Raw genomic sequence first — 255,895 nt, forward strand, 5'->3', positions numbered from 1 at the left:
CAAATCAAAATGTATAGAGACATGCAAAGTTGCATTGTTCCTTGTGTGAACTTCTTTTTGTGGGATTTATGCATATGTTAAAATGTAGCATTCTCTTTCCTCACTTGTGCACTTTAATTACCATCACCCCCCCCCCCCCCGCCAAATAAATAAAGAAAAAAAATCAAATGTGCTTGTTTGAGCATGCGAGAAAATACAGTAGTTGTCTTTTTCCTGCTTCTATTTCAGCAGCATGGCTGAGGCAAATCCTCCTGGCTGCATGAGAATCACCCAGATTGGCACAGTTGAAACTAAGCTTTGGGGAATTATCCGCCCACACAAAACATTTCAAATTAAGATTTTAGGAGTCTTTCACTTTACAGATGATTCATCAAATGTCCTACTTTTTTCCCCCAATAAAACTGCTGAATCTTTCACTTTATATGCAGTGTACCAAGTGATTGTCACAGCTATTGTAGCAATTCTCATATGAATTACAGTACACATATAGTGTATGATAATCCCCACTCAATAAACACGTTTCCCACAGTAACCCACACCAATAACATTCAGTACACCGTACCAATTAGATCCAATACAACAGCTAGTTCCAAAAATGTAACCTTTCCAAAGGTAATAAGGTTCCATTTTGATTGATACTGTATGAGAGATATGCACCGTAAAATGCATTGTAAACAAGCCAACATTAGCCATGATGCTACATTAAAAGCATGACTTATTCATAATAGAGTACACAAATTCTGATCGGTTTAAAGTTTTATTTTTGGGAAAGTACAGTCAATTAAAATTGTTTAAAAAGGTGATAAATTTACCTGTCAAGCAGATATGTTGAAATAATGTCCTGTTTTTGAATAAAGGGATGTACATTTTTAAAAATGTTTTTTATGTGATTCGTCGATTAATCGAATAAAAATAATCAACAGATTAATCTATTACTATTGGTAATAATCATTAGTTGCAGCCCTACAAGAGAGTGATGTTTTTTTCTTCACAGAACACTTTACTAATGTTCAACTGTTAGGTTTTTATGGAGAGTCTTAACAAATATGAAAAAAAAAGTGATTTCTTTTTATTGAAAAATTCGCCTTTAACATGAATTTGAATGTGATTGGTTAAATCTTAACATAGCCACATTCCCAGCTATAGGAGGGTGTGCACACTTTGCGCAACTACATTATTCCTGTCATTTGTTTTTTACTTCCACTCTCAAAATTATGTTTTTTTCTCAGTCGAGTTATACAGGTTACAGGTCAAAATAATGGTGGGAAAAGTTTTTAAATATTGAAAAGTCAGACTTTTTTAATATCACAAAAACCTGGCATTTGAACAGGGGTGTGTTGACTTTTTATATACACTGTATTATTATTTTTTGCATGGTCACTCTTAGCAGATGTACACACTTCAGCGTCCCCATGTTAACGCCTTCCCATTGGCTGCCTGTGGGGGCTGCTAATGACCCGGATGCAGCAGGAGGTGGGGCGGGGCAGAGGAGGCGAGTCGCGAGGATGGAGAAGGACCCGGATGCTGATGCGAGCGATGCGAAGGAAGAGGCGAGAGCGAGAGGAAAAAAAAATATCGATTTACGGCAAGAAACCCGAAGGGAGTGTAATATAACGAGGCCTATAAACCCTGCGCCAGCTATCACCGAGAGCTAAAGAGCGAACCGGGGAAGATAGTGCGAAATAGGGGATACTTGTGCGTGTGTTTTTTTTGCACCTGCTTTGAGAAGATGCTACTGTGATATCGGCTGGCTCCTCGCAGGGATGTAGAGCGAACGCTGGGCAAAGGGAGGACAGGACAGGACAGAGGAGGCGGGAAGGACTTTGAGACGACGCCGACTACGCTCGCCATCTAGCCGTCGAGAGAATGAGGCGTCCGTCGGAGCACTGTTACCAGCGTTTCTCGGTGGCGAACGACTCGAGGCGGTGTGGCTTATTTTGACAGGACGGCCGCTGGGTCAAGGCGCCGAGGCTAAAGCTACAAGCTAGCCTCGCTGCTGTGTGGGAGAGTGGCGGCGAGGCTACACTTAGCATGTCGTTGCACCTGTGATTGGAGGAAGAAAAAAAAATAGCCCTGACAGGGAGACAAATAAAATTAAAATTCACACCACATATTCGACGCTTTGTTGGCCCGACCGTCAATGTATTTTTTTTTTAGAACACTTGTCTTTGAATAGCCGTCATATATCTATCGTCAAATGTGTAACAAAATACTAGTTATACAAATAACTTAATGTTCTGTGCTAGAATTAACTAATTTGCCATGTTTATTGTTTTTATTCAGCACTACTGAGCTAGCTCCTAAACAAACAAAAAAAGGACAAGGAATCACAAAGTAGTCAAGTTTAAATGGAGGCTTTGACTGACTTCCCTCCCTATTTGCTGAGTATCTTCAGATGTGAGCGCTGTGTATGCCACAATAACATCTGGATAAGCTGTAGAAAATTACAGTAATTGCAATACTCACACTACTTGTAGTCTAGTGTCCCTCAAGTAAGAGCAGTATGAGTAAGGAACTGTCTTTGAGTCAGTCCGCTCAATATGTCGGGCCCTATCGGCTGGAAAAAACCCTGGGAAAGGGACAGACAGGTGAGTAGCCCATACAGAAGTGTTCATGCCACAGTTTGTAGAATTAACTCCACAAAAATGATTCATCTTGACCTTCTCTTTCAGGGCTGGTTAAGCTTGGCATCCACTGCATCACTGGTCAGAAGGTCGCCATCAAAATTGTCAACAGGGAGAAGTTGTCTGAGTCGGTGTTGATGAAGGTAGGATTTCATTGCTGGGTGACTTCTGAGGTCATTTAAAAACTATTCTCCGCCACAGCAAATAAAGTCAAGGGGCATCACTGCGGTTGAGTGGTGAGCACGCTGCATAACAGTTCTGACTCCTGAGGTCCGAATATCGGCTGTGTGCAGTCTGCATGTACCCTGGCTTCCTCCCACAGTCCAAGAACATGCATGTTACTAAATTGTCCATAGATGTGAATGTGAGCATGAATGGTTGTTTGTTTGTTTATATGTGACCTGTGATTGGCTAGCGACCAGTGCAAATACAGCTGGGATAGGCTCCAATTCCTCCACGACCCTAATGAGGATAAGCAGAATAGAAAATGGATAGATAGAGGAAATAATGTAACGTGAATTCCTTTTTTCTTAGTTGACGTTAACCACTGTATCATAAAATTAAACATAACTCAAATAAAATGCTGTGATTGGCTGGCGACCAGTTCAGCGTGTATGTACCCCGCCTCTCGCCCGAAGTTAGCTGGGATAAGCCCGCAACCCTAGTGAGGATAAGCGGAATGGAAGATGAATGAATGACTGAATAAAATAAAGTGAAACAACTCACCCTTTGGAGATGCATGAAAAACAACTAACAAAGAGGGAAAAGAAAAGTGTTTACAGAGCAATAGTGTCAGAAATGAAATGAAATTGAATTAATTGTTTTGCTCATGTTGAAATTTTCAGTTATGATTATCACCACACTTTCCTTCTTTTTAATCACAAAAAAAAAAAACTACACAGATCATCACACATGACATTTTGACTTTTTCATTGTATAATGGCTGGATCAAAACATTTGTTAAAAAAACAAAACAGTATGCAGAAGTAAGTGGTAGTTTTAGTATTGTGGTTATTTACACTGGTGCTGAACAGCACTGCAGCATATTTACAGCGGTTTCTAATATTTTGATTATACTTTATTTGGCTGCACGAGAAGGACATTTATCAATATTATGCAGTACTGCACCGTTGAACATTACTTCAGAAATACACCCACAATCGAAATGGGTCCTTGTTGTCGGAATTGTTGATATGGCTTTCAATAGACAATGCAGGTATACAAACATGATTTCAAACTTTGATTTAAGTTTTATTATCCCTCTTAACTCATGTCCATCATTTCCTCTCTGTCTGAACAGGTTGAGAGGGAGATCGCCATCCTGAAACTCATCGAGCATCCACACGTGTTGAAGCTGCACGATGTATACGAGAATAACAAGTACTTGTGAGTTCACACCGCACACCTCGTGCCGTGTGCACGAATGCACTTGTGAAGTATTAACATGTAGACTCACACGTTCTCACACGTTAACCGTTACAAGGTTGCCCCACCTGATGAGAAATGCTACAAGACTGTATAGAAATTCTGCTCTTATAATAAGTACACGTTAATAATACTCAGAGGTGTTGATTTAACAATATGGTAATTGTTGTGGTTGTAGTTTGCAGTGTTGTAAAAATGAGCAGTTTCTGATATTTTGGCTACTTCACTTTATTTGAGGGAGGCAAATGTCTGTCAGAGGAAAATTTTCCATACAACTCTTATAGTGGAGCACATTAGATTCCCAAGGTGTACAAGTTTATTACAATTGTTAACGAAAGATCTCTGTGCATCTAAAGGTACCTGGTCTTGGAACATGTGTCAGGAGGCGAGCTCTTTGACTACCTGGTTAAGAAAGGCCGTCTGACTCCCAAAGAAGCCAGAAAGTTCTTCAGGCAGATCATTTCTGCTTTGGACTTCTGCCACAGTCACTCCATCTGGTTGGTTCTTGCATCCAAGTGCTCATTCTTGCACTCCTCGGTTTGAGTCATTTGTACAGTTGATCATGTGTTTCCTCTAACAGTGTCCTGTAGATGCACTAAATAAACAGTGAGTGCCTTTGTCAACTAAACAAAACAAATCTTCACTTCAAAATACTATAACATAGTGGTTCTTACACCATGTCCCACATAAAAAAAATGCTTAGCTCCAAAAGTGCCACCATTATGACAACTTTAAAATACAGTAGGCTCCAAAGTAAGTGTTCAACAAAATGAGACAGAGGTTTGAGTCCTAAAAATAATATTTAAAATTATAGTAAGGCACAGAAACATTATGCACAATTAGAACATTAACACTGTGCCTAAATATAGGAAGAAAAAAAAGTACTTAAATAATGATTGTGTATATTGCACATAGTAGTTCAATGAAAATTTGACCTAAATTAATGTTTAAAAAAAACAATTCCTACTGTATTGTCGTTAAAAAATAAATGCAACTGAATTGCGCTTAGGCAGGGATTCTTTCGCTTAACAATAAAGGGAGCTCGCGTACCACTCGTCGTAATAGTACCATACTTCACTGCTAAAACGGATAACACAATGTGTCCTCAGTAGATTTCTTTGATACAAACAACATAGTGGACCTAGCATCTATAAAGCGGGACTTTATGGTGGCGTTTAAAGATGATTCAGATTCTGATTAAAGAGAAATTGTTTGCAACACGGAGCATACCAGCTCAAAAGCTGTTAAAATTCAATGCTGAAAAAAGACAGTCTAATGTCCGCTGCCAAGAGGACAGCATGCCTTCTTGGAGGGGAGTAAGAAAGTTATTGTTGTATTTTAACTGTTATTGTTCTCAATATTTTGTATTATTTGAGGATAAGCGGTAAAGAAAATGGATGGATGGATGGATGGATGTTTGTGGATATCCTTTTATAAATGCCTGGTATTGCTGCAGGTGAGTCGATAAATGCCCCCCTGGCCACTGCATGAGGAAATGTGGTAGCTGTACTATATATATTTGAGTAATAATTCATACTGGGGATGACACTTCTTTAAAATTACACACTCATAAATAAATTGGAAACCATTTTGTGATCTTCACTTATGCATTGCATACAGCCACAGAGACTTGAAGCCTGAGAACCTGCTTCTGGATGAGAAAAACAACATCCGTATCGCTGACTTTGGTATGGCATCACTCCAGGTGGGTGACAGCCTGTTAGAGACCAGCTGTGGGTGAGTGCCTGTGTTTCTAATTTGCCCACAAAAGCATCATACAGATTATTATTTTTTTGAACATTAGCTGTGTCACGTTTACACTGTGTCACTGCAGAGTCCAAATTGTAGGAATCCATGTAACACAATTATCTTATTTCAGATCACCACATTACTGCGTGCCCTGAAGTCATACGGGTAAGTGGCCATATTTCACAATGTACACATATTTTTGTTACTATGAGCCAGATAACGTCTGTTTTCATAGTAAATGTTAATTTCTTGGGACATATGGGATTCTGTCTTTGGTAGGGGGAGAAGTATGATGGAAGGAGAGCAGATGTATGGAGTTGTGGGGTCATTCTTTTTGCTCTGCTGGTGGTAAGTATTTATATTCGACTATGAGTGTGACTTCTTATTGACCGTTTGTTTTTGTTTTTTAATCTCTGCCACTCTTTTGCTCTCTGTCTTTGCCAGGGCGCCCTGCCGTTCGACCATGACAATTTACGCCAGCTCCTGGAGAAAGTGAAGAGCGGTGTGTTCCACATGCCACACTTCATCCCCCCGGACTGCCAGTCCTTGCTCAAGGGCATGATTGAGGTCAACCCTGAAAAACGTCTCACGGTACGAGACGACACTAACACTGACATCCACATACTTGTGTATCCACTCAATAGACTCAAGTACTGTCTAGAAGCCCACCAAGTCTAAAATCAGAAGAGTTTGATGTATTTTCATGTCCAGTAAGGTGTTTTATAACTTTAGCCATGTAGTGCATTGATTCCCAACCACTGTGTCACAGCACATTAGTACTTCAAATTATCCAGTTTAACTGAATTGGACAAAAGGTTAAATTCAGTAGTCACTGATGGTGTAGTGGTACACCATCAGTGTAGTGGTACAGTCGCCTGACTTTGGTGCAGGCAGCGTGGGTTCAGTTCCCACTCAGTGACGGTGTGAATGTGAGTGTGAATGGTTGTCTGTGTCTATATGTGCCCTGTGACTGACTGGCGACCAGTTCAGGGTGTAGTCCGCCTTTCGCCCGAAGTCAGCTGGGATAGGCTCCAGCGTCCCGCAACCCTAACCATGATAAGCGGTGTTGAAAATGGATGGATGGATGGTTAAATTCAGTTCCTGCGAGTCCTTGTATAACAGCTTTGTGTTCAACTAAACAGCCCCAGATTTCATAATGAGTAAGAATTGTTCTGAGTAAGTTAAGGCATGATCATCATCATTTCCATACTTTTTGTGACATTTTTGTGTTGTTTTTTTTCTAATATATATATATATAGATATAGATTTTAAATAGATAAATAGATAGATTAGATTTTAAATAGATTTTTCTAATATAACACATGTGCCTTGGCTCAATAAAAGGTTGGGAAACACTGATAAAAGTGTGTGTGTGTGTGTGTGTCTATGCTTTTACTTGCGGTGACAAGTTGGCTAGAATTGTTCAATGTTTTTTCTGGCACACAGTGACGTTCCAGGATGTATATATGATGATGACGATACAATTAAATGAGGAAGATGTAATTATTAAGACGTTTCGGTTATTGGGCCAAATAATTCTGTGTATATTGCGTCAAAATGGGATCAAGTTTTTTCTTTTCAGAGGACTAATGTAAATGTAATCTTCTTAATTGTCTGTCCTACAGCTGGAGACGATTCAGAAACACGCCTGGTATCTGTGAGTATATAGTCACTTATCTGTGGGGTACGATGCTACGTAATATTTAGTCACATTTATTATACATACGTCATGTATGTGTGTGTGTGTGTCTCTCTCTCTCCCCACAGGGGTGGCCGTAATGAGCCTTGTCCTGAGCAGCCTCCTCCCAGAAGAGTGTGTGTGAGGCAAATCTTACCCCTGACTGAGCTGGACCCAGATGTGTTGGACAGCATGCACTCACTGGGCTGTTTCAGAGACCGCGTCAAACTCACGCGTGATTTGCAATGTGAAGAGTAAGCTTCCCAACACCCACCCTAAAAATGACTAACGTGTTTCTTAAAGCCCAATCGGACCTTAAATATTGTTTGAGGATGCTTGTTGGTTTGTTTGGCTCAGGGACAGACGGAACCAACTGGCCTCTATTTGACCTGGTCCACACCGATATGTTTTTCATTAAGACCGCTATTTTACAACGGACTCTATTCAAGGCCGAAACTCATGGTTTATAGTCGATTCCATTTCAGGGTGCATTGTTTACAAGCGCCCGCTATCTTGCTAATTTATGGTTTTAGTTTGTACTCATGTTCTATAGGATTGAGGATTTTTTATAGATGAAGAGAAGTACTTTAATACAGCTCTTCAAGCTGGCACAAGAAAACGCTGACTGCCCTGCAGTCCAGCATTATAGCTAATAAAAAGAAGCTGTTAACTTGGACAGAAGCAAGGGAGGCCATAAATGACTGTTTGGACTCAGGCAGTTATTCCAAATGGTGGAGAAGAAGTTGAAAGACATTTGTTTAGAAAAGTCCAACCAGAAAGATTCCTCCTTGGAAAGGTTGTAGCTAGACCTAATGAAAGCATAGCTGGTTGTATTAAAAGTGAAGCTTTCTCTTTTCAGGTTATTCATCAAAATATTACGGCTCACTAGTGCTGTTATTTGTGTGTCTTTTGAATCAAATTGTCTGACTGTTTAAATATGCTCCAGGGTGACATGCAAAAAATGTGCAATTAGACATTTCTACATTATCTGTCCGCACCTTAACTCGTATTCCACTGTGTTTGTTGTGTTCATTTTATGTTCCAAAGAGAAAACCAGGAGAAGATGATTTATTACCTGCTGCTGGACAGGAAAGAGCGCTACCCCAGCTACGAGGATGAGGACTTGCCTCAACGCAATGACGCTGGTCAGTCCTTAGGTGGCAGCGTAGCTTCACTCAAGACTGGCTGTAGTTTAAGCATTCTTTTAAAACAAACATTGAGATGATAGAAGTACTCACACTCTGTACTAAAGGAGAAGTTGTGTGTTAACAGACTGGTAAAGTAGAAGTACTGTTTCAACTCCTGTACTTAAGTGTAAGTAAAAATGAAATGACAAACAAAATGTGTATCTTGTTCTACTAAACCTTTGATGGCCTGTGTGCAGATCCTCCTCGAAAGCGCGTGGACTCACCCATGCTGACGCGCCACGGTCGCTGCCGTCCAGAAAGAAAGAGTCTGGAGGTGCTAAGTGTCACAGAACAGGGCTCTCCGACGCCTCCTCGCCGGGCTCTGGACGCTGCACACAGCCAGAGGTATCATAATATTAAACTCACTGTAAGATTGTTTGTGGACGATGATGGCAATGTTGATGAGTGAAATTTTGTTCATGTTCGAATCCCTCAGGTCTCGCTCAGTGAGTGGAGCTTCCACTGGTCTCTCCTCCAGCCCTCTGAGTAGTCCCAGGGTAAGACTCAGCTCTTGCTGCTATAGTTCCTGGCAATGTTTGAACGCAATATCATTTCCCATGATTACATATTGAATTTATGACTTGTATTGGTATTATAATCTTCCTAAATCAATAGCAGCTCATTTGTTTTCCAGACAGAAAGACTATGAACATTGAAATGCTTTGTAGTAGGTTCTGTCGTAAATTGTAAGATGTTTTATGAAATACAGTATCAATATCAAAACACAACTCATAACTCCCAGAAACATCCTTTTATCCATCTTCTCTAATCATTTTTTAACATTATCACAAATAAAGCTTTTCAGAATAAACCTCACGCAGCAGGTTTGTGTGACATTTTCACTTTTCTATTGTCCTCATGTGACTTCTCTTTCACATCCTGCATGAGCAACGTGTGCACAATAACACATGAATATGATGTATGAATATTAAGGAAAGTAATAGAATCATTGCACCTGTCTCTCGTCACAGTGTAATTAAGCCTCATGCTAAAATATATGAATGTTTTTGGCACATCTAGACTTTCACTGTACACATTCACTTTCTCACAAAATGCAGTCTTTTGTCATGGAGCATGATATTCATTTCCATCCTTCTTTCTCCATGTTCCATCCCCTCTCTTGTTTTCCATTTGCCCCCCCCCCCCACCCAAACATATCCCCGCTCCCCAGTCCTATCAAAGCCCTATTTTCACTTTCAGCCAATCAGACGTCACCTCTGCTGCCGCTAGCCCCCAAACAAAGGAGCCCAAACAGGGAAGCACCACGACACCTCGCTCAGCACGGGCTCATGACAAGCCCAAAGCTCCCTCCCATCCAAAGACCCAGACCCTGCCCACCAAGGGACCCGCCGAACGGCTTCACCTCCAGCCCATCAAATCCCTGCCACTGCACAACCCATCTTCGTGCTCACCCTCTCCCTCTCCGCTGCTCTCACCCATTCCCCGTTTCTTCTTCCCTTCGTCCTCTGTCCTAAAGTCCGTGACTAAGAGCTTGTACCCAAACTCTGCCCACTCTGTGCCGCAGGTGACTCCCCAGGGCTCTCCGTTACCCACGCCTTTGGGCACCCCTGTCCACCACCCTCACCACCCCTCCTCCACCCCGCCCTCCTCCTCTTCGTCCTCATCCTCCTCACGGGCAGAGGGAGGGGGCGGGGTAGGCTCTCTGTCGCTCACCCCGCCCTCCAGCCCTGGAGGGGGAAGCGGGATTGCGGCCAGCAGCTCTGCCCATTGGAGGACTCGCCTCAATTCTTTTAAGAACAACTTATTGGGCTCACCACGGTTCCATCGTCGCAAATTGCAAGGTAAATGGCTGTTCGTATTGATATCAATGTCGAAGCGTACCAATGTCTACACAGGTAGGGTGTCAAATTGAGTTCATCAATACATTGTAGGGGAACTGAGAAAATATCATTTGACTGACTAAAAGATCTACCAAATTGACCAAATAGTTGTCTCTTTTAGTTCCGACATCAGAGGACATGTCCAGTTTAACACCAGAATCCAGCCCTGAGTAAGTCATCATTTGTGCGTCAACAAAAAGTTCCATGAACTTCACAGCCTTGCTCCTCTCTTGAATGTCTTCTTCTGGTCTTGCACCATGACAGGCTGGCTAAGAAGTCGTGGTTCGGGAACTTCATTGGTCTGGAGAAAGAGGAGCAGATCTTTGTGGTGATCAGAGACAAACCTCTGAGTTCTGTCAAAGCTGACATCGTCCACGCTTTTCTGTCTGTAAGTATCTGATGTGGTCTGTCTGTCCTGCATCTCAAAGGTCACATGCTTGTTTTCAGGGAGCGTGTTCAAACTCACTGTCACTCTCGATGTATGCACTTCATTTCTGTCTTTATACCTGTGTCCTCTTTATTTCAGTTAGGCTCACTTGTGGCACATTAATGAATCACTTTGCTTTTGCCTATGGCTCACTCTTTCTCTCCTCTCCACACCCTCACCCTCACCTTTTGTCTCTCCTACACTCACGACGTTCCCCCGTACCTCTCCCGCCTCGTAAGTCTGTCGGTCTCTCTGCTTCTTCTCTGTCTCCCCACCACACAGATCCCATCCCTCAGTCACAGCGTCATCTCCCAGACAAGCTTCAGGGCCGAATACAAGTCCTCCGGCGGCCCTTCCGTCTTCCAGAAGCCCTGTCAAGTTCCAGGTGGACATTGCCTTCTCCGAGGGCGAGAGGGAGCGGGAAAGGGAGAGGACCGAGAGGGAGGGCAGGAGGGAGACGGGAATCTACAGCGTGACGTTCACCCTCATATCAGGCAAGTTGGAAGTACAAAAATGTTTCATTCATCTATTTTCAATAGCACTTGTCCTCTTTTGGGCCATAGGCGAGCTGGAGCCTATCCCAGTGGACTTTGGGTGAGGGGCAGGGTACAGCTTGGACTGGTCTCCAGGCAATCGTAAAACAATCATTCACACTACCAGTCACACCTGTAGACAATTTAACATGCATGTTATTGTAATGAGACAGGACGTCGGAGTATCTTATATCAATGTTTTTCTCTACCGTAATGATCAATGATAACAAACTACTTTCTACTGTAAACTTCAGCTTTCCAGATGCCATATCTGCTCTGCAGAGGGTCTGTGTTGTAGTAATGCTATATACTGTGGCAGTTGTCTTACTTAAGGCTATTACAGTCACTTAATGGCACCATGTATTCCTTGTTTATTCTCAGGGCAAACAATGGGTGACTATTTGAGGGGCAGCGTTTATTTATTTAAGTGGATGGTGCATATACAATTAATTGTGACGGCTGTTATTTAGGGTTAGGGTAACGATACGGTGTGCGATAACCACCGCTGTTTACATCACGCATCCTTAGGTCCGAGTCGCCGGTTCAGACGAGTGGTGGAAACGATTCAAGCCCAGCTTCTCAGCTCCCATGATCAACCCCTGGTGCAAGCCCTATCTGGTGAGATTGGGATCCATGTATCATGACAAACCTATGCTTTAGACTGCAGCCGGGATTCTCAACTGGTGGGTCATGACGTACAGGTAGTAAAAAAAAAACTACAGTGGGTTCTCGATTTACGACGGTACCATCATACGACATTGTGAGGTTACGAACGGTGTGCCATGAACTAGTTCACACAGTAGCGTAAGAATATGTGGTCACATGGCACTAGAAGGCACGCTTAGTTACCACCGGAATTACTGTTTTTCATTTAAATATATACTGTAATTAAGACTTTGTTACTGTGTTAGTGCATGTTAGTGATAAGAGTACAGCATGTTCCAACTTCCATCCATCCATCTATCCATCCATCCATCCATCCATCCATTTTCTTTATCGCTTATCCTCACTAGGGTCGCGGGCTGCTGGAGCCTATCCCAGCTATCTTCGGGGGGGAGGCGGGGTACACCCAGAACCGGTCGCTAGCCAATCGCAGATGTTCCAATTTATGTACAAATTTGGGTTATGTCACCCCCATAGGAGGACAATTCTGTCGTAAACAGAGGACCAACCTGTACAGTGGAATATTTAACATGCATCCTAAGTCGTACTTGCCTTTTATTTGGAAAATAACATTACTTTTGACAGGCATGTGTCAGAAACATTATTATTCGGGGTGTAACAGTACATGTAGTCATATTGAATATGCCTGTATCTTACCAAGTTCCCACATGGAACGTATTTGGTAAGGGACTTAAGATAGTGCCAAGATGCAAAGTAGGTGACATTTTGTGGGCATATTTTGTGCAATTGTGATATTTAATTTGACTATATTAATTCTTGCACATCCAGTTGTCATGTTCATTCTTAGTTCCTTAATGAGATATTCTGAAAGGCACTTTCAACATGTATGTGTATGGAGTTATGTTGAAAAATATGTTATAAATACACTACCATTCAAAAGTTTGGGGGTCACTTATAATAAATATTATTTTGGAGTCTATTTCTGATAAATGTAATGATATCGTCATTGAAAAAAAAATTCTTTAAAAAATAAGTAAAGGTAGAGTGTATATATGTACACATCCTGTACACGTTTTCAAAGGCTTTTTTGGAACAATACATTCTTTATATTGTTCTTAACATCTGTAAAAGTGTGTTGCAGCTTAGCGACAGTAGAGAAAAGGCAGGTGCCATGACAACAGTTGAGAATCACAGGACAAGAGTGGAGTGCCTGTACAAAAGCCTGCCATTGAGTATCGACCCAAATATACAAGCTGCTGACTTAGTTTATATTGAGAATCTCTTAAATTATCCTCAAAAAGTAATTCCCTCCCATCACCCACAGTTGTACGTAATAGTGACTTTCCTGTTCTCGTCTCCTGATCCCTTCCCAGATGAGAAGAACGGCCGACCCCACCGGACCCCCACCCGCCAAAATTCGAGGCGCTCAGAGGGTGGGGGCGACAGGTGCGAGTGGGGCGACCGAGCAGATGGCGGAGGCATAGGAGGCAGCGGGGGAGTTCTGCAGCGCAGAGGCTCAGCAAAGGAGAGAACCCGACTGCTGTCTACCAACGGAACCCAATCTCAACCGTAGGTTAGAACGGGAAAGCCCGCCGCAGGATGCCTGACCGACATTCACAGTCTTCGGCTTCATCTTCAAGCATACCTGCAAGCCACAAGCTCCTCTGATTCTCCCTCGACTAAGTGAGAGGTGCTTTGATATTAGCAAGAATTGAGCCTTCCCCATCACGCTTTTGTTTTTAACACTGGTCTTGATCCTTGGATGACCCGGATTCCAAGTTTCAACCCTTCAATGAGAACGATGGAATCACCCTTTAAAGAAAATATAATATGTGAATGAGTAGTTTGGTATCCCACTGTAGATACAGCTTCTCAAAATCAAACTAGGAATTTTAAAGTGCTAATGTGCATGCCAGTTAGCAAATCAGCCTGCTAAAGGATGCTGAGAAGACCTGTTAGCTAGTCTACCGTAAGCATTGTACTCCAGCATCTGATACCAAAAAGAATTGGGTGTGTTGTGACGGCTCTCAAGATTATACCTAAAATTAACCAGTTCGTGTTCATGTCACTGTCAGGTGACAGTCCAGTACTAGTGCATACTGAAAGACATCATGTATCAGTGGCAGATTAAACCTGAAGCATCAAGCTGATCAAAAGGTCCTGATCTTCTCAGGAAGGCAGCGTCCTACCCTGACTCAAAGAAAACCAACAAAGTAAGCTATGTCAGTGAATGTGAAAAAATATTTGTTTATTTCGTTCTTATTTATTTCCTTTGAGGATGTGCAGTGATAGCAGCAAAAACAGCACACACATCAGTGCTGGAAAGAGGAAGCTGCCTCTTTATTTCACTTTTTTGTTTTGCTATTTTATTTATCTTCAGAGACAAGATGAACTAATGCATTTGGACTCCTGTTACTCTGAGGATTTTTTTAAAATTATTTTTTAATTTATTTTATTTTTTTTTTAATTTCAACAGAAATATGAACATTACTCTATGGAGAGGGAGGGGAAAAAACAATATGTGTGACTATGTCCATGAACCTCATCACAGCTGTTTGTCCCACATTGAAAGAGAATGACATCCCTGGGCTGTAAAGCTTCAGACTGAAGCCTCCTTTTCTTGTCAAGCTTTTCTCCTTACTGTTGCCAGCGCATTCCGATAAGACGGACACACAAATGGATACGTTCATGGTTTCACGGCTCACTATGACACATTTCTGGTCGACCTGGACTTTGCAAAGCGGAAGTAAGCAATGCATCTCTCATCCTGCCCCTCACACGGTCATGTGGTATTTACTCAAATAGTCTAATAAAATAGCTGATGCTCATCACCAGTCTTCCATACAGCACAATATGCAACAAATGTGCAGGATGTTGTCCAACAGAGTGCTAATGTATGTTTTTGGTTTACGTATTTATTTAATTATACAGCCATCTACTACCTTTATTTATTTAATTTTATTGCATCGTATTTGTTTTCGCACATGAACTTTTCCATCACTTTAGTTTTAGCACTTTTCAAATGGGAGAAACCATGATAGCAGTACAGTGTGTGATCTTTGATTATCTGATATTCAATACGCTCATCGCTGGCATGTGTGGGAGATTGGTGGATGACGACTCACCAACAATGAGCTGATTGAACCTTTAAGAAGCCACACAAAGCCTGTGTGACAGACCTGCAGGTACGCAACCAACCCCTAATAGGCATGTCATTTTCCCCCTCACACTTGCCAGTTTGCTCCATTGTTTGCTTTTTTGCCTCGTCACTTTGACCTGTTTGTCCGTCCTTCACATGTTGCGTAGTCGTCCTCATCAGCACACGAGAAACCATCGTTCGCCTCACTGTGCACTCACTTTATGATTGCTCACTGTTGTCCAATTCATCTTTCTCTTCTACACGCCACGTTCACTATCATTGACCCAACTCTGGCCAAGATTGTAAACTATTCTCCATCCATAATGGTCAGTAAAATAAGGTGTTTAAAGAAGACGTGTCTGTACAATAATTTAAATATAAAAAGTGCACTATTATAACTATTGCCTGTGATTTAAAAAAACAAAAAAACAATTATGATTGAATTGATGGTCAAAATAAAGAGAGATCCACCTTATTGTTATGGTTACAATAATGAACCCTAAATGTGTGTGCGGCCTCTATCATTTGTGAGGTCCATTCATTTATCCATTTTATATCACTTGCCCTGTTCAGTGTATCCCAGCTGACTTAGGGTGTAAAGAAGAGTACACATCGGAGTTTGAATGTGATTAATTCTGAAAACAGCTTGTGCACAATTGTGCAACAACCACATTATCTCAGTTGTTTAATTTTACGTCCCTCAAAAAACATGTTTTTTTTTAGCAATTGAGTTGTACAGCTTATAGCTCACATAATTAATGGTGGGAAAAGTTTTAGTCTAATTTTTCATGTCACAAACATCATTTGAACAGGGGTATGCAGACTTTTTATATCCATTCTTTAAAGACAGAAAACCTTTCATACTCAAATTTACACTGTTACTAAGGTGGCAACTGAACCTGCCTGAACTGAAGTCAGGTACATGTACCACTATACCATCAGTGACTAATTTCTTACCGTACAACAGTTAGATTATTTTACATTGCACTAAATGTTAGTAACATATTCATATTTTAGTAATCCGGTGATTCCCAACTTCTGTGCAGCTGCACGTGAGTGTGAGCGATCCATCAGGTGCGCCATAGGACATTTTCCAATTGTACTTCGTCTGAAAATGTATTATTTTCGTGCTACAAATAATAATAATGATATATGAATAGTCAAGTTTATTTGTATAGCCCTTAATCACAAAAGTCTTCAAGGGCTTCACGGGACCAAAGCTGACAAAGATTGACAATGATAATCTTTGTTCATCTATCTATGTCAGCAATGTATAGTGACAGGCACAACAATTAAATGTTCTAATGTCCAGTTAAACCGTTGTCATTCATACAACAGAATGATACAGTAGCTTTGTGTTTAACTAAACAGGCCCAGATTTCATATACTGAGTATGAAAATCTGAGTAAATTGAGACGAAATCATTATTTCAATATATGTATATACTTTGGGGAATTTATGTTTTGTTGGTGTGCTGTGATAAATAAAATGCATTTAAATCTAATCTAAAAAATAAAAACAGTACCTTTTGTTGCGTGTTGGTATATGGTAAGTAATACATATAATTATGCTACTGTCATATTTATACAATTAGTGCAAAATGGGATGTATACTGTAATATTAACAGTGATATACATTTATGAATTATAATACACCCAGTTTGTGCAGCGTATGAAACATCTGTCTATATATAATTATATACATAATACTTCTGAGAAATGAAATACATTAAAAAAAATGCAAATGTCACATTTGAAGAATGGGTGCAAATTGAGAGGTTGATTACTGTATAAACTATGGCTAACAATATAACAGTGAATAGGATGTTGAACTATACACTGTTAGTTAAAGCAATACAAACAAAACAGGTTTTACTTTCGTTAAATTGCATCGATTGTGATATTAATACTCGGACAAACAGTGAACTCATTTACCCACCACACGACTGCGACATTTCCTAGAGTCAGTGAAGGCAACATCGGGTTCATTCAGGAGGGCGACTGTTCAGTTTTCCAGTTTGCAGCTGAAGAGGGCCGACTGGACGACGGCGACACACCGACGCATTTGTCGATGTTTTAAGTTGAATATTGGATCCTGTTTTCTCAGCTTTCCACCCCGCAAAGGCCAACAGGTATGACAACGCGAGCGTGGGTAGAAATGGAAGGTGGTGTGAGGCTGACGTGACGTTATGTGGCTAACGTTACAGGAATGGGGCTAGTCACTCGGTGACGATTGCAGGTGGTTTTTGTTTTGTTTGTTTTGTGTTTTTCTCCAACTCTCTCACAGTGTAACAATTCCCTCGTAAAATATACAAAAAGGAAGCTGGGGAAATTGAAAAAAATGTCCTTATGAAGAGGAAGGAGGCATTCCCAAGTGTCAAACAGGAACTAGCTTTTGGCTAGCATCAATGTCTTTTCCATAGTAAATAAATAAATAAAATAAAATACGCGTTTTAACGCCACTGTGGAATTTGCATAACATACCTGTCAAACATTTTTTTTTTTGAACGTCAGGTTGACATTCCCAAAAATGCTTTCCCGCAATGTTATGCAAAGTCCACAAAAGCCTCCAATTGCTACTCTGTTACGTAACTCATTGTTCATACTTTTCGTTTTTGTATTATTGTTTTCAGTTGTAAACTACCTGCAAATGTGGAGACTCACTTCAATTTGTGCACAGAAAATGTAACCTATCGGGGCTTAATCCTGTTTTCCATTTGAGCTAACCCTTTATCCTAATGGTGCATATGAAAGTAATGTACGGAATATTTGCATACCGGTGGCGAGCGTGTGCATTTGGGACGTAGGCGTCCATTTGTAATTTACCCGATTTAATCCACTTCTTAATACCGCCACTATCTTGTTGCAATTATAGATATCATTACTGCTACACAAAAACGCAAAATAACATAATCTGGAGCAGTATCAGAATCAATATTTATCTCATAACATGTCAAAAATATACGAACAAACAAAAAAAAAATGAAATAATATTCCCCAGAGATACCGATTATTAAATGTATTATTGTGTCGTCGTCAAGGTCGTATTCATTTATTCAAACTGGCATTTGAAGGGTTGAAATCCCCAAAACTGATTTAATGTTTGGCAGTCTTGAGCAAGTCTGAAGTTGTTTAAGTGATTCTTTTTTTTTTTAAAGCAAAAAAAAAATTGATGTCTGATGATTTAAAAAAAATAATAAATTAAATTCCTACAAAATTCATGCGACAAGCTGTAACAGTAATGAACACCAATAAATCTAATTAAAAAATACCAGAAGAGACCAAAAGGGCTGCCATGGATGCCAGTAGTTTTATTTGCTCAAACAATAGAACACTCCGTTCTGGCCCATAAAATAAACGTGTCCTGGTGCCACACCTACAGAAGTCACTGCAAAATTTTTTTTTTTTTTTTAAAAACAGCAGTTCTATAAAAAAATAATCTACACTCTGATCTCATGACTGGTCTGGGTTGAAAAGAAAAAAAGAAAGAAAGAATTATACCGGTAACCATAAAACCAAAAACACTAACTCGAATTACATGATCATAGGAAGAGTACTCAGGATAAAAATCATTGCCTTGACATGGTTACAGTCACCGCTGGTGTGTGATTTCGTGTTGGGCTTGAGGTAGGGACGTACACCAGGAAATCTTTGGGGTTGGTTTTATCTCAACACCCGACAAAGTCCCCACAGAGTTATAAATCATTTGGTCAAATGTGAAGTGGCCCTACACGCAGATGAAATGACACCGGAATATGTTAGGGCACTTCACAATAAGTTGAATCCTGCTGGCAAACTTATTAATAGATGCATTTCTACTCCTATGCAAATCACAAGCACAACATCAAACATATTAAACTATCTTATCATAGAGTGACCCACTCAAATTGTAGTATGTGAAATGATTGTTCAAAAGTACCTCTACCCATGTGCTGTCCAGTTTAAGAAACCAGACCTCGGGGCTTTAACCAATGCCGTAGCCTATTGTGCGGGAAACATCAATCCCATTTCTGAGGCAAAATTGTAATAGGGTTCAACACGGAAAATAACACAAACATCAGCAGTCAGGCAGCACTTTTAGATGTACAGTCGTTTATTTAGCTGACTTTGCATTTGAAAATAAGTTATTAGTAAAATCGCCAGTGCATACGATGGATGTTCATCCACCTATGCACGTGGACGCATTTTGGAATCTGTGATTTGCTGGCGAAGCGGCAGAGGTGGCAAAAGTACTCGCGCTCTGTTCTTAAGTAAAAGTACAAAATAAAATTGGATTGATATCAGGTATCGATGATGGAATAGGAATAGCTAAATTCATATCAATTCCCACGCCTATGGACAATTTAGCATTTTTACTCGTTTGAGTCGTCAACTTTGCAACTTTCAGGCCCGTTAGCGTTTGTCTCAATGTTTATTGTTTTCGCTGACTGTTTGCATGCAGTCCCCAACCTCCCATGATTAAGTGGGTCATTCGCAGTACGAAAAGCAGCTGCTTTGAGAGGTTCACGAGACCCACGTCGCGCTCGCAGCTGAGCTGTCGTCACCCGAGGGCTCGGCTTGATCTTTCCAAACCTGGAACGGCTGTCGTACGTGCGTTGCCCCAATCTCCTCTCTTCTTCTATCCATCGCACAGTGCACAGTTGTCATGGCGGAGGCCCACCAGGCAGTGGCCTTCCAGTTCACTGTCACCCCGGAGGGCATTGATCTGCAGCTGTCTCATCAGGCCCTCACTGAGATCTACCGCTCAGGACTCCGCTCTTGGAAGAAGCGTATCATTAGACTCAAGGTTTGTTCGCCTCTATGTTTTCACCTTTCTGCAGGTCAACACTTGTTCAGTGATTCAGCCAGGTTGGGTTACTTCAAAGTAGAAGAGTAAGACCTTTGTACTAAATTTGAAATTTAAAGTGGATTGTCTGATGCACTGCAGACGCATGTCATTTTTGGACGTGGTCAATCAACAAAGCAGTAGGTTTTCAAACAAGACCCAAACCTGCTGCAAATGAAGAATCTTACACTGCATCACACATTTATGCAAGAGTTTATGGATAACGTTATCCTCATAGTTTGGTGCTCATGTCCATCACACGTGCATAAAGTGAATTTGGAAGCCCTTGTAATTTATTTATTCGTTATGTAAATAACTATGTGACACTGGCAAGCGGATGGAATTGGATTATCAATCAATCACCGCTCTCCCCCAACGAATAGAACAGCGTGATCACAGGAGTGTATCCTGCCAGCCCTTCCTCCTGGCTCTTTGTGGTCATAGCCATCCTGGCCACTATGTACACGCGCTCCGACCCCTCCATGGGACTCATAGCCAAGATACAAGAGCACCTGCCTGTCAGGTAAGACATAACACACTCACTGGACATTTCATTTGGCACACTCCCCTCAATCTGCTGCCTCGCATTAATTTTGAAATATGCTAATATGCTGTTTGCAATGGTTTAAAACTGCACTGTATGATGTTGAGAGGTTTATCGAATATTTGGCCCCTTTGTAGCAAAATAAACAGACTAAAATTCAGTTCTATACCAATGCAATTTCAATATAAAGCATACTTTTTTAGATTAATACCAATTACTTGTCGGTCAAGGCAAGGCTGAGTATTAAAGTTACCCACGGTGAATAATAAAATAAATACCAGCAAAAACAGTGAAACGTTAATAAAATTGATAACAAACGGCAGTGGTTATGGTTCTTCTATTATTCTACTATCGTTCTTCTCTTTACACCCCATTGTAGTCGCTCTTTTGAAGTTATTGTTGCAGATAAGCCACAAAAAGCCCAAAGAAAAAGCACGTGCAGAGTTTATCCTTTGAGGTAACCTGTCTTGCATAAGTGGTTTTGTGAAACTTCAAAGGTTTATTTCATATTTACCCTAGAACATGGCAATGTAACTTAGTTCCGCTGTAGATTGTTCAACTAAAGCCATTTACGCTAGGTTAGATTAGATTTGATTCAACTTTATTATCACTACACGCCACAAGTTCAAGGCAATAAAATGCAGATTTTCTTTAACCAGAGGTGCATAGGCAGTCATGAAATAGAATATACAGCATGGTATGGTGTATAAATATATGCCAATTTGAGTGTCTATATTTACAGATACTGTATGAACAGGCTATGACTAAGATCATGAGTAACATAGTATGACAGCGATACAATATGTACAGGAGTGTACTGTGCAAACTGCAAATACTGGGGAAAAAAAAGATGGATTATTCAGAATGTACACATAGTAGTGCAATTATAGTGTATACTGTGTATAATTAGTTTATAAATGTGCACTGTAATGTATTGCACCATTATATTTGCACTACTGTGATATTCATAATTAAGAGGCCAGTCAATGTATATGCCTCTTACATACAGTACAGTGGCATAGCAGTAATTGAATTTTTTGTAACGGTTTGCCATGTCCTTTCCTGCTCTTCTCACAGCCAGTCCATGAGCACCCAGTGCCAGACGGTGGTGTCGGCGGTGCTCTTCAGCACCTTACTGTGGCTCTTGCTCATCTTCACCATGCGCCTGTGCCTCAAGCAGCTCCTCTCCTACCACCGCTGGATCTTCGAGCAACACGGCAAGATGTCCACCACCACCAAAATCTGGGTGGTCAGTGTTTGTTTCCTGCCTTTTTTTCCTCTGCAATGCTCAGTTTTTGACAACCTTTATTAAACCAAGGAACATATTTCATCCATCCATCCATTTTGTACCGCATATCCGAGGTCGGATCGCGGGGCCAGTAGCTTTAGCAGGGGCGCCCAGACTTCCCTCAGCGACCACCAACAACTCAGCGACCACCCACAAAAAGGGTGGGTACTCTGAACTGCTGTTTGGTGCATAGACACAAACAACAGTCAGGACCCGTCCCCCCACCCGAAGGCAGAGGAAGGCTACCCTCTCATCCACCGGGGTGAACCCCAATGTACAGGCGCCGTGCCGTGTGGCAATAAGTGTACCCACACCTTCTTGGCGCCTCTCACCATGGGCAACTCCAGAGTAGAAGAGAGTCCAACCCCTCTCAAGAGGACTGGTACCAGAGCCCAAGCCGTGTGAGGAGGCGAGTCCGACTATATCTAGTCGGAACTTCACGACCTCGCACACCAGCTCGGGCTTCTTCCCTGCCAGAGAGGTGACGTTCCACGTCCCGAGAGCCAGCTTCTGTAGCCGGGGATCGGATCGCCAAGGTCCCTGCCTTCGGCCACCGCCCAGCTCACACTGCACCTGACCCCTACGGCCCCTCCCACAGGTGGTGAGCCCATAGGAAGGGGGACCCACATTACCCTTTCGGGCCGTGCCCGGCCGGGCCCCAGTGGGTGCAGGCCCGGCCACCAGGCGCTCGCCTTCGAGCCCCACCTCCAGAGGAACATAATACAACACATTAAAAAAAAAAATATCAAGGCACACAATCAAAGAATGGGTTGGGAATAACTGGTGTAGTTGAAGCACTCATTCAAACTCCCCAGTGATCCTAAACACAGCTTCACCAAATGATCTGTTGATTTGAAGTATTTTAGTATATTTTCTTCATTTGTGAACCACATGCTTGTGTCCATATGCCAGGCACTGGTGCGCATCTTCTCTGGCAGAAAGCCTCTGCTCTACAGTTACCAGGGCTCATTGCCAAACCTGCCTGTGCCGGCCATCAAGGACACGCTCAAGAGGGTAGGTTGCCATGTGGAGCGCAGGAAATGGTGACTGGCTATAGATCGCTTCGTCATCATTTTCTGTGTCACTTGCACCGTATTACCCTTTTTTTTTTTTTTTTTTTATTTGGTCATATCTGTGAACAATGAACTGAAATGTTTGCTACTACGATTATCTGGCCTGTCTTCCCTGTTCAGTATTTGGAGTCGGTGCGTCCGCTGATGGATGACACCAAGTATGAACGAATGACCAAACTGGCTGGCGAGTTCGAGAGCCGCCTTGGAAATCGCCTGCAGTGGTACCTCAAACTCAAATCTCTCTGGGCTGCCAACTATGTGAGTGACTGCATTTAATCTACTGTACTTCCCCAGAAAACAGCGTCCACGTCGGCAAATGTCATTAACAATGTACGCCTTTGAGAGTTTCTGTGCATTGCATTATTTAAACCGACTCAGCAAGCAATGGGTGTATTATGTTTTTGTGTTTTAGGTCAGCGACTGGTGGGAGGAATATGTCTACTTGCGAGGAAGAAGCCCCATTATGGTCAACAGTAACTATTACGGCATGGTATTTATCATTACTTTGGTCAAAACATATTTTATTTTTGGTCTGATGCAAAGATGATCAAAACATATGGCTTGAATTTTACTGTCATAAAACAACCTAAATTTAAATATTTGTTCCATGAAATCGTATTGATTTATTCACAAACGTCTAATCATATTTTAGCGTTTCTGTTGTCTCTATGTGCATGTTAGATTTTGTTGTTGTTGTCAAATCTGATTTAAACCTCTGTGTGTTGCCATGTCAATCTAATCTGCGCAGGGCCTTCACAATCAGTAGTGCTGGTTGATGTAACTTAAACTACTGGTATTTTAGCAATGGGACTGTTTCTTTAACCGATGAGATTTCAAATTCGCCTCAGACGGCTCGGTAGCTGGCTCCCAGTAACGTCAGCATTTTTTTCATTCTCTGATTGGTTAGTCAGAGCAAGCCAAGTTCGACTAGCAAACTACATCTGTAGCTATTTGCGCAAATTAACATGTTTAATAATCAGCATCTCTGGTGCGTATGATGTGTGTTATTTACATTTTGTCTATTTTTGTCACGTTAGTAGATATTTATTTTCCAGATGATGTACATGGCATAGTTGTATGCTGTTATATTGCATTTTTGTACAGTACTGTTGGTTTCTATATTTGTGACATAGTGCTGGTATTAAGAGGTGGATTTAGTCGGGCAAATCCCCGGTGAAGTCCCAGTTACCAAATGCCTGGCCCGCCATAGTCATGAAGACGTGGGAATCTCCTGACTTCCTGTCTCTGTCTTTTCTCACTCCCAAGGACTTCCTGTATGTGACCCCCACACCCATCCAGGCAGCCAGAGCCGGCAACACCATCCACGCAATGTTCCTGTACCGCCGCAAACTCAGCAGAGAAGACCTCAAACCTGTGAGTTTGGCCACTGTTGCTAAGGCAACACGAATCGTGCCAACCTGAACTATTTATATTATATTTGAGACACCATCGACAAGGGGGACTATCTGTTATATGTAATCATGTACATCCATAAATCTTTGGTGCTGAGTTTTATTACTTTTTATTTTATTTTTTCATTTTAATGTGAAGACTCTCATTTTCTCATACCATGCTCATTTAAAAAAAAAAAAAAAAAAAACACCCACTCCCCTCTTATTCTTTTTGCTTGACTATGTTTCCTCCCCACTCATCCATTCGTCCTTGCCTTTGCCCCCCTCACCTCAGAGTCGTATACCCGGTACTGTCATTCCTCTGTGTGCGGCTCAGTGTGAGAGGATGTTCAACACCACACGCACTCCTGGAGAGGAGACGGGTAAAGAGACAGACATGGACACACACACACACATTCCACACACACATTGTGTGAACATCCCCTCAAAGTGGCCTCTCCTCCAGATGTATGATCCACAATATTAGGGTCTAGAAAAACGTTTTTGCTTTTAAAGTTGTGTGTGAGTCCAGTCATCCCTCACCTGTCACCTTTTCGTCCTGTTGAGTTCTGTCTGGGTTTGTGAGCCAGGCCGTTCTTTAAATAACGTCTGTTTTCTTATCTGCCCATACATCATCTTCTCTCATCTTTCCTCGGTTTCTTTTCCCATCCCATTCTCTTGGGTTTTCTATCCTTTTTCTCACCGACGTCGCTGCGGTCCGTACTACTTCTTCGTCGTCGTCTTGTTCCTCCAACTCAGTGGTTGTTGAGGTCTGCAGTTCCTTGCTGTTCCTATCAGTTTGAGAGGATGTTTGACACATGTCGAATCCCCGGAACACTAACAGGTAGTATTTATACTTTTTAAAAATTGAAGGATCATCCTTCATTTTAGATTTTGTAAATGTGGAACACGAACGCATAGTTATTATTATAGTCATAGATATTAGTGGAGGGTGCATTTTATTTTTGTCATTCACTTGTAATTTTAAACCAAAACCACAAATTGCATCCTTTCACTCAGGCCCACCGCTGATGCCTTCACACCTCATGGGCTCAGTTAGACTACTCTCAAATATGATTTAGTTCTACTGGGAAGTACCAAACTTCCCTTTGTGTGTTGTTACAAGTGGATGCAGGCAAGGGAAGTTCCCTGTAAATTAAAATGAGTTTGTGGCTGTGGCAAACGGCAACTGTTCATGTGGGATGCTCATTCAAAAATAGTTGTGTGCGCTAATTCACTCCAGCCATGTGGAATGCAGCCCTAAATAGATGGATCCCGATACGAAAGAGAGCGCCACGGTGCCAGCTTCGACAAACTAAAATGCTGGATAAACCTACGCATAAGCAGCCCAACTTGAGATGCTCGAGCTATATGTTGTACATATAAAATCTTGAATCAAATAGAATATGCCTGCCTGTTTTGCCTCTTGAAGACACCGTGCAGCACTGGCAGGACAGCGATTATGTAGCCGTATACCACAGAGGACGCTACTTTCGGCTCAGAGTGTACCAGGCGGGCAGACTCCTGTCCCCAAGGGAGATCGAATTCCAGATTCAGAGGATCCTTGATGACTCTTCCGCACCCTGCACGGGAGAAGCGAAACTTGGCGCTCTGACTGCCGGTGACAGGTCGGTCTGACAAGCAACTGCTTTTTTCTTCTTCTTGTTTTTAAATCGAAAGAGATGTAAGGCAAACAGGATTTTTAATTGCCATGTTTCCACCCAGAATTCCTTGGGCGCAAGCCAGGAGCAAGTACTTCAGCAGCGGTATCAACAAGCGCTCACTGGACTGCATCGAGAAAGCCGCATTCTTTGTGACCCTTAATGACGACGAGCAGGGCATGATGGGAGATGACCCATCGGAGAGTCTGGACCGCTATGCTAAGTGCTTGTTGCATGGGAAATGTTACGACAGGTAGTTCTAGTCCAAAGTGAACCCTGCCCTGACAACTGAGTAGTACAGGGGTGTCAAAACATCTTCCTCCGAGGGCCGCATATGGAAAACCCAAGGATGCAAGGCTCACTTTGCATTCTTCACCTTTAATTTATTAAATGCTAAAACCAATCCATCAGTGTAGGTAAAGCTATGCGAAGCAACTGTACTGTATATTGTTTATACTGTATAGACTACTATGCAGATTCCAATATTTTAGTTAGTTATTTTGGTTTGTTTGTTGTTTTGTATGCTCCGGTGTGCTATGCTGATATGGAGCACTGATTCAAACCCTCCAACCTCAGAGCTGTGACGCTGTGCTAACCACTGTTCCTCCGTGCCGCCCTATATATATATACCTGATTTATTATAATTAGTAGTAAGTATTTTGTACAGTAATTGTAGAAGTTGCCAGGACTGTCATCCAGTAAGAAATTCAATGCAGTCAAACAACGTGGGCCATGTCAAATGTTATTTTTAGTATAAGCTAATTTGTATAAGCAAATGGCCCACTTTTGACATCCCTGGTGTCTTTTTAAAAAAAAAAAAAAAATTCCTAATTAAATCCATCTTTTGTCTTCTTTGTCACACAGGTGGTTCGATAAGTCTTTCTCGGTGGTCTTCTTCAAGAACGGTAAGAACGGTATCAACGCGGAGCACTCATGGGCTGACGCGCCGGTGATCGCGCACCTGTGGGAGGTGAGGGGATCATCCAAGAGTCGCTTGCCTCTCCGGTGGATCCAAACGCCGACAAGTTTTTAAAAATGGGTTTCTTGTCTTTCCAGTACGTCGTGGCCACGGACTCTTTCCAGCTCGGTTACAATGGCGAGGGTCACTGCAAAGGGGATGTGGACCCATCGCTAGCACAACCTCTGAAGCTCACCTGGGAAATACCTCCAGAGGTTAGTTAGTCAAGTACACAATTTAGTGCAGTGTTGCACAGTTTTTATTAAACAAGGCACATATTTTCATTGGAAATATCTCACAGCTCACCACCAAAGAAAACTACTATGAAAAGGACTATATAGGGTCATCTGTCGCAGTCTCGCAATATTGCAGATTTTTCTGACGTTAACATATATATTATGCTGAAATACGCTGACATGTGATGTGTTGGAAAAAGTGCATAAATTAAAGTGTAGTTTTCATCGTCATTTCAGTGTCTGGGAAGTATATTTTATGGCTTAAACTATAAAGCAAACGTTTGTTTACATATTTTGGATACATTTTACGCTTGAAGTTTTTGTTTGAGTTCAGATATGTTTCCAATGTAGTTTAAATGTGTTTAAAGGATGAGGGAGAGGGGTATGTGAAGGCTTAATTTATTTAAAAAAACATTTTTTATTTGGTCTCTATAGTGCTGCTTTTCACCTATAGCAGTTCGGTCTGGAATGTAACTCCTGCGATTTTCACTAGATGCTGAAGTAATGATCATCTTATCTCAGTTTACTCATAAATTTACGAACTGTGTGTGAAATCTGGGCCTATTAAGTTGAACACAAAGCTATTATTCTGTTGTATGAATTGAAATTGGACTTTCTGCCATCTTGTGGAAGAGTATTTAATGGTTCTGCATGTCACCATACGTCACTGGCATGGATAGATGAACAACAATAGACTGTTTGTTGTAAATAGATAATCGTTTTTTGGACTAAGTAAATGTTGGTGCTGAAATGCTTGAAAATTGAAGTTGAAAAGTGCTTGCTTGTGTGTGTGTGTGTGTGACGCAGTGCGAGAAGCAGATCTGTCAGTCCCTGGCAGTGGCCCAAGCCCTAGCTGACGACATCGACTTTCACATTCTATCTTTCCGAGACTTTGGCAAGGGAAAGATCAAGAAGTGTCGAGTCAGTCCGGACGCCTTCATTCAGGTGGCACTTCAGTTGGCCTACTTCAGGGTGAGGAACGCCCGAAGTCTGGATGGATATCGGGACTTAAGGTACCCTGGAATTCGGCTGCTGTGTATGTTTCGAACACATTTTGTTGTGATGTTCCAGAATCGGAAAACGTTTTGCCTGACCTATGAGGCCTCCATGACCCGCCTGTTCAGGGAGGGCAGAACTGAGACCGTTCGCTCCTGCACCAGTGAGAGCAGTGCCTTTGTCAAAGCGCTCGTGGGCGGAGAGGTGAGACTGTGCACTTTTGACCAATGGAATGCATGAATTCTAGAGGTGGGACTAAGTCACATGTGTGCAGGTCACAATTAAGTCAAGTCATGTGACTTGAGTGCCCAGCCTCTGATTAATTCTGACGCTGATTTTTTTTTCACAAAACCTGGTAGACGGCTGCATCATGGACTAAGGAGAGACCCTTCACATGTTTTTAACAAAACAAAACTGCCATTTCTCCACCAGTCAGCTGACGTATGCAGGCGTCTGTTCCGCGCGGCATTCGAAAAGCACCAGAACCTTTATCGCATGGCAATAACTGGCGCCGGCATCGACAGACACCTCTTTTGCCTATACGTCGTGTCCCAATACCTCGGAGTGGAGTCACCTTTCTTGAAAGAGGTTCTTTCTGCACTTTCTTACCCCCCCCCCCTCTCAATTTGTCTCCTCGGTTACACTGATCCAAAAGTCTTATGGGTCTTTTTCAGGTGCTGTCAGAAACCTGGAGGCTGTCCACCAGTCAGACATCTCTCCAGCAGGGGGAGCTGTTTGACTTAGTGAACCACCCTGAGTACATTTCCTGCGGGGGAGGCTTTGGTCCGGTTAGTGCTGCATTCAGGGGAATCGAACAGGGGTAAAACTTGACACTGTCCACAGGCCCTGACCATTTTGGAGGCCCTCTTGGGAAGTAAATGAGTATCAGTTCACATGACCCACCCCAATTTACATTACAATCTTACATTCTGATTGGACCGTGCCGACATGCACAGGGATTAAATGAGAAAAAAATAAAAACAATTAATAAAAATTATGTTGACCCATGAACGCTACTTCGCAGATTTTCACCTATTGCGGGGGTGGTCTAGACCCTAAACGAGGGATTATTAAATAGCATCCACAGAACTTTTGCTGAAAGCATTTTGTTTAGAAAGTGTTGAAAAATTGAACAGTAGGACATTCAAAAGTTTAGAGAAGGTCAACGTAAATTGACCTGTAAAGGTTTTGGATCATCTGGAAATTTCTGGAAACTAACATCCCTGATTTTTTTTCTGAGTCGTGTGTTTAGCTATGATTGTTCTCTTTGTCTTTTCAGGTGGCTGACGACGGTTATGGGGTGTCTTACTACATTTTGGGAGACAGCCTGATCAACTTCCACATCTCCTGCAAGCACTCTTGTCCCGACACTGTGAGTTCATCACAACCTCTCATAAAATACACACTTTAGAGTAGATGGTAAAAGTTGAGCCCCCCTTTTTTTTTGTATCCCTTCAAGGATGCCCATAAGTTCGGTGCTCAGATCACAAAAGCCTTGCACGACCTGCTGGAGATGATGAGCCCCGGCCAGAGAGAGCCCAGCAAAACCGAGGACAATTGGCCTGAGGTCAAGAAAAACCTGTAGACGCTTCCTCAGGAGAAAGACAACAGATGCTTGAAGGGAAGATGTTTTACCACCATTACTGTATGAGGCAAGAGTGGACATGTTCTCATGTTGAGGAGAAAAAACAATAAGTCAGCAATCTAAGCAGCTTGATCAAAAGACAGCTCAGTTGAAGGAAATCTGTACAAGTGAGCTGATGTTTTCCTACATACATTTATATATTTGCTGCGGATGGCCACAGGTTAACGTGTTATTCAGTTTCAGTATGACGTAATACTCCTTTTTTTTTTTTTCTTTCTTTTAAGTGACTATATACTTAAGAAGTTGACAAATATTATTTTTTATTTTTTTTAATAAAGGGGCATGTTTATGTTTTGATACCATTGCTCTTTTGTGTATGTTTGCCTGGATGTACACACACACACACACAAACACAGGCACTTGAAACATTCCTTCACTTGCCTTGCACTACAGTAAAATGTCGTAGTGGTTCTTTCTGTGCCAAAGGCTTTTGTTTTTTAAATGCATTCAGGTTATCCAGCAGGCATTTTAAATGATGGTTAAGCACGTTCACTCGTTTTATGTATAAATATGTGTTGTTTTCTTAATGTCTGCATTTCTATAAACGCACCATAACAATGCAACTTACGTTTTTAAACGTGTGGGTCAAATGTGGACTTAGTGTTAAAGTTGTGGTGAAGACTAACAAGATGTTTACCAGGGAAATGTGGAAGGAAGCTCCTTGGTTCTCTATGGATTTTGTTTGCTTTTCACCACAAGCCCACCGAGATTGTGTCATATTGCTTTTGTCTGAATTTTTAATGCAATATTAAAAGTTAAAAAAGACGTTCTATAGCAAAAGTGCTTGTTGTGTGCTTTTTTGGTTTGTTTGGTTCATGCTCCCAAAACCATTTGTGACCAACCGCCGGACCCAAGCAAAGGTGCAGTGATGATCTCAGGATTGAGATGTTTAAAACGAAAAAAAAAATGGTTCTTTTGTTCTCGAGCTGTCACCACCTGTCTTTTTTTGTCTTCTTATTTCAGCTGTGAGCTCAGCAACGAGGCACTCGCTCACGAGCCGCTCTGCCAGACTTCGGCTTCAGCTCCCAAAAGCCGCCAATAATCCGCATGCTCATTTTTATTCCCCGTCCCCTTCTTGTCACCCCGCTGGAGCCTTTTATAAAAAAGCTGGTGCCCGCCACAGTCTGCTCATTACGCGTCAACATCCCTCTGACACTAAACTGGTATGTACAATGACTTTTCTTGCTTTTATTTTGCGGAAGCACTTTATTGTTTCCACCTTTTACTCTGTAAACAGCAAGTAATCAGAAGTGGATTCAAGAGATACTGTACATGTTTCTTCAGTGAGTGATGTAGTTTTTTTTTTGGGGGGGGGGTCTAAAAGGAGTATGAAAATGTGACTTGTATCTGTCAGATAGTCTCTTACATCAATTCCCTGAAAAAAATAGGACTTTATTGCTGTAATAACACACATTCTGTTCTTAAAAACACAACTTTGTTCTTGCAGTGATTTCAGATTTATGTGAAGATGTGTCAAAATCTTATTAGAGCTTTTAATTGGCCCAAACATAAGGTAGGGAGGCGGAATTGAGGTAATGGTAATTGCAAAATGTTTGTTTTATTGACTACTGGTCCACACACAGTTATGATTTTTTTTTTAAATGGCACCTTTATTGAAAATAATTATTATTATATGTAGCTGTACCTCTTCACTCCTTATCTGCTGCATGTGTGTTAATGCTTGACCTGCATGCTCACACTCTCTTCCCCTCAGAGGGTGATTATATACACATTACATTTAATCTAGCTACTCCTTCTTGGACAGTTTTACCACCCTTTGAGTAGAAGCACACGTTTATGGGCTCACACTGCACTGCAGTGCGCATTTTTGTTTTTTTATGCTGTGCTGTTGGGTCAAAGTTATATCCAGTAATACTAATAGGAGTGCACCATAATGCAAGGGTTATACAGTTGTACCTCGATATATACAAGCCATCGCTCGGCCGATTTTTATTGCTTTTTTTTGCCTCGAGTTGCGAGCAAAAATTGGAGTGAGGAGGAACCTTCGCAACAAACAGCAGGTAATAATTCTTCCCAAAAATTTGTCAAATGCTTGCTTCAAGCTGTTTATTGCCAAGTTTAAGCATTAAACAAAGAGAAATCCATTGCGCTTATACAAACCACCTAATTTATGGAAGTCAGCTAGCTTCATGCTAACACACGATACAAAACATTGTAGATGGGCTAGCATCGACGCTGCGGTAGTTGTAACCCTGAAAGCAATAGGTTGAACATGAACTTTGCAGCAACACATGTAGAAAGACAATATGATAATGCTCACAGGCATATATTCTTTATCATCTGCGAAAAATGGCTAATATTACTGCCATCTTACTGAGTCATTTAGTTGTGAAACGTGTCGTCATTTATGATGAATGTCTGTATTATACTGCCCCATGGTGGCCAACGTACACTCACCGGAAGGAGTATGATAATGGGTATTGAAGCAATAAATCGTGATGCGCAAACTGTTTGATTCTGTACATTTAAGTCCATTATTATTCCTGACAGGGCAAAAACAAAAGTTACTTCTTCACTGTATGTTTTTATAAAGTACTGTAGAATGTTTTTTAAATTATTATTTAAAAAACATGTTACAAAAACATTTTGGGGGGATGGAACAGATTAATGGCATTTCCATTTGTTTCAAAGGGGAAAGATAATTTGAGATACGATAAGTCTTGAGTGACAAGGGTGGTCACGGAACAAACTAAACTCTTAAGTGAAGGCACCACTATACTTCTACTCCCTCGACCGCATAAACCTTAACCCTGGAGCAACGTGTGGAATTCCGTGGCCAATCCCTTGCCTGTTGACCTTGTGCCATGTTTATTCACATTGACATGGTCTGAATGTGCTTCATGGTTGGCCAAAACTCTGAACTATGTAAGGCCTTCATCCATCATGTTGATGCATTCATGTCCGGAAATGTCTCTGTTATTAATCTTTTTAGGCAAGCATTGTCAACGTGTGACAGAGAACAAATGGGGTGTTTTTTTAAATAATCTTTGCATTTTTGAGAAAAAAAAACTCAAATTCAAGAACTGTATCAGCAATTAAAAAAAAAAAAAAAAAAAAAAATCACATTTATTTTTTACATTTTACAGTTTATATAACATACATTACGTAACGTCATTAAAAATACTGTTTACCATTTATTATTTTATTTCAACCCAAATGTTGTTTGCTGCTTCAGAATTTTAAAGCATTTTTTTCTATTTTTTTTTTTTTTTTTGCAAATTTATAAAACGGATAAATTATTCTCATCATTATTTTTACAATACTCTTATTTGAATAAATAAATTAAAAAAAAAACATTTTATAATAATTTTGGGCAACCAGTCAAATGTTTGCTTCAACATGTTGAAAGCATTTTTTTTATAACTTTGTAAATCATACTGGTTAATTGTATTTTTTTTTTGTCATTTTCTTTTACAATACTTTAATTTTTTTATGAAAAAGTATTTTGGGGGCAGCCAGTCATATGCTCCAGTGTGTTTAAAATAAGTTAATATTACATACTGAGAAATTGCCTTATTTTGTACAAAACTGATGAATTGAAAATTCTTTATTTGCCAGTGACTCAAATGTACATACTGATTGTCAACATTTTTATTTATTTATTTTTGTCTTTGTTAATTGCCTATTACAAGTCACATGATTGTACAGCCATATCATGAGGCATGTTTTGCTTTCGGCTTGTCCCGTTAGGGGTCGCCACAGCGCGTCATCCTTTTCCATGTAAGCCTCTCTCCTGCATCCTCCTCTCGAACACCAACTGCCATCATGTCTTCCCTCACGACATCCATCAACCTTCTCTTTGGTCTTCCTCTAGCTCTCTTGCGTGGCAGCTCGATCCTCATCATCCTTCTACCAATATACTCGCTATTTCTCCTCTGGACGTGTCCAAACCATTGAAGTCTGCTCTCTCTAACTTTGTCTCCAAAACATCGAACCTTGGCTGTCCCGCTGATGAGCTCATTTCTAATTTTATCCAACCTGGTCACTCCAAGAGCGAACCTCAACATCTTCATGAGGCATGTGACAACTTCATAAATTACCAAATCTGGCTCCTTGCTTTATACATAAGTACCCTTTTTCATCATTTTCAATTCAGCTCATTTATTGGCGTAAATCGCATTAATTGTCGAAGTGAAATTGTGACCAGTGAGTCTGTAAAAGTATTTTTCTCCAAATTGAAGAAAGTGTGTTCACTGTGAGAGGTTCCCCTCAGGTTGGCCTCAATGCTAGTAGATTAAACGGTAATAGGAGAGCCGACTGGTGTTAATAGCCGCCAGCCGAGCACTTCAAAGTCCTCCAACCCACATCCTTTGGAGTAAATCAAATTAAACAACAATGATCCCGGTGACGTGACTCAGCCGCAGCCCCTCTTCTATTCCTAGATCATGAACGACAAATGGTCTTTGTCTTGGTGTGTTGTTTTTGAAGAATGTATTGTACATCTTTAGCTGTATATTTTTCTTTGTGCTATTATTGTCATGCTCTAACTACACTAATTAAGAATACTTTTAATGCTATGCATGGTTTTACGCACCAATTAAAACTCATTCACGTCCAGCCTTCCCAGTTAACATGGATATTTGACTTATACAGCCGTCAATGGCAGTGAATGTGTTTTAAAACCAAACAAAGTCCAGTGTGTGTTTTCAGTATCATTTTTTTCCAGCCCTGTATATGTATGACTGTACTTTAACTATGTAATGCACTTAGCGAGTCCTCTCATTGAAAAGTACTATATACGTGTATATAAAGGTATACACACCCCTGTTCAAGATGTTTATTTTGTAATATAAAAAAATTAGACTAAGATAAATAATTTCAAAACATTTTCCACCATGTGACCTATAAGCTGTACAACTCAATTTTATCTTATCGAAAAGGGAAGTAGAAAAACTGAAATAATGTGGTTGCACAAGTGTGCACACCCTCTTATAACTGGGATGTGGCTGTGTTCACAATTAACCAATCACATTTAAACTCATGTTAAATGGTTGTCACAAACTTACTGCAATGGGGAGTCCACATTATGTATTTAGTGACTTTAGTTACTCAAGTTTTACTTCTTAACACAATTTAATTTCTTCTTTGTGTGTTTTAGTGTCACAATGTCCGATTTAGAAGATCATGGGTGAGTAAATTGTTCATATATTCCAACAAGTTCCCCACACCTTCCACTTTTAAACATCTGTTTCTATGTATTTGTACAATATTCTTTCCCCATCTAGAGTGCACCAAGAGGGTAAGTCACTTGAATTGAAACAAACAAACAAAAATAATCTTTTCCAAAATCATATGCATCACTTTTGACAAATCTTCCCTCTTCAGAGGAAGATGAGCAGGGAGAAGGAGGTAAGAATGCATGTGAGGATTTCATTGTCATTGTTAATTTATTTTTTTTTTTTTAGCACTATATTCCTCTTTGAGTTGCCTTTATGGTTATTCATTTACATCCTCTGCTGTTTTGGTGAACACGAAGGAGAACGACACAAGCACAAGTGAGTATCTACTATGCATCACAAATGTGTTGTGTGGTTTACCATGAAGAGCACATTTACACATTACTTGATTAGGTACACCTGCACATCCAATACCAAAAGGCTCACATTTGATTTCTAGTTTAAGATATGTATTCATTTGACAGTAAGTGTACTGAAAACATTTTTTAAACAGCTCCAGACCAGTTTCCCAACCTTTATTGCACCAAAGCACATATTTACATTCGAACAACACCTAACAAAAATGTCATAAAAAGTATGTACTGTGTCCCCTCGCTGTATTGCGCTTCACCTATTGTAGATTCACTGCGTTGCATATATTTCGTTCATATTCATATTGCGCATAATTCGCCATATCACAGGATTTTTTGTGTTTGCTGCAAGTTTGTTGTGGTAAAATAAACGCTTCCTAGCCTAAACATCATTAAAACATATTCGAAGGAATAAAATGTACATATTGTACAGTACCGCTGTGCATTATTTTACGTTTGAGTATAAAAGGTGTGTAGGAGTATAGAAAGTGTTGATAAGGTAGGAGTATGGGGAACCTTAAGAATTTGGGGAGGTTCAGAAAGCTTTAAAATAAGTGTGTATATATATATATATACATATATATATATATATATTTAAATATGGTCGGTACTCCGCGGATTTCACCTATTGTGGGGGTGGTCCTGAGTCTAACCCCTGCGATAAACGAGGGATTACAATATACTGAAATAATGATTAATTTAATTACAAATCTGTGTGAAATCTGGGCCTGTTTAATAGTATTATTGGCAACAGTTGGATATGCTGGTTAATTGTACCTGCTGTCATCTAGTGGAAGAGCATTTATATAATTGTTCTGCTTGTCACTATTCCAGTGATTTCCAACCTTTATGGGTGCCAAGGCACATATTTTACAATTGAAACATTGAAACACATGATACATTAATTACTGTATGTAGTTCCAGCCATCAAATAGTTCTGTCTGTCACTATTCCTCACTGGCATAAATAGATGTAAAGATACATTATGTCTTGGAAATAAATAATCGTTTGAGCAATTAAGTAAAATTTTATAATTTCTCACGGCACACCTGAAGGGACACACTAATGTGCCTTGGCACACTGGTTGGGAATCACTGCAATATACATAACTAGCATAGATAGATAAGCAAAATGGATAATTTCCTGCGGCACACCTGATGATCAACCACAGTCGTTGGGAATGAGTGTAAAGAGACTTTGCATGTTTACCTAATGAAGTGGCCCATGACAAGCTACAAAAAAGTTGTTTTACAGGCTGGTGGCAACACAACTCGCTCCACCAAAGATCCCAGAGGGCGAAAGGGTGGACTTTGATGTATGTACCCATTATCGTTTTTTTTAAATAATTGGAGAAACCCATCAGCATGTCGGACAAGTGACTAGCCCCGTCTGCCTTAGTTTTGAGGTTTTGGTTTGAGTAAGGGCTGGAGAAAAAAAGCTGTTGTGTTGGTTTCCTGTCAGGATATCCACAGGAAGCGGATGGAGAAAGATCTTTTGGAGCTTCAAACCTTGATTGACGTCCACTTTGAGCAGAGGAAAAAAGAAGAGGAGGAGCTCATCGGGCTCAAGTCGAGGATTGTAATTTTTTTTTTTCCATTTACACAATAAACACATTTTTATATATAGTGTACTGTATATGCAGATGATGGAAGGCAAATCTTCGATTGTCTTATTTTGCCCCAGGAGAGTCGCCGGGCAGAAAGAGCCGAGCAGCAGCGCGTGAGGGCGGAAAAAGAGCGTGACAGACAGACACGGATCGCGGTGATTAACCACCATGAGCTTTTTGACACGTTGCCGTCTCGAAAACCTGCAGCGGTGAACTGTAAAGGTGGCGTCCGCAGGAGGAGAGGCAGAGGAAAGAGGAGGAAGAGGCCAAGAAGAGGGCGGAAGATGAAGCCAAGAAGAAGAAAGTGCTGTCCAACATGGGGGCTCACTTCGGAGGATTCCTGGCCAAGGTCGGCTGTAGATTTAGTGGAGACAAACTATTGATGTTACAATTTCCTAAAAAGACACAAAGAACATTCTGATTCTGATCGGGGCCAATGTAGAAATAAAATGTTGTGGCTGTATTTTGTGGAATTGCGCTTTAATTTGACTACATTAATTTTTGCACATGCAGTTAGCATCTTCACCCTCAGTTTGTTAATGAATAAGGAGCTCTCAAAGCCACTGCTGTAAATGTCTGTGATTGCTTGATTGGTGCAGGTGGAGCAGCGGCGGGGCAAGAAGCAAACGGCGAGGGAGATCAAGAAGAAGACGCTGTCCGAGAGGAAGCAGCCGCTCGCCATTGACGACCTGAGAGAGGACGCCCTCAGGTCACTTTGAATCACACTGATGATAGTAGCTATCGTTTAGCAGTCTGTGCTCTTGTATTGAGCTATCAATATCATTTATATACACTCACTCGAGATTTTAGGGTTTACCATTGCTCTAGTCTATTATTAGTCCTAGTCTAGTCCATTAATGACTCTGGCACCTAGTCAGATGCACCGACCAAAATCAAGAGGAAAAAAACAAACAAAAAAATCAACCCTACAGTCTCAATACTTTTGCCCATATTTATTGCATTAAACCACCAGTGTTATGTTCGAGTTCTGCACGACTGCAAACTATGGAAGATTGTTCATCAAAATGTGCATTTTTATCTCTGATGGATCCTGTCCAAGTGTACCAAATGCGTGTTTACTTTTTCAATTTGCTTACTTTTCAATGTCACTGCAATTGCCTTTTAGAAAACGAGCCGGAGAGATGTGGGAGTGCATCTACCAGCTGGAGTCAGAGAAATTTGACCTCTCTGAGAAGATGAAGAGTCAGAAGTATGAGGTGAAATTCTTTTCACCAAATGAGCTAAATAAAATTTTAGAGAACGGCAAGATATCACGTTAAATTATTTTTCCCATTGCCTATTCCAGATCACCGTCCTATTGAATAGAATCCAACATGCTCAGAAGTTGTGAGTTAATGACACACTGCACTGCATGTACAACAAGTCGCTATACACTCAAAAATCTTTGTCTTGCCTCGGAGCAGCAAAAAGGGCCACGGGAAGGGGAAGGTTGGAGGACGCTGGAAGTGAGTCGACACCCTCAACTGTCAAAAAAAGATGGTGGCGATGGCACATTTGCATTGTCACACCACTTGGAAACAAACATGAATAAATTGCTGCGTTGGATGAAAATTTGCTGTTTAATTTGTCATCGGGAACATGATGAGGGCACATGTAGATGATCACTCACATTCACACCGTCACTGAGCAGGAACCCACGCTCCTGGCAAAATGTGCTGTGAAATAGTTGACTGAGGAAAAACATGGAGCCAGCATCACTTGTCCTTGTGTGGTTCAAAAACAGCATAAACGTCATCACTCTTTGTCCCACAACACGGTTGGAATCCGGCTTCCACACACATGCTGGTCACTCGCTCTGCAAAACCAGCTTCTTGCTCTTTGTTCAGGTCCAAAATGAACCTGAAGGGGCAAAAACAACACTACTGTATTTGACTGTTTTGTCACCAAGGTAACAAGCTTTGAGGATACATAAATTTAAAAAAAAAAAAAAAAAAAAAAAACTCACTTGGCCAACTCCACGATGAGCACAGCGTCTGGTGCTGCAATCTGCTGGATGTTTGGGCCCAAATGGTGTGCGCAGCTTCACAGCGTTTATCAGAAGAGGGCACAGAAACATGCTCAGCGACAGACAGTGTCAGCTGGCAGCGAACCAAATGTTGGCGGGGCGAATTAAAACAGATTACGCTGAATGCTCCCAACCCTTCACAATCTTATGAGGCCCAACATGAGCGCTATACCCAAACATTTGCTGTTATAAAGAGCACTGGTGGAAAGTAACCAAGTACATATACGGTACTTTGTTACTGGACTTGAGTAGATTCTTCAGGTGTCTGTACTTTAGTACTTTTTACATGATTAAGTGTTCTAGGGGTGTATTTGTTGTGCTTGTTACCTGGCAGAAAAGTGGATAATGTCGAAGAAGTTGGCATATTTCTGTTTTTCTGGCAGCTTCTGAAGGGAATCCAGAGGCAGGAAGTTGACGGACACCCCTTTAAGTCGCATCAGGTCTGTAAAAGATACAAACAAATGAAATGTAGTCAACACATTGACCAACTAAACTGGCCTGAACCGCTCTTTGTCGTCAACGTGCAATACTTTCCACTTACCGTTGACTGGGAGATAATTATGTTCAATATTTGTGGATGGATTTTCCTCCTCTGCGTCGAACTGAGGAGTAGAAGGGCATTCCCGTCTCCTGGACAGGGATTGGAAAAAATCTTGCACGTTTGCAAAGGAGATGTCCTGTGCTGTCTGCAGATACAAAAGTACATTCTGACTTCTCTTTTTTTTGCTCACGTATCTGTACTTCTACTTCAGTGTCAGTACTTTTGCCACCCCTGCATTTTACTGGAAACGACGGGATGCGCTTTTACCTTCACGTGTTGGCCGTTCTGCGTCTTCAGCAAGTTCTCGTTTTCGGTTTCAATGCCGAAGGCCAGGTAAGGACTAGACGCGATGTCTCCCCAGTAGCCCCTCAGAGCCACTCGGTCCCCTCTCTGGCTGAACACCCGAGAGGACAGCAAGCTCGGGTTGGTTATTTGGTAGACGCCTTCCCTCAGTTCAAAGGCCAGGCCGCTCTCCCTCCACCGGACGTACTGATGCTTGTTAATGACACGGCACTGGGGTACAACAGTTTAGTAGAAAGAGGGTACAAGAAGAGTCCCATTTCTGACAATGTTACCATTGGCAGAGTTGTATTAAGTTGATTACAATATCACACACTATCAGTTCTTGTCCACAGTATAAAACTGAATATGAGGAAAAAACTGTACTTAAAATATTTTATTAAAATGTCTTGCGCATAAAAGTTAAATATTTGTACCTAAATAAATGTTTAAAAACATGAACATTAAATGGAAATGTATTGAAGTTAAAGTTAATTACAACTTAACTGTACTTTGGCAGTAATTCTTCAGTTACCACTAGAGGGAACCCGCATACCATACTTTGTGAATCACTAGTATATATCGTCCCTTCGTTTTTATTATGAAAGCCATCAAATTTGAGATCTCAACAATATTTTTTTTTTATCTACTCTGTACATCTGTTATGTTGTATATTGTCTACAGCCAGCAGAGGGAGGTTCCACTTCTTAAATTAAAATGTATATTCTTCTCCATGGTCAGCAGAGGGTTTCCCCACTCATTAAAATCTTGATAATTTTCAAGTGTTGAGTCTAACACAAAACGCATTTTACCTAAATAATATGATTCAATGCAGTAAATAACGAGGAATGAAACAGCAGTTCTTCAACAAGCCAAAAAGTTCAATTTGATGTCAACAATATATTATTCATGTTTAAAGCGCTGAAGTCGAAAATGACAAAATCTTACAAAAATCCGCACCCTTGGGAAGTTTCATTACATTTACGGACAGAATAAAGTAGTACGTATGAGTTATTATTATTACCCCCTTCTCATGTAGCTTCATCGTGAGGTCCCAGTCGAAGCAGCCCTTCTTTGAGTCGTAGCGTGTGCCAAGGTGCTGCCTGACGCGGTAATCCCAGGCTTTGGCTATGGAGACAGGAGCAGCGGAAGAAGACGAAGGCTGCATCCATGATTTAAAAATCCTAGCCAGCTCATCCCGCTCCTTAAACTGGACGCGTTCGAACAAGTGAGCCTTTTGCCTTTTAATGACACGTTACCGTATGTCTGCTTATGTGAGCACCTTGAGAAGAGATGTGTTGAAGCAAGGGTGCGCGTCTGACTCCGGGATGTCGCTGACGTGGTGCCAGAGCTGCGACGCCAAACGTTTCACCGTGTCGTGCGTCTGATTGCGGATCACGCTGTTGCCAAACACCTCCAGGAACGTCTCTGTCTTCTCTAAGGATGGGGAAACACCGTGTTAAACGCTGTCGCGTCGGTCCCCACTGAGGGCCCAAAATACGCAGCCTGCCGCTGCATTATACGTTCACTAAAGCTGCAAACCACGCCCACCATTTAGTCCCATTTTTTGCTGCGGAGTCAGTGTGATGTAGAGCAGCAGCATTTGCCTGGCGACCACCTCCATGCTGTTTTCAAACAGCCATACCTACAATGAAGCAGAGAGCTGTACCGTAAATTCTCATGTATAATACGCACCCCCCCAAAGTTGACCGAAATTCTGGAAAAACCTTCTACCTATGTATAATGCATTTTTACAATGCATGATTTTGCTTCTACCCATATGATCAAAACATGGAGCATTATCTGTATTTTGTTAGGTTTTTTTCAAATAATTATTCTGAAGTTAAGCACTTTATTTGAACACGTAATACTTGTTTTTATTAACTTATTTTGAAATTCACAGCCATACTTTTATTTCGTAAATGAGAAAACACATGTTTGATGTTTGATTACCCTGGCAGAATTTGTAAGATGGGTACAATTCTTGACAGAAAACATGAAGGACCAGGCGAAACACATTCAATTTTATTTTAATGGGATTCAAATTAAACGGGTCAAGCATTTCAGAAAAGCATTATCATTAAACAACACATGACCATAAAGAAATAAATGATGGTTGTTGTTCAGCCATCAGTCATATTTAAAAAAATAAATACAATAAAATATTTCACAAATTCTGCCAGGGTATGTAAACTTATAGGCACAACTATACATATATGCAGTCATACGTAACTCTGTCATATTGGAATGAAAGTGTAGGCTACACATTTTTTACCACCACTAGGTGGCAGTAGCATATTAGAACGAAAGTGTACACCTTTCTCATTACCTCCATGTGGTGGTGGCATTTTGTAATGAAAGTGCACATCTTTTTCATAACCACTAGATGGCGCATACATTTATCAAATGTGAAGTTTTCCCCCCCATTTGCCCATATACCTATGTATAATCCGCAGTATTGTCTTTTAGACAATTGTTTTGGGGGGGGGGGGGAATGCGCATTATACACGAGAAATTACGGTATATGCTCCACATCACGCCTCCTTTTTTAGGGTCACAGTTGAAGACAAAAGCCTCACGTTAAGGACGTCCTCGTCCCTCAGATTAGCCAAGGTTTTCAGAAGATGTCTCGGATCGCTACTGCCGACTAGTAAAATGTTGACTTCCCCTTCATGGCTCACGGGGCCTGAAAATAAAAAACAGAGGGACTGAAAATGTCAACCATATGGACAAAAATAGAGGTCCACCTGTCCAGTACACTGAATACAAGTGAAATTATGGACTAATTGTCAGACTTTCTACAATAATATATCAAAAAGTAAATAAAAAAATAAAAAAACACACATACACACACACTTAAGAACTAAAACTCATCAGCCTGGCCAGTTCCACTTAATTTGATTAACTTTTTTCATCGCATTTTATGATTTTAAAATATTTATTAGTAATTTATTATCAATGATTTAAAATAAAATACATGAATTGAGTCCTAAAACCTTTTCCACGTTTTTATTTCCTACTCCTATTTTAGTTAAGAATTATTTTATTACCTCATATCAATATGTCATGAAATAAAATAACAAATCAAAATCTAAAACTCATCAGTCTTTCCTTTTCCACATTATTTTATTTACATTTTATTCGTAATTTATTTTCAATTCTATATTGTTAAATAAAATAAACAAATTAGGGTCAACGAATTAAGGTAGCTCATCAGTATTGCATGGCGATGATTTTATTTACTATTTTATTGTATTCGATCATTAAAATGCTGCACTTTGAATTTTTAGGGTCTTCTGCCTATTTATAAAGTCCCCACCCACCCCCTTTTTCACTTAACACATCCTACGCTCGCTCGTATTTTTTTCACGTTATCGCGAGAGTTGGTCCCAAACGATTTCTGACGTCCCTTTATTTATATATATATATATATATATATATATATATATATATATATATGGATATGTGAACGTTTCATACGACCACGGTTTGATTGATTGCACGGTTAGTATCCATCTGAGCAGTTTAAAAACTGTTAAATATTAACAACAACAACAAAAAACAAATAGAGTCGAAATGTTTTCAACGTGGTTGTTGGCACTTGCGCTCACCTGTACTGATGAGGTCTCGAGCTGGACTGAAGCCCCACCAGTTGACGCAGCCTGCGCCTTCTGACGGCCGCCCGGCGCTCATTGTGTCCCGGGGACACTCCGGTGGAAGCTCGTTGACAACGGAAGCTCCGTGGTAGAAGCAACCTTCACTAAACAAGCAGCCGTGAGTATGTTGGCCGAGTTTTGCGTGACGGTTAGCCTACAAGCTAGCGCTACTTGAGTTTAGTTTTTGTTGCCAGGCAACCCTTTGTACGCTTTATGCACATGAGCAGTCTGTAACCAGGAAGTAAACATGAACCGTGTGTGTGTGTGCATGTATATATATATATATTTTTTTTACCTTTTAATACGCAATTGTTTTACAAAGATAATTACGCCATCACGTCACCATGTTTTTCCCTTTTAATAGTAGAGTGTCCACAAAGTCTAGAAAAGTAATTGATTTATATATGTTAATTGAATTTGCTCTATGCTCTGTTTCATTGGCTATTGAAGCTTTAATTAACATTGAATGCGTGTATTTCAGGCACCATGTTGATGACGTAACTTCTGTATCAAATTGATTCCAGTTAGACAGAAAAGCCTGACCTTTGCACATTTTGTTTTATGTGATTTATTGTAATTTATTATTGCTAATTCACAAAATAAAATACGATTTAAAACTCACCAGAAACTGAGATCCTATAGATACCCTGCGTTAGTTCAGTTCACACACGTTTATTTGTTTTTCTATTTTCTCCGCAGTGAAACAATTAAAATCATCAACATTATTAAAAAGAACCACGTTACGTCCATATTAAAAAGAACCACGAAACGTCCATAGGAGATTTGTCATTCAAATGAGCCAAAATCACAACATTTTAGTCTTTATATACATAAAGTGGTCTACTAAAAACTAAACAATACTGAAATATTTCATTATTTTAGTAGAGTAGTGGTATTGTAGATACAGGTGCATCTCAATATAGAATTAGAATATATATTGTCATTGCACAGTGTACAACAAATTAAAATATCATAAAAACAACTATTTTGGTAGTTCAATTCAAAAAGTGAAACATGTTATACAGATTGATTTATCACATGCGAAAATAAATTCTAAATTCTCAATCTTGATTGTTTCACATATAATTTTCTAATTTCTTTGGATGTTAAATGTTCGTTGTTTTCCTTAGCTGTAAAATACAATCATGACAATTTGATATACAACATTAAATCATCAAATCAAGTCTACCATTGAGGACTTGCACGCTGCCAGAACTAAGACAAGGGCGTGCAAAATCCTCTCGGACCCTCCGCACCCCGGTCACCAGCTCTTCCAGCTCCTTCCCTCAGGTAGGCGCTACCGATCAATGCAAACTAGAACTAGTGGACATTCCAACAGCTTCTTCCCTCTTGCGATTAACTTCTTAAACACCTAACCTATAATTCCATTACAATAAGATGGCAATTTTTTGACTTGAGTTCGTTGTCACATTTCTGTGGGGCCAATTATGTATTACTCGTGCACTCACTGTAGTTGTCTCGCCATGCTGCACTATTTGCATATACTGGCCACTCATGCCAGAGTAGCATCTGCTCCATTTGCACACTGTTTGAGGAGTATCTGTAACATTTGCACAACCGACATTGTCCCAGATGATCGCACTACTCGTCACTTTAAACCGCATACACTCCTTGAAGTCTCGGCGCCCTTTGCACAATGGTCATTGCACCGGACTATTGCAATATTAATCATTCGAACTGCTCTAAGTGCTAGAGGACTCTGCATCTTTTTGCACAATTGTTTTTTGTCAATGTCTTTATGTCTCCAAAGTGTTCTGTAAATTGACTGTCTGTTGTACTAGAGCGGCTCCAACTACCGGAGACAAATTCCTTGTGTGTTTTGGACATACTTGGCAAATAAAGATGATTCTGATTCTGAGTCTCACTCTTATACTATAAATTATACTAAAATAAATTTCATTTTCCATAATATTCAAATTCATGGGTAAAGATGCACCTGTTTATGAGCGCACACACAGCACATTTATATTTGTTTTAACTTTAGTGCCATACAAGGGAAAACAAGGTCTTAATGACATATATATCAGTATTTCACATCCATATGTTAAAGTATACCAAAAGAAACATTATGCATGGAAAACAACACTGCAAAAACTGGGCTTAAAAAAAAGAACAAGAACAAAAATGTAACGTCATGAGGAAGCTATTACTTAATTTAAGCAAAATTATCCACAAGTATAACAGGAAAATCAGACTTGTCAAGATGTCTGTAGATTCTCAGTCATCATAGTAAACCGCAAAAATTGAATTGAGGCAACTGGACGTTTTTGGGATTGAGTTGGGAAGATTTCTTAAAACAAGTAAACATAGCGAACCCACTGATGTCATAAAACTAGTATGTGTACTCCCCACACCTATAGAGTTACTTACTCATAACCAGAAATAATATCTCAATAACAAGTTAGAATACATTGTTAAGTAATGCAAGTAAGAAGAAATATCTATCGTACTTAATCTTGGTTCAGTTAAAAAAACAAATTTCCAGTGACATCATGCAAAACAAAAGGGAAGACACAAAAGAAAAAACCCAGCAAGGTCTCCTTAGCGAGGTTTGGCTTTGACCGCCGCGTCGACCTCCTCCTCCGGCAACAGCGTGTGCCACTGGGCTACCGGACGTCTGGGATTGGCCAGCATGTCCGACCAGTGGCGCAGGCCGACCCCCGTAGCGCCGTAACCCATGAAGGTCTTACCGATGGGGTCGTTGCTCCCCAGTTTGTCGTAGTCGTAGACTGTGATGACCACCTGTACTTTCTGGTTCAGGCGACACAAATGGTTCCATTTGTTAATTCCATCGTCTTGACTGATTTCAATGCACCACCAGACATGACAAGGAACGGGGAATAATTTAATTGTGGCCACAATATCCACATAACGTATGCACAAAATGCTAATTTGTGCCCACGAAATACTAAATTCTGCCCCAGCAGAGTCGAATGCAGCTCCCCTGCCAGTCGGCATCAGCACAGGGGGGCACTTTTAGACTGCCCCTCAATAATTGTTTTATATTAGTTGTATATGAACAACTTGTTCACTCATCCATCTCTTGTACCAAAACAAGCACCCGTTGGCCTGAAACGAGGTAGCCGTCGGCTGCCGGGAACACTGTGTGAATTTAGCCTTACTCAAATGTCCCAAGTTGTTAATGGAAATGATATTAAATCCACAAATTGGTGCGCATATTATACCCATTTCGTTGCCACAAATTAGCATTGTGTGCTCACGTTATATCTATATTGTGGCCACAATTTGTCATGTCGGGAGAGCCGTAGATTCCCTTTCTGCTGGCGTATAACCTTACCTGTATCTGTTCAAAGGGGACTTCAAAGCTGAAACTCTCATTAAAGTAGGGATTGAGTGTGTTTTTCTTGACTGTTGTCTTCTTCTTCTTGATACGTTTTCCATTTTGCTGTAGGACAATCTTCACATACGGATCTTGAAATGGAGGAAAAGAGGCAGATGACAACAGGTCCAGTCATCACCTGCATATTCGTAGTTCACTATTCACAAATGAACTCGGTTCTCTGCAAGTTTACCCGATAAGCCCCCGACATCCATTTTCTTCAGATTCTTTGCCTCCATGATGTTCACTGTCAGTTTCCCAGCGGTGGGGACGTATCTCAGAGAGATGCAGACATCGCCCAGTTTTTCCTGCCGGGAGCAAAAACGTGCAGAAAAGCTTTCGTACAAAATGACGATGCAGGCATACGAAATGAAAGGCAAATGTACCTCTTCCTTTTCCACACTCTCCAAGTCCCTCCACTGTTGAATTGGTTGGCCCAAATCAACGCTGTTCATGGGGATCTTGATATCACCGATCATGTCGTGCTTGGAGAATCGATCGAAATCGAAGACCTGGAGCACCAACGTCTTTCCTCCTAACTCTGCATACGGGATCTAGAGAGAACGAGATGATAATGAGTGACTCGAAAACAACAAAACCACCAAATCTAATCAAGCGCTCGATACCTTAAAAAAGAACGTCTCGTTGAAAACGGGACACAAATTCTTGCGCTGAATCTTGGTTTCGTACTTCTTCTTTTTGTCCGGCAACAGGAAGACTTTGACGTAAGGATCTGAGGTGCCCCCCATGTCCATGGCGGCCAGATCCTGAGCCTGAAGGATTCCCACGATGAGCTTTATGGTAAGGAGAACAACCATCAGGTTAAAGAATTCTTCTCATTTGACTGATATTGTTTTGCGTGTCACAGGAGAGCAACCTGGGAATCTGTGAAGTTGTAGTCCAGAGAGAACTCCAATTTGCCCAACTTTTCCTGCTCTTTCCCCTCTTCCTCGCCTTCCTTCTTCACCTCCCCTTCCTACCAGGAGATCATCACCACAGTGAGTAGTCATCTGAAATCTAACGACTCCACTGACCGTCTATCACACGGTATCGTACCTTCTCTCCTGTCTCGCCTTCGCCTTCTTTTGACTTCCTGCAGCGCCCCGTCTTCCTCTCTCGGACCTTCTTTGGCTTTTTCTTCTTCCCAAAGCATTTTTTGAAAACGCAAAAGATAAAGCACGCCACCAGCACCAGGACCACCACTACGATGGCTCCTACTGCCCACATAGGAACTGTGATCGGATAGAATAATAATAATAATCAGGAACAGACTTCTAATCCCCTAGTTCATACCAACAACAAGAAGAAAAAAATAAATACTGTATCTGAATGTCACCAAACTGTAGTCCATGTTGAGTGTTTTCAAGCCGATTTAAATCTCTCACAATTTGAGATTATAAGACTACACTTTGCTCCCATAATCTGAAAGAGTTCATTCTTCATCTGTGTACATAATTTCTTTCAAGGCTTGAAAACACAACCAAGGGTTTAATCTATTATAGTGCTGAAACAAAATATGCTACTTTGCCTAACAAAAAATAACATGGATAAACTCAAAACTGTGATAAACATAATTTCATTTTTTTAAAGCAATTATTAGTTGGTTTGTTTTACATTCGTTCTTCACAATCAGATAATTTGAGTTGAGCGTGTCACTCAACACAATTGCTGCAAATCATGAGTGAAAGTTTCACCGGCCTCAGTAGGGCGTTGGACTGTTGCCAGTTTGTGTTTTTAGGAGAGATTACTGAAAGAGTTTGTGTAATGTGATAACAACAAGAATAATGAGAAATGTTTCATCGCATGTATTTTCTCAAAAGAATTTATTATTTGAATTTCATTCAAAATGTCACTGAATGACTTAAATCAGACTTGCTTGCTAAAACATCATTAAAACATTCACTGCCGTTGACGGCTTTAGATGTCAAATATCCATCTTAACTGGGAGGGCTGACAGTGAATGAGTTAAGACATGACTTGACAAGTCTTGCCTGTTTTTAGTTTTAAATCGGCATTTTTAGAGAGAGTGTGTCATTTGTTGTTTATCCAGCAAAGGTTATTTTTGTGTGTAGTGTGCACAAATCTGGCAACCCACCTGTATGCCATAATGCAGAGTGTAGCGGTCACCTCATGAAACGTATTACGGAGGAGGGAGCTCTGAAGATTATTACATTTAGATTCAAGGATTCTCTTATTATATTCAAAGGTAAGAGACAATAACTATGACCTCTACCTTCGTTCGCACTATAAAACCCACAAAGACAGGCAAACTAAGTTAACTTCACAGTTCCGGTAACTGATAGCGGTTCAAAGATGAATTTATCTTATGTGTATAATTGAGAAGACAATAAAGTCATAACCAAGATGGAGAATTCTAAATTCTCACGAGAGCAGCAACTCCCAAGAGATGCTCACTGGGTAGTCGGTCAAGTTCGTTCATGAACTTGTCCTTCATGTGGTTGTAGTCATGGCCGGGATGATGCTCGGAGTGGCCGTGGTGTTCCGTGTGGGCGTGCTCATGGTGAACTTCTTCCGTGGCCTCCTCGGACTCCTTCTCGGGCAGCTCGGCAGCCCTCCGGGCCCGAAACCCGCCGCTCGCCGGCCTCATCTCAGCTGCCAAAATACAGCAGAATATAGCGCAGCTGCGTATGTACACTGGTGTAATCCCTGCGTCTATCTGTTGCGCTACAGCGTAGGAGCATAGAACATCTCTAAGCTAGAAGCTCAACATGGCTGACCCTAATCCCTCCCTTTGTTCCCCCCCCCCCCCCCCACACTTTCCCTCCACTGTCTCCCCCTAGTTTTCTCTGCTTCTCTGCTCCCTATGCATGCATGGTAACTGGAAAATATTATTCCACACGCTGCATTCCTCAAAGCTTAGATAAAAAGTTGGCTTCCTCCATCATTCACCGACAGGCCACAAAAACTTGATCGCAAATTACGCCTTCACCAAGAGCACGATGCTCAATTTTGATTGACAGTCGGAGAAGTATTCGTTTTAACAATTTTGTGGATGGAGTTGGCAATATTGCCACAATAAGTTACATGAGTGAGTCAAAATATTAGTGAACACTCACAGTTATTAACAGTCTTAAATTCCTCTCTGACAATGTCCTTTTAAAAAAAAAAAAATTTCATGTACCGGACTCAACTTTTGTGGCGTAGTGTCAACTCATCCTATCATCATTACTGCTAATCAACCACCATTTCAAAATTTAAGAGTCTGATTTACACAAACGGTGAACTCCGATCCAGGTGCGATACAATTTGAGGAAAAAGTTAAATCATATGAGATAATTTACAGTACATCTTGACTAATACTGTTGTATTTAACTTTTTAAGTACAATACGTTTGCATTTAATTTTTTTAACTGTTTTTCAAACTATCGTGAAAAACATTTTTGCATTTTAATTGTATCTTTATTAAGTTTTATATTCTACATTTAAGCAGAGCATTTATATCTAACTGTACATGATGTTACAGTGGATAACAAAAATATTCAATATACTTTTCTGTTATAAACCTCGGGATTGTTTTAATGAACCCATAGACCTACTACACTACTGTATTTTAATGCCAGTCGTTATGGTGGAACTTGGAGAGCGAAGCATGTTTTTTTTTTTTTTTTAGGTGTTAAGTTTTCCAACCATGGTATTTGATCATCTGAAAGATAAGCATATTTCCGAACACAACATCCATCTTACCTGTAGATGTGTTCCGCGTATTCCCTTTATGATGACACAATTTTCAGAGCGACTTTGTGTCAGATTTTCCCACTGGAAGCCCTCACACGGCCATCATTCCCTCGATATGACTGGCAGGCTCCCTGCACCCGTTTCCATCAAAGCTAAAGCTCTGGCAAATCACTAGAGCAGTGTTGAGACTTAATCCCCCCCATCACTACTTCCCCTCCTTGTCATATTAAAATGCTGACCACACATCTGTTGCTTTCTGTCCGATTGAATGCTAACACAGAGCACCGGTCTCCTCTTTTTGCACTGTAACAATCCCCAATGCTGAACAATATATTTAGTTTTCCTTACCGAGGTGGAAAAGTTCATTAAATTGACAACAGGGGTTGTGTTTATCCATTAGACTGACCAACTCATAGTGCACCCAAGCCTTCGCTAATCCCCTCAGTGTCGCTTTGCAAGCGCTCTAGCGCCTATCCAACAACTTTCGTTCAGACTGGACATTGCGTCCCTTGCTTTGCTGCTGCGCACATCCCCACGTTTAGACCAGTGTTGGGAGGTAATCCGCAGGCACGCTGCCACATCTGGACACCTCGACAGTGCCAAACCGCTATGCAGCTGGCCGTCTCTAGTAGTTAACATGGAGGAAAACATAAACTGCGATTCCACGTCCGATATTGTTATTTTTAACTATCACAGTATCAAATAACATACCAAGGTTCTTAATAATAGAAATCCTAAAATGCAATATGACCTGCAGAAAACTGGTCAGTGGAGTGTGTATGCGCATCATTTAGGGTGTATGCACACTTGCACAGCTAGATTACGCGTGGCTGCGACTCAGGGCCGACGTCCTCCTTATCTTTACTGAAACATGTCCCTTTGTAGGATTTTACGACCAACCGCAGGCTTCTGTGCTGCTGGCCCAATGTTCAACTTTAAGCGGGCACCCGATAGTGACCAAGCAAAGTCCCACTGTTATCTTTACTCTGTTCTTCTGTATGTACAGACGTCACATAAGAACATGTCGCATTATGGCACGTTTGAACACAAAGTGGATAACAGAACAAACTGGCAACAAAAATGTGAGGGGCTGGGTATAAGTGTAGTTTATTCAATCAATGTTTGACCAATAGGAATGTAGGAAAATAGGAAAACACTACTTTTGAGCACCATAGCTAGTGTGCTAAAGAGGTTTGAGGTATTTGTGGGTACTTGGCTCCTGCAGTACAACATTGCCTTCAACCATAAAAATATTGCTCAGCTTTCTTGGTGGAGCAAATGCAACAAACAGGGTTGATTGTTGCTTTTACGAGCGAGGTCTTTACAAGCTGTGCTTGTCAAAGAGGTACTCTCCCATGGCCCTGTGGCTGTCGGACGCTGTGATGCGTTTCAGACTGCCAATGTAGTCGCCCAACTTCTTGATGGTGTCGTGGCTGTCGCCCAGGAAGTGTTGCTCGAGGAAGTCACAAAGCTACGAAAGGAGAAATTGAGCTAATGATGAAACTGTGGTTGAATACACTCCCTGGTCACTTTTTATTTAATTTTTTATTTTTTTTAATTGTTGCTGTAGTTTGCAATGGATTTGAATGTTTATTTTGAACATGAAAACAAATCAAATAAACAATGAAACACTCACAGTTTTGTTAAAAGGAGTTAAAAGAAGTAGAGATTTATAAAATCCCACCATTTCTCCATATTTTGTTAATCGATATGGGTCCTAGTCATGTAATTTTATCTATAACGGTAAAGACATGGTCCACTGAATTTCATTTTGAAGATCAATTTGATATTCGTATTTGAATTATTAACAGTGGTTATCCATCAAAAGGTTATAATTGTTTCATAATAACAAGTAATATTTTAAGATTTTTGTGCTGTTTGGAATGGAGCTGAATTAATTAACAGACTGAATTTATAAAGCTACTGCCCTAAATCTCCACACAGTAACTGAAATATGGCAAGACTATGGAACAGTGCAGAATGAATTATGCTCCATAGCCCGTTTGTCTTTATTTAAAAATTGGCATTTTTCTCTTTTCAATAGTTTGTCAAAAACAAAAAAGACAATTTGATGTTTAGTTTTTCTGTCAGTTGAAACGAAGCATCATCTTTGTAAAAGACTGCTTTTTTATTTATTTATTTATTTTCACTTACATGGGGGTCGGTGTGGGTGCCAGCCTTGCGGTGTGCTTCCAGAAGACAAGTGTTCATGGCCTTCTGGTAGTCCAGGGAGAAAGACATTCCATCCAGACCACCTCTCCAATCCTCCCTACTTGGTTTCTGCAGCATACGTAAGACACTTCTATAAACACTGGCGTACAGTATACATTTTATCCGAGTGAAGTGATGGCAACAAACGGCAAATTTACAGCAATAGTCTGCAGCAAAATGCGACCCCCTCGCATGTTCTGATACTCCAGCAGCTTCTCAGCGTGTTCTCGTTCCTTCCCAGAGAGCTCCAAGAAAAAACTGGAGAATTTCTCAAGGGCAACATCGTCCCTGTCAAAATACATGCCCTGTAGTAGGAAGAAAAACAAAGTAGTGTTTCATGATTTCAGTGCAGAAATAAACTACAAAAAAAAAATTAGGGCTTTCAGGTGAAATTCAAGGATGAAACCTAATATGCACTACAACCTTTTTTTAGGACAACCTAATTTGACTTGAGGTATAGAAGTGGACGCCCTTGGAACCTTTCAGGGAGCAAACCACTGTTGTCCTTCAGCTCCTTGTTAGAGAGCCGCAAGTTGTTCAAGAAGTACTGAAACGCTGAACAGTTGCACATGTGCCTTCAAACGTTTACACATGGTCAAAGTTCACCTGTTAAGGTTAGAGTGCGATTTAGGTTCACCCTAAAGCCGAATATCCATCACTTTTTGCGAGTAGTGCGAGACAAGAGAGGAGAGCAGTAGTTACCAGGGAAAGGTAGGTGTAGGATGCATTGAGCTTGAGGTTGATGAGTTTGTTGATGTCTCCTTCACACTCAGCGTGGAGGTTTTGCCTCACCGCAGACTGCATTTTCTAAAAAAAAAAAAAAAAAAAAAAAAAAAAACATGATGCTTAAAACAAAGTTTGCCTAAACACGGGTATCTTGGGGTCAATACAGTAGTGGAAAAAGCTAGCCATGCTCGCCAAGAGCTAGCGAGAGTTCACCGTTTCCTCCAATTTTCTTCGCTTGGCGTCGTGTCACGTTGGCCGTCTTTCTTGGTCTGTGAGAAGTTGAGACCAAGTGAGGCGCCCCCTTCTTCAAAAGAACACGAAAAGGAGAAACAAAACCAAACAAAACAAAAAAAAACCGACTAGCTAGAGCGCTGCTTAGCTTGGTGTTTGTGGGGCAGTCTCTACTGCCGCCTGTCGTATTGGGGGCTCACTACATCATGTTGGACTGCAACATACAAATTTACCCGCTTAAAATAGATATAAAATATACATTTAATGTTTTGAATTATTTAAATTCATTTATAAAATAATCTGTGAATTTATTTATTCTGACTAAATCAATAGCGAGATATTTGTACGTTGACTGCGCATATATTTTGATTGATGAGTTCGTTATAATTAATTGTAACTAAATTATAAATAAAGAAATGAGAACTGATTATCTATTCATCCATGTTTCTGGGGAACAGGGACCGAGCCCTGCGGCGAATTGCCAATAGATGCCACAAGATGGTGGCAAAGCACTTTCTCCCTATTCGACAAGGTTATAAACTGCTAAATCTACAGTAGTATATGTAATTGAGTTTCCTTAACTTTTCTATTATGATTATTATTTTTTATTATATCATTGTATAATTATATATCACTGTCAGTAATATTTTACTTCCCACTTTGCATAAATTGTACAAATATTACCATAGCATAATTAGTTAAGTACTTAACACATAACAACATGCAACATCTTAATCTTCCGTTTTTGCTCTTTTTGTTGATAATAAATTAAAAGTTGTTTTAATTCCTACTCAAGTCTGCTCTTGTTTGTTTTCACTTTGTTGGTTGTTTCAATATTATTAATATGAATGTACATGTGTGAACATCGCTGCTATGACAATCTAAAACTCTATCTCTTAGATCTTTACTGCAAGGAAGCCATGCAAATATAATCAAAAGCCTCCTAAGAACAGACTTATTCTGATTTAGTTGATTTCAAGTAGCATTTGAACGTTTTCACAGTGATTACAAAACTACGCCACAAAAAAGCGCTCACACGATTATTTCCTCAATATGACTAATGAAGATATGAAACAAATCAGACTGAGGGGTTTTGATGTATGTGCTGTGTTCATAAGGAAGTAACAGGGGGGCCAAAGGTCTGAGTGCTTGTAAAAGGGCAGAAGCAGAGCCTTGCAAACAAGTCAGCGGACCAGAGGTTAGCAGAGGGAGGCGCGGTTAGGACTCAAAAGTCAACACTGTCGGTTGCGATGAAGTTCACAACTGACACTTTCACGCCAGCTTCAATTGCCGCTGCTTTTGTCAACATGAACTCGGGGGGCCTCACACGTCGTTAAGAATCCAAGTTTTGGCCTTAGTAATCATGACAGTGTTGATGGAGCCTTTCATGTTTAAAATCACCTCTGGTCACCTGTTGCTGTGTGTCTTCCTGAATCTGTTTTGGGTAAGTTTGTCGCCTTCCACTTTGGTAAAGATCAGATACTGTCATATATTAATTAGGAAAAAAAAAAAAAGATAGGGCGCAGATATTTCATTGAACAATTAAAAAAAATCTATTTTCATCTGTCTTTAACTTAACTACACAGAAAGGAGACCATGAATGAGGAAGTGACAAACACATACAGAAATTGCTTTTATTGTGCTGTATTTATTTCTAATTCGTACATCGGAGTGAATCATTTTTATATTTCTCTTTGAGGATATAAACTGTTGTAGCTTTGTACATTTGCTGTGGCGACACCAGAGAGACGACATGTATACATTTTTATATAGTATATGTTTTTGGTGAGTTGGCATTTGTTTCCAGTACAGGGAAGGAACACATTACGAATACATTGCTACTGTATTAAGTAGATTTTTAAAAAAATACTGTCGTACATTTCAGAGTCTTTCCACTTTCTTCCTATTTATTACTTTTAACTTTTCTAACTTAAGGAGTTGAATCAGTACCTTGAATGTCTTTCGTTTGCCACCTCTGATTGTTTTGTGACAGTTTTATTATTCTGCTTTCAGAGCACCTCAGACTCGATTGAAACATCAAGACGGCACACAACAGCGAGCAGTGCAAAAGTCACGACGCTTTTTACTCCCGCCTCGACAAGCCTCCTCACCATAGGTCAGCGTAAGGATGAGCTGCTGTTTCCCACCAGCGACATTTGGCCTATTCGCCCGATCTGACTTGAAATTCTTTGTCTTGTAAGCTCCTGAAAATGTCATGGATGTGACGGTGCTGGAGCAAAATCAAACCAGCATAACACTTAAGTGGGATAAGGTGAACAATATCTCCACATACTTCCTATTATATGACCTCAATGGTAGTGCGAAGGAGGAGAAAGTGGATCCTTCCCCGTATCAGACGTATGTCACGCATGTGGTCGCTGGTCTGTCTGCTGGGAGCAAATATCATTTCCGGATCATCACTCTGTTCATGGGAGCAAACAGCACCGGATACGTATTTTCTGCTTCCACTGGTAGGTCAGCTTTCATTTTTGAACCCTTTGGAATCAGAGAATGTAAAACATATGAGCGACATGTCCTGATCTGTCTTCATACTGTAGCACCTCTGAATGCCAAAGGCTTCAAATCCATACAAAGAAATACCACCAGTATAACTCTGCAGTGGGAAAAAGTGGATAAAGTCAGCTACGCTCTTGTTTTCGGTGACACCAAGGAAGATGTCGCTGCAACTGAAGAACAGGAAGTTACACACACGATGACAGGACTCACAAGTGGGACTGAATACGTTTTTACACTTTTCACTGTGTTTGAAATGGTCCACAGTAGCGGCAACAACCTTACTGCCGTCACAGGTAAGATGTCATTTAGCATGACTACTCGAGAAAGAAGTGGCAAAAGTAGAAATACTTCTGATTCAACTCCTGTTTTTAAGTACAAGCTGAAATGTACTCAAGTACAAAAGTGAAACCTACATTATATATTTGTTAATGTTAATTAGGGGTTGAAATGGTTTAAAGGCAGGCACAACACAAAAAGCATTTGCCATAAACTATTTTTGTAGCTGACAGCAATCCTATTTTGACAAATTAAAGAGAAGACAGTACCGATAACTGTTTTCAAACGTATGGAGCAAAAATAAAAAGTCATCATATCTGCACTTTGTTACTGCTCAAGGTTGCTTGCATTCACGCTAAAATCATCTTCTCTCACAGCCCCTAAAAATGTTGAAAAAGTGCACGTGATAACCCAAACTGTGAGCAGCATTACGCTGTCGTGGAACAAGGTTGGCGACAGCTCAACATACATCCTACAATATGGCAACCACAGCATTCCCATCGAGGTCAAAAGCTCTGCATTCAATCCTAAAGCCACGCTCACACAAGAGGTCCCTTCACTTGCTCCTGGGACAAAATACGACTTTACTCTCATCACCGTGTTTCAGAACATCACCAGCACTGGGTTCGTGTTTGATGCAGTGACGGGTATGTACAGGAGCATGCGAGTGTCCTGCCAATGCAAATTTAGATGTCCCTTGAGTGCTTCAACCTGCTTTTTTGATGCTGTTGTTCTAAGTTCCCTCAATGGTGGCTGTGGTCAACGTGTCCGAGCGCTCTGAGACCAGCGCGACTCTGGTGTGGGACACGGTGGATCCAAACTGGAGCTACTTGCTTCACATCGATGGAGAAAACGTCACATTGGCGCCGAACGGGTCGTCAAATGTGTCCCGGTCGTTAACACTACAACCGGGAATGGAGTATCCATTCACTGTGATCACTTTGTTTTCTGGACTGGCTAGCACCGCTTATAAAGGCTTCTTTGTAACAGGTACCAGAAAGACAGTTTGTCAGGGTACACAACAGGTTTGGAAACATCGATTGATATTGATTAAATGATATTTTTTGTCTTATCCGGTTCAGCCATAAACTGTGCCAATGTGACTTGGCATGTCACCACACGCTCAATCCAAGGGACGGTTGAGGGATTATTCACAAGTGCAACGGCCTCTAATGGATCTTCTGCTCATGTGAGTCCAAAAGGTCAAAATGTGTCATTTTCCAGCCTTTACCCGGGCGCAACCTACAACGTGTCGCTCGAGTACCGAAGGGATTCCGCTCACTTTCTGCAATGTCAGCTCAAACTGACAACTAGTAAGTGCAAACCTGATCTAGTTCAGTGTTTCCCAAGCAAACGCACATATTTTTACATTAGCAAAACACGTATTTCCATTCGTTTACCCTTTAGTACCGCCGGATTTAACTGCTCACTGTGAGTACTGGGAGTCAGGCTACTCTGTCTTTATCGTCTGGGATACGCCAGAAGGTTTATGGACTGCTGTGGAGGTGAATGTTAGCGGACAAACGCACACAGTGGAGGATACGGAGCAACGGCACACCACAATCGGTGGATTTCAACCTGCGAGAACATATCCGGTGTCTTTATCGTCACTGTCGGGGACCGTGAGGAGGTCCAAACCGTACGTCTTTCAATGTTCGACTGACCCTCTTGGTAAGTTCAAGTCTATCTTACATATTACGCTATCTGTCATATTACAACACATTTACAAGCGATTTTCATCTTTCTAGGCGTCATTGCAGGGTCAGTCCTCGCTGTCCTGCTTTTTGGTGCCCTGGTGGGTTTGCTAATATTTATTTTAACAAAAAGACAAGCTATCATCAGGTAGGCACTGGCCAACAGATGATACTGATGTGTCCTTGTTGTGTGTGAGTCTAATCTTTTTTTTTTTTCTTCCCCAGAAAGAAAAAGTCATTAGTTGAAAGGAGCACAGTTTCAACTGAAGAAATCAGGTAAGAGGTCTTTTGCCCTCATACTGGCCAAGGTGCACACACCAAAATCAGGAGCACAATGTGCATTGATTTCAATGAGAAAATGTGACTAAACCGGTTTAATTTGCTCTAAGTATGTCATCGCTGTATGTTTTTAAAAAGTGCAATGTTATAGAGCGATATTTTGTTCAATGAAAAAAACAATTTTTTTGCGGGGGGTGGGAGGCTAGAACGGATTGATGGCCATTTTCATTCATTTCAATAGGAAATTATAATTTGAATGTTACGAACGTGGGTAAGAAACAAATAATAATCGTATCTCAAGGCACTATTGCATTAATAGTTTTTTATTCACATAATTGTGCCACCATTTTTTTTTTACAGATTTTGTTTTGTTTATTTTTAAGGATTCAAGTATTCAAGGACTTTGTCATACCAACACATATTTTAGACACGTTCGACCAATACGTCTTAATCAGAATCAGAATCATCTTTATTTGCCAAGTATGTCCAAAACACACAAGGAATTTGTCTCCGGTAGTTGGACAGGCTCTAGTACAACAGACAGCCAATTTACAGAACACTTTGGAGACATAAAGACATTGACAAAAAACAATTGTGCAAAAAGATGCAGAGTCCTCTAGCACTTAGAGCAGTTCGAACGACTAATATTGCAATAGTCCGGTGCAATGACCATTGTGCAAAGGGCGCCGAGACTTCAAGGAGTGTATGCGGTTTAAAGTGACGAGTAGTGCGATCATCTGGGACAATGTTGGTTGTGCAAATGTTACAGATACTCCTCAATCAGTGTGCAAATGGAGCAGATGCTACTCTGGCATGAGTGGCCAGTGTATGCAAATAGTGTAGCATGGCGAGACAACTACAGTGAGTGCACGAGTAATACATAATTGGCCCCACAGAAATGTGACAACGAACTCAAGTCAAAAAATTGCCAGCTTATTGTAATGGAATTATAGGTTAGGTGTTTAAGAAGTTGATCGCCAGAGGGAAGAAGCTGTTGGAATGTCTACTAGTTCTAGTTTGCGTTGATCGGTAGCGCCTACCTGAGGGAAGGAGCTGGAAGAGCTGGTGACCGGGGTGCGGAGGGTCCGAGAGGATTTTGCACGCCCTTGTCTTAGTTCTGGCAGCGTGCAAGTCCTCAATGGTGGGTAGGGGGGTACCGACAATCCTTTCAGCAGTTTTGATTGTCCGTTGCAGTCGGAGTTTGTCCTTCTTTGTAGCAGCACCAAACCAGACTGTGATGGAAGAACACAGGACTGATTCGATGACCGCTGTGTAGAGCTGTCTCAGCAGCTCCGGTGGCAGGCCGTGCTTTCTCAGAAGCCGCAGGAAGTACATCCTCTGCTGGGCCTTTTTGAGGACGGAGTTGATGTTGGTCGCCCACTTCAGGTCCTGAGAGATTGTAACTCCCAGGAACTTGAAGGTCTCAACGGTTGACACAAGGCAGCTGGACAACGTGAGGGGCAGCTGTGGCGAAGGATGCCTCTTGAAGTCCACGATCATCTCTACCGTCTTGAGCGTGTTCAGCTCCAGGTTGTGTCGGCCGCACCGCAGCTCCAGCCGCTCCGCTTCCTGTCGATATGCAGACTCGTCACCGTCCTCGATGAGGCCGATGACAGTGGTGTCATCTGCAAACTTCAGGAGCTTGACAGTCTGGTTCGCTGAGGTGCAGTCGTTCGTGTAGAGAGAGAAGAGCAGCGGAGAGAGGACACAACCTTGGGGCGCCCCAGTGCTGATGCTGCGTCTGGATGAGGTGGCCTCCCCCAGCGCTGACCTGCTGTGTCCTGCCCGTCAGAAAGCTGTAAATCCACTGGCAGATGGCAGGTGAGACGCTGAGCTGGAGAAGCTTGGATGAAAGGAGTTCAGGGATGATGGTGTTGAACGCTGAGCTGAAGTCCACGAACAGGATCCTCGCGTAGGTCCCTGCACTGTCGAGGTGTTCTAGGATGAAGTGCAGTCCCATGTTGACTGCATCATCCGCAGACCTGTTCGCTTGGTAGGCAAACTGCAGGGGGTCCAGCAGGGGACCTGTGACACTCTTGCACTCTTGTTCAGCACGAGACGTTCAAAGGACTTCATGACCACAGATGTCAAAGCGACAGGCCTGTAGTCATTCAGACCAGAGATTGCAGGTTTCTTGGGGACTGGAATGATGGTGGAGCGTTTGAAACAGGATGGAACTTCGCACATTTACAAAGATCTGTTGAAGATCTGAGTGAAGACTGGAGCGAGCTGGTCCGCGCAGACTTTGAGGCAGGATGGGGACACATGGTCCGGTCCTGCCGCTTTGTTAATCTTCTGTTGTTTGAAGATGCGTCTCACATCCTGTTCATGGATGGTTAACGCAGAAGTCAGAGGTGTGGTTGTGGTCGCGGGTGCGGCCGGGTGGGTGTGTGGAGTGAAACTGTCCTTTTCAAATCTGCAATAGAAGGTATTCAAGTCGTTGGCTAGTGTGCTATTGTTCTCAGCTTGGGGGGATCGTCGCTTGTAATTAGTCAGCGATTGGAATGCATGCCAGACTGATTTTGAGTCATTCGCGCTAAACTGCAAAGAGGATCTATGCAGCAAAGTTGGAAAAACAATGTTAATTTCTTTAGTAAGCTGGTTTCTAGCTCGATTATACAGGGCCCTGTCCCCGCTCTGATATGCATCTTCCTTAGCTTGGCGAAGCTGCTTAAGTTTAGCAGTGAACCACGGCTTGTGGTTGTTGAATGTCCGAAATGATTTTGTTGGTACGCAAACCTCTTCACAGAAACTGATATAGGATGTGACAGTGTCCGTATATTCATCCAGGCTGCCAGCTGAATTTTCAAAGACACTCCAGTCTGTGCAGTCTAAACAGCTTTGAAGTTCCATCTTGGCTTCATTGGTCCACTTTTTGACTGTTTTCACTGTAGGCTTCGCACATTTAAGTTCTCGCTTGTACGTCGGTATTAAGTGAATTAAGCAGTGATCAGACGAGCCCAGGGCTGCACGAGGTATAGCACGGTATGCCTTTTTTACCGTAGCAGTGGTCTAAAGTATTATTTTCCCTGGTAGGACAGTCGATGTGCTGCTTGTATTTAGGAAGTTCGTGGTTGAGTTTAGCTTTGTTATCAGACGAGCCCAGGGCTGCACGAAAAGACTTCAAAAAGACTTTTGAAATACAAATAGAATGAGATAAGAACATAAGATAAAAAAAAAAATGATTAAAAGAAATACTTATTTCTAGTTGTGAGTTAATGGCTGCTAAAGTCAGAGATGAAAAAGACACACGAGAAGATTTTCCTTCATGAAGATCAAACATGAGCTCATGGACTGAAAGGCAATGATGCAACAAGCACGTCATGGCATCGTGTCAAAGCCCACCCAAACTGTAATATTGCTCTGATATCAGCCCATAATGCTCATAATGCCTATAGAGGCCATATTTATTTGATATGTGGGGATTGCTCTGATCATTGCGCTGCATTAGCCTGCGTTGGCGTTTGGGTTCAACAAAAGGATTCGCATGCGACTGGAACATTTATGCATGGGATCTGTTTGCTCACATCGAAACGATGCGGTGAAATGCTTGTTCTGTTCTGGTTCCAGAGATAGTTCTCTTGTGGATTTTGCTGGCCACTTCTCCAAATTAAGTATGGATAATAACCGAGGTTTCACCAAGGAATACGAGGTGCTCAAAAAGAACAACAAGCAAACAGAAATGTTCTTTTTTTGTTCGTGTTTTTTTTTAGTTAACCGAACCCTTCAACTTTGTCGCACAGGGCCTTGCTATTGTTGGCATTCAGCACACTCAGAATGCTGCTCTGATGCCTGAGAACATGGAGAAGAATCGCTTCACCAACGTCCTGCCGTGTAAGTGTGTGAGGATGACCGCTAAGCAAGTCGTTCACTTTGCGTTCACTTCATTCTCACCGGGACAGATGACTGGAGCAGAGTGAAGCTACACACCACAAATGGGAACTCGGACTACATTAATGCCTCATACATACCGGTAGGTGTTGCTTGTAACTCATAATAATGGAGCAAACACTCTTTAAAGTGCATTCATAGAATCCAGTGGCAGACTAGGCGAATATGCAAAACAAAACAAACAAAAAAAGCACACTACTGTGCCTTGTCCATGCAGCATAAATAGTTTCAGTAAAATATGTCATACTCACCAGAGATGCTGATTACCCAATGTATTAATTTGTGCAGATTGCTTCATACAGTGGATATAAGTCTACACACCCTTGTTCAAATGTCAAGTTTTATATATAATTTCAAAACGATATTTTTTTTTCAATTGAGTTGCACAAGGAATGGGTCACATAAATGGTGGAAATTTTTTTGAAATGATTTATCTTGGTCACGTTCATCAAAAACAAAACAAAACAGGTGTGTATTAAGCTTTTACCTAACAACAAAAAAAAAAAAAAAAAGGAACAGCGGACTGCTGTGAATAAAATGGGCTACATCACGAAGAACACCAAGCACAATACAATACAATGATACAATAGTTGTGTAAAAAAACTGCAGGTATATTTAATGCCATCTTTTCATTGAATCAACTGACGACCCACAGTACAGCACACTAACGCATGATCTCGACAGGGTTACAACAACAGCCGCGAGTACATCGCCACTCAGGGTCCTCTGCCTGCCACGGTCAGCGACTTCTGGAGAATGATCTGGGAGCAGAAAGTGAACGCCATCGTCATGGTAACCAACTGCACAGAAGGAAGACGGGTGTGTTCTGCCACTAAGTGGTTACTAAGATTAACTTTTTTTTTTTTTTTTTTTAGAGGATTTGTAGAACCTCATCTCCAATTATTTCTAAATATACACATATTTTTTTCCCCCAGATTAAGTGCGAACAATATTGGCCCGCACATGGAGATACTTGTCTTCACAATGGCCTGACGATCACCACTGCATCTGAGCAGGAAGACACGAACTGGACATTAAGGGAATTCCGAGTGAAATGCGTACGATACTTTTTGTCGAGTTCTCAGAATGTGTGCTTAACGCCAACAGAACACATCTCTCAAAATAGTGAACGTCTGCACCGCTGATGTATGGTCGCAATGGCATCTTGTTAGTTTAATGTTGGTTGTGGTCCCAGCTCCAGTTCTCTATAGCAAATAATTTAAATATTCACTACTCAAACTCGTTCCGTACCATAAGCTAAATTTTATGTTTTACAGAAAAACAGCTCAGCAGAGAGGACAGTGAAACATTTCCACTTCACTGCCTGGCCGGACCATGGAGTCCCTCATTGTACGGACGTCCTGATACAGTTCAGGGGACTCATTAGACAGCACATGGATCCAAACGGGAACAGAGACCCAACTGTGGTGCACTGCAGGTATGCTGCTTTAAAAAAGACAAATGACATGGGGGGCTGTGTCCACAACATAGATTTAACATGGGGATGAAATACTTCATTTGTGGTCACCCAACAGCTACAATGCGCACACAATAGTAATTTGAAATACTAATTGGTGAATTTAATATTGTTCCATTTTCTCCGGGCACTCCGGTTTCCTCCCACATCCCAAAAACATGCATTTTAGGTTAATTGACAACTCTAAATTGTCCGTAGGTGTGAATGTGAGTGTGAATGGTTGTTTTGTTTGTATGTGCCCTGCAATTGGCCGGCAACCAGTTCAGGGTGTACCCCGCCTCCTGCCTGATGATAGCTGGGATAGACTCCAGCACGCCCGTGACCATAGTGAGGAGAAGTGGCTCAGAAAATGGATGGATGGAATATTGTTCCAATGAACACCTTTGACTGAAATTGCAATACAGACGCCCCCTTCGTCGACATTTTCCAACATTTATTGAGCCAAGGCAAATCCCACAGCACACCACAAATATATTAAAAATATACATACAGAAATAAAGATGATCTTATCTCAGTGTGCTCACAAATTTCCTTAGTGTGAAATCTGGGCCCGTTGAATTGAACACAAAGCTATTCTGTTGTATTAATGGCAACAGGAGGATACACAGGTTAATTGTACCTTGTGCCATCTAGTGGAAGAGCATGTAATTGTTCTGCCTGTCATTTAAACGTAGCTGGCATTGATAGCTGACCAAAGATAAATTATATTGGTAACTAACTCAAGATTACAATCACTGTAAAGCAATACTACTCATGTGGTCCTCGGCTGTTAATAAAGCACTTTATAAATTGAGTTGGGGGCTTCCTAGTGCCCGTCGGCACCATTGTTGGTGACCCTCGATGTACAGTACATTTTATTGTGGCCACAGTTAAATTTCACATCCCCACACATGGCTGAGCATCCATAAAAAAAAAACAAAAAAAACGGAACATCATGTAATAAAGATAATAGGAAATGTTGAACTGATGACACACCTGATCATATTTTGTCTTTTAGTGCGGGAGTGGGCAGGACGGGCACCATTATAGCCTTAGATGTTCTGCTTCAGCAGCTGCTGGACAGCAAAGTTGACATCAACGCCTTCGTGCACGACATGAGACTGCGGCGGCCCCACATGGTGCAGACTGAGGTAACGCCAGTTAACTGTCCTCGACTGGAGCTTATGTCAGTGGTTCCCCAACCTTTACGTGAAAGCGGTCCGTTTCACAAAAAAACTTTGGGGTCCACTGGCGTATGTGACATCTGCTTTTCAAACCAACGCCTAACTCTGGTCTCTTTCCAGTCCCAGTACGTTTTTCTGCACCAGTGTATCATGGACTGTCTGCAGTCTCAAGAGGAGATTGACGAAAGCATATACCAGAATGCGGAGATAATTTATGCTAATGCAACAGCACTACGACAGTGTAACAAAACGGCAATCTGAATCATAAGGGCACAGACGAGGAGTTGGAATCGCTTGTTCTAGCTAGCTAGCTTGTTCTTTATTAAAACAGAACTAACTCATGCACATTGCTGAATTTTATCAGTGGGAGTTGTAGTGTTAACAAAACTAAAAAAAATAAATGTTTTCCCTTATCCTGTAAGAAAACTAGTTTAACTCATGATTTGTTTTTAAATAATATAAAAGGATATAATGTGTATATCCACTGTGCAATTGACTAGATTTTCTTTGATGTAATTGTTTCTATGTTTGTTTAGGAATAACACTCCAGACGACCAAAGACTTGTTTAAAAAAATATTCTATTGACAATAATAGAAACTTTGGGAAACAAACAAAACAAAAAAAGATGAAATGTATTTTAGGATAGATCATAATGATATACCAAAGCGCTTGGTTGATCTGGCTTGCATCAACCTGAGTTCCAATGCAATAATTTCATCTTTATGATAATGAGATGTATTTTCAAAAAAATTGGATTTTGATATACCTAATGAATTGTCCGGTGAGTGTACGGCTATGCCGGAAATCCTTTTGGTGTCACATGAACGAAGAAACGTCCTACTTCCTGTGTGGGGAAAAAAAACAAACATTGTCACTTTCATTCTGGTTCCTCTTGAATAGGAATAACGGTGAAGTGATAATCGATGAGTTCCTGTCTGGCTTTGAGGGCGTTCGGGCAGATCTCCGCCGAGCCCGTGCGCGGGTTGCTCGGCTGGGTGTCGACAAACATCTCCTCCCCGTATGGCAGGGAGACCGAGAACTTCTTGGCTATGTTGTGCAAGACGCAGCAGGCCTTTATGACGTTGGTCAGCTTGTGCTGCGCGAAGCCGAGATGAGTCAAGCATCTGAAACGCCATTTCAGGGAGCGCAGCGTGTGCCGCGTCACCTCGTGGATCTTTGCGTGGGCCGCGTTGAAGTTCCTCTGCGCTTCGTCTTTGGGTTCGGACACGGGGGTCAGGACACGTTTGCTTAAGTCGTAGCCTTCCCCTCCTGTAAACAAAATAACTGCAATCAATTGGACATCCCCGTGCAAAAGTCTATTTTACAATTCAGGGCTACTTTTATTGACATCTAACAAAAAGCAGAACTAAATACTGATACCATGTACTGAAAAGAAAACATTTTCACAAAGCAAAACTATGGGTGAACAGCTTCCAGTTGTTTCTCAAACGTTTTACTTCAAGTACCACCTTAAAAATAAAAAAAGTATGCTTTCTCCCCTGGGCCACCATCATGAACATTGTTAAAAAGCAGTAGCGTAGTAGGCCTAAGTATTCATCCAAAACGTATTTAATATTACTGTAAGCCACTGTAACATTACACACAATTTCTAACATTGCGCTTAAATTGATGAAAACAAGCCTGTACTTAAAATGATTCAATTGTAAATATATTGCACTTCACATTAGAGAGAGCCCACATGAATCGCACTGAGAATCAGTCGCTCCTGTTCTATACACTACAGTGGCACCTTTAACTTAACCACAAGAGTGCCTAGACTTAAAACTAATAGCTCCTCCCCCACTGGCACCAGGATGGTGCCAAAGCACTACTTTTATGCCAGACAGCTTTGGACTAAGCACAGCAGCAAACAACTTTTTGTTTTGAAAAATAAATTTACAGTCATGTCAAATGTGACTTTTTTTTAGTATATCATGCGGGCCGCTGAAAAATGGACAAGTGGGTCGCAAATGGCTCCTGGGCCATAGTTTGGACACCGTTGTTATATAAAAAAAAATTGCAACTCATTGATGTACCCAACCACCCCAAAAAAGTTTATAATTGTGTATAAGTTCCATATGATGGCACCAAAACACTACTACGAACCTCCTCCCCCTAACTTCAACAGAGTTCCTTGGTACAAGATGGTGCCAAAGCACTACTTTTCTTGTAGACAGGGCTTTGGTCCGGGGACAAAAACAGCCAATAACTTTTTTTCCCCCAGCTTGAAAGCTTTAATAAAGTGTCAAACGTGTCACTTTCTCTGGCCACTGGTGTGACTTCGACTCTCCAGCAGGAGGCAGTACTGTACGTCCTTACCTATCACCCAGTATTGTCCGTAGAGTTGTTCTTCAATCTCTCGCCCTCTGAACGACGTGGCCCACAGGTCCTGCTCGCATGTGGCGCCCGCGCAGCACTGCTCCACGCTCAGGATGTTCCCGTCCAGGTCGCAAATCATCTGGCTGACCACGGACGCGTAGCCCAGCGAGTTGACGCACAACTCGAACTCCCCTTGGCTGATCTTGAAGTGAGCCGGAGCCAGCAGGCCCAGCACGTCCGGGATGCCGCAGAAGTCCTCCACCATGTGGGCCATGTCGATCTTGGCCTTGCGCGTCTGCGGGAACGAGATGAACTGGTCCGACATGCCGGCCACCACCTCGGACACGGTGAACACGATGTCCTCGCAGTCCGTCTTCAGGTTGAAGCGCTTCATCAGGGCGGCCGAGTGGGAGCCGCGCGCGTAGAAGTTGAGCGTCACCATGATCATGGCGTCCAGGGAGAGAGAGGTGAGCAGGAATTTCTTCATGCGGACGCGAACGATGTCGGCGACGAACTCGACGCAAGCGCGCGTGAGGTGGAACAACTCGAACAAAGTGGCGTCGTCGTAACAGTCGAAACAGCTCCGGGACGACTGCGAGTCCAACTCCTCGTCGTGGCCCAGGAGCTCCGCCTGCACCGCGAACCACACCGGCAGAGGGTCCGACATCTGTTCGCCTCTACGACAACTTGAAAAGCGAACCAAAACAACACATGGGGACGCTCCCAACTCGTCTAGCGATTACAATGGCGGCGGCGACGGCGACTTCCGGACGTGAGCGTTGTTTACCTCCGTCGGCGAGAGGTGCCTTTACAAATGCTCATTATCGCCCCCATGTGGATGGAAGGGGGCATTGGCTCCGTCGCTCGGATTTTTGTTTTTAATTCCCTTAACGAACCTTGACTTTTTGTTACTCATTTCATCTGTTCCCAGTAGCAAGACGTGTTTTGCACCGTCTGTTCCGAGCAAAAAAGAAATCGACTCAATCCCCCCCAAAATAAATAACGTACCTCAATTTAAACATACAAAAATTTTGCGTGTTCCCCATCCCGCACCCAAACAATGACTTTTTTTTCTCGGTACACAATACACACTTTTTTATTTGTAAATACACGGCATTCCGTCTTAGTGCGCTTGTTTCTAATCCCCTGCAACCCTGCTTTTCACCAGTAGAGGCCCCTATTACTGATGCAATTAAATTAATAATCGAACCCGTTTTCGAAACAATTGGCCCAAGTGGTTCAGTCCTTCACAGAAAGCTTCATTTGCCCATCTAAAACTCTTTACCTAAATAGTAGTATTGGAACATTTACATTTCATGATTTGAATGTTCCGATGCGTGGGGTTTCGGCTCTCACATTCCCAAAAAATGCACGTTAGGTTCATGGAAGACTAACCTGTCCATTGGTGTGACTGTGTATGAGTGCTTATTTGTCTATATGTGCCTTGCGATTGACTGGCGTGGTGTGCCCCGCCTCTCGCCCACCTGCGACCTGAGGACAAACCCTATACAAAAAATTCATGAATTAACATAGAAAAACCCACCGGTGATCAGTGATAATTGCAATGTAAGAGTTTATGTTAAAATGCATTAAATCAATAAGTAAAAACAAGGTATAATTAAGAATATGAACTATTTTAAAACATTTTGTATCCATTGCACAATTGAAGTCATTTAATAGTAACCTTCACACGTTCACCCATTTTTTTTCATCACACCCCAAAACAAAAGGTTGGTTGGTTACAATTGAGGTGACAAGTAGAACATTTTGTTGACGTCACTGATGGGAATGTCCTTCAGTCTTGGTATTTGACCCTTTCGAGCGACTTCGTTCATCTGGCCTCGTGCAAACCCATCTGAAATATTTCCATTGGATAACGGGGGATGTTTTATGATACTTTTTTATTCAAATTAAAAACCTAAATATATAGGTGGCATACCTGTAATGTTGTCCAGAGAGTCGAGTGGTGCCGTATTGTACATGTTGATTCCAAATAGCAACACAGCACAAATGGTTAACGCGACCAGCAGATAGATTGGCGCCGCGAGGGCCCAATATCTACAAGACACGAGCCTGGTTACAAATAACATTTACACGGAAAATAACTATTAAAATAATTTCAAATGAAATATCTGCTCACTTTTGAGGCCAGTAAGTGAGTCCGACTGAATGAAGCCACTCCTCTGGTATGTACGCCCACACACAATACAAGACTTGGGAGGAATTCAGAAAATAAAGGTCAGCACACACTTATATTGTAATGTAACACTAGAACAAACAAAAAAAGCAACTTACTGAAGCCAAACTGAGAGCCGAGGAATAGAACAAAGCCATAGATGGCTCTCTCGGGTAAAGGAGAAGGAGTGTTTTCCACCATGATCTGAAAACAAAATCACAACGGGAAGGAACTAGATGTTTATTTAAAGCAATGCAATAGAATCAGAATCAGCTTTATTGGTCAAGTATATTAAAACACACAACGAAAGCGCAACAACAAAGAGCCACTATGACAAAATGAACAATTAGGATATTAAAAAAAAAAAAAAAAAAAAAAGGTATTTGAAGAGTCATTGAGCAATGAAAAGGTACCAGTAATGTGGTCATGCTGATACAAGGACAAAAAATAAGTGCAAATGTCCCTCAAGCAAGAGGGAAGACGGTGTTGAAATGTCTGCCAGTTTTAGTGTGCCTTGTTAACAAAATTCAAAATCGAGCAACCACAATACTGCATGACAGTGACAGTTGACTCAATAAATATAAACCACTGTAAATCAGCTTTAATTTTAATCACATATAAAAATAAGTTGACACCATTGTAAGTCGACATTCTAATAAAATAAGTTGATACCATGGCAGCTCGACATACGATTGGCATGAAATAAAATGACAGCTGGGTTACACAACCACCAAACCGAATAGAAAATATAGACATGTAATACGCAACTCTACTAACATGGACGAATAAATAAATAAAATCAAACAAACCTGTCTTAGTTTATATATTTGTCATATTTCCGTCAGTACTGTAATATTGTCGCTCGATTACTTTAACCGACATTTGTCCGTCCAACACTCAGGCCGGCAGGAAACATGTTGTAAAAACTGCTGTCCTCATTTAAACCCCCCCCCCCCCCCCCCCCCAAAAAAAACACTGTACAAAACATTAAAATTTTCTGATTGCAAAAACGCGTATAAACATAGATATTTACTTTGAAAAATACACTTGATTGGCTATTATTTGCTATACAGCGCTGGAAGCGTGTTTGTCTTAGCAAAGCTTAGGTTTGTGTTACTGTCGAACATATTTGGCTGTCACACAAAGCGGAAGTCGCTATTTCTGCCTGGGTTTGGCGCATGGGTTAGATTTTTTTTAACATGTGAGCGTTTGTCCATCCACAAAACACGCGAATGTGAACATTTTATCCGCTTTTGACGCGTTTACTCGTTCACCTTACACGACAGAAGCAACATTACACGCGTGCCATAGTAACCTACTCATGACGTTGAGACGACAGCAACCGCGTGGATGCTAACCAACTGCTCACCGAATTTAATTTACACAGTGTTCAAATGAAAGTTGTTGTAATGTCGAAGGTGAAGCCGAAGAAAAAGAAGCAGCTCTCCTCCGAAACAGGAAAAGACAATTCTGTGAAAAAGAAAAAGAAGTACCGGATACGAATGAAGTTAAAAAAGAAAGCCAAGGAGGAAAAAAAGGCCCCAAGTCAGCTCACAAGACCTCCAAAAGATGCCAAACTTTTTTCTTCCAACTGGAAAGCATTACAAGAGGTAAACTTTGTTGTGTTAGTGAACATGCCATTAATGTGTATTTTGTAGTCAGTGGTACTGATAAGTGTTCAAAAGGGAGCTTCAAACATTCCTGACAACTGTGTTTCCACCACATTTTATAAAACATCGTGTGAATGGAAAATAAAAAAAAGCATTTAAGGGTTAATTATGTCACCATATGTCATGATCCACATTGTAATTTTTCCCCACAGATTTTAAAGTCCAATCAGATGACTGCAATTGAGCCAAAGACACCCCAACAACAACCTAGCGGTCCTCAGCAAGAAAAGAAAAACAAAGCATCCAAAAATGTACTTCAGAACAATATCTCCTCCAGTAAGACTGATTCAGAACAAAAAGTCAAACACAAAAGTGTTGACTCTCAGGCTAAAATTCCCGTTGTAACCGACGCAAATCAGTCAGCTGCATCTAAAAGGAAAAACGCGTTTAAAGCAAACGGCCAAGCAGCCAAGAAGCAGAAAGTCGAGGCGAAGGAGTCCAAACCTACAGAGTAAGTAAACAGCATATTGTTATTTTGATTTTAAGTGGAAATATTGTTCTCTGATTGTTTTGTGCTCTCGCAGGGAGGACATTTGGTTTGATGACGTGGATCCTGACGACATCGAGGCGACGGTGGGGGCGGAGGCAGCAGAGATCATGAGGAAGAGGCAAGGCTTTCACAAGAAAGACACGAACTACACGCTGGTCAAGGAGAATGCTTTTCAGGGGTGAGTTGCATACAAAACATTTGCTGTCATACTACCCAGAGGCTGCATTTATGCAGCCCAGTTCCAAATGAATGGCTGTGTCAGGTTTGTTTGTGTGACTGTCTATTTCCATGTACATTTCAAGTGGCACATATCTGACCTGGCTATGTCAAAACTGAAGGAATTCATGAAACAACATCACGTGTGGACTATGAAATTGCACGGTGATCATTACAAGAGATAATAGAAATAGATTTTGCATTATTAAACAATGCATGTGAGGTGCAGGTATTATTTTTGTCCACTGTGAGTTGCCATTCTTACATTCTACACTCTTGTGTCTGGGACTTTGAGTGTGTGTGGCTTTAAAAGGCAGGGCTTGGTGAGTTACATTGGAGACATATGAAGATGAGTTGATGTGGCATCTGTAGGGCATTGCAGAAAGAGCACAAAAATTTGCCAATAGCCACAGATAAGTTTTTCAGAAAACGACGGAGGTTAGGGTCCCAAAAATGTGAATAGGTGAGTTTGCGAGTAGTACTGCGAATATGCCGAGGGGATTAACTGTAATTGATAACAGCGGCTACGTAAGTGACCCGGAACCCGTGTCCTTATCTTCCCTCAGTCTGACCAGAGCAGTCGCCATCGACTGCGAGATGGTAGGCGTCGGTCCCGACGGCGAGGACAGCATCTTGGCGCGCGTGTCTCTCGTCAACCAGTTCGGGAAGTGCGTCTATGACAAGTTCGTCAAGCCAAGCGAGAAGGTGACCGACTACAGGACGGCTGTCAGCGGCATCCGGCCACAGGACATCAAAGATGGTGAGCCCGGACGTGAGCTTTGATACACTTTGGAAGACAAGTGAGAAGATTAACTGGACAGTTCAGTTATTGAACTTTTAAGTCCAATATATTTGGAACACGACATCAACGCAGTGGCTTTTTGCTTTGTCACAGTTACTTCATTTCTTTGTTTCCAATTTGATTTTGTATGTTTTCAGTTTAACTGGACTTCCTTGAAATATTTTCAATTTTGTTTTAATTAAATTACATTTAAATTAACCTTTGTTAATTATTATTTTTTTTTTTATTATTTATTTGCTTGTATTATGTATTTGAAAAATGTTATTTATATAAATGAGACACATTTGCGTCCCAATTGCAGGAGAGAACATAGCGACGGTGCGGACGGAAGTTGCCGAGATCCTGAAGGGAAGAATAGTGGTTGGCCACGCCCTACAGAATGACTTCAAGGTTGTAATGTTACACAATATTTAGATTCATTTTCATGTCTGTACTCTCATAATATCTCATTGTCCTTTGTTTTAGATCTTGCTCCTGGATCACCCAAAAAAGAAAATACGAGACACCCAGAAGTATAAACCCTTCAGGAAAACTGTCAAGGTGCAGTGCCCATCCATGCCACGTAAAACGGAGTCTTGTCGTCATTGTTAGACAGAATGTCAAAACAATTTTTTTCTCTTTTCATTTCAGACGAACCGACCTTCGCTGAAATTACTTTGTAAAGAAATACTCAACGTCAATGTCCAGCAGGGCGAACATTCCTCCGTGAGTCATCAAATTCTGCGTCAATACTCCTCGTTACGTCAAAGCTACAAAGCATGCACATTCTGCACCAAAATACTTAATTTTTTAATCATTCCACTTATTTTTTGCCGTTCTAGTCTTTCTTTCATGACTTCAAACTATATACCTCATTCAGGACATATCTGGACTAATTTTGCATATTCCCCAAATTTCGTCTTTTCCTACAATTCTACATTTACCGTGACATCTTTAAAATTTGACTCATCCTTCTACATTTCGCAAATGATTCAAACCATTCCAAGTTTAAAATGAATTATCCAAATCCTCTTTCCCCCTTGAAATACATGGAAATGCCACCAATCTGGCCACCAGGGGGCAGTATAATATGGGTTTTACAGACATTAAACTGTGATAGTTGTTTTTGGCAGAGGATAAAGAATATATGCCTGGGAGTATTGTTATATTGTTTGTCCACATGTGTTGCTGTGCTGTTTGTGTTCAGAAATCCTTTGCTTACGGGGTTATAACACCACCGCATTTTCGCCAAGTCTCACATTCTATTGGACAATTCAATTAATTTGACAGCTTTCCAGTTCGACATCAGCTCTTCAGCCAGTAGTTGCATTCTATTCACAGTGGCGTTGCGCATGAATGAAATCTTTCCGGTGAAACTGTTCCAGGTCCAGGATGCGCAGGCCACCATGAGGCTGTACACGCTGGTGAAGAAACAGTGGGAGGCCGACATCAAAAACAGCGCGGACGAGAAACGCGAAAAGCGCAAGCCCAAGTCTCCCAAGAACGCGAGCAAGCGTCGTGTCGCGGGTTTGTCCTTTTAAAGTGAAAGAGATGCACTCTTTACTTCAACAAAGACTCTTTTTAGTACTCCTTGGAACCTAAAAGTGACTGAAAAGAATTTTTGATGGGATTAAGCGGGATATAAACAAAGAAAAAATCACCAACTGAGCAATATCTTCAGCTTCCGTGGAGGAAAACAAGCCAAACAAAATGCGTGGATAGAACAGAGAGGCATTCTGGGATATCTTCCATATACGTACATACTTGGTTTCCTGAATGTTTACATAAACGTCAGGAGACTTCAGTGTTCTACATTTACATGCATTTCAGTGAACCTCGAATCTTCGCTAATGGCTGTGGTTTTGTGGAACGTTTTCCCTTAATTGGGTGTCCAACTTGGTTTGTTATGTTCATTTGCTGGTTGCCTTGAGTTGCACGGTGTCTGTACAGTTTGAATAAAATATAAATCAAAAGTCATAGTAGTGAGAACACATTTTACTCATCTCAAAAGTGATCAACCACACAAAACATTTAAAATGTTCCTAAAATGACACTGGGTGGAGCTCCGACCTCTGGAATACAACCTTAATTAGATCGACACTTAGGAACTTTACATCTGCCACCGAATTTTGAAATTCATAGATTATTCATTGAAAAATAAAGTAAAAGGCAAAGGGGCTCAAATCAGGGTGCCAACAGATCATTCAAAAATCTTGTAGTTGATTTTCAAAAAAAGCTGCAATCACTACACGCTTCATAACTTATATGGAGGAGCAAAAGTATTAATGCACAATATCTGAAACTATTGTGATATTTTGGTAATTTTCTGTAACAAAATGTTTTATTAAAGGCATTCCAGATGTCCAGAATGTTACGGCTGCCATCTTGGGTGTCTTATCTTGAGCTCCAAACCATTTCATCGTCATAATTGTTTTTAATTTTTATTTTATTTTATTATTTTTTTTAAAAACATTCTCCCAACAAAAACCAAAACACCAATCTCAACTCATTTTCTAGTTACGTTTGTTCAAGAACGAATCAGTTGAGTCTGTTACTATTTTGTCAAGTCATATCGCTGCTGTCAGCAATAAATCACAAATTTGCGCTTTACTCTATTTATGTAAACATGTACCGCTGATATTTTTTTACCGGTTGTGAAAGAAGAGGATGACAACAATGGAGGGCACCAAGCATTTTGAGTTTTTCCTTGTTGATGACGACCACGACGACGAGCTTCCTTGAGAGAACGCTAATTTTGTATTGGAGTGACAATTCCCTGTGGACCAATCAACAAACTGGTGTGTGTCTGGTTGCGCCCTATTTAGTACCGTAACGCAATGGAAGGAAGCCAAAAGTGGTACGTATAATGCCGATTAGTTATTCTGACACTTTTTTACAATGGAAGCAGAGGGCAAAATGTCAATGTTCTATTTTTATCACAGTCAAGGAAGCAAGCGGTTTTGTACTCCCCCCTCACCTGTAGGTCATTAATTTGGGCCGGTCTTCACTTTGATTTGTGCGCCAGCGCGATTTACCCGCCTTACAGCTGATGGAAAACGTGCCCGGTGCTGAAATGAAGCCTGCGGAATTGGAGCTCGGACAGATGCCTCCACACTGACTCAAGAAAATCAAACAAAACAAACATTCTCAATCGAAATCAAATGTGCTGACGAAATGATTTATTATGATTTATTTTATTTTTTTCATTTGACTTTGCTGTGTCAGGACAGCTGTTTTAACGCTTGTCGTGCGTTTTTTTTATAAAAACCCTCCAAGGAGTTTCCATTTGTGTTTTGCTTCCTCCAAGTGGACAGAGACTTTTCACAAGTGGGCAGAGTTTCTTTTGTTTTCATAGTGTTGGCAGAGTTGGCCACAAAATAACAACTAAGTATGAATTCAACATAGCATAACACGTGCAAATCATATATCAGGGTTTTAATAGTTTTGGCAGGTACTTTCCAAAAAGCAAGTGATTACAGGGGAGTCACTGTGTGCAAATACAGAGCTGCCTTGAGATCGGAGTCATAATGATAATGATGTACACACTGTTGTAATTATTAATAATCTAATTATCCTATTACCGTGTTTTTTTTATAATGTACAATATTATAGAGTACAGTTTTATTGGAAAACATATTCCAAAGTTTTTTGTTGTGTTTTCGGGGGGCTGGGACGGATTACTGGCATTTGCGTTCATTTCAATGGGGAAAGATGATTTGAAAAACGTTTTTTGTTTTGTTTCTCGTATCTCAAGGCACCACTTTAGTACAGTCCTCATAATAATGTTCGTATGATGAACTGTTGGAAGTTTTCTTTTTTTTTCTTTTCCTGACCACCCAAAGTGTAAGTGTGTCCAGTTCAGCTGCTGATTTCCTTCCTTATGCATGAGCTGCACCGCGCAGCCGCCTGTCTGTTGACGGATGCTGGTGCTTGAGTAAGAAGCCAGTTCATTCAGTATTTATGCACCTTGATGAACAAACGCAGTCAGCTACTTAAGTCGCAGCGCCGGTGTTGCCGCCGTAAGAACTGACGAGCATCCCCCCCTGTGAACGGTCTGGCCTTAAAAACTCCCCAGCCAAGTCTTTAACATTGAGTCCATTAAGTTTATGTTTGTGGCACTTGTGTCTGATTAACTTAAAATGTTTGGAACTCATTATTAATGATGCCACCCAACTGAATTGGGGCTCTCGTTGCATACGTTTGTATTATGAACATTTTTGTAATTGTACGAAAGGCTTAACCGCCACATTCCAAAAACATATCTTCATTTGTAGAAAAAAGTGTTTTATATTAAAGCATCTATTTCTACAACTGCAGGCCTCCCGCTTAAAAAATAAACGCCTTACACTTGTACTTTCTGCAGATGAGTAAATAAGCGCCACCTGGCCGCTAATTCACGAAATATGGTCCAATATAAGCTCACATAATTCATATTATATAATGAAGTGGAAATGTTTGTCTCCTGTTTAAGCGAAGGAGCAACTTTATCACCTCAAACATGACCTCATTTTACCTGTTTCCCCCCCCCCCCCCCCTAGTGCAAACTTTTGTATTTTTTCTTTTCTTCAAACTTTCCCCTAATGAGCTTCTGCTGTCGACTTCACATGTACAAGCAAGCTGTTTAAGCCTCATAAACGGCCGCATTTAACAATAACACAAGCTGCTTTGCACTAATAGTCAACACACAAGTCCACACATCTCACCGTGTCTCCTTGGCTCATCTTTTCTCTGGATGCACTTGCGGACACACACTCGCCCTTTTGTCCTTTTACAACTACTGTAATTTTCATGAGATTTATATGAAGCACTCACTCTTGGAGTTTCCTGTTAATAAGTGCATTAGCAGCCCTGCTGACTGACCATTGAACTTCTGTAAGGCTGAGTCTTATTTAGTCTCTTTATATATGTGCAAATGTGTGTGTCTGTCTCTGTGTGTGTGTACTGTGATGTCAAATTGAAAAGTGTTCGTCATATGTTGCCCCACGCTCATGTAGCTAAATGTATAGCCAAAATATTAGGGACACCTGTCAGCCCCAGCCACAATATTGTTTCACTTTTTAAAACCTACAGTTCTACCTTGACATACGAGTTTAATTCCATTTAGTCCAATGTCCTTGTTTATCAAATCAATATTCCCCCATTAAAATGAAGTGAAAGTCCATTGATCCATTCCGGCCTCCAAAGCCACCATATTGTTTGTTTTTGATGATTGCAAAAAATTGCACTGTAATTGCACATAAGGAAAGAGAATGAGAATTAGGCTTACTGTACGTAAAATGACAGCAAGTGGTTAAAAAAAACAACTTCAAATGATCTGCCAACAGAAAAGGAACATTTGAGATCTCTTAAAACAGTCCGCTTCGAATCCCCTAGAATTGTACTAGTTGTCGTTTTAAGCTAAACTACTCGTAACCAGTAATACAATCTTCACAAGAAGATACATTAAAAAAAAATGCTTGAAACGGGAAATGTTCCCTTGGCAAGAAGAAATAGCAGACAAAGGGCAAGAGGGATTTTTATTTAATTGAATTGTTTTTGCCTTCGTTTGAGATGTTAGGCTCGATTGGAGTTTTTGCAATGTGCCACATGACTGCTGATCTCGATGCTGGGAACCTGTAGACAAAATGGTGTTTGTGCATCCATCCTGCAAGGGAGCGAGAGAGAGAGAGAGAGAGAGAGAGAGAGAGAGAGAGAGAGAGAGAGAGAGAGCACCAAATTGAACAGATGGCAATACATCAACATACACCTTCCAACGCAGCTCTCCCCTCCTTCTCTCGCGTGTGTGTTTTTCCATTTCATTTTTGTATCAATTTGCGTATTTTGCAGCCCCCCCCCCGCGTATGGATGAAGTTCAATGTATGAGCGGGTTCCTCCCACCCTTCTGTCTTGGGGTCTAATCCGCCCACATGTATCGTCTGAGGGAGGGTTAAAAAGAAAAAGGAAAAAAAAAAAAAAAAGAACTAGTGCAGGAGGTGACGCTCCTCGAAAGGAACACAGAGAGGGACAAGGCAAAGAGATCTGGGGTGCATCTCCATTGAAACATTGGAGGAGGAGCGAGACAGGCTGAATGGGAGCGAGCTGCTATTTGTTTATATTTACGCAATAAAACAAAACAAAAAATAATAACGTGACCGATTTCCCTCCTCTTGATCTAAGTAACCAATCTCCATTTAAATCGCGACTGGGGGTAAAAAAAAAAGAAAACCCTCCAAAAAAGAGGAAAACTAACCGCCCAAAATGAATCATCTGAACGCCTGCGAGCGACTGGATTCGGTGTGAAATCCTCCCAGCTAACAAAGACAGAAAACTACGCGGTGATTGATCTTTTCCCCCCCCCTCCCCCCTCTCTTCTTCTCCGGGTTTGGCGCACGCAACCTGCTGGAGCTAAGTGAGTATTAACCGTGTCCGTGGGTCGAGCGTGCATGCGTTCAATTGCTGATTATTAGTATTATCAGCGTTATTATTTCTAGCGAGCACATTCAACAAGTCGCGTTTTGTCCTTGCGTGATGTGCTCAATTACCACTATTCATTTTTTCCCTCCCCCTCTACTGTTGCACAGTCGTGACGTGAAATCTAAATCTCTATACACACATTAAAAAAAAAAAAAAACCCCAAAAACAACAACCTTTATTGCTCATGGCAGTATCATCAATGATGGGTGTTTCCCCATCTTCCACAGGCTGCAGATGTGCATGCTTCCTGCACTCTTTACTCTGCATGCTTTTACTGAACGTGTGTGTGTGTGTGTGTGCGTGTGTGTTAGCGTGTGGTGTCAAGGCCTGGGAGGAAGGTTTGATAAAAGCACTAAATGGAAGCCGACATGGATAACACAGTACTGTATATCACGGCTTGGTACACGGTGGCAGTTAAATGTCTAGACTTGCACCATCACCTCAACCTCTGCCAACTTGCTCCATCTTCTGCATTCCGCAGCATCACTCACACACACACACACACATTGACGCCAAGTCTCCAGTTTCAGAACGCCCCTCGCTTCCTTCCTTCCGTCACTTCCCGCCTGCCAACGGCTCCGTCGTTCTCTTTCCCGTAAGGCTCTCGTTCGCCTCACTTTCCTCCATTTGCTCCCCTCCACTCTCCTACACACACATTCACTGCTCCTGCATTATACATCTACAGCTGGTGCTATTTTTAGACTGAGGGTAACCCAGAATCCCCCCCCCCCAAAAAAAAGACCACCTGGCAGAGGGATGCTGTGGCTGAAAAGGATGTAAAAAAAATCAAAGGCAGTGATGAGAGGGAGAGCCTGGATTAAATTTTGAAATTTGTAATTGATATACGGCGGTGGGATGTCGGTGGATGTTCCTGTTGTTATCATCGCCCGACCGCCTTGGAAACCCCTTCAAATCCTTGACCTTGACGTTAACCTTTCATCCCCGTCCACCGTCGGTTGTCATCTGTCCTCCGCCGCGGCCGACCGTAAATCGTCCTTGACCAATCTCTCGCTTCCACCCGTCCTCTTTCGTCTTGTGGGTCAGAAATAGGCTACATGACGAGTCCATTTGGAGCCCTTGAGGTATAATCTACACTAATGGAACGTATCGGGCTAATTATTGGACAATGATGGCAAAAAAAAAATCCTTAATCAAAAATCCAATGCCGACAGTACAGAAGCATTATGACAATAACAAAACCTTGCACCCCAAGCATACCGCCATGTGTATTTTGCCCGTTTCTTTTCTCTGTCCCTTCTAAGATACAAACTACACGAATTCACACCGCGACACTTATTACTGGACTCTACGTTGAGTTTTATTACAACAATGTTAGTTTACAATACATTATATAGACTATAATCACAAAACTTTAGCATGATAAGAACAGAAGTAAAGGCATCATTTTGCTGTAATATTTAAAGTGAGCCTCCCTCCCTACATTTGTCATATACTGTAAATAATTGCACTGTAAAGAAAAAAAAAGGAACTGTAAATATACAGTGGATATAAAAACTCGACACACCTCTGTTAAAATGTCACGTTTTTTAATCTGACCCATCACCTGTTCAACCCAACCGGAATTAGTTTTTCATATTTTTGAGAGGGTTATTAAAAACAAACGGAGAAAATGTGGTTGCAAAAGTGTGCACACCCTGTAATAACTGGACATGCGGCTCTTTCCACTATGAACCAATGGTATTCAAACTCATGTTAAATGGGAGTCAGCACACACCTGCTGCCATTGAAAGTGCCCCTGATTCACCCCAAATACATTTCAACTCTTCTAGTAGGCTTTTCCTGATGTTTTTTGCCTATTAGCAGAATGAAGTTTTTGTGCTAACGCTGCATATCATTTCATTTCATAATTACTTCCACCTTGTCTAAGCCACCGGTTCCAGCTGAAGGAAAAACAGCCAAGTGGACCGTGGTAATATCTACCAAACACACGAGAACATGTGTTATGGTCTGATGAAACCAAAGTTGAACTTTTTGGCCATAATTCCCTAATTTGGCGCATAAACCACATCGCTCATCACCAAAAGAAGGCCACACCTGCAGTGGAGCATGGCGGTGGCTGTTTTTCTTCAGATGGAAATGGGGCCTTTGAGGAATTGGGAATCGCTCCAACTCCAAATAGCAGTCGGTGTCAGGCTTCTGCTAGAAAGCGAAGAACTGTCAGCAAAAACCTACTAGAACATCCATCCATCCATTTTCTGAGCCGCTTCTCCTCACTAGGGTCGCGGGCGTGCTGGAGCCTATCCCAGCTGTCATCGGGCAGGAGGCGGGGTACACCCTGAACTGGTTGCCAGCCAATCGCAGGGCACATACAGACAAACAACCATTCACACTCACATTCACACCTACGGACAATTTAGAGTCTCCAATTAATGCATGTTTTTGGGATGTGGGAGGAAACCGGAGTCCCCGGAGAAAACCCACGCAGGCACAGGGAGAACATGCAAACCCCACACAGGCGGGGCCTGGGATTGAACCCGGGTCCTCAGAACTGTGAGGCTGACGCTCTAACCAGTCGTCCACCGTGCCGCCTCCTACTAGAACATCTGAACTTTATTTGGGGTTAATCAGAGGCACTTTAAATGGTGGCGGGTGTGTGCTGACTCCCATTTAACATGAGTTTGAATGTGATTGGTTAATTATGAACACAGCCACATTCCTGTTATGAGGGTGTGCACACTTGTGCAACCACATTATTTGACTTGTTCATTTTACTTCCCCTTTCCAAAAGACTAAAAATATTTTTTTCTATTGAATTGTACATCTTTTAGGTCACCTTAATAGTGGAAAACGTTTTGAAAGCTTTATCTTAATCTTTTTTTTTTTTTTTTTTAATCACAAAAACCTGGCATTTGAAGAAGGGTGTGTAGACTTTTTATTTGCACTGTACAGTCTAGTAGTGCTGAACCGATGTATCTGACCACCATCCAATGTAATGTTCTCCAAAATTAACAGCACTGACCATTCTTATAATATTTTTTTCATGTTTCTGTAATGTTATTTTATTTTTTATTTTTTTAAAACTAACCTGCACTGACTTCTAGGAGTGGGAATGGTTTAGGAACTCACTATCTGATGTAGTGTAATATTGATTTATATTCATATATTGTACATATATATATTTACAGTTATTATAGAGTTTTAGTCCTCTCTATGTTTTATACAGGAGCCCCTCAAAAAAGTACTCACTTTTTCACTGGCCAATACGCATATATTGGATTTTGATTTAGGTGTCCATATTAATAATGATGATAAAGAGAATAAGATTAAACTCAAGATAATTTAATGGCAAACAAAAACTATATTAGCACTAATAGGCAGTCAAAGAGTGAGTACATTTTTTGTTTTTGCATGCATAAATTGTCATTTTAAAATGTAAAGATAATAATACCAATAAATCATGATTTTCGCTTACTATTATGTAGTACATTAAGGGCAATACTGAGATTGATATCATATTAAAAGGTATAAAGGCAGCGTGTATACCTGGACAGGTGTGTATGGATACTGTACCATACAAGAAAACAGCAGATTTCATTTTATTATTGTTGTTATTACTTATCATTTTTGTTGTCCTATTTGTACTGACTGCTCTAAGGTTTCACTGACCTTTCACCGTAATCATGAACGTCTACACCCCCCCCCCCCGCCCCTCCCAGAACAACAACAACAACAACATAATAATGCTGTAATTTATTCATGTGGCAATCATGTGAGCATAAAGCAGATGTTGTTCCCAAATTTCCATTTTTACTCTCCTGTGGCCATAAATTCTGAGCTTTGATTCTGCCTGAACTACGTTTCTTTCATTTAGAATGATTTTTTAAATTGTTTTACATTTTTTATTCTCTTTATAAAAAGAGAATATAGACTGTATATAAAGTGAATGCGGCAAAAGTACTCACACTCAGAAACGCACTTTGTTAAATGTTTCGATTCCACTGCTTTACTTAAAAGTAAAAACGTGTGTACTCTGAAATGTATTTAATTACTAAACTAAAAAATCAATTTCTACTGTCAGTATTCTACAATACCAGTTTTGATCATTTGCCACAACAATGAAAATAAAACTTCTCTACATAAAAATATTTCCTTGTTTTATTAACTTTCATAGTGCTCATACTGAGAAGAAAATAAAACCGGGCTGGTTGATTTTTAGTCTGGCGCAATACATGACGTAGTCGCCATGAATCTTTCTCTTCAACGACTCAATTTATCAAATGAAACCTTATTAAATTCAATTATTTTGATCATCAATTCATTGTTTCCAGACCTTCTTTGACTTAAAATTGTCCAAATCCTTGGAATTTCAGTAAATATTCTCACATTTCTGTAGGACGCCATTAAAGTAGACTGATTATCTTTGTGTTCATTTAAAATAAAACATTTGCAAACATCTTCTTATACTTTGGAAAACAATGATCAAGGTTGTTGCTTATTTTATGACATGTTCAAATCACTCCAGGATCTGAATCATAATCAATTTATGTTTGGGAATTTTATGAAATAATTTCCTGCTTTTGAATAAAGGGATGAAAATTGACATATTTAAAATTTGATTTATCAATAAGTCGGGAAAAAAATAATTGACAGATGAATCTGTTATTAAATCATGAGTTGTAGCCATAGATTAGTGATCATTTCAATTCAAGATATCTTCAATTCACCTCAATTCAACATTTCTACAAGCCTATTTTCAGATAAATTCAGTTTTAACTGGGCGAAGTAACATTGTCGATATCCGTAACTGGAATCGGGGCTCGTCAAAATGGCGTTCCGGATATCGGAAACTGAAGCTACAGATATCTGCAATTCAGTTTGACGAGCAAATACGTGCCACTGAATTGCAGACTGTTTGGCTGTCCGAAATCTCTTAGTATGCCGAAGCATTCTGAGTTCCTTTCACTGGGGCTCAGTGGCTAATATTTTGGATGTTTCCAATTCATATCTGAGTCACAGTGAGCAAATACCTTTGCTAATATAGTGCATCGGTTGTCAAAGTCAAAAGTAATCGGGAAAATAGCTACTCCAGTAACCCTAAAAAAAAAAAAAAATCTACTGAAGTACAGTAGCGAATTATTTAAACTATGTCACAGCACATCATTGATATGTAGAGGGCTACTGTGTGCTGACCACAAGGATCAAGACCCCCCCCCCCCCCAACCCCCCATGGGTGTGTTTGCTGTGATGTGTTTGTATCGGTTGCCCCCCCGGGGGAGCGCCTGCACGCTGGTTTGAGCAGAGGAGCGGGCCATTTCATTTCTGCTAGCTTAATTGATTGCCTATTTCATTCATGTCGTGGGAATTGGCCACAGGCGAGCTTTGTTATGATAGGTTTTTGTTTTTTTATGATTGTTTTTGTTTTTGTTTTTTTAGACTCTCTTTACATGATTTGCTATTTTGAAGACATTGTTTGATATGGATTATCTGGCTGGAACGATGGAGGTTCATCATAAGATTCAAAAGTGACACCTCACTTAAGGGGAGGGAGGGGGATTGAGGTGTGGCGGAGGGGGGGTGGGGGTCGACCGCAGTGCCTGGGTGCAGTACCTCCATCTCACCTGTGGAGGTCTCCTGTGCACAGAGGGTGATGATGCAGAGAAGAGGAGGGAGGGAGGGAGGGAGGGAGGGAAGCGATCTGGATGGAACAGCATGACGCCTTGTGGTTACATCCTTTGATGGGTAGAGGGGTTGCGAAGGGGGTGGGGGGTCGCATATTACCCTGCAAGCCCCCCTTCGTGTGCCATGCGCGTCTGCTTTACGTGCTTGTTTTCCTTCCTCCCCTCATTTCTAGTCCTCCTCATTATCACCCGCTTCCGCAGGAGGATTCTCTCTTTTTCGACGTATTCCCTATAATGTCCTTTTCTCCTTCTCAGCCGCCCCCTCCCCCCTTCCTCCGACCTCTTCGTGTCCCCTCCCTCTGTGATTGGTAAAGGTTTTTGCTTTTCCTGCCAACAACCAGGTTGGTTCTGCATTGTCAGCACTCCTCCGAATGCTCTCTCTCTCTCTCTGTCTCTCTCTCTCTCTCTGTCTCTCTCTGTCTCTCTCTGCTCCCCTCCCCTCGCCCTCACAGTCAATGCATCCCATAATCCCATGCCCCCCATGCCTCTTTTTCACTGCAGTTTTTTTTTCCTTCTCTATATTAGCACCTCTTCATCCCGAATAATTTTTCAATTGTTTTTATCATTTCACCCCTCGGCCAGAGTGCGTGTTCGGCCAGGTGAGCGTATCACTCGGTCGGGGGTGGGCGAGGGGCTGGCGTAGGACGCTGCGGCCGAGTCAGAAAATGTTGCAGGAGAAAGAGAGCGGGAGAGAGACAGAGAAGAGGGAGAGAGAGGACCCCCCCCCCCCCCGCTCCCCCACATACGCACCACCTCCAGTTTGAGCCTTTTTCCAATGCGTAGAAACACTCCGCCTCCTTTCTCACCTCCATGCTTTTTAGCCTTCCTCCATTTTACTGCTCATAACTGTCATCCGTCCCTTCGCTTCAATTTTTTTCACGGCCGACCGAGGCTTGCTTACATCATACTGCTTTTGCCAGCTAAAATTGCCACCTAAAAAAAGAATACAAATCTGCACTTCGCTGTCTTGCAACTCTAAATTTGGCTATTTAGAGTCAGCCTAGATTTAAACTCCAATTTAAACCTCCCACACACGTGAATAATCAATAATCTGACCACACATGACACCAGGAGGAGGAACGAAAAGCATTGAACCGCAGTTACAGATTTGTGGCTGACTGTGTATAAAATATTCAGCAGTTGACCAAACGAAACAACTGCCGGTTACCCATCAGATTGTTAGAAAGGGAAGTAAAAGTCAAGTCCATCAATGAGATGGCAAAACTTGAGGGGGGAGCTATCCGTGGTGCTGAAATCCATCCCCGCAACACAAGCAGTGGTCAGACTAATTACAATTAACTAACACACTTTAGTGTGACTTTTCTAGTTTTTCTTATTAAATTTGAGTTGCAAATTTCAACTAAAATAACCCAAAAAAAAAAAAAAACAAAAAAAAAAACCACCAAGACATGCAGCACATATCTCTGTTGCAAAGTATCCCAACGTACCTGTTTTTATGCTCGTCTCCAGGAAACTGAAAAAGAACCCATCGAATAGCACAAATGTTTTTTTCTTGCGTCACCCAGCTTAAGTGAGAAGTTGTTCCTTGAGGACAGAAATAAGCAGGGAATTGCTGTAGTGTCCTATAAGAAAGTTGACTCAAAAGTGGGGGGTGCTTTGCAGGAGGGAGAAAGCTGGACGGGACGATGATGATGATGATTAGAATGAAGAAGAAAGGTGCATGGGGGGTGGGGGGGGGTAGGAAGTATAAATGGTTTCGATTCTCACTCCTTAACGGTAATTCCATTATGCGGAATGTGGGGCGAGCGAGGCAGGGAAAGTGCAGGAGAGAGAGTAGTCAGTGGGAAGGGGCGTTCATCAGGGAGGAGTGGGGGGTGTGGTTATTACTATTATTTTTGATTAGAGGAAAGGTCAACACGGATGTACACACGCTTCTCTTCTGTGAATGGCCATGCGTGTTGCTCGCGGGCGACAGCTTTGACCTCTCCTGGAAGTGTGTGTGCGTGCGTGCGTGTGTACTGCAGCCCAATTCATTCACTTTTATAGCGCACTCTCTTCCTTCAATGTCTTTCCGCCATTACTGAGGAGCGCTAAAACCCTGGAGCTGCATATAGTCAGCATGCTGCATTCACTGAATCCCTTTTGCCCCCCCCCCCCCCCCCATGCACTTCCTTAGCAGCTGCCCCTTCGCTCGTGTCCTTTCCCATCCATCCATCCATCGATTAAACTCTGGGATTTATGGACTCCTCTTGCGCTTCCTCCTTTTTTCTTTTTCTTTTTCCCCCCCCAGCACATCTTCTGCTAACCTGTCTGTTCGTTCCACACCGTGAGGCAGAAAGTGACATAATTGTGATAGCGTGAATTTAAAGTGTGTGTGTGTGTGTTTCATCTCCAGTTTTGCACTCTTTTCTCCCCGCTCACCCCCACTCGCGTGTCCGTGCAGGGTGGGGGTAGATGGTGCACATCTCACAGTGGCCTAATTAGGCAAAGATTTGAATGAGCGCCGACTTGAGCATCAGTCGGATCAATTTAGAGATTGCAGGATGAATGAGGGGGAGACATAACAGCGCCGAGCAATTCATTGACTTCATCATTAACAATGCTTGAGGACCTATAGAGAAGGGGTGGCTAAAGTATTACCACGGGTCTAAAAACTGTCTGCTCTGTTCTTTAATCTGGCCTACCAAGCATTATCACGAGTTGTGCAATATTTGTTGCAGGGTTGTCAAACTCATTCAGAGGTTCACTATGATTGTGGAAAAAAAAAAAATAATAAAAAAAAATATATATATATTTGCAGGAGGGAAAAAGTCGGGCGGAACAGTTCTGTGTGATCGCCTCATCATATTGCTACTAACTATATACAGTGGAACCTCGGTTTTCACATGCCCTAGTTCTGCGTGATTCGGTTTTCGACATTTGCGTCGCCAAAACCTTTTTTCAGTTTTTGTATACCGCTTGGTTTTTGTACAGTTGAAAATTAAACTGCACAAAAACCAAGTGTATCCAGTATATGGTATCCAAATGTTAAACACGGCCGCCTACCTGCTTCACTCCTAACTTTCTTATTTTAAAATGCTTGCAATTTCGTAACCCTATTAAAGGTGAAACCATTTTGGAATTTTGGTCCAGAAGAACATGAAATAGACACACATGATTTGCTTACACGGGGCACATGAAATGACATGGCGGGCCGGATCTGGCCCCTGGGCCTTGTGTTTGACACCTGTGTTTTCCATCCAAAACAGACACATTTGAAACTTAAAGCCACTTCTTTTGTCACCCAGTGCACATGATGTTTGGTGACCTTTTCCACCTTAACGTGCTACTTTACATTGTTGATAATCCACATTCCGCTAAAACGCTTCTCTTGTCCCCCTCCCCTCTCTCGCTTTCTCTCACGCTCTCTCTCTTCCCGTAGACTCCTCCTCCCACCTCCCTCCGGTTCCTCTCATCTTCTCCCTCCCCCCCTCCTCCGGTCCTCTATGCTCAGTTCGGTGTGTGTATCCTCTTTCAAAGGGCGCAAGGGTGGGAACAAGTCGTCCAACAAAGCATGTTACAGCGCAGACATGACTTGTCCGTCGGAAAGCGAGAAAATCGTGATAAACTGCGGCGGGGTGCGCCATGAGACGTACCGGAGCACCCTGAAGACCCTGCCCGGCACCCGCCTGTCGTGGCTCACCGAGCCGGACGCCTTCAGCAACTTCGACTACGACCCCAAATTGGACGAGTTCTTCTTCGACCGCCACCCGTCCGTCTTCTCCTTCATCCTCAACTACTACCGCACGGGCAAGCTGCACTGTCCCAACGACGTGTGCGGCCCCCTGTTCGAGGAGGAGCTCGCCTTCTGGGGCATCGACGAGACGGACGTGGAGGCGTGCTGCTGGATGAACTACCGCCAGCATCGGGACGCCGAGGAGGCGCTGGACAGCTTCGAGACGCCCGAGCCGGACGCGCCCGACGACGACCCGGCCTTGGGGGGCGCCGACGGGGACCTGAAAAGACTGTGCATGCAGGAGGACGCCAGGAGGGCGGGCTGGTGGAAAACCTGGCAGCCCAAAATATGGGCGCTCTTCGAGGACCCCTACTCGTCCAAATACGCCCGGGTGAGTTGACCCCCCCCCCCCCCCCCCCGAGCTTGTAACTTTTTCCAAAAGTTATGCGCATACGAGATAGGCTGCATCACTGTTGCTACCTGTGCTGTCTCTCACTATATCGCGTGCATTGCATTGCATTGCAGAATCTCGACTTTCGGATGGTGAATAATTCATGTAGATAGGAAGAGGCAGCTGTATCTGTTCAGCACACGTCAAAACTCTTCATGCTGCATTCGCTCCCAAATGCATCGCGCCGTAATCGCCATCCGTTTGCATGATTCCGCATCCTTCATTACGAGGCACATTTGTCCTTTTTTGTTTTTCTTCGGCAGAGTTACTGCAGCAGAGAGGCTCTCGTCTTTTCTCACGTTTGCCCTTGGTGCTGCTCCACTTGTTTTTGACAGCCCCCCTCTCTCTCTCTCTCTCTCTCTCTCTCTCTCTCTCTCCCCTGTCCCATTTGAACGCAACATGACTGTTACGCGCGGGCTCCCTGACTTTTACGCGCAACTTGTCCTCTGTCCTGTGTGTGTAAATACACAATAATGTGCTTTTTGGATTAAGAAAAAGATGGAGCATGCATGTGCAAGACTGGTTGGTGCAGTATAGGTTAGTGCTTCTTTGCTGCATTTTTGATCCCCCCCGCCCCGCCGCCCACTCAACTGCAATGTGAATTGGATCATCCCAGCCCAGGACACCAAAATCCAACTCTGTGCAATCACCCATGTCTAATTACACAGATTAGTATAGCCGTACACATTCTCAAGTCACTTTAAGACCGAAGTTCTGCTGCAATGATGGACAGTTAATGCAAATCAAGTCACCTAATTTGTGACTGTGAGAGGATATCGCGAAACTGGTCTCAACTGTCGCTCTAATCCGAGCATTACATGTCGCATCCCATTGGGAAGAGCTCGACGATGGGAAACGTTGCGGATGCCGGAAAATGCGTTGGATTAAATCTCAATTTATATCTATATTTTTCCTTTAGAGCATTGCAAGTCCTCCAAGGTTCATACTAGTAAAATGTGAGCTTTTTCTAACAGTTCCACATAGTGAGTCACATCACATGCTCTTGCGGGCAGGTTCCCCAATCAGAGGATTGGAATTGTTGCAAAATGTTTCAGATGAATGCTGAATGGGTAGCTAGGGAGATGTTGGCTATACATATGCATTGAAGTTTTGTGTGTGTGTGTGTGTGTGTGTGTGTGTGGGGGGGGGGGGGGGTTATGTAGAGTGCATTGCAGGTGTAGTCGTCATTTGGGTGTTTCATGTGTCCCAGCTCCAATCCGCCAGCGTCAAACGGCGATGTGACCCAGATGACTTACTACTCCACCCTCCCTGCGTTGTTCGCGTTTTTTTCCGACACAACAGAACCTTTTCGGTCCGGAGAGATGCAAATGACGCGAGGAGAGGCGACAGAGAGGAGGAGATGTTGGAGAGATACAAAGGGACAGATGAGAAGCAGAAGAGAGGGAATCGAGGGAGACAGGAGGAGAGAAGAAATACGGGCAATGAATCAAACAAATCAATGTCTTCGTTTGAGTCCCCATCCGCTCCTTCATTTTCATCCTGTGTTTTATCGTCGTCTTTCGCGTGGATTCACTGTAGCAGCACGTATACGCGCGCGCACACACGCTGGTGCTGGTATCTATGCTGGCTTTTCTGCTGCAGTAGACGCTGGAGAGAGGAGGGGGGAGCAGTGGAGAAAGAGAAAAGAGGTGCAGCGGGTGCTGGTGGTGTTGCTGGTGGTGGGTGGGGGGGTGGGAGCAGATAGGCAGAGCGAGAGGGAAATGGAGAAGCGGTGAGAGAGCGGAAACTGAGGGACATGGTGGGAAAATGGAGTGAAAGGTGGGAGAGCTCGTGAGGTAGGAAGAGGAGCGAAACAAGGGAGGACGCGGCACGCTTGATGTCGGGGGGGTGGGGGCTCGTCTTTGCATCTTCGATTATCTTTGAAGGCTCGGAGCCATCCAGTCTCCCCCCGAGTTCGGCTCCCCTGACTGTCTGCCAGCTTATCGATTGATATTTCATTGATTATATTCTTTTTGTGTGCGTGTGTTAGACATTCACATCACCTCTCAAGCAGCAGCTGCTTTTTTTGCAGGACTGCAACATGCATCCACGTTTCTCTTCAAGGAGCTGTTGTACTGTACAGTCCCATTTGCATTTGATGCCCTTATTATTCCACTCCCTGGTTTCCATACATTAGCCCACTTGATGCAGTTTTGCTGTTTTGAAAGTAAACCAGTGGCAACAAATGCTAATAAAATTACAAATTGGTCAAAGGTAGTAAATTTGTTACCCAAGTGAGGATAAGCGGTACAGAAAATGGATGGATCATGTATTGTTGACATTTTGGTCAGTAATCTTAACTAGAGATTTAGTTGCTAAACCGAGAAGAGGATGATAATGTTCATCCAGTAAGAAGGGGGAAAAAACAAACTTTTTTGTCATTATATTTCGATTAAACTACAAACAAAACTTTGCTTTTCAGTTTGATCGTGACACATGTTGGGTCTATTCTGACTGAATAAGTTATCAAATGCGGTTTCTTGTCTAATACGAGACTTGAGAAAGCAAAATAAAGTGACTTCTTCCAGATCACAATCGCTCCGATGGCACCACCAGTAAACATTCCATTTGACCAAGTGATTGAGAGTCTTTTAGTTTGAATGCGTTGAAGTGTTAGTCGAAAAAAGGTGTTGAGGTAAATTGCTTGGAAGGGAAAACGGAACTCAACCCAACCAAATATATCGGACACATCTGGAAGAAAATGTTGTCTACAAACGATGATGGAGGAGGCCCCGTCGTACTGCGAGTGGTGAGGGAAGAAATCTTTCATCATATGAGCCTAACAATCCACGCATTGTATTATTTGACCTTCGGAGCTCAAACGAGAATGCAAAACACGAGAGCAAAATAATCGAGCGGCTGCAGTCAGCTCGGCATTTGGCAAGTCAGTTTTATATAAACTTGTAGCTTACTTTTGAGGAGCAACACTAGATCCCCTCTGAAGGTCACAACGAGCACCGCAATGCTTTGCGTCCCTATTTGTATTGTGCTGTGTCGGAGCGCACATTGCTGCCATAAACACAAATTCGACCCCCCGACCGCCTCCGCTCGGACGCGCTGTCTGTCCCCTGATAGAAAACCACTGTGGTGGACAGAAACAAAAAAAAAACAAAAAGATGCATTGGCAGGTGAACAGCAAGACAAGGGGAAAGGCAAGATCACCTTGGAGAGGATTCTGTCAACACGGTTTGAGGGGAGAGAGTTTAAATACGTCCAGCTGTACTTTTAAATGTTTCCATGTTAACGAGGGATGGACATGCAAGGTATTACAATGTTCAAAAGATCGCATCGTTATCAAGCATAAACATGGACCAGGTTTTTAATTATATTCAATAAGAGTCAAATCAATTTGTTTTATCGAATAAAAGTAGGCGGCACGGTGGACGACCGGTTAGAGCGTCTGCCTCACAGTTCTGAGGACCGGGGTTCAATCCCCGGCCCCGCCTGTGTGGAGTTTGCATGTTCTCCCCGTGCCTGCGTGGGTTTTCTCGGGGCACTCCGGTTTCCCTCCCACATCCCAAAAAACATGCATGGTAGGTTGATTGACAACTCTAAATTGCCCGTAGGTGTGCATGTGAGTGCGAATGGTTGTTTGTTTATGTGTGCCCTGCGATTGGCTGCCGACCAGTTCAGGGTGTACCCCGCCTCCTGGCCGAAGATCGCTGGCATAGGCTCCAGCACGCCCGCGACCCTTGTGAGGAGAAGCGGCTCAGAAAATGGATGGATGGATGGATGAATAAAAGTAATAATGTTGTTTTGTATGAAATTAATGTAAAAAAGTATTTACAACATACATTTTATTCCATACTGAGAAACTGTGTAATGCAGGCATACATACAACATGGGTGACGTGTACATCAGCGAATGAGAGTGTAGTTAGGTGTCGTTAGCTGAGGTTAGGCATGTCTGCGCTTGAAGTCGCAGTAACATTAGTCCGGTCGGTCGGTTTTAAAACTATAAAAAGGTTTTGTGTTAATAATAAACACGGTTCAATGTATACACAGTTGACAAAATTCTAATCAAATTTTCTTCCCAATTATATATTTTAGCGTTGTTTGAAATGTTCGTTGTGGTTTCATATATTTGAACTTTCTGTGAATGGGATAAACATTGTGTGATCTTTATTGCTTTGTGGATCTACGCGTGCACCGCAGGTAAACAGCTCTTATGAACCTAAAACGCATGATCCCTCTTCAAACATTGCTCTCTCTCTCTCTCTCTCGCTCGCTCGCTCGTGGAAATGCACTCAAGCGTTGTGGAATTCAACACTGGGTACTCTGCTTGTATTTGCGCTTCCCAGCCGTACCTGTTGGAAAACCCCGGCTGAGAAGCCGACTTCCCACCCCCACACGTGCTCGTCTCCCTGTGGGCCACTTGTGAACATAGCAAAAGGGAAGGGAAAAAAAGAAGCTTTCATTTCTGTCTCGGCTGGCAAAATGATTACTTTGTTTTAGCGTGTAAGACAAGCTCAGATACTAAATCAATACAAAGTCGCCGTTCTTCACATTCATCACAGAAGATTACATTTGCTTGAGTTTCAGCAAAAACAAACAAAAAACAAAATCACAATTTTGAGGTACATGCTTTTGACGGGACAGCAATGATGGATAATTTAGTAGGAAACGTGCAACAACTTAAATTGTATTACTTGGTAACAGAGGTGGTGTTTGAGTAAAAAGTGGGTTGGGGGCTCCCCAGCCCCCCCATCCTGCCACCTCTGCTTGCTAATGTCTCCTTTTTCCTGTGATGAGCATGACTGTACCTAATATTAATTATAATACATAATACTAATATGTAATGTTAACTCAACATTACGACTACTAGTACTACTACTACATTGACGACTAATAAATACAAAAGTAACCCGAAAAGTTCATTTTTAAGTAGGTAATCACAGTAAAGTCTGTTCATTTTGGTGTAAAATCATATTATTATTATTATTATTATTATTATTATCAATCAATCAAACTTTTTGAGACCAAAACCAAAATTAGAAATGACCCTTTTAAATTGCAACAACACTATTTGCTAAAAATATTTTGGGTCCTGACTCAAATTTCTGTAAATGTTCTTTCATACAACATTTGTTTAATAGTTTAAAGCAATGCTTATCAAAGTGTGGTATTAATTTTTAAGAATCGTTTGTTTTTAAACCCTTATTCAGGTTACATTTTTTATTTCACATTTATGTGCAATACAATTTAATTAAATCATTATTAAATTGTTTATTCATATTCCTATATTTAAGCGCAGTGTTAAAGTTCAAACTGTGCACGATGTTATGATGGCTTACAATAATATTAAATGCACGTTGTAGGAATTTCACCTCCGTCACATTAATTTTTTTAAAAGAGCACATAGGCCTACTACACTACTGTATTTTAATGATGGTCATTACAGTACATTTTTTTTTAAGGTGTGATTTTATGTGAAAGGTTTGAGAACCCCGGGTCTAAAGTGTTGACATGACTGGAATGCTGCATGGACTGAGTTATTGCGGTCACGTAGCTGGTGAGGGGGGGGGGAAGCGCCAAAGTATCACAGTAGTTTTCAGACAGAAACTGCACGTCTCGCCATCACTCCAAATTCTGCTCGTGTCATCTTTATGTACTTTCCTCCTCTCCTCCTCTGCACCGAGATCAATTTAGTCTTGCTGGTTAAGTGCTGACTCAGCCTCCTGCTTCCAGTTAATTAGGACCATCTTCTTGGGACTTGGAGAAGCTACAGTTGATTACAGTGGTGGGAGTTGCGGTTCTCTAAATCTGCGGAGCACAAACTGGGGTCTGCGAGCCGTAGCTGTGGGGGGTCAGCAAAATCATTTGCAATTCATTATTTTGGATCCTCTCAAAAGATGCATACTGGCGCGTAAACCAATAACTCCGCCCTAATTTAGCAATTAAAAGCTGTGATATGATTGTCACGTCAAAGTCATTCAAAAGAAAGGAAATATAGATATTTTTCACGAACACATAAAGGCGTCATTTCCAGAATAAAACGTGTAATAATACGAGAATAAAGTTGTATTTTTCAAACTCACTTGTGGTTAAACTGACTTGAATACAGTGTTGCCTTGAGATACAACTGACCCTAATTCCGAGGTTTTCCAAGATACGAGCTGTCTTTTGGTTTGACTTACGAGGAAAAAATTGAGATACGCCGCTGCGTGGTGCCACTGAGCTCAGCTCACTTCACAGCAAGCAGCAGTTTGGCAGACAGCGAACATTTCTTCCAAAAACAGGTTTCAAGCTATTTATTACCACTCCCAGTTGAAGTTTATTATTAAACTAAAAAAAAATTGCATGTCGTGTATTTAAAACAACCACGTAGCCGTTTGCCTTTGTAAAGTCACATCCATCCATTTTCTGAGCCGCTTTTCCTCACTAGGGTCGCGGGCGTGCTGGAGCCTGTCCCAGCTGTCATCGGGCAGGAGGCGGGGTACACCCTGAACTGGTTCCCAACCAATCGCAGGACACATACAAACAGACAACCATTCGCACTCACAGTCACAGTCACAGTCACACCTACGGGCAATTTAGAGTCTCCAATTCGTGCATGTTTTTGGGATATGGGAGGAAACCGGAGTGCCCGGAGAAAACCCACGCAGGCACGGGGAGAACATGCAAACTCCACACAGGCGGGGCCGGGGATTGAACCCGGGTCCCCAGAACTGTGAGGCTGACGCTCTAATCAGTCGTCCACCGTGCCGCCTTTGTAAAGCCTGTTTAACTTAATGCTAACACAAAATCCAACTTTATTCTCATAAGATGGCAAAATGTCTACCCCGACAAAATATGTCTTGGTTTTTTTTCCAAAAAATAAATAAAACTTCTTTCCTACCAAAAAATATGAATTTCTGAAAACCTTATCACTTAAAAAAAAATAAAAATAAAATAAATTCCTATTGTATTTAGGGTTATGCTTGACTGATGTTTGGTGTAAGGGACGCAATCTGGTAAAAAAAAAAAAACAACCAAAAAAACTTTCCAACTAGAGACTATGTGCATTGACTGCTACACTAAAGTATGTCAACCAAACCTAAATTTGGTTCCATGGTGGCGTTCATGAATTATTCATGTGGAATATGCAGGCTACAGTGTAACTAAAGGACTTGAAGTGGCACAACACACATTTATCCACTTCCATTATGCATATCACTTTTGACCCTTTCAAACACCCGAGCGGGCATCCATCCTTCTCAGTACACTCACCTTTCCGCATTGGCCCCGTACTATGGAAGCGGAGCAGCCCATAAAGCATTCCGCTGAGGGCTCGCGTTTACGGCGCACGGATAAATCACCGCATTCGACACGCCTCCCCGTGTAACTCGTGAGGAGCGCCCTCACGCACACCCACGCACACATGCATGCCCGTTTACCAACTAAAAGTCTTTTAACCCACTCCCCAGATAATCATGTTTGTTCGACTTTTAGTTTTAAATTAACTGCTCAACAAATGCTACAATTATCCGATCTGATGATTGTTCATCCATGTACTCAGTCTTCAATCTACTCCAAAAAAAATCCAATCAGAATTATTAATCGATCCGGCTACATAAAACCAACCAATCGACTGCATATCAACTTAAATACACTCAAATTCTACGACTTAGTTGAATTTAAAATGGCGCGGTTTATGTATAAAATACACAACAATTTACTTCCCCACACTACTCAGAGGCTGTTCGAGATAAGAGAACGTTTTTATAATCTGAGAGGAACAGGGATATTTATTAAAAAAAAACATCTAAAACAAGAACAAATATAAAACAGATGTGTTATTATTTCCTTGTTTTGTTCTTGCTTTGTTTTGTTTTCCATTTTTCGCAGGTTTATCTTCTGTTAATTGTTTTGTTTTCTGTATATGTCCAATACGCAAATAGGGGGGTTGGGGGTGGGGGTAATGCGTTGTACTCTCTACAGACATTTCATTAGGTACATCTGCTAATGAATAACAATATAAACTGGATCTGCATCATTCGCATTTGAAAATTCTGCCTTGACACGATCAGAGCACTACACGTTTAACAATATTTAACAATAGAAACTTAGAAACAGCTCTCAGTATGGTGCAGTGCAATTCAACAACGCTGAAAACGTCATCAACAATCATTTAAATAATAATCCATTTTTCACTTTGTTTGTCGCTATATGAAACTGTGAGACTGTGTATCGCACTGTGCAGGTGTCCCTAATTTTGTGGCCGGTGATTGTATTTTATAGAATCGTTAATGATTGCTCTCTCCTGATTTATAAAGGTATTTGTTTTGCCTAAAAAAACAACAAAAAAACTAATGTACATAATAAATTGTGATATAATGTCACTCCAAGTCAAAACTCAAACGGAGTTAGTTGGCCATTTTGTACTGTAGTACAAGTGGCAAAACATGCTTGAAGATTGTGTGATTCAACGAGGAAAAACTTCGATTGGCCGCGTTCCCGCGTGGCCATCTGCTTCCTCTCGATTGCGCCTGCCGTCCAAGCGGTTGCGCGTGCGGCGTGCGCGCACCAATGACTCACCGCGCCGACCTGCATCCAATCTCGCGGTTATCAGTGGCGATGTCAGGCTTAACTCGCCCCGTTTGGGAATCATTAAGTGCACGGTCAGCGCTAAAGTGTCGAGCTTGCGCAGAGATGAGCGGGAAGTGGTGGGAAGTACCAATACTTCTAAAACTGTACTTTAATCTATTGTTCAAGTAGCTATACTTTACTTGAGTATTTATTTTTGGGATGTTTTACTTGCTCTCCCTACATTTGAAAATTGATCCGTACTTTCTACTCCTTACTTACTTACTCCTTACTGTCGATAGCGCTTATCCTCATTAGGGTCATTGTCTACAATTAACCGAACATGCACGTTCGGTTATTGTGACTACAACGTTATACAACATTATCCTTAAAATTACACTAAATGGCTTACAGACGGATTTTGAAAGCAAACCGCCAGCAAAAACATACAGAGGCAGTGAACGCGCTCTGTAACCTCTGCTAACAACCCAGGCTAAACTTAGCTCCTCCCCAACATGCAAAGATCTTCATCTCGCAGTCTAGATGGATCGCGTCAGCATACAGTACTTCCTTGACACCAATTACAGTGGTGCACAAATCTATGGCGTTTCCGACTTTAATTTTATTTTTGAGCCAAAATTTTAGGAAGAAACACATTTTAGATTAGCTACAACATCTCCCTAGCATCCAAAATCCCACTCGTACTTCCTTGACACCAATTACAGTGGTGCACAAATCTATGACGTTTCCGACTTTAATTTTATTTTTGAGCCAAAATTTTAGGAAGAAACACATTTTAGATTAGCTACAACATCTCCCTAGCATCCAAAATCCCACTCGTAATTTAAGATACCGGTAGATTTAACACCGATGGTTGTATAATTTTGACCAAGACTATTGATAAGTAGACAGTGATATACAATGATGTAGCAGTAATGACGAACTATACTGTAATACACCCTGTATGTACAGTGTATAAAAAACAAATATTGAAACTTGAAAGACAGTAGTCACATTCTGCAGCAACAGTATATTTATTATATGTGTTTTACTGCGCTATCAGACAGATTACAGACAAAGACAGGACCAAAAAAAAAAAAAAAAAAAGGCTTGTGAAGATGTCATAACCAAACTCACCTGGTGTGTGTCGGACATGATGACGGACGGGCGCAGAGCAGAGCGAGAGATGGCGCTAAAAAAGAGAAGGAGGGATTGGCTCACAAAGTGGGGGAGAGGGGGGGCGGGGGGGGGGGGGGTGAGTGTCTGCGTCGCAAGGACAAGTGCACATAATGTGCTGCAGTAATATGTGCTGAATGCAAAGCAGATGACAGAGGGAAAGGACACATGCAGCTCATTGTTACTATTTGTTTGTCCTCCTCACGAATGTTTGACAGGACTGCAGTGTAAATGCAATGGAGGGAGGAGGGGGCTTGTGAATACTGCAGCACTGATAAGACTGTGACGTTATACACGGGCGTGCGTGTTAAGCAGTTGAGTCATTCAGGAAATCTCTAAAAATGTGTTGTTGTGATTTCAATATAGCAGGTAGCAGTGTTTGGATATCAGCTGAATTTTTTTTCCCCTCATCAAATTTAGACATTGAGAGTAACGGAGAATAATTTACCATTATATTACTTTGTAACGAGTCCTATCTTTCCAGAAATATGAGCAAGTGAATCAGACCCTATCCATAATCTAGTGCTCTATATATTGAGTGCGCCGTTTTGTAAAACGGTTTACATGTGGATTCCAGTGGCAACCTGTGAAGCTTAAGGCAGTGCTAGAAAATAATGGTGGCTACAACAAATACGGACACTTTGGGTGCAATTCTGGCATTTTCACTTAGGGGTTCACTCACTTTTGTTGCCAGCGGTCTAGACATTAATGGCTTCGAGTTGAGTTCTTTTGAGGGGACAGTAAATTTACACTTTTATACGAGCTGTACATTGACTACTTTGTAGCAAAGTATCATTTCTTCGGTGTTGTAACATCTGTTTTCGTACCGTGAGACACCAGCACCTAATATATAATATATTGTGTCTCTCACACTATCCGGGTGCATTCTGTGATTTTGTGTACAAACAAACTGTAGACGTAAGGCAAAGCGATCTTGGCTGACTGTGGTGATTAGGGGAAAGGGGAAACGCCAGTGCCAACACAATCTGTCAGCAATATCATTCCAACAAACTAAGCGCAATCTAATTTGAGTTGAATGCGATAGATATTGCTTGGGTGAATGCTCCCTTCACGAAAACTGGGAATTCAGAACTTTCTTTAGTTGGGAGGTGAGCTAGGCCCTTAACTGTTTTGCCAGTCAACAGGACTACTCACATGAATGTACAATTATTCAAAAACTCAGCTTATACTGGCCCATCATGGTCAATAGCAATGTTTGTCTTTTGTGTTCATGTTTGAAGGGAATGTTTTGAGGTCTTTCCAACTTCCCAGCATTCTCAAATGCAGCATTAATTGAATTTGGCCCGGCAGTATTTTACGAACCTTACCAGTTCATACTCACATGAGGAAGTGTTACAATTGGGAGTTATAAATGAGTTAAAGCCACAGACATCATTCATAATTGAAAATGTGTGGGGAGGAGATGAATTCAGTGCACTTTTCTCAGGTTCACTGCTCGTCCACTCGGCACGCTATACGTCCTCAAGGAACCCGTCTTTTTGTTGTTGTTGACATTTTACTTTTATTTTGTAATCTCCTCTTGAGTTTACTGTAGTCTTCTGCATGTGCTATACTGGGATACACCAGCCGATGATGATGATGATGATGATATGATGATGATAACCCACCCCAAGGTTACACTCGAGCCGCAATCTGAGCCGCTACATTGAGAGTTTCCGAGCGATGGATGGCGCCGTTCGCCCCCGAAATAATTGAGGAATCATCCCGTCATCGTCCACCGTAAGGTGTGAACGCTCGCCATTACACATCGTCTAAATGTTCATTTGTCACGCCTCATTCACGATATGTCTTCTTACCAGGTAGTTTTTATGTTGGAGTATTTTTGTGTATGTTTGTGGTTGGAGGACCGTTCCTGTTGGACTAAATCAGAGGATGTCAAAGTCAGGCAGACATCTAGCGGAAGAGCAGTAAATTGTTGACTGCCCGTCACTATATGTCGCCGGCAGAGATAGTTCAACAAAGACACATTATTTGTTGTGAATCATTTTCAGAGCAATTCAATGAAATTGGATGATTGCCCACGTCACACAAAGATGGTGTGTTTTTAGAAGATGGTGGCGCGTGACTTTAAAAAGTGTAAATGCTTTTAAAAGCTCATGGAAGTAGTCTTGAAACAAACACTGTGTACGCTGCTTTTGTGGTGTTGTTTTTTTTGGTCCTTCTTGCAAGAAAATACCTAATCTTCAATCTTCCAATGCAGAGGCTAACGCAGCGGTTGCTATGGCGACCGAGAGCCAGGCAGGGGATGGTGATTGGTGGGGTGGGGGGGGGGCGGGGGGGCTTGCGGTGACGTGTGTAATACTGTAATGATAAAGCTCTTCTGGATGGTGCCGCAGTAAACACAACACCACAAGGGTCCCGTTAAGAACGAGCGTGGTGCACCGCACAAATCAGCGGCGACCATCTCGACGCGGATATATCGCATACCCCCCGGCCTCTCCAACACCTCCCGTTTGTTGTCCTCTCTCCTCATTGCGAGGAGCACGCCATTGTCTTCTTTCTCCGTCCCCTTCCCCTCCATTCTTTCACTTCCGCCGTCCCAACACAATCGACGCTCCATGCCCTTCCTCTTCACTCTCTCTCTTTTTCCTCTCTCTGACTCTCACCCTTTTCAATTTATGTTGATGATCTCTCTGAATCTAATTTGAGAGTCTGGCGAGCGAGGGAGACTCCATCGGGCCTTGAAGGTCATTCTGGCTGCAGGTGTCGCACGCGCTGGGCTTTACTATAGAGAATCGAGCGCATTATAGGCTTCACCTCGCCTGTATTACGGTGCACCACCGCATCGTACGTTCACAGCGGGGATGCACACGGTGGGGGGGAGATAAATAAGTATGACAGATTGCAACTCCTCCTTTTTATCGCCGTCGTCCAGCTCTTTCTTTTCAATGCGGCACTTCAATGTGTGCGTGCGCTTGTGTGTGCGCGGTGTCCGCTCGACCGTCGTTTTGTCTCGCTCGCGTTCTGAGTTTTGTCCAGGAGACGACTCGTGTCGGTCGCCTACGTGAGCTCGAAGCCACAAACACCTGCATGCGTGCACGCGGGTGGGTTTCGTCCACTCGCCGGCTGCAACGTTTCGTATATGTGCGCAATGTAATCACATTCAAGTCCGTTTCTACCAGTGGTTGTTGAACTGCATATGTTTTTAATGTTAATGTTTTTTTTAATGTTTTGTCCTTTTAATGTAGCACAGTAGTGGCTGGTTTGTGATTCTGGTGTTCTTGTGTGATCGTTTGTTTATGGGGGCTGATGTGGTCCTGCATCGGGTGCTCCGTAGCCTCCTGCCCGAGGGTAGCGGAGATCACTGTACTTTGTTGATACACCTTTGACAGCAATTATAGCCTCAGGTTTTATTGAATATGATGCCCCAAGCGTGGCACAGCTATCTTTGGGCAGTTTAGGTACCCTTCCCTAGATCTGTGCCTGTCACGGAGGTTTACGGACTGTTCCTTTGGTTTCATGCTTGGTTTGTGCTCTGACATGTACTGTCAACTGTGGGAAATGATATAGACAGGAGTATGCCTTTCCAAATCTTGTCGAATCAACTGAATTTACCCCATGTTTATTATATTGCAGTAAGTAAGTTTAAATACCAAAAAAAAAAAAAATTAAACCAAACCACTGCAAAATTAACAAAAATATTTTCATTTTGTAGTGGTTTAGTTTCAATTTTTTTTTTCAGAGCTGTACATAAATATAATAAATGACTGATGTTGCTTTGCATTTTCCCAGCATGATGTAAAAAAGGAAACCCGTGTACGCCATTTTGGCTTGCTACAGTGTATTCATGCTGCGCTGTTCAAATTAGATCAAAAGCAACGCATCGAATTTTCTACTCCTCTTTGCTCAAAAAAATAAATAAATAAAATCATTAGGAAACGGTGATGTTCATCAAAGCAGCTGTGGCACGATCTTTTGAATGCATGTGGGATAGGTGACTTTTTCCGATGTTAAGATCTCATATGGAGCTCATATATCTCAGTTGGATATTGTTTGGTTGGTCTTATAAACTTCATTCGTGTCAATCCACATGGCCTGAGCAAACATGTCAGATGACAAAAACCACACAGTGGCTCCTCGGCTAACAACAGAGTTCAGCACATATCGCAAAAAATAAATAAATTATCTGGTTAAACAAGCCCTAGGAACAGTTAACATACAAAGTGCGGTCAACTTAAAATGTTGGCTTCATCTACATTTCATAACTTTCAACTTTCTCCTTCATGCATCTCCACGCGAGCATCGTCTGGTCTCCCTCCCACCTGTCCACCCCCTCCTGTGCCTCCACCTGCGTAGCCTACATACTGTAGATGACGCTACTGTAGCCTTGCCACTATGTTCTCTTTTGTGTGTTACTGTAGCTTGGCCGCAGTTTTTCTCCTTTGTGCGCGCGTTGAGCCTGCTCTCCTGAGAATTCGGTGGGATTTGGTACAAAAAGTAATGCTCTGTAATTAGCAGAAAGCTGTGTTATTTTGGGCGTTACTTGAAAAGGCTTTGTTTTATTTTACTGTATATTAATAGCATTCGTGGTGGCGTTGCAGTAAGAGTTTATTCAAACGCAATAACGCTCACATTGCAGCTCAACTGCTTAACTTTTTGTGCAATTTTCTACTAAATTTGGATTTACTTTGTAACACTGACCAATGACTGAGTCAACTACAACTACTACCACAACAACAACTACAAATCTGGGCAAGACGACACAGTCAGACTGTGCAGGAAGGTGGGACTTGGAATTCATGATGACTAAAGTTGCAGTACAGAGATACTTGAAATTATTTCATAAAGAATGGGCAGTAAAAGAAAAGAAAGTGAAGTCTCAGATTATTAAAAAATCCTGTCTGGAGTTTTTTTTTAAATTTTATTTTTTTATAAGAAGTTCAGCAATTCCTAATCACTGTGACTGTGAGAGATCATCAGTGTTGCCATGGGAAATGATCACTTAATTGGTCCTGAAATTATTATTTATTGACTACAAATAATGTATCTTTGTTCATCTACCTATCTATGCCAGTGACGTTGAGTGACACCTCTTGACATTTTCACTTAGGGGTGGACTCACTTAACAGTGAATTTACATTGTTACATAAACTGTAGACTGTACTTGACACTGTAGCAAAGCGTTGTCCCATGAAAAGATATAATCACATATTTCTAAAAGATGTAATGGGTGTACTCACTTTTGTGAGATACAATATATACTGTGCCATGGGTGTTGAGCGGAATCCTGGCATCTCCAAAATCACTACTTCTCAGGAAAAAAAAACAAAAAATACTGCATTATTAATGTTGGTATTATAAGTTATATTGCTGCCTTTAGTACATCACAAAAACAAACGACTACATCTTGCCCCAGAACTTTTTCTCAAATGCCTTAGAGCCGCAAGTGATGCAATAAATAAAACGATGAGCTGACAAACCAGTTCAATAGGCGGAAATCAATCTGCACGCGTCTAACTTCGTGGCTGACCAGTTCCTTCTACACTGAAGCATTTTTTTTTCTCTCTCTCAACACACCGGGCTTCTGCAAATTTTTCTATCCCAACTTTTCACACTATAAAAACATCCGACTTTCAATCTTGAGGCGACATAATGCCGCTCGGCATCCGCAGAGCGAGGGAAGAGGCGCATTTGTCTTTTCTCAGACAGCTGAGCGTTCAGGAGAGTTAATACATTTGTTCTCAAGCTATTTTCAACACGTTGAACCAGTCAGTAATGCATAAAAACAACAGACAATATGGGGACACACCAACAGTGTTGATTTGTTAAAAGAATGTATGACTAATGAAGTAAATGAAATGAAATTGACCATATTCGGGCATACCGCCCGACAGCGACGATATATAAGTTTTTGTTTTTCTAACGTGAAATATGTACCGTGGCTCTACAAAGTTTGGGGAACTCTCTTTTCGGACCCAAAAAGTTGCAGAAGTGGGGCAAAGAGGACGATTTAATACAATTTCTTGTGCTATTTGTGCCAAGATGATACGCGGCAGTACGGTTTACATCACACACGCCATTATAAGAAATAAGAGTATAGCACTTCAGGTTAATACTCCTTATTCGTTTCCTTCTGCTTGCCCACATTTGTACGTGTGCAATTCCCAGCCAATGAGGAAGCGTAATGAGCAGGTCCCGCTGGTGCTATCTTGCTTCCCCGAGACACACCGGCATGCGGGTAGTGGTAGGAGGAGGGTGATTGAGAAGCTGTGTGTGTGCGTGTGTGTGCACGCGTGCGTATTTGGGCGATAGAGGGGGAGAGCATTGCAGCAATATGAGAAAGTAGGTCAGACATAGCAGAGGAGAAAAGAGGTACAGGAAAGAGATGGAGAGGGAAAAGGAAGCAGAATTCTTTGGGTTACAGAAGTGGAGTATTGTGGTGTACTTGAACTAATGTGTGCATGAATGCAGCCCTTTTGCTGCCTCTATAATGGACTCCTCCACACGCCCCTGCAGGCCACGCTTACCGGACATCTACCGACTCTCCTGGCGTGTCGCCTCTTTTTTTGGGGGGTCTGAACGTTAGCTCATGTGTTCTATAGATAAATGTCTATTAGCTTTTCTAGTAATACAATTGAAATCGCTTATGTCTCTTTGAAGGAAGTTTGCTTTGGATGTTACATAAGTGCACATTGTCAAAAATACACAGTGGCACGCACAATACACTAAGGGCACTCAGGCCCCTTATATATATGGGCTCCACTCAAGTATGAATTACCTTTCTCTTTTTGCTCTTTGGGCCATGTCTGTGTTTTATTATTTATTTGATGAAGCACAAAGTATACTGCGTCTATAAATACACACTGCGGCCCCGCTGGAACGGACTGCACCAGGGAAAGATTGCGCGGTAATCGCGCACACAATGGAATTGATTCATTGACAATTGCTTCAGTACATAGAATAAAACGTGCACTCGCAGTTTACACAGAAAACTGCCTTCATGAGTAATGGGGGAAGTCTCCATGCTTGGGGAGAAAAAAAAAAAACTCTCTGGGAGGGAAAAGATCTTTATAGGGGTTCAACTGTGCTAATAAAACACGGTGGGGGAAATGCAGTCAAACAACGTAGCATCTTTTACATTTCACTCCATTAAACATGTGTGTCTATAGTTTATGGACTTAATGTGTTTTTACTTGAAAATGTTCTGAACAATAATACATATAGTAAGATTAGGAGTTATTCTACCTCTTTTCTCTCTCGCTCTCTAATTTCTTATCCTGTTTCATAAACTCCACCCGGACACCCTAACTCAGGCAACACCTGCGATCTAATTAAATTAAAGTCCAGAGATTTGACTTATCTCCTGGACAAGTTTAGAGTTGAATGCAATATATGCAGACGTCAAGTGAACTGAGACAGCCCACTATCTACAGGGTACAATGTGTGTAATATAAACTGTGTAAAGATGAGAAAAATCATGATGATTGTATTATGATATTTAGCAAAGGGAACCTATCGTCCCGTTAGTCACTGAAAAATTCACCGCCCTCCGTTTAGGGCTTTTGGCACCATTTTTGTAGTCTTTCAGTAAAGCTAAGATGCCACAAGATGGCGCCAAAGTCCTGGATAATAGGAAAGTAGTTGGTTATTGGTATTTCCATTCATTTCAATGCGAACAGACGATTTGAGATAAGAGCCTGGTCGCACTATGAATGAAACTCATATCTAAAGGCACCACTGTCTAAACATTTTTCAATGTGTTCTTTTTCGCTCTTTGCAGCAGGGCTCATTAATTATCCTCACTTGCAATTAACTCCTCGTTGGTTTCTCTTCTCTGTTCCCTCCCAGTATGTGGCGTTTGGCTCCCTATTCTTCATCCTCATCTCCATCTCCACTTTCTGCATGGAGACGCACGAGGCCTTCAACACCATCCTCAACAAGACCGAGAACGTGACGGTGGGCAACGTCACGCGCGAGGAGATCGTCTACGAGGTGGTGACTGACAGCTGGCTGACATACGTGGAGGGCGTGTGCGTCATCTGGTTCACCATCGAGGTCCTTCTGCGAGTCATCTTCTGCCCCGACAAGGTCGAGTTCTTCAAAAGCACGCTCAACATCATCGACTTTGTGGCCATCCTGCCCTTCTATCTGGAAGTGGGCTTGAGCGGTCTTTCCTCCAAAGCCGCCAAGGACGTCCTGGGATTCCTCCGCGTCGTGCGATTCGTCCGCATCCTCCGAATCTTCAAGCTGACCCGTCACTTTGTGGGCCTGCGAGTCCTCGGCCACACCCTCCGTGCTAGCACCAACGAATTCCTCCTGCTCATCATCTTCTTAGCCCTCGGCGTCCTCATCTTCGCCACGATGATTTACTACGCCGAGAGAATCGGCGCGCACCCGGACGACCCGGCGGCGAACGCCCACACCAACTTCAAGAATATCCCCATCGGTTTCTGGTGGGCCGTGGTGACCATGACCACGTTGGGCTACGGAGATATGTACCCGGAGACGTGGTCGGGGATGCTGGTGGGGGCTCTGTGCGCCTTGGCCGGCGTGCTGACCATCGCTATGCCCGTTCCCGTCATCGTCAACAACTTCGGCATGTACTACTCTCTGGCCATGGCCAAACAAAAGTTGCCCAAAAAGAAGAACAAACACATACCGAGAGCACCTCAGCCGGGCTCTCCCAACTACTGCAAGCCGGATGCCCTGGCCATGGCTACGGCCTCACCGCAAAGACTCTTGGGAAATGTCCTAGGTGGAGTGATGGGCTCCGGAGGCCTCGGGGGCGACTGCCCCCTCGCCCAAGAAGAAATTATAGAGATCAACAGAGGTGAGCTGTTTCATTAACTTCTCGGACTGTTCTGCCGATTTGCGGATCTCCGGTGCAACTGACGTGGCTAACGTGTTAACAGGCAGGGAACAGGGCGATGTGGGTTGGAGGAGTTAAAACTGGGGTTGCCAAAGCAAGGCACGTTCTTGGGTCGTCCTGGGGTTTTTCCACGCCGCGACAATGAGGCGCTCTAAAGAGGCTGAGACAGACCGAAGCCCTGGTCCACTCACTGGCTTTCAAGTCAGGCTAGTTTTTTTACTTTTTTATTCCCCCCCCCCCCTTTTTTTTTTTAAATTTAACAAATACAATACAAAAATAGAAATAATTAATAATGTTAAATAATAATTAATAATAATAATGTAAAATCTTCTCGATACACATTGTAACTGTAATGTTTTTTTTTTTTTTTTAAATCTCACTCGGCCCATCTGTCCATTTTCAAAATCAATTGTGATCATTGAGCACAAACGTTTGCCCACTCAAGAGGTGGGCGTGTCATCAAGATGTGATTCATCGTAGATTCTACATCCACCCTGGAGAAATCAGCAGGCTCTTCAGAACTCGTGTAATTTATTATCAACCGCTTGCCTTCAGGCACCCATCTGCCAGCTTGGAGCAAACAAACAATATATAATGGCAGGGGGAGAGTGAACTCAATTATCTATTAAAACGGCTTAATGCCTTTCAAATTGCGCTGACTTGGCATATTTTCTCTGTGATGTCACCAATAAAACCATGAAGGGAGGTAATTTGGCTCTCGTTTTGCTTTTTACGTCTGTGCACCTTTAATGCATCACGTCGATCATCAGGGAGCTCAAAAATATTGCCCTCGTCGGCAGTTTTACGACATTTCGTCTGCGCTGCCTTCCTGCACTTCATCAAAAAAAAAAAAAAATCTCGTTTCCCGATTCATTAGCTATTTAGGCAGGATGTTGGGATTTGTCTACATTTGACTGATTTCCCCTTTTCACGACTACAACTAGGCTCCCCCGACTGTTCCGCAGACTAATTCACTATTTCGGCACTACGGCCACTTGGGTGACACTTTATCCAGTTTACCAGCTTCCACAGGACTTAAAGCTGCTATTCTAAGGTCAACCTACTACATATCTTTGCATTAAACGTTTGTTAACATTCTAAATGTAGATGTGGTTTGGCACAACGAGGAGCTGTCAGGGACATTATGTAGGATTACCTTTCAAACACAAACAACTGAAATCCTCACACGTGTCATACTAAAATGCTGCCATTTAATACTGCACATGCTGAAATATTTCCATATGAAATATTGTAATATGTGTTTCACTAATGTAAATTTCAGTGTTTCAGTAACTCTAACCCTAACCCTTTATGCGAGCAAGAGCATTTCAGTTGTGTGTGAAGAGTGTTTCAGTAGTTCCTGTGACAAATAATCCTGAATATTCCTCTTACTGTACTTTCATTGTTTGATTCATTTAATAATCTTATTATTATTGTGTGATAACATAAAAAAAAAAAAAAACTGCTGACATGTACTAGAAAATGTAGCGTAATGTATTTTCCGCATCAGCGTCACGGTTGCCGTACCCACACCGCCGTTCCTTGCGCAGATTCCAAGCAGAACGGTGACGCGGCCTCGGCCGCGTTGGCCAACGAAGACTGCCCCACCATCGACCAGGTGCTCAGCCCGGACGAGAGGAGCCCCATCGGGCGGGGTCCGACCCGGGAACGCTACCAGCAGGACCGCGCCTGCTTCCTGCTTAACACCAGGGAATTCCGAGCCACAGATGGGAACGTGCGGAAAGGTACGTCCGGAAACCGCTGACGCAAACATGTTGTTTACATTGAGGAAACATTTAGAAGGGATGCTTCAGCCAGGAAGACGCAGTATTTGGCTCCCATCGCATACTCACATGCACACTCAGCTCTTGTGCTCTGCTGTTGTTTGTTAGCGCCTCTTTACATCCATGTTGTCCGTGCGTCATCAGCGCTTGGTTTGATTACTTGTGTCTGACCTCGAAAGCTTCTGTGCGTCTCCTTGATTTGATTGCTTTGTTTCTGGTCTGACCTGCTCCATCTGTCCACGGTGTCTGTGCGTTGGGTTTGTACGTACTGTGGCGTCCATCCATGCTCATAAAACAGTCTTTCTCTGTCTTCTGGACTCAGACAGTTGACCATGCATTAATTTTCTTCTCGTCACTTCTGTTTCTCTCTCTCTCTCTCTCTCTCTCTCTCTCTCTCTCTCTCTTTCCTGCCTCCTCTTATTGTCTTTTTTAATTTTGCCCTTTATTTTGTCATTTTACCCGAACCCTAACCTTCCTCCGCATTTCCCTTCCTCCTTCCCCCTGGGATAAATTCATGCCCCCCATATTCCATCCCCTTATCTCCTTTGTGCCATATCAAACCCCCACCCAAACCCTCCCTTCCCCTTTTCATTTTTACCATCATATGCATCATCTTTGTGCTCAACCTAACACCTTCTTCCATCCATCCATCCATCCATCCATCCACTCATCGCAATCAAACCACCGCTGCCGCCAACCTGCACCCGAACACTCCCTCACGCTCCCTCCAAACTTTTCAACACCCCCCTTGTTGACAACAAACTAGAGGCAGCAGCCCTGGCACCCAGCCCAGACTCCCCTCTGACTGAGGATTGGTATAAGATGGAAGGGTCTCTGTTACAGCAGGACCTCAATGCAAACTCCACCGCCTCCTGGATCAAACCATAGACCAGAGGTAACAATGCAAAATAAAACCAAAATAAAAGCAATAAGTACAAAGGGTAAAAGTAAAAGAGCGCTAGCTTACAGGTTTGGCTTCAAGTGTCCATGAAAACTCCCATCTGGCTCTTCATCATGTAGCACGCTATTGCAGCAGCACAGCACCACTTGAATACAAAATGCACACTTGCAATCACACGAACACACTCACTAGTTTTGTCTGTGAATTCACTGGTTACGAGATGCAAACACCCCCCCCCCCCCCCACCCCCCCACCCCCTCCCCGTTTCTGCAAATGTGCAGCCTCTTGAGCTGAGGTTAGGGTGCACTCACACTGCTGGCTGGTATTGTTCACCGTATGAAACCTAACCTCAGTCCAATCTCATAGCTGCTTTGCTCTCCTTATGAACTGCACCGAAACAGTACGGCCATTCTGTTTTGTTTGTTTTTTTTTTAAACATAATACAGCACCGGTTTGTGATCATGTGTCCGTCTATGTCTAAAGCTTCAAATATGCATGCTGTCATGCATGGGCGTAGTTGACAGAGGGGAAGGGGGGTGTGGGTGGTGGGGACACGTCCACTTTCCAAACACTTAGTGGTTAGTGTTTGAATGTCTCGAAATTGGTAAGAAAATTAGTTCGCTTTCATGGAGGACGAAGTCAATTAGAAAGTATTCACATTTGACAGGCTAAAATACTCGTATGTTCAATTTTTCTTCACTTCGCTTCTGTTTTTTTTTTGTCCAAAAAGCTTGCTACCAAAAACAATATTATATAGTGCTACCTTCACCCAAATTAAGCTTTTTTTCAAGGTATGAGTTGCCGCTTGGCTGATGTCTTTGTTTTTTCTCTTTTTTTGTCTTGAGTTATGAACAAAAAAAAGAATCATGAGCGCTAGATGGTGGCAGTGCTCGTTCAACCTGTTAATTGTCACTCCCAGTTGAAGTTGACTGTAAATCTAAACACAAAACAGAGAATTGCCCGTGAAGCAAAGGATCTTTGAATTGACATGTGAATATCTGAACAAATGTGGATAGACATCCTACCAATTCGCACATGCGAATATTCAAAACGACTAATATTACTGCAACTTACTAAGGTTAGTTAATTGACTACTGTAGAGAGATTCGGTTAATTGCAAGATGATACTTAAAAGTTGGGCTACTCTTGAAAAATGTGTCCCCACCGCCCCTCCCCCCACGACTTCTTTAAATGACGGCTACGCCCCTGCAGTCATGAGTGCAATAGCGTAAAAACACCAAGTTGTCCTGTGAGGAATAAAAGGAAACGCGTACTTGAAGAAACAGGAAACAGCGGTTCACGTTGTTGTTGTCTGACGTGCCTCTGTTGTTGTTGTTGTCTCTCCCTTCAGGTTGTGTCATATCACGCGTGTGTATGTGGGCACTTTCATTCCTACACGTTACACACACACACTGTCTCAATGCTGTCTGAGTGTCGTGTTCGTGTTGTCGTGTGTGGCTTACTTTTGGTTCTTACTCCTTTTTTTTTTTTCCCCCCCCCCCTACAATGTGTTTAGCGATGTGACTCCCCCCCCGCCCCACGGGCCTCAGCCTCGGGAAAAACACACAGCAACTCTGCAATACTTGCGCCTTCAAAACAAACAATTTATTCGTCCACAGAGTCGCAAAATTCAGCCCAGAAATTTGTATGGAAGAAATGTGCACACTCACAAGAACGTACAGTATAGAGACAAAAGTATCGGGAAAACTGGCAATTACAAATACAGCACTGTGCAAAAGTCTCTACTAGGTTTCTTGTTTTGATGACTTGACCAAACAATACCAGTCCCAAAACAACTTGGGTGGTACATTTCTCAGTTTTGGGGCTGGCTTGATTGAAACCTAGGGGCGGCCGTGGGGTGGCCCAGCATAGTTTTTTTGGGGGGCAATGCCCCCCACTAGAACCACCACTGCACTAAAAACATACCACTTTTACCATAAACAATTTTGAATAATAAAATCACAGCTTAAGAGTGTGCAGGAAGTGAAAAAAAAAATACAAATTGACATCGTTGAACAACTTCCGCTTCATGACATTTCAGAACAAAACTGGAAGAATTTAGATCTAGTCCATCTCTCGATTGCTTAACTAATCGATTGAGAGGTGTGTCCAAAGATTTTTGTCCATATAATGTATGATCGATCAGTCTATCCAAGTTCATCATGTTGTTCAAAAGTGCAATTTTCCAAGGCCCAAGGTCGCTGGGGTAAAGGGGAGACATTTAAGGTCAAAGGGGATAGTACTTCTGGAAACGACGTCACGCTGACAACAAGCTAAATGCACTGAATGCAAGACCTCAGCTTTGTGCTTTATGACCTTCATCAATCAGGTTCCCGCTGTCATCATCATCATCATGTAGAAGACGGAACATGGTGTCGCTGGCGCTTAATGCTTCAGAAATACTATTCCCAAGACCGTGCGGCCGAGCTTTCAGTGCCAAGTGTAGCCCAAAGCTTCATAACTCTTTGCTTCCTATACTGCCAAGTTGAAAGAAATGCAATGAAATACAGCTGGAAGCTACCCTTGGTAACTCAAAGACTTTGCACATACAGTCCAAGATTAGAAACACAGACATGTAGAGAAAGAAAAAGAAAAAGAAAAAACAAGTGGCTACAAGGTAAGCAGTAGGTCTCAGACAATGCTACACTTTTGAATGATTCTCATGTAAAACAATAAAATAAGCGCAAATAAATCCCTCTTTAAAGCAAATCAGGATTCAATAACAACAAATTCGATAATCATCCCCGATTGGAAACATTATTTGTCTTCGTGGAGTTAATAATATTTTTTTAAAAAAAAAAGTACAGTACAGTGAACCCTTGCTAACAGCGGAGTCAGATTAACGGACTTCCTGTGTTTGCTACACTAACGAGGATGACTACTGTTTGATGACATGATTGTTTGAAGCTGAACTTTTCAAATCATATCAAATGAGGCTTCAAGCTGTGAAATGACACTCCTAATTGAAGTTCGCTGTCAAACTAAATGAAAATCACATGTGTTTTTAAAACAACCACATAACGTTGCCTTAAAGTCCGCTAGCTTAATGCTAACACATAACGGGAAACGCATTTGACGAGGTAACGAATAGCATCCATGTGGCGGCGTTAGAATGCTTGAAGCAACACCTTTGAACACAAATGGTACAGCAACGCATGTAGACAGAGAATATAAAAATACTCACAGGCATATATTCTTTATCCTCTGCGAAAAACAACTACTATTACTGCATCTTAGTCACTTTCAGTAGTTGTGAAATGCTTCTTGGTTTGTGTCTGCATGACTGTTATGCTGCCCCCCAGTGGCCAATTTGCACACACTAGAAGGAGCCGCAATGAATTAATCATGACATAACTCTTTGCATTCTAGTTAATGAAGTTATTACTGTATGTGTTGGTTAGTTTTTGTTGGTGAGGTTGGAACGGATTAATGACATTCCTATCCATTTCAATGAGGAAAGATTATTTGAAATATAATTGCTTTGAGTTACGAGCAATTCGACTCGTATCTCATAGGTCCCCCACCCCCAAAAAAATCTGTGCATTGTTGAAATGGCAAATGCAGGGGTTCACTGTAAACGCAACAGAAATACAGTCAAAAAAATTCTACAAGCAATCGTCCTGTTTTTAAAAAGGGATTTCAAGTTCTTCTTGTTTGTTGCAGGTATGATTTCTTCTCCTAGATAAACGCTTAAGGTGTCTTTGCCAAGTTTTTATTTTTTATAAGCTTTACATGTTCCTTCAATTTTGATTGTAGGCCATCTGGAAATTGTGATTTCAATGCAAAACGTGCATGGCTAACTTTATATGGTCATACGGTTGCTATTGAAACCTTCTCCAACAAGAACCTCCATTTTGTTAATTCTCTCCGTTTGGTATTTTGTTTCTCTCTGCTTCTTTATTTGTGTACAAGTTGTGTGTCATTTGAGTTACTGTTTTTGTATTTTTTTCTCTTTGATTCCTTTCTCTTTTTTTTGTGTTTCTTGTATGGTGTTTCATTTTGTAGTATTTTTTTGTTTGTTTCGTGTAGATTTGATAGGACTATAGATTTGATAAGTTATATATATTTTGATTTTTGGTGTCATTTCCTGTCTGGTCGAACTCTTGGGTTTTGTGCTGCACAGTTTTGTTGACTCTGTGTTCTTATTTGAGTTTTAACAGCACTTTTCAAAATGAAATCACACAAATATAGCAGAAAAAAGAAACACTTTAGGACTTTTTGCCAACAAATTCAGATTCATCGTGTATATGACTTCTTTTTTTTTTTTTTAAGAATACCACATTTATATTTTTTATATCACAATCTATTTTTAATAGTTAGCCAGCAAAACTACATATCTCATGTACTACTGATAAGTTTTTACGTTGTTGTCTTCAAGACACCCGTTGTTATTGGTCTCTGTAGTCATGTTAAATGATTAATTAACAGCCAGTTTCTATAATGGGTCACTTTAACAGTCTCCAACCAAATGCGGTATTTTATTATTTAATTTTTTTTAGTGTAAATGATACATATTTCAAAGTGATAACACTTGTCTCCATTGTCATATCACCTCATCATGATATGCTGCAAATATGACTTTTTCTGAGCCAGAGTTAGTTAATCACAACAATAATCAGCAATATGCTTGCTAAGGTGGAGGAAAACCTCCTGACCTTCAATCTGTCTGTGACCCAACACAACAATTCCGTGATAATGTTCCGTTTTGATTGACACTGTCGCAATAATTGAAATTTGATAGATATTTTAATACATGCTCAGTTCTGAGACTGTAGTACCCAGCGGTGTAATAATTAAGCAACATAATGGTAAGCAATACATCTGTTCATGCAAATAAACAACTCTGATTGGTATTGTTAGCATAGAAGCTAACAGGCCTATTGTGACAAAGTAAGAAGTAGAAAGCACAGATATCTGTTTTAAGATGGAGGGAGTAAAAGTAACGAGTCAGCAGAAAAAAACAAGACACAAAGTAAAGCACACATACCTAAAGTACAACAAAGAAATAGTTGTACTTTACTTCCCACCACTGCAAACCAGCCTACATCACAAATTTAAAGCTGGTATTTAAATACATTTGGTCCACTTTTAATCAAATACTACAACTCATCCAGCCACTGTAACCACATTTGATGACTTCAAATATGACCGTTACGGCTGTGTCAACAACTGAAACGTGCTTTGTCAGCAGAATATTGAATTACACACAAGGTGTGCCTCATAAAGTGGTCGCACTTCCTGCCGCGGATTGCGCCCTACGATCGCGATTGTGGTCACGAGCAGATCGATCGGCTTGATTACGGGTAACAGGAGTCGCACCGTCTTTAACATGCAACCGATCCCGTGTCAGAATGATACGGTGTGCATAATATAAAAAAAATCTGTAACACTAATAACCTGTAGAATGCAATTGAGCGAATGAACGTGCCGCTGTTGAAGGAACCGCGTATCATTTCTTTCCGAACTACTCGATTATTGTTCATTTTTCTTTGAGAGTCTGGTCAGACGATTTGCAGTGTTTTCCTCTCTTCTGTTCCTCTTCGTGCTTCGCTCTCCATCAGCTTCACCTTCCGCGATTAACGCTCATTCTTCCATTCCATCTCCAGGCCGCCACTGCAGTGCGAGTGTATCTTAAAGTCTGACTGTCGGTAGGTACCCGCACTCCTCTTCTTAGCATAAAGTGCCGTGTGACTGTGGCTTGGGCCTTATGCGACAATGTCCACAGAGTTGTTTTTTTTTTTTTTTTTTAAAGTAAATGCACTCGTTACCACGGCGATGAGTTGACTGTGACAGACTGTAGTGGCTGAGCTACACGATGAGCATATATAATGTACATACATAAAAACACGAAAAGGGCCAGTTTGTAGTCCTAATTTAAACTGGCATTAATCAACAATCCAATACTGTATCTTTTGGAAATATTTATGTATGTATTTATGAAAATACTCACAACATCATTCATTCATGTAATTCATCTTCACACACATGACTGCTCATTGGATCACACTTGACAAGTGTTTCTGATTCAACGTAATATTTGGGACAAGTAGAGAAGAAAACAACTCCTCAGATCAAACCTGAGCAAAAATATTTTGTAAAAGAAGATTTTTCTCTCATCATATAATTCGAGATGTAGGCGTACCTAATGAGGTGTCCGGTGACTGTACATTATATATCTTTGGGATTTATGTGTTTTTGAACTTGGGTATTATTCCACCCTTTTAAAGAAGATAAATACACAAGACATTCACCTATCATTCAAAGTTAGTATTTCAACTTAAAAGTATTCAAACTCACAAATAGGACATGGCTGACAAGCTCGCAACTGTTTTAGAGTGAACTGCATATTGTATTTTTTAACAACCAAGGCATGAACAAGTATTTTTCTATTTTTCCTGAAAGAAGCAATAAACCGTCTTTGAAATGACATAAACATTTTAACCAGCTGCGCGCACAGAAAAAAAAAGATTGCATTGACTAGAAAAGTCTGTGAGGTGTTTTATATGAACGTGTACACTTTTGTCGCGACTTTTGGGCGCCATGCGATTCCAAAAATCTCCCTGAAACAGCTTTTATTTATTTATTTAGAAAAGTTCTGCCCTAGAAAAAATAGAAAAAATCATCAATTGCTTTACTGAGTTGCCATTCGGCTAATGTGTTCAAGCGAGTCAGTCAAAAAAGAAAGGGGGAAACAAAAGGAAAAGAAAGGACTTTCTTATATATATATATATGGTTGGATCAAGCAAAGCGTCACTCAAGCACTGCAGCACTGTTTTGTTTTGGTCTTCTATTGGCACTTTTTTTTTTTGAATCCAAAATGAAAAATGCGTAGTAAAAATGCGCAGTCTGCCAACTCCACATCTGCATGCTCTCCTACACAATAAATCCACAGCGGGAAGGGACACAAGACAGAATTTTGTCAGTAAGTCAACAATTGTGTGTCATTTCCCACTGTGGAAAAAAAAAAGAATCCATGTAACAGGATCTCGTGGGCACAGAAACTTAAAAAACTTTTTTTTTTAAAATATTATTTTATTTTTTGTTATAGTTGACCATAGGAAGTTTACAATATCCAAAAGCTTCATTTTGTAGTGAGTGATAAAAGGTTAGACATGGTTTTCTTGTCGGCGTTTTGTAATCTGAGGCCACGTATACATGGGTATTTAAAAAAGAAAAATCATATTTATTATTGTAAGCCGCTGTAACGTTATTCACAGTTTGAACATTAACACTGCGCTTAAATAGAAAGACAAAATTGTATTAAAATAATGTTTCAGTCAAAACGTATGACACATAAATTAAAAATTGCTCTTGAATAAATGTTTAAAAGTTAAATACAACTGAACTGCACTTAAAAAAAAAGTTAAAGTATTGACCTCGAAGCTTCATGTGGTCAACTCCTATTGCATCATTTATGGGAATTATTTTCAACTTTCTGGGATTATTTTCTACTGTCTGGGCTCAGCGTTGTATAGAGCACTTGTACATAACACATGCAATGCAACGATGAGTGCTTTATTCAATGGGTCGTATGCTGCAAGCTAGTCGATCGAAATCGTATGCTTTTCTGTTTTGAAAAAAAAAAGACATATCATAACTCGCATTTTCTTGTTTTGTCCTGTCTGTCTTGTCTGTGTCTGTCTGTCCTTTTTTTATGTCATTATGATTTAATGACATTTTGAATGGACTGTCTTCCTTTCGCTGACATGCTTCTTTTTTCAAAATGTTCTTTTCATGTTGAAATCTTGTATCGAAACTACCGACTATGGGAAAATAATGTTCTCCAAACACACTTGATGATGACATCCATTTTGTTTGTGTTAAAACATAACGTCGTAAACCAATGTCATACCGTAGCTACAAGCTACGAGAAATCTCGCAGTCTCACGAACGTAACGGGGTTGTCCGGCTCGTCTCTTCGGCTCGCTCCCATCACGAGCCCACCTTTCGAAAGCTACGAGGCACCGGGCCCGTTGCGCCGGTGCCGTTCCCCCATCCCCTCCATTTTGTAGCGGGGAGGCTGCACGAGAGGCTCGTCGGGCCCGACTCGCGTTCAAAATCGCAGGTCGCACGGTCAAAACAGAATAGCAATAAGATGACGTGAACTTGAATGTAGACGGAATGACCTCTTGTCTTGTGACGCTAATGGTTTATGATGCAAGTGTCAGGTTAGCAAATAGGGTTTAAAAAAAAAAAGTAAATAAATAAAGCTTTCAGGATAATTATTAGATTAAATGTAAACACAGTGCTTAGCATATGGAATTGTATCACAGCCTAAAAAAAATTATTAAAATGTATTGTTGACTGTCATCTGATGTGTTATGGAACAAGCAGATCATAACAGAGGACAGCCGTGGCACATTAACACAATACATAACATAACATAACATAACATAACATAACATAACATAACATAACATAACATAACATAACATAACATAACATAACACCAGTGATTCCCAACCTATTATTGAGCCAATGCGCATATTTTACATGAAAAAAAAAATATCTCACTGTACACCACCAATCAAAAATGTAATCTGTGAATACACAGATTATTTTGCTTTGGATATTAAAAAAAAGTCTACACACCCCTATTCAGATGCCATTTTTTTTTGTGATATACAGTAAAAAAATAAAATAAAAAATAAGACCAAGCTAAATCATTTCAAAGCGTGATACACCAGTAATGTGACATATAATCTGTACAACTGATTTAAATAATAATAAATAAAAATATTTTCAAGAATAGAAGAAAAACTAAATAACAGAGATGTGGTTGCAAAAGTGTGCACACCCACGTATACCTGGGACGTTTTCAGAATGAACCAATCACATTCAAACTCATGTTAAGTGGGAGCTAGCACACACATGCCACCATTTAAAGTGCCTCTGACCAAACCCAAACCAATTTCAGATGTTCTAGTAGGCTTTTCCTGACACTGGTTTGCTTTCTAGCAAAAGCCTGAAGATTTTGTGCGCGCGCTGACTGTTCGAACTGTTCAGAATTCCCATCACCTCGTGTAAGGCCACAGTTCAAGCCCAAGAAAAGAAAAGCAGTCCGAAAGTGAAAAGTAAAATGATTTCCCCCACCACCATGTTTCACTGTAGAATGGTATTCTTTTGATGACAAGTAGTCTTTTGTTTGCGCCAAAAATACCTTTTGGAAATAGATCTAAAAAATCCAACAATGGTTTCATCACACCATTAAATATTTAGAAATGATTTGTCTCTGTCTCTTGTCTTTTTTTTATATCACAAAAAGCTGGCACTTGAACAGGAGTGTATAGATGTTTTATATTCACCGTATCCTCTGCCGTCTCGTGGAAGAGCATTTAATTGTTTTACCTGTCAGGATATGTTGATAGAATAGATAGTTGAGTAAACAGTATTTGTGTAATTCTTGGACCCATTAAGTGAAAATGTGGTTGGGAATCACAGACACACACATACATACACATCAATTGAATAAAACCCAACAAAAAATTCTAACAATATTTAAAAAATGTAAAACAATTCCCAGGAATAATAGAAATAATTTTAATTGAAAATAGTACAACTTAGGTAATTAATTAAACAGGTTCTTTTGAGAATTTTGTCTGAAATTGTACAAAAGCCGTGCATCAAATTGAGGCCAAACTGGACTTTACTAACTTTTTGTGTAACAAATCCTACTAAATTCCGGTACTGACTGAAATATTTGACGTTCTGACTAAACAAGTGAGCCAAGCAAATGAAATATGACATTAATCTCGTAGAAAGAAAGTGCAATAATGAAACATTATTTATTAATCACATTTTATAATAAATATATTAATGCATTCAGGTTTATTTACCGTCAAATCATTGACTCCTTTACATATGCAAGAAAACGTGCAATATTCTTTTATGCTGGAGAACAAACTTTGCACATGCATTTGTAAATATGTCATATTTCCACATAAAAAAAAAAAGATGCACAGATTTACAAATCAGTGTTATGAGTACAAGAAAATGAGCCAATTGTCTGTTTTTATGTCTTCTCTTTAAGGTCTTTTTGTTGTTGTGGGTACATTTAAAAAGTTTTATTTACTTTTCAAACATCTTATTTTTGACTTCAGGTCTTAGACGACACTTGCATTTTCGTTTCGAGTGACACGTGATGATTGCTTATTTCATCCTGACAAAAAAGAAAACCCAACTCATTGTGCTTCCGAAATAAACGTTGAGACTTTGCCATCTAGAATGCTTCTAAATAATGCATGTCTGGCTTTGTAAGATTACTGGAGGATTGTGCATATGTGCAGGTTTTTAGTTGCGTTTACAATCACAGTAAATTTAAAAAAAGAAAGAAAGAAAGAAAGAACTCAATTGTGCTGGTTGGTGCAGTTCAATCATGATCTGCTCCTTGATGTAACGCACACTAAAAGGGAGGGAATTCCGGGGAAATAAGTTTTCAATTTGATTTAAGTTGGAGGAAAGAACAACAATGTACTCTGCTAATGGGCACTGTGGCTCCATGCTTCAATGCCCTTGTTAGTCTGCTACATAATACTTGCTTGCTCTCAGTTCATACAAGCCTCTGTAAACACTCAAGCACAAACACTCCTTTTTCCACAATGTGGATGTGACAATGGTGTTCCTTCTTTTTTTTTTTTTTTTGGGGGGGGGGGGGGAATGTCTGTTTTGCAGTCAAAAAGAAATGTGTCTGTGAATATCGATACTGTATTTGCTGACATTAGCATTATCTTGAATTGTGTTGGGAATGTAGTGAAACGTGGCTATGAGACAAAGTTTGAAGACGCACAACAGATAGATGTAAGTGCCTCTATGAGGCCCCTTGAGGCTCTGATGTCAGTTTAGGAGTTTGTACTCATTAGCTAGATTTAACTAGCTAAATTGTATGTACTGTACTTTCAAAGCAATGCTTCACACACCGGTAGGTAGTATTTATCATGTACATGTCTGTATCTACACATGTGGTTACATTAAAGTCATATGAAATATAATAGATTGTCTGTGTTGGACAATTAGCTTCATACATTTTTAAATTAAGTTCTAGGACATTGTGCAAAAATTGTGTTTAAACTGGACTATTTTATTGTACTTCTCAATGAGCCTGTGTGAATGTTCCTAGTGAGAATAAACAAGGATGGAGCCTGCTATCAATACTCCATAAATATGGCTGACTTGCTCCAGCCAAAAAGCTGTATCTCTACTTTTGTGTTTTTTTTTCCATTAATTACAACATGGAAAATCTATGCTGCTTGTTTGGATAAAGATATATGTACTATGTAGACATTCTGAACAGGCAAAAATGTGCTTTACTATTTATTTATGTATGTAAAACAGTAAATTAGAAAATTCCTGGCTAACAATAATAATGATATTTTAGCTAACGCTTGTACATACTGGTGTAATAACCATTCCAGAAACATACATTTTTTTGGGGTATTTAATGCTGTTTATTTATAGCAGCTGTGGCTTGAACCTGACATTTAATGCATTTGTTAAGCACTCTAAATCTTAAACATGTTGTCATGACCGCATTCCTGTGGTGTGTTTGGGGGGGAAAGCAAGATGATAGTTATCATTTAGAATTATATATATTTTTTATCATCAAATTGTGTATTGAGAAGGCCAGTTTGACCAATATCTGCTGAAATAAAACAGGTCACATTGCTTTGCAGACCGACCTCTAATTCATCTTCAAACTTAATCTTATAATGTCTAATAATAAATGACTCATACCGTATATTATTTCCACAATGTGTGGCTGTAAATACTTTATTTGGCGAGGAACCACATTCAGTTTATTTTAGACATCTCCGACGCTATGAGAGCGTGGCCATCCAAGATTTTAATCAGTCAGCCAGCAAAAAAATGTATCAATGGCAGTGGGGGGAAAACAATTAAATATGACAATATTAAATAAACAGATTAAAAAAAATTCAAGTGAGATAAATATATTACAAGTAATGATATTTTAAAAACTTGGTTGTTACTCTCCATTGTGCAACGAGCTCGAATGTATTGTGTTATTTTGTTTGTTTTGTTGATAATGCAGCGTTTCCTTGAAGACAACGTTGGCAGAAGACGGGAAAGCCAAAAAGAAGAACAATAACAGCATTGTGTATATTTTATGCTTGTAAGAAAATAATGAAGTGGGACTTGTATGTTTTGTCTTCATGTTACAGAAGTATTGAATCTCCCTGTAAACAAAGCATGCTTGCTAGTACATCCAAGACCTGTATGCTACAAATTACAACGTTTTCCATGTACGATAGGTGCCCGTTTTTGCTAAATGCATCGCTTCAACAGGGCATTTGGTGGCATTTAATTTCACAAGATTTGTTGTTCTCCAACTAGGAATTCTTTGAATATGCCCACGAACGACGTCATGTTTGTTTGCGTGTGTCCATCTGTCAGAAAAACATGTTACATATCACCCGAATGGATATTTCTGCATTCATACACGCCCGCGCCCACCGACACACGCATTCCATGAAGGTTTTGTATTATAACATAATAGCTTCATTTATTGGCGTAGCTGACTGGGGAACATTGTGTTACAACAGATGTAATGTCACTGTTTGTGTTTTCTTGTGTAAGTGACAAAGCTTACGTTTGACTGTATGCTTGTAAGTTTGTTGTCGTACATTTCAAATTGTTGCACTTTATTCTGACAGTTAAAGGGCAGTGTACACAGGTAATGCTAATTACTTCCCTACTTGATCGAAATGCAAAAAAAAAAAAAAAAAAAAAAATGCAATTGGCAAAAATAACACCCAAAACAAAAATGCTTAAGTTCCACTGCTGGTTGGTTTATATTAGTTGAACACTCCTGTAAACCAACCTAAAATGTGTTCATATGAATATGTTTCACATTCCTGCTGTGCATTGATTGATTGTGAGCTGAGTGTGATTATTCATGGGTTTCTGTTCTTGTCTTCACAGTGTTAAGTTTCTAGCGTTGGCCTTCTCTCTGTAACGAGGAGTCATTAAGCGGTTAACGCATATTTGCGGCGGGAGCCACGTAGGCGGCGGGCGTGGCGTGGATGGACGTTTTACAGGAGATCTTTGGCGTGACACGAGAGAAAAAGAGAGCGGGGCCACACGTTTAATCATGAATTCTGGAAATTCACACGGTCAGCTCCTGCTCACGTCGTTACCAAAGTAGCCTCTCGGAACTCCGATGACCACATTTTTTTGACATCTATCTGACAGACCTTCTTTTTTTTTTTTTCACCCCCTCTTCTTTTTTCTCCCCCACCCATTTTGGGCCAATTGACTGAGCATTGCACTGACACACTTTGGGAGGAAGGAAAAAAAAAAAAAAAGGGACTCCCGATGGCACATTCCAGATCACTTTGAAAACATCACCTGTTCTGTGGCCCACTTTACCTGTTTCTGGAACAAAGAAACAAACAAACAAAAAACTACTTGTCTTCACAAGGGACTGAATGAACAATGTAGCATCTCTGCTAACACTGTAGCATTTGTTGGCTGGGAAACGACTTTACCTGACAGGAGAGCGAGGGATTTATGCAGTTTAGATGTCACGGCCCTCTCGAGATCCTTTCCAGTGAAGAAGTAAAACACCCTGACAGTACATGAGAGACATAGGTCTTAACCTTCAAGGAAAATTACGATCAAACGAATGACCCGCATAAAGATCAAGTTTAGCACTTGCATCTGAAACTTTGTCTTCCATTCACTTCTATAAAACACGTATATGAAGCGATCGTTTAAAAGCTACTACGACTAAATTAAACCCATGTAGCATATCCGCGTCCGACGTGGTTTGACCTTTAGTCTGCCGTGACATGACAAGACGTTTTCTCTCATGTACTGCAAAAAGGGGTGGGGGGGGGGGTTTGCGATCCTGCCGAATGACCTTCTGTGATGTCATCTAGATTAGCAGAAATTAGTCCATTTAGGGTTGAACTGCCACTTGCATTCGCTCCTCTTTTAAGTGAAGCACATTGAAGCAAAATTTAGAACGATCCAGGCTGGAGCGGAAAATAGACTCAAGGAGACGTGAGCTCGAGATGACTCTTGTCGTCTTGGGTCCAATAACAAGATTGCTTGAATTCTAATGAAAAGGAGAATGGACAGCAACCCCATGTCCCCTCCACTCCCTGTCCCCTGCCACAAGGACACTTTTTACACCCCATATAACTGCCCATTAGCAGGAAAGGATTAATTTGAAAGGGACCAATCAGATTAATAAACCCCCAACACACACACGCACACAAAGGCCTACACTGCCAACAAGGCACAAGGACCCCCAGATGAATACTGCCCAGAATCACTCTGTGGTACCTCTTGCTGCCAGCGGGCTACTTCACTGGTGGGTCGACGTCACAATGAGGACGGCCCGGCAGGCGGAGCCATCAACAAGCAGAAGCGGACCAAGCATAGAAGTTTACAAAAAAAAAAAAAAAAATGAAGAACAAATCTATATTTTGATAAAACAAATCTAGATATGGCATAGGAAGCTGGTCCAGGATGGAATGAGAGGAAGTGGAAGATAGCGCTGGGGGGGTGGGGGGGGGGGGGGGGGGGGGGTCAGATGCAAAAGAATCCTGGGGAAAAATTGGGTGGCGAACTGAAGTTGTGGAGAGACAGAGCAAAGACACACACGTGCATCTAAGTGAATGGATGGACCCCCGAGATCAACAAAGAAGGGGCGGGGAAGGGAAAAGATGATGCATTTTTGTAACTTTGTTTACCAGCATGACTACTTTGCATGACTGTCCTTTCTGCAAACCCTTAGTTGAAGACAAGGGTGCTAGAGATACAAAAACATATATATAAAATGAATTTTAAAAAAATGTTATATGCAATTCATGTTTAAAAAAAGATTCTAATGAAAGAGAAGATATATTTTGTTTTGAAAAGTAAAAAAAAAAAATGTGAATATTGAAACGTATGTTTGCAACGTACACCCTGAACTGTTTTTGTTGGATGAAATCTCTCTGCTTCTACTGCCCTACTTTCCTCATTCCAGGGTTTTGGCATCCATACTAAAATAGTTTGACTATTTTGAACACGGTATATTTTCCTAACATCTGTCATCATCCGAGACTTTGCCCACCGTTAGGTTGCGTGCAAAGTCGACCGTAGCAGCAGCAGCAGCAGCAGCTCGAAAACAGGAAAGCTCTCTGTACTTTGACTGCTTGAATAACATTCATAGTTTATTTATCTTTTTTTTTTTTTTTTTTTTTTTTTTTTTTGGCAATAATACGAGAGAAGTTGAGTCATGACTGTAGCAGTGCAAACTGGATGGAGTAGCTTTCGAGACTCGATGGGCTCGGTTCTGTTCTGCTTGGGCGAAAGATAAAGATTGTTGTGCGCGTGTATATATATATATATATATATATATATATATATAGTGGCAACCTTAAAGGTCAAACATAATCCGGGACGCCGGTCGACCTCCGATTTGTTCGCGGAATGACGAAACTTGACTTCGACCTTGTCGGGGTCACCGTTGGTCAACAGTTGCCATCATTATGTGGTCCCTATGTACAGTATTGTGGATTTTCACGGGTGGGTTTGGAACGTATCTCAAGTGATAAACGGGGGTTTCACTCAATAGGCAATTTTTTAAAGCAACATTAACACACACAATGCTTTAAATGTCAAGTCTGCTTGCTTATGTTTTGTCTGCTGTTTGCATATTTCTCTTCATGCCCCGTTGAGGTTGCACCATCTTTTTAAATGTTAGAAAAGGTACAAAAGCCGAAGAAAAAACTAAATGTGTCCCTCCTTTGATACAATTTGAAATTAACTCGAGTGGGGCAAGTTATATCTCGCGTGTCGTCACAATGTTTTTGTACTACTTTCGAAATATATTTTTCTGAACATTTTTATTGGTGTCCGAATTAAATGGCCTTTAAGGTTCCACTGTGTGTATATATAGAGTGTATTAATAATGAAATCAGATACCAGTTTAATCAAAACAGATATTAGGTGAGATTTCAGGTTTGCATGAAACCAAATGTCATTCCAAAGTTTGGTTTTAAGGACTCAGGTTGTGTTGATGACGTGTGTGGACGTACAGTAGGTGGTTAGCTCCTTTATTTCTAACATGATCAATTTTAGTAATGATGTGAACACCCCACAGTGATGTGTAGAGACAGAAAAAAAAACGCATGCATCAAGACTTGATCGTCTAAAAGCGGGAGAGGAGGGGGACAGAGTATTGACATAGCCTCTTAGCTGCCGTTGTTTGTCATTATCCTAAAAAAAACAAAAAAAACAAAAAAAACGATGACCACTGTGCTGTGTCGTAGAGCAGAAACGTCTTCCTCCCAGAGGCAAATGGCAACACGCAGTGTGTAAAGGTAGCTCGTCTTATTTTGTATCTTTTTTTTTTTTTTTGGGTTTGTTTTATAAGGCGGTCTTTGATGGTCTCGCATCATCATCCAGCATCCCAACCGACTTGTTACAGTCAAAATAGAGACCCAGAGCTTCCAAAAATGATGTCAGTCAAATGGCGTTTAGGTGAAGATAGGAGATCCCAGTGTCCACCAAGAGGTGATGGGGGTTAACTGATCGATTGATCCTTTGTTGTTTTCCAAGTAACCTCCACGGAGGCCCTGCTGGTTCGGGGCTCGGGTAGCTGAACGGCTTTTTTCTTTTGCATTCCCGAAATGTTGCAAATCGGAAGGCTCGCCAGTGTCCCAAGTAAACTTCAACAAGTCTACGCTGGTGTTTACAGGGTCTATCTCGTCTGGTTGCAACAGAAAGTGTCTGTTGGGTGTCCTGAAAAGTTCAAGTGTCCATTTATTTATTTTCCCAGTTTCCATCTTGAAAGGCAATTGTAGCTGCGGTGGTCGAAGACTGTGTCAGAGGTCAAAATGGTGCATGCAGAAACTCGTCACCCAGGTGTGTGTGTGTGTGTGTGTGTGTGTCTCAGGCCAAGAATTGTCTCTTTCTTATTTAATCATCACATTTGCTCACATTATGCTCAACGACAATGGCAGGTTCCAGAACAAAAAAAAAAAAAAAAAAAAAAGATGTCCTTCCATTTGTAGTGCACAATACCGCACAATGTAAGTCAACCTTTTGTTTTATAAATTCTAACCGAATGCGCTGTACAATTTTTTTCCTTCATGTATGATTGAAGTTTCAAATATGATAACATGTCGCCTTTGGGGTGTCATGTGCTCTCAAAAACACAATTCATGTTTTTGTTACGTGCCTGTTCGTATTTAAATGTTTCTGTTTTGTTTTTTTTCACTTGAAGACACTGTATGCAATCTGCACCAGGAATGCCACTGATTGACACTTACTGTAATGCTCTCTTGGGCGCAGATATTTGGGACTGTGTGTCTTGGCTTTATGAAAAAAAAAACAAAACATTATTTTGCATTATAGAGAGTCCAGAGAAATCTCATCAAAGATTTTTCTAACGATGTACATTATCAGACATCCGCACATGGAATATTGCAGACCGACGTCATGCATCCACACAAGATTTCCAAAGATAAAAGATGTTCTGTTCATTGTTAAGTAGTTCAAACTGGACTGAGAGTCACTGCACTGCGCTGCGGACTTAAGAGGGAGAGAATTAGGAAGACGAGGTGGTCACTGGGGTATCCGGATTTTATTTTTGAAATGTCGTAACACATCGAGAACTGTATAAAGTATATTTCAACGGAATGTTCATGATCTATCTTTTTATATTTTGAAGAGAGAGAACAAAAAATAGAAACATATCAATAAAAGTGTCATAATTTCACATATTTCTACAACTGAGACTTAAAAATGTATGAATGTCAATACGAACTAATGTGAATCCAATCTCCATAGCAGCTTGACTGAATTAAGTGGTTATAAGTCATGAGATGCTTTTCTTTTTTTCCAGAGACGTTGAAAATTGCTTCGAATCATTGAGATGAACTTCAATAAATGGGGAAAATTTGATGACCTTTGTGTTAGTTTGTTTGTGACCTTCACCAGAATTTAGTGGGATACAAAACTGACACTCACAAATGAATGATTATGAAGCTTTAGCCCCCTAACCACGGAAATGTTGCATTTATCTGTCATATCAGCCATCTATATGGAACATTTCAGACACTTTTTGTGGAATATGTTGTATCACTGGCGCAGTGACCCTTAAAATTGCGGCCAAAGCCATGAATTACTAATAATTGAGAGCTTAAACTTCCAACTAAATTCTCAGGAGAGGACATTCTGCGACACGTGTGAGCGTGCTGACAGTGAGAGTTCCAGTCGGGTACACGATCCCGCCGCACGGTGATGGATGTAATCCGACTTGAAGTGAGAACACAATGAGAAAGTGAAAGATGACACATTCAATTGGAAGTTCAAGGATATGGCCTGATGTATTGGGATGACATATATTTCCAACAAGCTTCTACTGTATCTTGGCCCGGCCTCCTGTTTTAGCCAGAATACACATTTGAGCCTTTTAGCGCCTGAAAACTGAAGACATGTCACATGATGCTGGGCTGTGATTTGACTGCAACTGTGTCGCGACACTTGAGAACGATGAAGTTCAGCAAGTGATGTCATGAAGACCGGAGGCCAGCTATATATGATGGAGCCATCCCAACCTAACATTTTGAAATTGATACGAAATAGTTGGCAACATACACAGGGTCTTTACATATTGACTGTAGGGCTAGAAACGCATATATAGTGGATATAATAAAAAGCCATACCGCTGTTTAAATTTCAGGTTTTTGTGATGTAAGAATCATTTCAAAATGTTTGCCACAATTAATGTAATCCATAACCTCTTTTTGAGAGGATAGATAAAAATAAAAAAACTGAAATAATGGGGTTGCACAAGTGTGCACACCCTCATAACTGGGATGTGGCTGTGTTCGGAATTAACCAGTCAGATTGAAACTCAGGATAAATGGGAGGAAACATACACCTGCAACCATAAAGTGCCTGTGATTAACCCTACCCAAAATTTCAGGTGGGCTTTCCTAACTTTTTTTTTTGCTTTCTAGCAGAGGCCTAAAGGTTTGGTGCTAACGCAAATTTGAACGTTACATAACTCCATCCACCTTGTCACAGGCCCCACTTCCAACTGAGTCAAAACTTCCCAAAAGCATAATGCTGCCACCGCCATGTTTCACTGAAGGTATGATGTTTGGTTTTTTGTTTCCCCCCCACATGTATTTGGAAGATTTTGTCATGGTCTCATGAAGAAAAGGTCAGAAAAAGCACAGCATTGTGGTCTGATGAGTCATATGTCTTCATCATGGGTATTAATCTATGATATACAGTATGAAATCACAATAGCTCCTGATTGCTTTTCATTGGCTTAAACGTTACATCCCTCAGAGCCATTTTAGACACACAGATGCACCTTCTGCCCTCATAGGGTGGTCATTACAAGTATTTATTACAGTGTAAGCACATTCATTTATGCGTGTGGATGTGGACGATAAAATGTAACAGCCCATTTTCCCATGTTTCCCCCCCCCCCCCCCCACTCTGACTAAATGCAGCAGTTGTTGGCAGAACCTCAACCCCCCTCTTCTTTTGGTCCCAATCTCTATCTCCCTCTAGTGGTCATAAATTCTCTGCCGTGATGAGTTGAAGGGGTAAGAGGAGACTGTTAAGGTATGTTTTACACACCAAGACTAAATTTCCTATGACCACTACTGCAATAGATAGTATCATTACAAATAGTGTTTACAGACTGGGTTTCATTATTTTACCCTGTGGTCAGTTACTATATTAATAAAAATGAATGATATTCTAACAATAGTATTTATTGCACTGATAGTAATATGTTTATTTATGAAAGCGTTAATGATGCCCTAAGTTTTATTTTATTTTTTATTTTTTTTATTGTTCATATATGGCTTTACAGTACATTTTATATGGCTGTTTATGTTGCAAACAAATCTCAAAATGAAAAAATGCCAACCGAATAATGACTTCTACTCGAACATGGATTACTTTTTGGAGTAGATGTCAGTAAAGTCTTTTAGTTGAACAAACAAATTGAATTGTAGATGACACCATGTCTTTACAACTACTGACATAAGAGACTTTACCTGATACTCTTGAAGTCAAGGTTGAAGGAGGCATGTTGGAGACAGGTCAGGAGCCACGTGGTAATGGGCGCCAACAAACTGCCAGGCTGTCTGCAAGGTTTTGGAGGGGGTTGCATAGAAGAGTAGTGAGTGCTGAGCTTGTTAGTGAAGCCAACACCAAGGGGTCCCATGTAGACGTGACATTTGATAGCGGAGATTGAAGGTTGCCCCATTGCTAAAATGAGGGGTGAGGGGGGTGTTGGAGACATTCAACTGAGATTGAATTTCTTCAGAACAGCATTCCTGAAAAATTTCAAGACTGGACAAACATGGCCAGGCGACACAGACGGACAAGACCGCGGATGTTCCCTGAGCAAACAAGTCGTGCTGGAGTCTGTGCGGAACCTGGTCAGAGTTTAGCAGGATTGACAGTCTCCATTAGGGACTGATAGACAACAATTTGAAGGACATGATGACAGAGCGATGGACAAACAACCCGCAAAACAACAGGAGTGGAGCAATGTGAGAGTCCAAGCGATTGTTTGGTTTGAGTGAGTAGAAACCTTTTATCTGACTATCAAATCAATCAGTGGACTGTGGTCTCAACTGATTTGCATTTTTTAATGCTGCTATTCTGGGTAAATTTGTCTATGTGTTTTTTTTTTGTTTTTTTTCTCTCTCTCTCTCTCTCTCTCTCTCTCCCTTACAAGACAAAGTCCCTTTGTTGCAATAGCGCCTTTTCTACTTCTAATGCCATGAGCAATGCTAATTAACCGTATCAACTCATGGGACTATCACTGTGGTTCCAAGAAATTGCTGTTGAACAGATCCTCAGGAGAGACGTTTCCAAAGCAGTCTTAACTTGTGATACCGAACGGGATGGACAGTAGTGACCAACAGGATGGGGAAATAGGAGCCAGGAGGAAAGAAAACGATGGAGAGAAATATAAAGAGATGAAAAACCAACTAAACATCGAGGAAAAAGGTGAGACGGAGATTAAAACAAAGGAAAAGGAGAAGAAGAGGCGCGGATGGCCACTGAGTGAGAGACTGGCGATTAACGTCTCGGGGATGCGGTATGAAACCCAACTTCGCACCTTAGCCCAGTTCCCTGACTCCATGCTTGGTGACCCTCAAAGACGGTCACACTACTTTGACCCAATGCGAAATGAACTCTTCTTGGACCGAAATCGGGCTTGTTTTGACGCGATCCTCTACTTTTACCAGTCAGGCGGGAGGCTTCGGAGGCCCGCCAACATCCCCCTGGACATCTTCATGGATGAGCTCATGTTCTACGAGCTGGGAGAGGACATCATGAACCGCTTCAAGGACGACGAAGGCTTTTCTAAAGAGGAAGAGAGGCCGTTGCCCTCCAACGAAACGCAGAAAAAACTTTGGATGCTGTTTGAGCACCCGGAATCCTCGTCCGCCGCACGCATCATAGCTATCATCAGCGTGATGGTTATTGTGGTGTCTATCCTCATCTTCTGCCTGGAGACGCTGCCAGACTTCCGCGTTGACAAAGAGACACGAGAGGTATGTGAATGGAAATAGAATGACGATGAAGAGGTGTACTCCAGCTCTAATGACGTTTGACCTTGAAGCTTTGAAGTTAAAGACCCTATCAAGTGAATTTGTGAATTTGAATTTGTTTCTCAACACACGTTTGAAGATAATTTCTTAGAACATGCGAAGACTGAGAAATGTGAAGTGCTCAATCCGGTATATGCTCAACCTACTTCCGCATTCGGCAAAACGGTAAAAAACACTACCTCCCGGTACGGGTAAAATGGTGGAATGGGACTGGGACAAAGCACCCGTATGAATTTAAAACGTCTACAGCAGGCATGCCCAAAGTCCGGCCCGCGGGCCAAATCCGGCCTGTGTCCAAATTTCCTCCGGCCCGAATCATCATGGTCATAAAATCAATGATATGTGGCCCGCCAGCACAGTTTACCACAGTAAACAATACACACATACATTAAAAAAAAAAAGGCATTTTATATTTCACCAGAGGGTGGCATTAGACCTGAGGCTGCGCTCTCGTCGCGTGACCCCTGTGTGAACTTTTACCCCTGTGGTATGTTTTTAGCCCATTTCTAAAATGGCAACTGAAACTAAAAAGAGGAAAGTTGACAACGCGGGCCGCCGTGTCCAGGACAAGTGGATTTTTTCACTGACATACGAAACAACTGTGTCTGCCTAATTTGCCAAGAGACTGTGGCTGTTTTCAAATCATTTAATATTAAGAGGCACTACCAGACGAAACATGCTAACTACGACAAGCTAACGGCGAACGAATGCGCCAAAAAACTGACGCCACTGGAAGCTGTTTTGATAGCACAGCAGCGCTTTTTCACAAGAGCGCGTGACTCAAATAAAAATTCTTCAAAGACGAGCTACGAGTCTCAGTGAATTGATTTTTTGTGATGATCAAACCACAGTTTTGTCAAATTTCTGTCATCTGATTTGACGATACTATCGTCAAATCAGAATAGTATAGTCACGATACTATTCTTTGTCAAAATGCACTGGGATGTGATTTGTTAAAACAAAATCAATAAATACATGTTTCTGAAAGATTTCAGTCAACTTTCATAAAATAGTTCATTTGTATTTAATTTATTATTATTTTAACCTTTAACTATCCTGGTAATGCAATCGAAAACAGATTCTCATTTGCAATATCGACCTAGCTGCAGACAGCAAAGTGATACAGTTACATATTTACATGTTAATTTACAATGGTAATGGTTCGACAAATGTCAGGCCGAATGGTGGGCCCCCATACATTTTCTCCTGACCAAATCTGGCCCTCTTTGCAAAACGTTTGGACACCCCTGCTCTACAGTGTCTTTTGTTTAACATAAGATGTCACCACAGAGCCACCAAAGATGACAATATCTGATGTTTAAGGCTTCATTCGTGTTTACGTTGTATCATATCATATTTGCATAAATTAATGATATGCATGTTTTTAAACTTTTGTCCGAAAGCCACCAGCCATAAAGAAAGTTCGGTATCAACCCCTAGTTCTACTAGTTAGTGCAGCATACACAAGAAGTCCGCTAAATTGTTTTCCGCTTTTGGTCACGTGACAACGTTCCGCATATAGTGGATTGCGGAGATATAGCTTTAAACTGTTTTTCATTATTTCAGTTTTCCTGATTTTTGGGCATGGCTAAAATGGCGCCCAGTGATACGCTTTGGCGTCTGGCATGAGTCTGCACCGCGAGAACTTGAGCGCCTTCGTTTGGATCACTGGTTACGCGGCACAATGGCGAGTTACTTCGATATTATTTCGACCACTACAGTGTCCAGTTAGCCAGCTAGCAAGGCCTCCACCCTGAAATTGCATCTTCCCTGAATGCCACAATTTACAGAACAGCTCAATGTCGTTATTTAAATTCCCAAGTGAGGAGGAAGTGATGCTGCAGATGAGCACGCCGCCTGTTCGCCGGCCAATAGGAATCCAGGAAGTCTGTTTGCTCGCCGGCTAGCCGGTGGCTAGCGCCTCTCGTCGTAACGTCGAAATGCCCGCGATGACCCGGTGGTTTATATTCCAGCAATTCGGAGGCTTGAAGCAGATATGTTTTCGTGCCTAAAAAAAATAAAGGAATTTGTAGGCATTTGAAAGTTGCTAGACTATTAGACGATTAGCATCCATTTTTTATTCATGATTTCACGCGTCCACAGCATTTGAAAAGCGGCGACAAGTGGCTTGTTTTTTTTCATAATGTAGAAGCCTCATTGAACTGTACTGTATGTACAGTACTTATCAATGTTTTAAAGGCTGCTAACAACACTTCTCTGTGGTGTCTCAAATTTTGATTTATTTTCACTTTACAGCAACCTCAAGAGATTTCAGAATCACTATATGAATATGATTTACAGCTCGACATTCATCTTTGTTCAGCCTCTAAAAAATGCTAGGTTTTAATGTAATTTTGCATGATGAACTACCTAAGCTAGCGTAACCGTGTATTTAAAAAAACATGTATTTTTTTTAGATGGCAGTTTCTAACTTCTTGGTTCTAAATAGAAGCTGCGAGTTTATTCTCCTGTGAGTGGAAAATAGTGACACTGGACTAGTACATGACCTAACCCCTATTATATTTATGATGCGTGAATTCAGGAATGTGATTTGGAAAGAAGGGTGAGGCCTAGATGCAATGAAAGGAGATGAGTAAAGCGCAGGGTTAGGTGTGCACAGAAAAGGTCACGCACAGTGACCAGACACATCGGCGAAGCACTGCCAAAGTCTTTTGCCGGCTTAGAACAGAAGATTAAAAGGTCTCACAGGAAGAGTAGAATACATCAGGTCATGTTAGCGCATTCTTTCAGCGCTGCAGCGCAAGGCTCCTCTGCCTCTGCCAGGAAAGTACTGTAACGTGGTCCAGTCCAAGTCAGCTCAGTTGGAGGCCCACCGAACTGCAATGGCAATCAAGGCTATGGGATGGTGATGAATGTGGAGATGGATGGGAAGTGGTCCAGCGAGGCGCTCTCGTATTTCTCTTCAGACATCTCTCAAGCTTATATTTAGCTTGAGGAGAGCCCTCTGAGGTGATGATCCCGTACTACAGGCCAGATATGCACCTTTCGTAATAAACACTGTCGCTGACCTGCTATGCTACTGAATGTCATTTAGAAAAAAAGTTCATCCAAAATGCACGTCAAAGTCGAATCGAACAACCATTGTGGCTTCCACGCAATAGACATTTACACCCATTGTCCATTTTCAAGCCCGATTCGTAACTGTAAATTGCCACAAACCATGAATGTGACGCTAACTGTCACACAGAATAGAAAGACAGGTGCACTGCAAGAGAGAGCCGGGTAGCTATGATTGATATGGAAAGCCACAAATGGCAACTGGTTCATGATGCCTGCCAAAAGTGACAGCCAATGAGATGGTGAACAACATACTGAAGTTATAGTTATCAGAATACTGAGAAAACGCTATCCCAGCGGGATGTGTGTAAAATGGAGTTAAATATAGCCATGCTTTAAAAACAGTTTCATGTTTTGCCGAACGTGTTTATGTGCTTTCCGGGTACGAGTCGGACAAGCAGGTGACCCGCACCATCTTATTTTGTTTGATCTGAGCTTAGGAAGTAGCAGGCTAGCTCAGTCATTTTCAAGTCTCTCATTAGTTTGAGCTAAAACAAACAAACAAAAACATTGAAAGCAGCAAGTGTTTGCTTTCTATTTACCAAAGAGTTAGTTGTCTGGCCATTTGTTTGAATGTTTTACTTTTTGTTTGTAGCATAAGTGAGGTTTGACTGATGCAAGCTAAGGCGAGCTTTTCAAGCTCCTGAGATTCCATCCCAACTCCTCTTCCACAACAACTGTTTATCCACCAGCTAACTTCTCGATTACAGTATTCATATTTGCATCAAGTGATCGTCTCGAAAGGTGGAGAGGACTCAACTGAGGCGCTTTTGAGAGGAAAAAAGTCAAAGCCTTACCTGTTGCTCGTTTTTGCTAGTCATTGAGCAACTGCTAACATTAGTGCCTGCGTTCACAAGGTGCTTAAAAAATGTGTGCGAACAATAAATTAGGACCAAAATACATTTCATTTTCAAAATTGGATAGACTAAATATTATGATGTGTGTGTGCAGTGTTCTGATCAGGCAACTGTGTTTTTAAACTTTCAGTAACATTTTACGATGTATTTCTTGTTCAAAGTTTTCTCACCTCCATTATTGATCATTCCATTGTTTAAAGTGTGAAAAGAATCAAACGTAAAATGAGCTATTCTTTGTTACAGTTCGTATACATTTTCTGTTGTATTGATAGCGGTTAATGCCGATTCTAAAATGTTCTTGTTTGTGGATCTGTTCACCATCCCAGGAGTATTTTTACAAGCACCACGGCCCAGAAACAAACATATCCGAGACCATGCCTCCGCCCCCCAATGTTTTCCAGGACCCCTTCTTCATGGTGGAGACCGTGTGTATATGCTGGTTCTCTTTCGAGCTCATCATGCGTTTTTGTTGCTGCCCCAGCAAGATGCACTTCTTCAAGGATGTCATGAATATCATCGACTTCAGCGCCATTTTACCCTATTTCGTCACTCTGGGAACAGAGCTGGCCAGGGAAAACGAAGCCAGCCCGGCTACATCCCTGGCGATTATCAGAGTCATCCGGCTCGTGAGGGTGTTCAGGATCTTCAAGCTGTCCCGTCACTCCAAAGGTCTTCAGATCCTCGGTCAGACGCTGAGGGCGAGCATGCGTGAACTCGGCCTTCTCATTTTCTTCCTCTTTATCGGCGTCATCCTTTTCTCCAGTGCCATCTACTTCGCCGAGGCCGACCACAGCGACACGGCCTTTACCAGCATACCGCATGCTTTCTGGTGGGCTGTGGTCACCATGACAACAGTGGGCTACGGCGACATGTACCCACAGACAGTGTGGGGTAAACTGGTGGGCTCCATGTGCGCCATTGCAGGCGTACTTACCATTTCCCTACCGGTGCCGGTCATAGTGTCCAATTTCAGCTACTTCTACCACCGGGAGACGGAATGCGAGGATCGATCCCGATACAAGCATGTCACGAGCTCGCCGTGGGAGAACGAGGAACCAGAGGGGCGAGAAGCAGAAGAGGGATATGGGGATCCAGAGGGGGATTATTATGACATTGGAGGCACCTATAATAATCTTAATGGGACCGTTCTGAGTAACATGGGGCAGAGTGCTGAATTAGAAGGAAATATGCATTTAAGGGAAACGTTGGTCACCCAAGTGTGAAAAAGAGGTTCTCCAAGACAAAACAAACTATATGATAAAATGGGGGAAATAGAAAAAAAAACAAAAAACGTTTGCTTTATTATTTAATTTCAGTCAAATGTCTTACAGAATGTGTAGAATTTGTATGTTCACAAGTTCCCTCATACAAATAAGCTTTTGTTTTTGCTTGACTTTAAGAATGTGCGCGTCCAGACACTAAGACGTCTTACTTTGACACTTTGCATATTTTCAACTGGAAACACTAAGACGCGCTCTAATATGAAAACTCATGTTACAAACACTCAGATCTCTCGTACAATAAGCCAAGATTCTCGGCATTCTTTCGGTCATACACAAAGTTCACATTGATGCCAATGTGACCTGAGTCAGTTGACCTTATCACGTTGTAATGCAACACTTAATGAGGATTGATGCAACATAGTTGTGTTGAACACGAATATTTCTGTTATTTGCTCAATTGTTGAATAAATTCTATATTTTTTATTAATTTTCTCGAATAAAGTGGTGGTTATTTGTAAATTATACCTATTGTGTATTATACACTGATCTTAGTCACACGTTAAATGACGTCTTTTTGTCGGACCTTCTGCACAGCTATAGTACTACCTTATAAGCTGTTTTATCCTCTATTTTCCTGGAACACATAAGCCTTTCTTCCCATAGCATGACAATGATGACCCATGGAAGGCACGTGTACTTCAATACTGTGTGTGCTGGTTTGTGTTGTGTCGCGTACACAGTCGCATACTGTTTATTACAGTTAAAAAAAAAAGAAAAAACACGATTCCTACACCACCAAAGCAGCACTAACATCATTACTAAATGAATGTGGTGAAGTATTCGATTTGAACGGTTGACTTTGAGGATGGATCGAAGCCCCGAGCAAAAATCCCACTACCACGATGTTTTTCCAGATACTGGCCGTCGTTCATCAGATTTTCTTTTTTTGCATTGACTTGCGAGCGGAAACTTGAGATATGAGCGCTATAGGGTGGCAGTGAACTTCGGAGCAAGCAGCAGTTTGGCATATAGTAAACAATTGTCCAGAAAAATAAAGGCTTCCATTTTTTTAATGCCACTCCCTGTTTAAGTTTACTGTCAAACTAAACACGAAACATAGACAATTGCGCGTTGTGTATTTAAAACAACCACATAACGTTGCCTTTAACTAAGCTCGTTTAATGATAATGCATAATGAGAAATGCCACAGATGGCCTAACGAATAGCAATAATAATAATAATAATAATAATAATAATAACGAATGTGGCAGTGTTATAACTTTAAAGAACAGATTTTTTAACATCAAATGCATCAACACATACAGTCAAGTTATGAGCGTGGTCACGCAGCAAATTAAACTTATATCTCAAGGCACCACTGGTACTTACAGCCACTCAATTATCAGCAGTGACATCATCCCCATAGGCCAGAGTAACATGGATCCAAATTTAACACGAAAAGATTTCAAATAGTTGGAGAAATAGTTTATTTCCATTCAAATGTTTTCCAGAATCACAAAATGCCTGAGAGGTACAAACATGCATTCTTCTGTAAATCTTTATTGCTCAGACACAAACACACTGTCACTCTAAAACACACATTTAAAAAAAAAAGAAATCATAAATACATTTAAAACATACACTTAAATAAGTTAAATAAAATAATATTTACTTCGAAAGATAACACAAAGAAAATTAGTCACATATGATAAAACAGCTGGCATTTTTAAATCTATCCATTCATTTTCTGTACCGCTTATTCAGTGTCCCCGGGAACGGACGCCTACTCCAGCTGACTTTGGTTGAAAACACCCTGGACTGGTCACCAGTCAGTCGCAGGGCACATATGGAGACAGACTACTATTCACAACCCACATTCACACCATCACTATGTGGGAACTGAAGCCACCACCTGCACTGAAATCAGGCGAATGTAAAAAAAAAAAAAAAAAATTCACCTGTGAATGCATACAATTCACTTCCTTTTCTTCACTTTTCCACTGAGAACTGAGGACTGAGCACGGAATCCTGAGACATTCCAAGAAGGTCGGCAGAGTCCAGGTTGAAGTAGGTCTCCCTTATCGGCGCCCGCTCCGGTGCGGTCTCCCTCGGAAGGGTATCCTTGAGTGGCAGGAATCGGGTGAAGGGGACGGCGTGTCGATCCGGGGAACGCCTGGACGGCAGCGACACGGGAAATCCGTGGAGCGGGGAAAGGAAGCGCGTGTATCCGTCTGCCAGCAGGAGCTCTCGGAAGGTGCAGTCGTCCTCCGAGAAGTGTGTCTGCGTGAGAGACAAGGCCACACATGTAAAGCGTCAGTCGTAGGGAGGGAGGGCCTCTGCTGGGACTTTCTGCAAAAAGTTGAATCGAGGCTGCTTGATATGCAAAGCGGGCATTTACCAGCAACACCTGATAACCATAACGACCACCCGAATGTAACTACTCCCAGCGGGCACACCCACCGGAGCCATAAATAGGGGGGCTCCACACCTAAAATCCAGAACTGAAGAACCCTTTTGGGTTCAAAGTAAAACGTCTTCAACAACCAGGAAGAGACAAGTTGGCTCGATTCAACTATGACTACGACTGAGACTCTATGAACACAGACTTCAGGCTTCGCTTACCTGTCCCCTCAGAGAGCCCCCGCTGTCGGCGCACAGAAACAGAGACGACCTCTGACCTTTAATGGCGATGCGGCCCGGTTGCACCGACTGCAACTGCAGCACGCCTGTGAAGATTCACACGCAACATAAACATGTTGTCCATTGAGATTATCAGTGAAACAAACCAAAAAAAAACAACAACAACAAAAACACTAACTGTAAGGAGTCTGAACGTCACTTCCGGACACGCTCCCATCCTGGCTGATCTGCAGGTACATCCCTCGTCTGTGATTTTCTGCAACGACAAAAACAAACAAACAAATCACCTAAATAAAAGATTGTATTGAACAGGACCCGAATGTCAAATATGAAATACCTGTGTAAAGATGCCCCTCTCTGACTTGACTGTTAAATGCTAAAATCGGGTTGGAGTCGGCAAGATAAAAAGACAGAGAGATAGGAAGAAGGATTGCGAAGAGGAAAAAGCTCCAAAAAGTGTTGTTTGCTAAACAAAACATTTGGAGACGAAAAGAAACTACTGTAGTTCTTTTAGACTAATTCCTGATAAATATAATAAATTACAAAGCAAAACACAATATAAATAACTTCAATAAGGAATATTTTGGCCCCCGCAAAGCAAGTTCTTTTCTGTTAATTCGAAAGAAGTTTGTGCCTTTAAAAAGGAGCCGGAGAAGGAGGGCCTTCTTCATGACTCAGACATTTAAAGTGTGATTTAATGCTGAACGGAACCTTTCCGACTATATATGGACCTCTTCCATGTTTTCTTTTTTTTTTATTTTTTTTAAGAGTGAAAAAACAAAAAGAAATTAGCATTCCCAGTAGTGTCGCTTTGTGTTCATTCTTTCCACCCACTTTTCTAAATCAGAAATAAATAACCAAATAAGGAATGTTCACTATTTGTACAAATTGAGACAATTGCATTCACATCTATGATATTTGATTAAGACGAATGAAAGATATGAAGTATTAATTTCGAACTACTGGTGTCCCATATTTGACGACATGATGTTTGTCTGTTATTGTAATGAAACAAGTCCAAAGCGTCTTCTTATTTTTACTTCTTCATGTCGAGCACGCGATACCTAACTTACTGTAAACCACGGCATGTTTCCGCTATTCCACTTAAAAAATTGCACAAAATACTGCGTCATCCGCTGCATCAATGACAAGACACAAACGTCCAATGGCGTTGACTAACGCTTTATTCACTTCAAGGGCGTTTATCTTAGTTTGATGGGTGTTTGTTTAAGAGATCAACGAGAGGAAGAGTGGGCGAAAGGGATTTATGAGCACACCGGGAAACTGTGTTTACGTGAGCGCAGCTGTGCAATGACTTGCCGGTCTGCTGGTAAAAGTACTTTCTCGGGAACCTCCCTAACATCACCTTCACCGCATTTCAAACACGAATGAGCGAAGATTACGACATGAATGCGCCTCGATGACTTGTTCAGTCAAGTGTTACCGTGCGATGTCGCAAACAAACATTTAGTTGGACGACAACATAGTCCAAGTTACAATTATGTAAACAAATTGTTACTATGTTAGCAATAATGCATACTTATGACCTTTGACCCTTCACACCAGTAGCACTAGTGGTGCGTGAAAGATTCACTGCTGAAGTAAAGTTCCTTTCTATTTAACTCTTTTGTACAATATATTAGCATTGAATGTTGAACTGCTAACGTTTACGAGCAATACATTTTAATTAAATCTTTATTTACTGTAACTACATTTTTTATTCTTTTATTTATTCCTACATTTAGCCACCGTGGCGGCACGGTGGCCGACTGGTTAGAGCGTCGGCCTCACAGTTCTGAGGACCCGGGTTCAATCCCCGGCCCCGACTGTGTGGAGTTTGCATGTTCTACCCGTGCCTGCGTGGGTTTTCTTCGGGCACTCCGGTTTCCTCCCACATCCCAAAAACATGCATTCATTGGAGACTCTAAATTGCCCGTAGGTGTGCATGTGAGTGCGAATGGTTTTCTGTTTGTATGTGCCCTGCGATTGGCTGGCAACCAGTTCAGGGTGTACCCCGCCTCCTGCCCGATGACAGGTGGGATAGGCTCCAGCACGCCCGCGACCCGAGTGAGGAGAAGCGGCTCAGAAAATGGATGGATGGATGGATGGATGGATTAACCACTGTGTTAATGTTGAAACTGTGCATAATGGTACAGGAGCTTACAAAATAATTCTTCATGCTATTGAATGGAAAGGTGTCTGCAACCTTTTGCTTGAAAGTGTACTATTTAGGAATAAAACCTTGCTCGTTTTTTAGATTTAGACCTACTACACTACTGTGTTTTAATGTTCGTCATGATAGTGGAAGTTGAAGTATTTTGTTTTAGTTTTACAACCAAAACAATAAAAAAATAAAAAATAATGAGAATAGAAAAAACTCCAAATCCACAAGATTAATTGAGATTGTTGTCTTTGCCAGTAGATGGTGCTAACATAATGCACAATTTAATGAAATGAACGCTTCCGTAGATGACAATGCTCACTTTAAGATTTTGAATTCTGTACCAATTTACAACATATTCATTCATTTTGTGCCATCATTTGTTTGAAACACTGTAATTAGGCTTGAGCAGCATGACATTACTATAACATTCAAATTCCCTGATGTAAAAGTTTTTATTTGGTTCTTCAGGTGTACAATATTTGGAGTTCTTTTCTGGTGTTGTTAGTGGATCTTAAATATAAAGCCCAGTTCCCAGAAGGAATAGTGACTTGAGTATTAGTCTTTCATACAATGTAATCTCGTCCTCTGGCTAATTAGCATAATGGTTCCTCTTTGTAATTTTCCAAAAATAAAGTTCCAGATGACTAAAAACTTGATACTTTTAAAGATTTTCCTCATCAATTGTTGTTTTTAGCTCTTAGTAATGCTCCTTCAAACAAATATTGAAGGAGAGTTTAAACCAGGAAGCCCTAAAATGATCTCATTTTTCATGTTAGCTACTAGTTAAATTCATCTTGAAATGAAGAAGCACTAAAATAACTTGCAGAGGCGCCATACAGGTTTGTTTTTTTAATTACAGCTTTTACAATCATGATCATTATTGTTATCATATTATATTCAATTCACTACTCTCCAATAATATCAACTTAACCCATAAGACAATTTGTTTTTCCAAAATGTACACATACAAGTAGCATATCTTGACTGTCCATCATTTAAAACACATTTCTTTTTGTTTAGCTTCAAATGAAATGACCATCCATCTTAAAACTAAGTATGAAATGAACAGATAGTTTACACGCATACATACTGTACATACATACAATAGCAATTATCATAAAAAAAATGATAAAAATAAAATGCACACATTTTACAAAGTTCTTATTCCCAAGCTTCCACATCATTAGATGACTGACGTTCACTCTAAAATGGTTGATTTTGGCATGCATATGAACACAAATGTGTTATCTCTTATGTTCCCGTTTCAAAGGGTCATAAAGCACTTTGCTTATTGTTCCATTGTTTGTCCTGTTCACATTTGTGCATCTCGCTTATATTTTATGGCTTCAGAACATGTTACCACAAAAAAAACGTCCTGAACTGTGATTTTACTAAGAGTTGGTTATTACCTATCAAAAGCATCCAGTTCACCTGAAAGAATTGGAGTATTTATTGTTCTGAACAGGAGTGAATTCCCCCACCCAAAACTGTAAATTCAATGTGTCAGTATGGCCGTAGCACACTCAAAAACGGAAGTTGATTTTACGATAGGCGTTGGTCACTTTGTACGGAATCAAACAGCATCATGCCACAACAATGGTTTGAGAGATAAAGACAGCGAGATGACTCAAAAGGCATCCATTCATTATAATATCTTTTGACCTCATGCACTCAGAGTGCATGAGGTCACTTCCTGGCTTTTGCGCTTGTTTTCCTTGGGTCATTTGCGTCTTTTTCCTCAGGTCAGGATGGTGGTAGAGGTCTGCAAAGTGATATAGATCATAAGAGTGAGGTAAAACGCTTCGCTTCTGCTGGCTGTGCTCAAGACGACCCAAAAGCTACTCTCACCTCATGTGCTTTTGTCTTAGCAAGAATATGTTCTCACTGATGCCGACTCTCCTCTTTGACCCGAATTCACTGATGGAAAGAAGGTAATTATGTTATGTAGTAACCATCCATCCAACCATCCTCTTTTGACTGTAATTAAAGTTGACACTTCAATTTTAAACACTAACGCTGCCAGAATTACACCTACTTTCTTATAATTAACCCGAATACATCTTACAGAGCCCTATAAGGTAACCCAAAAAATTAGAATGCCTTCTATAGTCAGTTCTACACCACTGTAAACTACACCTGCAATCATAAATTCATTAATGTATCAGTTTATTGATTAGACATTGTCAATCAAAATCATGAAATGTTTAATGTTACTCTTGTACTGGATTTCATTAGACTGTGTGTTCTTATAATGAAGTGGCCGGTGAGTACGTAGAATATATGAAATCACCATATGACTTCTGATGCTTTTCCACTAAATTGCTTGTTTTGTGGACGTCAAAGTTTTAACTTAAATGTCCCTCTCCTCACCTTCACTTTGGACTTTCCTCAGGGTGACAGACGGGGTAGAGATCGCAGAGGCACGGAAGTTGGCCGGTAACGTTTCCGAAGAGTCGGAGGTCACGCCGCGAAGGTCTTTCTCCCGGAACATCTTCCTCCACGAGGGCGAGCGTGTGAACGTTTTGATGCCGTCCTACAGAAGGCACAATGCGCTAATGTTAGTCATTAACTCGGCCTCCATCGCATGGGGACGTTGGATTAAGTATTGTTTGTTGTGACAAGGCGCCACCAGGGGTTCAATTTTACACACTGTGATTGGCCAATTAACAGTGATGTGAACACAGCTCAAGCACCAAGGGTAAGGACAAAACATATTTCAACACAAAAATAAAGGAGGGATTCCAAATAAGCATCATCTTGACTGATTATTCTGCTGGCAGTACCTCATCTGGCCTCCTCTCTGTTCCCATGGAGATGAGAGCATTGTACTCCTTTTCCAAGAGCTGTCTCGCCTGCAAACCAAGAAGATTCGATAAAGTACCCGTCTAGGCACTTGAGCCCATTTCTCACAGATGAGCTGGATAAGCTTTGAATAGTTTGTAGGTGTTTGTCTATACCTGCGTGTTCTGATTGGGTATCTGGAGAAGAAGAGCCAAGTCAGTGTAGTCAAAGGTGTCGTCGAGAGCCAGCAGGGCCCCGTGAACTCCGCTCTCTAACAGGTTGTCTGCAAACTCTTTGAGACCGATGGACTGCACCCAACACATCACACGCTCGTTGGACCACACCATCACATCTGAGGAGAGGGACACGTGGACAAAGTTGAAACTGACACCTGCGGTGTGTACAATCAGCAGGAAGTTGTCATCACCTTGGTTCTGATGTTGACTATCCTCTCTCCTCCTCTCCAGCTCCTTCCTGTCATAGTTCAAGCGCTTCAAGCACATGATGCCATAGTGAAGACTCACCCTACGGAGACGCAGAGTGTGCAGGTGAAGAAATAGATCAAGAAGAATCTGGAGATAAAAAAATGTCACCGATACTCCAACCTGTGGAAACTGTCCACCATCTTCAGCTGGCCCCTCAGCTCTTTCTTGGTGAGGTGATCGAGCATTCGGGCGTCCACCAGTGACTCCATGAAGTAAGAGCGATACTGGGGCAAACCCAGACTGGGCAGCCACTCATTTCCCACCCACTCGTGGTTCATATCACCGTAAGCCAGGATCTGTGGATGGAAAAGGCAATGACTACAGTGATAAAACTAATATCTTGTGAGTGACGCCCTATTGACCCCTATACTCACCTGATCCCAGCTGAACTCTTTCTGCTCCTTGTGGTTCGAAATAGGGAAATAGTGAAAGAGAAGAGGAATGGAGAGGTGCACAAAGAGCAAACGTGTGTATTTGCATGTGTGTGTGTGTGTGTGTGTGTTATGGTGAAAACGGTATGAGGAGAGGGAAGGCAGAAGAAGGAAAAGTTTCTGTTAGTGAAAATTAGTTGGGGAAAAAAACATTACATCTGCACAGATTTTAAGGGAGCGGTAAGGGAAAGGTGTCGCCAAACAGGCCTAATAAAAGACAAAGAAAAAGAAAAGAAAAAACATGTCAAGTTGACGATAACATCGGAACGATTAAAGATATTTTGTTTGTTCAGTCAGAACTGTTGTTTTGGAACCTTTTGTATACTTAAGGACAACATAAAACAAATAACATCAGTCTTACTGGTTTAGTGGCAGCAGCGAGTGACTCCATCTCAGCATGTGTCATCCAGATATTACTGGTTGACTGCGAAGACAGAATTCAAAATGAATCCAACCTCTGTTGACTGCTGGTTGGGTTTTAGGACACAAGACAATGTTTGCGGGGGTCTTACAGAGCGTGTGCTTGCCGGCGCTGACGGGCTGGTGAGGGAAACCATTTCCTGGATGGCTAGTCGGAGTTTGAGCCTGTGCAGAGGGTTGCTTATGCCAATCTCTCGCTGGATCTCCGTGTCCGAAAGGTTGGCCATAATGGCGCCGCTCTTCACGTTGGCGCGGCATGCTGCCACGTACCATGCCGGCATTCCTACCCACAACTGCAGAAAACAGCACAAACATTTTTTTTAGTCCGTACAAACTATCCGGTGACCCAAAAGAAAAGCTGCTATAACTATACCTCAAGCCATGTAACAACCGTTGGACCATCCCATGAGGCAAAAGGCAGACCCTGACGACAGGCCTCCTCGAGTAGGTCATGCCTGGCAAGGGAGTGGAATATTAAAAGTACATATAAAGAACATCACTTCGATGCGGATTTTAGATAGTAACATGATTTTGTTTGTGAATGATTTCAATCTCACTTCTTTTTGCTTCGACGGTCTTTTTCTACTGTTCCGGTCCCAAGTTTAGCCAGGCCCAGTGGGTCTGCTGGGCCCAAGTCATCTGAAGGAGTCGAGGCTGGAATGGTTCACAGATACAATGTTCAGTTGCGAAGACCAGAGCACAAGAAAACGCCAGGCAAAATGCTTTCAATGAAGACACTCGCCCAAAGAGGTAGACTCGCGTCCAGGTGCACCGATCCTCCCCTTTTCCTTTTTTCCAAAGAGACGGCCAATGGAGGACTTAATGCTTTTCTTTTTGCTAGCTTTGTGGAGGGAATCCTGGCTCGCGGTGATGGCCCCGTCAGCAGACAGACTAAGGATAAACGCGTGAACGGTGTGAAAGGAGGAACCCACCACATTCTGGCTTTTTGGCAGCCAAGCATCTCAGATTCCAAATTTCTTATACCTGCGAAATTCCCTGTGGTCATCGAGGCCCGCTCCTGGGTGAGTGTGTGTCATCCGGTCAAGTCGGAGGGCTCGAGGGACAGCGGGAGGGTTGGAATCGATCAAGGCTAGCGCTCGACACTCTTCACCATCTTTGCTGTTCTGTATGGGGTCAAGAGTTCATTCGATTTTACACAGAAGTGCTAGCCAATGGATTGTCTTTGTAAAAAGGCAAATGAGACAGCCTTTTTTTTTACCTGTCTCTCATTCTCCCTTGCAGGAGAATGTGGCAGGCGGGGGGTGGAGTGGCCAGAACTGGGGGGTGAGGGAGACGCCAATGTAGAGGAGGTGATGGAGGGGGTCATGTATCCCCGACCAACACTGTCTCGGCCTCCCAGTGAAGAGGACGGAATTGTGGGTGCGTCCAGTGCCACGCTGCTAACCCGACTCTCAATCTCTTCCGCCCTCAATTCTGTGCTCTCCTTTTCCTCCTGGATGAGTCTGAGAGGACAATCAGAAAGAGCAATTAAAACATGTCCCTAAATAGCATCAGTATCTCAAATCATTCCCCTTAACGGCAATTAAGATTGCATACTTAATCTCCTTGTTGATGGCCTCCAGTTGCTCCTGTAGCATAATAGCTAAAGTCTGTACGTCTGTCTGCCCGCTAGGCGATAGCAGCTCTGACCCAAATAGAGTCTCCCTGTCATCTTCGTCATCAGAGCAGACTCCCTCCACGCCCTCAAACCCTGGACCCATCATAGTGCCACTATCCCATTCACCGTACTGCAAGGAGGTAACATATAAAAGGAACATATGAAGCGATGGGTTGGAAGAACCGATGCGTCATCGTCTCAGCATGAGATGACCACCTTGTTACAGTCGTCCCGAGCTTGGCCCCAGCGGCCACGGTGACTCCGCCTGACCACCACCCCACCGGAGGAGCTGCTGTAGCCAGCCGGGAGGGAGCCGCCGCCCTGCGGGTACCGCAGCTCTGAGGCGCTCCCTGGGAGAGATCTTCGAAACAAGGTGGATGGAAGTGAGCTCACGCTGCCCGCCCTACAGTGACAAACAGAATTTGCTTAGTCCATCATACACGTAAATGACAATGCTTCTAGCCACTCGGACGATATTTTTCTTTATCTGGTCGTGACTGAGCGTGGTATACATCAAGTCTTTTTATGGTTCATTATGACAAACCTGGAATAAGATGAGCCAGGCCTGCCCCTCAGCTGGTCCAGCTCAAGTTGGATCCGTTCCAGCTCAGCGATGAGCTGCTCCTGGAATACAAAAGGAAAAGGAGTAGATGTCACCTTGTAAATTTGTGTTTTCCTCAGCGAGAATGTTTAAAGACTGGTTAGCATGAGGAAAACACCTCAACTTGACAGCTGAATACCTTGTTAGCAAGAAGGTCATCCTGGATTTTTTTCATATTGGCCAGTTCTTCAGAGAGAGCATTCTAGAAAAGAAGAAATGAAATATATATTAGGTACTTGTTAATGCCACCGAACCTTTAATGAGTTGACGAGGTTACCTTTTCTTCCAGTGCTGCCATCCTCTCTTTAAGATGCAGCTGAAGTCTCTCGTTGGACTCGGACAGAAGTTTGTCGACGGTATCTGAGAGTCGTTTGTTGTGTTCGTCATTCATTTTTTCCCTCTGCCTCGCCTGAATGGAGCAAGTGGAAACTGCACGTTGCTGGACAGGAGACGATTTTTGATTGCCTTAAAAACCGAGGAAGCTCGATGATGTTTACCCTCTGTAGCTCTTGGTTCTTCTCTTCAAGCTGAGCTTCCATTTGCCGTAGTCGCTCCTCAAAGTTACCATGGCGCTCTTCTGCCTAAAAGAAAAGAAACCGTCAGTCAGAAAATCATGCATTCCCAAGGCGTAAAAATCGAGTTTCAAAGGTACAAAAGCTTCACTTTTGAGGATATAACCCCAGTTGTACACTTTTTTTTTCTACAACAGTTTGATCAACTACCAAAAGCTATGAGAGAAATACCTAAGAGCCGTTTAAATGTAAGGTTTGTTCCTCTGTACCTTGTTGAGAGCAGCAACCCTTTGTGCGAGCTGCGCTTCGATCTCAGGCAGCGTCTCAGCTCGTTGCAAGGTTTGCTGGAGCTTCTGCTTGGCTTCATCCAAACGCTCCTGCAGTTGCCTGTTTTTCTCTTCACTCTGCCTATGGAGGGACTCCTTGCTGGCCAGATCGTTTTCGAGCTTGTCCTTGATATCATGGAGGGAAGTAGCTTCCCTTTGAGCGCTGAGGTACCTTCACACCACACCAGATGATATTGTAACCAAAGTATTGAGATGCACCTCGTCCTCATCCTAATCATTGATCCGCCCAAGACATTTTAGACAATTCAATGCTTCCAATTTCGTGGAAACAGTTTAACAAAGGTACTGTTCTGTTTCAGCGCGACTATACTCCTATGCACAAGTTTAGTGTAAATACCTAAACTCCATCAAACACCTCAATGCGAGGACAAGATGCATATTTTATTCCACTTTTATCCATTGAACAGGAAACTAATACAGACTGCATATAATGTTGTGAGTTTTCTAATAATATGTGCAATTACCCTTGAAATTGGTTACCTGCGTTCTAGTGTTGTAATCCGTTCCTCCATGTCCTCTCTTTGGCAAAGGGCCTGAAAGAGGAAGAGATTTTTTCACAAAGGCACTGAGAAGTTCTCGGATATCTGTGAAAAATCTATCGGTTTCATTAGTTTGTCTTACGTCACTGAATTTCCAGTGTACTCGACAGTATCTCAGAAGTAGGCAGATGACAAAAGGCTTGATTGGTTGTTTAATTCCACACATTGTTAAGACAACAGGCAAATATTTTGGGGGAATAAAATGGACAATGTCTCCTTTTAAGGTGTGACATGACCCTTAAAATGATATACTCAATGACATACTGTCTGCCAATTGCGTTCAGATCTTCACTGGAAGCCCCCGGAGTGAAAGGAGCTCAGGGTTTTGGCCAGCAAAGGACAGATTGGCCCAACAGACCTCTTTCACTTCCCGTTGGAGCTTCTGATTGGCCTCCTCCGACTTTGTCACCTCCCTCCTGGCGGACGCAAGCTGTTCCTCTATTTCGCCAACCTGACGAGATGCCACAAAGGGACGCAGGACGACAACCCAAGTGAGTCAGTTTTCACTCCCACAGCAGCGAGTGTAAATAAATAGTGACAGTGATTCATCACAAATAGCCATCGAGTCTTAGTAATGCTCTTAAAAAGCCAAAGTGACATAAACTTAACATGCTGACTTGAGAGTAATGTACAGTCATAATTTCTTGAAAATGAAAAGCAGTATTTGTTTCACAGTATATGTATCCTTTTTATTTAGGACATTATTCTAGCATTTCTTTATGTACGGCATTTTATGCTATGACTTTGCACAATTTGACCATAGGATGTTGTAAGTGTGCAAAATCCTTTAGATTGCGAAAGCACCTCCTATGCAGAGTCACCTTGAGGCAGTGGTGGCTCACACTATCAGAACCTCTGACCTACATTTACAACATACATTCTAACATTTCATTCATGAAATTGACTGAATTTAACCCCAACAGTCTCTCCTTTTATTTTGGTTCCGGTACTAAATGCAGGACCCCATAACTCCTTCGTCCAGGCCACCCCAAAGGTTTTATTTCCCAAATCAGTTCACTTTGTTGAACTTTGTAGACCTTTTTGACATCCACCGTGTGCAAATCAAGAATTTGCTTTGTGAAACGCATTGTAAGGGGGGAAACCGCTCCCACTCACCTGCCGGCACATGAGGGCCAGCCTCTCTCTTAGCTGGGAGAGTTCGGCTCGCTGACGCTCTATTTCTACTTCCCGCTGTCTTTCCAGCTCGCTGTCCTCCAGGCCAGAGGCGGGACCGTTGGGTAGTCGCTGAGGTGGCGACAGTAATTTAAAAAAAACATTAGAATTTTGTGAGCGAGGAAGGTTGCGGCAATGCAAGATTTCACAAAAGTAGAAATCACACTCATGATACCCATACATCTACTTTTCTACTTGACCTCTGGTCGCTAACACGTACACAAAAACAAAACAACTGGAACCAACATCCATAAAACCCTCCCTTACATCTTTCCCGCCGTCCACCCCTTGTTGACGCCTTTTAATTTGGTCTCTTAAAGAGATTACCTAGAAAGAGGGACACAAAGCAGGCCAACAGAGAGCACCATTAAACATTAGTTTGTCACTGGGGAGCATGTATTTGTTAGGGAGGCAAATTGATACAACTTTACCTCTTGAGAAGACGCTGCTAGTTGATCCTCCAACATGGACACCCTCTCGAGGGCCACTCGCAGACGCTCTCGAACCTGCAAGAGAGGACAAGGATGGTGCCAAATATGTCTAAATGTGGGCTCATTCATTTGCTTTTCTCTGAAAAGTGTTAGATTAAGAAAGACTAAAGAAAATTGGCGATCCAGATAACATTGCATTCCGCACACCAGCAAATCTTTTCTCATGCAACTAAGAAGTAGTCTTTTCATATTTACGTTTTTGTTGTTCAAAAGTCCTAAACAAAATCATTTGTAATTTCCACTTTCAATGTATGCTCAGAGTCTAAACCAGAGGTGTCAAGCACACGGCCAATGGGCCAAAATCGGCCCACCAGTGGGTCCAATCTGGCCCGTGGGATGAATTTTGGAAAATGATATAAAAGACACAAAAAAGCAATTTTATCTATCTTATGATCATCAGTACAACTTTATATATACAATTTTCGATCATTATTTGTACATCTGTTCTAATCATAATGTGATATCCCGTTCCAGTTCCATCTTGACTAAATGTTTTGCCAAAGTGAACAGAAAAATAACACAAAATAATACAAAAATAAAAAAAAAAAAAAAAAAAAAGGGATTTATGAAATTATTTAACTGTTCTGTTTCACTTGAGTTCAAATTGTACAGTATGTAGCCACTGGTTTGACACACTTGGTCTAACCCAAACCATCAAACTAACCCTTCCTAAGTTCCTAAAATACATGTCGACACCCAAACTTTCCGGCAACTTCCTATGACAGTGGTGCCTGGAGATCCGAGTGAACTGACTTAAGAATTTTGAGATCCGAGCTGTCATTCGGTCTATTTTTTGACTTGCGAGCACAAACTTGAGATACGAGCACTTGAATTGTGGCAGTGAACCGACTTCAACTCGCGTCACCGTAAGCGGCACTTTGGCAAATATTGACTAATTCATCAAAAGAGAGGCTTCCTGCTGTTTGCTGTCACGCTCAGTTGAAGTTTATTGTCAAAGTAAACATAAAACAAAGAAAATAACACGTGTAATTCAAACAGCCACATTTTGGCTTCCTTTGCGTTAGGAAAATCCGGTTTGCTTAATCCTAACAAACAATTCAAAATGCCATAAACAGGCTAACGAATAGCATCTGTGTGTTGGCGTTGTACCCCTTCAAGCGATGGATATTTGAACACAAATGGTGAAGCAGCACATGTAAACATACACTATAACAACACTCACAGGCATATATTCTTTATCCTCTGGTAAAAACGTCTAATATTACTGCAGCTTACTGAGCTGAGTTGTGACCGTCTCTATATATATATCCGTATTTCTGTATTAAACGGCCCCCAGGTGGCCAAGGCACACACACCAGAAGGAGCCGTACAGTCAAACGGTACAAATTCATCTCAAGGAACCACTGTATTAGGAGTGAGAAATAAGAAATACTGCATTTTTTATTATTATTATTATCATTATTATTATTATTATTATTATTATTTTGTAGTGTGATACCGTAACTATAAATCTTAAAAGTTTTGAGCCACCTTCTCATCCAGAGCTTTGTGGTGCTCAAAGAGAGACTTGAGGGCCTTGAGGACTTCCACCTCACTGGACACTCCCGCCGGTGACTGGGCTTGCCTCTTGACCACCGTCATCCTCAGACTGCGCTCGTGACGGGACACCAGACACTCCAGGTGCTCCAGCAACAACTGTCGGAGCGAGCCGGTTGTGTGCAGACGGGATGGTTAGGAGGGGAGAAGATAGAGGACAGATACGGATAACATATGGAGTAGAAAAACGAAGAGCGGCAGCAAAGTGAATTAGTGTCACGCCCACATGTACGACCGCAAAGGGTGAGGGAGATAACACTGTGGCTGTCAACGTGCTAATGGGGAAAAATGGCCGCTAAACATCTTACACGTGTGTTGTTTCTCTCCGCCTTGAGCTCAGCAATCTCCTCCTCCCTCTCCAGAAGCTGCTCCCGGCAAACGTTGAGCTCTTTCGTCAACACAGCAAACTCCTGCAGAACGCAAGAGATGCATTCAAGGGCCAACAAAACAAACCTTTTAAACGGCGCGTCGTTTAGAGCACGCATGTGTGTTTTGGGGGATGAAAACAAGCGAAGCCAAACATAAAAATAGAATTCAGATGCTGTGAGAATAACAGATTTACACAGAAACATAAGATCCACAATAGAAGCCCAGCTGCGATGTACAACGACATAATAATCATGCAAATCACTGATACACTTTCCACCGCCACTCGTCTTGTGAGCACATGGATGCATTACATCACTCAGTTACACATATGGCCCTACACCGGAATGCACAAGAGACCCCCCCCCAACCCCCACCTCATATAAAAACCCGACAAGCATAGTGTTGATGTGTCATTTTACAACACCACTGAGGACACATTTTGCAGCTTTGAAAGAGGACGTAGTCCTTATCATGCAAAACAAAACCATAGCAAATTTGTGCGTCCACAATGTATTTTAATTCAGTTTGGTTAATGAGTCTCTCTCTATATAGCGATGTCTCTGTGACAAATAACTACAGAAATAAATAAATAAATCTGACTATAACAAGGACGTTTTCAGTTCCTGCCTTTGTGCTTGGAAAGATTAGACAGAAGCGATGGCTCAATGAGAAAAGAGCCAAAGAGAGGTGGATGCAGATGGCGACACAGTGGGTCTTTGGGATTGTTTCTGGTTTGGATGGCGGTCAGCATCCCAGTTGGCCTTTCTTGTTCTTTTTTGTCTTTTTCCATCTCACGCTATCTCTTTGTACGTGCGTGCAAACGTAATCCGCTGCTCGACCTGTGATAAATCGTAAAAATGCTGGAGGTGATTTCAGCTAGCTCTCTTTTGTATGAAAAGTGACAAAATACAGTTTATAGCTTTTGAAGTAATATGTTTGCCTCTGAGAGTACCGGTATGTCCATTTTAGTTTAAATCATTATTTAAATTGTTTTATTGTTTAAATCAATTCTTTCCAACAAGAATGGCCTGCACAGAGGACAAAGAAGTGGAGCAGACATTTACTATACCTAATGAGAAGCTTAAAGGTGTAATTTGCAGTTGGGGGAAAAATGATTTTTTTTAATCACGTTAAAACTGTTAGTATGACCTGACAGTAGAATATTATTAAAATGATCTTTTGAAACAAATTACACCTCTCTCACGCCATCTAATGGCTGTAATTTAATTGTAATTATTATTTTACAACTGGGCAGGGCGGAGTAAGAAAAGCCAGTGAGAGAACGTAGTGACTGAATAAGCTTGTCGATCATTTGTCCACATCCACCGCACAGAGAGACTCACGGGGTCAAAATCTACTTGAGTTACTAATTTCCTGTCAACCAGTTCCAATCCATTGCATTTTGGTAAACGAATTGCCCATGTCTTGTGTTTAATTACCAATAACAAAACAGTGACAAGAAAATTCATCCAATTAAATCAATGTTTCATTTGTTGAGTATTACTCACAAATATAATCGATTTATAACTCCATTAATACCTTTCCGACAGTGTCAATCAGCACGATGTATAATTATCTTTATTAAGGCAGATTCTTTTTTTAATATATTTACTACTGTTTGCGATGAAATGACATCAAAGACCTCTTTGTACTTATTTACATAAAGGTTCCCCCCCAAAAAAGCCTCTTAATTGCTTCATTTATAATAACGTGAATACCTAAAATACAAATGATTAGCTTTCACCTGGAAAGCAGAAATAAATTAAGTAATTTTACTAAATTCCCAAAAACTGTAGCTGTCTGCTTTTGCGTTTGAACTCTTTAATTAAAGACTATGCGACTATCTCTCCACAACTCGCAGATGAAGAATCTCCATTAAGCTATCTTGTGCTCACACACATTTTCCTCTGTGGATCCTGGCGGGATTCTCAGCAGTACAGCCGAGAAGACAGCAGAGTGCGACAGCAAAGTAAACATGCCTGTAGACGCCTCACACACTGTCAGAAGTGGGGATTGATCCCGGAGGAAAACGCCAAAGCTGTTCATCATAGCTGGAGGAAGAAATCCTCAAATAACACTCATTATTAATCAGCAAATCCTCCCAGTATACTAAAGAGGATTCCTAGACTATCAAGTATTCATTCCCACCATTTAGCAGATATCTTGCGGCGTTATTTATCACCGACACCTGATGACACAACAAGTGGAAATCAGCGAGGGACTTTCAGCCACGATGTCAACACGAACCTGCTCTAGCTAACAGTAGAAGAAACATTAGCGAGGGTGCGGAAGGAGGATTTTTGCATTCTCTTAGTGTGCTGCTCGCTGCCGCTTGAACTGTCACTGCAAAGGCTTACCGTCTCATGAGCTCACTTCACAGCCAAGTACTCATACACCACTCCACTGTGATACGACGCGGCAGCAACAGTTACCTCACAGGGCGCTCGCTTAATTTACTGCACTGACACAAAAACGTACACATATATCTAATTAACACTTGCACAACCTAATGAGAGTTTTAGTTTTCATGTTTAATTCTCCTTTTAAAAAGGTCATTTTAAAATGCTACACTTTTTCACAGCCCCAACACTGATCAGTTCCAAATTATTGGACGTTTTCGGCAAGATTCAAATCAAGATTATGTATCGAAAAGTGAATATGTCATGGCTAAGCCAGAATAATGTCACACTCCCACAAAAGAAAAAGAAGTGATTAGCTACAATCTACCTACAATACCATGATATCATTGCACATGTGTCACATAATACAACTAACCAATTCTGTGTACTTTGTCAATATATTACTTATTACTCATTTTTTGGTGCTCATGAGTCATATATTGTATAGTACACTGCAGTAAATGTGTGTGTGCTCTCAATATCAAATCCCAACAAATAAAAAGAGGACAAGTTAAGTGAGCATCATAACAATCTCCACGTGCGATGCAAATACGCACCCGTCCAGTAAAGGGGGTGACATCTGAACCTTCCGACTGATTTGCGTGTTAATTCAGGGGTTTGCGATGGGATGCTGTGATGTATTAATCACAGATATACCGTCCGACCGGCGGTGGTTTGCGTCACCCAAATGGCATCCGCACAGTACACTTGCAACCGAGCTGAACAGAACTAGTAGCCGCTGTGAAGCTGGGCCAAATCGACCTTTGACCCCGGAAATGTAAACCTGCTGTAGTCGTAATAAACCTTTTTGGGCAAGGAAAATAAAGCCTGTCAACAACGTGAGGCTTTAACTATGCCCTGCTCCATGTTACAATGTCACCCCTCCACTGAAAACCCTTTCTGAGGGATAGGGAAATATTATGCGTATTATTCAGCTGCTGCTGTAATGTTTGGCGACTATCCGGATGCTCTTATTGTGAAGTAGTCAGAAAGTGAGAAATGCATGTGTGTGTGTGTGTGTGTGTATAATGCATTTGACTGTGCTTCATTACAGATTGTATGTAGTTTATCACAGCAGTTGCGACCACCACTGAAGTGGACCGGTGTGTGGCTAAATGATTGCTTTTGCAAGGCCTATTCCTTGTGTTTACACATTTACTGTATGTTTATACACACACACTGATGTACCTGTGGCAGGGCAATGGAGAGTTGCCTCTGAAGGGACTCCTTCTCGTGGCTGAGCTCTCGTAGGCGTAGCTGCGCCGTTCCCAGACTCTCCTGCGTCTCCCTCAGGTTCTCTAGCAGCCTCTCCCGCTCCGTCAGCATGTTGACCATCAGAGACTCCAGATTCCCCGTGCTGCCTCCTTCGTCTCCCCCGCCTCGGATATCCCTCCCGCCAAAGCCTCCTCCTCCTCCGCCGCCTCCCGTGGCACCGCCGGGGCCTCCCACCCCAGTCCCGGCAGGAGAGGGGGAGCCCCCTGACGTGCCGCTTCGCCCATCCTCAGAAATGGTGGGCATCACTTCGCACATCATCATGAGACCGGTGAGTGAATGTCAACTACTGGAGACTTGCAGAAAAAAAGTCTTGTATTTTTACGAGATTGTACGTACAAATACAGTTTGATGCTCAAAATGTAAAACTTTACATTTCTGGAGACATATAATCCCTTTGGTGAGCATATTTTCCTGTTTTTATTGCCTTTTCTTCCACGCCTCAGGCCTCACACCTGCACCTCTGGCCCTGTTCGTTCTTCAAAAAGTCCCAATCTGCATGGTAAGTGATCAGAATGTTTATGAGCTCAAAGGGAGGGCTGCTTCTAAGGAAAAGCCATTCTGTGCGTGGCTGGAACAGGTGGAGGGCGAGTATGGGGAGAGTGTGTGGCGGGAGATTGGGATAGAGGAGTGGATGTGCTCCTTGACTGCGTCCACAAGGTAGCACTTCTCACAGCAGAGTGCAATAGCTGCAAAAAAAAAAAAGATGCATGGCGTCAGACATTTCTTACATGAGTAAAACAACATGCTACAAAGATCATGTACAAACATTTAGTGATATTGGTTCCGTTTCAGAGCCTCAGGTGCACCTGAAAATCTGTACCAATAACTATGACCTTTAAGACCCTGTGAAGTGAATTCAGAGTACATGCCTGAATGTAATCGATAAAAACGTGCAAAGACTGAGAACGATGTAGTACTCATTTGTGGAGCTGTAACGTTAAACCGTTTTCCACCATTCTGATTCCCAGATTTTTTTGGGGCCTGGCTAAAACTGCGCCCAGTCTCACATTTTGAGCGTGCAGCATGAGTCGTCCCTCTCCCACTATTAAAAGCTTCAGATAGTCTGTTGGCTTGGCCGCTGTAGAGCGCCTCGTTGTTGGCCACGCGTGCACGCATTCGAGAACAGAGAGAATGTCTTCATTTTTCACCATTTTGAAGCCTTATTTTATATCGTTGTCAATCATTAAAACTTGGCAAGGTTGTTAACAACACTCTTCTCTGTGGTGTCTCAAATTTAGAAGACATGAATTTTCACTTTACAGAGACTTTGAAAATATAATAATGTTCATTTTTATTCAGTGTTAATTTAACGTTTATTATTGTGTGTGGTTTTCAGTATTGTAGGACTGTCGTGCACATTAATGAGAGGGTTTTTCCAACATTTTGCCCATTTCATGTAGAGTAGTGTATGTGCAGCTCACTATGATGCATTGCAGCTCTGAAAAATAATTATTATTACATGCAAACAGTACTAATTTAAATGATTCATTATCTTTTTTCTTACAACTCTCGTATTTTGATATCATTAGATTGTACACCTTATGTAATGCTGTGTCCGTTTCTTCAACTGTGCCTTTTTGGGCTAAGCTAGGCTAACTTAGCCTCGTACTGCATATTAGCTGTGGCGAGACATTAGAATGGTATTGATCTTCCCATTTCCCTCTTGACAAGAAGTGAAAAAAAACTAACATAAGGGCTTTGGAAATGCAATCTCACTCCACTTATCTTCATTTAATCAGCGTTGCTGTTGTGACTTACAGTACTGCGTATCGGTCCAATCTTGAATTTCCTCTCTCGCTGATTATGGCCTCTGTGTCACTATGTGAATCCGCGTCCAAAAATGCAATGGATTGCACATTAATAGAGTGCACTGTGTTATTCTTCCCTCTCTTATTGTTCACTGTCTCATCCACAAGACTGCTGTACTTATACAGGCTGGGCTTTTCGTGGTCCCGCAAAATCCAACATGTTGAGCAGAAACTGGTAGTAAACAAACAAAATAATAATTAAAAAAAAAGATAGGTTGTTAATCAAATGTGGACAACCATCCATCTTCTATGCCGCTTAGCCTGACTATGGTCGCGGATGAGCTGGAGCCTATCCCAGCTGACATTGGGCGAGAGGCTGGGCAAACCCTGAACTGGTCACCAGCCAACATCCGAGCACCAAAACTGTTCATTGGTAACCAAAGATACATCTTTGAATTGGCTCCTCATGCTGGTGAGCTGGCTAATAGCACTTTGCATCCTCACTGTGTGTCCCAGTAAATAAACTCTACTGATGGATGGTCACTGATGCAAAACAGAGTTTGCGCTGGCTGCGTTTACTTACTTTATTCTTGCCTGGAAGCAGGACATGGGACGTTTGCGTTGGGAGTTGTTCCAAAGGAAAAATTGTAAAATCGCAGCTGGATCTAATCAGAGACAATGTACAGACAAAGGTCGCGTTACACACCTCTGAATTTAGCAATTAATCAATTAAGGGTTGGTCTCTAGACCTCTTGGTCTGCCACCTGAATCTTTAGTTTACTAAGACCATCCATCCATCCATCCATCCATCCATCCATCGATTTTCTTTCGCTTATCCGTGGTCGATTTTCTTCGAACACAACATACCAATGCATTTGAAACCCATTGGTTTACCCGAAAGACAGAATCCCGAGAAGCAAACTCAACAATGTTGCTTGTGCAGTGCAGCGTAGTGAAGAGTGCAATGACCTCTACATCGGAGAAACCATGCAGCATTTGAACAGGCGCATGGCACAACATCGGTGACCGGATTCTTTGGGTCCACAGTCAGTGGTTTGTTTGCATCTCATTCCTTTGTGGAAAATCCCGTCCAAATTCTAGACCATCAAAAATAGAAAAGCCATCTCTCAAGGTCTAGGAGGTTTGAGGCATGTGCATATGAGTATGTCCTTACATCCCTCCCCCTAAGATTGTCACATTTGACTGGAAGAGAGGCCCTAGCAAGTTATTTTGCCAGAGCATTTGATTGTCTTGCCTGCCACTATACATATACATCGCTGGCATAGATAAATGAAGTACGATGAAGATGATGAATAAGATAATGAGGAAAAATACATATTTTTTCGGCTCAATTAAGCAACCGTTTTTAGTGGCATGTCTGATGATCTCTCATGACACCCTGGTTGGGAATCACCAGTTTAGATTACCATGAGGAATGACAGCCAGCGGAAATGTATGCCCCCCAATACTTGAATGTGCATTAACAAGGCCTACCTTTATTGTACATAACTGTACTTTTTTTTTTTTTTAAACAAATTATTGACCAATCATACGTTTTGAAAATGGCTCGCTCTCTTTGACGATGCAATGTAAATGGCTCGGCAAACATCCAAAAAATAAAAGTGATGGTTTGGGAGACCTGAGGATGCTGCCCGATGACAACATCATGCAGTTATCCATTTGGGCTCCGGCTACGGTACAGTATGTAGTTGTTAAAGTTGCAAAAGCTGAACATTTGAGGGTGCCACCCGTGTGGAAATCTCCAATTCTGTACTTTTGTTTTTGTTTTGTTTGCGTACATAATCACGTTACAGTATTGTTATCGTTTGAGCAAGTGTCACCCAAATTGAAATTCATGATGTAGCACTGGAGGAGTGTGCACATACACTACTTATTGTCCAGTACTATTAGAATCACTGAGTGAAAATTATAAGAAAATGCTGTATAGGGAAATGTTTGTTTGGGAAAATTATACAAGACACAGGTGGTGGGGGTGCTGAGTAAATATTAGGGTGGGGGTGATTGGGGGGGTTACAATCTCTCACAGGATACAAGATGCCCAGATGAAATGATACCTGCAACTCGACTAAATGTAAAAGCACCTTCCCACTGAAGGCACAACAACTCACCCCTCAGTCCACTTCCAGTGCCATTAAACGGCACCCCTACTCCACCCCCGCTGCCTCCACCCGTGGGTGAAGAAACGCGTCATTGGAATCGATAAGTGATTGTCGGCAGCTGCTTTGCGGGGAGGAAAACGCGGAACCGAACCAAACACGCCTTTTTTTTTCCTTTTTCTCCCCCCCCCCCCAATTGGAATCCACGACCATGCACTAACGGGAAAATGAAGAGATGACAAGTCGACCATGATCACCAGTGTTGGATGGTTAGATGGAAGGAAGCAGCCCTCGAATGCATTCTTCTAATAAAACATCCAATGTGTGTGGTGGCGTTTAAAAGAGCCTTTTATGGCAAACATGACACGATAAAACAATGCATGCTATACGCGCCCTGCATCCTGCAGCGCGCACGTCACGAGGTGCACCCAAAAAAAAAAAAAAAATAGATGCATGAAAACGAAATTGCAATTTCCTTTTCACCAAAGGCCCTCACATAATTACTCATTGTGTATTTTAAACATCTCCAGCCTTTAACGCTGCAAAGGCTTCCAAGCAGGGTCCACTCCTAGCACGATTGTTATAAGTGGCCATGTTATCGTTTAAGTAGCTTTGACTGGCTGCACACACAGTAAATAAAGCGTGCACACAACACACCTGTCAGTGGCTTGATGACAGCGCACGCACGCACGCACACACACGCGCGCGCACGCACGCACGCACGCTATAAGGAATTGCATTTCTATTTTTTTTTTTTTTTTTTTTTTTTTGGGTGTGCATGCATCCATTGTTTTGTCTCTCGCTGCAAAGTTGCATCCTTACCATAGCCGTCGTGGCTTAGCCTTGAGCGTCTGTATGTTTGGCGTTAAATAGTCCTCGGGTCCATTTGTGCGTGGGTCGGCAACCCTCATCCGGATCCGAGAAAAGCCCCACTCCTCTTCCTAATGTGTGTGTATGTGAGTATCCCCCCCCTCCCCCCTCCCCATCTCTTTTTTTCCCCACATGTAGCCTAAACGACGACGAGGAAGAGGAGTGGGGAGAGAGAGAGAGAGAGAGAGAGAGCGAGGGAGAGTGACGTTACGCCACTTTAGCACAGACACCCTCCCCTCGGTGGGATTGGGAGGTAATGGGTCTTAAAGAAACATTCTCTCAGCATTCTCCGCATTTCTGCGATTTATGCGCGCGCACGCGTGGACCAATCACGCGCACGCCGGTGCTGATGATGCGGCGAGAAGCGCGAGCGAAAAAAGAAAGAAAGAAAGGAAGATAGAAAGAAAGAGGCAAAGTGAGTGACAGACATGATATTTGCAAACAGACCATCATGCATTGCAGTGCGGCGCCCTGTGCACAACCCCATTAAAACTCGATGACGGATAATGTGCATAACAGAAGCAATCCAATAGAGAGCCATAATGTTTGAATCGTATGTCAAGACATCCCAGCCCATTCATGCAATCTAATAATAACTTCACGCCTGCTCGTAATATGCTGATGTTGTTGTCATTTGTGTGTGGCTTTATGTGTGCGGCTGGGTAAACATAAGGTGCTGCTGTCTTTAAGAGCGCAAGCCCGGGAAGGGATGATGTAATGTGCTCGCAGACAATGATGTCATCGACTAAGACTCGGCAAGAATTTAAAGTGACAAAGGCTTTTTTTTTTTTTTTTTTTTTTTTTTTTAAGTGGGGCTCCGTCTAATTTCTGCGTCAGGTCTTTTCACGGAGCAGCGGCAGCACCCGGGGACGTCCTTTGAAAAAAATCAAAAATACAAAGATATCTAATTTGCAAATGAATGACGAGCTGGAGGGGCTTTCCATGTGCAGCACGGCATCTTTATTAATAAGGATGTTTAAGATACAAAACACAATAGCACACTTTGTCAAACGCCAACAATGTTATCCATCCAATCATCTTCCTTGATGTTAGAAGTGTTATCCTCAGAGTGACTGCATGCCAAGAGCAATTTGCTTGTGTGCATCTTGCATGTATAATGGAGATATTTTACAAACTTGTCTTTTTACTCTCAGAAAAATAAAAGAAAAAAAAACTGGGGTAGGCTTCAATGAATTGTTAATAAGCCAGTATACCCTCAAGAGTTCGAGTACAGGTTTTGTACCCTTTGGACTTATACTGCTCAGGCGGGCACACCAAAAGGAGTAGCACAGTGGTCACTGAATTGAGCTAATTCTTTTTCATTTTATGATGTCATTACTATATGATTTTATAAGGTACAATATTATAGAGTGCTATTCTTAGTTAAATAAACACACATTACACATTTCTTTGTTGTTGTTTTTTTTTTTTTTGGGGGGGGGGGGCTGGAACGGATTAATGCCATTTCCATCCTTTGCAATGGGGAAAGATGATTTGAGAAATAAGCGCTTTAAGTTACGAGGGTGTTCACGAAACAATTTAAACTCGTATCTCCAGGCACCACGTGCCCTATTGGTCATTATATAATTGCTAAAACAAATCTAATGGTGGCCCAAGACCTTTGCACTACTTTTGTTAAAAAAGTTGAAAGTCTAATAATGTGTGTCCAATGATGGACAGATATGGACTCCGAGTATACTTCTATTTTTGTCATTTTTCATTTCCCGACTTTTAACAAGTAAGGATATAAAAGCAGTTATTCCTCTTACAAACTGGTCCTGAAAACAGTTACTTTTGCTTTTTGGTAAGAGTCCCTCCGACCGACACCCTTGTCCCGGTGGCCGGAACTAAATGAAGTTTTCAAGTTTTCCTGGTCCCCTGCTGTGTCTTTATTCTCCTTGCATCTGTCTTGGCCCGAACTCCTTTCCTCAGACTTTTTGGTCCCGCCGTTCCCCTCTCTGTCACAGTCTAAGGCCTGATGGTAAGCTGTGTCTTGAGGTGGAGCTCCGTGTTTTGTTTCTTCAATGTACGACCTGAGTGCATCCACTAGTTCTGTATCGGATGGCAACTTGCGGCTGAAGTTCTCGCTCTCCTGATCCGATGCGCTTCTGACCACACATTCGGTGATGACGAGCTCCTCTCGGGAATTCTCTTTCTTGGTTATGTCCGTGTCTGAGATGCTGATGTCGCAAGCGATCTTATAGAACAGCGAGTGGTTTTCTTTCATTTTCTCTAAGCTCTGACTGACTGCCGATGACATCATACTGGAGTCGTTCCCATCGTCAGAGCTGGCGGGTTGGCGGTCCTCCTTGCGTGACGTCTCCTCAGTGCTGATGTCAATGTCGGGGATGTGCAAAGGTAGGAATTCAAGACGGTGGTTGGTGGAGAGGAACCACTTTGATCTCAAATCGGAAGATGGATTATTCCCGTCATCAACTTCATCACCATCAGGTTCGTGAACCTCTTGCTTGTCATCCTCCTTGCAACTAAGAAAGCCCTCGCCCGCGTCTTTCTGATAGACTGTCATAGACGTGATGTGATGTGGCGAAGGCGGCCGTTTGATTTTAGTGGCAACGCCTGCCCTGTGACTGTAACTTTTGTGCTGTGTTCTGCTTAGGAATTTTATGGGAGTCTTTGCGTTGTCAACATGCTGATTTTGATTATTTTCAACTTGTGATATTGCACCAGGGATGGGAGCCTCTGGAGGAACGTAACTCAGGGAAGTTCTGAATGTCTTCATATGGCAGTTAGATTCATAGTCTAAGGAACAAAAAGTGGAAACCCAGGTTAATAGTACCTTCTGTTATCTAGTGGAAGAGCATTTAATTGTTCTGCCTGTCACTATATGTCGTTGGCATAAATAAAAGGGGGGGGGGGAAAAAGATCCTTTTTTTTTTTTTTCCCCCCGGATGAGGGCTGCCTTAATCAATTGTCCATCCATGCATACATTTTCTATCCCGGATGATTTTGGGCGACAGGCAAAGTGCACCCAGGACTGGTCCGAGTTCCAAACCTCGGACCTCTATGCTAACCACATGTTAAACTGTGCCGCCCTTCAATCATACTGATAATGAATAGCAATTTATCTGCAACAAAGTTGCAAAAAAAACAAACAAACAAAAACTAAATAAGTACCTGATGTTGCTCTTTGCTTTCCTGATGTGTCACGGAGATGCCCCTCCTGCTTGATTGGCGTAATGGCACTGAAAGAAAGATGGCTCTATATTAAAACAGACAGACGGTACATAAACAGTGCTGTGCAAAATTCTTAGGCCACCATTTTGACGTTGTTTTAGCAATGCCGTAATGACCATACAATACATAACTAAAATGTTTCAATGAACCAAAGCTGCAATGTTAATAAAAGTGAAAATCCAATTCATTGCATGTCATCTGTTCTTTAGTTAACAGGTTATTTCCTGTCATTACGATTCTGTGACGTGGACTATTGCCTATTAACGTCAGTGACTCATGTAAAAAATACATTTCTGTATTTGCACTCGTATCCAAATCCTCACCAAATATTATTTTCTCTCGTGGTGGCGGTTTTTGCACAGTATAATACGTAACAACAAGTAACAAAACACAACTTGTACAATATGGTATTGCACCTTTGTATGACTCGCTGTCGTATTCGTTCCACACGTCTGAGTTTGGCCTCCCGCTGCTCGGGGGTCAAGCAAAGGTCAGGAGAAGAGGGCCGTTCATCTGCCTGTTCAAGCATTTACAATGAGTATCATAACAATGTAACAAATTACACTAATCCCCTCACATATATTTTTTTCCAAATGAAATCAGCTGTGAGCCATTTATTTTTAAGGGTAACGTTATAATATGAATTTGCAAGTGATATTAAACTCCTTTGAGATCATAGTTAGTGGTATATTTACAGGTTAAACTATTAATATAGGCAATTGTAAACATTTTTAGAGGGATGTCAATTAATTGTGGTGTTTCGCTATTTGCAGCAGGGCTCGGTACCTCTCCCGCAAAGAGCGACTGACTGCTGTATTTTAATTAATCACATTACAACATAAGACGAAGATCATGACATTCAAACAAATATTTAAAAAAAAATTCAAAAACAAAAAAGGCAAAAAAAATCAGCCTAGATTTGTCATTTTGACAAGGTCTAGTATCATCGATTAAAGTGGCCAGCTGATTAATCGGTCAGGCCCAATACTACAGTAAAAAACAAATTATTATAAAACAGTCAAATGTTCTGTCTGTAATTCACATTTTTCTTGTTGTTGTAAGAGTTGAGGGACCGAAAAAATAATGTTATTTTATTCAAAGTGTATTTTTAAATCAATCGGCCGATTGATCGGTTTCGGAATTTGATTCTGCCAAATATCAGAATCAGCATTGGCCTCACAAAATCTATATGGGTCGGGCCCTAAAGTTTAACCTAGTGATCGACTCAAATAACCTTGATTTCCGAGCTGTGTCGGTCTCCTTGACCTGCTGATGTCTCACAAACGTGCTTCCTTGAGGCCTTTGCAGAAACAGCTTTGCTCACGTCTGACTCCGGCTCAGAGCTCCTGGATGCGAGTCGGCCTGCCTTCATAACAAGATTCTCCTGAGGTTTCTCCGCTGAGGCTTGAGTCGGCCTGGCTGTCCTGGATTTTTTGCTCCGCTCCGCCACTCGTCCTTGCGCCTCTGACGAGATCTGCTCTGGCAGCGGGGCGTCCAGCTCGGGCGGGGGATCCTCCACGGAAACCCGCCGGGCCACGAGGGAAGATGGCAGCACAGCGGTAACCACCCGTGTCACCCTTAAAGGAAAGGTGCCCTAAGGAAGATACATAAACCATAAATATACTCTGCATCTGGAGAACATGAACTCTTTCCATTTTTTATGTTACAGCCTTATTAAAAAATGGATGAAATAGATTTTTTTCTTCAGAATTCTACAAACAACACCCCATAATGACAACATAAAACACTTTTTTTTTTTAAAGATTTTTCACAGATTTATTAAAGATACATATCTAAGAAATCACATAGTATTCAAATCGTATGGAGGTCAAAATTGACCCACTGATCATCTTTGAAATGTTTCTACAGCTTAATTGGTAAACTCATTGAGTGGACATGATTTGGAAAGGCACACGCATGTCTATATAAGTTCCCACAGTTGAACCTGAGAGAGGAGGGGAAAAGGCAAAACTGCCCAAAGATATGTACAGTAAGTCTGCCGAGCTTGTTTTTAATGTTGTCATTGTGGGTTGCTGTGTGTAGAATTATATAGGGGGGAAAAAATAATGTATATATATTTTTTTATAAGAAATGTGGAAAAGGTTAACACCATAGAAACACCCATACAGTTTCTACAGTATAGTTTAAATTATTGTGCTTGGAATTTGCGGTGTGCTGCTGATGTGTTTGTAATATTTTGGTCCCCTTATATACATGAACAGAAACATCTTTGTGTATGATAAAGTGCCGTTTCACACACTACGTATATATATATATATATATATATATATATTTTTTTTTTAATGCCATTGTAAAGGCAACATGTCTAATCTGACTCTTGTTAAATTGTCCAGGTGTGCCTAATGAAATGTCCGGTGAGTCTGCACTGGTATGAAATATAATTAATAATTAAAATATTAAATATAAATATAAATATTAATTAATAATAATAATAATATTAATAATAATAATCTTCGATCAACCCACAAACCTCCTTTTGCATTTCTGAAGTTTGGGTTTGTATCTTGGCAGCTGGAGAGGGGATGGGAGGTTTCTTCCTATTAGTCATCCTCTCCTGGTTCCTCTTCATCCTCTCCATCTGCTCCTCCTCACTCATCTTCATCTTCTAAGGGCGATGCGGACTACTTAGAACATCACACTTTGTTTTGTTTGTGCAGATAAATCATCACATGTGAACATGTGATATGTGATTGTGCACGCGTGCATATATACACAGGTGTGAGGTCCTGCTTTCCCCTGTCGGCCAACATAGGCAATGCAACATGCCCTAATTGCAGAGATGACGACAGAATCAAAGAATTTCCATTTGGCTGCGATAGCAAAGAGGTAAAATCAGTTTTGGAGTGTGGCTTCTATATTTGGATGTGTGTTCTGGAGCGCATTGGCTACAGTAAACCAGCACAGAGGAAATAATGAGGAGTCAAACCTTGCTTGTTTGGGACGCTGTATCCGCTGTGATCCCCTTAGTGCTTGATTGAGACGCTAGAGAGTTCCAAAGGATGACAAATGGTGAAACAACAACAGCAACTAATAAATGTCATTCGTTTAAATGCAACATGTGAATCAATTCAAACCAGATGCATCCTTGTGTGCTTTCACATTAAGGAGGTCAGGTTGACTTTTGCCTCTTCGGTGGATATTTTCAGCGGTGTAGATCCCCTGAAAGCCGACAACAGATTCATAAAACACGTCAAACCTTGCTTCTTAAATGCGTTGTCCTCACCTCATGTGGTGACTCTGTCCAGCCGAGGTCCTTGCTCCTGCTTTGAATGCTTTGCAGTAACTCCTGGGGTAAAGGAGGACGGACGGGTGGCTCTTGTTCCATCTTTTGCTGGAATCGAAAGATGGGATGAAGTTTGAGGGCGTCAAATATCCTAATTTTATTGTGAGCCAGGCCAATGCTTTTGTGGATAAAAAGAAGAGTGCAAGTTATTATAACTGCAACGGGGTATTCCGTTTTCACTTGAAAAGAACACTTGTCCCAATATTTCTGTACTTAATCGTTGAGTATATTGGCTGTATATTGGCTGTTTTATGTTAAGACTGTACATACATTACCAGTATGTTGATTTCTCTGCTATACAACTAAAAGCGTGGTTGTCAAAAACTAAAATAAAAATGATTCAAAAAGTATTGCACATAAGGTGAACAGCTGTACCTAACAAATGGACTGTTGCATATTAGGAAAAAAAAAAAACGTTGGTGTAACATTATGCACAGTTTGAACATTCTTTAATAAAAAAAAGGCAGCCCATGTACCACTAGTGGAACTGCACTGTAAGAATTTTATAATATTTTTAGAAAGATGACAAAAAAAAAAAACACAATGGATTTACTATTGGCAGACTGTGAGGCATCTCTGTGGGAGAACCGGGAGATCCAGGATGCGGCCCTGAGGACTCGAACACTGAATGCGAGAAGGACAAGGTTGTAGTTATGTTTCATTTGACAAAATGACAAAACTAAGCTGTAGATAAAATGTCAGGGAGGGGAAAATATTAACTGTGGTGTTTCTGTAATCCCAGCAGGAAGCGGAAGTGATCCCTGTTTACGTTTAACCCAGCGAGGATGTCCTCCATCATCCATAGTTCTCGCTGGGCCTGAGATTGCTCCTGGAAGCAAGGTAAAAAATAAAAAAAACTTTAAAAAAAAACAAAAATATATATGTAGGAAAAAAAACAATACAAAAGGTTGCAATGTGTTTTTAATATGAAAAGTAGCACGATATATTATTGTACAATTCAATGGCATTGTGCTACTCCTTCTGGTTTGGCCACTTGAGGGCAGTATAATACAGACATACGGATATACATGGAGCTGGTAAAAGCGCCCCAGTAAATCGCAGTAAAATTAGTCATTCTTCGCAGAGGGTAAATAATTAATGCCTGTGAGTCTTGTTATATTATCTACGATGGCATATTAGGGTCACTTCGTGAGAAGGGGAAAAAAGAAAAAAAAAAAAAGCCGTGACGTGATTAATCGTCATCACGAGGGAATTTAGAGTCAACAATTGATGAGAGAATCCCAGTTAACATAGAGTTAACACATAACGTCAACAATTAATGACTGGCGGTCATGTGGGACTCGGTTGCTACACCAGGATACGCTCTCGTGTCTCAATTGTTAATTTGTATGTTAATTTTATGTTAATTGGGATCGTCATGTCATTTGGTGACTTTAAATGATGACCTTAAATTGCATCCTGTCGACTTTGTCATCATGACGACTTTAAATCATCTTTTCCCTCTCACCATGCGACGCTAATACGCCATCATATTTATCTGTCTAACTGTGCTGCTCCAATGTTTTTTCAAATATCTGTTACTTAAAGGGTTATAACATCACAGCACCAGTGCGATTCGTTAGCCCATCTATGCCATTTTCATTGTTTGTTAGCATTAAGATGAACAAATTTAACTCAAGCAAAGCTAATGTAGTTGTTTGAAATAGAAATATAATTTTCTTTGTTTTATATTTAGTTTGACAGTAACCGTAAACTGCCAGTGGCACTAAACAGCCTTTTCTTGGTTTTTTTTTGCTCACAAGTCAAAGCAAAAACAACAACAACTGAAGTCGGTCACTCGTATCTCAAGGCACCGCCGTAATGGTGAAACTGCATAATTTGAAGTCAAACATACCTGCGGCATCCCAAAGTTACAAATGTGCTGCAAGTGTGAGCGAAAAACAGAAAGTTCACTTTCCATTCTCTCATACTGACTCCACACAACCTCCATTTCCTAGAAGACAAGAGGAAAATATAAATGAGAAATGAAATTATTATTACAATCCAGCTTCCTGTTTCCCTAAAACGTTTTGCACACCAATGACACGTCACACATTCTGGCTCGGATTGTGACCAGTTCCTCCTGGAGCAAAGCCTTCTGGGTCAGGGCGTCCTCATGTGCCCGGAGGCCCTGGTTGCTCCAGTCCTCTAGCTGCAGCCTCAAGACCTCTAATGCACACTGGACACTATCCTATTAAGAGAAAACTCACTTTCAAAAAGCAAGTATTTATCATGTAAAGGTTACTTTTTTTATTGTTATTATTGTGCAGGCAACCTTGTCCATTTGTAGTTGTGAAAGTTCTACGGACAAAGACTGTAGAAGCTTGTCGCACCCACATAACCTTGTCAACACAGCCTAAAAAAAATAAAATAAAAAAAAGAATAAAACCAGCAGATCTGGACTCAGAAGGACACACGTTTCATCTGCTCTTAAAGAACCGCTCACGTATTGTAGCTACTTACATCAGCGTCACTTTCCAGAGGTCTGATTGGCGGTGGGTCAACCTTTGGAGACTGTAAGATCATCGATACTCGACATTAGGTCGTCATTGGTTCGTATTGTTAGAATATTTCATGATAACTATACATATATTAGTTGTCTATGCGATGCAAGGATGATTTAAGGAGCCACTGTACTAAATAGTTAACGTGCATTTGTGAACCAAGTGCTTCCCACCTGAAAAATCTCATGGCACACCATGAAACAAAATATGCCAAAAGTGTATACAGTACAGAGATGACATAAAAAAGAAATATTTTTGGGATACTGACGGATAAGTGGCTGCGGTGATGGTGTTGCTGGTGAGGGGGGTGGTGCGCGTTTGCACCCCTGGATGAGGGGGGCAAAGGGGGCAGCAGGTCTGTGTGGACCCCTGCAGAGAAGCTCTAAAGAAAGAGGCAACATTCAATCAATCATAATTCACGTACACAAAAAAAGTCAACAGGCATTTTTTATTCAATTTTGAATTACCTTTGCTAAAGGTCTTCGTCCAGTGGGGGCATGATGCACAGATCCATATATAGGTGAAGGCTAAAATGTAACATACGTCACATAAACCGCTTTTGAAATTGAAATCAAATTATAAATAAAACACTATTATTCTTAATTCAATTTTCAACATGTACAGTATTTGCGAAAATTCAAATGTAAAGTGTGTCTCTTTTGCCATGACGACTAAGGACCAATACACGTTGAGGTCCCGCAAGGTTGGTATTTTCACTGGTTGAGGCAGCACTTCGGCAACTTTACCAAACATTCAAGCGTGTGCCGCTGATCAGAGGCTGATCTGTGCATCCAACAACACTGCTGCTTTATTGAGCTTACTGAACAAAATGAGGTGGAAGTGAGGAAGGGCTTTTTTAAAAATTAAACTTTTTTTTTTTTTTTTTTTTTTACATTTTCATTGAACATTCAATATTTTATGCACAAAAAAAGTTATTGAAGTACATAGTCTGTCATGCAGAAAATATAATACTGTATGATCAATTTAATATTTTGTCATCTGGTCTGTCCCCAGGTTGTGTTTTTTATATATTTATTTTTTTACACATTGTTAACCAGTTTAAAATAGTTTGAGAACAAACCACGTATTAACACTCTTTCACACAAGTGTCGTAAAATTCATTTAAAAAAAAAAAAAAAACAATAACAAGTGAAAATACAGCTAGTTGGGTTAGATAATTCAATGCTGAAATTCCAACAGTTTATTTTCTTGCATTTTAAACTGTAGTGTTTAGCATACGATAAGCTACAGCATACTAAATTGGTTCTTAGCATGTTACATAAATACAAGGAGAAGTATCCCTCTTCTTTCCTTCATTAATTCAATTTTTACATGAATTATATTCTGTAACATCGTGACCTTGCTGACCTTCTGCCACCTCTCCGTGACTGGAGTGGTGGGAACGGATTTGAACTCCGTCTTGGGCGAGGCGGGCGTGTAGTAGAGCGTGTCCGGCATTGAGACCGAGTCATCCCGGGGTCGAACGTCAACCCTCCCCACGGGTGTGTGAGGACGCGACCCCAGCTGACTTCTGGAGGCCAGAGCACCCGTTGCGATGATTTCCACATGCGTCGCCGATGTGATGAAGGGGAGGGAATCCCCTTCCCAGTTTGGACCCCAAGGACTCGGTGTCCGAGCTGAAGGGCTGCACGACGGGAAAACATATGAAATTACTGAAAGCGGGAGAGAGTCTTTGATCTCAAACATGAATAATAACCTTGTGTTCCTCTGAGCTCTACGTCTGCCTCTCTGCTCTGCGTTTGACGTCACGATTCTTCCTCCGCTCAGATGGCTCGGTTCACTTAGAGTTCTGCTGACCTGTCTCGGTTTTGGACACGTCTCCTCGTCCGAGGGGGACTTTGGGAGGTCCACCGATTCACTGCTGCCGCCTATCTGAGTGAAATCTTGGTAGCTTGAGTAGCGCCTGCAAATATTAGACAGTGAAATGACAAACTAGGGGGGAAATAGTACACAAATGATGTTTAAACGCTGCAAAAACTCAAAATCTTACCAAGAATATTTGTCTTATTTCTAGTGAAAAATAATTAAAATAAGATGCATCGCATAGAAAGTAACTTGTTTTTAGACAATTTTCACTTGTTTCAAGCTATTTTTTTACTTGAAAAAAAATTGCCAGCGTAATAAGCAAATTTGTTTTTAGCTTGAAACAAGTTACTTTTTAGGTGATGAGTCTTGATTTATGCGTAATCAGATTAGTTTTGATCCTTTTGACTTGAAATAAGACAAATATTCTACTACTTGAGAGCCTGATTTTAACAACAGTTCAGTTCATTCATTCATTTAGTGCAAATAAACAAAAAATAAACAAAAATAAAATAAAAAATGGGCAGCAATTGTGAGGCATCGCCTCACAATTCGGGGTTCGAATCCTCAATGATGTTCTCTCTGTCTTCATCCCACATTCCAAAAACATGCGTTAGATTAGCAGAAGACTCACAAAAAGTATGAATACTGAAATAATGATGACCTCATCTCAATTTAGTCACAAATTTACTGACACCATATGAAATCTGAGACTTTTTATTTGAACACAAATCTACTATTCTGTTTTATGAATAGCAACAGGTGGATATAGAGATTAATTGTGCCTTCTGCCGACTACCACAAGAGCATTTACATTTTGTGCCCGCCACTATATGTTGTTGCCATAGATGAACAAAGATATATTATTTGTAGTCAATAAATAATCATTTTCAGACCACTTTGGTGAAATTGGATAATTTCCCGCAGCGCACTTGATAAACTCTCACAGCACAGTTGTTGGGAATCACTCACCCATAGCATAGCATGACAATATCCCTATTTTGTCGGGTTGTCCTCCATACCTGTGCATAGAACTGTCTGTCTCCATGGAAGCAGACTGACTGAGAGCTCGGACCCAACCCAGCATGTCCTCCTGAGTGTCGGCGCTAAAATAATAAGAGCGCATCCCCTGGTGCACCACCTAGGATTTTGTTATTTATACATAACATCAAACAGCGTTAATGTTGCATACAGTATAGTGGAAGTGACTTATACTGCATATCTAGGTTAAACTCATCTTGACATGCTATAGAAATTGACCATTTAAAGCAGAAGTAAGGAATATTTATCAACGTACCCTCTAAATTTAAGGAAGCGCAAGTTGCATTTAAAACATTCATTGTGGTAAATACAACACATGGACGCTGGATTGGTCCACCACTGCGATAAACTGTAGCGGTTCTAGTGTTGCCATGGCAATGACAGCCCGTGTTAATATGAGATAGTATTTTCAGGTCAAATAGTTACATGTAGTGGTTATGAAAACTCTACACACCCCTGATTAAATGCCAGGTTTTTGCGATGTAAGGGAATGAGACCAAGAGAAATTGCTTCAAAACGTTTTCCACCATTGTGACCTATAACCTGTACAACACAAATGAAATCTTTTCGAGTTGTGAAATAAAAATAAACAACTGAGGTATGTGTTCACTCTCTTTTATATGGGGCTCGAACACCTGAAATTTATTTGGGATTAATCAGAAGCATTTTAAATGGTGGCAGGCGTTCTCTGACGTTAAAATGTGATTAATTAATTCTGAGCACAGCTACATTTCCAGTTCTTAGAGAGTGTGCACACCTTTTTAAACTTTTATTTCACCTCTTAAAAAGATTATTATTATTTTTTTTTTTCAATAGAGTTTTACAGGTGAAAGGTCCCATCAATGGTGGAAATAGTTTTGAAATCATTTATCTTTGTCATTTTTTTTTTTTCATCACAAAAACATTGCATTTGAACAGGGGTGTGTTGACTTTGGATATCCACTACATACTGTGCATCTTCTATACAGAGACTTTAAATAGAAGAGATGAGCTTATATCACAGCCCATACATTTGTTCGTTTTAAAAATAATTCAAATACATTTCATGTTCATAGATAAGTTGATAAGGTCTTACCTTTTTTTTTTTATCACAACACATATCATACATTAAAAAAAAAAAAAGCAACAAATGTACCTTGAATGTAAACTTTCTGTTCTTGCATTCTCGCGGCGTGCAGAATAAGATTTTGTAACTTGGCAGCGGAATGCTGCCCAGCACCGATTCTTCCCTGCTGTCTGATTTTGGGCCCCAAAACAAGTAAACAAAGTGAGTGTGATCCATCACAGCAGCACAAATGAGAACGTCTACTGCTGATAACAAATGTTTACCTTTATAGTAGAACAAACAGTAGTTGGAGAGGACGAACCATCTTCTCTTCCACAATTTCAAACCAGTGCTGTCCTAAAGAGGAAAAAATGATTGAGGATGAATATTATTTTATCTTGAAGGGAGAAAAAAAAAAAAAAAAGCCAATACTTTTTTGTTGAGCCATCCTCTGATGACCACTGGGCAGTTGGGGTCTCTCTTGGAAGCCTGGCATCTTTTGCCAAATGTTTGCAACTTGCCATCGCTTTCCTGGACAGTTTGATGATTTCCAAATAATAATAATAAATTAAATGGAAGATACAACACAAAAATCACTCTCAAAGATTGAAACCAACCCTTGTGATGGGGAAGTAAGAAATGGTGGCCACGCTGGATGCTTGGCTTACTCTGTCCTGGTCATCCATCCTGCAGAGGACATTTAGGGCAAATACTGGAAATAAACAGTGTATACTTTTGATTACAAGGATCTAAAATGAATGAAAAAACAATCAAATCAAGTGCACACGAGTGGTTGCTGGCCTCGGCATGAGGCCTTACCACAACCTCGCCGTGTCGAATCGTTCCCACGCTAAAACCCCTGAAGCCTCCGAAGACACCAGCCGCATTCCCTTATGACTTGTTCTTTCTCTCATGCCAACTGTTCGTTCAGACTCGGTGTTGCCCTCACCCACTTGCAGCCGCATTCTCCCACTTGTTCTATTCTGAGCCAGCCAGCATCTCCACTACATGAACTACGTAAGTGACAGGTGACAGCTGCATGGCCCTGGTGACTGGGAGTCTGTGGGGAGGAAAAAAGAAAAAGAAAAAAAACAATGTGGCAGCGGCAGGGGAATGGCCGACCGGCATGGGAGGCACGGTTCGGAATGTGTGTCCCAAACTGAAGGAATGCGGCCGGAGACTGCTGAGGAGTGAAATCCCAAATAAAGATGGAGACAAATGTACGTCTCTGAGAATGCGATCACATTTGTTTCTGTGGTCGCGTGCAAGCATGTTTGGTATAAACTACTTTTTTCATAATTCTCCTTTTGGTACTTTGAACCAATTATTACTGCGCGGTGCACGTTTTTGAAATCGATTCAATAATAATGAGTACAAAAAATTTATAAAAATAAAAATGAATACAGTAATCACTCGTTTATCGCGGGGGTTAGGTTCTCTCTCCACTCTTAAACACCATTTAAACTCAAACATACAGTAATGCACTGTAGTACTGTACACTTTGTCGATTTTATTTCTCATAATGTTTAAATGATTTTGTATTCTTTTTGTAACAGTTTTGTTTTAGGCCAGGAAGCATTTATTTTACCACACAGAAATACAGCATACACTCAAAATCCCACCATATGGCAAATTGTGCGCGATATGAATATGGAAAAAAAATCATTTGCGATGCACGAAATCTGCAATGGGTTAACCACGGTATAGCGAGGGAACACTGTACTACTTCTACTAATAGGACTACCAATACAAGTAGTAAGCATTACTATAAACTAATGTAGTACTGCGGTGCCTTGAGAGACAGTATGAGTTGAATTTGTTCTGTGACCAGGCTTGTAACTCAAAACAACCCTTTGAAATGAATGGAAATGTCAGTGATCTGTTTTAGCCTCCCCAGAAAACCCAAACAAAGAACTTTGTAATGTGTTTTTTAATAAAGAAAAATAACACTCTATAATATTGTACTTTACTCATAACAACTAAATAGAATCTAAAGAATTTGTGCATCATTATTAATTCATTACAGCTCCTTCTGGTGTGTGCAACGTGGCCACAGGGGGCCGTTATAATACTGTCATGACGACACAAGCAAAGAAGACTTTCACATTTATTGTAAATGACTAAGTTACTGCATTCATTTTAGTTGTATTTCACAGAGGATAAATGGTAAATGGACTGCACTTATAAAGTATATATGCCTGTGAGTATTGTTATATTGTCTGTCTACATGCACAATTTGTTTTCAAACCTCCATTATGATACCGTGACATAGATGCTATTCGTTAGCCCGTCTAAGGCTTTTCCCATAAAGCTAGTGGATTTTAAGGCAAAGTTATGTGGTTGTTTTAAATACATATGTAATTTTCTTTTTTTTTTTTTTAAATGTCTGCTTTGAAAGCAAACCTCAACTGGGACTGGCACTAAACAGCTTGAAGCCTCTTTTTTGAAGAATTGTTGCACTGTACCGAAATCTTCTCAGTCTATATTTATCCCTGCACTGTTGACCCTGTTTAAACAGAAGATGAAAAACAAGATAAAGTCTTGAGAAAGATCTGAGAGTTAATTCCCCCCCCCCCACCACCACAACCAGTTGATCGCAAACCATAATCTCCCTTCAAGTCAGTCCAGGACTAAATTTTTTCACAACAACCGCGGCTTTGTCAACTCCAAGAGATTTAAAAAAAAAAAAATTGCCTAAATTTCATTACTTCTGGGGGTGTTATTGTTGGAGTTTTGCAAAATCTCCTTGTTAATGAGTGAAGAGGAGGAGGACGAGGCCAGGTCAAACGCTGCCGGGAGGAAGAGAAGACTTGAAATGCAAAAGAGAGCCGATGATGCTGATGATGGAGGAGAGGACAAACGCTGAGTGTGTGGGCCACACAGAGTGAGCTTTGTGGAAACATTTGCATGTCTCCTACACGCTGCCGAGATTTTCAAACAAACGATGCATCTCTGTGCGTTCAACCTTGGTGGCCAAACTACTGAGGACTGTGAACACAATGCAGAATAAACATTGTGTGTACAATGTTCTGCTGGACTAAAACTACACCATAATTTCACATGAAAAAACCCCAAAATATTAAAATGAGTTCAATTGTGATCTAACTCAGTGATTCCCAGCCACTGTGCAGTGAGGTATCATCCGATTTTGCTTTAAGTGTTCCAAAAATTATTATTTTAGATCTCTGTGTGTCTCTTTTGTCAATTCCTGAAACAGTGCTCTTGCTGATGAAAGATAAATGCATTCTGTAAACAAAAAAAGAACATTAATATAAGATGCTACTAAAGATGCCATATTGCCATACCTGACTTCTCGGGCCACTTAGCGGGTGTCTTCACAGCATCCCACTAAGCTTTGAGCTGCTCCACTTCCTGTTTGTTCCACAAAACGCAGTCTGTTAGCTCTCTTTGTGTGTTACACCTTTGCAGCGTCGGCTCAACTCTCCTCACTCTCGACACACTTCCTCGTTTACCCTCCCTAGTGCCCCTTCTTGGGCTTCTTCATCCCTCCCAGCATGCCTTGCCACAGCCTCTCTTGTCTTTTGCTGAGCGTGGGCTTGAGACTGAGGAATTTATGGGAGAGGAAAACAAACAGCTGGTCAGTCCTTTCTGCAAGCCTTTTGCTTTATTGAAATGTCATTGTGGTCTCCGTATTGTTAAAGGCCCATCCATTAGGAACGTGGAAAGTGAAATAAAGGCCATGGACACTATAGGTTCTTTAAGCGGATTAAGGACAAGAACAACTCAACTCAATGCAATTTTACTGAAATGAAGTGCCATACACAAATACTACTTGAACATTAAACACAAGACAATTGAACATAATAGAGTTAAAAACAATAAAAACAAAAAAAGACAGAAATACAAGGGTTCAAGTCTCGTGCTGTGTTGAACGCCAAGAAATAAAAGTGGGTTTTAAGGTTGGTTTTAAAAATAGTGACAGTGACAGTGAAGGCGCTCATCCAATATCCACCAGGAGGTCAGCTGACCTGAGGCACCGAGCAGGAGTGTAGATATGGATGGAGCAGCATTTCAAGATTTGAAAACAAAGCAGAATCTTAAAATGAACTCTGAAGTCCACAGGCAGCCACTGGAGGGAGGCCAGAACAGGAGCTCCGTGGTCCCTCTGACGTGTTCCAGTTAAGAATTTTGAACCAACTGGAGATGTTTGAGGGAGGTTATAGTTTGTAAAGCATTAAAAGGAAGCATGAATTTTGATTCTAGTGGTGTGTTGTCATATTCTCACGAGAGGTGGCATCATTGTTGTACGATGGGAAGCTATCAAAGATTTTTTAAGCGCTGAGATAAGGTGAAGCCAATGCTAACTTTAAAACTCTAACATCACAATACTGCACCATCTTCCCATGAATAAGCCCCAAACATAACTTTCATTCCGTTTTATAATTCATGACTCACATGTCCAGACCATTTGGTTTGGAGCAGACAGGTTGCGACCTCAGAGCGCCAAGATGTCCCGTTCCCCAAGGGACCACACGCTAGAAATTTATGACCCCGCCCCAGTCTAGTTAACATACGCCACAATCAGCTCTCTTGCCTGACAGCTGTGCTGCTACTTGGCTCATTTTACTTACTGAAGTACGTGCGATGCTCTGACCTGGTAATGAGGAGGTTTAGCTTAAAATAAGAAATACCATGAATCTATAGGTGTAGGTAGTACAAATATACTGGTTTTAAGACCTTGGTGGGGGGAGAGTTTTAAGCCAACAGTAAGAAATTGTGCTCAGTCAGTTCCTGTTCCATTGTCCTACAATTTAGCTTAAATAAGTAACATATTCCTCACTTCCTTACTTTTTTTCTTGTTTTATTAACCCCAGGTTTTGCAGTGTACAGTAGTCACTTTCCAGTAGGTGGAGCCACTCCCCTCCACAATAATCGTGCTCCATTTAATGATCTGAAAAACAAAAAAGGCAGAATTTTATTTGATTAAAGTTGTTGTATTGGGTCTCTTTAGATTGTCCATCTATATTTACAAGTGTTCAACATGTACCTCTAGCAAGAGACGACTCCTATCCAGTAAAACATAAATAAATAAATAAAAATACAGGATACATAAATATTGAAGTTATAGTATGGTATATATAAATTTACTATATTATGATGCACTGAATAGATGGATAAAGACTATGTTATTTATATATATATACATGCTAATGTATATTGTATTTCAATACAAGTGAAATATTATTGACCACATTTGTGTTGGTTGGGTTTACTGTACAGTCAGAATAAATTTCCAGCAGGGGGAGCCCGTTCCTTACTGTGCAAACCGAAGGGGTTCTTAATTTGACTCTCAGCAAAAGAAGCTTATATCTATTAAGTTGAATGCATCAATTATCATCAAAATAGAAAGGCACTTTTGAGGCTGTATGGCAGCATTATTTTATCCCATAAAACATTATTATTGTTGAAAGTGACATTCACAAATGCACAAAAAAAAGGTGTGTGAAAATGTTTTTATTAAAAAAATTTAAAAAAAAAACACCTGAAAATTTAAAATGGATGCAAATATTCAGAACGGTCATTGGCTATACATGCAATTCTCACAGTAACCCAAAGGTGTCAGGATAAATGAGGTCGCCAATCACGAATGGCGCTGGTCAAGATGGGAAAACAACAACATGGGAGCACATAGCGGAAAGCTGTCATTTCAAAACAAGCCACTGAATCCACCTCATCAAGCTTGTGTCGGCATGAAACATGATCACGTGTGCAACTGTGAACGCTGACATGCAAATTAATAATTTGCCACTTGATTCGTCATCTTTATTCATGCGGTACATTTTCACAAATGTAGCTTTTTAAGCACTTGAAATGTTCCTAATTTCATAGTTAGAGTATTCATTCACAACACAACATCACCATGTACATTGTATGAAAAGTGGGCCATCACCTTCCTCCTTACCTGTATGTCATGCTATTTGTGTCATATAGAACGACACCATATTCCACGCGATACCAGCGTAGAGTTACTGCTGTCTCGCATGTTTGGAATAAACTAACATGTCCCATGTACAAAACATATACAGTAGGTCAGTGGCGCACCGAACGTGATTAGTGGTGGCCCATGACGTCCACTTTTGTTTGGTTTAGACTGTCACAGCACGAATGCACTAAGCCCACTTTTGTTTTGTTACACTTTGGGGGTGAAAGAAGTCCTGGTTGTTTAATTTTTATGTTTAAATTGAATTATTATTGATTTGGTCAGTGGACCACTGCTGTTGTATGAAAAATGACAAGTATTATGTCAAGTAAAAGTCATTGCTGTCCAGAGATTTAGTGGACATAATGCAAAACTTGTATCCTATACCTGTCTTGCTCTTCTCTTGCAGGACTATTGCAGAATTTGTCCTGGTGGGCATCTTGAAGAAGGCATTCGCTTAGAGCATCTTAAAAATGTTGTAATTCACGCAAAGTGAAGGTGCGCAGTCTTGCTGTTGGACTTTTATACCTCCGTGGAGATGAGACAGGAGAGGGGTCTAAAAAAAAAAAGGTTCTGAGGTTAGTGGAGCAGCTTCTCCACAGGGGGTCAAGGGCCACCGGAGCCACTTGACTTTGACATACATACAAGATTTAAGTGAAGACACCTGACAACTTTCCATTTTATCTCATGTGATAGGCTGACGCACAATGTTAACAGAGATGAAATGGAGGTGTCCAAAAGAGTTTGCTGAAGCCTGGGTATACATTTTGAATTGGAAACCTGAACATAGCCCTCGAGATTTTTGATGAGAGGCATAAACAATATTTTTAGTTTGTTTGTTTCCATCTCCACTTTTACAGGCCGCATTATTAAAATATCGCATCTGTTGTTGACAACTGAACTGTGGACTGTTACTTACTAACATTAAATTACACGTCGTGTATTTAAAACAACCATAAGTTTGCCTGAAAGTCTGTTTTGCTTAATGCTAGAAAACAATGCAAAACACCACAGACAGGCTCAGCACTAGCATCTGTGTTGCGGTGTTATAACCCTTAAAGCTACGGACATTTGAACACAAATGGTGAAGAAACACGTGTAGAAAGACAATAAAACAATACTCACAGGCATGTAGTCTATCTTTTGTGGAAAAACGACTAACATTACAATCGCTTACTGAGTCAGTTGTGAAACATTAAATGCGGATTGCAAATTTTTGGGGGGCTTTTTTCTGATGCCAACACAATGCGATGGAAAAATGGAACTTACTGCGCCATCTTTCGGTTAATATTAGACACATCTCTTCATAATGTGTGTCTGTTGTTTTTATTTCATGTTATGTAGCGCCATTAACTACTTTTTGACTTGTATGACAGCTAGGAATGTTAAAATGTTACTGCCTGTGGAGTTAATACAGATTTTATGATGGTGACTCAATAAATTTACATTTTAATTTTGAAGTAGAACAACTTGGAAGTCAACGAATGGAGGTTCCACACTACATTCTTCAAACCCCACTAAGCTATATAGTAGATAGCTGCTTACCATCTATAACATAGATATATAGATATAACAATTTGAATGCATCCCCAACCAGACACCTGGCAACATTATGTCATAAAAGATTTTAGATGAGTGATTTGAGTAACGAACATGCTCGTGGGATGATTTAAACTCATAAATTGATTACACCACTGTATTTAATTCAGTGATTATTTCACGTGCCAATAGAACACTTTGAGAATCAGTAGTTAAACTGTAAAGATGTGCGCACAGTTTATGAGTAAAGCTCGATAAAAGGATTGTTTTTTCAATCTAAGGTTCTTTGCAAAAAAGGAATCTCGGGCTTCCGAGGGTACCGGGAGATCAAGTATTCCGGGTGGGTAGTGGCCGGGGTCACCTACGAAGGTGCCGGGCGGCGGGGACGCGACGGACCCTGCGGCCTGGGAGAGAACGAGCAGTCCTGGGGTCTCGGCTGTGGAGGATCCCACTACCAGTAGTGGTTCAACAGCATCAACGACGAAATCTGGGACGTCCCCCGGCAGAGCACCATCGGCGAGTACCTGGACCAGCCTGCGGGAGTCCCCCATGGAGGAGGCGCATGGGAGCGAGGGGGGCGAGGGCAGGCGGGATGTGAGACTCCTGCGTCACATTAAAAGTTCCTTCAAGGGGATGATGATGCCTGGTTTCTGGGTAGGACAAAAGTCCTCATGCACTCTCAGTTTGAAGGAATGAAGCATTTTCCACCCCGGCACCCATTTCCAATTTCATACATTTCAGTCTACAATAATTTTGGATGGATGTTAAAAACTGTAAAACCTTGTATATAGTGATTTAAATTCATCAAGAAGCTGCTAATTGTGTTTGTGTGAGCAGAGTAAATACTGTTTCATGTTCAAAAGGTTATCAAATTTTCAGTTTCAAGATATATGTGTATTTTTCCATTTGATACAAATCAGTTTGAATGGATACCAAAAAATGTAGATCCATGAAAAAGATTGTACATAAAAATATACGTATACATCAATAAGCTACAGTATTTGTATTAGTGTAAGTACATTAAATATATTTTTGTGGCTTTCAATTATTTTCTAGCAATATAAGGTATCAGTGTGTTTTTACATTGTTTTGTGTTTCACGCAAATATAATAAGTTATTTTAAATAACTGCTGTGTTGGTGTTGTTTGTGATATATTGGAAAACAAACTCTTAAACAAAATACATGCGTTTTCTGTTTAAGAAAAAAACATGCGTTTCCATTTGAATTTTTTTTTAAAAGTAAAATGCATCGCTTTCTGTAGAAAAACATCAATTTCTGGAAACAAATATTTGTTACGAATTTTTGTCTTTAAACATGAAATATTGCTTTGTGGATCTGGCTTTGATTTTGTAGCCATGCATAATGCCATCGTGTTTATTTTATGCGACAATAACATGATTTACTATCATATGTCATATGAATCATTTTGAATCCATCATACCTCCAGCTGCTCCACCTTTCATTCTTCAGCTTCTCTTGTTGGAAGCTCCACGTGGGCGGTCAGAGGGGGCTTGAGGATTGGTCTGCTGACACAAAAACGTGATCCTGCAAAGCAACAAGCTTATCAGTGAGCAATAATGGATAAGAGATGCTGACTGAGAAAATATTGCAGGTCAATGTTTCATGACAAAACACTGGCAATAAATTATAATGTGCATTTGCAGATGTTTACAGGGATACGGAGGGGATTATTACTTTTTTTTTTTAGCCATAGTTATTTCATGGTATTTGGTACTGAATCGCAGTTATTTTAAGACACATTTTTTTATTTTATTTTTCCAGAACAAGCTAGGATGCTATGACCTCAACAAGTTACTTTAAGATTTGATCTTTGTCATACACTGCGATATAGGTCACAAGTGGAAGGCAACAGAATACAGATTACATCTAACCATAAATAAATACGCAGTAAATGACAAAACAAACTTTGACATAGGCAACAAGTGTGTATATATAATTCATATGCAATGCATCTTACTTACAATTATTTTGACAGCTTTCCACAAAAGGTACAGTGCATGAATCTCTATTTCCTCCAATTGTCACCAAAATATTATTTCAAACTGCTCGCTAATTAGCTAACTAGCTAACTAACTGCTCGCTAGCTAGCTAGCTAGCTAGCTATACATCAATGACATAATTGATTGTGATACGTGATCTGGTCTTTGTCTCCCCCTTCTGGCTGTATTCAGAATTACACGAATGCGTTGTAAATACTGTACACTTGCACATTATTAGTTTTGTATAATGATGACACTTTTTTTTCTTCTTCTAAGTCTTGCTTAAGTCAAGCAAAATACCAGTCAGAGGAAAATAGTGTCCCGACATACGTTTCGAGGTTACCAACGGCGTCCAATGAAGTGACGAAAGAATACGCAGAATACGAGAAAAAAACGCTGTTACCGCCGTACGTATTTACCGTTTTTAATAGTATTATTTTATATTCACCACCGAGATGTGCTTTTCATACAAATATTTACTGTAATTATGACTTGCGTTAAGTGCTTTGGTTTACGTTGCCGACCCAGGAACAGAACTCGGTCGTAAACCGACCTAAATTTGACAGTCATGTAATAAATACATAGAACCACAAGAGAGCAGCATCATATCAGATATTAAAATCATTGAGTTGGGGAATATGGTATTGCATAATATAAATACTGAATTCAATAAATATTGAAATAATTAAACCAATACAGAAATAATGAAATAATTCGTGACATATTTAATTAATTATTATCATTTTCATTATTATTATTAGTAGTAATAGTAGTAGTATGAAGTAAATGTCCTCGTTTCCTCGAAAATAATAAAATTATTTATGTTAGTTTAACACTTTTTAATCATGTGCGACTGATGAACATGTTAATTATGTAAATTCAACGGTCATCTTTTTTCAGTGTCGTAGTAGTAATATTTTATTTTTTTTGGAAAGATTTGCTTTCCAGTGCTTCAGTAATAGCTGCGCAACTCTATACTGACTTTCCCTTTACTCATTGCCGTGTTATTATACCTTCCAAATTTCAAAAGAATTATTATGTTTGCATAAAATGCATTAATACAATCAAAGCACACACAAAGTGAGATAATACAAAACAACAAATGTTTTTTCAACCTGCATGACTGAATTAAGCCATACCGTAAAGTCCTAAAATTCCTGAAAGTGAAATAAATAAAACTATTCCTCCTTGCTCTTTGTGCACAGTTCGGCGAAGCCAGAGTGCAAAATGCTCTGTCAGTCCAATAATATCTGTTTGTTTATGAAAGCTAAATTCCCACGACCTTATTTGAATGTGTCTCAGCGCAGAAACAAACAACAAAAAAAGCACACAAACTTTCATAATAAATGGCAATAAAAACCTGTGAAAACAAGGTCAAAATGTAGACCAGATTATTATTACTGTGGGCAAAACAAATTACTGCACTTCGCTACAAATGATCTCTCTCTGCCTCTTACATTTACTATCTGTAAAAGTCCCTGGATATTTATGGTTGTCCTCCAATTCAACATCCTTATCAGATGATGGCACAGATTTGTAACCAGGCCGTAAAGCGCCGCAATATATTGCATCGCGTCAATAGGGACCCAAACACCTTTCTTGGTCAAGTCCCCTCATGGAAAACACGGTCAAATCCCGGATGCACTATAAATTGTATCTTTACTGTTGCCTATGAAACAATAAAATTGTGGTAGGAGTCATGTACACGTAAATAGAGAGCACAAGAACGTACATTTAAAAAAAAAAAAGATGAACTGACTGTTGTGTACAACAAGATGAAAGCGGTTTGTTTCTTTCTGGAAGTACAAGTAACAAGTCAGAAGGTGGAGGAAAACATCACCACTATTCACAAAGTCACCTATTTGTGCTTTTTAACCTCAGCGATTTACTAAAAAAACCACACCTCGATGTGGTTTTGGCACTCTAAGATTCCAGAAGATGGCGCCTAAGCCCTTGGAAAAAAGAAAGGTAGTAATTGGTGTCAAGGAAGTAGAGCTGAAGTATTGCATTTCAACTGAGGGACTGACATCTAAGTATGTCGGGGATGAGAATTGTCCGAAGTTTGGGATAATTTTGTAATTAGTCTAAGACATCATTCGATGACTTCCATTTATTGGCACACGCTTGTAGACGTCACCCGATGAACACAAACCACCAAAGCGCACTTTACCTCCCAAATTCCCCCACCCGTCGTCCAAGCTCCAGACATTCCCGACATATTGGCAGACTGTAGGTGTGCGAGCCCGGTGTTGACTGCACACTGACATGCTTGCCCCCTTTCACAGGTTCACACTGTGACCTCTCGGTCCACCGGTGTCAGGATGCCGCTTGTTGACGAGGAGACGGTAACAGATAATGAAGGCGGGCAGCAGGCCACAGCTGACATGACAGGTTTTACACTACGTATGCTGTACATACAGTACACATTATAATACAAGGTTGGAGTTCCTGAGCCTAAGTCTGGGCACAAGGGCAAAAATGCATTTTTACAACTACATTCAATTAAAATATTACCAAAAAAAATTAATATTTTTTAAATGTATTTATTTATTTGTTAATACGTTGAGCCAGTGAATCTCAAAGTGATATGCCACAACTCGGTTGTATTTAACTTTTACTGTAAGTACAATGCTGTTTCATTTAATGTTTTACCACTGTTTGTTTGTAACAAAATGTTATGTGCATTCCATTTTAATTTCATCAGGAGATGGACGCTATCCCGGCTGATTTTGGGCTTCTGGTGTGCGCGGCCTGGCCACCTGGTGGCGGTATAAGACAGACATACGGATACTGCATACTGTACTGGAAACTCATCAGCTCCTCTCTCTGATTCTCAGTACGGAAGTAATATTAGTCGTTCTTCGCAGAGGATAAATAATATATACCCTGAACTCTTCTGACTACATGTGTTGCCGTTTGTGTTCAAATATCCCTTGATTAAAGTGTAACAACACTGCCGGAGATTGTTAGCTCGTGTGTTTCCCATTGCACAGTATGTTAGCAGTAAAGTAGCGGAGGCTGTGTGGTTGTTTTAAATGCACAACATAAGACAGTATCGTTCATCTGAGAACGGCAATAAACAGGTCGAAGCCTTTTTACGAGTGATATTTACAAATTTTATCTGACCAAATCTCACTTATTGTTCAGGGAGTTGGGTCACAAGCCACTATAGAGCACTCGCGTCTATCTCAAGTCTCAAGACCTTGATTTCAAATTCAATTTGTTGTCAAAAAATATATACAGTATATATAATAACAAAGAAATGCAGGGGCAAGTGCGTCAACGTTAGGATGATGTGTTGATACAGTTATAGGAATTTCACAGGCCGTCTGTGGGTTAGCAGGATTGAACAGGATTCAAACCCCGAACCTTAGAACGCTGAGGCAGACGTGCTAACCACTAGCTAGTGAGCTACTGATGAATTTTTGTCCGTTATCCTACAAAAGCCATGAGAACAGGCTTAGCCATTAAAAGTGTTTACTTAACGTGCCATTCCCAAGAGTACACCACTAAACAAAATGTGCACTTTTAATGATTATTAGAAGCTCGACATTTGAATCTTGAACCTCTAAAAAAATTCCATGACTTTGTTTGAGCACCACCTCAGACCGACCCTCAGCCGCCCCTTTTTCGCACACTTTTCCTGTGCTCGGAGTCTGAGTGCGTCTCCACTTTTTGGAAAGTGCTTTAGGGTGACGCCAGCCTCCTTGCTCCTTGCTTCTCACTTACAGCGTCGGGGGTGTGGGTGACTCGAGTGCCACGAGAGCTTTGAATAACAGCGTCAGGGGGGACAAATAAAAAGCAATAAGATAACCGCCCGCGACCAGTCTTCCTGCAGCAAAGAGACGACACAGGAATAAACCATGCCGGTCCCTGCAGGTACGCCGACGTGCAAAATATTTGTTTGCATTTTGGGTGTCCGAGATGCTCTTTATGAACTTATCAACGTAACTTTTTTTGAATCATTACATCTACTTCAAAAAGTACATTTAAGTGGTTTGGAAGTAAAGATGTGCTGAAGTAATCTGCTGTCATAGAATGAGTTAGGGTTTCCCAAACTTGGGCTCAGGGCCCAAAATGGGTCAATTTATATTGCTGATTGCCAGAATAAATCGCTGTAAGAAATTTTATGGCTCAACAAGCACACACGCGCAAGTGCCTTATGAAAAATGTTTAGTTGTAGTGAAGTCATGTCTATTGTGTTGCCTATATTTATGTTATGGGAATACATTGTGCATTTTCATTGAATTTAGTAGGAAGCCACATTTGTAAATGCAGTAACAAGATGAAAAAGTTTGTTGAAACCTGGCAAGAATGATAAAGAATCAGGAAAAGAAGGTATACTGCCTGACTCAATTGAACCTCACAAGCATTAATTAACATTATAATGACCAAATGACTATAAATGTAGTTATTCCATTTCTCTTCCTTCTTCTTCATTTTCAATACACAACATTAAAAAGAGAACATATTGAGTTTTAAACAGTCACTTGTGTTGAAATGATGGTTTTACACACTAATAACTACAATCCTAATAATTACCGAAATACTACATGTGCAGATATCCGGTATGGAAAGTTGATGATCTAAGCCATATTTAATGTTATATCTGATTAGAGATGTTTTGCCTTATGCTCCAGAGGCCATAAATAATCCCATAGCGAGTCTTTATGGGGGTCATTGGGGTCACTTCATGCCATCTACTCGATGATGGCGATAACACCTGGAAGTCAACCCAACTAAAAAAAATCTTTTACATCAAGCTGATGAAAGAGTGTCAAGGAGCCATTCTCCAAGACAACAAGGCTTCCTAAAACAAGCGATACCTTCTCAAAGTGTCGTCTCTTGTCCTTCACCTTATAGTGGAGACCGGCACTTTGACCCAAAGCGGCTCTTAATCATCCAATATGAGAAATTGTCATGTGGGACGACTGCAGTTTTGCAAGTCAAGGTTGCGTCAACAATGTCGAACCTCCCTCCCAACATTAATCCCCTACACATCCGCTCTGCCGTGATTGGGAACATAATGGGCTTCACACATTATTTCCCTCTGGACTTTTCTGTAATCTTGAAACATTCTTCTTCTTCTTATCTCCGAAACATAACCATGTGCTTATTGGCCCTATACAGCCAGTGCGTTTGAATTTAGCTCACTGGACATCTGCATCGCCCACCGCTCTGCAACTGAGCCAAATTCAACTGCCAGGCTCGCAAAGGACGATCAGCCAATGTTTAATTTCCACATGACACCACTGGATGTTTAACATATGCACTAAATGTGAAATTGAACCAAAAGATTAGTTAATTAGCATGAGAATAGCATCACGTTTCACTTTTTTTTTTTTTTTTTTTTTTTTTTTTTTTTTAAATCATCCATCACGCCTCCTTCCTTTTGCAGCCAGCTCCGGCCCTCAAGGCGCAGCCAAAAATAATCCCCAGTATACTACCCGTGACCTTTCAGTCTTCTTTTTTTCCCCTCCCCATCCGCTTAAGTTGATAGTTTCACGCACGCCGTATTAGCTACTGTAACACTTGCACACACACGGCTGGGATAAATCGCAACGTGTACCATCATTCTGCGATCAGAAGGTTCCCATCATGCTCAGCAGTGCTTGTCTCTCTTTCGATAATTATTCAGCTTTTGGATCAGAAATGCATACGTTTTAAATGTGCACTACATAAAACCACACCAGATGCTGTTATATTTAACTAACTAGAACATATATGAGAATCGAAACACTTTTCGGCTTGCCTCACTAAATTTAGCGTTGGGTATAAATCTATATTTAGATGATTAAGAAGATCATTTTAAGTGAAATTCGTTTTCGCACATTAAGGCCCACAATGTCAAATTGCATTAGCTCCTTCATTTGTTTAGTCCACAAAGCATTGCCCGCAGCTGAGCCTTAAATTGGCCGTACTTCAAAATGAGGCATAAATAGTAATGCAATTAACTCCTATTTAATAATTTCCGTCAACTATCAGCAGGTCCTATTACACTCAACGCACTGTGATATGTTACAAGGAAAGTCAGTTCATTTATCCTAGTAGCATTATTTTTTACATTTTCTGTATTATTATTGACTGAATAACTGAATAATAATTAAAAGCAGCCAATCAATGGCAAGACACATTTACAGTATTTATGTTCTTGCTTTTAAATACCATGATTATGTATTTCAATTGGCAAGTTCCAACATTTTTTTTTTCCAAAAACAATTCCAGAGTGAGTGATTCTGGTTATTTAAAAACCTGGTAAGGAATACTTGTTTGTTATTTTTAGTGCTCAGGCTGCTCCTTACAGCAAGTGTTCAAGATGACCAGGGAGTTAGTTAAATATCGGCTCACAAAAGCTAATAAAAAGTATCCTTGTGACATGTTGGTGCGTACAAAGATTTATACAGCTCTTGAAAAAATATGAGACCACTAAAAGAAAATATTTGGATTGGGATTTGACTCATAGTCCTACATATACCTGTAAGAAGCAAAATAAGAGAAAATGCTAATTTTGCTGCAGTCTGCTATTGGAATGGAATGTAACAAATGTACGGCTAGTGAGTGGCTGTAAAATATAAGGTTAAGTAATTGGAAGCAGCAAAGAGATGGTCAACAAGCAACATTGTCACGTGGTAGCAGCAAATATTACTGCTATCACAGCAAGAGAATTGTCCAGACTGGTTCAACATTGTCGCCGAGGCAACAACAGACGCCGTTCTCCCTTTGCTTGTGGCCTGACAGAGCAGGGTGACATTTATATCTGCATGCATAATGTATTGAGAATCTATGTACGAATGCTCTTAAATTTGGCACATTCTGTCGTAAATAGTGAAAACCAGCCCTAAAATACACCACAAATTTGAAAGCTGAGGTATAAAAGAGACATTTAGGGCCCCCAAATACACAAATTCATCATGGATGTCTAAAACATTTCCATAAAATTCCAAAAGGGCACATTCAAATAAAAGTTGGACTGTATGCATCAAAACAACAGTGTGGTTTCACATTTGTTGGAACCACATCCATAATCTGGCAGACTAGCCAAAATATTACATGGTATGTGAAATTCTGGTTGGAGGGGTTTTATAAGCTTCCTAACATCTTCCTTTTAGAGAACATAAAGCAATGCCAATATAAACACATAGGCATAAAACATTTTCTAAATGTATGTCAAAAATGTATTTATTCAATTTAATTGGAAAACAAAAGAACAAAACTAGCCAAACTAAAGTTCAGCTTCGGCGAACAGAAAATAGACAAATAATGTAACAATAATCACAGGCATATATTCTTTATCCTCTGCGAAGAATGACAAATATTACTGCGGCTTACTGATGAGTGACCGTCTCCATGTATAGCCGTTATGTCTGTATTATACTGCCCCCAGGTGGCCGTTGCGCACACACCAGAAGGAGCAGCACAATGTCAACTGAATTGAAGCAAAGATTGTGGCAAAAACTGTTTCATTCTTTACATCCCACTTAATTATGCCATTACTGCATGTTTGTGTATAAGGACAATATTATAGTGCTATTTTTCTCATTAAAAAAACCTTTTTTTTGGCAGGCTGAAATAGATTATTGAGATATTGATCTACTTACATACCTTTTTTTTAAATACCATCACATCTGTGTCCCTTGCATTACCGCACTAACATTTAGCAGAGATCTAATTTTTGTTGTTAATTACTTTTTACAGTCTGTACATTAGTGTGACAACAGCCGCTTCATCTTAAACATGATGCGAGGCGATCAGAATACTCGGAATTGACGTATGCCAATTTGCAACCGCTACGGTGTAAATTTATGAAGCGTTAGCGAGGTCGAGTTTGTGCGGCTATTTAAGGAAACGGTCCAAAAAATAAGCGCGGCTTGTCTGTAGGGAAGTCATGAGACACCATCGCTGGCCTTTATGGGCTCCTGCACTGACCCCTCAGAGGGGAGTTTGGTATTTAATATGTTTCCATTTCCAGCTTACTTATGCCTTGACAGTCGCACCCACTGTTTCCAAATGGACTTTTTGTGCTTTTAACTTGTTAAAAGAATAGCAGCCAAATCCTCAAGTCATGTGACTCTAGTTCAAGATGAGCTGTTGTATAGGTTCGTGTCATAGATTAAGGCTCTATAAAAGGTGACCATTTGAAAGAATGTCTACTGGATTTATGAGCGTACACCATGTCAGCGTTCACTTGAGGGTCATATGTTATTCAAGACACGAACATGTGTCACCTTGTGAAACCGAGGTATGCTAGGATCTAGGATCATATGAGTTCTTCTGGGTCCAGTGGAACAAAATGGAATAAGACTGTCTGTTAGCACATTTTGCTATGCTGCCCTCACTTTGGAAATATTTTTTTTGTTGCTGTTCAAGGGCTGCATGACAGTTCTGAATAAAATGAAAAGTCCTAACTTAGAGTCAATATTAGCCAGACCAATTAAATTGTAGCCCATTGTAATGCTGATAAAACTCCAGAAGCTGAACACTGGGATACACGATGGTCATCTACGTGAGCATTTCTTTTTATTTGATGGCGCAGGCATTAGCTTGTTCAGTGGTATAAAAAGCAGATTAATAACTAACAGTTAAGAGAAAGAATAAATGAGCTGGATACAGTAAAGTACTGCATACTAGCAGCTCCGCATTCGTGTATTCATGTTTATTTAATTTTTTGTGGGGGGGGGTCCTAGCTTATTCGCGTGAAACACTCACTTATTTTCTATTTTTATGCTGAAACCAAAGCCATGTCTAATACAGAAATATATTACTTGCTGCCATTTCATGGCATTTTGGAACAAAGCATGCGAGGGGAGCAGCTTAATTTAGTCAGGCCATAGCCTTGTCCAATAGAGAGAAAAAGGTTTCGCTGCCATCTTGTGGCATCTAAAGGCAATTACAAATCTTTTGGGATGGAAGTCAATTACTCGCGGATCTCAGCTATTTGCGGCAGGGCTCGGTTCCTATCCCCTGCAAATAGCTTGGATTCACTGGATATGAAAGCTAGTAAATATGATTTATGCGTACGTCTTGTGGCACTTTTATAGTATTAGGGAGCATAAATTCCCATTCTAACCATGCGTCGCCTCCGTTTCTCGTCCTGCAGCGAAAGCAGAGGTGCAGGGTAAGTCAGCTGCACGCCTCCATTTATCTTCTGACCTCTTGTGTGCCTGTCATTATCACATCGTCGCTCGATTATGGCTCACACGTTTTCACTTTTGCACCTTTGTCACCTTGGCCGTGCCAAGCCACGAGGCGCCTCCGGTGGCCTCGTTAATTGACTGGCACTAGTGTTGTTTATTTGCCAGATCGTCATTTTGTTCCTTCTATTCAGTGAATCTGTCAGACTTTAAATACACAAGTCATAATAATTATGTCGTAGTAGCATACAGAAAGCCCAGTGACAAAAATGTTGCAAAGCCTCATGTGATACTTGGCGACATGTACTATTTATTTGTTGGTGTGCGCCTCTCTGAACTATATTTGTTCAGCTGTTGAAGCCTCTGAACTTGTGTTTTCCACTCTGGGCACACATTGCACATTGCTTTGCATTTGCTTTGCTGTTGTTACTACTACTACTAATAATAAATAATAATAATCAGCTCATTTTAGCCCCACAGGAGCCAGCAAAAGAGGATGAGGGCCTGTTTCTTTGCTTCCTTTTTGTAGAACAAGAGTGAGAGGTTTGAGTTTTGAGATGCATTGAGTGTCGCAAAATGCATTTGAACTAATCAGTCACAGTAATATTTTGAATAATGCCGATGAAATGTTGAGTCAATTACTGAGTGAAGAGGATAAGGCAAGGGTCAATCACTTTGCCACTGAAGGGGATAATACAGTGATGATGTCACTTAGGTTCGGCATGTTTGCATTTCGTAGCGCATTATTATTATATTATTATTATCCCAATGTCTTGTATTACCTTCACTTTGCATCTTTTACTCTTTTGTGTTTTAGCATGCCTGCATTCCAGAGGAATGAAGGCGAGATGACGACAAAAACATCTTTGTGGAGTTTCTTCTTATTCTGTTTACATTCATCACAGGCGTGCAGCAAATGATCTGTTAATTAACACGTTTTATTGTTGAGCAGGTTTCTTCATAACTATTCTAATAATTTAACCCTGATCTTTATTTACGCAGCCGCACCACAGCAGGAAGCAGATGGTAGGCACCTCCCAGGAATAAATATTGGCACTTTCTCGCAGCTTTTTGAAAAATTCTTGCCACATACAGTACAAGATTACGGAATATGAGTTGGCTAATTCTAATTCGTTTTCTATAGACGTACCCCCCCCCCCGCCAATGGAGGTATGTACAGTACATTGAACGTGACCATTCGTACCTATGCCCATCCACATAATCCCATTAATGTATTCACATAGGCATACGTGCCTCTCCTTGTGGAAATGTCATGATTCTCCCAACACGAAGTGTGTCCGTGATCACTTGTTTGCAGGTGTGCCACAGATGATTCTCTTCTAATAAAATAAAAAATAAAAAAATAAACAAATCAAAACATTTCCAATGAATATGTTCCCTGGATATTTGGACTTGTTTCCCACAATGTGTGCACTTTGATTTCGCAGGAGACTCTACAGTTCATATAATTATTGACACCACTTTAGTTTAAATAAGTCCAATACCAAGGAAGTGCCCACTTTTCATTGGCCCCTGTCATTTTTAGATACTTCTAGTGTTGATGTCACCTGAATATTGGCAAGCAACCACAATATTAAACATTGTTGAACTGCTACCTTTATGATAGTGTCAACTAAAACTAAGCACTGTTGTCTTTCTTAAGTGAGAATTTCTCAGCGCTATTTGATTATATTTGCAGGTATGCCTAATGAAGTATCCAATACATTGTGCCAATTGCCATTTGTTCATTTTTTTGGTGTGTCATATACAGTACCTTTGTAAACCAATTAAGAAAGTTTACAGGAATCTGCACATTTTCATCCACATTTGTTTGTTGGTTGTGATATTGCATGAAACAAGTGCGCCCGGGCGTGTGTGTGTGTGTGTGTGTGTGTGTGTGTGTGTGTGTGTGTCAAGGGTTGTGCAGCAATACGTGCTTTTGCTTCCTTGTCGCTTTGTTCAGCTCACTCCTGCTTCTCCCTTTGTCTGCAGCAGATTCTGAAGCCAGCTCGGATGGTAAGGAAAAAGAAAAGAACGCTGTTTGTTCAAGTTTACTGAGATGTTTGTTTGTGACATGTACTGTGTACCTTTTCTCTTTTAGTAGTCATAGTCAGAGTAGTACCTCCATAGGGTCCTGGGCAAAATGTGATTTTTGGGGCCCTCTATTTTTGCCAATAATATTAATTATTGATCAGTCATAAACCTATTACCTTCTGTAAACTTGTTGCAGCATTGTACTCGATACTCCAGACTCGGTTAGCTGTTAATAGACTCTTGGATGGCCCTATAGTGGTTTCTGGTTGACTTTTAGGTATTTCGTCATTCGAAATAATCTTCATAATTCTTTTTGGACTTTAATTAAAGTTGTGCTATAACATGAGCTCCAGCCAAACCATGTTGTTTTTTGTACCGTAACAGTGTTTACCACCAACACATTTTTTGGATTGACGTGACTTGATGTTTCCATCGAGGAGTTCTGTTAGCTTTGGTTCCTTTCTGCTGCGCTGGCATTTTAAACAATAAGAGTGAAAGCGCAGCAGAGGCTCAGTTGTTGAACAATAACAGCTGTTAATTGCAGCCCCAGCGTCATGTGCTATTCCAACTTTGCCCTCAACTGAACATTATGGCTTATTAATAAAAGCCTCAGGAAGCAGAAGACTTGAGGGAATCAGTCCCAGGACATCAGATGTGTTGTTTTTCTTGCAGCTTGTCCTTCTGTCTGAAGTCCAAAGTCCAAAGGCTGAGAAGACGATACATAAAGTACAGTAGACTCTCGACTGTGAGTTGCAGTTCAGCTGTGTGGAGTCAAACATCTCAAACATGTCCAGTTAAGATTTTACAACCGAAACCCAAGAACTGGAATTTGTTGCTCCAAGTGTTCTACGGTCTGGTGCCAACCTTGTCCTCCTGCTTTTAAGGGGTCATGGAATGTAGAGCATTTCTGAAGCGCTTTAAGCGTATTTTTGTTATCCTATATGGTAATAGTTGTGACCAGTTCAGGTTGATTCCAAGTTTTGAGATCTGCAGCCTTCCTCAGATTTCTCCAAGACTCTGAAACCTATATTTCCTCCCCGTGACGCAAAATCACCTACCGTTAATTGTAGTGCCATAGCCACAATATACTGTATTATTCAGTTCATACATTAATGATAACATTAGTCTCTGACCAATCCATTTTGGGAAACCCTGCACCAAGGACTTAATCAAAACTACATAGTCTGCTAGGATAACAGGGATCATTATAAGTGGGTTTAGTAGCTTATCACTCATCATTAATTTTCTTCTGGGATGGCTCTGACTGTGTAGAACAGTGCTTCCCAAACTTTATTGTGGCAAAGGCACATTTACATTAAACAAAAATGTAAATCAAATCTCACGGCACACCGCCAAAGAAAAATGTCACCAAAAGTATATACAGTGGTCCCTTGAGATACGAGTCACCCAAACCGTCGTTCGGCCGAGCAGAAATTCGAGAAACGAGTCCTGTGTGGTGGCCGTGAACTCATCTCACTTCGAAGGCATATATTCTTTATCCTCTGCGAAGAACAAATATTGACGCGCCTTACTAAGGAGTGACCGTATGCGCAAATCTGTATTTTACTGCCCCGAGGCGGCCAAGGCGTGCACACCAGATGGAGCAGCACAATGTCAATTGAACTGAAGCCAAAAATGTGGCAGAAACATTTTAATTCTTTACATCCTATTTAATTATGTCATTACTATATGTTTTTATGCTACAATATAATAGAGTGCTATTTTTATTATTTAAAAAAAAACACATTACAAAACCAATTTTTTTTCAATGGGGAAAGATGATTTGAGATACAAGTGTATTAGTGTCATTACAAGCTTGGTCATGGAAACAATTACAGTAAACCCGTATCTCAAGGCAACACTACACTCAATTTTACACTCAAATGACTAACGTAGTGTGAAATCTAGGCCTGTTTATTTGAGCACAAAGCTATTATGAAAGGCAACAGGTTCCTACACAGATTAATTATACCTTGAGGCCATCTGATGGAAGAGCATTTAATTGTTCTGCCTTTCCTAATATGTCGCTTGCATAGATAGATGAACAAATATGCATTATTTGTAATACTATCATGAAAAGTAGACTTGGAATCAGGTGATTCTAGTACAGGTCTAGAAAATCTATCTTAGCTCAAAGTGGCGTTCGTGCTGAAGTCCTTCCCATCAGGGAAAACCTCTGTGGGAAATATCGCGAGAGCTCAGCTGAATGATAGCAGCAATTGCAAAGAGCAGGCAGAGACAGTCGAGTTTACAAGAAGCGCGACAACTGTCGACCGCAAACTTCTGCGGCGCGTCGAATAGATTTTAGAAATGTAGGTTGATGTCATGGAGATGTTCTTGCGTCACTCTTAACACTCCATGTAGGAGGATTTCAGCCCTCTTGTGTTATGTTTGCTTGATCTCCATAGTAGTAATTGCACCAGTTGTCAGTGCGCCTGTCGCTCAGGGTAGACAGTTGGAAATTCTTACATGCCAAGGTTGTTTAAACCCTTTCCCGCGGGGTTAAAGTGTAAGAATGTGGGTTGAGGGGTCGTATTCTAACCCACAGTTTGATAAAGCAGGAACCAACTGCTAACTTAGCGCGAATTAAAATATACAGCATACCGTGGGCTATAATTGGTTTACTATGGAAACAACAAACGACTGAGTGGTTGCTATCAGTGCTACAGGTGGTTTATATATAACATATTCAGTCCTACAGAAGTATTTAAGGTCGTTTCAAATCCATATTTTATCCCAAATGTGATGATTTGAAAGAGTAGTAAATGGACCTGCTTGATTCTTTTGTGTTCTGACTCATAACAGCCATAATTACCTCGAAGAGGACATTTTTTTATTTTTTATTTTTTTGCTTTTGCGGAGGTGACCGCATTGCCTGTCGCTGTGTGCTGCATTCGTTCACTCATAAAATTTTCACACGTACTCTTAACGCTTGTATAACTGCAAATTGTTTCTCTCCCAGCTAACGTGAACGCTGTAGGGGAGTGTAAGCGTTGGATTGCGTTGAGTTGCCAGCGCATGCAAATGTCATTTTATGGAGCGTCTGCAGCCCGATGTTTTATGTTGCACAGGTGCCGTCTACGTGCGCTTTGTATTTTTGACATTCAGTTGATGTTGTCTGAAATTTTAAAGTCAACGAGTGTTCTTGTGAGTTGCTAAAAAGAAAACTTAGCTCTCCAAGTACCACCATTGTGACCAACTACAGTAGTGTATCAGGCCTAAGTGTTCATCCAAAAAGTTTTATTCCTAAAAAAGTATATTTAATATTATTGGAAGCAACTGTAGAGTTTGAACGTTAAAACTGCGCTTAAATATAGGAAAATAAATAAAACTGCACTTAGATAATGATACAATTAAAATGTATTGTACATATAAGTTAATTAAATATTGTACCTTAATAAAAGTTGAAACTGTTCTTAAAGATGAAATGCGAATGAATTGTACTAGAAAGTTAAATACAACTGAACTCCATACCACTAAAGGGACCTTACTGGCATCACTCTTATCTCGCCACACTTTACATCATACTAGGTTAGTTATATACTGCGGCTCCGCATTGATATTAATTTCAACTGGCTGATTTAATCAACAAATCCGTACAGTTGCACAAAACCGCTCCTGTGACACGTTATCGTTATATTTGTAGTAGTAGAAGGACAGCATATAAGATGAAATGCATACTACAGTATGGTCCCGTGACAGTATAGGGACCACACCTACTGTATCTCTGTCCTATGCTGTTGTGTATCAAATGTTGAGTTTTGATGTTGCGTTTATGAAGTTTTTATTTGAGTTTTTATTTACATTTATTTGACAATGTAATTTTGGTGCATTTCAGACTGTTGCGATCATCGTCATTGTCAGTGTTGTCTTCTCAGGGGTGGTGTTTCCATTATCAATCTTTATGCAGTATGTAATAAAATGATGAAAAAGAACTGTGTTTTTATGATATTTCAGAGGCGACAGAGCTCACTGGGCTCTTCTTGGAGAAGCCGTCAGATCAAGTGATCGCTGTCGCAGGTTAGACGTGTGAACAGAAGGGTTGAAACTAAGGCAAAGCATACGTTGTCATGAAGTGATGGACGCTACCGACCGGTGTCGTCAATGACAGGAACGGATCTGATCGTCATTGCAAAGGTTGACTCGAGCGCCCTGGTGAAGAAACCCACCATTAAGTGGCTGAAGGGAAAGTGGTTGGACTTGAGCAGCAAGGCTGGGAAACACATGCAGTTTCAAGAAACCTATGACAGGAATACAAAGGTGCGTCGGAGATACAAACAAGAAATTGTATTGCTAATCACAGGTGGGAGAAGTACTCAAACTCTGTACACAAGTAAAGAGAACAGATATGTGACTAAAAAAAATAAATAAATTTTAAAAAATGGTAAAAGCGGAAGTAAAAAAAAAACCTCTGCACACAAAATAGGTTTGCTGTTTAACTAACTTGCATAATGCTCAAACTGATGAGAAAAACAAATCATTGGACAAGCAATTAACTAATGAAGCACGATGTTTTTTAGGCTATGGATAGGGAATATCCTGCTTCTCTGAAACTGTTGCATCATCATCATTAATGCTCCCTCGTCCCTATTTCTCTTATCCCCCCCCTCCAAGATCTCAATCAATTAAAATCTCAACCACATTTGATTTTACCTCAATCTATTTACATATTTCTTATGTTGGGTTGTCCTATGCGGAGGTTGGAAAAAGGTAACGAGCCTATTTCGACAAGGAGCATAAAGTTTTCAAATGTAGTGGCAGACATTATTCAAATCAATAAGAAGAAAGTTGAACAAGCGTTAACTACGATGCCACACTGAGCGATGACAGCGCGCGTTTCAGCTCAGCTACCAAACACTTTGTACCGTCTAGAACAAACATCCTTGAAAATATGAAAATGGCACATTGCGACAAGGTGAGAGTAGCAAGTGACATTTAGACGTGAACTTCAGCTGCCTTCTTACGCTGAAAGATGGTGGCAAGCAACTCAGACTTGAACCAGTTGAACATGGTGCACCTACCAGTCAGGCAAATTATGTCAGTTATTTCAAATTTTTTTTTTTTTTTTAAATGTTGCCTTATTATAGTGTCTTTTTTGTAAGCTGAATGTTGCACACCAATTTCATTGTATCTGCACCATACAATGACAATAAAGGCTTTTGATTATTATGTTTTGTCTATATGTTTACCCCGAAAAGATCTACACTTTTGAGATGGTGGTGAAAAAAGTGGTGCCTGGAGACGCCGGTGGCTACAGGTGCGAGGTGACGTCCAAAGACAAATGTGACAGCTCCGTCTTTCAGATCTCCGTGGAGGGTGAGTGAAAGCCGAGCCGGGCCGCTCGGAGGCTGCTTACGCATTCCACGTGCACCGATGTTCCGGTTTGATCCGGCCCTAATGCGCCATCTCGGCAACTTCTCTCATTTCAGCCTCCCAGCAAGAGCAGCACGCGGACATTTTGTCTGCATTCAAGAGAGCGTAAGAACATTTCATTCTATGTTCTTTCAAAGAGGGTTGGCCAAGAACTGTGAACGTTGCGTTAAGAACATACTGTATGCTTGAGTTTGATGTCTTTGCCAGAGGTGAGAGCAAGTCGGAAGTCTCAAGTCTTCAGCTTCAAGTCCCAAGTTACTGTGGCAAAACTGAAATGTCAAATGGAGACTCTTAGCAAAAATATTGCGGTTTCAAAATACTCTACTATGTCAGGGTATTGTAGATACAGCTATAAAATGTATGTATAAATTGTATTTTGAAATGTTTGTGTTTGAACGTGCTCCATCGGTACATTAGTAAACTTTTAAAACTATTAAAAGCAAAACTTAGTTCAACAATAAAAGTAGTTATTATTCAGAAAATTAGTAGCTACTTCTCTGCTCTTTTACGCATTGTGAAGTAACATCAGAGTGGAAACCAACTGATGTTATCCATGCTAACTAGCTCGTGAGCTAGCGATGTGCCTCGGTAGCTAATCCATAGCATTTATTTCACCAACTGCGCTCAGTATCTGTACTGGTGTTATCGTTAGCTGTACTAAAACATTCAGTCACAGTTTTATTCATGGTCACAAAGCAGTCCGAGTCGCTCATTGTGAGCGTGTTTCCTTCCACGCAGGGATGCCGGCGAGGATGAGGGCGACCTGGATTTCAGCGCTCTTCTCAAAGCCTGCCAAGAAGTAAGAACATCTTTGCTTACACTAGTGAGCAAAAACTCGTACTCTGTATAATTGGGTCATTAAAATGACTTTCCCCCCCCCCCCCTGTGACTGACAGGAGGAAACCCGAAAAGGTAGAGGATGAGATAGACGTATGGGAATTGCTGAAAAGCGCCCACCCAAGCGAATATGAGAAAATCGCTTTCAAGTACGGCATCACCGACCTGAGGGGCATGCTGAAACGTCTGAAAAAGATGAAGGTGGAGCCCAAGCCGACCGAGGGTGAGTCAGGTGGAGGCTGGATAGGCGCCACAAAAGCATCTGAAGCATAAGCTGGAAGACGAAGGACAGCCAGAGGAGAAGCAAGAGAATTGAATTTCCATTTATCGCTTCTTCCCTTGCATTTCCAGCTTTCCTGGCAAAACTGGAATCTTGCTACACGGTGGACAAAGGCAAGAGAATCGTCCTCAAGTGTGAGGTGATGGATCCCAACGCCCAAGTCAAATGGTTGAAGAACGGCCACGAAATCAACCCCTCTGCCAAGTACATACATAAAAGCACAGACACACTCAGTCATGTCGCATGCCTTTTTTTTTTTTTTTTTTTTTTTTTTTTAACTGTGTGTGTTAAACTTCCCCCAGGTGATATACTCAAACAGTCAGATGGCAAAATTAGGTTGTAAATTAGCCACTGAGCTCGGATGATGGCCAGCGCTTGACAAATTCACAGCTAAAATTATCGACTCTGCAAAGTCGTACTTTGGGCCGACGCTGCCATCCACACGTTTTATTTTTAGGCCCTCATAAGAAGCCTCCCAGAGGGCTCAGCAAGTCACACTGCCAAGACGTTTACGCCTCACGTAGGCTAATGCTGATAAAATACGACCTGTAATTCAACATTTAACGTGAGAAAAAGCCTTGAACGCATGAAAAAAATGCATGCTATAAGAAATATTCTTGCCAGTACGCTTGAGTGTGTCGATCAGTAGGTCCCCCTGCGGTTTCATTTATAGTCTTAAATCATGCTTGTACGACATCTGTTTAATGTTTAACGTGTTTAAAAATCCCATCTAATATTAAATCGGCATTAGTAACATTGGCACCAATGCTCGCGCTAGCACAAAACAAGGAATGCCCAGGCTATGACACCAATATTAAGAGCTAAAATATTAATACTTACACTCTTAAGTAGGTGATCTCCGGTTACGGCAATAAAAGAGATGCTGTCTTTTCCTTTTACAAGTCGGTGTAGCATCGAAACAAGATCGAAGCTGCGGTTTATATTGTTGCTTACATTATAAAAATTCTTAACATTAGCACCAATCCCAGCACCTACTGAAGCTTTAAATTCAAATGTAGATTTTTAATAGTTCAATATATATAACAAATAACCAAAGGTGGAAAAAGTACTCACACTCGGTAGTAAATAATAGAACTGATAGTTGTGTCCTATACTTATGTATAAAAAAATGTAAAAAACAGACACTGAAACGTACTTAAGTACAAAAGCACAACTTTTGTTTTACTGTCAATTATATAGAATACCTGTTTTGATAGCTTGGCACAAGAAGAAAAATTAAAAAAAGTATAAAATGTTACTGTCCCTGTTTTTCCCAACTTATAAGTCCCTTTTTTTAAATCACGTCATCACACGTGGAGGTTGAGAAAAGTAACTAGTCTATTTTGACAAAGTAATGAGTAGAAACCACGGATGTTTGTTTTCAAATGTAGGGAGTAAAAGTATAAAGTCACCAGAAAAATGAATACTCAAATCAAGAACAGATACCTGAAACATCTGCATAAAATCTTACACGTTTTTTTCAAGGCACGTGATGGAGACAAACGGGAACATCAGAACGCTCACCATCAACAAGACCACCCTGGCTGATGACGCTGCTTACGAGTGTGTGGTCGGTGAAGACAAGTGTTTCACTGAGGTGTTCGTCAAAGGTACATCGGGTTTTCCGTCTCGGTCCTGTAACGATGCCGTCAAAAATGGTGAGCCTTGGTGAACCTTAACATCCATGGTAAGATTCTAAAGTTCCTCCTCTCTTGTTTACACACCCAGAACCCCCCGTAACCATCACCAAGCTTATGGATGACTACCACGTGGTGGTAGGGGAGAGTGTGGAGTTTGAGATTGAGGTGTCGGAGGAGGGCGCCCACGTGATGTGGTCAGTACTACTCAAGTCTCAATCAAGTTTGATATGTGTTTCAATGAGTGTATAATTACTCTTAATCCCTGAAATGTTATTCTCTCAAAAAATCTGGATCAATAGGCAAAGTACTTTATGATGGTATCTTGAGATACGAGTGACCCGTTTCTGTTTGTTTGTTTAGACTTGCGAGCAAAGATTGGATATATATCAGGCAAATAGTGAGCAATTTATTGCCACTAACAGTTTACTGAAAGTAAACATAAAACAAAAGAAAATTACAGTTTCTCCTTACGACAGTCCGTTTAGCTCAATGCTAACAAACAATGCAAAACGCCATAGACCGGCTAATGAATAGCATCGGTTTTTCGGGGATAATAACCCTTTAAGCAATGGCTATTTAAACACAAACAATGGCGCAAAAACATGTAAATATTCACAGGCGTATATTTTTTATCATTTGCGAAGAACAACACATCTTACTGAGGAGCTGTGACCGTTTTCATTTATTGTATATCCATATGTTTGTATTATACTGTACACATTTATTTATTTATTTATTATTATTTTATCATGTTATTATATTTTATGGCCTAAAATATTGTAATCCATCCATAATATTGTTGCCTTCACAAATGCCTGCTAAATATTAGTCACGTTTATATTTTCACTTTTAATGATTATTTTCCAACAAAGCTGTTATTCTTGATAATACTATCACTGTTATGGTTTAATGAAAAATGACCAATTACTGGCAAGTGACAAAAAAAACACACGCTGTGCATATTTTTTTCAGAAGGGTAGAAAATTACATTGTATTCGTAGATCTGTGTTTTATTTGCTTCCAGGTTCTATGAGGATCAGGAAATCTTAAAAGACAGCGAGTCCACAAAATATCGGTTCAAGAAAGATGGAAAGAAGCACATGCTCATCATCCAGGAAGCGACACTCGAGGATATTGGAATGTACCATGCTTGGACAAACGGGGGGCATACCAAGGGAGAGGTGGAGGTGGAAGGTATTACTGGCAACATTTTCAGTTGCTAGCTTTTGAGGCCTTTCAAAGGAAAAATCCACACTAGTGTGCCCCAAAGGGCAATGATTCCCAACCAATGTGTCATGGGAAATTATCCAATGTCACTTAACTGGTCAGATTTGATTTGATTTCTATCCCAGCGATGTATAGCGATAGGCAGAACAATTAAATACTCTTCCCCTACTGTTAAGCTGTCTAGCCATTCAAACAGGCCCATATTTTAAAAGTGAGAGTAAATTTGTGAGAAAATTGAGAAGAGATTATCATTATTTCAGTACATACTGCATTTTTGTTTCTCTAATGTAAGGTATGTGGCTTGGTTCAATAAAGAGTTGGGAAACACTGCCATCGGAATAATGGTTGGACGCAAAATATCATGATGAATCTGTCCTGGATAAAGGTTCTCAATGTGGTTTCCAATGTGCCCAGAAAAACAACTGCAGGTGTTGCAGGACATCGCTGATCTGACAGTGAAGGCAACTGAGCAGGCTTTGTTCAAGTGCGAGGTGTCTGATGACAAGGTCACAGGGAAGTGGTACAAGGATGGAATGGAAGTGATGCCCAGCGAACGCATCAAAATGACACACGTCGGAAGGTACAGAGAGGAAAGACATGGGGGGGGGAAAAAGCGCACCTTAATTAACTTTCCTTCTGTCAGAGCATCTCTCCGGCTTGTTTCAGGTTTCATCGTCTGATCATTAACGATGTGAAGCCCGGGGATGCTGGAGACTACACGTTCGTTCCTGATGGATACGCTCTGTCACTTTCGGCCAAACTCAACTTCCTGGGTGAGGGAAACACAAACATTACTGAGGTCATGAGAATACATTCATCATCAACCGACAGCATTTAAACCGTCTCTTTTTCTCTCTTGATACAGAAATCAAGATCGACTATGTGCCAAGACAGGGTAAATAAATTTCAGTTTCCATGACTTCTACGTCATATGAAAAGCTTTTTATTACTCTTTTCCATTGATCACATTGTAAAAAAAATAATAATAATAATAATAAAAAAATATATATCTTCTTTCACCAAACATATGCTTTAAGAGCCTCCAAAGATCCACCTGGACACCACCGGTAAAATGGTGTCCCAAAACACGATCATTTTGGTGGCGGGCAACAAGCTGAGACTGGATGTCGACATCACTGGAGAACCAGCACCTACTGTGGTCTGGTCCAAAGGAGACCAGGTAAGGCTGTGACTAAACACGTCACGAGCTACACTAACTGCACGAGCTGCTACGGCATCTGCTGATGCACAGTCATTCATTCGACACAAAGACTGGCTGACGGTTAGCCAGTTAACAGCTAGCTGCTAACCTGAGCTCACAACAGCCAATTCTAGATGCGCATTCGCTGACGGCCACGTCACTCACCAGGCCAGGGTCCACCTTTTAAAGCCACACACACTCAAAGTCACAGATATTCAAGTGTGGATCGTGAGAAAAGCAACCCCATGTGGACAACGTTAAAACCTGCACCTCACATGCACATTTTATTCTTTGATCATGTTAAATCGATTTTTACCCCATTACTCCATGAATCGGAATTAATAATGAGGCGACAATACATTTTGATGGGTTACTTATTCATAATGGCCCTCTCGGAGGAAACCATGACTACCATGTGGCTCGCGTCCAAAATAAATTTGACTCTCTGTCCTGATACAACATACATGTATTACAAAATATAGACATGCATTGAAGTGGATTTGTTTTCTCCATACGTACAGTAGCTCATCTTTACAGCGTATACTGTAACACTATAAGCCATACATCTGATTCTCGCAATGTGTCAGGGCAAGTGAATTCACTTCTCATAAACACAAAGTTGATCTGCCCTCGAGCTTCTCTGGTTAGCTGCTCTGAAATAGCTTTATGACAAACATGAGCCCTGCTTCTAACCTTACAAATGGTATTTTCACTCTCCTGCCTCAGAGACTACTCGCACCTCAGTAGTGATCATGTCTGCATGCACTGCGTATAATGGAGGCAGTTCTACTGAATGTACAATAAGATACATATATTGATGAGAGAGAAAAAAGGCTATTCTTTCTTACACTTATAAGTGAATGGGAGTACAACATACCTGTGAAAAGGTGCGATTTCTTCTCTGCTAGCCAGTCACAGAGACTTCGGGGCGTGTGAGGGTGGAGAGCAAAAAGGATTTGAGCTGCTTCATCATTGAGGGTGCAGAGCGGGAGGATGAGGGCAACTACACCATTGTTGTTACCAACCCCGCTGGAAAAGACAAGGCCGTGCTGTTTGTCAAGGTCGTAGGTAGGTCAAGGCAATGTTGTGATTAAAAGACATTTGATTCAAACGTCAAACTATTACACTCATTGAGGAAATCTTGAGAATTACCTATGAATTACCTCATACTTACCTCCACCTTCCAATTATTCCCATTTCCCAAATATATATATATATATATATATAATATATAATATGTAAATGTACATGAAAAAAAAATCCCCAAATCAAGCGATATCTCCTCCATTCACATTTCTTGACCGCCAAAATATCCAGATCATTCAGGACATCCTGGGAATATCTGTGACATTTGTAAGAGTACCGGATTTTACAGTAAAATTCTCAGGTTAAGAAATGATTTACATATTTACCTCCATTTTCCACATTTGTTGACCGATTCAAACGATTCCATCTTCAAACTGTTCACCTCATTGAAGACATCTTGAGAAATATTTTCCACATTCAAAATCCCATTCTATTTGCACCAAAATTTGCAAAAACACTTTTGACATACTTCCTTCCACATCTTGAACGACTCAAACCAGTAAATTTCAATTTTCACGTTAGGCGTCAGTCAGCATTCAAACGCAGTTTCTACGGAAATTGCATTCTCTAGTTGTAAACCTTGCTGATGTTTAAATTTCAGATGTGCCTGACCCTCCTGAGTGTGTCAAGTGCACATCAGTGGGAGAAGACTGCGCCAGCATCGTCTGGGAACCTCCCAAATTTGATGGCGGTGCACAAATCAAGGGTAAAGAATGAAGACGTACTAAAATATGCACACATGCCGGGTCTTGTGTCTTAATACTTTTATAACCCCAATTCCAATGAAGTGGGACTTTGTGTTAAACATAACTAAAAACAGTATACAATGATTTGCAAATCATGTTCAACCTATATTTAATCGAATACACTACAAAGACAAGATAGTTAATGTTCAAACTGATAAACTTAATTGTTTTTAGCAAATAATCATTAACTTAGAATTTTATGGCTGCTTTTATAGTACCCGCACTCTTTTACTATGATGCCACGCTGTTGTAACACGTGCAGAATGTGGTTTGGCATTGTCTTGCTGAAATAAGCAGGGGCTTCCATGAAAAAGACCTTGCTTGGATGGCAGCATATGTTTCTCCAAAACCTGTATGTAGCTTTCAGCATTCATGGTGCCTTCACAGATGTGTACGTTACCCATGCCATTGGCATGAACACAGCCCCATACCATCACGGATGCTGGCCTTTGAACTTTGCGTCCATAACAGTCCACATGGTTATTTTCCTCTTTGGCCCGGAGGACACAACGTCCACAATATCCCAAAACAATTTGAAATGTGGACTCGTCGGACCACAGAACACTTTTCCACTTTGTATCAGTCCATCTTTGATGAGCTCGGGCCCAGAGAAGCGGGTGGCGTTTCTGAGTGTTGTTGATAAATGGCTTTTGCTTTGCATAGTAGAGTTTCAAGTTGCACGTACGGCTGTAGCGCCGAACTGTATTTACTGACATTGATTTTCTGAAGTGTTCCTGAGCCCACGTGGTGATATCCTTTACACATTGATGTCGTTTTTTGATTCAGTGCTGCCTGAGGGATCGAAGGTCATTGGCATTCAATGTTGGTTTTCGGCCTTGCCGCTTACATGCAGTGATTTCTCCAGATTCTCTGAACTTTTTGATGATATTATGGACCGCAGATGATGTAATCCCTAAATTCCTTGCAATTGTACATTGAGGAACATTGTCCTTAAACTGTTGGACTATTTTCTCTCGCACTTGTTCACAAAGAGGTGAACCTCACCCCATCTTTGCTTGTGAATGACTGGGCAATTCAGTTAAGCTTCTTTTATACCCAATCATGGCACCCACCTCTTCCCAATTAGCCTGTTCACCTGTGGGATGTTCCAAACAGGTGTTTGATGAGCATTCCTCAATTTTCTCAGTCTTTTTTGCCACCTGTCCCAGCTTTTTTGGAACGTGTTGCAGCCATAAAATTCTAAGTTAATGATTATTTGCTAAAAACAATGAAGTTTATCAGTTTGAACATTAAACATCTTGTCTTTGTAGTGTATCCAATTAAATATAGGTTGAACATGATTTGCAAATCATTGTATTCTGTTTTTATTTATGTTTAACACAACGTCCCAACTTCATTGGAATTGTGGTTGTAATTCATCAGGTTATCTGATGGAGAGAAAGAAGAAAGGCTCTTCCAGATGGACAAAGCTCAACTTCGACGTGTACGAATCGACCGAGTACGAGGCCAAGAGGATGATTGAAGGAGTCGTGTACGAGATGAGGGTGTTTGCCGTCAACAGCATCGGCCTGTCTCCGCCGAGTCTCAGCTCCAAGCCCTTCATGCCAATCGGTAGGCGTCACGGCTGCCGCGCTTCCTTTCCTCAATGGTCTTCTTCTACGACTCAGCGGCTCTTTCGTTCTGCGACCCTCAGCCCCGACGAGCGAGCCAACACGTCTGATGGTGCATGACGTGACGGACAGCATGTGCACCCTGAAGTGGCTCGCCCCGGAGAGAATAGGAGCTGGCGGCTTGGATGGCTACGTTATTGAATACTGCAAAGATGGAGGTCCTGTCTAAGACGTACACTCCTCACAAAAAGTTAGGGATATTGAGCAGCTTTTGGGTGGAATTTCACAATTAACCTAAAATGCACTTCAACCTTTACAGGTGAACTAAATTTGACCTTCAATAAACTTTTGAATGCACTCATCCAACGTTTCAGCTGAACAGAAAAATTTACAACAGGTGTTTCTTGAAGCAATGTCTACTTCTCTGCCTTTCTGTGACTCTTCCAGTCTCTGTATATAACCTGCCGATGACAGTCTGACACTCTAACCTCAGGTCAAATTAGGATCACATGCAAAGGTTATCCTGAAATTTCACCAGAAAGCCAAAAGAACATTTTGAATTGGAACACTTGACAGATGCAAATCAAGTTTTGTGGAATGCATTTTGCCCGCTGCAGATACTGAGTGGGTGGTGGCCAACACGGACCTGTGGGAAAAGCAGACCTATGTGGTACGTGGCCTACCTGTGGGGGAGAAGATCAACTTCAGGGTGGTGGCAATGAACATTGCAGGGCGCAGTCCTCCTGCCGTCATGTCACAGCCCGTCACCATCCAAGAGGTCATGGGTGGGTCATTATTTTGTCTCTGTATGGAGATTTAGTGTTTGAAGACCCTCCTACATCTACTAGTATAAAGTAGGGGTTGAAAAACGATGGATTTTTTTTTTGTCACTGACGAAAATGTGCTGAAAGTCGAGTCAATAAACAATGACATCATTTATGTTTCTTTCAGCATGCTATACAGTCACCCACAGTCTTAAGTCCTCTATAAATTGGCCAATTAAAAAAACAAATGTTCTTGTGTTGAAATATTTTTACAATGTTTAAAAAGTATGTTTAAGTAACTTTCAATGTGATGGCAGCGTGTGGGAGATGTATTTTATGGCTTAAACTAAAAACACTATGTTTTATATGGTCTCTCTATATTGTGGATTTGCACCGATTGGGGACGAGTCTGGAATGGGTCACGGTATTTCCTCCATTTAGTCCACCGAAGCCAATAAAAAAACAACCATCGTAAAGGTTGATTAGATTAAATAGATCACAATGGATCACATTAGTGTAATGTTGTGGTTTCTACTTTATAATCTGCGAACTAGAATAACTTTTTTTCTTTACTTAATTTAGAGCATCCTAAAATCCGCCTCCCTCGGCACCTGAGGACAAAGTACATCAGGAAAGTGGGAGAAAAGATTAACCTGACCATCCCCTTCCAGGTTTGAAAACAAAAAACCCCTCGACTGGTAAGATTTCAGATCTATCAATTATCGGGGTGCTTTGTCTCGCAGGGTAAACCACGTCCTGTCGCAACCTGGTTCAAGGATGGGCAACCCATCGACCCAAAAATCGTCAACGTCCGTACCTCCAACGTGGACAACATCCTCTTCATCCGTTCAGCAGAACGAGAGCACTCCGGAACTTACGAGCTGGTTCTAAAGATCGAGAACATGGAGGACCGGGCCAGTTTCCAACTCAGAGTTGTTGGCAAGTTTCCCTTTAATTGTGTCCCATGGTTATATCTGCAAAAGCACTTAATTGCATTACAGCGACATTAAATCTAATCAGAAAAGCCGGGGCCGCCTTTAAATTTGAGGGTGACCGATGTGTGGGGCTTCAACGCCGCGTTGGAGTGGGCCCCCCCCACCGATGACGGCAACTGCGAGATCACCGGATACACCATCCAGAAGGCCGACATGAAGACTAAGGTGAGGCGAAGATGGAAGAGGAAACCGGCAGGTGACCGAGGTGTAGGACTCTCGTAAGGCAATGTCGTCTTTCTCTAGGAATGGTTCACCATTTATGAACACAACAAACAAACGCACTGCACGGCGTCCGACCTCATCATGGGCAACGAGTACATGTTTCGCGTCTACAGCGAGAACCTGTGCGGCCTGAGTGACGAGCCTCGCCACAGCAAGAACACTGCCACCATCCCCAAAACAGGTCGGAAGTACAAATATTACGTTACTGTACTTAAGTAGCTTTTTCAACTAACTTTACTTGAGTATTTACTTACTGCACAATTTTTGTTTTGTTTTGCAAAGTTATCAAAAATTTTATGTATAATTGAGAACAGAAAAAATAATCATCATTTTTACTTTTGTACTGTACCTAAAATTCCTGTAAAGTGAATAGGCCTCTGCCTTTCTCTGCGTGACTTGCGTGCACTCAGGGCTGACATTAAGACACTCAAAAGCAATCAAGCCAGCAGACTTTCCGACGGGAAAATGCATTTTCGGGTAGTAGGCATACAGTAGCTGGCTAGCTAACTGCCTCTCACAATTGCGCTGGATAACCACTGATGCGAACGAAGGCGCTGAAATGGTAAAAGAACGCTACAGTATATCTCCCCAATTCAGTAGTTCTCAGTCTTTACACATATTTTCAGCAGTTATTTACAAACATATTTAGAACCAAATCTGAAATTTCTTTACACGGTATTTAAGTACATTTCACTCTCTACTTTTTTCCCCCTAGTTACTTAAAGTTAAAGACTTGGTTTTTTTTTGTTTTTTTTTGTTTTTTTTAAATACACGTGTGGGTGTAAACATTTGCCACCTCTGCCGCCAAGTAAAAGCATACAACAACATTTGGATCCCATCTGATCTGCTGCCGCTTGCCACTTTTCCTCATATAGGTCTGGAGCTGAAACAAGCCCCCTTCCAGGAGAAGGACATGTCCTGTGTGCCTAAGTTCACTCAGCCCCTTGTGGACAGAACTGCGGTGGCCGGGTACAGCACTGCCATCAGCTGTGCCGTCAGAGGCTTCCCTAAGGTATATACGATCATGTTAATAAGGCCGACGGAGGCTGAGTCATACGACAGCGTCGCCGCCATTTTTTACATGCAAACTGAAGTATCTGTCAGAAGACGTACAGATCTCCCCACGGTGACCTTTCTTAGGAAAGACAAATGGCTGCTCCGTCTATTCTGTGATGTTCCATTCCGCTGGGTTATATATTTGTTTCGCTCCTCAGCCCAAGATCGTGTGGATGAAGAACAAGATGCGCATCGGGGAGGACCCCAAGTACTTGATGCAGAACAACCAAGGCGTGGTGACCCTCAACATTCGCAAGCCCAGCACCTTCGACGGAGGCAAATACACTTGCGTGGCCACCAACGAGCTGGGCAAGGACGAGGTGGAGTGCAAGCTGGACATTCGAGGTTTGTAATTGTCTACAAATGCCACAAAATGGCGGCAAAGACAGGACACGGCTATGGCCTGACCAAATGAAGCGCATTTCCTCACTTGAACATAAGATGCCACAAGATGTCGCCAATGTGATACAGTGGTGCCTTCAGTTGAGAAACGAAATAAGAAATCAAATAGTCCAAATAAAAACAAATACATAAGAAAATAAGTGTATAAGTATATAAATAAATAAGAAAATGCCATTGACGGGCTAGCGAATAGCACCGGTGTTGCGTTATTATAGGCAATAGATATTTCAACATAAACTGTGGAGTAACCCATGTAGACAGACAACATTACAACAATACTCAGGCCTATATTCTTTATCCTCTGCAAAGAAACGACTTATTACTGCAACTTACTGTGGAGTTGTGACCGTCTCCGTGCACACCAGAAGAAGCTGCACAATTACAGTGAATTGATCATGATGCAGAAACTGTTTAATTCATTACCTTCTATTCAATTATGCTATTACTATGTTTTTCATGAAGAACAACAACATAGAATGCTATTTTCTTATTTTAAAAAGACATTACAAAAATTACTTTGGAGGATGGAACGGATTAACGGCATTTCCATTCACTTAAATGGGAAAAGATGATTTCAGATACGATTGTTCTGCGTTACATGCCTGTTTAAGGAACGGATTAAACCACGTGAAGGAACCACAAACCACGTGACGCTGCTTTCATCCCTTACTGGTCACAAAAATGTAAACAGCAGCTTTGCTCTACAGACTAGTGAAGTAAAACGATACAAATGAACACAAAACTGAGCAAAACTGGCATTTGTTGACATTGTTAATAATTGAGGACAATCTGGCAGGCTGCAGCACACCAGGAAAAAAAGTATAATTTACGCACATTATCCTCGTTCTTGCTGCTATCACAGATGTTTAAACAAAACAAGGCAACCAAATATTGAGCTTGTACTATATGCGGGCGCTAACCATAAACATGCTAAACTGAAGACATATCCGTTAAGTCAGCTCTAATCTGTTTACACGCCACCTGTAGTTGCATCCCCGTAATGATTTCCGAGCGTGGTGGGGGAGTATATCAATAACGCCTCGCTTCATCTTGTTTGTTGCCAATGCTATCGCTAATGTTGTTGCGAATACAGATATACTGCAGAACACAAACAAGAGGAGCTGGCTACAAAGACGTTTTGGCCGGATGGCTTTCACAAGCGCGTGTGAACGTTGCTAGAGTACATTTGGAAGCGTACCAGGAGAAAATAATACACTTTTGAGTGACACTTCTTTGTCTCCTCATTTCTTTTGAATGGCACTGTCAGAGAGGTATTCCATTTTACAATATTTGCATTATTGTTTTTAAATTTGCAGTGGCGGCGAGACGCGTAACTCATGTCGCTAAATAAGACAACCGAAGCATCAGAATTGAGCATTTGTACCTTGAAATGTATCACTTTGCCTCATTAGATTGTGCAGGTGTACCTCATAAAGTAACCCACGAGTGTATGACAAAGTACAAAACACATTAGGCTCAAGCAAATTTTTAAAAGCTCTACTGAATGAACTAGCATAATAAAAAGAGGGCTGGGCAATAACTTGAGTGTAATCAATAGTTGTAATACTTTACTTTGGACAAATGCCAATCACCTGTCCTGCTGTGCAACAGCTCCTGCGGATCCAAACCAGGGCTAAGGAAAGGAAGATGTGACGTCAACTCAAGAGTGGACAGTGAAAGTCACACATTGTCATGATGGAACCAAATAAAAAAATGAAAAAAAAAAAATACGTGTGTGTGTGAGCTGAATTTGGTCGTACTTCATTTGCAAATAATTATTTTGTTTCTATTAGTTTTGGAATAAGGCCGTAATGGTGTCATCAGCACTATTTCGAAGATTGTAGAAAGCACAGGTTTTCTGAACTGAGAAATTTTCTTACCCGCTATAATAGAAAATTCGGTTTTCTATGGTGAAAACCTTATGATAACTTATTTTGACTTATGATGAACAAAAATATAACTGGGTCATTATCACTATGACTTGCCTTTGGCGTCATCATCAGAATCACTCAGTCATCATGAAAATCTATCAGAATCTAAACTGAGGTCTGGCCAAATATTTGCACACATATCAATACAATGATGAGTCTCTTAAACTAATATATAATACAATATAATATAATATTGGATGCATGTGATTTTGGCAGGTCCCATACTGCTTTGCTAACTAGTGTGTGTAAAAAGTGTTTAAAGGATCCAAAATAAAATAAAAATAGGACATAGTTCTATGATCCACAACAAGCCATTTTGATCATGTATATTCTACTTTCATAATCATATTGAACATTTTTCACGTGTCTCTGAAATTGCTGTCAACTCTGTCATTAGGGGGTAACTGCCCCTTTAAGAAACCCCCTTTCATTATTTTATGCATGTAGTTGGATGTGGTCTAGCTTAATATGTTCACTCTGTCACAGCAAATTATCTATTAATTTAAAAAAAACTTTTAGAAATTCTAAATATATTTGTTAAACAGTACTCAGTCAGCCAGCTAAGGCAATCAAGTTGCTGAGTAAAGGAAAATGCTAACATTAGCCAAAAATGTCCACCCAGTCAGCAAGCTCACATATTGCATTTCTAACAGCACAACATCAACTTAATACAATGGAAATAAAGTTCATTGGAAAATGTCAGATTTTTGGGGGAGTCAAATGAGGAAGTCTAAAAGGCACCTTTTCGTGATATTGACTCATCTATAACCTCAGACGACAACAGGCACGTTTCTGTGCAAACAAACAGCGGTGAAGGTCATTGATGCTTCTCTGGAGTTCGGATCTGCTCGCCTGTTTAAGCCAAAACTGTACTGAACAACAGCGCCACTGCAAGGAGGCCTCCTGCCACTGCAAGAACCGCGGTGGCTCCTGTATATAGATGCAGTAAAGGTCATCCAGACATTTCCAAACAGGGTCACATATTTTAAACCTAGCGACTCTCAACTGTTGTCACCCTCGGAGCCGCATTTCCGCATTGCGGGGCGAATGTGCTTACCACTTATCCGCCGTGCAGCCCGATTATTTCCATTCCATCCATTGATCCATTTTCTTTACCGCTTCTCCTCACTAGGGTCACGGGCTGCTGGAGCCTACCCCAGCTATCTTCGGGCGGGAGGCGGGGTACACCCTATCTTATGTAAAATCTAGTAAAAGTCGGGGGGAGAAAAATCAAAGGTTGAACAGTCGCCTGAAATGGATTGTTTTCCAAGGGTCCACTGTATTAAAGCGCTGTCACTCAAGTCTAACACAATTACTCAAATTGCATTGGGGCCCATTAGTGCCACATGGCGTGCTGTAATTAAACACGCAAGGAGACAAGAGCATGACGCCAGGCTGTGGATGCAAGTCATCACCCGTCAGACTCCTGGTACGAATCAGAGAGTTGACAGGCAGCGTACGGAGGAGAGCAGGCCGGCGGCCGCGTCCGGCACGGCCTGCAGGAGAGTCTAATCGTCCAAACGGGACCACAAAGAGGAGGAGAGGGGACGCTCGTGCGCGTTGAATTTCTTTTAGATGGCATTCAGAAGGACGCCTGGTGAATTAAGAGTCAACAATACAAATTATTAGATTATTTTATGCAACTAAACTCATAATATTGCAAGAAATAAGTTGAAATATTATGGTGACAGTCATAATTCTATGAAATAAGTTGAAATATTATGGTGACAGTCATAATTTTACGAAAATAAAATTGTCATGCAAAGAGAATGAAGTTCATAGGCACAGTAATAAAATTGGAATATTCCAAGAATAAAATCGTAATATTACAAGAATAAATGTGGAATGTTTTGGGAATAAAGTAGAAATATAACCAAAATAGTATTTTTTTTCCCCAATTTTAGCGGCGTATAGTTTTATTTATGCAAAAGAATAAAGTTGAATTTTCAAGAAAAAAACCCCAAATCTTACTGAATTGAATTCATAATATGGCAAGAAAAAAAGAGACCAATGCATAACTTCTCAAGAACAAAGTTCCAATGTTACAAGGCTAAAGGTGTTATTTTCTATGAATATATTTGTGGTGTTCTGTGACTGAATCAGTTACAAAAAAGCAGAAATATTTTGAGGCTAAAGCTGTACTGTTGCTTCATTAAAGTCGTAGGTTTAGGTTAGGATTAGTTAGGGTTAGGGAAGCGAAACTCTTAGAAGTATAATTCTTCGAATAACGCCTCTAATAACGTTCGCGCTCATAGTTGAGTAGAAGATACGGTACATTTGAGAGGGCTCCTCGGTAAAATTCTTCAAGATGGCGTTCAATCAGGAGGACGCCTTGTGAATTAATAAAGTGTCAATAATGCAAATTAATGTTCACACACACTAACACAATCCATTTGACCTCACTGAGCGTCTTGTCTTGTAATTACGCTGGAGTGCTAATGTACTTTTGGGAGAACTTGACCCTGTGTCTGAACTAAACAAGGCCTGCGCAGCAGTCATATGATGGATGACTTGATGACTCCTAAAAAGATCATTTTCATATGAAAATATCCCAACTCTCCATCTCATATCAGCACAAAAACAGCTAATGTGTATTTATCCAGTCTCCACAGTTAGTGGCTGTATAATATGTTTATAAATGAAGTTTTTGATCCTGATACGATGGGAGGTTCCTATTGTCGACGTTGATGAGAATCAAGGTAAAAAAAAAAAAAAATGTTTAAAGTGAGTCTGTGGTCAAATATTTCTAGTAGTATTTAACTCGCCTTTCAAGATCAACGACAGGGAATAACAAGGCCAAAAATCTGTCTTCCACAAATCGACTAATATCTCTGCTATGAATTCCTCACCGCCAGAGAGGCTGACTTTTTCTTTTCACTTGTGACGTTGGACGACTGTGCATGACCTCAAATCCTGCTTCTTTTTTTTTTTTCTTCCTTCAGGGTATCCACGTCTTTGGGGGCCCAGCGTGGGAGGGTCAAGTTGTGGATCCTCCGCACACAAGCGCATTAACATACACGGTTCCGCTAGTAATCACATTACACGACATGATTCGCAGCGAAAGAGGGGAGGTTCTTATGCTGGTTGGAGGGTTATAAATGGCTGCAATTCTTTGTTTCGAGCATCCCGGGTTATTTTTAGACCTGCTCTGAAGATAACAGATGCTCATCTTGCAAGTGTGAATGAGAGCATTCAACCTGGCCTGGAATCCACCCATTTCATAACTATTTAATTATCAGTTCAATATGTTGTCCTATTCACGCCACCCAGGATGCCAAAGTGTTGCAAGAACGGTGTTGCAAAGGAGTTTTAAAACCACAACGAAAAGAGGGGTGGGGGGGAATCATACCACGAGAATAAAGACGTGGGGGCTCTATTTTCGTGATCATCTTCAAATCAGGCATGGAATTTAGTGTAACTGAACACAGGCGGGTTAGAGCAGGTTTTCGTCATTTGGCAGTCGTGCGCACCGGGCGCATTTTTTAAAAAGGGCGATTTAATTCATCAAAATTACATTCGACTAGCAGCGGCGAAAGATTGATGTGGGATCGGAAGTTGGAAGTTTAGACCGACACAGTTGAGCAGTCCACGAAAATAGCGCTTCAAATGTTACAAGAATCGCGTGTTGAGGTTACAAGCATAATGTTGTGACGTTACGAGAATAAAGTCGGAGTTTTATAAGAATGAAGTTGTGATACGACAATAAAGGCAAATCATTCGGAGAATAAAGTTGTGATGTTGCGAGAATATTTTCGCAATGTTGCGAGAATTCATTTGCAATGTTGGGAGACTAAAGTTGAAATGTTACGAAAACAATTTCGTAAGGTTGTGAGAATAAAGTTGTAATGATGCAAGAATAAAATTGAAACGGGATGAGAATAAATATATAAAGTTACAAGAATAAAGTCGTAATGTTGCAAGAATACATTTCTAACATTACAAAATAAAGTTAAAATATTACCTAAATTGGAACGTGACAAGAATAAAATTGTGATGCTAAGAATAAAGTTGAAATATTAGGGGAATAAATGTACACTTTTTTTTTTTTAAAGGAAAAGGAAATTTTATTAGGCTAAAGGTATACTTGTAGCTATTTTAAGGACTGTTTTTTTCAGTGAGTAGTAGTCCTATTACTGCTTTGTAATTACATGTATGATGTGTGTGTGTGTGTGTACCTGGCAGTGTCGTAGGCCCACTATATTTTCTTCACAGCCAGCTTGTTAAGGGAGTAAGCGGTCCTGATCCCCAAAGTTCTGCATGAAAAGAAGCTTGATTAAACACTTAAAGCATTTCAACGCGTTTTACAATTGTTTTTTTTTTTTTTTTTTTTGGTGGAGCGGTAACTCAATTGCTGTAACTAACATTCAGGTATTGTGCTTCCAGCAGAGGGTGTTAAGTATTCAACGCAGGAAGACGGTCAGGTTCCTTAATAGGCAGCTCATGGGACTCAGTTTAATTAAAAGCTTTTCATTGTAATTCTGAATCTAATACAATCCTATCGTTAATTAGCATCCCTGAGCATGTGTGAGAAATTGCAGCAGTGGAGTCACCGTGCCTGAGAAAAAAAAAATCACCGAGAGGACAGAATGTCTGAAGAGAACTAACCCGTTGCGGATCAATTTGGCACTGAGAATTATAAACTCGACTTTCGAGTTGAAATCGGCCCGTGACCGTGCATCTCAAATCAACGTTCCCCATTGAAATGACTGGATATACCACAAATTCGTTTCACCACGAACCCCCCCACCCCCACAAAAAATAAAAACACAAACTTTTTTTTTTCTGCAATGTGTTTTTTTTTTAAGAGAATAATGGCGCTGCACAGTTGGGGTCGAACCGATCAGTCGACTTGTCTACTTTACTCCTGCGCATCGACATTTAAAACTTGAAGTCGACTCATCGCCAAACAAGTTTTTGACATCTTGTCTACCAATCATTTGTGTTATTTGTTTCTAGGCTGGTCGGTCAAAATAATTTCTTGACCTGAAACCGAACTTTGGGGTAAAAAAAAGGTTGGGAACAGCTGGATTGTTCTTAAAAAAAATATCAATGACATCATCGACTTTGACTATCACCACATTATAGATGAATACAGAAAAATATTTCGTTGTTCAACCCCTATTTTATAGTATTGTACTGTATTAAAAACAAAGTAGGTCCTAATCACAGAATAAAACAGAATGTAAAGAAATAAACAGTTTTTCCTTTATTACTAATTTTTTTATTTTTTTCCTTTTTCACCACACTTTTAGTTGCGTCTCCATACTTTCAAACATCGCAAGCTTAGAGAGTATTTTAAATCCCTTGGTTGGTATTAAAGGATTTATCGACTCGTTCTGCTTTAGTACAATAATCCCTCGCTTATCGCGGGGGTTCGGTTCCACAAAAGGCGAAATCCACGACGTAGCGACCGCATATTTAAACATCGCTCATGTTTTTCCATGATTCCAAGCTTCAATTCACTCACTTTGTTAGGACCTGTGGTTAGAGAAAAGAAATTTGGCAAAATAGCTGCACAAAAAAATGTGAATGAATGTGAACTGACAGTGGCCGGATTTTGTGAAGTTTGCTCCTGCCAACTAGTGTCACAATGACTTAAGCTAAAATTTATTTATTTATTTAATTTTTTTTTTTTTTTTTTTTAAAAACACCAACAACGAGGCAACGGCTCATAACACAAAAACTTGTAAGTTGGGGTTGTATATGTAAAAGGGCATACAAGGAGCAAGCTCCGTGTCTTAAATCAATGTCAGTTCATTTCCAAATCAGGCGGAAACAGAGGAGAAGGCGAGGGGCGGCCTCCTCTCCACATAACTGATTATATAATTCAGAACGGATAAAAGCCGACTTCGAAAAAGAACGTTTTCACTAGCTGACAGGCCCATGACTCGCAGTAAATGATGTGGCAAATTAAACACAAATTGAGCTACAAAGTTCAGGTCCCGAGGAGGACTTACGGTAAATTCGATTAAGGAGGAGACTTACCTGAAGGTATGACTCACTCTCCAAGGTCTCGCTCATTAGCGCCCAAAATCTTGGACAGTCTTCGCACCTGGAGCCTTGCGAAGTCACATAACTGGGGCAGGGTGGGAGGCGGGTCGGTTTTAGGACTCAATTTGACTTTGACTTGGTATTCGTGAGCATGGACTTGAACTCAACTGGAACACGTCAGAGGGAGCACATAACTCTTACTCACTTCAGAGTTCATTTTAAGATTCTTCTCTTTGTTTGCAAATGTCAAAAGGGTCTTCTGACTTGCTTAAGACAAAAATGCTTTGACTCGACTTTGTGAGGACTTTTGACTTGCTTGATTTTGTGCCACACTAGTTAGGAAATTGAAGTTTACACTACTAGCGCATGTATGACTTACTCTCACCTCTGCTGTGTCTACATAACTCCAAGAAACGAGTGAGAATTCCTCTAAAATGCATATGTTGATACTAAATTGGTGCTGTATTCTAATTCCAAATGGGACACCCAGTTTGTCTCTGCCTTTTTTCTTTTTTATCGAAAATTTAAATAGACCGAGAGAGCCAGCAGGGCTGAATTTGAATTCATGCACATTATTCCCGTTCTCATTTATTCCACAAAGACGGCAAATAAATGCACAGCAAAGCAAGCGAATTGCTCTCTTGCCACCATGACAAGAGGAGGGAAGAACGCGTCTTGTTGTGATCTCCTGTGACATCAGCCTTCGCTAGTCTACATAGCGCGCTGTCACATGCTGTCACTTTTTTTAGGCGCACTAAATCCCTCTGATAAGATTTGATGTTACTGTGATGCTGAGAAGGCTTCTTTTTCCCTTCCACTTTGTCAAATTAAAAGAGAACGGTACCGCACAAGTTGAGGGAGAGCCGGGAGACAAATCAGCTGTGACGGATGCTAAGGAGAGTTGTTATTTTTGGTGGTAATTGCAGTATTATTTAGGGCGGGGAGAGGAGGACAACGGGATGGACACAAATAACAGAGAGAGAAGATGACAATGAGTGGGTGGGGGGAAAAAAAGAGAGAGGGGGCAGAAATCATATCCTAATGAGTTAGCGTGCGGCCTCGCGGGCACACTGAAGCAACATGCATGCTGCCAAGAGCGCCGCACGGAGCCCGCGGGCGCCATTTCCTCCCATGTTGTGGCTCATTACAAGGCCAAGGCAGCAGCGAGTCGAGTTCATTGACTTCGTGGGGTCACTAAGAGGCCTTCGCCGTGTTCGCCGGACTATTTAGCAGGATTATGTATGAAGAAACTGCACCGTGTTTAAGTACAGTACGAAGTGTCTCGAGAGTGAGTGCAACCATCACATGTTGGTATATATTTTACGATATCTTTTCGTGGAACAACATGAGCCATCAGCGTACGGCTTATATAACTGTATATTTACCGGAGGAGTGAAGAGGAATTTTGTCAAGCTCTGTTGAATGCCGTGCCCAAGAGGGCTGCCGTAAAATAATGGCGGCCACACAAAATACTGACAATTTGGGCACAATTTGGACAGTTTCACTTAGGGGTGTACTCACTTTTGTTGCCATTAATGACTGTATGTTGAGTTATTTTGGGGTGCCAGTAAATTTACATTGTTACACAAGCCTCAGACTGACTACGCTGAATTCAAAATGAAAAGATAAAATCAAATATGTATTAAAACGTGAGGGGTGTACTTCAACTTATGAGCTGTTGTATATACAGCTAAGGTTAAATCTCACAGCACACTACCAAACAAAAATGTCACAAAAAGCTTATACACGGGTTGATTACACGGGGTTACAAAATATATATATATATATATATTTTTTATTTTTTTTTGTAAATTGTCTGTGTTTTTTCAACTGCTTTATGACAATTTTGCATTGCCGCTGAATCCAAAAATGACGTCAGTTTCTCTTGTTCAGGTCAGGTTTTTATGCCAAGTTGTTCACGGTTTTATGAATCAAACGTTCCGAACTTTGATTACATTTCAGCCATTCACATACGCATTCACTCCGACTGACGATTTAGAGTCTTCAATGAACCTTACATGCAAGTTGTTTGGTACGTGGGAGGAAGCTGCAGTACCTGGAGAAAACACTCCAAGTTTAGTGAAATGGATAATTCGCCAGTAATGTGCCATACAGTAATGTATGCATTGTTACTTCCTACCACAGCAGACGGAACAGGTTTAGTCAGACAACAAGCGACTTATGTACCTCAGTAAGCTGCCTGAAGCAATGCGCAAACACTTCCTGCCCATGAGGTTCCCTGGGATACGATTCAATAGGCGATCGAAGGTTATAGCGCGGCACCTGAAACGTCTAATATAACGGGCCACGTCACACGGTGGGACTAAGGCACCACGGTGCGCTTTCCGGCAATTTCCACATGCCAAATACAAAGGGGGGTCAAATCCAGCCTGAGACAGCAGTCAGAAATAGAATGCTGCCATCTCGGACAGTTTGGACTGCGTTGAGTCAGCGACGAGTCAGCGTGACGCAAATCGTGGTGATGCTCAAGTTAATAGGGACTCGCTTTGAGGAGCAGTCACAGCACAGTGATTGGACTTGGACTTGGAGGTTGATTGGACTGGCACACATTTGGACATGTGACTCACTTAAACACCTCAAGAAACAGAACCGCGATGGTTTTTAAATTAAATTCAATCTAAAAATATCTGCAAACTAGAAATAAAAAAATGTATATGTATATACAGTTTTTTTTTATTAACTATGATATTAATACAACTAAAATAACTAAATGAAACAACTATATCATAAAAATGAAAATGGAAAAAAATTAACAGATTAGACAATATTGATTTTTGTATTTATTACAATTACATCTAAATTAAAGCAAAAAAGAAATTGGCTTAAAAACAAACAATACTTTAAAAAAATATAAAAACAAAAATAAGTCAATCAAATGTTGTAAAGGTTTTTTATTATTACATTTAAAAATAAAATAAAATGACAAAGCTAAAATAAGTTAATTAAGGTGAATATTAAAATTACATTAGTGGTTACATTTTAAAATATAATATAAAAATTACAAAAATATAGACCAATATAAAATAACACATAGTGTTCTCACAAAAATGAATTGTACAAGAAATTAAACTCTATATTTGGTTACAACTGGAATATAAGCACCATCAATTTCTGACGCAAAAAAACAGCACAGACTTGCTGACTTCTTTCGCAACAACTTATTTGAAGGAAAATCCTTTTTATACAAATGCTTCCATAAATTGTTGTAAACTGACAAGTAAATACGTCATTTTTTGTACAAAATCCTACTAAATTCCTGTTCAACTGAGCAGCGTACCATCGATAGTGACAGTTAAGTTGCCCTAAAAGAAAAGCCCAACAAATAAGCTTAACAAACATTAGTGATCTTTTTTTCCCTTCTAACCCCAGTCACCATTTTTCCCACTGCGCAGAGACACGCTAGCAAAGAGGTTTACGCACAAAGCCGTGGCGTCTGCAGGAGATATGCTGGCGGAGTTTAGGCTCACAGTAATCCTTTGTCGCGTACAATGTGCAAATATAACAACACTCACACGACTGGAATGTACAGTGTAACCGGCACAAGCGTGGCATCACGTCAGAAACGATACTCGATAAGACTCCCTAAGCTCGATATGCGTACAATCCTTTTTGTAAAGCATTTCTAAAGAAAACTCAACTTGCTGCTTTGACGAACTTCCGTCGGCGGAGCAACAAACAAAATCAGCGCATCTGGAAGTTGTGCATCGTTTTGACGCGTTGACCTCCTCCACCCCTGCTGATAAAAGCGGTATTTGAATTGTAAAAAAGCCAAAAGACACAGAAAATCTACAACTGCTTAAGTTCCGTGACACGGCTTTACTGTAAGTGTCCTTCGCGTTAATAACATAACATATGTTATATGCCGGGCCGTCGGCTTGGAAAACGTGGCGACGTTCTGTCCAGATTTTGGAACGTCTCGCGATAAATGTTCACTGGCGATGCATGAACGCGAGTCGAGGCCCATGCGCTTACCTCGCATATTTGCTCATTTTAATCATTTTAGGAAGCACTGCGGCACATCTCAAATCTTCATCGGCATTAAGTGCATGTTCCGGTAAAGGAGGCGGCGCTTTTATAGTCCTCCTACTTGACCTCCTCTCTGTGCACACACCAATCTACTTCATCTCCAAGCACACTCCAAATCACTGTCTGGGCCAATTTCCCATCCCGCCGTGACACCGCGGCTCGGCCCGGCGGACATTTTTGACTCAGGTTGGGATCTTAAGGAGATGATCACGCTGGATGATGCCACTTTATCGTAACCGCAAAAAAAAAAAAAAAAAAAAAAGGGGAGGTGGGGGGGCGCTGCCACCTGGCTACATGGATTAACGTGTGTACACACACGCACGCACACACTCCCAAGGCCATAAACACTCATTATAATGTGCTATGTCATCTGCTGTGGGTTTGGCCTGGGAATTACACAGCCCGGAGTGTTTTCCCTGACTTGGCACACATGTAAGTATGTGTTAGTATCAAAGCAGCTTTCTGCGATACAACGGGATTATTGAGTGTGAAGACGCGGCGCTGACATCTTACTTGATAAGATACGATCTATTATATTCCGTGGCCTAGTGAGTCGAACGTAGCTGTTCATCTCCGCTTGGCTCAAAGCAGAAGATGGGCGATATCCTATTTTGTCCTGCTTTCATCCAATGAGCGCTAGAGAATACACTCGGCATTGTCAACAAAAGGAAGAGACGCGATGAAGCGGCTCTTTAGTTCGCGCACAGACAAACACGAGACAATATAAGCGAACGTATTTTCAACACATCTTAGAAATTGTAGTAAATACAGCGGTGCCTTGAGATTCGAGTGTAATTCGTTCCGTGCATGCAAACTGTGACTTAGAACCGGGTCTGTGCACAATTTTAAAACACAGTACAGTAAAGAAATATGAAAAATTGGCTACCATACAAAGAGATGTACTGTATCTCTTAATGAACAACAAACAAACGAAGCTACTCATTCTCAATGACCTGAATTGAATGGAGATAATTGCCAAGGACATGAATATTAATAGACTAGCCAGTGGCCCTCCTGGTGCTTCATGCAACCAACCACAACCACTTAGAGCAGGGGTGTCAAACTCATTTTTGTCACCGGCCACATCGTAGTTATGACTTATATAAAAGAAAGATTACCACATATATTCTAATTACATACAGTATACACAACACATTGATGAATAACCAGTTTTGAAATCAGAAGCCTATAAAAACATGTTTTTCAACTATTACATTTCTTTTCAAAGGGGGATTGGTAACAAAAAAAATTCTTGAAAATATCTCAATGGTATTACACCAGAACACAATGAGCAATTTTGCTTTGCTTTCGCAGGCCACACAAAATGACGTGGCGGGCCGGATCTGGCCCCCGGTGCACCAGTTTGACACCTGTGACTTAGTGCATGGATGTATGTGTGCTATTGACTATTATATATATGTAATATTTTTTTTGTCCATTATTTTGCCTTTAAAAAAAGTGTCACTTTATTTGCAGCCATTGCGGGAAATACAAACATTGTACACAACACTGAACAGTTACGTTAGCCCAGACAAGTAGGTGAGTCAGGGTTGCTATGGCAACGAGGGAGATGCTACAAGACACAATTGCCATGATTCAGTGGCCATTTGATGGTTCATATTCTGTTTTCTGTAGATATGAATTCATATGGAACCTTCAGAATGAGTCACTGCCGGTGTAACGGTTTACTCGCCTGCCTTCTTGTGGATGTAACAATTTTCATCTCTGTTCTAGTTCATTTCAAAGGTCTTTGATGGGCTAGAGGCTCTTTGGCATATTTTGCTACGCCAACGACATCCAAGCATGCATTTAAGGCTCAAGTATTTCAAGGTTTGGACTATTCCCGCAGGTCGGGATGAAGAATCAAGGGGAATGAAAGCAGAATGCACACCAACTGCACACCAACAACACAAATGTAACAAAGAATCATGTTTACTGCAATAAAAATGATCTCGTCTAAATAAACTCGCACATTTACTTATTCAATGTGAATTCTGGGCCTATTTAGTTGAGACAAAACAACAATTCTGTTGCGTGAACAGCAACAGGCAGACACACAGGTTAATTGTATCTTCTGCCAACTAGTGGAAGAGCATGGAATTGTTCAGTCTGTCACCATACGTTGCCGGCATAGATAGATGAAAATAAAGATGCATTATTTGGAGTAATTAAATAATAATTTTCCGGGTAATTAAGTGGAGATGGGTAATTTCCTGTAGCACACCTGATGATTTCTCATGACACAGTTAATGTGCCGCGGAATTTTGGTTGGATGGGAATCACTGGTCTAGTGTATATGGTTCAAATTTCTGTGCAAGCTGACAAATGGCCAAATGAACCAAAAATTGATACTTCAGACCGCAACAGCTGACTTTCTGTGCGCTTTCGGATTTTATTTATTTATTTCTTTTTCCACGATAGACCCGCTGACAAAATTTCATGTCGCTGAGTGAAACTGCCTTCGGTGGGCTGGATTTTTGTAAAATTCCTGAGGCTCTACCAAAACATACATTTGATGAATTTACCTGTAAAATTTTGAGTTTTTGAGTATGGTTAAAAAAAACAAAAAACAAAAAAAACCATTTTGATTTATATACAGTAGTGTATTTTATACTGATGAGTCTTGAGGAGAGAAGCAGAGGCAAAGCAGCATCACCGTATGTGGCCCACACACACACACACACACACACACACACACACACACACACACACTTATCCCAGTGGGATCTAGTGTTTTTGCCTTTGTCGGAAATTATAGCGCCGATTTTCAAGAGTGTCGCCGTGGCAACGACGGGTTTGATGCATGTTGACAGAACATGTTGCACAGTGGAGATAAGAGGTGGGCAGATTTATGATAGCAGGATGGGATGGGGGATTACATGTGCTTGAGTCCACATGATCAATGGATATGAGGAGCGTTCCTAGGACGTCTCATCCTGATGGAAGGAGGCCCGAGGATCTGGGATGAACTGTTATCAGCGCACTGTGAGCTGAGAGAGAGAGAGAGAGAGAGAGAGAGAGAGAGAGAGAGAGAGAGAGAGAGAAAGAGAGAGAGAGAGAGAGACAGAGACAGAGAGAGAGAGAGAGAGAGAGAGGTAGGAGAGTGTGGTGCTATTTTAGTCTGGACGTTGTCATGGAAACTGCAGCCTCACTACAAATGGAGACGTCCAGAACACATGTATCGCCAGCCAAATGGTGCGTAGGGCCCAACGAGATACTCGGACATGGCCGCACATTGCACCCCCGCCACCCCCACCCACACCTATATAGGGATAGGCAGGAGGGGAGGGGGTGGCAAGGTTTAGACATTTTGTATTTTTCTTTTTAAGAACAGCACTTTTCCACAAACATCCTCATCTGCCCGCTTCCCACTGTCTGCTCCTTCCTTCCATCTCCTGCACCTCTGAAGGATGGAGGTATTCTCACATTTCTCTGTTGCTATAGCAACACCGCAGCGAGAACGGGAAGCAGAGGACGCAGCGAGGGAGGGTGGGGACAAGAGGGGTGAGGGAGAGGGGAGCGCAGAAAGCGGCCTAAAGATGAGCGGATGTGTGAACAATGCTAATTCTAACGTGATGGTGAACTCCCCTCTGTAGTCGCATCGCGCAATGCGCAGCGTCCGCATTTGCATAATAGCCTGTGGGAATGTATTTGCGTGCTCAAATAATGCACAGGAACTTTTTTTTTTTTTTCCCCCCCTGAAATGTCATCATATGCGAGCGCAAACCTGTGCACGTGTGTGCGTTCAATCATCGCAAAGCATACATAAGACAAGAAGATGCATCTCTCCGGAAGCCATATTGCAGCCAGGGCAAGGCCGAAGCTATTTCACATCAATGTCATCATCCCATTCGATCAGGATGGAACACATTTGTATTATCTCTATATGCGTATACACACACCCATACACACGCTTACAAGGCCCCAGAAGAAAGCAGTGTTGCATCATGTAAAGATGCAACACTGCGCCGCAGAGGAGTCGAGCACCTTCCTACATCGGTATACACGTGTTGGAGCGAAACTCAATAGATGCATATCATGTCTAATATTCGGTCATTAGTGCCCAACGCTTTTATGCTGTTTGTTACGTGGCGCAATCTGCTGCATGTCAACTGTCTCGCTTGTCCTCTTCCAGCAATCAATAACTCATCTCTGCACGTCAATATTCCTCAGCCCCATGGGACTTAAATGTCCTTCTTTAGGACAGAAGGAGAATTGGCAAGATGGCAGCGACGGGATGGGAAGCGCGGAAAGTGGACTTTCTTACGCTTTTCTAGTGTGTTCGGTGCTTCCGCCCTGCAGGAATGTACAGTGTGTCAAGCTACTACTTTGACTGAAGGTACCACAAATCATTATTATAATACTCAATAATGAAAGTTTTTATTTTTATAGAAATATGATACTTCTGCCTCAAATAATTGTTTTAAGACTGTGATAACTTTCAATACAAGCAGAAAAATGTAAGCAAAAAACTGCAAACTCTAGCTAGCATGAGTTAGCATCTCCCAACCTAAATTTAAGATTGAAGGTGATTCATTTTAATAACTTTACGCCTGAGGTGCTCGCTCATTTGAATCGATAAAATGTGTTTGTGTTAAACTTTTAGTAAACTGTAGAGTTGTTCAGCGGGATACTTTATATAAGTGAAATTTTCCCAGTGCTTCCCAGGAAGCATCTTTTACGCAGACTTTAATACTGAAAGACATTTATTTAGATTATTTTGTAGCTTCAAAAGACACTAATAAGTCACTTTATTCAGCAAGATATGATCGTGAATCACTGTGCATTTCACATTTCCAACATTACCGCTATGTTAAAGCGAAAGAAGACCCATGTCAGCTTCTACGGTTAGCTTGAACATTAGCTTCCAATGTTGGCTTCCAATGTTGTCTTTAAGGTTACCTTTAACTTTAGCTAGCAAAATTAGCTTCCAAATTTAGTTTCTGAAGTTAGCTTAGATGTCAGACGAAACATTGGAAGCTAACTTATTATTATGTATGACTGTCCCCAAATGCCCCTCGTCCTCGCGTCTCAGCATTTTCTAGCATGGATTTCATGTTGAAGGATATGAAATTAGGGTACATATTTTTAGAGTAGAGGAAATTATTATTATTTATCATTTACCAATTACCATTATTTCTCAGTGCTAGCATAGGTTAGCATCTTCTAGCTATGAGATCAAACAGTTTTTTTTTTTTTTTTTTTCCCACTGGAGGGAAAATGACTTGATTCAACCTTCACACCTGCTGATTAACTAGCAGCATAGGATTGCTAAGCTAACTGCTCGCCTTGCCCAGCTTCATATTGACCCAAGAAACATGAGAGGGCTTTTAAATTTCTCATTTAATTAGCAGGAAAGCAAACAAATTACCCGAAATGCCAAGCTCTGATAAGCTGTGTAAAAAACTATCGTACTCCTGGGGGATGAGAGGGCTAAGTAAAAGTTCCGACATAATGCGCAGCGCCGATAAAAGCCAAAAGCATCGAGAGGCTACAGAGTAAAGACATCGCCTCCATCAGACGTTATGGCAAATCAATAATCAAGTAAGTATAATCTAATAACGACATCCGCACTGAGCCAGAGTGTGTGTTTGTTTGCGTGGGCGTGTATCCACCGGGGAACATTTTGCTACACACTGTACATTCCTGCAGTAATTACTTTGAGCCGTCTGCTCACTGTGTTTGCCGCAAACTAAATATTCATAGGACAGTAATTGCTGTCACTTCCTCACAGAGAATACAGAGGATAAAGGCATTAGAAGACAAGTGCTACTCAACATATATAAATATATACAGCTACGGACCAACAAACTAAAGACTCTTTCACTGCCCATTGGTCATACAATGCAACTTCGGTTAACGAACGAGCCTGTTCACCAACGAATCCGTTTGTAAATATTTAAACACGTCGCTTCAGTTTGCAAACAGTCACAGCGTCATACATAGTAACTGTAACATTGTAACCTGAGCATTCTGCATGGATGCTGTGACTGTAGCATTCTTTGTTTGAAAATCTCGTTTGTAAACCGATTTGTTCTTGAACCGAAACGAGTAACGGACGGTCAAACATTAAGTCGATTTTGGGGCGAAAACCATGCGCTTTAAAAAAAAAAAAAGTGACATGACCAACGTCAAGCTGTTGTCAGGCAACACGAGCGTAACCTTTACACACACATCAGCCACTTCAGCAACATTTGTGTGCTGGCAATATCAATCAGCTTTTTACTCAGCTCTCTCTCTCTCTCTCTCTCTCTCTCTCTCTCTCTCTCTCTCTCTCTCTCTCTCTCTCTCTCTGTCTCTCTCTCTCTCTCTCTCTCTCTCTCTCTCTCTCTCTCTCTCTCTCTAGGTTATGTGCCTTGTTGGTCAGGCTGATTGTTTTATCCCCGGAGGTGGTGAGAATCTCCGCAGGCTTGTGAAATCTTGTGACACATACTGGATAGCTAGTGACGCATGTCCACTCAAGCGACGTGGCCACTAGACGTCTCTCCGCAGCCGCCTCGTAGATGAATCACAGAGGTGTTTCGATGATGAATTATTCAAAATGATATGATCAGCTATTTTGGGGAATAAGAAACAAAATGCCCATCAGCTTCAGATTTTCTAGAGCGCTTATTCTAATAAGGGTCACAGGTGAGCTGGAGCCTATCTGAGTTGACTTTGGAAACGCTAACATACAACAAAACATGTAAAAAAGAAAATAATGTAAAAGTCCACACAGGAAGGTCGGGATTCAAACCCTGTACTTCAGAACTGTGAAGCAGATGTGCTAACCATGCAACTACCGTGCCTCTCAACTTCGAAAGTAAACCTCCTGTTATGTGCAAGGACTACTGTGCATGTTGTAACCTTTTTTTTTTTTTTTTTTTTTTTAACTTTAAAGGTGAACTAAATCCAAGATTTAAATGTGGTTAAAAAAAAATATATATATATATATATATATATATATATATATATATATATATATATGTTTATAACAATGTGTAATTATTCATGGGGTGTGCTATTTTTACGTCTTTTCACTCTTGCGAGAGTGCGAATTTGCAAGAGTGTGATGTGTATTCGCCTGTTCTGGCTCATTATGCCGCTTTATTTACTAAGGAAACTAAATACCAACGACAAGCTACATATCATCGCTGTCAGGCGAAATCTTCACATCTCAGAAATCACTACTTTTCAGGAAATCAAAATAACGCCATCTTGCTTGAGTTATGAGTTACGCACAATGCAGTAAGTTAAAAAGCAAGCGATTCAACTAAGAGCAGATGTTAAATTGTTGTCTTTCATCAATCTCATTAAGTCAAGTCAGACCTAAAAGTGCTCCCTCCTCACATAAATAGGCACTGGATAATCATTATTATTTTTTATTCTTATTTGATGTTTTGCTCTCACTACAGCCCACGCAGCCACATCCAATATGTCGGCCCTGCGCATATTTATCTGCCTGTCAAGTGTGAAGGAACGATAGGCTTTGGCATTTTTCACGGCTCCCGACGCGAGCGCAGAGAGAGCCCACAGACTGACGCCTCGGTTTCACAGTGGAGTTGATGTTGTGTCAGGATCCCCACAGACCGTGCAGCCTGTCTACGGGTCACGGGGGACGGGGGATTCCCTCGAGAAGCGCGCAGCTGGGACGTTAGTTATTGAATTTGAAAGGGAAAAAGACAGTGTTGTGGCAAGGAGATGTATGCAATACGTGTCGCTGCAGTGGAAATTCTACGTTCTGCTCGTCGAACTCGGCATTCGTAGTATTCCTTTTAACTGTGGAAACGTGTATGTTCCATATTTTGTTTCTTTTATGGCAGCAAGCTAATAAGGAAATCGTATTACAGTCCATAACTTCCTTGCCCAAATTGAATGTTGCAAGAATATTTATTTAAAGAAATTTGCGTGCGAACAAGCCAGCCTTAGGTAAATTCTGTAAGATGTGATAGTGAGTTTACTAAAATGGCTGTTCTTCATCATCATATTGAATTTATTCATTTATAATAACCGCATTTGCAAATTAGCCAACGGGTTTATAATTAGGGTTTTAATTAGTCAAGACTAAGATCAATAGAATGGCTAATATTTTGGGAGAAGCCGGCACAACACGACATTTGTGCTCCTCAATAAAGCCGTCATTATAATAACAGATACTTTGTGGTTGAGCTTTCAGTCAAATCTGCTTGCAGTTTCTCTTGACGAGCCCGCTGGCACCGATGCCTAAAAATATTTGCTGTAAAAATACGCTACATTTGTACAGTTTATCCAAATGTAGCACTTATTACAATATAATAAGGCACATAACAATCGTAAAAGGGGTGACTTAACGTTTCTAGCGAGGGTAAAAAGTGCAAGAAATAATAAATGCACATTTGTATGATTTGTTTGGAGCAAAAATTAATTTGAAACAACACCATTTGGCCTTTTCATTATAGTGACATTTATTAATGGTGCTGATGCAGCATTAGACGGCAATGGTAGAAAACATAACTAGAACTAACTACATTGCAATGTCTATACCTATATAACCACAATGGGAGAATAGAGAAGCGTGAAAAGATGTTTGATGGCATTACACAAGTACATACAGTGGTGCCTTGAGATGTGAGTGACTTGACTTAAGACTTTTTCGAGATGCGAATCACGGTTCGGCTGATTTTTTGTTTTGATTTGCAAGCGCAAACTTGAGATACGAGCACTGTATGGTGCCAGTGGCCTCAAGTCACTTCAAGATAAACACCATAGCAAATAGTCAACAATTCTTAAAAAAAAAGTTTACAAGCTTTTAACTGCTACTCCCAATTGAGGTCTACTGTCAAACTAAACATATAACAAAGAGAATTGCACCTTATGCATGTAAAACAACCACATAGCTTAGCATTTCAGTGCGCTAGCTAAATGCTAAATCTAATTAGCATCTATGTTGTGGTGCTATAAACCTTAATGCAACAGACTGAACACAAATGTTGTCAAAATATATGTAGACAGACAATATAACAGTACTCAGTCATTCTCTGCGAAGAACGACTAATATTAGTGTCGTACTGATGAGCTGTGAGGAGTTACGACATGAAACCAGTAAGAGGAGCACAATATCCATTCAATTAATACAGTGTGACAAAAACAATTTATTTTTATAATTCTATTGAATTATGTCTTTACAGTATGTTTAAGTAAAATATTATGGAGTACTATTTTTCCTCATTGAAATGAACGTTACTTTTTTTGTTTTTTTGGGAGGTGGGGGAAGTCTGAAATGGATTAATGGCCTTTTAGTGTTTTCCCCCAATGCGACAAGATGATTTGAAATACTGTTTTGACTTTTGACTTGTGACTGACTTTTGAGTCACGAGAGTGGTGATGGGTTAAATAAAACTTGTATCTCAAGGCAGCACTGTATATTGATGAGATACAATGCAGTTGTTCAAATGCTGTAATGTTAAAGGTTAACAATAATTAATTTCTGTTAAACCAGCGTTTGTCAAAATTTGTTGCTAAGGGCCCAAAATGGTGGCACGGCCATTTTTTGAGGCGTCGGAATCAAATGTAAATTACTTTTACCCCTGATTTACTTGGCACATGACTTACATGTGATGTATGTTTGTTGCTAGAAAAGACTGACTGTTGTGTTCTTTTTAATCACTTCACGTCTATATTATGGAAACACTGCACATAATATATTTTAGTGCAATTTGGGAAACCTTGTGATAAACTGAACCGAACACACGCAAATAAACCAACAACAACAGACAGTTATTGGTGAAATGTCTCACATTATGAAACAGAATATCTTACCTTGCAGGGAGCAACACGGTCCTTCCATTTCCTGTCTCATTAATCCAGCGGTCAACAACTGTCCGTATCATTAAGGGTGTCACAGTATAATCCACAAGTCTCTGTAGGCAATGGATGGTACACAGAGCAGAACTCCACCTGAAGTCATCATATACAGCGAGGTACATCTTTTTTTGAAAAAAAATATTACAGTGTCACCTTTGAGTTTTCATTTGGCTCACACAGTCGTAACAATGAAGGACCTTTCAAACAGTTCATACAACCGAATTACTGAGCTTCAAGACTACCCTGCAAATTGTTATATCATCACGATAACGCATTTATTTCATCATAATAAGTATGAAAGTCACATTTCAGTGCGAATAATCCCATCAAGCCAAGCGCGCTCTTCTCCACGGTAAAGTTCAGGTAGGAACACTGGCGCCATGGCGACCATGCGGACACCGCCCGCTCACACACACGAGACGTTATCTCGTATGCTCTTTGAAATCCGGCGACAGCGCCGCCGAACGGCTCACATCAAGGGAGCGGCCATATGTTATGTCTTTAGCCTTCATTTATATTCCGAGTGTGTCCACCCCGGTTTGCTGGATACGTCTGTCGAGGCCGCGCTCACGTTTAACTGCAATATACATCAGCGTTTTTATGCACGGCCAAAAACAGCCAGTCTGAGAATAAGCCTGGCCGCATTTGAGACAACCTGACTCACTTGATCGATTACTCTACTTGCGAGATTATACTGCAGGGAAAGCGGAACAGATTCACTGTTAAGCATTAAACAGAATGAGGTTGTGTTTGTTGACATGGTGAGATGTTCCTTTAGTAACAGACAACAGAGTCTCGTGGGTTTTTGTCCGATGCCCATCTCATATTATTACCCCGACTAGGACTAGTTGTCAATGTTGTGTAATCTATATGGACCTGCGAGTAAGAAAGAACGCATGAAACAGCTCCTGCAAATCTGAAGGAGCGCTTCAACAATTACAAAAAAAACCCCACCAAATTACATACAAAGCTGTATTACAGTCACAAACACGATAACGGCGTTTTTTTGTCTTTTTTATCGTACGTATGATCGGGTAGACAAAAAAAGGTGTGAATGCTGAGATACCGTCAGTCGAACAAAATTAACTGTGGACTATCACGTTGTTACATCACAGCATACCAAATTCGCCCCCTAGTGGTTGTGAGGAGCATAGGAGACGACAACAAATTCATCGGATTGGATGCTTAGTCAGGAGAGGTCAGATATTTAAGAACAGATATTTGTCAGGGCGGGGAAATATAAGGCTGGATTTAGATTACAGTAAATTGTTTGAGTGACACAATTACCTTTTTTTTTTACAGAACAATTTAGTTGGAGCTTAAAGAGAAGATGACGCATGGAATCAGAATCATGAATGGATTTGATCTAGGACTAGGGGAAAAAACAAAACAAAAAAACGAATAACTGCTAAGTTGACTTCACCAATAGGTTGCCGCAGAATTTCTGTCACAAAAAAAAATGGAGCAAAAAAATAAATAAATAAGAAATGTTCCGCACAAAACAATGTTTGCGCTGCCAGAACCAATGTTTCACACAGACATTTATTACAGACGGACGCAGTGTTGGGAAACTTATCAACTTTGCCAGGAGCGTCTGTAGGTGATTTTAAATTCACGATTAGATGTGTAAATGTACATATAACAAGATGTATGAGTGAGCTGAATGGCAGTTAGCTTTTTTTTTTTTTTTAACCTAAAATGGTAATCGCTAGCATGCTAATGCAAATCGCAAATGCTAGCCCTTTAACAAAGCTGATTTTGTTGTCTCAATTTCCGGACAGAATTGATACCATAAATTCTGTACCAACATATGCAGTTTAAGGATAGAAGTCCAGGCCTCAAATGAGAATGAAAAGTAATGTTAGTCGTAGTCGACAAAATATCTATAGGATAAGCGATTCTAAAAAGATTCGCTCAAGACAGCCCTAATTTGATCTATGCTGTCGATACGAGCCTGACATCATGGCTATAAGCAGATCAATGCCATATGCGTCTACACAAACAGCGGACCTGTTGAAACTCAAAAGCACAGCAAGAATAAGGAAAACGAGTGGCAACAGCAGCCAGTGGAATGGCGTCGAGGCTACATGTGTTTGAACAAAACTAAACAATGTTTCATATTTGTACCTTTTATTTATTGTTTACTAGCGCGTTGTCAATGCCCGTTGTTGACAAGTGGAATAGTTGTTTACAAGCATTTTTTGCTCTTCCAGGTGTTCAGTAAATGTAAAACACGGTGATACTCAATAAGGCCATTACAAAGAAAGAGAAATGTGGGTTTCAAAATAACTGTCAATGGCACATAACAATAATTTAAAAAAAAAAAAAAACACAAAATATTTGTTAGACTATATTGTGTTGTGTTTAGGGTCCCGTTTAAAAATAGAAACAAATAGGACAATTACATTTTGTATGATGATAAATTCTAAAAGACCCTATACAGTGAATTAGATTTGTTTCTAAATACATTAAACATGTTTGAAGATAATTGGTGAAAATGTGCAAAGACTGAGAAGTGCGAGATATAGCGTTAAACTGTTTTTTACCATTTCTGTTTTCCTGATAACGCACTTCGGCTAGGGCACGAGTCCCCCCTCCCCGACTATATAAGAACTTGTGCGCCTTCGTTCACATCAGTGGTTATTGAGCGCAATTGCAAGTTAGTCGGCATGCAGTGAGCTAGCTTGCCAAGCCTACACCCCGAACATGAATCTTCCCTGAGTGCTGCAATTTACAGAACAACTCGGTGTCTTTATTTCAATTTCCAAGTGTTATATATTTTGTGTTATAAGGGCTACAGTAATATGTTAGAATGCAACGCATTCTGGGTATGTACCTAGCAGAAAGTATGTGCTCAAATGTCCGTCATGGAGTGTGAGCAACAGGGTGACTGACGTATGCCGCTGTGTTCAATTAATTAACTTTCCCTGAAGTTATGTGGACACAACACCAAGCAAGGAGGTGACACTTTAAGAAAAATGTACATGTAAATCAGATACTGGTGGGAAATCGGGTACTTAGATCTGTAGTGTAAATCCAGCCGGTTCGTGACCATTTTGTTCTTTGATCGAGTTTGAATTCATTAAACAATATTAAGTAAATGACAAAGAGAAATGAACGCAGACTAGCATGAGTGTGAATGCTTCTCTCTCAACATTCACACATTACCGGACCACACATCCAGCCTGTGCTCAATTGCAACAAACATTTTACGCTCTTGCTTTATAATATATATATATATATATATATATATATATATATATATTTTTTTTTTTTTAAACTGTTCACCAAAACAAAAGTTATCACTATAATACCAAGGGCTTCTAAAATAAATGCCACCCTCATCTAGTTCTCATGAAAACACTCCTTCTGTAGTGTTTGTTGGACATTTATGAGAGTGACTAATAGCCTGTCTGAACATGTTAATAGAGCAGATGACACATTTCATTAGCACTGTGACTAATGGCTGAACCACAACCCATTCACTCCAGGTTTAGCACAGAATTCCTCACGTTTTCTTAACGCGGTCGCCATATTGACCTGCCACAATCCAATATATGATTCATTTATTTCACACATAATGATACATGGCTAGACAACTGTACACATTATATCAAACTAACAAAAATAAAGAAATACATAGTTGAAACGCGAGAAGCGCAAATGGCATCGAACATATGAAAGTTACACTGTAAAAATGCAGTTCTTACAATTGTCATACAACCAGACATTGTTATTATTGATATACTGTACATTTCCATTCATCCTAATCATCCCAGGTTGGATGTTTGATCCCTTCTCGAGTGCGGCTGCAGAAAGATGTCGAAACGTCATTATGACGGCGTTTATGGCATGATTATAGTCACCATGAGCAAGGAGGTCATATCAAATTCCTGGCTACGGATCTGCTTGAAATAACACATAAGTCAACACTTTATTTTAGCCGTACAGGTCTTTGCATGGGAATGCCGCTCCCTGTTTGTGAAACATTAGTTTGAACATTATGGCATTTTCAGAATTGATACGATTCAAATACCAAGTAGCTGGCTGTTACAAAATACATAATACACCCTCGGAACACAAAAATTTGTAATGATTACTACTGAAGCAACAGACAGAAGTTTGTCAAACAGAGATCTGCATTTACTGTACTACAACCTAAATAGACTTGAAGCCAATTCAAAGATTCACAATGAGTGTTGCAATTGAGCCCTTATGTTCTCTGAGAAGTAGCCAAACTGAAAACATGTATCATAACCAACCTCCCCAATCTTTGCCCCCTCGTTATTCACATAGAAACAAACTCTACCGGAGTATACATCCACCCCAAAATATCTTTGCGCCGGAGTTTTCAATGATACATATTTAAATGAAAATATATTTATATAATTTGTGGATTTTTCACAGTAGTTTGTACTGCACTGTACCTTTTTGTCCATCTATTTATGCCTACATTATTGTCACCTCGGGGGAGACTATTGAGTCACTTCAGAGAAAGTGTGGCTTCTTTTTGAGAAGAAAAATGTCTCTCGGATTTCATATCTCCGTAATCTCTGCCATCTTCAGCATGGTAAATACTAGCGTGCATGTCTTCCATCTCTCCAGGCCAACAATGATTTCGGGGCTGATTACTCCCAAAGATTTGTTCCCCCCCCCACCCCTCCCGTCCCACTGACAACACAGTTTGGAGAAAATGCAAAAAGAAACATTTGCTTTGGCACAGATTTACATTGTAGCAATGTCCATTCCTTGATCGCCTTGGCCATGAGCGTTACTACAAACACAAGTGGCCCACTGTGGTAATCCTTGGCTCAGTACTACATCACGGATGAGTCTTTGTCTTTGTGTGTCGCCATGTCCCGTCTATCCTGTCTCCTGGTGTAAAGTCAATGCACTCTAGTGTCTAATCATTCCCAACATAAACCCAACATGAATCCCCTCTCTGTCCCACCAGCGCTTTTAGATCTGAGTCTCCTGGACATTTTCCTTTGAGGTCCCCTTGAAGAGAAGAGGCTCCATTTGCGGGTTCTGGTTCTGGCCCATGAAACCTTTAATCGATCCGTGTAGGCCCATGGTGGGCATCGGGAGAGACATCGGCAGAGGTGGCGACATTGAACTCGGGTTGGTGTTGGTGCCATTTCCCGAGGAGACGAGCAGATTGGATGTCGAGATGGGGACGGGGGTACAGGAAATGGGGATTTCCTGGCCTTGCTGGTTCTTGTGCATTCCACCTGATCCCATCCCGTCGGAACCAATACTAAGACCCATCACGTTGTTGTTGAAATGATGGGTCTTGTAGTAATGGTTCAACGTATCAGAACGGCCGATATTGGGAAGGTTAACTATTTCGGGATGATGTATCCTTAGGGTTCCTTCTCCGCCGCTGCCAGTATTCATGGTGGACCCGCCTGAGATACCACTTCCTGCACCGGCTCCGATCTCGTCTTCCACATTGACAATTTCGATAGCTCTGGCAGGGCCGTGGTGCTTGTGCAGCTGGTGTTGCTTGCGGAGCTTATAGAAAACCACCAACATTACGGCTGCCATAAAAGTAATGGCCACGAAGCAACCAATGATGATCTTGGTCGTTTTCATTACATCATCCAGGCCGGGGATGTTAGTTACATCAATTAGGGACACAGTCACCGCATTCTCTGTGGCCCTGTTCGCTCGTGGGGACAATGAAGAAAGAGAAGAGAGAGAAGGGGTTATAGTGATGCCGTCTAACACCCCTCTTTCAACAGTAGGATTAGGGAAATCTATGAAGGTCTCGTTAATGTACTGTCTTGCTGAGTCCCCTCCTACCACCGTCTCGACTGACTCCACAGTGACGGTGGTGAAATAGCTGTAGTTGTTGCTGGGGTCTGAAGCTGATACATTGAGCACAGCAGTGGCAGTGGTATTACCAGCGGAGTTGGTCACCATGCAGGTGTATGGTCCCGTGTCTTGCACGGTCACATTGGTGAAGTTGAGCGTTCCGTCGTGGAGCACCGAGATCCTGACACGGTACGATCCGTGGGTCATCAGAGTGCCATTTGGAGTGAACCAGTTCACGGAGGTCATGGAGGTTCCCGTGCGGCATTTGAGCTCAGCGGCCATACCCTCGGTGACATTGAGGTCTGTAGGGGGTTCCACGATGACTGGGGCGTAGCAGGTGAAATGGCTCTGGTCCAACTCGCCGATGTACTTGCCCTTTAGACCTGGCGGCGCATGGCATCGGGCGCAACATGTGGTGTTGCTAGGAACCGTTTCTTTCAACCACCAGCTGAGCCACAGAACATCACAGTTGCACACCCATGGGTTGTGGTTGAGATGCACTCTCTCCAACTGGTGCAAAGGGGTAAAGAGGTCATGAGGCAGTGAATGAAGCGAATTGTGTGAAAGGTTGAGCTCCTCCAGGTTTTTGAGGTCGTCAAAAGCATTGCGTTCAATGACTGACACCTTGGAGTGCATAAGCCACAGCTTTCGAAGCGACACGAGGCCCTGGAACGATCCAGGCCGGACTATTCCCAACTGGTTCCCTGACAACTCCAACTCCTCTAGTCGAACGAGCGGGGTGAGGTTGGGGATATCCTTCAGGCCGCACATGCCGAGATTCAAGAAGCGCAAGTTGACCAGACCTTCAAAGGCCGCCTCTGAGATGAAATCCAGTTTCCTGAGTTCCCCGAGGTCGAGACGGCGTAAAGAGGGAACGCGGTGAAAGGCGAACGCCGGCAACGTCTCGATGGGGTTGTTTCGTAGCCATAGTTCCCTTAGCTTGCTGAGGTACTCAAAGGCCTGTGACGGTACCACGGTGAGACGGTTGTCAAAAAGCTCCAGCGTGTTGAGGTTTGGCAGCCCATTGAACGCTCCCACCTCGATCTGCCGGATGTGGTTCTTGGAGAGCTGGAGTATTTCCAGATGCCGCAGGTGTTTAAAGGTGTCAGACTTGATCACCTGGTGTGGAAACAGAAACATGGAGGCATGTTTGTCGCACCTCCTGTCAAAACATATGAACTGAACACCAATGTGATGTCACGCTCACCTGAATTGTGTTCTCTTGTAGATTGAGGTATCTTGTGTTTTCTGAAATTCTGTCTGGGACTTGATCTAGAGTCTTCCTCGTACAGATGACACGGCTCGCCTGATTGGAGCAGCTACAGGGGATGGGGCAGGGGGGCGCTGCCTCTGTCAGCTGAGGTCCATTGTTGTGGAACCACAACAAAATGTGGACCAACCAGAGGAGGGGGGAAGGGGCGCAGGGGCTGGTCACCATGACAACACGCATGGCAACTGAGTCATGACCCACCCCTACTGCTGTATGATGGTTTAAATTACCTCCTAACAGGGGAATTTAAGTGCTTATTTTGAAGCTCATATTTTATGTTCTTATGCTGTTTCTCTCCTTCAAGTAGATTCCTTAATAATTTAGAAAGACGGTTGTAATGTTATATTAAAGACTATCATTAATAGATTCTTATTTTACTTTGCTCATACTTCCTTGACTACCAAGCACCTTGTTCTTCCTTGCATGTCATTTTAAGAACGCATGTCCTTTTTTGTTCCCATGGCAATTATTAGTATAAACGTATATTTGGGAGGGATTTTGCTCCAGAAAGCGCCTTCTCTGCAGAGGTTGTTTGTTTCGTCTCACTGTAGAATGAGGGGCTGGGGGGTGGTAGAAGAGAGAAAAGGGGAAAAAAGAAAGAAAGGAGGTCAAGTCATGCACAGTGCAGTAGCTTTGAGATATTAGCCTAACACATTCATGCAAGGATGCCCAGGACGGAATTTAATTATGAAAATATTACAATGTCGTGTTGCTGGAGACAAGCAAGGTCAGGTTTTGAGTTGTGAAGAAGTGGCTTCAAATTGCGGCCTGTTGTACAACTAGTCAGTAAACTGTCATTTTCTTGACGCTGAACTTAATGTCTCGGTCATCATCCGAAATGGCCGCAAAAAACAAAACAAAACAAACAAAAAAAATGGTAGTAAAAAAGCAGCAATACTAAGCTAGCCAGTCAACGGTAAGGTATACAAACTGGCAGAAATTATGAGGGCCTGCATGATTAATCTACATTTATTCTTGCAATCCATCCTAAAGCAACAACACAAACAGTATGAACGTGTTAACAAATGATACCTTCATGCAGTACTGGCAATTTAGTTGTAATTGTTATTGACCGCATGTGTTGTGTGCAATAAGCGACCATGCAATTAAGCCCCGCGCTGAAGCTGATGAACCAAACGAGACATTGTGAACAACATCCACAACGATATGCATCCGTAGCAAAATTGTGTCCTTGGTTGAGAGGGTGTCGCGCACATTTTTGGAAACAGAAATGCCTGCAAGCCGCCTCACTAAATTTAGAAGTGCTCGGGCTGTTTCCCTCGCAATGATAAGCGCGAAAGTGCTTCGTTGTTTTCTAGACATGAAGACTCCAAGATCCCTGCCCTCTTATCAGCTCGCCATGCTGAATAGACATTATGGATGCACATATATTTTACTGTCTAACAAACAGTGGTTTTCACATGCTCCAATGGCGGCGTTCTGCGTCTCCTCTCCTATGCGGCGACGATGCATGGGCTCCTAGAAACACGGTTGCTGTGGCAACCTGCTCACTCACCATCTTGTGTTTTTTACTGTCCAGTGCCCCATTCCGAATTATTATATTTAGCGGAGCTTGATGAGCGTTTGCTGCTCAAAAAGCTAAAAGGCTCCACTGCACTTACATGTCATATATAATCAATATACTTATTCAGATATTAAGTCCGCATTAAGGTGGGAAAAGTGAAGATAGACGTGAAAAAAACAAAAGGAGTACAAATTTGAGGGTACGGATCATATCGACAAGGTCAACATCGGTCTCTGTGGGAAAAAACACAGCTGAGAAACCTTAGAGCAGTTAAAGAAAATTCATGAGGGAGTGTGTTTGCTAAAAATAGACTTTTTTTCAGATGCTTTGCACATCCCACTGACTTTCTCACATACTCACACACACTCCCATACCGGCACGCATTGTGTATAAGCACCCCAAATGTCAACAACAACAACAACAACATACAGTATAACTGATACACAACCAGGTGCGCCTATACGCAATTTCCCTTTTGGCTTCTTTTCCAGGCAACTGTACTTTGTAATAATATGATGAGATGACTCAGGGTTGATACAAAATGGAAGCTTAAGCCAAATCATTAGCTAATAAAAAGTGGGTGAAAGAAGGACAGTGCTATTAATTTTTGGGCGTCAACTAACGATTGTTTTTTCATGATTCATTAATCTGTCAATATTTTTTTAATTAATCAATGATTCGGATTTAAAAAAAAATAATAATAATAATAATTTCCATCCATTTATTATGCATTAACTCAAACTGACAATGCAGAAAATGCACAAACAAAAAAATATGATGATTCAGTTACTGGTTTTCCGTAACGACAGAAAATCGGCAAAAATGTTCATCATGGTTTTGCAAAGTAAAATCAGATGTTTGCCAATGTCTCATTTTGATTAAACACAAAGATAATCGGTGCTTTGAGGAAAGACTACCGAAATCTGAGAATATTCAATGAGGCTGAAGTTCTTGATATGGAAAATTCTAAGTTAAAAAAAACCGTCTCGAAATAATTAACGATGATCAAAATAGTTCTCGATTAATTTGATCATTATTAGTAGTCAATTAATCAATGAATCGTTGCGCCTCCAATTCATCTTTTCCGTTCATTAAAGCAACGCAATTGAGTGTGTGTGAATATTCTCATTCAACCAGGTAATTTCATTCTCAGGGAATTACATCGATTGCTACTGGACTGTCGTGTTTGTCTTAGAACAGTGTAGAACAGTGTTCCCCAACATTAGTTCCCCCCCCCCACCCCACCCACCCACAGACCGGTTGCGGCGCGGATATATCAGAAATAAATGGACACAACCGGCTTAAAAACTTGCTCGGATAACTCCACGCTTGCCCCGCTTCTGCTTCCTCCTTCGCCGTTTGTGGCGCGTCCACTGCGGGCGTGATGCAGGAGTGGTGGTCCCGATTGTAGGCAGTCAGAGCAGACCCCAGTTCTGTAGCTCCTCAGTGAGAGTACACTTTTAACTCCGTAAAAGTAGTTCTGTCTGGGTCGAGCAGAAACCTACAACTGTATCAGAGCGGACTTTGAGCTCTGCCGCCGTTAGCCAGGCCACTCGGACCGGAAACAGAAGCGTTCGAGCCGGCTGGGACCGGAAACGGAAGCGTTCTGTGTAGTCTTGATGTGTCAATTGAGACACGCAGCTGTTGCGGCGGAGAAGATCCGGTCAGTTTTCAAAATACAACACATTGACACGCTAATCACAATACAACGGAAATTATATAAATTGGTCATTCTTTCTCTGCGGCCCAGTAACAAATGCCTCATGGCCCGGTCCGTGGACCGGGGGTTGGGAACCACTGTCTTAGAAGACGTTTCGCCTCTCATCTGAGCAGGCTTCATCAGTTCATGCTAACAAGGCTTGGTCAGGACCGACTAGCCAGGCCTGAGTACAATGCAATTGAAGATAGTTGTGATACTCAAAGAGTTTGGCATTTCTAATCTTCTTGGAAGTCTTAAGTATTTCAGAATTATTGTTTTCTTCATCCATAAAGCCTTCTTTCAATGCACCCAAAATGGTCAAAATGTAGCTTTATTCTTCAGCCAAAAAAGTCTTATTTCCGACTTCAATACATTATCACACATAAGGGATTTTTTTTTTTTCCCATAGCCTTGGGGGAGCAAAAATACATTATTCACATGTTAAAGACCACACAAGGTAACAAACCTTTCACTGTGTGGGGAGAAGGGGGGGGGGGGGGGTGAGAGAGAGAGAGAGAGAGAGAGACCTTGACACTGTAAGCCTGTTGCCTTGACATGCCATCCTCAATCTCTCCACCATATGAGGCGAGTTATGTCTCATGAGAGGCTCTTCAGGTAATAGAATGTTACACTCTACAGTCATTTTTTGTTTTGTTTTGCTGGTTGAATCATGACATTGCTGCCACGCCTGCATTTTTATTTCTTTTTTCCTCTCCCGCTGAAGCAAATTCTCAAAAGGTGTATTTCTCTCTCTCTCTCTCGCTCTCTTTTTAATCTTTGTTGCTCTTTGGTGTTGAGAGCAGATTGCAACAATGTCGGTATTGATTATTCGATCAGGCCTGAGAGAGCGCTCAGTCGTGAAAAGACAAATTAGCTGCAAGCTGCTGACCAATTGCTACAAACCAATCACGGCGTGATTGTATCAAGCCTTTCCACAACATAGTCGTTAAGGTTTATGAAGAGGCAAAAAAAAAAGGCTGAGGGTTGTTTTCAGGGGGTTGGGGGGTCAAAAAATTGGAAGGATCTATCTCCTGGTGGCGTGCTTAGTCCACGCAAGGCCTGATGAGATGATGGTGTGCATGAACACAAAGCCACACAGGTGCAGCAGGGCCAACATCATCTCCTGTAACTATGACAACACTAGATTGATTCAGGACGTGGGAATCAGGGTTGGCAGAAATGCTGCTTCAAGTGGCAAGAAAATATTGTATTTCTCACAAAACAAGGCATTCAATGTACTGAGCTTAAAGATGACGCTTTCCCTTGCATGATTTGTACCACAATCGAACAGAATGGCCTTATTCATGTATGCAGCTGCGCTCACTATACGGCGCACCTTCCTCTAGAACGCAATTGAGATTCTGAATAGGCCTAATTCTGCACATGCTGCATTACAAAATGGCTTGCACCCATTCGGGCTTAATGACAACTGCACCCACAAACCCCCCCCCGTTTCTTTCAAGGCAACGACGTGTGCTTACATAATACATTAGCTTTTTAATTTAACCCCAGCTCCACATGACGGCTTCTTTTTGCTCCTACTAATTATTCACTCCGTCTAAATTGTCATGCATCTTCGCAACCTCTGCACAATTTGCCACCTGATAGTCTTCACTTGATGTCAGTGTGCACGTCGTGGAATCAAATGGAATCACCGCGCCGGCCATTTCATCCTTCTCTCAAAACGTATACACCTGCACAAGCATGCACTTACCTCAGCGTTGCGGCGTCTAACGTCGAGGTTTTCCTTCAACCTCCCCATCGGCGCTCGCTTGTCTGTCTCCCCCCCCCCCCCCCACCCCAACCACCCACCCACCCCTCGATTCACCGAAATGGATTGGCTTGTCTGCCGGGCTGAGAGCTGCCCTCTTCACGTTCGTCTCGTCGGCTATTCCGCAGCGCCAACGCAACGCGGGGGTCCGCGCGGTGGTGGTGATGGCAGCTTAGAGATGAACACAATCCACACCGACGGGCGCGACAAAGAATTGGAGGAGGAGCGCAAAATCAGTTGAAAGGCCACTGGGAGACGATGATGTTAGTATGATCACACTGGGTTGAAGGGGACGAGGATGCATGCGCGCGTCTGGTCATCCTTGGAGAAAGCGCGCATGCAGGCTGCGCACAAGTGTTGTTTTTTTTTTCTTCCCCTCACCCCCCACTCCCCCGTCTTTACGCACATTCCGCATGTCGCCCTCTCTGAATCCCACTAAGAGCAGCGAGGATGTGCCTCTCATGGCTACACCTGCAGTCATGGAGCCATTGAAGCACTTTATCCGCATGAGTTGTCCTGTAAAAGAGCATGATGCTGACACATATTTTAGTCATGACTCAGTGCAGGAACACATCAGGACAAATTCAGGCCTTGCTATTAGAAAAGTCTGTCAGGATTATTTACAAGGTAACCTGCACGCCTTATGCTGACTGAATTGATTTATGACTTGCTTAACCCAAGTAATGACTTCACTTGTTTGAAATGTAGTGGGGATTCAACTTGACTTTTAAAAAAATAAAAAAATTTAAAAATATTGCCACAGTAACTTGGGACCTGCTTGAAACTTGAAGGTTAAAACTTGAGACTGCACATATGTGACTTACTTCCCACCTGTGACACATGTATATTGTGACTGAGCAAGACTGGATATGACTTGACTTATGACTTGCTGAAACCCAGAGGTGGGTAGTAAAAGTTAACAACCCACATTTACTCTCTTAAATTTGTGGATAAATTGTAAGCATCAGAGTAGTTTTAATACAATATACTTTTTACTCTTGGTAAGATGAAACACTACTCCTACTCCGTTACATTGAGCTACACAACATTCCGCTAGCTAAACATATTTTTATCGCCAAGTATTTATTAGCGCTTGTGCGATCTATTTTGGTTTGTTAGTCAAACTTGTGTCACCAATCCAACGTAAATACTCGAAACGTTTGACTTCATCTCACCAATCAGACGAAGTCAGGCAGTCACTTGACCACGGAAGCAAAGTTGTCAAAATGACTAATTTACATGAAAAACCCGCAACCAGATTGAGGATAAGCGGTTCACAAAATGGATGCCGGACTATACGAAAAAGAGCAGCTACAGTAAGTCATGCGATGTCATTTGTCTGCCTAAAAATGTCAGCATTTCAGCCTACAATGACACCACTAAGCTGGTCAGGCCTCATATATCACTTTAAAGTGATATTGTTGGTCAGTATTTTAATTTGCATATTCCCGTTTTATATTTTTAGCCATTTAATGTTCATGTGCTATTTCAATAAATAATTGGAAGTTGCTCACCTCACCAATTACTTCAGTACTTGAGTAGTTTTTTTTCTTCCACTGAATACTTGAGTAATTATGCATAATTATTTGAATGCAGCCCTATGGGGGCACAAGCCACTGCAAACTGTAGGCCGGTCCCAAACCCGGATAAATGCAGAGGGTTGCGTCAGGAAGGGCATCCGGCTTAAAACTTTCCCAAACAAATATGAGCGTTCATCTAAAGAATTCCATACCGGATCGGTCGGGGCCCAGGTTAACAACGTCCGCCACCGGCGCCGTCAACCTGCAGGGCGCCGTTGGAAATTCAGCTACTGTGGGTCGAAGTCGAAGAAGAGGTGGAAAGCGGGTTCTTCGGCAGAAAGAGAAGAGAAAAGCACAGAGCCGAGAACTGAATGTTGGGACTATGACAGGAAAATCTTGGGAGTTGGTTGACATGATGATTAGGAGAAAGGTTGATATATTGTGTGTCCAGGAGACCAGGTGGAAAGGCAGTAAGGCTAGAAGTTTAGGGGCAGGGTTTAAATAATTTCACCATGGTGTAGATGGGAAGAGAAATGGAGTCGGGGTTATTTTAAAAGAAGAGTTGGCTAAGAATGTCTTGGAGGTGAAAAGAGTATCAGATCGAGTGATGAGGCTGAAACTTGAAATTGAGGGTGTTATGTATTATGTGATTAGTGGCTATGCCCCACAGGTAGGATGTGACGTAGAGGTGAAAGAGAAATTCTGGAAGGAGCTAGACGAAGTAGTTCTGAGCATCCCAGACAGAGAGAGAGTCGTGATTGGTGCAGATTTTAATGGACATGTTGGTGAAGGAAATAAGGGTGATGAAGAAGTGATGGGTAAGCACGGCATCCAGGAAAGGAACTTGGAGGGACAGATGGTGGTAGACTTTGCAAAAAGGATGCAAATGGCTGCAGTGAACACTTTTTTGCAGAAGAGGCAGGAGCATAGGGTGACCTACAAGAGCGGAGGTAGAAGCACGCAGGTGGATTACATCTTGACGATGTAATCTGAAGGAGGTATACTCAAATATTCTCCATTTGCACCCTTGACAATTAATTGACTTTACCTGCACACTGACCTCTACGCTGCACGCAGCCGAGTGTGAAGTGGCTGGGATGAAAATCAGCACCTCCAAATCTGACACCATCGTCCTCAGACGGAAAAGGTTGGAGTACCCTCTCCGAGTCGGGGAAGAGATCCTGCCCCAAGTGGAGGATATGGGTTTTGTTCACAAGTGAGGGAAGAATGGAGCAGGAGATCAACAGTGATGCGGACTCTGTATCGGTCTGTCGTGGTGAAGAAGGAGCTGAGCCGAAAGGCGAAGCTTTCAATTTACCCATTGATCTACGTTCCCACCCTCACCTATGCTCACCAGCTGTGGGTCGTGACCATAGGAACGAGATCGCAGATACAAGTGGCCGAAATGAGTTACCTCCGCAGGGTGTTGGGACTCTCCCTTAAAGATAGAGTGAGAAGCTCAGTCATCCGGAAGGTGCTCAGAGTTGAGCCGCTGCTCCTCCGCATCGAAAGGAGCCAGATGAGGCGGCATCTAGTTAGGGTGCCATCTGGACGCCTCCCTGATGAGGGGCTCCAGGCTCGTCCCACCAGGAGGAGGTCCCCGGGACGACCCAGGAGACGCCTGAGAGATTACGTCTCCCGGCTGGCCTGGGAACAATGGATGGAATTGATAATTATTAAGTTAGTTCATAGGTTATAGGTCATGTTAATGTTGGAAAAAGTTTGGTATTGCTATCTTGGTAAAACTTTTTTTCGATCTTGGTAAAAAAAAAAAAAATGCAATCACAAAAACCTGACACTTTTTTATTTTCTATCCACTATATATGAAAGGGAGCCCACTTATATTAAAATGACAAATGAGATGTCTATCCTGCAGACGTTGCATACAAGACTTGGCGACCACATCAAATTTCAGCCATATAAAGTATTGTATGTATGTTTGTGTGTTTGTGTGTGCGTGTGTTGAATTGGCCCCTGCGCATTTGAAGTGTCCCCTCTTATCAGTTTTTGTGCTTTGACTGCCCTCTTCACTGTCAGCTCCAAGTTAGAGCATCTTCTCTCCGTCACTAAAAGGTCAAAGGACGCGGAAGGCCCGTTACGCTTCCGAAAGACCCCCAAGATATGCAGCCTCCCCCATCCCCCTCCCACTTTGCATCTCCGTCCTCTTCCTCCCCCCTCCTCGCTTTTGCACTTCCCCTCCCTGTGAATGCCGTAGTGAGCATTGTTCGCGAGCGCTCGCTTTTTGCTGAAAGCCGCACAGCAATGAGGTCTCTGTGCCTTTTTGCCTCCGTCTTCCTCTCCCCTCCCCCTTCCCCCCTCGTCTACCCATCTCTCCCCCTCGCCTCCTTCCTCTCTCTCTTTCTCTATTAAATTTCCAGTCACACAGCAGTGCAGAGGATATTCCTCTTTTCCCTTGTTCCCCCTCTTCCTTCCTCTTTTTTATGCCTCTGCTGAAATCTCAGCTCACAATCCAGTCTGCGTCCCAACCTGGCCGCCTTTCAGCGCTCGCTCTCCTCTCTGTACATCTTTTTTGCCTTCCAACCTCCCCTTACAGCCCCCCACCCCCACCCCCACCCCCAACCCCCGCCCGGCCGCCACGCCATTTAAAATGACTCCATGCCAAGTCCCCAACCCTGCGCTCCCTCCTTCCCCCGCTTCCCACTCCGTGTCCTCACTGTGTCATTGCACATTGAATCTGATATCCCCCCTCTTATGCATGTATGGCTCGTTGTATTTGCAGGCACCCTTGAGCCTCTGTGCGAGGAAAGAAGGACATGGATAAATAAACATCATGACTGTGTTGCTCATGTCATCGCTACATGAAGTGCACAGAGAACAAGCACGCATGACACTTTCCAACACAACCCAAACCCCATCAACTCTTAACGCTGTGTTGGGAGCCACAGGAGAGGAACGGGAGAGGGAGGGGCGAGGATTTGGCAGAGACATGCTAGCGCGTCGAGACATATGTGGCATGCTGATAGCGCCACAGAGGTACAGCTCACACTGTGAAGGAGTTTTGGGAGAGATGGAGGGAGGGAGGAGAAGCATCTGGGTGGAGGGTGCCCGGACACACGTCTGTCAATTCCAATCCCCTCACCACTGTGAGGGGGGAAAAAAGTATACGTTTTGTGGTGACAGTATAAGGGAGGCTGAGAGAAAACAGTGAGGAAAAACCCTGGTGTCACAGTATCTTAGCAACTGCCTCCATCTCCTTGGAGACGGAGGGATGACATCATTTCCTGTCTGGGAGAGGAGAACTCACTTTAGGTGTGTGTATGTGTACGTGGGTTTGAATGAAAGTTGTTACATGTTACCTGTGTACATGCCTAGGATAGGCACACAAGGTACGGTTAGGGTTAGGTAGCTAGCGTTAGGGTTAGGTAGATACACAATAGTTGCTGAATTTCTGTCACAAAACAGTTTCACATGACAGTACAGCACCACTTTAATATATTGAAAAACAAATATATATATATCAAATAGAATAACAAACAATAAACTACAGTTGACTCCACAAGTAAAGGTGAAAGGATCTCATTGCTTTTATATCACACATGCACTGAAATCATATGCTTGTAAGAACTGCAGTGCCTTATGTATGTAATGTCTATTACAACAGCTCATCTGGACTGTCACGGTCACAATCTTGAATTATCAAAATGAAGCCTTTCAGTAATATGAGTTGAGGGCCTTGCGAGCGACCTTTTAAACATTTGTATCCTTCGCTTCCCTCTTGTGGATAGAAATGGGACTTGCAATCAGTCTTGCTTAAGCCACCTTACCTGTCTTTATTTATTTGTCAATCCAAATACAGTTTTGGCATAAAACAATATTTTCCTTCACTAAAAATGCTACCAACCCAGAATGGAAAGATAGTTCATATCATTCCTATGTAGCACGACTTCAGACTTCTAATAAGGACAATTGCAATCATTGGATCAGTTGGTGTCGCAGACAGTACATTTCCGGTATCATAACATTATTATAAAATGATATATGGACAGTCAAAGAAACATCGGGTGAATATAATAACGGTGCGCAATATAAAGGTCATGCCACAATGATAACGGAATGTGTTCTTCTCCCAAAAGAATTCTGGGGGCCTGACACAAATCTCCAGAGTCAGCAGAACGCAGTTAAGAGCATTATACACACATTATAGAGATTGGCATATGATTTATAAAGACATCCCAGAGGAGTTAGATGTGTTTCACAGATCATGCTTCAGCAGAATCATGAAAAGAGGGTTGGGGAATCATTGGGTTGACCCATCTTCAAACAAGAGAAATTCCTTGATTTCCCTTTTGAGATCACCGCTATCTCGTGTTCCCTTTCTCAACACACCGTTTTCTTTTCCAGATTGACCGACTGATGAAAGTGTCTCATTTTAAACTCTAACCCTTGTAATTAATCAATTCAATTACATGTTACCAAATAAAATGAAAACAGATTTTATATTTCAGCTCTGAGCCTTAGCCGTTATCACGTTTACGCTGACTGCAAAGCAACAGATGGGTTACTAATTGAAACTATTATTTCATTGTTAATGATGTAAATACACACTCTATATACATAATGACATTTGAATATTGGTTGGTTTAAAAAAATCAATAAAATAAAAAAACACAGATACATAAGTTTGTATGATCTTATTAGATGGCGGTGTATCTAATGTAGTGGCCGATGAGTGTATACATTTCACCATTAATGTCACCGTTTCCTAGAGGCGGTTCAATTATTTATTTGAGTGTCCCAACTGGAATCACTCCACAAGGTTTGTGCGCTCTCCTTGTCCCACCAGTAGGTTGTGCTATTGTAGCAGCTTTGGCCTTCTAGAACAGGGGTCTCATATTTTTGGGTCCAGGGACGCTTTACAGGGGAGACATTTTACCAAGGATATTCACTAATATATATATCCTTTAATATCCTTTACCAAGGATATTCACACACACACATATTCACTACTATGTGTACCACAAAATTCCTTACGAATTAAAAAAAAAAAAAAAAAAAAACACTAAACTAAAATTGTTTATTTTTGAGAAAAGAAATGTAGAATTAAATTGTATTTTCTCCAATGGAAATCTTTTAAAAATATTTACATAAACAAAAAGCATTTCTAGAATGAAAAAAAATGCAATATTTTGACAATATTATATAACGTCAAAGTTTAACGGGCGAATCACATTTTAACAATTTAAAAATTCTCTGCACTTTTTAAAAAAATTATACGACATAATAATGTCATAATAATAATCCCACTTAAGTAAATGATATTTTTCAAACTCAGTAAATTTAAGTAATTATGATATCGAGTGATTACTAATATTCTAAACAGCTCTTCAGCTGTGAGATGGTTACATCTACAGATAATAGATGCTCTTTATGCGGCGTGGTGGTCCCCCTGGGCCTATTTATGCGCTCGAGAGTGGCACTCAATAAAACAGCTCGCAGGGTGCTCACTTTACGGACTGGGCGTGAATTGTTTCTGCAAAGAAGCGATACCTCACCCATCTGCGAGGTGAAGTTGTGCGCATCATCTGTATCGGAGCGGTGACACTAACCCCACCGCCCGATCCCAAATCTCCCCCTCCTCAGGCCTCACTTGGTGCTGATAAACGAGCTGAGCCGCTGGCACAGCGGTCAGCAAAGGAAAGTGGGCTCTTGGAATTCTCCACGAGAAAAACAAGCAAAACCAAGGAAAACCTACACCAGTTTCATCATTTTCTTTTCACCAGCGTGTATGCAATTGAGCTTTGCAAAGTTTGTATAATGCTGCAGTCAGCTAAGCCAAATAAACATAAGAATTTTCACTGTCTGACATGATTTTGAGGCTTTTTAACATACAGTAAATGCATTACAGAATTTGTCCTAAAACCCACCAGATGGCACTGATTTCCTCTCTTTCTTTCTTTCCAATATGTATTTTATGTTTAATAAAGAGTCATGATAGAACAGAGAAATTGACGTCTCTAAATAAACGACTGTAGTTTTGTTTTGTTTTGTTTGTTCTTCCCCCCCCCAAAATGAGCTTTGGGGCAGAAATGACTGCACTCCGCGAATTCCGCCTAGCAACATGTGGCCGAGAGAGGAATAAAGTCATTATAGTATTAAGCAAGTCCAAAAGAATAAAATCAATACACTATGGATCTAGTCGTAAATTTACAATAATTACACTTAAAAGAAAATGATTTAATTTTCGGTTGCACATGATTAAAGTGTGGTAAACTGATGTAAATTTCCACTCTTTTCCTATGAAAAAAAATATATATACTCTTTGTTAGTTTAACACATTTTAACCACGTGCAACCAATGTACACGTTCAAATTAAGTAATTTAAAATTACTTTTTTTTCCCAGTGTAGACCCTTTTGTTAAAGGTTTTACTTTTACATGAATAAAACAATTGTATTTTGGGAATAAATTTGTAATATTATGAGGAAATAATGCTGATTTATGCTGTCACAGTCAGAATATTTTATTCGGTATTTTACCTATATTATGCGGGGGGAAATTTAATATCATAATGTTATGAAAAAAGATGCAATCGGTCGTTTCGGACTGTTGCATTGGCAAGTTTGTGCGGCAATTTTCTCTTTCAGTCGTTAAAATTACAACTCTCTCATTTAGCATCCCAACTTTTTTCTCGAAAGGTTACGTTTTATTCTAATATTTTAACATTTTCTCATGACATTAAGACAGGGGCGTCCAAACTTTAACAGTAATATCGATTCTAGTTTCTGTAGCCCATCTATGGCATTTTGGCATTGTCTGTTAGCATTAAGCTAGCAGACGTTCATAAGTTTCTTTAGTTAAACAGGCAATGTGTAAGTCTTTATTTTATGTTTAAACTTTAACTGGGAAAAGCAATAAATATATGTTTTGAATAATTGTTCACGGTCTGCTACTTGTGAAAGTTTTTTTAGTCATCAATCATCATTATCACTCATAACTCAAAATTTTACTCTCAACTGAAGACAAAAAAATAAAATAAGCAAAGGTCAGATCGTGAGTCGAGCTACCATTTTATATGCCGTGGGCCACTTCAAAAAAGCAGACGTAGTTTAGTCAGTGTGACATTACGACTTGCTTCACGTGACATTACAAGTTTTTTTTTTCTTTTTTCAGTACAGCCACAAGACTCAAAAAAAAGGGAAAGAGTACAGGTATGTAGTCTACTTAAGTGGTGTCTGCCCGAGCAATTTTTCCACATAAAAACCGCCACTAGGACGGTGCAGTCTGTGATAGCTGAAAACAAGACATATGTGCACTGTGAACTGAACTCAGGGTAAAGTGACTTAAAGCATCAATGACCCTGACCATAAAAAAAAAAATTAAAAAAAAAAGCTGAAAACACTGGCTGCACGCTCAGCAGAGGTGATTATAACATTTAATCACAGACTCCCATCACCGCGCTGCGTAGACTTACTCGCTTCGAGGTTTGATTCACCCGCCCTGTTTGAGGAAAAATCTCATTCACTAGACGGATTGCTGAGGGGGGGCCCTCTGACTGGCCCCTATAAATCATTCTTTAATCAGAGGCCTCCGAGATTGGGCGCAGACACCCTCGGGAGAAACACGGTGACACTTCAACTCCTCCCCGCGCCGCGCCGATGCAGCGCTGGGAGTTTTTATCTTCTGGTTCCGGCCCTCCGCACCCCCCCTTCCGGGGTTGTCAGGGGAACGAAGAGGGATGACCCGACCCGTGCCCAAAAGCAAACCGCTGTCACGGAATTAGTGTCTGTCAACAGAACTCTGCTGTTTTATTCAACAGTTTGTGCTCAGCGTATAGTTGAATATTAGCCGACTTCAGCACCGGTGAGGCTAAAGTCGCAGTGACTATTATGCCGCTTTTTAACTAAAAGAACACAGTTAATAAAAGACAAAAGCAAAAAGAAAGGAATAGTGCTATACAGTAATGGGGCTCGAGCCATTACAAATGGATGTTCAATCTGTTGTAATTCTTTATCTTTTCTGTATTTTGACTTGAGATGCACTGATATTCATATCAGTATCGGGGCCGACACTATTTGTACGCTTCAAAATGTTCCGATACTAAGACACCGATACCACGTCGCCAGCCTGACTGCAAGCTGCAGTCCACTAGTGGCGGAAAGGCAGATGACGCCGGACGATATTAACTTTCACAC

General features: G+C 41.3%; 16 protein-coding genes across 27 annotated transcripts; 8 read left to right on the forward strand and 8 right to left on the reverse strand.

Moving 5' to 3' along the window:
• The first annotated feature begins 1,499 nt into the window (after nt 1-1,499).
• Nucleotides 1,500-16,695, forward strand: brsk1a (BR serine/threonine kinase 1a). The gene is given in 21 exon segments (XM_061706406.1): nt 1,500-2,588; nt 2,673-2,767; nt 3,925-4,010; nt 4,406-4,546; nt 5,670-5,786; nt 5,929-5,941; nt 5,943-5,963; nt 6,078-6,146; nt 6,243-6,389; nt 7,424-7,455; nt 7,566-7,730; nt 8,524-8,621; nt 8,861-9,008; nt 9,100-9,160; nt 10,189-10,465; nt 10,626-10,674; nt 10,769-10,892; nt 11,214-11,300; nt 11,302-11,425; nt 11,993-12,082; nt 13,462-16,695. Coding segments are annotated over 21 exon segments (2,229 nt in total). The 5' UTR covers nt 1,500-2,503; the 3' UTR covers nt 13,662-16,695.
• Nucleotides 16,696-17,204: 509 nt separating this feature from the next.
• Nucleotides 17,205-30,587, forward strand: LOC133417726 (carnitine O-palmitoyltransferase 1, liver isoform-like). 2 transcript variants are annotated; one of them, XM_061705768.1, is made up of 19 exons: nt 17,205-17,358; nt 19,860-20,012; nt 20,435-20,574; nt 21,673-21,844; nt 22,796-22,897; nt 23,077-23,214; nt 23,369-23,446; nt 24,223-24,330; nt 25,107-25,191; nt 25,780-25,975; nt 26,073-26,261; nt 26,873-26,978; nt 27,065-27,181; nt 28,010-28,174; nt 28,274-28,402; nt 28,631-28,786; nt 28,873-28,986; nt 29,478-29,570; nt 29,658-30,587. In XM_061705768.1, the coding sequence occupies exons 2-19, from the start codon at nt 19,872-19,874 to the stop codon at nt 29,781-29,783; spliced, it is 2,355 nt and encodes a 784-aa protein (XP_061561752.1). In that variant the 5' UTR covers nt 17,205-17,358; nt 19,860-19,871; the 3' UTR covers nt 29,784-30,587. The 2 variants fall into 2 exon arrangements, with proteins under 2 accessions (XP_061561752.1, XP_061561751.1); XM_061705767.1 differs by lacking the exon at nt 25,107-25,191 and adding an exon at nt 24,643-24,730 and having other exon boundaries at nt 29,658-30,586.
• A 360-nt stretch (nt 30,588-30,947) lies between these two features.
• On the forward strand, nt 30,948-38,559 carry LOC133417970 (troponin T, slow skeletal muscle-like). The gene is made up of 13 exons (XM_061706248.1): nt 30,948-31,006; nt 34,963-34,992; nt 35,090-35,103; nt 35,190-35,213; nt 35,341-35,359; nt 36,646-36,706; nt 36,853-36,969; nt 37,075-37,152; nt 37,233-37,346; nt 37,597-37,706; nt 38,124-38,214; nt 38,304-38,344; nt 38,422-38,559. Exons 2-13 carry the CDS (start codon nt 34,970-34,972, stop codon nt 38,465-38,467), a joined length of 738 nt encoding a protein of 245 aa, XP_061562232.1. The 5' UTR covers nt 30,948-31,006; nt 34,963-34,969; the 3' UTR covers nt 38,468-38,559.
• Nucleotides 38,411-43,659, reverse strand: LOC133417966 (dynein axonemal assembly factor 3-like). The gene is made up of 10 exons (XM_061706243.1): nt 43,455-43,659; nt 42,423-42,529; nt 41,395-41,488; nt 41,126-41,280; nt 40,868-41,053; nt 39,832-40,077; nt 39,565-39,709; nt 39,351-39,465; nt 38,964-39,038; nt 38,411-38,857 (listed from the first exon to the last, which is right to left on the reverse strand). The coding sequence occupies exons 1-10, from the start codon at nt 43,534-43,536 to the stop codon at nt 38,713-38,715; spliced, it is 1,350 nt and encodes a 449-aa protein (XP_061562227.1). The 5' UTR covers nt 43,537-43,659; the 3' UTR covers nt 38,411-38,712.
• Nucleotides 43,660-44,051: 392 nt separating this feature from the next.
• syt5b (synaptotagmin Vb) lies at nt 44,052-51,027 on the reverse strand. The gene is made up of 9 exons (XM_061706245.1): nt 50,566-51,027; nt 49,276-49,473; nt 47,917-48,092; nt 47,738-47,836; nt 47,487-47,654; nt 47,247-47,414; nt 47,054-47,168; nt 46,819-46,952; nt 44,052-46,271 (listed from the first exon to the last, which is right to left on the reverse strand). Exons 2-9 carry the CDS (start codon nt 49,466-49,468, stop codon nt 46,062-46,064), a joined length of 1,263 nt encoding a protein of 420 aa, XP_061562229.1. The 5' UTR covers nt 49,469-49,473; nt 50,566-51,027; the 3' UTR covers nt 44,052-46,061.
• An 884-nt stretch (nt 51,028-51,911) lies between these two features.
• LOC133395257 (receptor-type tyrosine-protein phosphatase H-like) lies at nt 51,912-67,398 on the forward strand. Its single transcript, XM_061664017.1, has 19 exons — nt 51,912-51,958; nt 52,676-52,847; nt 55,738-55,840; nt 55,926-56,195; nt 56,283-56,534; nt 56,895-57,164; nt 57,256-57,507; nt 57,600-57,830; nt 57,925-58,188; nt 58,266-58,359; nt 58,437-58,487; nt 62,061-62,142; nt 62,234-62,324; nt 62,393-62,463; nt 63,066-63,200; nt 63,317-63,439; nt 63,659-63,819; nt 64,856-64,988; nt 65,142-67,398. Exons 1-19 carry the CDS (start codon nt 51,912-51,914, stop codon nt 65,280-65,282), a joined length of 2,943 nt encoding a protein of 980 aa, XP_061520001.1. The 3' UTR covers nt 65,283-67,398.
• Nucleotides 64,277-68,124, reverse strand: si:dkey-197c15.6 (putative nuclease HARBI1). Its single transcript, XM_061706247.1, has 2 exons — nt 67,342-68,124; nt 64,277-66,291 (listed from the first exon to the last, which is right to left on the reverse strand). Exons 1-2 carry the CDS (start codon nt 68,006-68,008, stop codon nt 65,900-65,902), a joined length of 1,059 nt encoding a protein of 352 aa, XP_061562231.1. The 5' UTR covers nt 68,009-68,124; the 3' UTR covers nt 64,277-65,899.
• A 313-nt stretch (nt 68,125-68,437) lies between these two features.
• Nucleotides 68,438-70,413, reverse strand: pigp (phosphatidylinositol glycan anchor biosynthesis, class P). The gene is made up of 5 exons (XM_061706249.1): nt 70,327-70,413; nt 69,637-69,721; nt 69,482-69,554; nt 69,281-69,399; nt 68,438-69,196 (listed from the first exon to the last, which is right to left on the reverse strand). Exons 2-5 carry the CDS (start codon nt 69,716-69,718, stop codon nt 69,081-69,083), a joined length of 390 nt encoding a protein of 129 aa, XP_061562233.1. The 5' UTR covers nt 69,719-69,721; nt 70,327-70,413; the 3' UTR covers nt 68,438-69,080.
• rexo4 (REX4 homolog, 3'-5' exonuclease) lies at nt 69,890-74,651 on the forward strand. The gene is made up of 8 exons (XM_061706246.1): nt 69,890-71,127; nt 71,340-71,638; nt 71,712-71,855; nt 72,460-72,653; nt 72,997-73,085; nt 73,161-73,235; nt 73,326-73,400; nt 74,060-74,651. The coding sequence occupies exons 1-8, from the start codon at nt 70,912-70,914 to the stop codon at nt 74,213-74,215; spliced, it is 1,248 nt and encodes a 415-aa protein (XP_061562230.1). The 5' UTR covers nt 69,890-70,911; the 3' UTR covers nt 74,216-74,651.
• Nucleotides 74,652-78,657: 4,006 nt separating this feature from the next.
• On the forward strand, nt 78,658-124,638 carry kcnc3b (potassium voltage-gated channel, Shaw-related subfamily, member 3b). Of its 4 annotated transcripts, none has more exons than XM_061706382.1 (6): nt 78,658-79,062; nt 88,149-88,833; nt 106,383-107,364; nt 108,954-109,148; nt 109,954-110,082; nt 123,025-124,638. In XM_061706382.1, the coding sequence occupies exons 2-5, from the start codon at nt 88,213-88,215 to the stop codon at nt 110,073-110,075; spliced, it is 1,920 nt and encodes a 639-aa protein (XP_061562366.1). In that variant the 5' UTR covers nt 78,658-79,062; nt 88,149-88,212; the 3' UTR covers nt 110,076-110,082; nt 123,025-124,638. The 4 variants fall into 4 exon arrangements, with proteins under 4 accessions (XP_061562366.1, XP_061562368.1, XP_061562369.1 ...); XM_061706384.1 differs by having other exon boundaries at nt 88,247-88,833; XM_061706385.1 differs by lacking the exon at nt 109,954-110,082.
• A 6,326-nt stretch (nt 124,639-130,964) lies between these two features.
• On the forward strand, nt 130,965-136,892 carry LOC133417830 (potassium voltage-gated channel subfamily A member 7-like). The gene is made up of 2 exons (XM_061705968.1): nt 130,965-131,639; nt 135,958-136,892. The coding sequence occupies exons 1-2, from the start codon at nt 130,983-130,985 to the stop codon at nt 136,852-136,854; spliced, it is 1,554 nt and encodes a 517-aa protein (XP_061561952.1). The 5' UTR covers nt 130,965-130,982; the 3' UTR covers nt 136,855-136,892.
• Nucleotides 136,893-138,558: 1,666 nt separating this feature from the next.
• On the reverse strand, nt 138,559-140,080 carry fgf21 (fibroblast growth factor 21). Its single transcript, XM_061706537.1, has 4 exons — nt 139,832-140,080; nt 139,673-139,750; nt 139,477-139,580; nt 138,559-139,134 (listed from the first exon to the last, which is right to left on the reverse strand). The coding sequence occupies exons 1-4, from the start codon at nt 139,971-139,973 to the stop codon at nt 138,844-138,846; spliced, it is 615 nt and encodes a 204-aa protein (XP_061562521.1). The 5' UTR covers nt 139,974-140,080; the 3' UTR covers nt 138,559-138,843.
• Nucleotides 140,081-142,507: 2,427 nt separating this feature from the next.
• Nucleotides 142,508-161,479, reverse strand: LOC133418067 (liprin-alpha-3-like). 6 transcript variants are annotated; one of them, XM_061706416.1, is made up of 31 exons: nt 161,344-161,479; nt 156,570-157,342; nt 152,922-153,023; nt 152,548-152,712; nt 150,997-151,071; nt 150,833-150,892; nt 150,509-150,637; nt 149,751-149,843; nt 149,334-149,386; nt 148,776-149,004; nt 148,492-148,575; nt 148,272-148,403; nt 148,134-148,196; nt 147,938-148,017; nt 147,610-147,754; nt 147,333-147,523; nt 146,995-147,238; nt 146,760-146,899; nt 146,518-146,666; nt 146,333-146,429; nt 146,149-146,230; nt 145,868-146,068; nt 145,717-145,779; nt 145,299-145,325; nt 145,045-145,220; nt 144,867-144,964; nt 144,616-144,791; nt 144,442-144,510; nt 144,029-144,191; nt 143,507-143,575; nt 142,508-143,420 (listed from the first exon to the last, which is right to left on the reverse strand). In XM_061706416.1, the coding sequence occupies exons 2-30, from the start codon at nt 156,915-156,917 to the stop codon at nt 143,523-143,525; spliced, it is 3,687 nt and encodes a 1,228-aa protein (XP_061562400.1). In that variant the 5' UTR covers nt 156,918-157,342; nt 161,344-161,479; the 3' UTR covers nt 142,508-143,420; nt 143,507-143,522. The 6 variants fall into 6 exon arrangements, with proteins under 6 accessions (XP_061562400.1, XP_061562399.1, XP_061562397.1 ...); XM_061706415.1 differs by having other exon boundaries at nt 147,610-147,796; XM_061706413.1 differs by having other exon boundaries at nt 144,616-144,964.
• Nucleotides 161,480-162,796: 1,317 nt separating this feature from the next.
• si:ch211-234p6.5 (pleckstrin homology domain-containing family A member 6) lies at nt 162,797-177,758 on the reverse strand. 2 transcript variants are annotated; one of them, XM_061706259.1, is made up of 24 exons: nt 177,610-177,758; nt 174,922-174,991; nt 174,737-174,835; nt 174,589-174,661; nt 174,395-174,495; nt 173,241-173,359; nt 172,112-172,318; nt 171,763-172,039; nt 170,862-170,921; nt 170,663-170,776; nt 170,354-170,404; nt 170,166-170,246; nt 169,929-170,081; nt 169,746-169,844; nt 168,611-168,719; nt 168,444-168,514; nt 167,831-167,938; nt 167,682-167,766; nt 167,534-167,589; nt 167,078-167,212; nt 165,821-166,180; nt 165,003-165,103; nt 164,527-164,594; nt 162,797-164,151 (listed from the first exon to the last, which is right to left on the reverse strand). In XM_061706259.1, exons 2-24 carry the CDS (start codon nt 174,988-174,990, stop codon nt 163,157-163,159), a joined length of 3,591 nt encoding a protein of 1,196 aa, XP_061562243.1. In that variant the 5' UTR covers nt 174,991; nt 177,610-177,758; the 3' UTR covers nt 162,797-163,156. The 2 variants fall into 2 exon arrangements, with proteins under 2 accessions (XP_061562243.1, XP_061562244.1); XM_061706260.1 differs by having other exon boundaries at nt 174,922-175,016.
• Nucleotides 177,759-187,574: 9,816 nt separating this feature from the next.
• Nucleotides 187,575-214,022, forward strand: mybpc2b (myosin binding protein Cb). The gene is made up of 29 exons (XM_061705697.1): nt 187,575-187,664; nt 192,883-192,900; nt 194,909-194,932; nt 198,908-198,970; nt 199,062-199,210; nt 200,149-200,266; nt 200,380-200,428; nt 201,062-201,122; nt 201,218-201,383; nt 201,512-201,644; nt 202,926-203,050; nt 203,169-203,274; nt 204,105-204,274; nt 204,722-204,887; nt 204,974-205,080; nt 205,173-205,202; nt 205,345-205,487; nt 206,417-206,576; nt 207,196-207,300; nt 208,724-208,912; nt 208,995-209,129; nt 209,529-209,696; nt 210,258-210,346; nt 210,419-210,614; nt 210,696-210,835; nt 210,914-211,073; nt 211,768-211,904; nt 212,107-212,293; nt 213,962-214,022. The coding sequence occupies exons 1-29, from the start codon at nt 187,649-187,651 to the stop codon at nt 213,985-213,987; spliced, it is 3,336 nt and encodes a 1,111-aa protein (XP_061561681.1). The 5' UTR covers nt 187,575-187,648; the 3' UTR covers nt 213,988-214,022.
• Nucleotides 214,023-237,430: 23,408 nt separating this feature from the next.
• lrrc4bb (leucine rich repeat containing 4Bb) lies at nt 237,431-246,233 on the reverse strand. Of its 2 annotated transcripts, XM_061706576.1 has the most exons (4): nt 246,167-246,202; nt 244,051-244,394; nt 241,166-241,788; nt 237,431-241,077 (listed from the first exon to the last, which is right to left on the reverse strand). In XM_061706576.1, exons 3-4 carry the CDS (start codon nt 241,406-241,408, stop codon nt 239,101-239,103), a joined length of 2,220 nt encoding a protein of 739 aa, XP_061562560.1. In that variant the 5' UTR covers nt 241,409-241,788; nt 244,051-244,394; nt 246,167-246,202; the 3' UTR covers nt 237,431-239,100. The 2 variants fall into 2 exon arrangements, with proteins under 2 accessions (XP_061562560.1, XP_061562559.1); XM_061706575.1 differs by lacking the exon at nt 244,051-244,394 and having other exon boundaries at nt 246,167-246,233.
• Between the last annotated feature and the right edge of the window lie 9,662 nt (nt 246,234-255,895).

The sequence above is a fragment of the Phycodurus eques genome, chromosome 19 (assembly GCF_024500275.1).
Source record: "Phycodurus eques isolate BA_2022a chromosome 19, UOR_Pequ_1.1, whole genome shotgun sequence".
Lineage (NCBI taxonomy): Eukaryota > Metazoa > Chordata > Actinopteri > Syngnathiformes > Syngnathidae > Phycodurus > Phycodurus eques.

What these genes read in the sequence shown, in the direction of transcription:
- LOC133417726 (XM_061705767.1), top strand. Translation starts at nt 19,872, where the DNA reads ATGGCGGAGGCCCACCAGGCAGTGGCCTTCCAGTTCACTGTCACCCCG. An exon ending in GCTCTGACTGCCGGTGACAG is followed by an intron (nt 25,976 to 26,072) that starts GTCGGTCTGACA and finishes GTTTCCACCCAG; the next exon opens with AATTCCTTGGGCGCAAGCCA. An exon ending in AGCACTCTTGTCCCGACACT is followed by an intron (nt 29,571 to 29,657) that starts GTGAGTTCATCA and finishes TATCCCTTCAAG; the next exon opens with GATGCCCATAAGTTCGGTGC.
- LOC133417970 (XM_061706248.1), top strand. Translation starts at nt 34,970, where the DNA reads ATGTCCGATTTAGAAGATCATGG. An exon ending in TCGGAGGATTCCTGGCCAAG is followed by an intron (nt 37,347 to 37,596) that starts GTCGGCTGTAGA and finishes TGATTGGTGCAG; the next exon opens with GTGGAGCAGCGGCGGGGCAA. An exon ending in CTGAGAGAGGACGCCCTCAG is followed by an intron (nt 37,707 to 38,123) that starts GTCACTTTGAAT and finishes ATTGCCTTTTAG; the next exon opens with AAAACGAGCCGGAGAGATGT.
- LOC133417966 (XM_061706243.1), bottom strand. Translation starts at nt 43,536, where the DNA reads ATGAGCGCCGGGCGGCCGTCAGAAGGCGCAGGCTGCGTCAACTGGTGG. An exon ending in GCAAAAAATGGGACTAAATG is followed by an intron (nt 41,281 to 41,394) that starts GTGGGCGTGGTT and finishes CCCCATCCTTAG; the next exon opens with AGAAGACAGAGACGTTCCTG. An exon ending in AGAACGGCCAACACGTGAAG is followed by an intron (nt 39,710 to 39,831) that starts GTAAAAGCGCAT and finishes TTGTATCTGCAG; the next exon opens with ACAGCACAGGACATCTCCTT.
- syt5b (XM_061706245.1), bottom strand. Translation starts at nt 49,468, where the DNA reads ATGAGGCCGGCGAGCGGCGGGTTTCGGGCCCGGAGGGCTGCCGAGCTG. An exon ending in AAGGCGAGACAGGAGAGAAG is followed by an intron (nt 47,837 to 47,916) that starts GTACGATACCGT and finishes ATCTCCTGGTAG; the next exon opens with GAAGGGGAGGTGAAGAAGGA. An exon ending in GGATGTCGGGGGCTTATCGG is followed by an intron (nt 46,953 to 47,053) that starts GTAAACTTGCAG and finishes CTCCATTTCAAG; the next exon opens with ATCCGTATGTGAAGATTGTC.
- LOC133395257 (XM_061664017.1), top strand. Translation starts at nt 51,912, where the DNA reads ATGGCCCTGTGGCTGTCGGACGCTGTGATGCGTTTCAGACTGCCAAT. An exon ending in TTAATGCCTCATACATACCG is followed by an intron (nt 62,464 to 63,065) that starts GTAGGTGTTGCT and finishes TGATCTCGACAG; the next exon opens with GGTTACAACAACAGCCGCGA. An exon ending in CCAACTGTGGTGCACTGCAG is followed by an intron (nt 63,820 to 64,855) that starts GTATGCTGCTTT and finishes TTTGTCTTTTAG; the next exon opens with TGCGGGAGTGGGCAGGACGG.
- si:dkey-197c15.6 (XM_061706247.1), bottom strand. Translation starts at nt 68,008, where the DNA reads ATGTCGGACCCTCTGCCGGTGTGGTTCGCGGTGCAGGCGGAGCTCCTG. An exon ending in CGGACAATACTGGGTGATAG is followed by an intron (nt 66,292 to 67,341) that starts GTAAGGACGTAC and finishes TTTTGTTTACAG; the next exon opens with GAGGGGAAGGCTACGACTTA.
- pigp (XM_061706249.1), bottom strand. Translation starts at nt 69,718, where the DNA reads ATGGTGGAAAACACTCCTTCTCCTTTACCCGAGAGAGCCATCTATGGC. An exon ending in CGGCTCTCAGTTTGGCTTCA is followed by an intron (nt 69,555 to 69,636) that starts GTAAGTTGCTTT and finishes ATTCCTCCCAAG; the next exon opens with TCTTGTATTGTGTGTGGGCG. An exon ending in CTCACTTACTGGCCTCAAAA is followed by an intron (nt 69,400 to 69,481) that starts GTGAGCAGATAT and finishes CGTGTCTTGTAG; the next exon opens with ATATTGGGCCCTCGCGGCGC.
- rexo4 (XM_061706246.1), top strand. Translation starts at nt 70,912, where the DNA reads ATGAAAGTTGTTGTAATGTCGAAGGTGAAGCCGAAGAAAAAGAAGCAG. An exon ending in CCCTACAGAATGACTTCAAG is followed by an intron (nt 73,086 to 73,160) that starts GTTGTAATGTTA and finishes CCTTTGTTTTAG; the next exon opens with ATCTTGCTCCTGGATCACCC. An exon ending in CCTTCAGGAAAACTGTCAAG is followed by an intron (nt 73,236 to 73,325) that starts GTGCAGTGCCCA and finishes TTTTCATTTCAG; the next exon opens with ACGAACCGACCTTCGCTGAA.
- kcnc3b (XM_061706382.1), top strand. Translation starts at nt 88,213, where the DNA reads ATGCTCAGTTCGGTGTGTGTATCCTCTTTCAAAGGGCGCAAGGGTGGG. An exon ending in AATTATAGAGATCAACAGAG is followed by an intron (nt 107,365 to 108,953) that starts GTGAGCTGTTTC and finishes TTCCTTGCGCAG; the next exon opens with ATTCCAAGCAGAACGGTGAC. An exon ending in AGATGGGAACGTGCGGAAAG is followed by an intron (nt 109,149 to 109,953) that starts GTACGTCCGGAA and finishes ACAACAAACTAG; the next exon opens with AGGCAGCAGCCCTGGCACCC.
- LOC133417830 (XM_061705968.1), top strand. Translation starts at nt 130,983, where the DNA reads ATGGACAGTAGTGACCAACAGGATGGGGAAATAGGAGCCAGGAGGAAA. An exon ending in TTGACAAAGAGACACGAGAG is followed by an intron (nt 131,640 to 135,957) that starts GTATGTGAATGG and finishes TCACCATCCCAG; the next exon opens with GAGTATTTTTACAAGCACCA.
- fgf21 (XM_061706537.1), bottom strand. Translation starts at nt 139,973, where the DNA reads ATGTTTTGTTTAGCAAACAACACTTTTTGGAGCTTTTTCCTCTTCGCA. An exon ending in AGAGGGGCATCTTTACACAG is followed by an intron (nt 139,751 to 139,831) that starts GTATTTCATATT and finishes TTGTCGTTGCAG; the next exon opens with AAAATCACAGACGAGGGATG. An exon ending in TGACGTTCAGACTCCTTACA is followed by an intron (nt 139,581 to 139,672) that starts GTTAGTGTTTTT and finishes GAATCTTCACAG; the next exon opens with GCGTGCTGCAGTTGCAGTCG.
- LOC133418067 (XM_061706413.1), bottom strand. Translation starts at nt 156,917, where the DNA reads ATGATGATGTGCGAAGTGATGCCCACCATTTCTGAGGATGGGCGAAGC. An exon ending in AGAACCAAGAGCTACAGAGG is followed by an intron (nt 148,404 to 148,491) that starts GTAAACATCATC and finishes TGCTCCATTCAG; the next exon opens with GCGAGGCAGAGGGAAAAAAT. An exon ending in CCTGGCTCATCTTATTCCAG is followed by an intron (nt 147,755 to 147,937) that starts GTTTGTCATAAT and finishes CTTGTTTCGAAG; the next exon opens with ATCTCTCCCAGGGAGCGCCT.
- si:ch211-234p6.5 (XM_061706259.1), bottom strand. Translation starts at nt 174,990, where the DNA reads ATGGATGACCAGGACAGAGTAAGCCAAGCATCCAGCGTGGCCACCATT. An exon ending in ATCACCGCAGCCACTTATCC is followed by an intron (nt 170,405 to 170,662) that starts GTCAGTATCCCA and finishes ATGATCTTACAG; the next exon opens with TCTCCAAAGGTTGACCCACC. An exon ending in TGCCTCACAGTCTGCCAATA is followed by an intron (nt 167,939 to 168,443) that starts GTAAATCCATTG and finishes TTTCGATTCCAG; the next exon opens with CAAAAGATGGAACAAGAGCC.
- mybpc2b (XM_061705697.1), top strand. An exon ending in TTCTGAAGCCAGCTCGGATG is followed by an intron (nt 194,933 to 198,907) that starts GTAAGGAAAAAG and finishes ATGATATTTCAG; the next exon opens with AGGCGACAGAGCTCACTGGG. An exon ending in CGACTATGTGCCAAGACAGG is followed by an intron (nt 205,203 to 205,344) that starts GTAAATAAATTT and finishes ATATGCTTTAAG; the next exon opens with AGCCTCCAAAGATCCACCTG.
- lrrc4bb (XM_061706575.1), bottom strand. Translation starts at nt 241,408, where the DNA reads ATGCGTGTTGTCATGGTGACCAGCCCCTGCGCCCCTTCCCCCCTCCTC. An exon ending in TACAAGAGAACACAATTCAG is followed by an intron (nt 241,078 to 241,165) that starts GTGAGCGTGACA and finishes TTTCCACACCAG; the next exon opens with GTGATCAAGTCTGACACCTT.